Source organism: Schistocerca cancellata, chromosome 6 (assembly GCF_023864275.1).
Source record: "Schistocerca cancellata isolate TAMUIC-IGC-003103 chromosome 6, iqSchCanc2.1, whole genome shotgun sequence".
NCBI classification, from domain to species: domain Eukaryota; kingdom Metazoa; phylum Arthropoda; class Insecta; order Orthoptera; family Acrididae; genus Schistocerca; species Schistocerca cancellata.
In genome coordinates, this window is record NC_064631.1 from 62658460 (window position 1) to 62914515 (window position 256056).

Sequence of the window (256056 nt, forward strand, 5' to 3'; positions counted from 1 at the left end):
CGGGAATATGGACCAAGAGCTAGCAAAGGTAGCACAAGAACTCATCATGAAGCCAGTTCATGAGCAATCGTATCAAGCCTTCAATGAGATATCCTAAAACGCTTAGTATTGCCCAAGCAACAACGCATGCAGCGTGTTTTGTTTGAGAAAGCAATGGAGATCGTTCTCCGTTCTGCGTCATTTACGCAACATAGCAGGACATTGCAGTGGCGCAGCTACGTAAACAAGGGCCCTGGGGAAAAAATGAAATTGGGGCCCATATAAACTAAACTAAACACTTTACAGAAGCAAAACTACTTCAGAAACAGCTACTTACTTCCCACTGCATGGCATAATAAGACAAACTTATTTACTACTAAGTAAATTATAATGCATAACACACACAGCAGATACCATTTAATCGTACTTCCTAAGAGTATTATAAATGTGGTTGTTTCTTACGTTTTCACTCAAAAACGGCTGGCTAGATTTGGATGAAATTTTGCGCATGGATAGTATACTGCTTGGGTAGGACATAGGATACTTTCATACCCATAAAATGATCGCGTAGGATAATTTTCAATGTTGGGTCATACTACGGAACGAGGTCGCGGGTAGAAGCTAGTGAAAAGCCACGAAAACATCCGCGGAGCACATAGGGAACAGTCAAGTCTTTAGGGCTTGTACGTCGGCGGTGGCAAGGAGGTGTGAGGAGGCACGCTATTATCAGTGTCAGCAACTCACTCTCACTAAAGTACCGATCAACACGATTTTGTTTAGAATTACGATTTCCGATCGGCAAGTGTCCTCGATGGTGATTGTTCATCGGAGGTGAGGGTATCATCTGGAGTGCCCCAGGGAAGCGTGGTAGGTCCGCTGTTGTTTTCTATCTACATAAATGATCTTTTGGATAGGGTGGATAGCAATGTGCGGCTGTTTGCTGAAGATGCTGTGGTGTACGGGAAGGTGTCGTCGTAGAGTGACTGTAGGAGGATACATGATGACTTGGACAGGATTTGTGATTGGTGTAAAGAATGGCACCTACCTCTAAATATAGATAAATGTAAATTAATGCAGATGAATAGGAAAAAGAATCCTGTAATGTTTGAATACTCCATTAATAGTGTAGCGCTTGACACAGTCACGTCGATTAAATATTTGGGCGTAACATTGCAGAGCGACAAGTAGTGGGACAAGCATGTAATGGCAGTTGTGGGGAAGGCGGATAGTCGTCTTCGGTTCATTGGTAGAATTTTGGGAAAATGTGGTTCATCTGTAAAGGAGACCGCTTATAAAACACTAGTACGACCTATTCTTGAGTACTGCTCGAGCGTTTGGGATCCCTATCAGGTCGGAGTGAGGGAGGACATAGAAGCAATTCAGAGGCGGGCTGCTAGATTTGTTACTGGTAGGTTTTATCATCACGCGGGTGTTACGGAAATGCTTCAGGAACTCGGGTGGGAGTCTCTGGAGGAAAGGAGGCGTTCTTTTCGTGAATAGCTACTCAAGAAATTTTGAGAACCAGCATTTGGGCTGACTGCAGTACAATTTTACTGCCGCCAACTTATATTTCGTGTAAAGAACGCAAAGATAAGATAAGAGAGATTAGGACTCGTACAGAGGCGTATAGGCAGTCATTTTTCCCTCCTTCTGTTTGGGAGTGGAACAGGGAGAGAAGATGCTAGTTGTGGTACGAGGTACCCTCCGCCACGCAGGGTATGGTGGATTGCGGAGTATGTATGTAGATGTAGATGTAGACAGAAGGTAGGGCCATGTTTTCGTGGCTATAGTAGATTGTAATTAATAACATAGCTACGCAATAAAAGGAAGTAGACAGTTTATTTTAACAAGTTACTTTACATTCTTTTTCTGGCTTCAGTTTCTGCACATTCATCAGTAAGTACCGTTAAATCTAGATTTGATGCGGCCTTGTTTTCGGCTGCTATGAGTGCCACATGTCGAAGTCGAGCTTGACCCTTATTATTCCTCAAATAAGTTTTGATTATTATTAGTTTTCTGAATGATCTTTCAGCTGTTACAGAAGTGACAGGTATTGTATAAAATAATAAACCTGCGGTAAGCACTTCCGCCATGTCGCATCCTAGCACTGCATATTTAGTTATAAGTTTCTCACATATTTGGGAACAGTCCATGCCGGAGTCAATTTAGGTAGAACAAGGTGATAAGTATTAATAAATTGAAGTGAAATATTAGGGACTATTGCATCAAAATATTTACTTCGGAATTGATCACATTTTAGCAATAAAGTTGCTTCATCTACAGTGACCAAAAATGAAGATGTTAGAAAATTAAATATTTGATTCTAAATCATTTCTATAAAACATCAATCTTGTTTTAATATCTGCTAAAGCTCTGCTTGCCTCGTTCAAACAGATATCGCGTCTTTATAACATTTTGGTTGCATAATTGATGTCATTCAATATTTGGTGCATTAATTCACAAAGGAATGCGAACTCGAAATTTGGCATTTTTGTTTTAATGCTGCAATGCTTTCGAATTATGACTGGCGCAATGTACATAATCAGCATTTGGCTTAATATTCTTAATCTGTTTTTCTACACCATTATAAACACCACTCGTCACAGTCACTCCATCATAACCTTGATCCACATACTTTTTTAAATCAATATTTTTATCAGTAAAAAATAATCTGCTTGACTTAATCTGCTGCGCCTTGTCTGATAACTGCCTAAAAGCCTAGGAATATTTTTTTTAACTCTGTGTCGATTGGTTGTCCATTTTTCGACGTGGTTATTACTGCGTATCTCAGAATAATGCTTAGCTGATCTACCTTCGACGTATCCTGTGTAGAGTCCACTTTGATGGCGAAAAACGGCGATGCCTTGTAGATTCTAAAAGCAAAAAGGCGTGATTTTAAAAATGTTTTCGAATGTAAGCAACTGAAGAAATAAATGATAAAAAAACTGCTAAAAAAGTTCTCTGAAGTGAAAATGATTATATTTGGGCATATCTAAAACTTGCCGCACATTGTGGTCATACCTGTCGACAAGCTCTACAAGGGACAGAATATTATCATGGTATCCTCCTTCCTGATTTAATTCTCTTAATGTCCTCTGAAAGCCAATGAACTTTTTGCGAGAGTAAGTTTGACATCATACAACCTTGCAAGAAGCAAATGAAGGATCTACGAATTTCATTTTCGATAGTATCATTCTTTTCCCAAAGTCTGTACACAGCACGTGCTTCCGTATGGCCACTCTGTAAACTGTGTTCTTTAATTCTCTCTGATAACTGCTTCCACTCCCGATTACCCGTATACCATACATGAAATCCAAGTTTTCTTACCTCCCGCCTAACTGTCATAGTACTTGCAGTGGATCCTGATGCAGTTTGGAATTCCTGTATGATGGTCTGGATAGATGTCTGCCGATTACACACTGCGACCATAGGCGGTCTCTGTGAGTCAACAGATGAGGTCGGCCTGGACGCTTTTGTGCTGTACGTGTCCCTACATGTTTCTACTCCACTATCACATCGGAAACAGTGGACGTAGGGATGTTAGGAGTGTGGAAATCTCGCGCACAGACGTATGACACAAGTGACACCCAATCACCTGACCACGTCCGAAGTCCCGTTCCACGGAGCGTCCCATTCTGCTCTCTCATGATGACTATCGAGATCGTTGATATAGAGTACCTGGCAGTAGGTGGCAGCATAATGCACCTAATATGAAAAACGTATATTTTTTAGGGTGTCCGGATACTTTTCATCGCATGTTGTATACAGGTCAACAATGGAGGTGTTATTTGCTACGATGATGATGAGGCGATCACTAAAACAATACACAATCATCCAAAACCAAGACCCACATTTACTCTTCTTGTTTTATGAAATTCAGTGTGCAGTTGGTTACAACACTTTATTGGTATCTATGGTTAAGGATCATTAGCTTAGTGGAAATCCCAAACAGGTGAGTTACCACTCTTAATACCGTATCATTGCTTGTCCACTATAACGTAGCCGTTCGCTGCTCAGGAGAATTCTGGGATGGTGCGGAGCAAGCAAGGCCTTGGCAGACGAGATAAAATCGGTACTTTGCAGGGCTGCAATTTCGCGCGCAATACCTATTGTTTTTGACATCCGAAATAACGCCCGGCAGCAACAGTGTTGCGTAATAATACATTGTAGAGATTTCATATTCAAATGTGGTCACACACTGTATTGTCAAACACACTGCTAGTGATTCAGTGCCACTCACTGTTAGTTTGCAAATATTGGCAGCCACGGTAGCTCCGACTTCAACCGACAAGACCTGAACGGCGGCAGGGTCAAGGTCTTAGCGCACAAGCAGTACACCTTGTTATATCTTTGTTCTGGAGGTTGGAGAAATTTTTGTTGCTGTGTTGTCCGAACCAGTCACAGCCACGACAAAAGCACCACAGACGCAAAGATGCGAGCTGGTGCCAGAGCCGTAGAGACTTGACACTTCCGGGATTCTACCAGCGCCACGGGCGGCGTTGAGGATGAAGATATCGATTTCGCCTCGTCGAACTGCTGGCCGAGTGCAATCCGCCAATGACTGGACAACAACGGACAGAAGACCACTCGAAAGATAGAGGAGCAGCTCTCACCCACTTGTTTATAGATACTCGTTAATGGCTGACTTAGACAGGGAAGACGTTTAGTGATGTATTAAAAGTGAACACACAGTTGTTGTAAATTTCTTTTGCTTTGTACTCTGAAGTTTACCTACGATTATTTGCACTTAGCCGTTGAGGGCCTTTTTGTGTTACATTACATGCAGTGTTGCAGACTTCAACTAGCCACACAGATAAGTAAACCTTTTAACTCATTTGTGTGACTTGGTTGCTAATTTATTGGAGTGCTGCAGTGTCTTCGTTCTCCGACCCTGTTAGCTGGCCCTGAGGCATAGCTGTGTAGTAGTGGCAGGGAGAGTTTGTCTTAGCGGTGTACTGCACCAGGAGCCGTTTCACAAACTCTCAAACTCGGCCTACTGTAATAACAGTGGTACCTCGGCCTCCGCAGCAGTAGCGACGAAGCCTTTGAACTGGCGACGAGGGTTTACAAAATTTGTAATTTCATTTCGTGCCATTCGAAGTTTGCTGGCCAGGGTCCAAAAAATTAAAAGTCGAAAATTCTTGATACAAATTAGATATTATATAACTTTCTCGAACGTCGTTCGTGGAGGTCGGGGAGCCCCTTGAGCTTGGGGGGTGGGGGGGGGGGGGGCGAGCACTGCCACGCTTTGCCCTATGGTAGCTAGCTTAGTCTATTTTCGGACGAAACATCACGTACTATTTGGCTCAACCGTTCTCGAAAAATATCGGATTAGTACGGTCAGTAGTCGATAGCGTGTCACCATCAGAATTGGGGGACAAAGCGGACGTGATTTCCCATTTCTCACCAGGGACCACAATATCAAGGAAATGTGCCGCAGTTAAGGGGAATCGGAGGACAGACCTCAAGACAACAGCGTAGAAGAGATGTAGGTGGAAGCCGCGCGTGTAGAGACGAGCTGTGTGGTGCCTTAAGAGGCCTGCAGCGCCGCTTTACGATACTGGAAGATGAACTCATCGCTAGTCCAAAGATGTCCGAATGTGTGTGAAATCTTATGGGACTTAACTGCTAAGGTCATCAGTCCCTAAGCTTACACACTACTTAACCTAAATTATCCTAAGGACAAACACACACACCCATGCCCGAGGGAGGAATCGAACCTCCGCCGGGACCAGCCGCACAGTCCGTGACTGCAGCGCCCAGACCGCTCGGCTAATCCCGCGCGGCTCACCGTTGGTCGGCTTCCATAGTAGACATGGTTCACTCAACGTTACGACCACAGGCCACATTCGAGAAAGGAAAGTTTGTTAGTGTGTTGCTGGTATAACAGCAAGTTTGGTTCACAGGTACCCAAATGCCAAGGGCAGCTGATAAGGGCCGGCCGGAGTGGCCGTGCGGTTCTAGGCACTACAGTCTGGAGCCGGGCGACCGCTACGGTCGCAGGTTCGAATCCTGCCTCGGGCATGGATGTGTGTGATGTCCTTAGGTTAGTTAGGTTTAATTAGTTCTAAGTTATAGGCGACTGATGACCTCAGAAGTTAAGTCGTATAGTGCTCAGAGCCATTTTGAGCCAGCTAATAAGGGGCATTATCGACCGCCAGCAACGATTTTATCGCCCCACAAGCCTCATCAAGAGATAGGAGCAACACAACGTGACTGTGGCGCGAACTGCTAATCAACAAATCAGTAAAAACAAAGATAGGCTTATTTTTGTCGAAAGCGGATCAGATATTAGCAATCTGCCACAACAGTGCATTCCAATGATGCAACCCAAGCAAATGTTTACACTGAAAGCAGCAAATGAGTCAACGATACGGATGTTCGGAGCAACTCGAACGTCAGTCCAGAGACTCAGGGAACATGGAATTTCGTCGTGGCTGCAGTCTCCCATCCCATCTTGGGGACGGACATCCTAGAACATTTCAAGTTACTAACTCATATACATAATCAACAACTAATTACTAGCAATTTATCACACGATTCCTGCCATCAAACTGGTGGGATTTCAAACAACAACAATCGCAGCTATGGATGATCGCCCATTTCGACAGATAATGCACGATCTCCCTGACGACACGAAGGAAGCAGAGTCAGCATTCAACGACGCCCTATATCAGAACTGTACCTGGTTCGCTGGTCTACGCCCGGGCCTGCCATCCCAGCACCAGAGAAGTAGGCAGCGGCCAAACAACACTTCAATACATGGTTAGACACGGGAATTGTACGTCGTTTGGACAGCCTGTGGGCATCACCTCTACATCTGGTGAGTAGGAAAGTTGGTATCTGTAGACTTTGTGGTGATTTCAGGACGTTAAACGTCAGGATAGTACCAGGCTGTTAAGCAATCCCAAACATTCGGAACTTTACGGGTATTTTGTAGGGGGTAACAGTATTCAGTGCCATAGTCTGTTATAAGGTGTGCACCCAGATCCCAATGGCTCCCTGTTGTTGTTGTTGTGGTCTTCAGTCCTGAGACTGGTTTGATGCAGCTCTCCATGCTACTCTATCCTGTGCAAGCTTCTTCATCTCCCAGTACCTACTGCAACCTACATCCTTCTGAATCTGCTTAGTGTATTCATCTCTTGGTCTCCCCCTACGATTTTTACCCTCCACACTGCCCTCCAATACTAAATTGGTGATCCCTTGATGCCTCAGAACATGTCCTATCAACCGATCCCTTCTTCTGGTCAAGTTGTGCCACAAACTTCTCTTCTCCCCAATCCTATTCAATACTTCCTCATTAGTTATGTGATCTACCCATCTAATCTTCAGCATTCTTCTGTAGCACCACATTTCGAAAGCTTCTATTCTCTTCTTGTCCAAACTATTTACCGTCCAGATTTCACTTCCATACATGGCTACACTCCATACAAATACTTTCAGAAATGACTTCCTGACACTTAAATCTATACTCGATGTTAACAAATTTCTCTTCTTCAGAAACGCTTTCCTTGCCATTGCCAGTCTACATTTTATATCCTCTCTACTTCGACCATCATCAGTTATTTTGCTCCCCAAATAGCAAAACTCCTTTACTACTTCAAGTGTCTCATTTCCTAATCTAATACCCTCAACATCACCCGACTTAATTCGACTACATTCCATTATCCTCGTTTTGCTTATGTTGATGTTCATCTTATATCCTCCCTTCAAGACACCATCCATTCCGTTCAATTGCTCTTCCAAGTCCTTTGCTGTCTCTGACAGAATTACAATGTCATCAGCGAACCTCAAAGTTTTTATTTCTTCTCCATGGATTTTAGTACCTACTCCGAATTTTTCTTTTGTTTCCTTTACTGCTTGCTCAATATACAGATTGAATAACATCGGGGAGAGGCTACAACCCTGTCTTACTCCCTTCCCAACCACTGCTTCCCTTTCATGTCCCTCGACTCTTATAACTGCCATCTGGTTTCTGTACAAATTGTAAATAGCCTTTCGCTCCCTGTATTTTACCCCTGCCACCTTTAGAATTTGAAAGAGAGTATTCCAGTCAACATTGTCAAAAGCTTTCTCTAAGTCTACAAATGCTAGAAACGTAGGTTTGCCTTTCCTTAATCTTTCTTCTAAGATAAGTCGTAAGGTCAGTATTGCCTCACGTGTTCCAGTATTTCTACGGAATCCAAACTGATCTTCCCCGAGGTCGGCTTCTACTAGTTTTTCCATTCGTCTGCAAAGTATTCGTGTTAGTATTTTGCAGCTGTGGCTTATTAAACTGATTGTTCGGTAATTTTCACATCTGTCAACACCTGTGATATTCCAAAAACAGCAGTTATAACACCCTTCAGGCTATCTGAATTTCAACTTATGCCATTTGGGTTATGAAATGCTGCGCAAACATGGCAGCTATTCATAGATGAGGTCTTCCGTGGATTAAACTTTTGTTTCGCCTATATTGATGATATTTTGGTGTTTTCACGAGACGAGGAAACACACAAGAGACATTTACGACAATTGTTCGATCGTTTACAAAAATTTGACTTCCTTTTAAACCCTGACAAACGTACAGCAGAAAAAAGGAAGAGCAAATTTCAGTGGTACGAGGTAACAACAGAAGGTATAAGGCCCCCGTGGGACCATTACTCTTGCCGGTAGGATATAGGTATCTGTTTACAATGATTGACCACTCCACGTCCGCAGCTCGTGGTCGAGCGGTAGTGTTCTCGCTTCCCACACACGGGTTCGATTCCCGGCGGGGTCAGGGATTTTCTCTGCCTCGTGATGACTGGGTGTTGTGTGATGTCCTTAGGTTAGCTAGGTTTAAGTAGTTCTAAGTTCTAGGGGACTGATGACCATAGATGTTAAGTCCCATAGTGCTCAGAGCCATTTGAACCATTTGACCACTCTACACGTTGGATAGAAGCTGTACCGATTACGGACATCTAGGCAGAAACGGCGGCTAGGATTTGGAGTCTCAAGCATGATGACAACCGACCGGGGACGTTAGTTTGAGTATAAATTTTTTCAGAGCATACGAGATTATGTGGAATTTTCCATTTACGGGCTACAAGCTATCATCCTACCAGAATGGCATTGTGGTAAGGCTCCACAGAACTCTTAAAGCTGCACTCCTGCGTCACCAGGAGAAATGGACCGAAGCTTTGCTGGTAGTGTTGCTTGTTTTACGAACAGCCGTTAAAACAGATATCGGCCCAGTACCAAGTCAGTTGGTTCTTGGCCAGCAAATTCGTATTCCCGCCGATTTAATAGAGCAACGAAATACAGTGAGACCTTCAGCTAGCGTGTCACAAGACTTCTCGCAAAAATTACAACCTTCAATACAAAAACTTCGTCCATAGGTTCCTCTGCGTCAGGGCACAAAACCTGTATTTATTCATAAAGATGTTCATCGAAGTTCACATGTGCGATCTCGACTGCCTCGGGTATGGATGTGTGTGATGTCCTTAGGTTTAAGTAGTTCTAAGTTCTAGGGGACTGATGACCTGAGAAGTTAAATCCCATAGTGCTCAGAGCCATTTGAACCATTTTTTATGATTTCGAGTAGATGCACTCAAACCATCATTGTGCCCGCCATATGTGGGACCATACATTGAGTCTTGAAGCGTGAGACACATACTTTTGTCATAAAGCACAAAGGAAAGGCCACGACAGTATCTACTGAGAGATTAAAACCAGCGTATGTGGCACAGGTGCAGGACACAGTGCAGCCTACAGCACTCGAAACCACAAACAAGCGACACGGTGGAGAGACATTAACGCCAGACAATACAGTGGTCTTTATGAGCGAGGAGAAAAGTAGTTCACAGGCTTGTCAGAAGGAGAAGGACGAGCAGGCATTTGAACACGCAGTCCAGGTGGAATACAGAACGCGGGCAGGAAGAAAAGTCGCAATTCGGCGCCCCTACTCTCCACACGCTTCGGCACCCAGTCAACCGCAGCCACGGGAACACCAGAGAAGACACCTCGATCAGCAACAGAACAGCGCAGAGAAGTGTTCTATCCTACGTGTCCAGAGATTTCAGGCGCCAGGGCTCCAGAAGAAGATTTTTGCAGTCGGAAGAGAAGAAACAGCAGCCACATTCTCCAGAGAGTCGCCACACAGTTATACCTGCGTGCCCCACATTCGAAAAGAGTGAAGAGTGTGGTGGAGGCTACTGTGGCGACGTATAACAGTGACAATAGCCCAGAGACGATAGTTGGGATGGCTGAAAAGTTCAGCGCCATTGTTTGTAATTTGCTTATTGTCATAGTTTAGCGTTTATCACAGTAATAATAATGATTTGGTTTTTGGGTTCCACACGAATCTACTAATCCAGTTATTTCGGATAATAGCGAGCGGCTACAACGTCATATTTTAGTCGTTGATATTTTATCGTAGCTAATAAAAATCGGTTATGTTCTGTGGCGAAGCCTCATAATCGTATATAGAAATAAATGAATGTGTTATTTAGAGGCAGATATTGTGTACGGTTTTTGTCGCTGGTGGTAATTTTAAATCATCTGTGTAGATGTTTCGAATTATACATTTTTGGTCAACTACAGCTTATCTCTGTCCGCTGAAGAGATACAACGTAGTAGTCAAGAAATAACTTTTTATTTACTAAAGCTCGAACACCAATCAACTGTAAAACATAAGTCAATACAAAGCTACTAATAAAAATCAAAGAGTAAAGCAGATTTTCCGTGCGCTCGTCGCCACAGAATAATGTTGCGTTTCATTGTGCATTCACAGATGCTCCTCTGGCGACTCCCGCACAGCCAACCCCCCCCCCCCCCCCCACACACCGCACCTCCCCACCCCCCAGGTTTGATACGTTCCAACGATACCGCTTGGGTATTTCAATTTTGATCTATATGTATAATATGTTCTTGCCGGGAGAGAGCTCTGTAGGGCCCAGAATATGAGGGGTGCAGCGGTGAGTTGACAGCATCTGTCCGTATCATCACATGTGTAAATTCTTTGTGCTCGAACGTAGTTACCGCCCCATGTCTCGAGACAGTGGATGGGCGATGTCTGGCCACATGCTTGTGCACCGTTTGTAGTAGATAAAGCAATTAGGTCTGTCGTGCCCCAGTTTGATCGGTGAAGAATTCTGCGGGCAGTCTTAAGGGTTCGCTATAGACCAATTCTGCAGTGGATGCCCCTAAATCTGCGTATGCTGTATGAAGGCCCAACAAAGCCAGTGGCAATACTGACGACCAAGACTGCGCGTGGCACATTAAAGCGGCTGTTAACGTTCTGTGCCAGCGTTCTACCATTCTATTGCTTGTTGGGTGGTAAGCTGTGGTAAGACGACGGTAGGAAACTGCAAAGGTTGGCTAATTCTGATTCGAACTGACGCCCCTGATATGTGGTGGCATGTAAAGGGCAGCAGAAACGTGCGATCCATGACGAAAGAAATACCCGTGCCACCGTTTCCGCGAAAATGTCCGATGATGGAACCTCCTCTGCCTATCTGGTGAAGCAGTCCGCTGCAGTGAGGAGGTAACGGTATCCTTCCGACGCCAATAGGTCCCACGGTGTCCAGGCGCACATGTGTGAAATGTTGCGCCGTAAGTAGGAGGTCTATCGCTCTGTCCACGTGTCGTCCAACCTTGGACCTCTGACAATCTAAGCACGTTTTTGCCCAGCTACGGCAGTCACTCTTTATGTTGGGCCAACAAATCCGTCCGTCATCAGTTTGACGTTGCCGTTTATTCCCGGATGAGCCGACCCATGGATGCGGTCAAATAATTGCCGTCGCAATTTCTTAGGTACAAAAAGGTCTCGATTTTCCCCCTGTCACATCGCACCAAACTCGCAAACGTTCACAGCAGGTTGCATACTACTGGCCATTAAAATTGCTACACCAAGAAGTAAGGCAGATGATAAACGGGTATTCATTGGACAAATATATTATACTAGAACTGACATGTGATTACATTTACACGCACTTTGGGTGGATGGATCCTGAGAAATCACTACCCTCAACAACCACTTCTGGCCGTAATAACGGCCTCGATACGACTGGGCATTGAGTCAGACAGAGCTTGGATGGCGTGTACAGGTACAGCTGCCCATGCAGCCTCAACACGATACCACAGTTCATCAAGAGTAGTGACTGGCGTATTGTGACGAGCCAGCTGCTCGGCCACCAGTGTCCAGACGTTTTCAGTTGGTGAGAGATCTGGAAAATGTGCTGGCCAGGGCAGCAGTCGAACATTTTCTGTATCCAGAAAGGCCCGTACAGGACCTGCAACATTCGGTCGTGCATTATCCTGCTGAAATGTAGGGTTTCGCAGGGATCGAATGAAGGGTAGGGCCACGGGTCGTAACACATCTGAAATGTAACGCCCACTGTTGAAAGTGCCGTCAATGCGAACAAGAGGTGACCGAGACGTGTAACCAATGGCACCCCATACCATCACGCCGGGCGATACGCCAGTATGGCGATGACGAATACACTCTTCCAATGTGCGTTCAGCGCGATGTCGCCAAACACGGATGCGACCGTCATGATGCTGTAAACAGAACCTGCATTCATCCGAAAAAATGACGTTTTGCTATTCGTGCACCCAGGTTGGTCGTTGAGTACACCATCGCAGGCACTCTTGTCTGTGATGCAGCGTCAAGGGTAACCACAGCCATTGTCTCCGAGCTGATAGTCCATGCTGCTGCAAACGTCGTCGAACTGTTGGTGCAAATGGTTGTTGTCTTGCAAACGTCCCCATCTGTTGACTCAGTGACCGAGACGTGGGTGCACAATCCGTTACAGCCATGCGGATAAGATGCCTGTCATCTCGACTGCTAGTGATACGAGGCCGTTGGGATCCAGCACGGCGTTCCGTATTACCCTCCTGAACCCACCGATTATATATTCTACTAACAGTCATTGGATCTCGACCAACGCGAGCAGCAATGTCGCGATACGATAAACCGCAATCGACATAGGCTACAATCCGACCTTTATCAAAGTCGGAAACGTGATGGTACGCATTTCTCCTTCTTACACGAGGCATCACAACAACGTTTCACCAGGCAACGCCGGTCAACTGCTGATTGTGTATGAGAAATCGGTTGGAAACTTTCCTCATGTCAGCACGTTGTAGGTGTCGCCAAAGGCGCCAACCTTGTGTGAATGCTATGAAAAGCCAATCATTTGCATATGACAGCATCTTCTTCCTGTCGGTTAAATTTCGCGTCTGTAGCACGTCATCTTCGTGGTGTAGCAATTTTAATGGTCCGTAGTGTATTTGCCGTAGACGTAAGCCGGATGTACTGTCGCAACGGAATTCGGCGAGTTAGTGGTGTCTCTTGCGCAGCGGCTAGCTTCTTGTAGTCAATAGCCTGAGAGTTTGATTCCAACCGAGACAGGAAATCCGCTGCGACGTTCTCAGCTCCTTTTATATGCTGTAGGTCTGTCGTGAATTGGGCGATGAATTCGTGTCTAAATTGTCTTGGTGAGCAGCCATCCTTGTTCCCACTGAAGGCGAAGGTAATCGGCTTGTTGTCTGTGAAAACCGTGAATGGCGTGGCTTCCACTTGTGGCCGGAAATGTGAGAGCTGCGCCGATGGCTTGCTGGCTAGCATCCACAACAGTTGACAGTTGCGCCCGAGGAACCGGGTGTGCCAACGTGATTGCCTGATGTAGACATGCCTTATCGATTGCCATCAACATCTCTGGTGTCCACTGCAAAGGTCGTTTGCCCACTGCATCCTTGCCGGCTAGTGCTGACGTCAATGGTGCCTGGATGGCCGCCGCATTAGGCATAAGTTGTCTGTAGAAATTAACTGCTCCAAGGAACCGGCGTAGTTGATGATAATCAACGGGGCGAGCCATCTCTTCCATAATGGCAAGTTTATTTTGCAGTGAACTGATACCGGCTGCTGTCACTGAGTATCTCAAGAATGGCACCTGACGTCGCCGAAGTAAACACTTTGATTCCTTGACCGAAATGCCATATACATCAATGCGTTGGTCTTTAAATGCTCTTCGTGCAATTTGTCGGATGTCGAAAAGACCAGGATATCATCGAGGTAATGCGAAGCCGTACGGTAAACCTCTTAGTACTTCGTCGACAAATTGTTGCCAAATTTGTGCCGTATTTTTCAAACTAAACGGCATACCGAGGTATTTGAATAAGCCGAATGGTGTCGTGACAGCCGTCTTCGGTATATCAGCAGGAGCTACCGGTATCTGGTGATATGCTTTCTGGCAATCAATGACACTAAAAATGGTCGCGCCTGCCAGCGCTTGCGTAAAATCCTTAATATGTGGTATAGGATAGCGATCGGGAATAGTACGGGTAATGAAGGCTCGGTAGTCTCCATATGGTGTCCATGTACCGTCTTTCTTCTTTACTAGATGAAATGGTGATGACCACTGGCTGTCGGATCTATGGACGACTCCCGAGCGTAAGAGTTCTTCGAATTCTGCCTTCGCTGCAGCGAAACGATCAGGAGATAAGCGCCGCGGGCGCTGAGATACTGGTTGAGCGGGTGTAGTCCTGATGTGTTGGACCGTGTTGTGCTTAACTGCCTGCGCACACGGCACGGATTAACAGTTTGATACGTGTGGCGTCACTTCCTGTCTGTCATCGAAAGTAGGCAGAGAACCTCGTCCTAGAGTGCCTCTAATGCTGTGTTTACCCCGGCAGATGCTCGGCGGGCCAACATCTACTTTAACTGCGTAATGAAACAAGAAATCCACACCCAATATTGCGTCTGACACATCTGCGATCACAGAAGTCCAAGGTAAACGATCTTGGCAACCGAGATCTACATCTATCTGGCATTTTCCATAAGTCGGTATTGACGTCTGATTTGCTGCTCTGAGCTTTGATTGAGATGGAGGAAGCTTCAAATCGCGACTTCTAACAGGCAATGTACTGACGCCAGATCCTGAGTTGATTAGATAAGCGCGAACGGATTTAACGGCTATGACAAAAAGTCGGTGGGACAACGAAGGCAAAGAAGAAACTTTACTCACCAGTAGTTTCCTGTCAACGCCCCCACCTCTCAGTGGTAGGCGCTGGTGGTCTAAATCGCAACCGGCGTCGCCCATCGCCAGCCGCTGTCGCCATTTGGGTGAGTGGAAGGTGATGTGCATCGCGACACCTTGTTTCCGAAGCGACGGTGGTACGAGCAGATACGTTCCTTACATACGTCGCCATCTTCCTTGCTCTTCTTGTATGCGGCTGCTTTGCCTCCCAGCATCGTCGATATCTGTCGTCGCAAGTCGTCAATGTGATTTCGTAGCTCGTCCAATTGGTGAGTAACGTCCGTTTGTTGGCGTCTTTGTATTGCTGCAGCTTCCTGAACGTCTGTACTGCTGCGTTCGAAAGTCACAGACGACGTATGCCCTGCATCTAACGAGGCATAGACCCTGTCGGCTAGTGAGAGCAAGGAGGAAATATCGTGTGCGTCGGAAAGCCGTTCCAACTGTCTCTGGCAACTGTACGCTCCATACACGTTGCAGTGTCGTATCTGGCAACTCGGTGTCGTCGACTGACCTTTGCTGGTGGCGCCAAAATTCCGAAGGCGACATGTCTCCTCTCTTTTCAACCTGTAGTGCTTGTTGGATACGTTGTTCCACTGGACGACGTAGCCGCTCAAGGAGCAACTGTTTAAACTGCGTGGCGGGCGGAGTATTATATCTGCGCCTGTTGACTCCTACCGTGTTCTCAATACTGGCGCGCTAAAGAATTAGGTGCCTGCACTGGCGCGATCATAGCTGCACACGACGTCTGCGGGAGCGCCCAATAAACGCTCCCGCACTCTTTCATGACCCAAGCTGCTCTGTTTCCTCTCTCCTCGCAGCGCGACAGAGAAATTCCTTCACCAGGGAAGACGAATGGAATATTCCAGAATTTGAAACACGAACAGCTGCTAGCATGAGTTTCTTAGAAGTTAGGGGTTGCGAAGCAACTCAAATCGCTTGATACGGGCAAGTCTTCAGTTCCATACTGTATATCGATTAGGTTCCTTTCAGATTACGCTGATACAATAGCTCCCTACTTAGCAATCATATACAACCGCTCGCTCACCGATGGATCTGTACCTACAAATTGTAAAATTGCGCAGGTCGCACCAGTGTTTAAGAAGGGTAGTAGGAGTAATACATCGAACTACAGACTTGTATCATTGACGTCGGTTTGCAGTAGGGTTTTGGAGCATATACTGTATTCAAACACCATGAATCACCTCGAAGGGAACGATCTATTGATACGCAATCAGCATGGTTTCAGAAAACATCGTTCTTGTGCAACGCAGCTAGCTCTTTATTCGCACGAAGTAATGGTCGCTATCGACAGGGGATCTCAAGTTGATTCCGTATTTCTAGATTTCCGGAAAGCTTTCGACACTGTTCCTCACAAGCGACTTCTAATCAAGCTGCGGGCCTATGGGGTATCGTCTCAGTTGTGCGACTGGATTCGTGATTTCCTGTCAGGAAGGTCGCAGTTCGTAGTAATAGACGGCAAATCATCGAGTAAAACTGAAGTGATATCAGGTGTTCCCCAGGGAAGCTTCCTGGGACCTCTGCTGTTCCTGATCTCTATAAATGACCTGGGTGACAATCTGAGCAGTTCTCTTAGGTTGTTTGCAGATTATGCTGTAATTTACCGTCTAGTAAGGTCATCCCAAGACCAGTATCAGTTGCAAAGCGATTTAGAAAATATTGCTGTATGGTGTGGCAGGTGGCAGTTGACGCTAAATAACGAAAAGTGTGAGGTGATCCACATGAGTTCCAAAAGAAATCCGTTGGAATTCGATTACTCGATAAATAGTACAATTCTCAAGGCTGTCAATTCAACTAAGTACCGACGCTAAATAACGAAAAGTGTGAGGTGATCCACATGAGTTCCAAAAGAAATCCGTTGGAATTCGATTACTCGATAAATAGTACAATTCTCAAGGCTGTCAATTCAACTAAGTACCTGGGTGTTAAAATTACGAACAACTTCAGTTGGAAAGACCACACAGATAATATTGTGGGGAAGGCGAGCCAAAGGTTGCGTTTCATTGGCAGGACACTTAGAAGATGCAACAAGTCCACTAAAGAGACAGCTTACACTACACTCGTTCGTCCTCTGTTAGAATATTGCTGCGCGGTGTGGGATCCTTACTAGGTGGGATTGACGGAGGACATCGAAAGGGTGCAAAAAGTGCAGCTCTTTTTGTATTATCATGTAATAGGGGAGAGAGTGTGGCAGATATGATACGCGAGTTGGGATGGAAGTCATTAAAGCAAAGACGTTTTTCGTCGCTACGAGATCTATTTACGAAATTTCAGTCACCAACTTTCTCTTCCGAATGCGAAAATATTTTGTTGAGCCCAACCTACATAGGTAGGAATGATCATCAAAATAAAATAAGAGAAATCAGAGCTCGAACAGAAAGGTTTAGTTGTTCGTTTTTCCCGCGCGCTGTTCGGGAGTGGAATGGTAGAGAGAGAGTATGATTGTAGTTCGATGAAGCCTCTGCCAAGCACTTAAATGTGAATTGCAGAGTAATCATGTAAATGTAGATGTAGATGTAGCCTCTCCTATATGCAAAGATAAACAACGGCGCAGCTACTGCCATCTCGTCGTTGCTATCGATACATTTAAAGAAAGTCCAATTGGCTATTACCCAGCAATTTACAATATTTACATTATAATTACAATAAATTGTATACATTCACAAATAAATTCACTATTACATCCCTCACATATTAAATATAGTTTTTGTAACAAAGCCTACAGAATCAGAATTAGAAGTACTGTACAAGTTATTAACGGATGTTAAAGGGCGAAAAATTGTGAATGGTGCAGAAGGTTCTTTATCTGCATTTTCGGTGTTACACTCTCCGCGACGTCACTATGACATGTACGTGCCCAGTTTCGCGTTTGGTGATGTACTTCGAATTTCGTAATCGTATCGAGTCTGGGCAAGAAGGTGGGCCTCCCGTAGAACGAAGATTGCATCTGACATAGTCGTTGCAGTTATTTGGTTTTTACACCAGAATAATAAATAGAGTACGTATTACCATAACACTCTTCTGAAACCGTAAGAAGACTGTAAATACTGAGTATCGTTGGGACTGTGGTATTTATTCTTACACAAGAATTATTAAAGCGACAACTCTTTATGTCTTCTGTTGGTACATTAATCACAATTTTGGAAAATATCACTGCCCTTTCTTTCTCTGAAAGTGAGAACCTGCGAGCTTCATACTAATTATTTATGTATTTATTGCGAAAAGTACTTAACAGTAAGCTTCCTTAATGATAAAAGTATGCTGTTTGTGTGAAGTATGTTGTGTGAAATATGTGCAAAAAATTACAATTCACTGTCAGAAAAATGAACTTCCTATGCACTTGAAAGTAACTGAAGGAACGATAGAAAACAATGGGAACGTTCCTGCACCAGTACCGGAATGCATTTAGTTTGCTTCTACATCCACATCTGTACTCTGCAAAATCACTGTGAAGTCCATGGCAGAGCGTACGTTCCATTGTACCAGTTATTAGTGTTTCTTCCCGTCCATTACGTATGGAGAACGAGGAGAATGATTATTTAAATGTGTCTATGCTGCTGAAATTAATTTAGCTTCTCCTCACGATCCTTCTGTGAGCGGTTTTTAGGGGCTTGTAGTATATTTCTAGTGCCACCATTTAAATCCAGTTCTTGAAACTCTGTAAGTGGGCTTTCTCGTGATAGTTTATGATAGTAGATGTCTTCAAAAATCTGCAGTTTAGTTTCTTCTGTATCTCTATGACACTACCCCATGGATAAAACAAATCTGTGGCCTTTCGTGCTGCTCTTCTCTGTACATGCTCAAATCCCGTGTTAGTTCTATTTAGTACAGGTCCCACATACATAGCAATATTATAGAACGGATCACACGAGTTATGTGCAAGCAATCTCTTTTGTAGACTGACTGCATTTCCTCAGTATTCTACCAATAAACCAAAGTCTACCACTTGCTTCACCCATGACTGAGCCTATGCCATCATTCCACATCCCTACAATATGTTACACCCAGGTATTTTATGATTTGGCCGTTTCCAGATGTGGCTCATTGATTTATAGTCATAAGATACTGCGTTCTTTGTTTTTTTGAAATGCACAACTTTATATTTTTGAACATTTAAAGCAAGTTGCCAGTCTCTGCACCACTTTGAAATCTTATCAAGATCTGGCAATATTTGTGAAGCTTCTTCCAGACAGCAGATCATGGGCAAAAAGTCTGAGGTTACTATTAACCTTGTCTGCAAGGCCATTAATTTACAACATGAACAGCAAGATTCTGAACACAAATCCCTGGGGCACAAAGTGGCTCTGAACATTGTGCGACTTAACATCTGAGGTCATCAGTCCCCTAGAACTTGGAACTACTTAAACCTTGCTAACCTAAAGACATCACATACATCCACGCCCGAGGTAGGATTCGAAACTGCGACCGTAGCTGTCGCGCGGTTCCAGACTGAAGCGCCTAGAACCGTTCGGCCACTCCGGCCGGCCCCTGGGGCACAAGTGAAGTTACTTCTACTCTATCGACGACTCTATATCCAAGGTAACATGCTGCACCCATATTACCAAAAAATCCTCAATACTGTTGTAAATTTCGCTTGATACCCCATATTCTCATACTTTTGACAATAATCGTATATGTGGCATTGAGTCAAATGCTTTTCGAAAATCAGGAAATACTGCATATACCTGACTGCCATGATGCAAAGCTTTCACTATTCATGTATGGGAAGAGTAAATTGGGCTTCGGATAGTCAATGTCTTAGGAATCCATACTTACTGGCGCGAAGGAGGTCATTCTGTACAAGATAACTCATTATGTTCGAGCTCAGAATGCGTTTTAAGAGTTTACAATAAATCTATGTCAAGGTTATTGGATCACTACCTTCTTGTAAACGGGTGTGACGTATGCTTTGTTCTAAGCACTGGGCACGGTTTTTTGTTCAAGGTATTCACGATAGATTATAGCTAACTCAGCCGCAAATTCAGTATAGAATCTGGTATGGATTCCAACAGCCTGGAGCTTTCTTCAGTTTTAACGAATTACTAATGAGGAAACGGAAATTCGAGATCCTTGTGTTAGTTAGCATCAAATCACAAGGGAATCTGGCATGAGCCAGAGCAGTGTTGTTCGCTTAAATATAATCCTTAGTATATCAGTCTCCACCAAGAATTAACTGGTACAGATTGCATGCGTCGCATTGAATTCTGCCGATGGGCATAACTTCAGATTCAGAGGGATGACACATTTATTAATTTGATTTTATTTACTGACGAGGCTACATTCACGAACCATGGAAATGTTAATTTGCATAACATGCATTATTGGGCAACTGAAAATCCATATTGGCTGCAGCAAGCTGCACACCAAAAACTGTGGTCGGAGAATGATGGTATGGGATTCTGCAGGACAGAATTGTAGGCCCCTATTTCATCGAAGGAAGTCTTAATGGTAGGAAGTACACCACATCTATCCAAATTCATTAGGTCTGTTATTGGAAGAAATACCTCTGGGAACAAGGAAGAAAATGTTGTATCAACACGATGGGTGTCCGGCACATTTTTGGCTGATGGCTAGAAATAAGTTGCAGAGACAATTCCCAAATCGTTGGATTGGATGGTTCTGCTACTATTTGGCTCCTTCATGATGATGATGTTGGTAATTGCTTATTCACTGTCCCCCTGTAAGTTCGCCTGTCGATGCTGTTAGTCTACTGACTCCAGCAGGTCTAGTTTCACTCAGTCGACTGACCTGCTGGAGTCACCCTAACTTGTGGTGTCCGGTCGAGGCATAGTGAGGAGTGCTGGAGAGCTGGTGGGGGTAAAATCAAGGCAGCATGACGGTGGCTTTCACCAGGAGTGGATACGGATCATCACAGCTCCATAGGCCAGGAGAGTGTTTGTGAAATAAGAAGAGAAATAAGAAGAGAGATTAAGTATTTTATTTTGTAATGCAATTAAATAGTACTTTTATATTATCTGTAGCAACACACACTAAGATAAAAAACACGATGCACAACGGAGAAATTATCCGAATGGAATGGGAATCGGTGGATGTGATGTACATGTACAGCCAAACAAATGAACACAATTTCAGAAAAATTGCATGATTTATTCAAGAGAAAGAGCTTCAAAAATTGAGAAAGTTGGTAATGTGGTGGTCCATCACTGTCCCTTACTAATCAGCTATTCAGCGTTGCATAAATTGATAGATGATGATGATGATGTTTGGATTGTGGGGCGCTCAACTGCACGGTTTTCAGCGCCCTTACAAATTCCCAATCTTTTCTCAGTCCAATCTTGCCACGTGCATGAATGATGATGAAATGATGAAGACAACACAAACACCCAGTCATCACGAGGCAGGTGAAAATCCCTGACCCCGCCGGAAATCGAACCCGAGGCCCCGTGCTCGGGAGGCGAGAACGCGACCACTAGACCACGAGCTGCGGACAAATTGAGAGAGTTGTTGGATGTCCTCCTGGGGAATGTTATGCCACATTCTGACCAGTTGGTACATCAGACCATCAAAATTCTGAAATAGTTGGAGGGCACGTTTCAAATATTCTCAGTTCAGGAGAGCTATGGCTACCTTGCTGGCCAAAATAGGGTTTCGTAAGCATGAAGACAGGCAGTAGGAACTCTCACCATATGTGAGCAGGCATTACCTTGCTGAAATGCAAACCCAAGATGACTTGCTATGAAGGGCAACAAAACGGGCCCTAGAATGTTGGAGACGTACCACTCTGGTGTAAGGATGCTGCAGAAACCAAAGAGGTCCTGCTATGAAAAGAAATGGCACCCCACACCATCGCTCGTGGGTATAGGGCTGCACAACAGGAGACAGTCTAGTTGGTATTCCACCATTGTCTGAGGGGTCTTCAGGCAAGTCTTTCGCCTTTAATATATCTGAGTGGAGTAGAATTGTCTTCTGTGACCCATTCCAAAATGAGCTCTGATGACCAGCTAGGATGCGTCTGGAGACGTCCGAGATAGTGGTGGGATACCAACTTGACTGTCACCTGCCATGCAGACTGACAGCCAGGAATGATGGCCTGGGTTGCATTTTCTTTCCATAGCAGGACCTCTTTGTGTGTCTTACAGCACAGCGGTGCATCGACAATATTCTACACCCAGTTGTCTTACTCTTCATGGCAAGGTTTCCTGGACTTATGTTTCGGGAAGGTACTGTCCGAGCATATATGGCGAGTGTTTCTACTGTTTATCTTCGTGTCTGCCAAACCCTATCTTTGCCACCAAGATCACTGGATTTCTTCCCAGTTGAGAATATTTGCAGCATTATGGACATGGCCCTCCAACCATCTCGGGATTTTAACGATCTTACACGCCAATCCTTCAGCCTAAGGTAATGCAATGGAGGACACTCATATTTTTGTAGATCGGTAACAGAGGCGTTCTTGTAAATATGCTGTATCCATAAACATTTATCACTGTCTTTCACATAAACAACTGAGCCTTTATGTTCTGGTATCATTTTTTTTTTCTAGTAATTTAATTGAAAGCTTTGTTGCTTTGGTAAAAATAAAATTGGTTCTTTTTGTCGTGACAGAATAAATTACTATTAATCACACCAGATTTGTCGGAGAACAGCAGCAACATGTGTAATTGATCCAGCTTTAAGAAATTCTATTACCTTTTAGCGGAAAATTCGTGCAGTACTCTCCGACGTTAGAAAAGCCGTGGTGTTCCGTTCGGAGCAGGAGGCGGCTGTCTTTTCTCATTCGCAATATCGAAAATTACTAAAAAATGAACAGAAATTTTTGTTTTGGAGGAAGATCGCGCGGAGAAAACAGACGGAAGTTACATGAAAGAAACCTAAGGGACCAACTAATTGGATTTGTACGAACATATAAACGGAACTGAAAGAACTTGGAATAAATACTATAACGATGTCGTCACGACAGCCTCCTGTTCCGACAGAACACACGCTGGATCATAAGCTGCATAAATCTTTTAAACAGAAAAGATTATCACAAGTATAATTAATGAAAATAAGGTTGAGAGATTTTCTATGAAATTAAATAAACTTCAAGGCTTTAAGTATTATATTATGAAACGGAAACTTACATTAACATGGCCACCCATTGTGGCGGTGGAGCGAATTTTCGTGATACACATTCTCGCTTGTTTGTGGCTACATATATTTTTAATCACTTAAACTCTTAAATTTACAAAAAAAATGATTATATCAGTATGGAGCACAATACTTTTGCGTCCGACTCGCAACACACTCACAGAAGAACAGCAAGAGAGCGTCGCGGCTCCCTGCAGAAGTAAAAATTGTCAATTGTTATTTTTTGAAACATAGGTGCATCGTTTTTTTTTACTGATCGATAGCAGCGTATAACAGTTTATAGCTATCGTGATATTCTGCGCTTTTCAGGAGCGCGGCAAAGATATCTGGTTACAACATTCATTGATATATGTTAAAAGTTCGCACATACTGACGCGAATACAGAAAAAAAAACTTTTACAGTGATAAAGGCTGTAATGTCACAATGTTCAAATTTTCACAGTAATGTCGCTAGATATTCAGAAATCATTCCGTTTTCTTCCCTGCTCATGCTGTGACAATACCGACTCCACCATGACTCATTTCGACGCATTTTGAGGCAGTTGATGGCTCCGAAAGGTTTACTTGGAGCTTCGATTGTTAAAAATGTTGTGATAACTCCTCCATCGTTCATGAAGATGAGAAATGCGACAGCTTGAAATACGAAATGTTGTTCATCAGGAAAGCCTTGCCCATCAATTACTATGTTAGCAGTTAGAGATGTCATCATTAAATGGTTTAGTTGTTGTGATACATCTATTAACTTACACAGATCTTTGCACAATTCCAGAAAGTGGGCTGTAGTTGATGATCCAATCATGTAGTATTATTGCGAATGCTGCTGTGTTTTCTGGGAAGATTTCATAGGCTTCAGATGCAATACGAACGTCAATAACGGTGCCCTTTACATACTCATTCTTTTGGAGCAATCTATATCGACAATTGTAGCTGACTCCTCAAATTCCTTTGGACGGAGCAGACATCCCTCTCTCTGTTTGCTCTCACAAGATGCAGGAATAAACCTAGCACACGTATCAAAAAGCAGGCTGTACACATTACTGGACAAATACCAGTCTTGCTGTAAGTTTTTACGTGGTTTAAATTCAGTATTTAAGTATACTCGAGTGTTTGTTAAACTACAACTGTCAAATTCAATTTAATCGCGTTTGAGGTTCGCTTTCGCATTGGTTTTAAATGTGAGGTTGATAAATAGACGTGTCTCTAACTGAACTGATGTCTTAATGTTCCATAACTGATGAGTTTGGAAGTAGAGGATATTCAAACTGTTCCCATGTTCTTAAATTTAAAGGCAGCTGAATCCCAGATGAAAGGTTTTTAAAATTTTTTTTTAGTTTCAAGCATTTTTCATTCTTTACAGAAACAATAGACCTTCCAAATTAATTTCTCGTGCACAATTTTGTTATCTTTTCCATTGGCACTTTGGCTATATGTATTACCTCTGTTCCACTTCTTACTAACATAAGTTCCAACTTCACATTAACTAGAATTCTCCTCATATCGACGAAGTATCCCATACACATTTTGACACTACACTCGGAACTCCCGCCATGCTGACTCGTGTTTTTTGTGCACACCTACTCCTTTCTGCACAAAACTGGCTTCTCAGCTGCTGCTGCTGCTGCTGTTGGCTACTGTGAATTCTCATTACTGTGCTGCATTAAAAATCAAATATCTCGTGATCAACCTCACTGTAATAAAATTCAGATCAATCTACGTAAGTTTACACACAGTTCCTTATCTTTATCTTTATGTTAATCCGCTAACTCAGCAATGCGAAATTAGTGTGAGCAGTGAAGCGACATACGAAAGCCACGTCTCCCACACACAGAATCGATGGTTGTAACATTAAACGAGAAATGTCAAATAGAGTTGTTGTCACTCATGCCACGCACCAAACATTTTAAATTACAGTGTTAAATTACAATTTACGAAATTGATTGTATCATATACAGAACATAAATAAAACACAATATTGAAGTATATAAGCTCTGTGAATATAATGCTGAAGCTTATGAGGAAAAGCATATTACAACATACGAGAGTTCTCTTGTGTGTAGAGAGCTTCATTCATGTTTGTTTATTTTGGTTTCCTACACACTACTGCATAAAACGCGATGCACGCTCGAAACTCGATAGCAGTCAACAAATGAAAAGCTTTGAGGACGCCATAATGGATTTTTGTTTACATATTATAACTTGCATGTTATGACAGTACGCCGTTTCAAGGGAATGGCGCACTGAAGATTTATCACACACATGCCACTCTTGTTATGATGTATTGTATTTAAATGTCAGTTAATGACATATCAATGATGAAAGCCTTCAGGAGATTGTGAGATGAAAGAAAATATCAGAAGTTGTAGGAGTTCTAAGTTCTAGCGGACTGATGACAGGCAGGAGTCGAACCTCCGAGTGTACCGGTCGCGCGGTTCCAGACTGATGCGCCTACAACCGCTCGGCCACACCGGCCGGCAAGCGTGGTAGGACCGCTATTATTTTCTGTATTCATAAATGGTCTGGCGGGCGGAGTAGGCTGCAGTCTGCGGTTGTTTGCTGATGATGCTGTGATGTACGGGAAGGCGTCGAACTTGAGTGACTGCAGGAGGATACTACATGGCTTAGACAAAAGTCTGGTTGGTGTGATGTAGAAAAATGTTCGTTAATACAGGTGAGTAGGAAAAGCAATCTTGTAATGTACAAATACAGAATTAGTAGTATGCTGATTGACACAGTAACGTACATTAAGTTTTACGTATGATGTTGCTAAGCAGTATGAAATGAAACGAGCACGTAAGGTTCAAGTGGCTCTGAGCACTATGGGACTTGACATCTGAGGTCATCAGTCGCCTAGAACTTAGAACTACTTAAACCTAACTAACCTAAGGACAGCACACACATCCACGCCCGAGGCAGGATTCGAACCTGTGACCGTAGCGGATCACGTAAGGATGGTAGTATGGAAGGTGAATGGTCGATTTCGGTTTATTTACAGACTTGTAAGAAAGTGTGCGTCATCTATAAAGGAGATCGCGTTTAGAACAAAAATGCGATGTATTCTTCAGTACTCCTCGCTCGTGGGATCCCCATCAGGTCGGATTAAAGGAAGGCACGAAAGCAATTCACTGCCGAGCTACCTGACTCGTCACCGGTAGGCTCGAACAACGCGCAAGTATGTTCACAGACTGAAGCGACGAATTAAAAAGATTTGTACCGTGGCTGGGAGTCTAACCCAGGCCTCCTGATCATTAGGCGGATGCAATAACCACTATGCCATCCTGCCTTTGTACAACTGCACGGACTATGCTGGTTGTCTGTGCAAGTGTAGAAAGCCAGTGTGGCAAGGCGGCGTAGTGCTAAACTATTTTTTGCGAAGCGTACATTTCTCTAACACATGCAAACAAGATGTAGTTTTTCATCATAACTGCCCTCCTTTTCGATACACTTCTCATACCATTGCACCAGCTTTTCTATTCCATTCAAATAAAAGGTTTTAGTTTGTGCCCGAAGCCAAGAGTGCACCCCTTCTTAAATCTCATCATCACTTTCAAATCGTCGTCCTCTGAGAGCGTCCTTGAGGGGTCCAATCACGTGCTAATCCGCAGGAGCGAGATCAGGGCTGTATGGGGGGTGCAGTATGATCTGGAATCACAACCTCCGAATGACAACGAGTGTTGCAGCGACGGTGTGTGTGGGGGGGGGGGGGAGGGGGCGTTGTCGTATAGAAGGACGAGTCTAGACAGAAGTCTTCTTCTAGATTTAGCTCATTCTCCAACATGAAGCTGTACCGGGCACTGTTCACTGTGACATTCCTTTGCTGATAGTGCTCCAAAATCGATCCATTCATATCCCAAAAGAGGCCGGAAAGGGTCTTTACGGCGGAAGACTGAGACGTGAATTTCTTCTTGGCTGGAGAAGATCTGTGTCGCCATTCTGAAAGCTGTCTTTTTCTTTCTGGTTCATAGTGATGCACCGAGGGTTCGTCTTTTGTGACGGTACCTGTGAGAAATTCTTGTCCTTCAGCGTTATATCGAGCCAGAAATGACGTGGCAGCCTGAACACACATCATCTTGTGTTCAGTAATGAGCATCCTAGACACTCAACGTGTTCACAAGAAACAGTACTTGAGAATTTCACTAATAATTGTATCAGCGTCTCAGTTCCCTGGCTAAATTTTCTACAGAAATACTCTGGTTCTCACGAATCGTGGCGTTAGCACATTCCACATTCCCGTCGATAGTGGCCGTGCTGGAATGACCAGAGTAATGCCCATCTGTGACTCACGGACTTCCACTTTTAAAGGCCTTTACCCACTTGTCCGCACTTGCCTCACTAATGCCCCTATTCCATATCTTTCCAACATCTTTCTATGGATTTGTCGAGGTTTTACGCCCTGCGACTGCAAAAATCGTAATACTGCTCGCTGTTCTTCTACGGTGTACACAGCTGGGGATGTGGCCATTTTGTCCCAACTGATTTTCCTATTCAGTTTGTCATATCATCTGTTGGCATATGCCGACGACGAGGTGAATGAAGTCATTCGTAACTTTCTGAATAGCATGGCGGCGAGCTGGTATGACATGGGCATACAAAAACTGGCACAGCGTCTACAAAAATGCATCTACAGAAATGGTGATTATGTCGAAAAATAGTTAAATGTTCAAGCTGTAAACCGATGTAAGACATTGTAGAAATAAACAGGTCTATGTACTTACAAAAAATAGGAGACCTTACTTTTGGGATTACTCTTGTATACAGCGGAGGCGACGTTGTTTTCAAGAAATAATACTCTCGAAATTTAGAGAACTGGCGTTGGTACCTGGCTGCAGAACGATTCTGCTGCCACCAAAATGCATTTCGCCTAAGGTCCACGAAGATAAGATGCGAGAAATTGGGGATCATACGGAGGCATACAAACAGCCCTTTTTGCGTCGCTCTATTTGCGAGTAAACCAGGAAAGGAAATACACTACTGGCCGTTAAAATTGCTACACCACGAAGATGACGTGCTACAGACGCGAAATTTAACCGACAGGAAGAAGAAGCTGTGATATGCAAATGATTAGCTTTTCAGAGCATTCACAGAAGGTTGGCGCCGGTGGCGACACCTACAACGTGCTGACATGAGGAAAGTTTCCACCCGATTTCTCATACACAAACAGCAGTTGACCGGCGTTGCCTGGTGAAACGTTGCTGTGATGCCTCGTGTAAGGAGGAGAAATGCGTACCATCACGTGTCCGACTTTGATAAAAGTCGGATTGTAGCCTATCGCGATTGCGGTTCATCGTATCGCGACACTGCTGCTCGCGTTGGCTGAGATCCAATGACTGTTAGCAGAAAATGGAATCGGTGGGTTCAGAAGGGTAATACGGAACGCCGTGCTGGATCCCAACGGCCTCGTATCACTAGCAGTCGAGATGACAGGCATCTTATCCGCATGGATGTAACGGATCGTCCAGCCACGTCTCGATCCCTGAGTCAACAGATGGAGACGTTCGCAAGACAACAACCATCTGCACCAACAGTTCGACGACGTTTGCTATCAGCTCGGAGACCATGGCTGCGGTTACCCTTGACGCTGCATCACAGACAGAGGCGCCTGCGATGGTGTACTCAACGACCAACCTGGGTGCACAAATGGCAAAACGTCAGTCTTTCGGATGAATCGAGGTTCTGTTTACAGCATCATGATGGTCGCATTCGTGTTTGGTGACATCGCGTTGAACGCGCATTGGAAGCGTGTATTCGTCATCGCCATACTGGCGTATCGCCCGGCGTGATAGTATGGGGTGCCATTGGTTACACGTCTCGGTCACCTCTTGTTCGCATTGACGGCACTTTGAACAGTGGACGTTACATTTTAGGTGTGTTCCGACCCGTGGCTCTACCTTTCATTCGATCCCTGCGAAACCCTACATTTCAGCAGGATAATGCACGACCGCATGTTGCAGGTCCTGTACGGGCCTTTATGGATACAGAAAATGTTCGACTGCTGCTCTGGCCAGCACATTCTCCAGATCTGTCACCAATTGAACACGTCTGGTCAATGGAGGCCGAGCAACTGGCTCGTCACAATACGCCAGTCACTACTCTTGATGAACTGTGGTATCGTGTGAAGCTGCATGGGCAACTGTTCCTGTACACGCCGTCCAAGCTCTGTTTGAGTCAATGCCAAGGAGTATCACGGCCGTTATTACGGCCAGAGGTGGTTGTTCTGATTTCTCAGGATCTATGCACCCAAATTGCGTGAAAATGTAATCACATGTCAGTTCTAGTATAATATATTTGTCCAGTGAATACCCGTTTATCATCTGCATTTCTTCTCGATGTAGCAATTTTAATGGCCAGTAGTGTAACAAGTAGTGGTACAGGGCGCCCTCCGCCACGCACCGTACAGTGGCTTGAGGAGTATGTATGCAAATGTAGATGAAGAATTGTGTGATATGGGTGCGTGAACGTCTTGTGCCATATACTTCAAAGAAGGTATCGACAACTTGTCCAATCCCTGCCACGCAGAATCGCTGCCCCATCGCGTTCCAAAGATGGTCCAAAACGTTATTAAGCACTCGGCCGTCACGTTTCGGTTCATCTGCGTCCGAGAGTCCAGCGCGACAGGCCGCGCGGCAACTCGCGCAATCGCAGGAAGAGGACTAAGCATGGAGGTAAAAATAAGAGGAGTTGTCATGACGTCACAAACTTGAAGCCGACCGAAGTCAAGATCCGCCATGTTAGCTACCCCAGAACATTCGCTTCTGGTAGTTTGATTCCGTGTAGTCGTGAAGTGTTTTAATGAAAAATACCGGCTTGCGTCGCTTACTAGTGTACTAGTCGTTCTGATTGTTGTCTAAAGTTTAAACAAATCCCATTTCATTCGTAAGTGGACTTATTTAAGCGCTATTTTCTTATATGTACTTGAAATTCTGACGCACTGTAAAGTTCTACAGTATGGTTTTATTTCTGTGATTTGACTTTAGATTTCCTATCAGTCCAATGCCAAGAACTCTCTGGAGGTGAGCAATACACTTGGTTTTCATTGTTTGGTTATTCCCAAGTAACTGAAAAGTCCTGGCAAGAAATATCCTGGAAATGGGGACTAATGTTTTAAAATGCGATAATTTAATATAAAAGTAGTGTAACTTCATGTAGTTAATTAAATCTTCAGTAAAATCTGTGGAACACATGTTACAGTGGTTAAACTATGAGTACTTAAAGGGTTACATATTTGTTAAAGCAAAGTTCCCTATCTATGTCCAGGCTATTTAGATCATTACATTAATCACTGTGTTGTCGTGTTACCCTGTAAATTGCTGTTATTTGCCACACTGAATGTCACTTGGTAGGTACAATTTAAAAACAAAGTAGATGTGTAAACTACAATGGGCCTGACAATCTTAAATTCCGTTCTTCTCCTTCGTAATTTAACGAATCTTTCACTCTGTTGACATGACAGCTGGCTTGTTTATATCATCCCTGCATACATCTATGGGACACCAAAGGAAATAAGGCAAGTTTCTTGCAAACTTGAACATTTAAAATTTGCGTTTGACTTGAAAATGAAACGAATACAAATCGGTGCCTCTAAACTATTAATCATTGCTTTTGGAGTTCTGGCTTTATCAATTATCGACACAGACACAATGAAAGTGAATAGAAATGGATTACGAAAGCACGCTTTTCATAGCACATACTTCTCTTCTCGGTTATTCGAAGTGTATAAACAAAATGGAATTACGGTACTGGTGCGTCATATTTTCGTGTCGAATTACTGTATCGAATACGCATTTAAGACCAGAAAAACGGTTGAAGTTGCGTTCCGTATGCTGTGTTGTTCACTAAAACAGTGTAACATTTACTACATAAAATAAATATTGCGTGCACACGACAGAAATAACGAACAAGAAGGAATTGTAAACACTCGTCTGGTAATGTTTTGGGGGATCCAAGATGGCGGCAGGCCCCGCCCACTGGCTTCAAAACAACGTACAGCTAAGTCTCTAGCGGCATCTCCCCTTATTCTACCTCCAAGGGACTAAGTGTCTGTCAGCCGTTATCTGTGGGACGGTTTGCGTGGTACACAGTATGTCGCGGACGTAGTAACGCCTTTGGGCGTGCGGCGCGCATCACGTGCTCTGGCGGGAGGAAGAGGAGGAGGTGCTCTTTGACCCGCGAGGTCCGTGTCAGGGGCGGCGCGGCGCGGCGGCAGACCGGCCGGCGGTCAGTGTTGTAGTGGCGATGGACGGCGGCGCAGTGAGGACGTGGTGTCTGGCGGCGCTGCTGCTGCCGCTGCTGTTGGGGGCCCTAGCGGACCGCGGTGAGTGCGGCGCGCTGATGGCCCGCTTCCTGTCCCCCCCTCCCCTTCCCCTCCCGCCGACCCCATGCCCGTCACTGGGCGCCAGTTCCTACGGTGGCACCTGCTGCCCACCTGCTCTAGACTGCTCTGATGTTTTGGTAAACGTAGCAGCGTCTCGGTTCTGGGGGTCATAAACTATTCTTACTTTCTCTCCCTCTCCCCTCTTACCCGAATATAATTTCCACATCTACACCTATACTCCGCGAGGATACTTTGTGTACCGCTATCAGATTCTTTTTTGTCAATTTCAGTTCTGAATTGTTCGTGGGACGAACAATTGATACCACCATTATTAAAACTGGTCTCACCCCAAATTTAGGCGAACTGAGTTAATAGCGGTACGAGATTTTTGTGGTAGATTCTTTTATGTGTTTGTCTATTTTTTGTTTGCCTGTTGTCGATGTATTACGCTCGCAGTAAAAGGTCGTAACAACGTGATAAAATTGTCTCTGATAGCGCTGTTAAAAGAATTACTCTTTGTTGCGCGTATGAAGAGTCTTGGGAGAGACGGCTGGATATTTTTAGCAGCTATTCATACATTGCGCAGGTCGCACCAGTGTTTGAGAAGGGTAGTAGGAGTAATTCATCGAACTACAGACCTGTATCATTGACGTCGGTTTGCAGTAGGGTTTTGGAGCATATACTGTATTCAAACACCATGAATCACCTCGAAGGGAACGATCTATTGATACGCAATCAGCATGGTTTCAGAAAATATCCTTCTTGTGCACCTCTCTTTATTCGCACGAAGTAATGGCCGCTATCGACAGGGGATCTAGAGTTGATTCCGTATTTCGAGATTTCCGGAAAGCTTTTGACACCGTTCCTCACAAGCGACTTATAATCAAGCTGCGGGCCTACGGGGTATCGTCTCAGTTGTGCGACTGGATTCGTGATTTCCTGTCAGGAAGGTTGCAGTTCGTAGTAATAGATGGCAAATCGTCGAGTAAAACTGAAGTGATATCGGGTGTTCCCCAGGGAAGCGTCCTGGGATCTCTGCTGTTCCTGAACTATATATATGACCTGGGTGACAATCTGAGCAGTTCTCTTAGGTTGTTCGCAGATGATGCTGTAGTTTACCGTCTAGTAAGGTCATCCCAAGACCAGTATTATTTGCAAAGCGATTTAGAAAAGATTGCTGTATGGTGTGGCAGGTGGCAGTTGACGCTAAATAACGAAACGTGTGAGGTGATACACATGAGTTCCAAAAGAAATCCGTTGGAATTCGATTACTCGATAAATAGTACAATTCTCAAGGCTGTCAACTCAACTAAGTACCTGGGTGTTAAAATTACGAACAACTTCAGTTGGAAAGACCACACAGATAATATTGTGGGGAAGGCGAGCCAAAGGTTGCGTTTCATTGGCAGGACACTTAGAAGATGCAACAAGTCCACTAAGAGACAGCTTACACTACACTCGTTCGTCCTCTGTTAAAATATTGCTGGCGGTGTGGGATCCTTACCAGGTGGGATTGACGGAGGACATCGAAAGGGTGCGAAAAAGGGCAGCTCGTTTTGTATTATCACGTAATAGGGAAGAGAGTGTGGCAGATATGATACGCGAGTTGGGATGGAAGTCATTAAAGCAAAGACGTTTTTCGTCGCTGCGAGATCTATTTACGAAATTTCAGTCACCAACTTTCTCTCCCGAATGCGAAAATATTTTGTTGAGCACAACCTACATAGGTAGGAATGATCATCAAAATAAAATAAGAGAAATCAGAGCTCGAACAGAAAGGTTTAGGTGTTCGTTTTTCCCGCGCGCTGTTCGGGAGTGGAATGGTAGAGAGATAGTATGATTGTGGTTCGATGAACCCTCTGCCAAGCACTTAAATGTGAATTGCAGAGTAATCATGTAGATGTAGATGTAGATGTAGATGTAGACATGAGATTGCAGGTTCGAGTGCTGTTGTCCACCTCTCTTCCTGTACACGTCGCATTCAATCTGAAACAATTCTGCTATTATTTCCAAAAATACTAATAAAGGTCGTGACGCTTACCTCTGTTCTCATGAAATAATAGCGGTTTATTGTGTCTCTTGTACAATTCTGCACATAACATCAAAAGAAGCGAACAGAAAACTCCAGTTACCCTTAAGCCCGGTCCACACGCAACGATCTGTCTGCGCAGACTTCGGCGCAGATGTCTGTACGTGCAAAAGATCGCTGCAAATGTGGTGTGTTCACACGACACAAACCCCAATCTACTACTCGCCCGCCATCTGTCGGTGTAGAAATGAAATATCAGTGGAAAGCGACTACGCTCCCCGTAAACGTCAAACTTTAATTAAGTTATTTTGAAATATAGAAATGGAAGAAGTTCTGTTGTGGTCTGTGTTCGCAACTTGTGTTGCAAAAAACATTCAGACCAACCGCAGGAAACAGAGAAAGCGGTCAAAATGGTGTAGACAGTGACTGATAAAGCGAAAGCAGTTTTCTCACGTTAATTTACTGCTAGAGTTGCAGGGCGAACCAGTTTTGTTTTACATTAACTCGTGTTCCATTTCCTCGCACATTGACACTCCAATTTCATCTTCAATTGTACTCCTGCTTGGTCTTGGCGTTTCTTGATCACTAAGAAAGCCAAGCAGATCAAAATACCATGACGTTGGCCGGTCTACTTGATCTACTCCTACACCAGACCACCTAGATTTCTGAACTTTGGATAACTCTTTTCGGTAAACAATTCGCTGACAGACTTAATTTACTTGACTTGCCTTCATGAACTCCTCCTTCAGGAAAGCGTAAATAGCTTCACATCTGTTGGGTATTATTTCACTCAATGCTTGTTTCGATATTGCAGATGAAAATTCCAAATCCTTGTAGCTCCGTCCTGTTGCTAGGAATCTTAATGTTACCGCCAGCCGTTCATGAGGAGAAATTGCCCTTCTCATACAAGTATTTTTTCTCGTAATATGAGGGGTTACAAGCTTTAAGAGATAATTATAAGTTTCGACATCCATCCGCAAATAATTTCGCCAGTTCGCAACGAAATTATTTTTTTTATTACCATTTCTCTGCTTGCCGAGGCGTCAACTGTCCGCAATTTTTCAATTAAAGCATTGTATGCTGCTGTCTCTTTGTCACTATATTGTTTACTTTTAATCTTCCACAAACATGGCTGGTTTCTGTATATCAATGAATTCACTTACAAAGTCTCGGGAACACTTACGAGTATCAACCATTTTAATTCCCTGTGCGCACAAATACAAACACTAGACTGAGCTAACAGCTGTTTCGCGCCAGATTTGCGGTGATCTCCTGTCCACACGCTCCAACTTGTCTGCGCAGATGAGGTTTGAACCCACAGAATTGAGAGGTTTCGCTCAAACCTCCAACTCCAACTTCCAGGTTTGCACACACCTCAGGTTGGTGCAAATCTTCTGTCCACACGCAACGATCTGTCTGCGCACATGTGATGTGCGCAGACATTTGCGCAGACAAATCGTTGCGTGTGGACGGGCCTTTAGTTACGAGTAAACCACAGAGAGAGTAATATTCCGAGTCATCGATATAATTATCATAGAGTCTCTCAGATAACGTCTTTGCCGCTTAGCTTTCTCACAGTCGATTCACTACAGTACATATTTATTAGACTACACATTATTTATTAGACTACACATGCCTCCTAGTAGGAGTACTGAAGGTCAGTTATGGACTCATACCCACAGTCGTTCATTATTTAACATACATGTGTAATGTCAACAAACTGATAACACTATTAAATATTTGTTTCGTGAACGATGGTATTGTATGGTGTGTGTGAGTATATGATTGTGCCTCCACCACTGTTCCCAATACTGGAAAACAAAAAGACTATCCTGGATTTATACCTTGCCTCCTCACTCGAGCATGGATAACGGGAAAACCAAACAACCGCATCGAGGCCCTCAGTATTGAGAATTGCAATGGTTTTGCCTGGTGTACATGAACATCGACATACTGACGATTCCCCATATAGTAGTGGCATGCAGGATCGTGTATCAGATTATGCAACACTTCATACGGAGGAAAAACTTATTAAATATAGACAATTTCCAACTTTCAATCTAGAAAAGAAAACTATTCATCCCATCGTATTGATAAAATCGTTTAAAGGAGTTTTACCCAGGATTTGGGCAGAAATGCAGAAAACTCTAGTTACGCTTAGTTGCGAGTAAACCACTGAGAGAGTAATATTCCGAGTCAACGATATAATTATCATAGAGTCTCTCAGATACCGTCTTTGCCATTTAGCTTTCTCACAGTCGATTCAGTACATTACATATTTATTACACTACAATTTTATGTACAGATATGCATCTTTCTATATGAGAGGGGCTTTATTCCACACACTGTGGATGTGTTTTTGCGATTTCGTTACAGTGGAGTCATTTTTGAAAGGGCTTTACTCGCTGCAGTAGCACCCTTCCAATGAGGATCATTTTCGCATGCCATCTACTGAATACCTAATCCACTATGAGTTACGTTTAGGTTCCGGTGGTTCAATTGTTGATATTTCTGAACATTTTTGTGAGATGTAAAATGGCATCTAGAACTGAGTTGCAACGTAATTCAAGTACCAAGAATCTTTTATTTCCGGAAGTGTCGGTTGTTTTTAAGGTTGAAAAGCCTTACGCAGGACTCGTGGCTATTAACAGGTGTAAAATATAAGACATACAAGGTTTATTTGATTATATATTCGGCACGAAAATAGGTATTTCGAATAAATTGGCTGTACGTAAGAGTGCTGACGATGATGATGACCAGTGAAACCAGTTTGTATGTACTTTGATTAGAGTTACAATACTGTAAAAATGTTTGCGTAAAAAAAGAAAAAGAAACAATTTAAAACATTACCAGAAACGTAACTTCATCAAGCGAATGAATTACTTCGTCAAGAAAAGGACCATATTCCAAGACTTTAGACTTACTTTTTTCAAAGAAACTGCAAAACTTAGCAACCGCAGTAATGGCAAAATACCCATTTTACTCTGTTCTTTAAACACCGGAAAGCCCGTCCTGTTACATTCCAATTTCTCACCCGCAGAGTGTTTTCGGTGGTCCCCGAAAACTTAAGTTTTGGAGTAAGGTCCTTTCAAAAATGACTGCAGCAGTAGGCCTCCGTTTGAGCTCGAATTTCTCTGCCTGCCGGGGTGGTCGAGCGGTTCTAGGCGCTACAGTCTGAAATCGCGCGGCCACTACGGTCTCAGGTTCGAATCCTGCCTCGGGCATGGATGTGTGTGATGCCCTTAGGTTAGTTAGATTTAAGTAGTTCTAAGTTGTAGGGGACTGATGACCTTAGAAGTTCCATAGTGCTCAGAGCCGTTTGAACCATTTTTCGAATTTCTCTAAATTTACGTTCGTGGCCTCTCCTTGCAGTATGCGTAGGAGGAAACAGCATATTGGTTGCCACTTCCATTTTAAATCGCTCCGTACGGATACTCCGAGAAATGTCATGGATGTGACGGCTTCCAATGATTGTTCTGCTAATCGTGCAGACATACATTTCTGCCTGATTCTGCGCAGTACTTTCCGTTTGTTTACGCTGAAAGTCAAATACCAAACGCTGCACCAAACGTCGATCCTGCGGTCTGCCACCGTTTTCTAGCGTTCAGACTTACGAGGGCAGTTCAATAAGTAATGCAACCCTTTTTTTCTGAAACAGGGGTTGTTTTATTCAGCATCGAAATACACTAGGTTATTCCCCAATCTTTTAGCTACACAACACTATTTTTCAACGTAATCTCCATTCAATGCTACGGCCTTACGCCACCTTGAAATGAGGGCCTGTATGCCTGCACGGTACCATTCCACTGGTCTATGTCGGAGCCAACGTCGTACTGCATCAATAATTTCTTCATCATCCGCGTAGTGCCTCCCACGGATTGCGTCCTTCATTGGGTCAAACATATGGAAATCCGACGGTGCGAGATCGGGGCTGTAGGGTGCATGAGGAAGAACAATCCACTGAAGTTTTGTGAGCTCCTCTCGGGTGCGAAGACTTGTGTGAGGTCTTGCGTTGTCATGAAGAAGGAGAAGTTCGTTCAGATTTTTGTGCCTACGAACACGCTGAAGTCGTTTCTTCGATTTCCGAAGAGTAGCACAATACACTTCAGAGTTGATCGTTTGACCATGGGGAAGGACATCGAACAGAATAACCCCTTCAGCGTCCCAGAAGACTGTAACCATGACTTTACCGGCTGAGGGTATGGCTTTAAACTTTTTCTTGGTAGGGGAGTGGGTGTGGCGCCACTCCATTGATTGCCGTTTTGTTTCAGGTTCGCAGTGATGAACCCATGTTTCATCGCCTGTAACAATCTTTGACAAGAAATTGTCACCCTCAGCCACATGACGAGCAAACAATTCCGCACAGATGGTTCTCCTTTGCTCTTTATGGTTCAAATGGCTCTGAGGACTATGGGACTCAACTGCTGAGGTCATTAGTCCCCTAGAACTTAGAACTAGTTAAACCTAACTAACCTAAGGACATCACAAACATCCATGCCCGAGGCAGGATTCGAACCTGCGACCGTAGCGGTCTTGCGGTTCCAGACTGCAGCGCCTTTAACCACACGGCCACTTCGGCCGGCAGCTCTTTATGGTGTTCGGTTAGACAACGAGGGACCCAGCGGGAACAAACCTTTGAATATCCCAACTGGTGAACAATTGTGACAGCACTACCAACAGAGATGTCAAGTTGAGCACTGAGTTGTTTGATGGTGATCCGTCGATCATCTCGAACGAGTGTGTTCGCACGCTCCGCCATTGCAGGAGTCACAGCTGTGCACGGCCGGCCCGCACGCGGAAGATCAGACAGTCTTGCTTGACCTTGCGGCGATGATGACACAAGCTTTGCCTAACGACTCACCGTGCTTTTGTCCACTGCCAGATCACCGTAGACATTCTGCAAGCGCCTACAAATATCTGAGATGCCCTGGTTTTCCGCCAAAAGAAACACGATCACTGCCCGTTGTTTGCAACGCACATCCGTTACAGACGCCATTTTAACAGCTCCGTACAGCGCTGCCACCTGTCAGAAGTCAATGAAACTATACGAGACGAAGCGGGAATGTTTGAAAATATTCCACAAGAAATTTCCGGTTTTTTCAACCAAAATTGGCCGAGAAAAAAATGTGTTGCATTACTTATTGAACTGCCCTCGTATTTGTGTACAACGGCAACATTTGCGAAAACCGTAATAGAACTTACGACTTTATCCACTAACTCGTTCACACGAGCGCGTACTTAAAAGTAATGCTTCAGAATTTTTTATATGAAAACCCTTAAAGTTTTTTGCATATAACAAACGTTATTAACATTTTGCATCTTTATTCTTCACGTCTACATATTTATTTCGCAGTAGACTCACACCGACGACGTACACCTTTCTCCCGACGCCAGACTCGTTTGTTGATACCGTTGCTCTAGAATGTTTGTTGACGGAGCCACAATCTCATCTGTGCTTACAGCACTTCATCACTACCTAAGTTGGTACAAATAGCTCTGAGCACTATGGGACTTAACTTCTGAGGTCATCAGTCACCGAGAACTTAGGACTACTTAAGCCTAACCAACCTAAGGACATCACACACAGCCATGCCCGAGGCAGGATTCGAACCTGCGACCATAGCGGTCGCGCGGTTCCAGATTGTAGCGCCTACAACTGTTCGGCCACCCCGGCCGGCCACTATCTAAGTAAAGTCCTCGAAGGTGATCTTTAGGTTTTGGAAACATATCAGAATGGGATGGTGCCAACTCGGGACTGTATGGCTGATCATCGATGACAGAAACCCCAAGGAGTCGGACAGCTGCAGATGTCGTAGCGCTCGTGTGTGCTGCGGCATTGTACTGCTGAAGGAGAAGGTGCCTGATGTGTGGACGAACTCGAATTCGAAACTCGATTACAGCATCTCGTTTCTAACGCACCGACATAGTTACGTCACACACCGCCTTGTTACACCCTACAACTCGGAAGCTTCTAGCGGCAGAGGGTAACAAATGTGTAGATGTGGAGAATATTTGGAAATATTTAAGAGTTGAAACTTCCTGGCAGATTAAAACTGTGTGCCCGACCGAGACTCGAACTCGGGACCTTTGCCTTTCGCGGACAAGTGCTCTACCAACTGAGCTACCGAAGCATGACTCACGCCCGGTACTCACAGATTTACTTCTGCCAGTACCTCGTCTCCTACCTTCCAAACTTTACAGAAGCTCTCCTGCGAACCTTGCAGAACTAGCACTCCTGAAAGAAAGGATATTGCGAAGACATGGCTTAGCCACAGCCTGGGGGATGTTTCCAGAATGAGATTTTCACTCTGCAGCGGAGTGTGCGCTGATATGAAACTGCCTGGCAGATTAAAACTGTGTGCCCGACCGAGACTCGAACTCGGGACCTTTGCCTTTCGCGGGAAAGTGCTGGTAGAGCACTTGCCCGCGAAAGGCAAAGGTTCCGAGTTCGAGTCTCGGTCGGGCACACAGTTTTAATCTGCCAGGCAGTTTCATATCAGCGCACACTCCGCTGCAGAGTGAAAATCTCATTCTATTTAAGAGTTTTTAGATAACAATTCGGAGGCATTAATTTTCAGCACGCCCTTGTACATATTGTGAAAAGTAGCTGTCCTTTAAGAACCCTTTAGCGTAGGCCCGAATTTCCTTTTATGTCTGAAGATTGCCGGCTGCTGTGGCCGAGCGGTTTTAGGCGCTTCAGTCTGGAATCGCGCAACCGCTACGGTCACAGGTTGGAATCCTGCCTCGGGCATGGATGTGTGTGATGTCCTTAGGTTAGTTAGGTTGAAGTAGTTCTAAGTTCTAGGGGACTGATGACCTGAGATGTTAAGTCCCATAGTGCTCAGAGCCATTTTAACCGTCTGAAGATTTCTCCCAGTTGAGAATTAGAAGCTTTGTTTTGTTTTGCTAGAAAGTCTTCAGTCGACTCGTTACACAGCTGATCTGACATTCCGGTACGCTCGTAGTCTGTTCATTAGGCGGCAGTGTACAAGTGTATCGAAGGCTTTGATTTTATCCATGCTGGATGAGAGGTCGTGATTGTGAATGTCAATGTTAAAAAAATATATCGGCTCAACCACTTGTTTGTAGTGTAAAACACTAAGATTGACGCGTTTCGGAAGTCAAGCTTCCATCATCAGAATAATAAAAAGTAAAAAAACCTGTTAAAACTCGCTAAAATGGAACTTGCGCAAGGCACAATAAAATTGATAATAAAACTAAAACATCGTGGCTACTTCTTCTCTTGTTGCAGCCGTGTCTTCCAAGGTGCATCTCCACATACTCGTCAAAATATTTAAAAAAAATCTCTAAAATGTAGGGCAAACTGGTAGGTCCTTTAAAGTACGTTAAAAAGAACATAGCGATGCTTTCCGGCTTAATAATTTCGAAAAGTCAGCTGTAGCCACGCATATTTGGGAAACGGGACACCCCATGTTGGGAATAGATCAGGATCTCGTTATTTTACATAGACAGGACAAAGGCAAAAAACTGGATCTACTAGAACAGCTGGAAATTACGATACATAGCGTGGGTAATCAGAACACACTGAATGACCAGCTAACTGGTGATACAAATAACTTTTTCAAACATTTCACTGGTTTCTTCTAATATCCACATTTGTAGCAATTGGCAGGATACCATCATTTCATGAGGTCCTTGGAACATGTATACGTTATCTGTTTGTATAGACATCTCTGTGACTTCTTTGTTTACGTACGCGTGAGCTCACTCGCGTTTCAGTGTCGTGTTTGGCTACGTGGTGTGTGGTATCAACGAAGACGCACGGGCGGTTTACGACGATAGAGGAGAGAGCCATGTGGTTAGATGTTGAACACCATAGGCGACACCATTTTAGAGTTTTTTTGTATTTTGACGACTATGTGGAGATGCACCTTGGAAGACACGGCTGCAACATGAGAAGTAGCCACGATGTTTTAATTTTATTATCAGTTTTATTGTGCCTTGTGCATGTTCCATTTTAGCGAGTTTTAACAGGTTCTTTTACTTTTTATTATTCTGATGATGGAAGCTTGACTTCCGGAACGCGTCAATCTTAGTGTTTTACACTATAAACAAGTGGTTGAGCCGATATATTTTTTAACATTTTATCGAAGGCATCTCATTCTCCTGTGTGCCATAGTTGCCTAGCATATAATAATAATAATAATAATAATAATAATAATAACACCTCATGTTCTGTTATTACCAAGCAACAAACCTAGGAACCAACACAACTGGATACAGATCATAAGTATACACAACATTTATTACCAGATACCCGGAATTAAAATTTTTAACAGAACAACGACTAGCTGATCAGATCCATGTAATAATAAAAAATAACAGGATACCCCAGTCAGAATTAGAAAACATCAAACAACAAGTACAACAAATACTGGAACAAAATAATGTGCAATCAGAAGAAGAAGAAAATACAGTAATGGACTCAAACATCCCAGAGCAAACAAACAAAGACCAACAAGCATCAATTAAACAATCAGAGGAAAACGAAATCTTAAGACAGCCACTAGAACAAGCACGAATAGAACACGAAGAGACACACATGTTAGATATAGAAGAGAAATTTCAGCTGACATATATAGAATACAAAGACACAAATACAGACATTAGACCATTCTTGCATAGACCGCCAAATAACCCACAAGTCGAAACAACAATAACAACTATCAACACAATCATACACAACAAAATAAATGAAAATACAACTATGGAAGAGTTACAACTACTGGTATATATAGGAGTACTCACTACACTAAATATACACACTAGGCAGAGATCAGAACAAACCAACACACAGAAGAAACCCACAAAACCAGCATGGCAACACAGGCTACAGATCAGAATAGAAAAACTGAGAAAAGACATCAGACAGCTAACACAATTTATAAGAAATGAAATATCAGACAAAAAGCGAAAAAGGTTAGGTAAAATCTCACAACAAGAAGCAATAGAGCAATTAGATGAAAAAAAGCAGAAATTACAAGCATTGGCCAAACGACTTAGAAGATACAAAAAAAAGTGAAAATAGAAGGAAACAAAACCAAACATTCAACACAAACCAAAAGAGATTTTACCAAACAATAGATAACACACACATTAAAATAGACAATCCACCAAACATAACAGACATGGAACACTTCTGGAACAACATATGGTCAAACCCGGTACAACATAACAGACATGCTCGGTGGATACAAGCAGAAACAGACACATACAAGATGATACCACAAATGCCTGAAGTGATAATTTTGCAACAAGAAGTCACCCGAGCAATTAATTCTACACACAATTGGAAAGCCCCTGGAAATGATAAAATAGCAAATTACTGGCTAAAGAAGTTCACCTCAACACATTCACATCTAACTAAATTATTTAACAGTTACATTGCAGACCCATACACATTCCCTGATTCACTTGCACATGGAATAACCTACCTGAAACCTAAAGATCAAGCAGACACAGCAAACCCAGCTAAATATCGCCCCATAACATGCCTACCAACAATCTACAAAATATTAACTTCAGTCATTACACAGAAATTAATGACACATACAACACAGAACAAAATTATAAATGAAGAACAAAAAGGCTGCTGCAAAGGAGCACAAGGATGTAAAGAGCAACTGATAATAGATACAGAGGTGACATATCAAGCTAAAACTAAACAAAGGTGGCTACACTACGCATACATTGATTACCAAAAAGCCTTTGATAGTGTACCCCACTCATGGTTACTACAGATTTAGGAAATATACAAAGTAGATCCTAAATTGATACAGTTTCTAAACACAGTAATGAAAAATTGGAAAACCACACTTAATATCCAAACAAATTCAAATAATATCACATCACAGCCAATACAGATTAAGCATGGAATATACCAAGGAGACTCATTAAGTCCTTTCTGGTTCTGTCTTGCTCTGAACCCACTATCCAACATGCTAAATAATACAAATTATGGATACAATATTACTGGAACATACCCACACAAAATCACACATTTGCTATACATGGATGATCTAAAACTACTGGCAGCAACAAATCAACAACTCAACCAATTACTAAAGATAACAGAAGTATTCAGCAATGATATAAATATGGCTTTTGGAACAGACAAATGTAAGAAAAATAGCATAGTCTAGGGAAAACACACTAAACAAGAAGATTACATATTGGATAACCACAGCGACTGCATAGAAGCGATGGAAAAAACAGATGCTTATAAATATCTAGGATACAGACCAAAAATAGGAATAGATAATACAAATATTAAAGAAGAACTAAAAGAAAAATATAGAAAAAGACTAACAAAAATACTGAAAACAGAATTGACAGCAAGAAACAAGACAAAAGCTATAAATACTTATGCTATACCAGTATTGACCTACTCATTTGGAGTAGTGAAATGGAATGACACAGACCTAGAAGCACTCAGTACACTTACACGATCACAATGCCACAAATATAGAATACATCACATACATTCAGCAACAGAAAGATTCACATTAAGCAGAAAGGAAGGTGGAAGGGGATTTATAGATATAAAAAACCTACATTATTGACAGGTAGACAATTTAGGAAAATTCTTTCTAGAACGAGCAGAAACTAGCAAAATACACAAAGCAATCACTCATATAAATACATCGGCTACACCATTGCAATTTCATAACCACTTCTACAACCCTTTAGATCACATAACATCAACAGATACAAAGAAAGTAAATTGGAAAAAGAAAACTCTACATGGCAAGCACCCGTATCATCTAACAGAGCCACACATAGATCAAGACGCATCCAACACATGGCTAAGAAAAGGCAATATATACAGTGAGATGGAAGGATTCATGATTGCAATACAGGATGAAACAATAAACACCAGATATTACAGCAAGCATATTATTAAAGATCCCAATACCACAACAGATAAATGCAGACTTTGCAAACAACAAATAGAAACAGTAGATCACATCACAAGCGGATGTACAATACTAGCAAATACAGAATACCCCAGAAGACATGACAATGTAGCAAAAATAATACATCAACAACTTGCCATACAGAATAAACTAATAAAACAACACGTTCCCACATACAAGTACACACCACAAAATGTACTGGAGAATGATGAATACAAATTATACTGGAACAGAACTATTATAACAGATAAAACAACACTACATAACAAACCTGACATCATACTCACCAATAAAAAGAAGAAATTAACACAACTAATTGAAATATCCATACCCAATATAACAAATATACAGAAGAAAACAGGAGAAAAAAATTGAAAAATACATCCAACTGGCTGAGGAAGTCAAGGACATGTGGCATCAGGATAAAGTTGACATTATACCAATTATACTATCAACTACAGGAGTCATACCTCACAATATCCACCAGTACATCAATGCAATACAGCTACATCCAAACATATATATACAACTACAAAAATCTGTAATTATTGATACATGTTCAATGACCCGAAAGTTCCTAAATGCAATATAACATATACCGTACAGTTAAAAGGATGTCACGGTTGATCAAGGACCGCGTCACTGTCCATTTTTGACCAGACATAACGTCTGCGAATAGAAAGAAATAATAATAATAACATCTATGTACAGTACTAGGCTGGAGCATAAGTTCGTAGCGTTTTTCTTTTGTATTTTGGTATACCGTTTGCTGATTTATTTAGCATCTATCATTTTTCATTTGTACTTCACTGTTACCATCTGAGTTCACGTATTGTCATTTTGTCGTTTGGATATAGTGAGTGGAGCTGTGGACGCTAGGAAACGGAGTCTCAAGTGGAGAAACTGCAAAATTTCCGATTAACCTTCTGTTTGAGATCAGTAGAGGAGTGACAGCAGCGGAGACAGCCAGAAACATTGACGTCGTGTGTGGGGAACATGTCGAGAAAACGTTTCTCTCGTTTTAAGGAGGATCGGTTTCACATTAGTGACTCTTCACATTTGGGAAGACCTTCGGGGATTGATGAAGATCGTTTAAATGCATTAATCCATAATGATCACCGTCAGTGTAATCGAGAACTGGCATATACGATGAACTGTGATCTTTCCACCGTCGTGCGTCATTTACACGCAATGGAGAAGGTTCAGAAATCGCGAGTGTGGATACCATAAGCTCTAAGCCAAAACCACAAAAATCAGCGGGCCGTACGTGCATCTCTACTTGCTTCTTATCAACTGCCTCGCAAAGCAACACCGGCCATTCCTTATCCTGTACCGTTACTGGTGTTAAGAAATTGTGTCTTAATACTGACAAAGGGGAAGAAAAGGAATGGTTGAACCCAAACAAAGCAGCAACTGTCCATAAAAAGACCTGCGGGCATCCACAGAAGATAATGTTATGCATCTCGTGCAACATTGTCGGTGTGGTGTAGAACGAATTGGTTCCCTGAGATGAAACCATCACTGCTACCATTTAGTGTTAACAACTAGACGTCTTGCAGACTCAATCCTGGAACAACGACCAGGAAGACTGCGTGAAGTGATGTTGCTGCTCGATAACGCCCGCACGCTTTCTGGTAGACTGGCAAAAAACGCTATACAGGAGTTGGGTTGGGAAGTCATTCCGTACCCGCCTTGTCCATCCAATCTTGTGCCGTCAGATTTTCACCTTTTCCGCTCTCCAACGAAAAACCTTCAAGGAAATTCCTTTTCGGATGAAAATGCGCTCCGAACGTCGCTCGACGAATTCTTCGCCTCAAAACAGCGTAATTTCTTTAGTCACCGAATCGAAAAGTTACCCCAGCGTTGGCAGACTGCAGCAACTTAAGCAGCAACCTAATTTTATAATGTAACAGTAACAAACTCGCGTTAGCACAACTTACAGTAATAATAAAAACATGATATAAAATCGAGTTGTGTGCTCGCCGTTGTTAGCCTACTATTTCATTTACCACTACGAGTACTATACGCCCTCAGCGGACAAGAGAAATGTGGTTTCCCCAGTGGAAAGTCTTTTGCGTCCTCCCTTACTCAGCATTCTGTGGTCGGCAGGTTCTACCTGTGGACTATAGATCTGTGTCGCCTTTGCTGTTGGCAGCAGGTATGGCCGATCTGTGAGAGTGTGCACCTTCATCTGGCTGGTACACTCTCTGCTGCTGGCCAGTGCCCAAACCAGCGAACAACTGTGTTCGGCAGGAATTCCATATCACTGTAAACGGTTTTCACGCAACTTTATCTTCCGAAAATTGTCTAAGAAATCCGTAAATTGATAGTCGTAAAAATATAAACGCTCTCGGTATCAAAATGTTCTTTGGAGGAGAAGTTGAAGAGGGCGTGGTAACCCCCCTCCACCCTTCTCCTTGCATCCGCGCCTGAAGCAGCAGAGAGCGTAGGTCCCTCAGACTGGTTGGTGGGTCATGTCGTCCATAAACAGCCCTTTTCAGTCTATTCCGGGCATGTTCGATAGGGTTCATTTCTGGAGAACATGCTGGCCACTATAGTCGAGCGATGTCGTTATCCTGAAGCATTCTCGTCCATGAAAACGAATGCCTCGCCAATATGCTGCCGATATGGTTGCACTATTGGTCGGAGGATGGCATTCACGTATCATACAGCCGTTAAAGCGCCTTCCATGACCACCAGCGGCGTACGTTGGCCCCACATAATGCCATCCCAAAGCAGCAGGGAACCTCCACCTTGCTGCACTCGCTGGGCAGTGTGTCTAAGGTGTTTAGCGTGATAGGGTTGCCTCCAAACACGTGTCCCACGATTGTCTGGTTGAAGGCATATGCGGCACTCATCGGTGAAGAGAACGTGATGCCAATCCTGAGCGGTCCATTCGGCATGTTGTTGGGCCCATCTGCACCGCGCTGCATGGTGTCGTGGTTGCAAAGATGGACCTCGCCATGGACGTCGGGAGTCAAGTTGCGCATCATACAGCCTACTACTCACAGTTTGAGTCCTAACACGCCGTGCCATGGTTGCACGAAAAGCATTATTTAACACGGTGGCGTTGCTGTCAGGGTTCCTCCGAGCCATAATCCGCAGGTAGCGGTCATCCTCTGCAGTAGTAGCCCTTGGGCGCCGTGAGCGAGGCATGTCATCGATATTTCTTGTCTCTCTGTATCTCATCCATGTCCGAACGACATCGCTTTGGTTCACTCCGAGAAGCCTGGACACTTCAGTTGTTGACACCCCTTCCTGGCACAAAGTAACAGTGCGGACGCGATCGAACCGCGGTATTGACCGTCTAGGCATGGTTGAACTACAGACAACTCGAGCCGTGTACCTCCTCCCTGGTGGAATGACTGGAACCGTTTGGCTGTCGGACCTCCTCCGTCCAATAGGTAGTGCTCGTGCATGGTTGTATACATCTTTGGGCGGGTTTAGTGACATCTCTGAACCGTCAAAGGAACTGAGTCTGTGAAACAATATCCAAAGTCAACGTCTATCTTCAGGAGTTCTGAGAACTGGGGAGATATATATATTACCTTAGAACTATACTATAATACCTTAGAACTACACTATACCTTAGAACTATACTAATGTCTAATCGGAATTTCGTTGCTCTGCACGCGTGATCCAAAATCTCCATGGTAACGTTCTTGCGAATGTGTGCCTTGAAGTCCTATCGGTCTCTACTTTGGTTCGGTATACCAAATCCTTTACAAAACTCCACAGCAAGACGTCTAGTGATATGAGATCAGAGAATGGTGGGGGCCATCGAACAGGACCATCTCGTCCAATCTGCCTATCCATAAACTTTTCATCTAAAAACTAACCTGCTGGAATATGTCATCAGGCTACAACTCTTCATGTTGTGGCACAGCAAACTTGCTAACGTGTATAGGTAAACATCATCGTTGTAATCATGTTCTTGTGGTTGTGTTATTTTAGAACATGAAAAAGGATAAATCGGAAATCGTATATGCAACAACCAAAGACAATCGTAACAAAATTTAGTTAGTAAAATAATATCGTTGCTCATTTGTATAACCTTTGTAAACATATAATGTCGTAATAGTAGAACTGTCAAACGATAATTAACGTATTGTTTTCAATATATTTACGTCATTTAACATCTAATCAAAACATTGACACTTATAAGACAGTTCACTAACGACGTACTATGGACGTCACATCATTATACTAGATTAGATGTACCATTCATTCCAGTTGAACTATAGTGAGGAGATCCTCCAGGATAAAAATATTTATAAGGGAAAACAAATTTATTAATGTACCTTCCATAGATCCCAAGTGGACTGATCGTCATGGGTTTACAATGAGTCAAAAAAATTTTAAACCCCTTTTCATTTAGGATGTAATAAAAACTGAATAGAAGAATCATTCTACAACAGTTATTTGCAATAATCTCATTACAGCACTGAATTTTTACAGAAATGAGATTGTACTAATATTCGTTTTATTTAAGTGCAATTACTAGTAAAACACACAAATACACACACACACACACACACATACACACACACACACACACACACACACACACACACAAACACACAAACAACTTAGTTTTTTCAGTTGTTTCTACTAAGAAATTCCACAATGGAGTTCAAGGAGTGAGCCACTAATAAAACCTTTAGGCTTCCTTTAAACTGTACTTTATTGGTAGTTAAACTTTTTATGGCTGCTCGCAAGTTATTGAAAATGTGTATTCTTGAAGGACGAATATCTTTTTGGACCAAAGTGAGTGGCTTTAAATCTTTGTGAAGATTATTATGATTTCTAGTATTGATTTCATTAACTGATCTGTTGGTTTGAAAAGAGATTTGTTTTTAATGACAAATTTCATTAATGAATAAATATACTTGGAAGCAGTAGTTAATATCCCTAGTTTCCCAGACAGGTATCTGCAGGATGTTCTTGAGTTCGCACCTCAAATAATTATTACTACACGTTTTTATACCTGGAAAACTTTAGCTTGGGTTGATGAGTTACCCCAAAAAATAATCCCATACGAGATTATGGAATGAAAGTAAGCATATGTCATCTCCTACGTCTGACGACACTCGCATTGGAAATACAGATTTGTTTACATGCCTCAGGTAGTTCTGTGGTGTGCTGTTCACAGTTGAATTTCTTATCAAGCTGTAATCATAGGAATTCAACACAGCCCACTTCTTCTATCTCTTTGTCAACATGTTTTACGCATGTACTAGTGGGAAATCTCTTATAAGTTCTGAAGTGCGCGTAGTGTGTTTTTTTTTCAATGGTTAGTGACAAAGAATTGACTAGGAAGCATTTATTGATTCTATGAAGATCTCATTAATCGATCTTTCTAAGACTATATTTGATCTGATATTTATTGCAATGCTTGTATCGTCTGCAAACAAAACAAACTAGGCGTCTAGCAAGTTAGTAGTGAAAGATCATCAATATACCCAAGAAAAAGCAAGGGCCCAAAGACGGAAACCTGTGGGATGTGGCAGCTTAATTCATGTTTCTTTCTAGTAATACCTTTACATCCTAACTGCTAGATAGGAACTGAACTATTTTACAGAATTTCCTGTTTCATCATAATATTCTAATTTACTTAAAAGGATATTGTGATTTACACAGACAAATGCCTTTAATAGATCACAAAATATACCAGTAGCCTATAATTTATTGTCTAATGAATTAAAGAACATTTTTCACTGATTGGGGTATGTGTAGATACCCACCTCATTATCAGAATCCTTTAGAACTCCGAACTGAGACTTGGATAATATATTATTTGTTGTCAGATGGTTAAGAAGCCGACAGTATGTTACATTTTCTCAAATTTAGAATGACGGCAAAAGTGAAATTGGAAGGAAATTTGAAGATATTTCTATGTCTCCTTACTTAAACAAAGGTTTTACTTTAGCATATTTCCACCATCCAGGAAATGTTCCACTGATAAACGATTGGCTAGAAAGATAGATTAATACGTTGCTAATCTCAGAAGCACAATCTTTAATTAACTTTGTTGAATTTTACATAAGCACTGGAATTTTTTGATTTTAAAGGTTTCATGATGGACATTATTTCTGCATGTTAGTGATATTATGTGTATTGTCTGGTCTGAGGTATTCCATGGCAGCATCTACTGAACCTGACAATGATATCTTTTCAGAAATGGTTTTGAAATATTTGTTAAAAAGTGTTGCAACACTGCACACATCTGTTAACAACCTTTTCATGTTTGGTTCTACCAAACTCCTTCTTAACTATATCTCATTTTGTCCTTAGTTTGTTATCTGATGCGGCTGTCTTCTTCTTTTAATATATTTCCTTTGATGTCCACATTGGCCGGCCGAAGTGGCTGTGCGGTTCTAGGCGCTGCAGTCTGGAACCGCGAGACCGCTACGGTTGCAGGTTCGAATCCTGCCTCGGGCATGGATGTGTGTGATGTCCTTAGGTTAGTTAGGTTTAACTAGTTCTAAGTTTTAGGGGACTAATGACCTGAGAAGTTGAGTCCCATAGTGCTCAGAGCCATTTGAACCATTTGAACCATGTCCACATTACTAACTTTAATATTTTGCAGTATGTCTCGTAATGCACTATAGCAGTAACATCAGAGCTGTTTCTCACTGACAGATACTTTTGTACCATGAGCGATCCATGGTTTCTTTGTAGACTTTGGTCTAATATGGATTAGTTTTTGGGATAAACAGTGTTCAAGTAAGACAAGTACGTTATTAATAAAAGTATTGTATTTTTCATTCTTGACATTAGCGTGGCATGTATCGCTCCAGCCCATGTCTTTGAAGAGTGTCCTAAAATAATCAGTTTTTTGTTTACTGACAAGCCTCTCGAATTCAGATTTAACAGATCTTCTATCCTGTTCATTATTAATATTTTACAAAAGGAACTGCTTGTCATGTTCGGTGACACCATTGACTGTTGCCTTTGTAATATAATTTTGTTCATTAGATCTTTGTATTAAGGTAGTATCAATGGCTGTTTGTGAGCAATTAGCTACCCTAGCTGGGAAGTTTACAGTAACAATTAAATCGAATTATAGTGTCACTAACTTGTTATCAAGTTTAATAGATTCTTGCTGGGAGAGTTTTTAAGAAAATCTACGTTAAAATCACCAACTACCACTATTTCTTTGTTTTTTGTTGTTAAATAGACTAGTAGAACATCAAGGTGATTTATAAACAATTTAAAATTACCTGCAGGTGCTCGACATACACTTACTGTTATAAACAATCTATTATGAAATTCTACTTGTGTTGCACATGCTTTCATTTGCTGCTCTAGGCAAAATTTATGACTGTTTATGCTCTTAAATTTATAACTATTCCTAATGAATGCGGCAACTGTTCTTTCTCCATTTCTATTCTACAAAAGGGAGATGCTAACCTAAATGTTGTAACACCTAACACATCTGTACCAGTGGTCACATAATATTCAGAGAAGCAGACTATGTCAACTGGGCTTGATGACTAATTCATCAATGCAGATAATTAGTTCATTTTTTTTCTTTTTAGTCCTCGAATATTTTGATGCAATAAAGATAGCTGACATTCACAACTGAATGAGTTAAAATTACGTGGAAATACGATTTCTGCTGATTGCTGAGAATTTTTAACGAACAGCTGCCTGTGGTGATGCAATATGCTGGAATTATATTGTTTAGTTTTTTTCTGAAAAAGGTTTGTTTCAATGTTAACCTCTCTTAAGACTTGGTTTCGTTCTGTCCCCCCTACCCTAAACTAGGTGCTTTCCTGAACCCACTGGTAATTTATTGCTCATGACAGTACCTTCCCTCCCTTAAATGTTTTGCTATTAGCTCAGCCAGTTTCCCTCTCCCATTCCTGCTGTGGTGAAGGCCATGCCTAGTATAGTCCCATATACTGAGACAATCAACAGGAACCATGCCAATATGTGACCCTGCAACCGACGTCAGCAATCATTCCAACACCAAATTAACTGTCCTGACTGAAGAGCTCAAATGAAATCGTTCATGGCGCCTTATAACAGATACAAACTCAACTCAGCACTAGCATGTCTCTATGCTGATACAATCTTTGCCAGGTCACACTCTGTATTGTACCCAAGACCTCTGTCTATGCTATTACCTGGCCCACTCGCTATAACCACATTGTCTTCCTTGATGAAATCTTTGCAAAGTGATCCTAAATCCTCTGTCACCTGATCCAGACCAGCACTAGGTTTAAAAAACATTTGTGACCAGTTTTTGGGATCCTAGTTCGTTCTGAAAAAGTTGGGCAACACGTCTGATATGAGAACTAAACTACCTGACAACAAAACTTTCTTTCTCTTTACTAACTTCCCTAAATTCTTACTTTTCAATCTACTGTTGAAATTTTGTAGTTCACTGTCTACACCTACATCTGCTTGAGGTTCTAGAGTTTCTAACTGACGTAACATGTCAAACTTATTTTTCACATTCACTACAAAACTGTCTGTCAGATGTAGTTCTAAGCCCGTTCCTTCTGTTGCCGCTTCCCACCTTTCTTTACCCTTCTCCCTCCTTAACCGTGCCAGATCTTCCCCAGCCTTGTAAGTGAAGGGCGCTAATTTTCCACTATCTTTCTATATCTAATACATATCCTACAAAACCCCTGAAGAGCTTCATTTATTTTTCCAATTCCCACACCACAATTGTCAACCATATTGATAAAATTTATTGATAAAATTACGGCATCTATCACATCAAAGCCCAGAGCTTACATTTCTACGACAAATGAGGTACTTTTCATTCATGAGTAGTGTAATACTTTAGAAAGAATAAGTCAGTTAAATTACCAACAAACAAGAAAACATGTTTACAAAAATTAGGCTTGTAAGCAACAGCACGTAATCAAACTACTGGTAGCAGTCTGAAGTTTCTGTACCAGCACATTAAATGTAACTACTTTCCGGAATTGTGAGCTAGAATAATGAAGATGTACACTGTAATTAAACTGCTGGAAGGATTAAAGAATTAAACGAGATTCTTTAGGTTTACTGCGTCAGAAACGTAAGCAAAAATACGGCTACAGCCAGACTGCACGATCTTTTTGCAATATTACGTAAAGACAAGTGAAACCCTTACTTTGCGAGAACACTGATAAACCCAACTGAGCACTACATAGTGTCTTTAATACAAATGACATACACATTTGTACACGGTCTCACCGAAATCATATCCGCATGTACTTGACAATGACAACAAATGACGAAATAGTGTTTCGTTAATAAAGATTAATTATTATGTGCAGCTGTTCTGGCGCATCTTTCTAATAATAATGTGATTATCTGACACATATTACGCTGCTGGCGCTAAAGAAGAAAAACTGTTGACATACCTAACTTGTTGTTTTATTCTGACCAGAATTTCCTTAACTCCCTTTCTTCCTGCTGGACATTGGCTCCAAGTATTTATTACGTTTCCTGCTTAACGGTGCCTTACCTCAGATATATTTATGTTATGAAATCCTTTTGCATAGTCATAGAAATACGTATACAGCATACGAGGCATGTTCAGAAAGTTAAGTGTACTGTGACCGTAAGGGGCTATGGTTTTTTGTTTCTTTGAGGGCTGTTTTTTTTTTAGTGTTAGCAACAATGAGTGGTACATGGAGATAACCTGACCAGAGCGAGCATCACTGGAACACGCTAGTAGGTAAACTCATGTTGTAACGTCCGGTTGCGTGACAGATGCCGGTAAGAAGTCGTGCCAAGTGCTGTGATTCGATTCCTACTCGCGGAACGAATAACACCCTCCGAATTTTTTTCGCTGGACAAAACGGTTTACGGTGAAAGTGTCATGAACAGAACGAGTCTTTTTAAATAGTTTAGGGAGTTTAGTGGAGACAGAACAAATATTCATGATGAACAGAGGAGTGGGAGACCGTAAGTTTTGACTGATGAATCGGTGCAAAAAGTCGCGGAAACCGTTCGTAAAGTCCTCCGATTGACAGTGGATGTTTCAACAACTCTGCAAAGGCTCTGAGCACTATGGGACTTAACTGATAAGGACATCAGTCCCCTAGAACTTAGAACTAATTAAATCTAACTAACCTAAGGACACCACATACATCCATGCCCGAGGCAGGATGCGAACCTGCGACCGTAGCGGTCGCGCGGTTCCAGACTGTAGCGCCTAGAACCGCTCGGCCACTCCGGCCGTCCAACAACTCTGCAGAACTCTCTTATACGAAGCACTCAGAGAAACGCTGCCATACCGGAAAACTGTGCGCAAGATGGGTTCCAAAGCAGCTGACAGAGAAGCACAAGAAAAATCGGGGTCAATAGTGCCCGCGAGTATCTTGAGCGACTTGCGCTGGAATGTGAGGATTTCCTGAGCTGTGTTGTGAGTGGAGGTGAAGCGTGAGTGGCTCCTTACATGCCTGAGACAAAAAGACAGTCACCACAGTGGCGTCACACCATCATGTGCCAAAAAATTCAAACCACGATTTCGGGAAACAAAAGAAACAGTATCTTGGGACCGAAAAAGGCATCACTGTGGTCGAATTTCCGCCACATGGCGGGACCGATCAATGCACAACGATATTGTGAGACCATAAAGAAACTCAAAGGGAGCATTCAAGACAAATGGAGGGGAATGCTTACGAGAGGAGTGCGCTGGCTGCACGAGAACGCCCGTCTTCACACAAGCCTAGCCAGCAAGGCGCTGTTGGACTCGTTTGGTTGGGATGTACTGAACCATCCCCCTACTCTCCTGACTTGGCGCCTTCACATTATCATCTTTTCACCTCAGTGAAGGCACGCATGAGTGGAATTAAATTTTCACCCGAAGAGCAGTTCCTGAATGAGGTTCTGACGGGGGGAAGAAACTGGCGCGAGATTTCTTTGAGGAGGGCACAGATAAGCTTGTGCCACGGCTCACCATGTGCGTTGGACGGGATAGCGATGATGTGGAGAAACAGTCAACAAGTGTATCGACAGTGTCCTGTAATTTGTTTTTCAAATACCCTTTACTACAAAGATATAAAAATCTAGTACACTTACTTTCTGAACGTGCCCCGTATATTCACTATTCTTTTGAGTAACTTCCTTGTTCCCAACTGTATGTCCTTCTGACCAGTAGTTCAATATTGTTTTGATGTTTTCGACCTACGGTGAGATCTTTTAATATTTTAACAAAAATTCACTGGTTCCCATCACGATTACTTTACGACTTGTGTTTTAGTAACTGATCGCTTCAGATCGCGTGAGACACAGTAAGAACGTAATTGAAGCTTGTTTCGCTTTCTAATTTGATACTATTTCGTAAGTACGGACAACGATCGTTCTAAAGGCCACAGTTAGTGTTAGCAACCTTCAGCAGACCTCGTTTTGCAACGAGCGAAGCTGCCCTTATCTTGTTGTGATGTTCCTGACGCATGGCTGCCAATATCACAGTGCTTTACTTGCTTGTTTCTCTAAAAGCTGTACGCATCACCCTCTTGCGTCACACGAATTTCATCGAAGTCTTGTTACTGGGCCGTAATAGTAATGACGTAGGAAGTACTCTGTTCATAATGAATTAGTCACTTGTTTGTCCGTTTCATTCAGTTTCATTGGCAAAGGACAGCTTCTGAAGCAGTATCGTCTTGTAAGTATCGTGCTCTAAAGCACGTAGTAAGTAGTCCTTGTTCATTTCGCTGCTTGGTACGCCTACTTAAGTACCTAAAGGCAGCCCTTAGTTCTGTAGCTGGTCTCACTCGTTCTTTACACGTTGTGGTTTAGGAGATCGAGAGCACAAGAAGCCAAGGTTGTGTTTTAATTCTGAAGTTAAGCGAGACTCTCTGCACTTGAACTAGCACTTCGTTGACTAATGCAGTATAGTTTACATAACGTTCGTTGAAAAAGATAATATAAGGTTCACCTCTCACATTAATCTTTTCTGTTGGAAATCCTTTTGAATGAAATCTCCAGAAAAAGCGTATAACTTTCTATATTGTGATTCAGGAAGTGAAATCTAAGTGAAAATTCCTAATTTTTGTTAGTTTCCCTGCTGTTGCAGTCTGTCTTGAATGAGCCCATGTTATTAACTACTGATTCCATTAGAGAGTGCTGTAGTCCCTGGACAAATTTCGCGATCTGCTACCACAAACAGATGCTATAGTCCATATATGGGTTGAAAATATTTTTTTACTCCGTAATATGATGCCATGGGGCATTATAGACGGTAAGCAAGCAAAGCAAATAGACTTTCTCACTTGAGTGCCATTGATAAAACTTAGTATTTCACTGGCGAAGAAAGAAACATTCAGTACTCATATGAGATCCTGATTCTTTAGCTTTTAAGAAAACCTTCACCATATCACCTCTGAAGAATATAAAATGTTTTATTTCATCCAAAATTTCATTTTGAGTTAGTAAAAACTGTACATGATACCCGTTTCAGAAATGTTTTGTACTGCCGTAGGTTGTAATTACACAACAAACCTTTTTTTGTCAACAGCGTGCTATTGTCATCTTCTACTCTACTTGTGAAAACACTTTACATCTATCAGAAAAACATTTTTGTCATGTGCAGACATAAATCATCTTCCAATTTTAGTGGTATATCGTTAATACACTAGTAGACATATAATAGGACATTGTGGTTCGCCCCTTCTCCGTTCTCCTCTTTCCCTCCCCCTCTCCTATCGCACCCGCTTTAGTGCGCCGAAGTCAGATTCTAATATTGTTTCCTACCTAATGACACCGAAGAAAAACTTTTACATCCTGTTTTCAAGAAATGGAAGACGTCGCAGATGAACATTCTTCCTTTTGCATTACATTTCAACACGGACGAGACTACCGAGAGCAACGTATGAAAAGTATTCTGAGTCTATTAGTGAACAACGCTTATAGCTGCTCCAATCACTATATTTTAAGGTTTAAACTTAGTAGCACTTGTATTCCCCAGGATTCAAGTTTACTTATGTAAGCGACACCCGGGGAATCCTTAGCGCACACTACCAAGGGAAATGTTTCTTCAGAGCTGAGATTCAGGGTGGTGTAGTAAAAGGATGAGTTCATCTGCTAAATCTACATCTACATCTCAACCCAGTGCATAGTGGATGGCGGATGGTACTTTGTACTTTTGCTAGTCATTCCACCTCCTGTACCACTCGAAAATGAAAGAAGCGAAAAGAGATTGCCCTTATCCGCCAGCACGAGTCCTGTTCTCCCTGTTTGCCCTGAAAGTCTTTTCGCGGGACAAACACTGGAAGCTGTAGAATTGTTGTGCAGTCTGTCGCTAGTGCTGGATCTCTAAACCTCGTCAGTAGTACCTCGCGAAATGGTCTTCTTCCTGCAACTGTTCTCACCTAGATTCACTGTTATTTCCATAACAGTCTCGCACTGACAGAACCGCCCGGTCGCGAATACAACTGCGCGACTCTGAACTGCTCCGGCGAACCCCTCGAGTTCCACCTGTCGCCCATCCCCGAGAGGTCATCCTCCGAGAAATGTTTCTGTCGTTCTCCTGGGCATGAGGGAAGGGACTGGGACTGCGATGGAAGAAGGTCGCTCTGTCGCTGCACCTATAATACTTTTAGCTGCAAAGAAAATCGTAAACGACAGTGTTCGTGTTGTATAAGAGAGCGTACTAGGCGGAGGATAATTTTGGAACACGTAAGGAAGTCATTGTACAGTTTATGATGGAAGAGTCACAACAGTATCAAAATTTGACGAAAATGACAGCGATGGAGATAGAAGAAACACTGTTTGTAATTGGACCTAAAATTGCCAATATATATACCACTATGTTCAAATCCACTAGGGTTAAAGACACTGCTTGCGACACTAATATTTCTAGCTTCAGCTACGTTTACTGTCTTTAAAAGCGAGGAAGGTTTATCTGTTTAGCAAGAGTAATAGAAGGCAGATTTCAGACTACCTAACAGATCAAAACGAAAATTTCTGTTCCGACACTGTCAATGTTGAGTGTTTATGGAAAAATTTCAAGGCAATCGTAAAGTGCGTTTTAGACAGGTACGTGCCGAGTAAAGCTGTGAGGGACGGGAAAAACCCACCGTGGTACAACAACAAAGTTAGGAAACTACTGCGAAAGCAAAGAGAGCTTCACTCCAAGTTTAAACGCAGCCAAAACCTCTCAGACAAACAGAAGCTAAACGATGTCAAAGTTAGCGTAAGGAGGACTATGCGTGAAGCGTTCAGTGAATTCGAAAGTAAAATACTAGGTACCGACTTGACAGAAAATCCTAGGAAGTTCTGGTCTTACGTTAAATCAGTAAGTGGCTCGAAACAGCATGTCCAGACACTCCGGGATGATGATGGCATTGAAACAGAGGATGACACGCGTAAAGCTGAAATACTAAACACCTTTTTCCAAAGCTGTTTCACAGAGGAAGACCGCACTGCAGTTCCTTCTCTAAAACCTCGCACAAACGAAAAAATGGCTGACATCGAAATAAGTGTCCAAGGAATAGAAAAGCAACTGCAATCACTCAACAGAGGAAAGTCCACTGGACCTGACGGGATACCAATTCGATTCTACACAGAGTACTCGAAAGAACTTGGCCCCCTTCTAACAGCCCTGTACCGCAAGTCTCTAGAGGAACGGAAGGTTCCAAATGATTGGAAAAGAGCACAGGTAGTCCCAGTCTTCAAGAAGGGTCGTCGAGCAGATGCGCAAAACTATAGACCTATATCTCTGACGTCGATCTGTTGTAGAATTTTAGAACATGTTTTTTGCTCGAGTATCATGTCTTTTTTGGAAACTCAGAATCTACTATGCAGGAATCAACATAGATTCCGGAAACAGCGATCGTGTGAGACCCAACTCGCTTTATTTGTTCATGAGACCCAGAAAATATTAGATACAGGCTCCCAGGTAGATGCTATTTTTCTTGGCTTCCGGAAGGCGTTCGATACAGTTCCGCACTGTCGCCTGATAAAGAAAGTAAGAGCCTACGGAATATCAGACCAGCTGTGTGGCTGGATTGAAGAGTTTTTAGCAAACATAACACAGCATGTTGTTATCAACGGAGAGACGTCTACAGACGTTAAAGTAGCCTCTGGCGTGCCACAGGGGAGTGTTATGGGACCATTGCTTTTCACAATATATATAAATGACCTAGTAGATAGTGTCGGAAGTTCCATGCGGTTTTCCGCGGATGATGCTGTAGTATACAGAGAAGTTGCAGCATTAGAAAATTGTAGCGAAATGCAGGAAGATCTGCAGCGGATAGGCACTTGGTGCAGGGAGTGGCAACTGACCCTTAACATGTAATGTATTGCGAATACATAGAAACAAGGATCCTTTATTGTATGACTATATGATAGCGGAACAAACACTGGTAGCAGTTACTTCTGTAAAATATCTGGGAGTATGCGTGCGGAACGATTTGAAGTGGAATGATCATATAAAATTAACTGTTGGTAAGGCGGGTACCAGGTTGAGATTCATTGGGAGAGTCCTTAGAAAATGTAGTCCATCAACAAAGGAGGTGGCTTAGAAAACACTCGTCGCGACCTATACTTGAGTATTGCTCATCAGTGTGGGATCCGTACCAGATCGGATTGACGGAGGAGATAGAGAAGACCCAAAGAAGAGCGGCGTGTTTCGTCACAGTTTGGTAACCGTGATAGCGTTACGGAGATGTTTAACAAACTCAAGTGGCAGACTCTGCAAGAGAGGCGCTCTGCATCGCGGTTTAGCTTGCTCGCCAGGTTTCCCCCTACTTATATCTCCAGAGGAGATCACGAATGTAAAATTAGAGAGATTAGAGCGCGCACGGAGGCTTTCAGACAGTCGTTCTTCCCGCGAACCATACGCGACTGGAACAGGAAAGGGAGGTAATGAAAGTGGCACGTAAAGTGCCTTCCGCCACACACCGTTGGGTGGCTTGCGGAGTATAAATGTAGATGTAGAAATGTAGATGTAGATGTAATATTTGGTAAACTAACAATTACCATAACATAACATTACACCAATCTCATCTTGATACCCAAAGACTTTGAAACGCCCAATAGGGCGGATATCTGTTAAGTGAAGCAATTTCGCACATACACTTATTTGAACGTTTTTACTTGTATTGACTTACGGATGCATTAGCAAATTCTTGAAGACCGATTTTTCAACACCCAATGTAATAACATTATCCTTAGGTACCACGTCATATAGAATTGGAGACACAGCTTTATTATTCGAAGGTAAAAGGAAACTTTCCGAGTTCCAAGACGATTACTTGGAAACCATTACTTCACTTGTTTCTCCATGTTAATTAATCTACGTTATGAAACTATATTTTCTTGATTCCTTAAACTGTGGATATTCTGATAAATTTCTTTTGTGTTAAACATTGTAGCCATTTGAGTGTCATATCTTAGTTCCTACAGTCCAGTAACCTGTACATTCGAAAACCCTAGCATTTTCTCATACAAACTAATGAAATGCACAACTTGGTCAAGAGTCCTCTTTGTGGCAGCTTTCTGCATTACTTTTTATGCCGACACATCGCTGAGATGCACTCATAATGCGTATCCATCGCGAGGATAGTCTCAACTGTCCCGACAATGCCGGTACTCGTTTATAGATCAGTCCAGGGTGTTGCGCACTAGCCTTTCATTCATATTTCCGGTCGAATTTCTTCAGTGACAATTTTCTATTTTTGTTTCTTAATTCTCTATAATATATCAATGATGTTTTTATGTGTAATATGCTTTGCAGCACTATTTAAGTCTAGAACTCCCGTAATACAGTGGGCTAACTGCTCGTGATGTTCGTTTAGGACAGGCTGTTCCAGCTCGTCGGCTCCGTTGTGAGCCGCGGAGTGCTCCTTGCTTCAGGGAGCAGTGTCGCTCGCTGTGACCATTCAAGTGGGCCAGCACACCTGCAAGTGGCACGGCTGGCTGAGGCAGGTGGCAAGGCAATCGTTTTGATGTGCCAGCTGCGTCTTACAAGATCGACAACCTCATACTCTTAGCTGCTAAGACGTGGTGACATGCTACACCAGGAAATACGATGCTCAGGAAATAAATAAGAAATAACTGTTTTACAAGAAATTGTATACTAAATTTATTGGGCCTCTGTAGCTTGACTTTTCTTTTCATTACAAGATCGCAAATATCAGGCGTCAAAGTGTTTGCAGCGTTAATGCGGAGGATGGCCTTCATTGTTGCATCCTGAAGAAACGATCGTTCCTTACTTTTTACTCTTTCCATTGCTGGGAAAAGCTGCTCAAAACAATACGTAGATCCAAACATGCACATGATCTGAGCCGCAGTGTTGTGAAGCTTGGGAAATGTTTTTTGCTGTAATGAACGATACCATCGTGACAAATCCAACGTGTTGTAGTACCTCTCTTTCAAGAGTCAAAATGTCTTTCCCGAATTCGTCCCTGAGTTTATTTTTCAAACTAGAAGCAAACCCTTGGTGACGCCCGATCATTTATGGTGCACCGTCTGTCGGTACAGAATGGAGCTCATCCCACGGCAAATTCATATTGTCCACTGATTCACAAACAGTTTCAAGAATTTCACATCCTGTTGTGGTGTAATCGAGTGGTACCACATCCAAGAGTTCTTAAGTTACCTGCAGCTCCATGTCGACACAATGCACAAAGACTGCAAGCTGAGCACAGTCCGATATGTCGCTGCTTTCGTCAAGCTCTAGCGAAAATGTAACAAACCTTTTTCCTGAGCTGTGTCTCTAAATCCGATGCCATGTCCAGGATTCGACGATTGTTTGCTTCGACAGGCAAACCCCTTCAATTGCCTGCATCTCCCTTGGAAACAAACATTCTGCAACTGCTACCATGCACGATTTTACGAGTGGTCCCACCGAAAACGGCTTGCCACTCGTCGCATTAAAGTGAGCGACCCTGTAGCTTGCTCGAATTGCAGATTCATTAGTTTTCTCCGCTCTCCTTCACCTGAAAATTATAAACGCATTACAGAACACGAATTATGTTGCATGTTTTGATACCCTCCGTATTACGAAACCGTTTTTAAACTTGTGTCTCCTGGTATGTCGTTCTTAAGCCTGGCTACCAGTTCTCTGTGTGCAACGCCTTCTACCAAATCGTAGTGCGCTGCGTGAAGACGTGTATAATGTCGTTGTATATTGTACCTCTTCGCAGAATTAAATACTTTAAGACATACAAGACACTGCGGACCACCATCCCTCCAATGAATAGAAAGGTATCCTCCAATAGAGGTACAGGGCTCCCGCGGCTAGTCATAGCTGTCACTGAACACGGATTATTGCGTCAGTTGTGGCTGCATGCGGCCAGGGGGCAGTGAGTTCGCTTTGCTCCTCCACGTGGGCTCCGAGCTGCCGCAGTGAGCGCTCCGGAGCGCTCCGGCTCCGTGGAGCTCGGTTGGAACAGCCTGGTTTAGGAGCTAAAACTTGCGATTTATTCGATAAGAAACATACCGCGGCCACATGTTATGGCTCAAAACACTCAGTTTCGTTGCCACTTTTATTTAATGTGTGAATGGGTATGGCAAAATATATTACCAAGCTGTAGTAGTGTACAAACTGTGAAATCGGCCCAAATCTGGGACGCAATATGGCCGCTCGGAACTGTCCGTATACTCTCAGCTCTGTGAACAATGCCGGTACAGTTGTTCTAGTCTGAGAGCTACGGCGAGCAGCTCTGGGGAAACGAAGGTTACCGTCTAGACTCTAGACGGTAAGGTCTAAACTCGCAGAGCACGATTATGCGAGACGTCGCCCCAGCCTCGGACACTGCCGGCGAGCTGACTCTCGGTGGTGTTTACTGTTTAGACGGCCCGTGTTACTCGCAGAAGCTCTCCGAGAGTAAAAAACTCTCACGTGTACTCTCAGCTTAATGATACCGATGTCACAAGGCACAGGTCCATATTCGACGCTGGAAAACGGCGATTTGTCAGACCACTAACCGACAGTTTCGTTGCACCAAGTGAGTCGCTTTCGCACGTGACAGAGCTGGAGCATTAAGAGTCACCTCGATAGCTCAAATTGTCGTGTTGATCAATTTTATACTGGACCCCCACTGCTCCAGAGTTTCTGTGTGTTGCCTGACTAATATGATGACAGTCCTGTTTAGCCATGCGATGTTGAGGTATTTTGTGAAATGCCGATATTATATAGAATGCCTCGGCAATGTACAGAATGCCTGATGGCTTTAGGCAAACTAGGAACTATAACTTTGTTATGAGAATGGTACATGTTTTTCCTAAGCATTTTATGCAACTCCTAGGCATTATACAGAATGACCGGTACCATTTACGCAAAGTATTAAAAGGGCAAAAGAAGAAAAGCCTTTATTAATTAATTAATGCGCATTTGAAACTGAAAGAACAACACTACGAAATAATTCACACGCTGGTTTCTCTTAAGCTGACCCAACAGATAACAGAAAAATTAGGATTTTCGGTAACCACAGAAATGGAAGGCGTTTCGATAACCGTAGCTTCATCAGTGTTTTGGTTTCCTCCATCGTGGATAGCACTCTCATCTATGTCTTCTGCAGCGAGCTGTGCCTCTTGCATTGATTCATCTCGTCTTCCTTTCCCCCGTTGTGTTGTTTGTACGCTCTCTATTATTCTTTCCAGCTCTTCCTTTGTCTCCGCGTCTTGTAAAATGTCTTCGGACAGGGTCGATAGCGAGGGAACCACTCTAGTTTTGCAGCTGAGCAGAACTTCGTATGGTGATCTATTAATCCCAGGAGGAAAAGTTGTGTTTTTCGTAAGTTGGACGGACTCCAGCAGCTAGTTTTTTCATCTTGCATTCAAGCACACAGCATGTTTTCAATGTCCTGCTTTGCTCTTTGGACGCCCCCCCCCCCCCAATACTTCGTGAGTGGCTCGGCTTACCATGGACGATCTTCAAGGTGGGCCAATACTGCTTCAGGCTGCTTACCACATTGTTTACAATTTCCCTGCCCTTATCGGACTGTCGAATCGTTGGAGCACCAAGCAACGTAAATACGTCGATGAGATTGTAGGCTAGTTCATCAGTTCTCTTTGATTTCGAAGCCCTGAGAACTACAAACTTAGTGAGATGATGTTGGTAGACCATTATAAACCTGTACTCTCTACCAGGATGGGACCGTAAATCGTTGAGATCGACATGAAAACGGGAACTGAATTCCGAAAAAACTTCTTTATCACCTCTTTGCTTCTGATAAGGCTCACAGAGGTGAATGCACAACTCAATATCATTAGGTTAATGTTCTTACACGTGGGTGAAAAACATTCTTTCAACATCCTTTCCGCCCTCCATGACCGATAGCCAAATGGCCCCTATGGAACATGTCAGATAACTCAGGTTACTAATCACGGTTAGGAAGATACAGCTTTTAGCAGTACTGGCTCTTACTTGAGATAATTCAATGCAGAACTGTCGTTGCATGCGTTCGCACTGCACTCCCTTCCACCGTGGTGTTACAAAAAGAACGGGGAAGGATGGCGGGAGAGGGTTTGTGGAACTTCAGCCAGATGCTGTACACTGGAGGACTCTTAACGCGATATCCATGGCGTGACAGCTGAACGTCGTACAACAGTACACTGCCTTCGCAACTATTAGACATAGGTCCAAATTTCGGGATTAGGCGTACTGTATACTTTGTCAGCAGACAACCTGGCAAAGTATACAATGCCTAGGCAAAGTATTCTTTGACGTTCGCTTTTAGGCATTCTATACATTACCAATGCATTCTACAGAATTCCGGATTTCACACAATGCCGGTAACGCATTTGACAAACATCCTAAACTCATCGTCACACGGGCCATCCCCTGCGTTACAGTATGAAGTGCCACTGAGTCCAGAGCATCTAACCTAACCTAATCTAACAAAATAACGCAAGACCGCATGTCGCCTGTGGGTTCCTCGCCTACCTCCATACAGAAGGGCTCCACTGTTGATTTGTCCATCACGTTCTCAAGATCTCTTACTCACTGAACACATCTAGTCACCGGCTTCGGAGTCCATTCCGTTGTGGCATTGTGCTACAGTCACCAGTTTCGAATGATTTCAAAATAAAAATAGTCTTGGCTGCGAAGTTATTTAATGTCAATGATGCGTTTCTCCCTTTTGGATTATCACCAGATTGTCTATAAAAACAAGAAACCAATCAAATAATAACAAATACAGGAAAAGGTATAGTCCTAGCTTGTGCGACTACGCAGGTAAAATGAACTGCAAGTAATAGAAACTTACGTAAAAGTAGTTGGATATGAAACCAATCCGTCAACCACTCCTAGAAATGGAAAAAAGAACACATTGACACCGGTGTGTCAGACCCACCATACTTGCTCCGGACACTGCGAGAGGGCTGTACAAGCAATGATCACACGCACGGCACAGCGGACACACCAGGAACCGCGGTGTTGGCCGTCGAATGGCGCTAGCTGCGCAGCATTTGTGCACCGCCGCCGTCAGTGTCAGCCAGTTTTCCGTGGCATACGGAGCTCCATCGCAGTCTTTAACACTGGTAGCATGCCGCGACAGCGTGGACGTGAACCGTATGTGCAGTTGACGGACTTTGAGCGAGGGCGTATAGTGGGCATGCGTGAGGCCGGGTGGACGTACCGCCGAATTGCTCAACACGTGGGGCGTGAGGTCTCCACAGTACATCGATGTTGTCGCCAGTGGTCGGCGGAAGGTGCACGTGCCCGTCGACCTGGGACCGGACCGCAGCGACGCACGGATGCACGCCAAGACCGTAGGATCCTACGCAGTGCCGTAGGGGACCGCACCGCCACTTCCCAGCAAATTAGGGACACTGTTGCTCCTGGGGTATCGGCGAGGACCATTCGCAACCGTCTCCATGAAGCTGGGCTACGGTCCCGCACACCGTTAGGCCGTCTTCCGCTCACGCCCCAACATCGTGCAGCCCGCCTCCAGTGGTGTCGCGACAGGCGTGAATGGAGGGACGAATGGAGACGTGTCGTCTTCAGCGATGAGAGTCGCTTCTGCCTTGGTGCCAATGATGGTCGTATGCGTGTTTGGCGCCGTGCAGGTGAGCGCCACAATCAGGACTGCATACGACCGAGGCACACAGGGCCAACACCCGGCATCATGGTATGGGGAGCGATCTCCTACACTGGCCGTACACCACTGGTGATCGTCGAGGGGACACTGAATAGTGCACGGTACATCCAAACCGTCATCGAACCCATCGTTCTACCATTCCTAGACCGGCAAGGGAACTTGCTGTTCCAACAGGACAATGCACGTCCGCATGTATCCCGTGCCACCCAACGTGCTCTAGAAGGTGTAAGTCAACTACCCTGGCCAGCAAGATCTCCGGATCTGTCCCCCATTGAGCATGTTTGGGACTGGATGAAGCGTCGTCTCACGCGGTCTGCACGTCCAGCACGAACGCTGGTCCAACTGAGGCGCCAGGTGGAAATGGCATGGCAAGCCGTTCCACAGGACTACATCCAGCATCTCTACGATCGTCTCCATGGGAGAATAGCAGCCTGCATTGCTGCGAAAGGTGGATATACACTGTACTAGTGCCGACATTGTGCATGCTCTGTTGCCTGTGTCTATGTGCCTGTGGTTCTGTCAGTGTGATCATGTGATGTATCTGACCCCAGGAATGTGTCAATAAAGTTTCCCCTTTCTGGGACAATGAATTCACGGTGTTCTTATTTCAATTTCCAGGAGTGTATAACCGTAAAATGGATATATTGGTCGTAAAATTAACTCAATATGTAATCCATTCGTCATAAAAACATAAAAAATGCTAGATAGGCCTAGCTAAAAGAAAGAAAGTCAGTATATCATGAAGAAGGTACCGAAAGGTGGCGGAAAAATTTCACCGACTAAAGTGTATTACCTTGAACACACCAGCTGGCGCCACCATAGTGGTACCAAATAGGGCCACGCTCAGAAAATGAACGCGGTGTGAGCCTCACGCAGTACGCAGTACCCTTCGGTGTGCACACAAACATTACTGTGACAGACCAAGATGTAAAAACCGTGTTTAGTGTGGTAAGAGGTGCCTAGGTGGTGTGGATGAACGGATTAAGGCACATTTACGACGTATAAAACTGCGTAAACCTAATAAATTAAGACATACAGCGATTAAGACATAAGCGATGTCAGCTGTTGGGTTCAAGGTAACATGCGATAGTCGGTGAAAATTTCCGCCATCATCCTCCTTGATGATACGCTGGCGGTTTTCTTTCCTTTCAACTAGGTCCACCTTGCTTTTATGTGTTTTTATGACGGGTGGATTACATAACCAGTTACTGTTGTGACCAGTTTCCACTTTATATGGCAATAGAAATATTCAGCTACTTTGACGTAAGTTTCTGTTACTATATGTCATTTTACCCTACCATTTTACCCTTTGCTCTATTTTCTTATGGATGATATGTATTCCTCAACATAAATTAGGAAAAGGATTGCAATGGCAAAAGAAGGATTCAAGAGGAAAGAGAAATTACTTTGCAGACCACTAAACAAAGATCTGAGGAAAATACTTGCCAAATGTTACGTCTACATCTACATCTACATCCATACTCCGCAAGCCACCTGACGGTGTGTGGCGGAGGGTACCTTGAGTACCTCTATCGGTTCTCCCATCTATTCCAGTCTTGTATTGTTCGCGGAAAGAAGGATTGTCGGTATGCCTCTGTGTGGGCTCTAATCTCTCTGATTTTGTCCTCATGGTCTCTTCGCGAGATATACGTAGGAGAGAGCAATATACTGCTTGACTCCTCGGTGAAGGTATGTTCTCAAAACTTCAACAGGAGCCCGTACCGAGCTACTGAGCGTCTCTCCTGCATAGTCTTCCACTGCAGTTTATCTATCATCTCCGTAACTCTTTCGCGATTACTAAATGATCGTGTAACGAAGCGCGCTGCTCTCCGTTGGATCTTCTCTATCTCTTCTATCAACCCTATCTGGTACGGATCCCACACTGCTGAGCAGTATTCAAGCAGTGGGCGAACAAGCGCACTGTAACCTACTTCCTTTGTTTTCGGATTGCATTTCCTTAGGATTCTTCCAATGAATCTCAGTCTGGCACCTGCTTTACCAACGATCAACTTTATATGATCATTCCATTTTAAATCACTCCTAATGCGTACTCCCAAATAATTTATGGAATTAACTGCTTCCAGTTGCTGACCTGCTATATTGTAGCTAAATGGTAAGGGATCTTTCTTTCTATGTATTCGCAGCACATTACGCTTGTCTACATTGAGATTCAATTGCCATTCCCTGCACCATGCGTCAATTCGCTGCAGATCCTCCTGCATTTCAGTACAATTTTCCATTGTTACAACCTCTCGATATACCACAGCATCATCTGCAAAAAGCCTCAGTGAACTTCCGATGTCATCCACAAGGTCATTTATTTATATTGTGAATAGCAACGGTCCTACGACACTCCCCAGCGGCACACCTGAAATCACTTTTACTTCGGAAGACTTCTCTCCATTGAGAATTACATGCTGCGTTCTGTTATCTAGGAACTCTTCAATCCAATCACACGATTGGTGTGATAGTCCATATGCTCTTACTTTGTTCATTAAACGACTGTGGAGAACTGTATCGAACGCCTTGCGGAAATCACAAAATACGGCATCTACGTGGGAACCCGTGTCTATGGCCCTCTGAGTCTCGTGGATGAATAGCGCGAGCTGGGTTTTACACGATCGTCATTTTCGAAACCCATGCTGATTCCTAAAGAGTAGATTTCTAGTCTCCGGAAAAGTCATTATACTCGAACATAAGACGTGTTCCAAAATTCTACAACTGATCGACGTTAGAGATATAGGTCTATAGTTCTGCACATCTGTTCGACGTCCCTCCTTGAAAGCGGAGTTGACCTGTGCCCTTTTCCAATCTTTTGGAACGTTACGCTCTTCTATAGACCTACAGTACACCGCTGCAAGAAGGGGGGGGGGGGGAAAGTTCCTTCGCGTACTCTGTGTAAAATCGAACTGGTATCCCATCAGGTCCAGCGGCCTTTCCTCTTTTGAGCGATTTTAATTGTTTCTCTATCGCTCTGTGGTCTATTTCGATATCTACCATTTTGTCATCTGTGCGACAATCTAGAGATGTATGGTGCGGAGATCTGGACATTGGGGAAGGAAGATGAAAGAAGACTGGAGGCACTAGAGATGTGGATATGGAGAAGAATGGAAAAAGTGGCATGGGAAGAGCGAGTAACGAATGGAGAAGTATTAAGAAGAGTTGGAGAAGAAAGAAACATGTTGAAAGTCATGAGAAAGAGAAAACGGAACTGGATTGGACATTGTTTGAGGAGGGACTGATTATTGAAGGGAGCAATAGAAGGAATGGTGGAGGAGAAAAGGGGAAGAGGAAAAAGAAGATATCAAATGCTGGAGATTATCAAAGGAGACAAATACGCAGAAATGAAAAGACTGGCTATGGACAGACAGAAGTGAAACAGGCTTAAGGGCTCCGGAACGCCCTATACTTGCAATGTTAAAATAACGCTTATAAATTACATCTTTCATCACAAAGTATTTGAGGTAGGAAGTTGAACTTTTTACAGATTATTTATTGGAATATGGGCTACAACTTAACACAGGGATTTTACAAAATTTTAGTTCAGTTATTAATTTTCAATTGTAATGAAAATTCACAACATTTTTTTGCAATTTTTTATTTATATAATCAAAAATATACAGTTTTTTGGAGAAAGGCTGTGTTAAATTATGCAGAAGGTACTGTGTAACATTTACTGAAAGTTTGAAACAAATATGTTTGGAAGATCCTTAGAAAACATGTAATTAGTATGAGAAAATAAAAGTTTTGGGAATCGAGCGACAAAGATTGGATTAACTTTTTAGTGCATTCCAGGTCCATAGGATGGATTATCTTCATCCTCTGCAAACTCCTCCTCCAGCTTCCTCTTGTTCCTCCTCCTGTTTACTCTTGCTTGTATTTCTAGACTCTTTACAGCCCTGTCTGCAGCCCGAAGGCGTTCCTTGTCTAAATTAAGCATCGCTCGTACCATGTTAGAACCTATCTTCATTCCCATATTTCTAAATACCTTGCACCTTACAATGTTGCCATCATTGAAAGTCGCAACAGCAACTTTACTTTTACTCATTATTATACTTCAACAAAACAGAGACTCAAGAAACAGAATAAATTACGAATATTTTCGAGATAACGACAGAGTAAATAAACATGAAACAATCGACAATCACACCAGCGATATATATTGAACCATCACAGGTTAGCCACAACACATACTTTATCTCACATCACTAAAATGTACGTGATGAACACGGACGTTAATAATAACACCATTTGACAGCAGTTTAATAGCGCCACAGTGGGTCACGCCCATGTAGAACACATTTCAAAAAAAAATTTAAAAATAGTTGTAGTCTTCGGAATTGAATAAATTATAATCTATTAAAAGGTAATAGTCTGCAGATTCAGAAAACGCAAAAAAGTAAAAATTGAACTTTTCATGATTTTGAGCCTTTCCGGAGCCCCTTAACCCATGACAAGGCCTACTGTAAGGCAGATTGCCATACTACCACTGCTACTTGTTACTAATTGATCGATTTCTTGTTTTTACAGACAATGTGATGATGCTCCTAAAGGTGAAACGCGTCACTGACATTAAATAATTTCGTACCCAAAGCGTTTTTATTCTGAAATTAGTTACATAATCATCCTGCTATGCTGTACACACACAATAAGTAAAGCTACTGTCCTTGTTGCTGTTGCGATTTTTATAGGTGGCCTTGGTCACGAGTCTGGCTGATTAGTGGACTAAAATTCAATGAGTCAGTTACTTTGCAGCAACACACTGAAACGTCCAGGCTGGAGCCTGGGGAATTCATAAAATTTAGAAACGTGTACTACATACGTCTTAGAGAGCAGGTCATCCTATAAATTTACTATTACTCTCTCCCCATAATACTAAGCACGCTAAATTGAAATGTGGTGCACTCAAATGCATACCGCTCTAACTACACAAACTGGTGGGTCCTTTCGCCGGAGTAGAAAGCCATGGACAGTGATCTGACCGCTGGCGCGTATAAGATAGATGTCTAACCACTCGCCAGTTTTACTGATCTTCCACTGTCCTCCACAGTGTGCCGTCGTTAGTCTTTTCCTCGTCTTGGCTCACATATCTCGCCACATTTGATCTACAATAGCTCTCAACAGCGACGGCACTCCTAATGTCCGCTCCCTGCCATCATTTCATTATAAACTCGAATCCAAAACAACTGCCAACTTAGAAGTAGATAACGTCGGTGTAGTGAAGCAGCTTAAAGCACTTCAAGTCTTCCAGTCCATATATCGTACCAATAAAGTTCCTTTCGGACTATTCTAATACAATAGTCCCATACTTAGCAATCATATACAACCGGTCATTCGATAAAAGATCCGTACCAAAAGACTGGAAAGTTGTGCAAGTCACACCAATATTTAACAAAGGAAATAGGAGTAATCCGCTGACTTAAGACCCATATCACTAACGTCGATTTGCAGTAGGATTTTGGAACGTATACTGTGTTCGAACATTATGAATTACGTCGAAGGTAACTACCTATTGACATATGGTCAGCACGAATTCTGAAAATATCTTCAACTAGCTATCTGTTCGCACGATGTAATAAATGCTATCGACAGGAGATCTTAAACTGATTTCATATTTCTAGATTTCCAGAAGACTTTTCACGCCGTTCCTCACATGAGACTTCTGATCATATTGCGTGTCCATGGAGTATCGCTTTAGTTGTGTGACTGGATCCGTGATTCACTCTCAGAAAGGTCACCGTACGTAATGATGGACGGGAAATCATCGACCAAAACAGAAGCGAGATGTGGCGCTCCTCAAGCAAGGGTTACAAGTCCTCTCCTGTTTCTAATCTACATAAACTATTTAGGAGATAATCTTAGCAGGCCTCTTAGGTTGTTTGCAGATGATGTCCTCGTTTACCGACTAGTAAGGTCATCAGAAAGTGAAAACCAACTGCAAAAGGCTTAGACACGATGTCTGAATGGTGCGACAAGTGGTAATTATCTCTCAACGTGGAAAACTTGAAATCATCTCCATGAGTACAAAAAGAAATCCGTTAAATTTCGATTACATGATAAAGCACATATATTTAAATGCTGTCAATTCGACTAAGTATCTAGGAATTACAATTACGAAAAGCTTGAGTTGCAACGATCACATAGTTAATTTTGTGGGGAAGGCAAACCAAAGCATGCGTTCTATTGGCAGAACGCTTAGAACAGAGGTGTCCACATTGGAAGAAGTCAAGTATGTTTGGGTCACACATAATATTACTCAACACTAATCAAAAAAGAAAGAGAAATGGAGAGAGAGAGAGAGAGAGAGAGAGAGAGAGAGAGAGACACACAAGAAAGATTTAAGTGTTGGTTTTTCCCACGCGCAATGGGAGTGGAACGGTACAGAAGTAGTCTGAAGGCGGTTTGAAGAATTCTGTGTCAGGCACTTGACTGTGGACTGGAGAGTAGTCATGTAGATGTAGACGTAGGTAAAACAAAACCGTTTGTTTTGGAACTACTTCGTCGCTCTGTGGTCTGACTAACAGACCACACGCCATGCTGTGTGCTGTGTCACTGCACAAAGACTATCCTACGCTATCACATTACTGGTTAGTGGCATTCTTGTAATCTGATAATTTCTTTTCATTTATTTACTGGTTCGACAGTACACTGTACGTTTTCAAAAGCTCAAATTACCAGTTAGCTACCTACCTGTTCTAAAGATCTAATACGCAATAAACGCTATGATGCGGAACGTGTCATCTGAACAAAAATAGAACATATATTTAAAAAAAAATGAGAAATATCGGTATGGTTACGTGCTGAACATTTACAGGCATTTTTCTATATAAATGGCTAACTATGCCTACTCAAGAATTCCGTTATGGTACAGGAGAAGTTGTTAATGAGAAATGTCATTAATCTACAGTTCAGAGTTTAAAAGTTTGTCCATTTGAGTAAAATCCGTCAGTCACATTGAGTGTTTACAAAGGGTGACGGTGTATGTGATGTTAATACAACAAAGAAAGGAGTCCGTGACCACCGCAGACAGTGCCAAATGTTATTCCAAAGTCGCGAACCAACACGTACATGCCATATTAATCCACATAAATGATGGAGGTTTAAACCTAAACGAATTGTGAAAATAAATAAACAGTGACTGGTAACAGTAAAGTTGTTATTTAACTCGGCATCTTCTAAGAATTTTGCCAATACAACGAAATCTTTGCCACGCGATGGTTCCAGTTTATGTTCTTTAGTAACTGTAATCCCCAAGCATTAAGCTGAATACTTGAATTTGTGTGATTCATCGTGCAATCGAAATTTAGTTAAATCTTCCAAATGTAACTAAACTTTTTTTGTATTCATTATTTGGGTCAATAGCCACACATGTCGATACCTTTTCTATATCATTTTGCCAGTATTTATTATCTTAGGCGTTAAAGGGCAGCACCATCTCCAACCAATCTGAGGGGGCTACTCATATCGCCTCCCAAATGATTTCTATAGATTAAGAATAGTAAAGGGCCTGTAACACTTCCTTGGGGAACCATAAGTATCACGTCTCTTTCACTAGATTACAACTAACTGCAACTATCCTTCTACCACATTCTAGGTATGTTTTAAATTTTCATTTAAACTTAACGTAGAAATTTAAGTCTCAATAGTACAAGTCACTTTCCAAAAGAAGTGTCGTATTCAACGTTTTCAGGTTCAGAACCTTACTTACACATCACCGTCTCTTTAAAATATGTGTTGAGAGCAAACTCCGACTAAAAAGAATGAAATTTGCATTTTAAATTTTTTTGTGGTTGTCATACAGTTACTGCAAGTACCTTGGTATTGCTAAGATTGTTTTTTGGAGTGGGTATAAATTACACACATTCTGTATTGGTAATGCACGTTATGGAAAATGCCTAGATATTGCTAGAGTTAATAATCACAAAATTTAATTAGAATCCACTCGTAACGATGTCCGAGCCCGTAGTTACCATTTTCGATGCTTAGTTTCCATGCTGCATTATTCTCTGAAAATTAGTTGTGTGGTTTGGAAAAAGATAGGCCTATACAAAGTGTGTTCAAAAATTGACGGGAATTTTGAAGTTTCACGTGTTGTGTTAGATTTGCATGATTTTTTCGTTGTTGTGTTTATAAAAATCTCGAAGTACAGCCTTAGCCATATCGGAAGTTAACCTGTCGCCAGCTGTCAAAAATGTTATATCTACAGGGTGATTCAAAAAGAATACCACAACTTTAGGAATTTAAAACTCTGCAACGACAAAAGGCAGAGCTAAGCACTATCTGTCGGCGAATTAAGGGAGCTATAAAGTTTCATTCAGTTGTACATTTGTTCGCTTGAGGCGCTGTTGACTAGGCGTCAGCGTCCGTTGATGCTAAGATGGCGACCGCTCAACAGAAAGCTTTTTGTGTTATTGAGTACGGCAGAAGTGAATCGACGACAGTTGTTCAGCGTGCATTTCGAACGAAGTATGGTGTTAAACCTCCTGATAGGTGGTGTATTAAACGTTGGTATAAACAGTTTACAGACAATGGGTGTTTGTGCAAAGGGAAAAGTTCTGGACGGCCGAGAACGAGTGATGAAAATGTAGCACGCATCCAGCAAGCATTTGTTCGCAGCCCAGGAAAATCGACTCGCAGAGCTAGCAGAGAGCTGCAAATTCCACAATCAACTGTATGGAGAGTCCTACGAAAAAGGTTAGTTATGAAACCTTATCGTCTGAAATTGGTTCAAGCACTGTCTGCAGCTGATAAGATTAAAAGAATCGATTTCTGTGATTTCATCCTTGCTCAAATGGAAACAGATGAATCTTTCGTTTCAAAGATTGTGTTTAGTGATGAAGCAACTTTCCACACTAACGGGAAAGTCAACCGTCACAATGTCTGTATATGGGGCACTGAGAATCCGCGGGAAACAACTCAGTATGAACGTGACTCGCCTAAGGTGAACGTTTTCTGTGCCATTTCAGCCAATAAAGTTTTTGGTCCCTTTTTCTTCGAAGGTGCTACTGTAACTGAACTACAGTATCTGGAGATGTTAGAGAATTGGCTGTTCCCTCAGCTCGAACAAGAAGCACAACAATTCATATTTCAGCAGGATGGAGCCCGTGACAGAGCACTTCATCACTGGCCTCCAAGAAGCCCTGATCTTACCCCCTGCGATTTTTTCTTGTGGGGGTATGTTAAGGATATGGTGTTTTGGCCACCTCTCCCAGCCACCATTGATGATTTGAAACGAGAAATAGCAGCAGCTATCCAAACTGTTACGCCTGATATGCAACAGAGAGTGTGGAACGAGTTGGAGTATCGGGTTGATATTGCTCGAGTGTCTGGAGGGGGCCATATTGAACATCTCTGAACTTGTTTTTGAGTGAAAAAAAACCTTTTTAAATACTCTTTGTAATTATGTATAACAAAAGGTTATATTATGTTTCTTTCATTAAATACACATTTTTAAAGTTGTGGTATTCTTTTTGAATCATCCTGTATATTTACATCTATACATACACAGTAAGCCACGGTGCGGTGCGTGGCGGAAGGTGCCCTGCACCACTACTAGCCACATCCTTTCCTGTTCTTCTTGCAAACAGAGCGACGAAAACAAGATTGTCTGTATGCCGCTGCATCTTCTCTTCGTGTTCCTTATGCGAAGTGTATGTTGGCGGCAGTAGAATGGTTATGCAGTCAGCTTCAAATGCTGAAATAGAACGTCGCTTCCACTCCAGGAATTCCCATTTGAGTTCCCGAAGCACCTCCGCGATATTTGCGTGTTGATTGAACCTACCGGTATCAAATCTACCACCTCGACCCTGTACTGCTTCAGTGTCTTCCCTAAACCCATATGGTGCGGATTCCAAACAGTGGAGGAGCACTTCAGAATACGTCGCACTAGCGTCTCTGCCTCCTTCGCAAGTGAACAACATTTTCCTAAAATTCTCCCAATGAACCGAAAAGTCGACTGATTGCGGCGGCGCGGTTTCTTCCGTCCCTTTGTAACGAACCTGCACTTACCTGTGAACAATGTCTCAGCATATCATCAGTAGGGAAGCCGAGTGAAACCTACTGTACTTTGACGTGAACCACGCTGCAGTTAAAGTTACTAATCTACGTTTCGGGAGAAAGTTTTCACACGAAATGAAAGGTTGGAAATTTTGTCCTTAATTAATATATTCTGAAACTTAGGTGAACAAGTATCACTGCTAAGCCCGTGCTAGTCTTAACACAGTCACTCACAATCCCTTTCACTCACGTTAGCAAGCTTATAGTGTTGCATTTCTCGAAAACGTAATACCTACAAAAATACCGATTGTTTTTGACCGAGAATGGTTTCCAAATATTAAGTCTGTCGGTACCTAATGCAGTCACGGATTTTAGCCACCTACCTGCTCAATTCGCCACGCTGAATTTATGTCTTTTCTCGTCACAAAATTCACTTAAAAATTCCGAAATTTCTTCACGCCCATTGGAATAATTGTGCCGTCAATTTACAACACTTTTGATGTATGAAACACTGCTAGATCCGGCAACTTATCATTTCCATCGGAACTACCACTACATACGTCCTAACTGTTTAATGGCTAGGCTCAGACACCTTTCTAGAATAGTCTGTCTTCTCCACCAGCAGAGAATGGCGCGCGAAGAATACTGCTTTACCATTGGTCAGTATACTTAACAGCCAATAGCAAAACAACGTTCCCCCGCGTCAGTCCGAGCTTTTCATCAATAACTAATCGCAAAATAGTAAACCTAACGACTGCACTTTTTACCGACGTAATTATCTAATATGCTAAAATTTTGTTTATGCATAAAGTTATTTACTATTGTTATTTATACCTGAATTAACTTTCCTGTTACCATAAACTTACTTTACAAATCTATTCTACAAAAATCCCCTTTGTTCACATCCATACTTCTTCGAAATATTCCCACACTAAATCCCACCACATAACTCGTTAAACAGTTATCTTCATATTAACCTTAAACCACACTCACGCATCATTCATACTGCTAAAACACATATACATTTTACATACACAAAAAGACATAATAACACTTCATGAAAATACTAGAACAGTTTATGAAAAACAATCTATTACTTCAGTGCACTCTAGTGGGCACAATCGAAACTAAATCACAGTCCCCTATCCAGTCTGTCCTCTATCGGCTGATACATAAACTAGGTGCGCGTCCAGTTTCGCGTCACCATCTGTCACTATCCAGCTCCGAGACACATCTACCACTTACCCGCCTCCAAGACGGGATCGGCATACGGCGCTACGCCTCGTGATGGTATAGGCACATCAGATGACCCACTGCATGCCATTTTTTCCGATGTTTTGGGTGTGATACTTATGGCAGGAAAATTTATTCAAAAATTGTCGGACGAAAGCTGAGGCGTATGGAAATTGCTCAGAAGCCGCTAGACGATGTAGAACTACTGAAATGTGTCCCAGCAGGTGAACATGGGTATGCAGATATGACGTTCAAACCAAGGGTGGGTGTATACGCTGCCACCCCGGTGCTCGCTGCTCGCCGCAATGATGAATCAAACGCACTGCGTTTCAGGGCCCCACTTAACCTACACCGTTGCTCGCTAGGCTTCTCGCCAGGCAAAGATACCGAGCTAGTTTGTGTTTCCCGCTGCTACCATCGCCGCACGTCCTGAAGCTTCAGCTGTGATTGCTTCCAGGTGCCATGTCTGACTGCCTCTCGTCGAGCGGTAGAGCCATGCAAGCGCGTGGCCTGTGCACGTGATCTGCTTGTGCAGGTGCGCAGGAGACAGCGCGATAGCACTGCGCAAACGTCTGCCGGAGAAGCCTCTGGTCTGAGCGAATGAACGCTTGACAACAGCTACTCGGGTCTCATGCGCTCGCACTTTCTAGCACATACACTCCACTGTGAATCTTCCGCGTGCCCGTGCGCGATGTGCTTCCCTCACCACTAAAATTGGCAACACTTATTTCAATGGCGAATGCCAAAGACAGATAAAAATTACACTTCTGGCCATTAAAATTGCTACACCGCGAAGATGACGTGCTACAGAACCGAAATTTAACCGACGGGAAGAAGATGCTGTGATATGCAAATGCATTCACAGAAGGTTGGCGCCGGTGGCGACACCTACAACGTGCTGACATGAGGAAAGTTTCGAATCAATTTCTCATACACAAACAGCAGTTGACCGGCGTTGCCTGGTGAAACGTTGTTGCGATGCCTCGTGTAAGGAACAGAAATGAGTCCCATCACGTTTCCGACTTTGATAAAGGTCGGATTGTAGCCTGTGGCGATTGCGGTTTAACGTATCGCGACATTGCTGCTCGCGTTGGTCGAGATCCAATGACTGTTAGCAGAAAATGGAATCGGTGGCTCCAGGAGGGTAATACGGAACGCCGTGCTGGATCCCAACGGCGTCGTATCACTAGCAGTCGAGATGACAGGCATCTTATCCGCATGGCTGAAACGGATCGTGCAGCCACGTCTCGATCCCTGAGTCAATAGATGGGAACGTTTACAAGACAACAACCATCTGCACGAACAGTTCGACGACGTTTGCAGCAGCATGGACTACAACTCGGAGACCATGGCTGCGCTTACCCTTGACGCTGCATCACAGACAGGAGTGCCTGTGATGGTGTACTCAACGACGAACTTGGGTGCACGAATGGCAAAACGTCATTTTTTCGAATGAATCCAGGTTCTCTTCACAGCATCATGATGATCGCATCAGTGTTTGGTGACATCGCGGTGAACGCACATTGAAAGCGTGTATTCGTCATCGCCATACTGGCGTATCATCCGGCGTGATGGTATGGGGTGCCACTGGTTACACGTCTCGGTCACCTCTTGTTCGCACTGACGGCACTTTGAACAGTGGACGTTACATTTGAGATGTGTTACGACCCGTGGCTTTACCCTTCATTCGATCCCTGCGAAACCCTACATTTCAGCAGGATAATGCACGACCGCATGTTGCAGGTCCTGTACGAGCCTTTCTCGATACGGAAAATGTTCGACTGCTGCCCTGGCCAGCGCATTCTCCAGATCTCTCACCAATTGAAAACGTGTGGTCAATGGCGGCCGAGCAACTGGCTCATCACAATACGCCAGTCACTATTCTTGATGAACTGTGGTATCGTGTTGAAGCTGCATGGGCAGCTGTACCTGTACACGCCATCCAAGCTCTGTTTGACTCAATGCCCAGGCGTATCGATGCCGTTATTACGGCCAGAGGTGGTTGTTCTGGGTACTCATTTCTCAGGATCTATGCACCCAAATTGCGTGAAAATGTAATCACATATCAGTTGTAGTATAATGTATTTGTCCAATGGATACTCGTTTGTCACCTGCATTTCTTCTTGGTGTAGCAGTTTTAATGGCCAGTAGTGTATTATTCATTATTCGTAAATTACAAATAAAAATATTTGTTCGAAACATTATTGATTTGCACGAATAAAAACATTTATTCGACACCTGCAAAAAGTTGTGACAAACAAAAGATAAAGCAGAAATCCAATTTCAGTTATTGGTACAATTCTTTATCAGTTATTAAACAAATGCGCGTTTCAATGATTTGAGAAGAACTCTCTCTTTTTTCAAATTTCTCATCAGAAAGATTTGCGATTGTGACACGTTAAAAAGAAAAAGCTTTCTTCTTCTTCAAAGGGGATACCGGTGTGTTACATCTCCTGAAATCGTCTTTATTTCAGGATAATAAAATAAGACATTCAGATCACAGCTTTCTTCGGCAAAAGCAGAGAAATGATCAATTCCACTGTTGTTCTGGCAAAAAAATTCGTTGTGATTACACATTAGCTTCAACTACCAAATCATGTTCAAAATGAATTTTCTTTCTACGTTCCCTTCTACATTTCTTTGGCTATTACATGTCTACAGTTTTCAATATTTCGAGGGAGGTACCGATGTCAGCCACAATTCTACACTGAAATAATTCAATGGCGAAAGTTGAAAATTTGTGCCTGACTTGTGACAAACCTTTTGTATTTTCTTTATGTTTTCGTCTTCTTTAAAGGCAAAGAGAGAAGATGAAGCGGTAGCCCATCGTAGAGCCTATGCCTACCGTAATGTATTTTTGACTTTCAGTTGTTAAAAAACAGAGGATTTTTTCTGGTACCGGTAAGAGGAATAAGTGAGGAGTGTGTATTTCTTATGTGCACCGTTTAGAAAAATACAGTATTGTTTTGTTAACGGAAAGGTCGTGTGAGTTGTTATTTCAAATAGTACGATAATTACAAGAACTGAAGCCCACCTGTGTACTTTGGAATATTACGAAGATCCGATAAGCTTAATGGGGACACGGTCAAGATTTCAAAGGTGAACACGGCGACCAATCGTAGCATTATAAAAAATGGTAAGCACAAATCTACAGCGGAGAAAGAAACTACTTCGCCCTGCAAAATAATATGAACTAATACGAACTTGTTTCCAGGCATAGCTCAGATTATTGTGCTTGTCATTCATGCGAAAAAATTAATCTCATTAATTCAATACATTTTAAAAAGCCACGCATTTCAACATTTTATTATCATCTATTACATTATTTTATTATATTATAGACTTTGTCTCCAATCTGGGTATCCCACTTCACACGAACAGTCGCCTTAACAACTTTTTTTGTGACTAGCTTTTTTTGTGACCACTTTTTGGTGGACTTATCTCCTTAACTAAATAACATTAATAATAATAATAATAATAATAATAACACTAATAATAATAATAATAATAACACTAATAATAATAATAATAATAATAATAACACTAATAATAGGCCTCCGGTATGTTCTGCCAGTCGTAAAAGGTGATGAAAAGAACAAACAAGTAATAGGGCTAACCCCCCTTTTAGTGAGATTAGTTGGTTCAGGACAGAACTAATGAAGCCTCGGACAAGCGCTGTCATGGTCGGGGACGACGCTTGAACCCTATGCCCATCCACAATGGTAACGACACTGCTAGCCACACGGAAAAAGATTTAAATCCAAATAGAGGTGTTTTGCAGGATATGCTTCCTGCAACCACCCTAGAAGGAAAACAAAGACAGAGGATGAGATGGTCAGATGAAGTTAACCGACACCTCATGTTCTGTTATTACCAAGCAACAAACTTAGGAACCAACACAACTGGATACAGATCACAAGTATACACAACATTTATTACCAGATACCCAGAATTAAAATTTTTAACAGAACAACAACTAGCTGATCAGATCCATCTAATAATAAAAAATAACAGGATACCCCAGTCAGAATTAGAAAACATCAAACAACAAGTACAAAAAATACTGGAACAAAATAATGTGCAATCAGGAGAAGAAGAAAATACAGTAATGGACTCAAACATCCCAGAGCAAACAAACAAAGAACAACACAAATCAATTAAACAATCAGAGGAAAACGAAATCTTAAGACAGCCACCAGAACAAGCACAAATAGAACTTGAAGTGACACACATGTTAGATATAGAAGAAAAATTTCAGCTGACATATGTAGAATGCAAAGACACAAATACAGACATTAGACCATTTTTGCATAAACCCCCAAAATAACCCTCAAGTCGAAATAACAATAACAACTATCAACACAATCATACACAACAAGATAAATTAAAATACAACTATGGAAGAGTTACATCTGCTGGTTTATATAGGAGCACTCACTACACTAAATATACACACTAGGCAGAGGTCAGAACCAACCAACACACAGAAGAAACCCACAAAACCAGCATGGCAACACAGGCTACAGATCAGAATAGAAAAACTGAGAAAAGACGTTGGACAGCTAACACAATTTATAAGAAATGAAATATCAGACAAAAAACGAAAAAGGTTAGGTAAAATCTGACAACAAGAAGCGATAGAGCAACTAGATGAAAAGAAGCAGAAATTACAAGCATTGGCCAAACGACTTAGAAGATACAAAAAAAAGGGAAATAGAAGGAAACAAAACCAAATATTCAACACAAACCAAAAGAAATTTTACCAGACAATAGATAACACACACATTAAAATAAACAATCCACCAAGCATAACAGACATGGAACACTTCTGGAGCAACATATGGTCAAACCCGGTACAATATAACAGTCATGCTCGGTGGATACAAGCAGAAACAGACACATGCAAGATGATACCACAAATGACTGAAGTGATAATTTGGCAACATGAAGTCACCTGAGCAATTAATTCTACACACAATTGGAAAGCCCCTGGAAAAGATAAAACAGCAAATTTCTGGCTAAAGAAGTTCACCTCAACATATTCACATCTAACTAAATTATTTAACAGTTACATTGCAGACCCATACACAGTCACTGATACACTTACACAAGGAATAACTTATCTGAAACCTAAAGATCAAGTAGACACAGCAAACCCAGCAAAATATCGCCCCATAACATGTCTACCAACAATATACAAAATATTAACTTCAGTCATTACACAGAAATTAATGACACATACAACACAGAACAAAATTATAAATGAAGAACAAAAAGGCTTCTGCAACGGAGCACGAGGATGTAAAGAGCAACTGATAATAGATGCAGAGATGACATATCAAGCTAAAACTAAACAAAGGTCGCTACATTACGCATACATTGATTACCAAAAGCTTTTGATAGTGTACCCCACTCATGGTTACTACAGATATTGGAAATATACAAAGTAGATCCTAAATTGACACAGTTCCTAAATATAGTAATGAAAAACTGGAACACCACACTTAATATCCAAACAAATTCAAATAATATCACATCACAGCCAATACAGATTGAGCATGGAATGTACCAAGGAGACTCATTAAGTCCTTACTGGTTTTTCCTTGCTTTGAACCCACTATCCAACATGCTAAATAATACAAATTATGGATATAATATTATTGGAACATACCAACACAGAATCACACATTTGCTATACATGGATGATCTAAAACTACTGGCAGCAACAAATCAACAACTCAACCAATTACTAAAGATAACAGAAGTATTCAGCAATGATATAAATATGGCTTTTGGAACAGACAAATGTAAGAAAAATAGCATAGTCAAGGGAAAACACACTAAACAAGAAGATTACATAGTGGATAACCACAGTGACTGCATAGAAGCGATGGAAAAAACAGATGCCTATAAATATCTAGGATACAGACAAAAAATAGGAATAGATAATACAAATATTAAAGAAGAACTAAAAGAAAAATATAGACAAAGAGTAACAAAAATACTGAAAACAGAATTGACAGCAAGAAACAAGGCAAAAGCTATAAATACTTATGCTATACCAATATTGACCTATTCATTTGGAGTAGTAAGATGGAGTAACACGGAACTAGAAGCACTCAATACACTTACACAATCACAATGCCACAAATATAGAATACATCACATACATTCAGCAACAGAAAGATTCACATTAAGCAGAAAGGAAGGAGGAAGGGGATCTATTGACATAAAAAACCTACATTTTGGAAAGGTAGACAATTTAAGAAAATTATTTCTAGAACGAGCAGAAACTAGCAAAATACACAAAGCAATCACTCATATAAATACATCGGTTACACCATTGCAATTTCATAACCACTTCTACAACCCTTTAGATCACATAACATCAACAGATGCAAAAAAAGTAAATTGGAAAAAGAAAACACTACATGGCAAGCACCCATATCATCTAACGCAGCCACACATTGATCAAGACGCATGCAATACATGGCTAAGAAAAGGCAATATATACAGTGAGACGGAAGGATTCATGATTGCAATACAGGATCAAACAATAAACACCAGATATTACAGCAAGCATGTTATTAAAGATCCCAATACCACGACAGATAAATGCAGACTTTGCAAACAAAAAATAGAAACAGTAGATCACATCACAAGCGGATGTACAACACTAGCAAATACAGAATACACCAGAAGACATGACAATGTAGCAAAAATAATACATCAACAACTTGCCATACAACATAAACTAATAAAACAACACGTTCCCACGTACAAGTATGCACCACAAAATGTACTGGAGAATGATGAATACAAATTATACTGGAACAGATCCATTATAACAGATAAAACAACACCACATAACAAACCTGACATCATGCTCACCAATAAAAAGAAGAAATTAACACAACTAATGGAAATATCCATACCCAATACAACAAATATACAGAAGAAAACAGGAGGAAAAATTGAAAAATACATCCAGCTGGCTGAGGAAGTCAAGGACATGTGGCATCAGGATAAAGTTGACATTATACCAGTTATACTATCAACTACAGGAGTCATACCACACAATATCAACCAGTACATCAACGCAATAAAGCTACGTCCAAACCTATACATCCAACTACAGATATCTGTAATTATTGATACATGTTCAATTACCCGAAAGATCCTAAATGCAATGTAACATAAACCGTACAGTTAAAAGGAAGTCACGCTTGATCAAGGTCCGCATCACTTTCCATTTTTAACCAGACATAACGTCTGAGAAAGGAAAGAAATAATAATAATAATAATACGTATACAGTGAGACGGAAAGATTCATGATTGTAATACAGGATCAAACAATAACCACCAGATATTACAGCAAGCATAGTATTAAAGATCCCAATACCACAGCAGATAAATGCTGACTTTGCAAACAACAAATAGAAACAGTAGATCATATCACAAGCGGATGTACAATACTAGCAAATACAGAATACACCAGAAGATATGACAATGTAGCAAAAATAATACATTAACTTCTTGCCATACAGAATAAACTAATAAAACAACACGTTCCCACGTACAAGTATGCACCTCAAAATGTACTGGAGAATGATGAATACTAATTATACTGGAACAGAACCATTATAACAGATAAAACAACACCACATAACAAACCTGACATCATGCTCACCAATAAAAAGAAGAAATTAACACAACTAATCGAAATATCCATACCCAATACAACAAATATACAGAAGAAAACAGGAGGAAAAATTGAAAAATACATCCAGCTGGCTGAGGAAGTCTAGGGCATGTGGCGTCAGGATAAAGTTGACATTATACCAACTATACTATCAACTACAGGAGTCATACCACACAATATCCACCAGTACATCAACGCAATACAGCTACATCCAAATGTGTATATACAACTACAGATATCTGTAATTATTGATACATGTTCAATTACCCGAAAGTTCCTAAATGCAATTTAACATATACCGTACAGTTAAAAGGAAGTCACGCTTGATCAAGGTCCGCGTCACTTTCCATTTTTAACCAGACATAACGTCCGAGAAAGGAAAGAAAAAATAACAAACTTTGTTTATCCGAGCACGCTTTCCGACTAGATCAAATTCTCAACTTATCCCACGCTAGTACGAGTAAGTAGCGCCCCTGTCCGTTTGCCTCATTTGCTCGCAGCCATTCCTGGTATTCCCACAAGACGTTTGGTCCCTGTTGTGCATCTGCGCTGAGAACATCATAACACTCGAACTTACAGATATACTATTTTCGCTGGCGACGGTAAGTCCCTCGAAATACTGGTATTTACGTCCACTCTATCAAAGACAGTGGTGTCTCTTCAGTTGGAAATTTCCGATAGAAGAGACACCACATATGTGTAATATATCTATAGTTTATTGTAATCCTTCCTTGTTCACGGACGGCAATGCAGGTGAACTGTTTGTCTCTGAATTGTGGATAACACTTTTCTGCAATAACTGCAGTTGGATCAGAAAAACGAACAGTCTTCCAATTGTATCTTGACATTTCCATGCTGAAAAGGTTGCCAGTGTGCTACAGTTTATGATTTTTCTTTTTTCAAACCCATTGTCACTTGCGAAACTTTTCAGTCTCAAAACTGCCATTTCATCTCGTAGCAGGACCTGTTTGGTTGTCATCCGCAGCACTCTTACAACACAGCTGTACGCCGACGATATTCTACACCCCGTGTTGTTGCCTTTCGTCAAGAGCCACCTTGAATTTACATTTCAGCAAGATAATGCCCGCCTCCACAAGGGCGGAGGTTTCTATTGTTTGTCTGCGTGCTGTCTTGGCCAGTAAGGTCCCCAAATCTCCCCCAAATTGAGAACCTTTGGAGCATTATGAGCGGTACCCTCCAACCCGCTGGGATGTTTGACAATTGACGTCCCAGTTGGAAACAATTTGACACGATTTCCCTCAAAGGACCTCCAACATCTCTATCAATCACTGCCAAGCCGAATAACTTCTTGCATAATGGTCAGAGATGGACCAACGCGTTATCGACTTGCTCAATTTGTGAAGCTCTTTCTCTTGAATAAGTTATGCAATTTTTCTGAAATTGTGATCATTCGTTTGTCTGTTCATGTACCTCAGGTCTACTGATTTCTGTCCCACTCGGAGAATACTTACGCGGGGCGTCGATTTTTTCTTTTTTTTTTTACGGTGTAGTTTGTATTCACTTCATCCATCTGCCAACTCAAGCTTTTCTGCATTTCCGTGACGATGTTTTGAGCATCAAACAACTATGCGACTTTTGTTGGTGCTCTCCTTTTTATACATGTAATATCCGCTGGTAGTATTACTTTGTATGGACGCCACACACATGAGCGTTATTGTAAGATGGTGTTTTGTAGGCAAAGTCGTTAGCAGGTCGACTGCGTTTTACGATATCCTGTAAATGGAACCACCATACACAGTCGGAAATGTTTGTTGTGAGATTACGAGATAATTTCGAGAACGAGATCTGCAAACGAAGATTTTAAACTGGTGCTTATTTCAACCTGTTTTAGATGAAAGGCTATCTGGGACTCTTGGCATACAGATCATCGCAACCTGTTCATGGTGGACAACATTATGTGCAATAACCTTTGTAAAGTAGTTCCTCTGTTTCACCTAATTTATCGTTTTCTTTTTTCCGATCGACTATTCAAAGCAGGTGTAGCACATGAAGTAGATAAAAACTGACGAATCTTCATGTCTTCTTTCTGGACAAATAATATTTAAAATAAACTGGAAAATTTGTTGCGACATTCGTACCTGTCTGATTAGTGCTCTGGGTAATTTTTGGCCGCGCGCCATTAGCCCAGCGGTCTGAGGCGCTGTAGTCATGGACTGTGCGGCTGGTCCCGTCGGAGGTTCGAGTCCTCCTTCGGGCATGGGTGTGTGTGTTTGTCCTTTGGATAATTTAGGTTAAGTAGTGTGTAAGCTTAGGGACTGATGACCTTTGCAGTTAAGTCCCATAAGATTTCACAGACATTTGAACATTTTTTTAAATAATTTTTGAGATGTTAACAGAACAGACGAAAGTGGCTGCAATGTGGAGAGTCTACATTCAAAGGGTGGATTCACATCTCTTCTTCTTTCTCCTTTTTAATAACCCCATTTTTGGCATGACGAGCCACCATTGCTATCGCCAGATGATGCTGAGAATATGTTTTACTTCACACTGCAAGTAATTCACTCGACAGGCGATCCGGACAGACGCACGGCTAAACTTCCCAGCAAGAAGCGAGATGTCTGCTTGACCAGCGAGCAGCAATGTGCCAGCAGCGTGAATACCCTACTACGTAACTCCTGGTGAACAGCGAGATGCAGTGCGCCAGCAGCGCGGCTGAACCATTAACATGTTCTTGGGCTCAATCGTCCCAGTGGAAGCTTTCTGGATAGTCTAGATTTTGATGGTACAGTAAACCACGACTTCAAGCCACTTGGTGGAAAGGTCAATAAAGGGTACTACACTACTGGCCATTAAAATTGCTACACCAAGAAGAAATGCAGATGATAAACCAGTATTCATTGGACAGATATATTATACTAGAACTGACATGTGATTACATTTTCACGCAATTTGGGTGCATAGATCCTGAGAAATCAGTACCCAGAACAACCACCTCTGGCCGTAATAACGGCCTCGAGACGCCTGGGCATTGAGTCAAACAGAGCTTGGATGGCGTGTACAGGTACAGCTGCCCATGCAGCTTCAACACGATACCACAGTTCATCAAGAGTAGTGACTGGCGTATTGTGACAAGCCAGTTGCTCGGCCGCCATTGACCAGACGTTTTCAATTGTTGAGAGATCTGGAGAATGCGCTGGCCAGGGCAGCAGTCGAACATTTTCCGTATCGAGAAAGGCTCGTACAGGACCTGCAACATACGGTCGTGCATTATCCTGCTGAAATGTAGGATTTCGCAGGGATCGAATGAAGGGTAAAGCCACGGGTCGTAACACATCTCAAATGTAACGTCCACTGTTCATAGTGCCGCCAGTGCGAACAAGAGGTGACCGAGACGTGTAACCAATGGCACCCCATACCATCACGCCAAGTGATATCCCAGTATGGCGATGACGAATACACGCTTCCAATGGGCGTTCACCTCGATGTCGCCAAACACGGATGCGACCATCATGATGCTGGAAACAGAACCTGGATTCATCCGAAAAAATGACATTTTGCCATTCGTGCACACAGGTCCGTCGTTGAGTACACGATTGCAGGCACTCATGTCTGTGATGCAGCGTCAAGTGTAACCGCAGCCATGGTCTCCGAGCTGATAGTCCATGCTGCTGCAAACGTCGTCGAACTGTTCGTGCAGATGGTTGTTGTCTTACATATGTCCCCAACTGTTGACTCAGGGATCGAGACGTGGCTGCACGATCCGTTTCAGCCATGCGGATAAGATGCCTGTCGTCTCGACTGCTAGTGATACGACGCCGTTGGGATCCAGCACGACGTTCCGTATTACCCTCCTGGAGTCACCGATTCCATATTCTGCTAACAGTCATTGGATCTCGACCAACGCGAGCAGCAATGTCGCGATACGTTAAACCGCAATCGCCACAGGCTACAATCCGACCTTTATCAAAGTCGGAAACGTAATGGGACTCATTTCTAATCCTTACACGAGGCATCACAACAACGTTTCACCAGGCAACGCCAGTCAACTGCTGTTTGTGTATGAGAAACCGATTCGAAACTTTCCTCATGTCAGCACGTTGTAGATGTCGCCACCGGCGCCAACCTTCTGTGAATGCTCTGAAAAACTAATCATTTGCATATCACAGCATCTTCTTCCCGTCGGTTAAATTTCGGTTCTGTAGCACGTCACCTTCGTGGTGTAGCAATTTTAATGGCTAGTAGTGTACTTACAACAGTGTTTGCGGGACGCAACCAACAAGTAAATCGCGTTGATTTGTAGCGAAATTATGAATTTTGCACTACGATAATGCACCTTTTCACACTTAGTTTCTTCTTTGTGAATTTTTGGCAGAAGACGCCTAAAAAAAATGAACCCCTTCGGGGTTCGGCCGCCATATTGCAAGTCTTCTTAGTTGACACCACTTCGGCGACTTGCAAGTCAATGATGATGAAAGACACACAACACCCAGTCCCCTGCCGGTAATCGAACCCGCTGCGCTATGGAGGCGGACGCCGAAGACGCATGACCCCGTGTGACTTCTTTCTGTTCAAAAACTCAGAGAAAACTTTACAGGTCTGTCTTTTTAGGATCACAAAGTCGTCGCTGAGAGAGCTAAAAGGTGCGCCAAAGATTGGGTTCGAGAAGCATCTTGCGGGCAGAAAAAAGTGCTGTCGTAAGTGAATAACACGTTATGGAGATTTCTCTGAAGGGGAAAACATTTATGTAGACAAGAAAACAAAATTCTTTCCAAGAAACAGAAATTGCCACTAACTGTATGTAAAAATGTAAACACGTCTGCGAAAAAAAATCGAAGTTGGGTCATGCACTCCGTCGTCTGGCCACGATTGGCCTACCGGGACCATCCGACCGCCGTGTCATCCTCAGAGGAAGATGTGGATAGGAGGGGCGTGGGGTCAGCACACCGCTCTCCCGGTCGTTATGATGGTATTCTTGACCAAAGCCGCTACTATTCGGTCGAGTAGCTCCTCAATTGGCATCACGAGCCTGAGTGCATCCCGAAAAATGGTAACAGCGCATGGCGGCTGGATGGTCACCCATCCAAGTGCCGGCCTCTCCCAACAGCGCTTAACTTCGGCGATCTCATTGGAACCGGTGTATCTACAGCGGGACGGCTGTTGCCTGAGTTGGGTCATGGCCCCCAATAAAATCCCCCCATCACTGAATCCGCACCTGGTATGATTTATGGAAACTTCTAGTCCTTACGTACCACAGAAGCAGTAATTGCTGAAGATGTGACACCATGCGATGAACAGTCATGACCAGCAGATTCACAGAAGTAAAAAAGATACTTCGTGATCAACCAAGTTACTGACTGCAACACCGAAGAGACAGGTAATCCGAAAAAGGGTTCCTGGACCCATACGTGAAATCCTGCAAACAAACTTTCCTGTTTTTCTCGGCAATTGTTGCGTATTAGTCATCGTGAACTTGTTCGGTAAAAGGTACACCCCAGAGCACAGCGTGGAATCATTAGCTAACTAGAGGTAGTGTTGGGTAAAAGTGATGGACTTGGCTAAGGATAATTCATGATTATAAATTTAGTTTTTGATTTAGTTTTTGTTTTTTCATGCTAATCTCAGAGTGAAATTTTGTGTCACTCTTGTGCTATTGACTTTGAGCTGTATTCCTGTTTTGTTGTTTTGGTGAGTATCGGCGAGCGTTGCAAACTGCCTGCTGGAAACGGTATGCGAAATGTACAAGCTGGGCGTGTAATGTGCACTGTTGTGGGTTGCAGTGTGGACTGAGTTGATGTCGTTTAGAGCCCAGGGCGGGCTATTAATAAAAAGACATTAAGGCATCAGTCTTTAATTGTCCATAAAATAGGATGGTCGAACGACGCCGATGGCGTCCACCCAGCATGTGCCGACTGAAGCGTATCTCGCAGCCGCGCTGGTGACGTCAGCTTCAGTGGCGTCAACAGCCCGTCGGCTCTATGCAGGCAGTACGCAGTGTCACAGACCTGTACCAAGCGGCTGTCTGTTTTGAAAGTGTGTGGACGATCATGCTGAAAAACTTCCTGGCAGATCAAAACTGTGTGCCAGACCGAGACTCGAACTCGGGACCTTTGCCTTTCGCGGGCTAGTGCTCAGCCATCTGAGCTACCCATGCACGACTCACGCCCCGTCCTCACAGCTTTACTTCTGCCAGTATCTCGTTTCCTACCTTCCAAACTTAACAGAAGCTCTCCTGCGAACCTTGCAGAAATAGCACTCCTGAAAGAAAGAATATTGCGGAGACATGGCTTAGCCACAGCCTGGGGGATGTTCCTAGATGAGATTTTCACTCTGCAGCGGAGTGTGCGCTGATATGAAACTTCCCGGCAGATTAAAACTGTGTGCCAGACCGAGACTCGAACTTGGGACCTTTGCCTTTCGCGGGCAAGTGCTCTACCATCTGAGCTACCCAGCTCTGCAAGGTTCGCAGGAGAGCTTCTGTTAAGTTTGGAAGGTAGGAGACGAGATAGTGGATGAAGTAAAGCTGTGAGGACGGGGCGTGAGTCGTTCTTGGGTATCTCAGATGGTAGAGCACTTGCCCGCGAAAGACAAAGGTCCCGAGTTCGAGTCTCGGTCCGGCACACAGTTTTAAGCTGCCAGGTAATCAGCGCATACTCCGCTGCAGAGTGAAAATCTCATTCTGGATCATGCTGTAGCCTGTGTACGGGAAAGGCAGCCACCAGCCGCAGGATCCGCCCTCAGGAGTGGGAGGTGGGCAGCTGACACGGTTCGCCTGTCGTGATGACAGAAAAGCCGTTGAGCGTCCCCATACAGGAACCAGAGACCTTCCAGGCCAAAGGCGGCGGCAGCTGTAGTGGAACCTTCCAGTGACACACTGGTCAAGGGCTCTGAGTCAGGGCCAGCCGTGGTGGACCAACTTCACGCGTCCAGCGTGTGCGGGCCAAGGCCCGGCCGGTCACTCGGCTTTGCTCGGTCCTTCTCGGAAGTATTCGGAACAGCGGGGCGTTCCATTCAGCGTTGCGGTGCGGCAGCTTTCGGTCGGTGCAACTCTCTGAGTTCGGCAGAATCGTGCTGTCAGTGCTCTTTAATTTCGCTTATTGTTTGTGGTACGGATGACGTTCACAAGTCCAGTGACTGTTTGCGCAAAAGGAGGTAGTCTAGCGATCTATCGTCGCAGTCCTTTAAAATGGATGGGAATGACAGAAGAGAGGGATGAGTACTCCCAATTCACATAAGCGTCAGTACTGGATATTTGCTATGAAATGACATTACGATGCCATGCAGAAAGAATTTAAAGACGTAGTCAACATCGGAAGAGCTAAAAACTACAATGATCGACAGACGAGATTCATTGTTCCATACGTCAAAAAGTGCTTTGTGCTAAATTTGCAAGCCTGGAACACGTGAAGAAATTGAAGGTATTCAGTAGTCATCAGACATAGTGAGAGAGCAGAATAGGGTGCTCCGCGGAACTCACGGACTTGGAACGTGGTCAGGTGATTGGGTGTCACTTGTGTCATACGTCTGTATGCGAGATTTCCACACTCATAAACATACCGCCGCGTGGGATTAGCCGAGCGGTCTAAGGCGCTGCAGTCATGGACTTTGCGGCTGGTCCCGGCGGAGGTTCGAGTCCTCCCTCGGGCATGGGTGTGAGTGTGTTTGTCCTTAGGATAATTTAGGTTAAGTAGTGTGTAAGCTTAGGGACTGATGACCTTAGCAGTTAAAAAAATGGTTCAAATGGCTCTGAGCACTATGGGACTCAACTGCTGTGGTCATAAGTCCCCTAGAACTTAGAACTACTTAAACCTAACTAACGTAAGGACAGCACACAACACCCAGCCATCACGAGGCAGAGAAAATCCTTGACCCCGCCGGGAATCGAACCCGGGAACCCGGGCGTGGGAAGCGAGAACGCTACCGCACGACCACGAGATGCGGGCCTTAGCAGTTAAGTCCCATAAGGTTTCACACACACATAAACATACCTAGATCCCATGTTTCCGATGGGATAGTGAAGTGGAAACATGAAAGGACACGTACAGCACAAAAGTGTACAGACCGACCTCGTCTGTTGTCTGACAGGGACTGCCGACAGTTGCAGAGAGCTGTAAGGTTTAATAGGCAGACATCTATCCAGAGCATCACACAGGAATTCCAAACTGCAGCAGGATCCAGTGCATGTACTATGATAGGCGGGAGGTGAGAAAACTTGGATTTCATGGTCGAGCAGCTGCTCATAAGCCACACATCACGCCCGTAAATGCCAAACGACGCCTTGCTTGGTGTAAGGAGAGTAAACATTGGACGACTGACGTATTGTAGAGTGACGAACCACGGTACACAATGAAGCGATCCGATGGCAGGGTGTGGGTATTGCGAATGCCCGGTGAACGTCATTTGCCAGCTTGTGTAGTGCCAACAGAAAAATTCGAAGGCCCTGGTATTATGGTGTGGTCGTGTTTTTCATCGAGGGGGCTTGTACTCCTTGTTGTTTTGAGTGGCACTATCACAGCAATGACCTACATTGATGTTTTAAGCATCTTCTTGCTTTCCACTGTTGAAGAGCAATTCGGGGATGGCGGTTGGATGTTTCAACACGATCGGGCACCTGTTCAATTCACGGCCAGTGGCGGAGTGGTTGCACGACAATAACACCCCTGCAACGGACTGGCCTGTACAGAGTCCTGACCTGAATCCTATAGGACACCTTTGGGTTGTTTTGGAACGCCGATCTCGTGCCAGGCCTCATCGAGGGGTTTGCGGAATCGAATGCTGGTCGGACGAAGGAAATGTGAATCTTCTGTAGTCTTGATCTTTCAGTGATGTAAGGCATGACCAAGTACGTCACATGGTTCAGATTTTACGTTGATCTGTAGGTTCCCTTTCTACAGTTAGGGAGACGCATGTCGCAGAAATGGCGACCAACTGAAACACTTGTACCGAGCGAGAGCGCGACAGCGGAAGAGACCCCTGAAAGATAACATGTTTGTGACGCGTTCGATGGTCGCCTTTTAATTTTTTTCGAGAACAATGAAATGAAATCTTTTTTGGTACAAACAGCTCTAATGTTTGATAAAATACTCTCCTTTAAAATTTATATACTTAAATGCTTTCTGAAAACTTTTTTGTGGTACTTCAAAACTTGATTTCGGATGGATTCAACAGCTTTTTGAGGTGCTAAAAACAGCTGACTACGCAGCCTTTGTTTCATCTAACGAAACGAACAGAAGCCGTTAGTCGATAAATTAGGTGATCACGGGCAGTGAGACGTCTATTCGATGTTTCTTTTTTTTCCGTGAAACAGACAACTGTTTGACTTGCTGCGTGACAGCTGCGTGTCTTTATGAAGCACAATGCTACGTCTTCGGTTGTTCTTCTCGATTACGTCGACGACTCGTGGCAAAGAAATTGTGACATCCTGTATCTTTCAGCATTAATTGTTTTTAGATCCTCAATAGCAATGGTCTCGATATCTCCAGTGTAACCAAAGAATTTAGCGATGATTTTCTTGGAAGAATACCGCGAACGCCCATTTCAGTACTTACTTTCTTCTTAAAAGCTTTCGAGAGAAAAACGTATTTAAACGTGGTTGAACACATCTGTAAATATAACGAAGTGAGGAACTCGCAGTTTGGATTTTAGAAGGGAGTCTCCACTGAAGATGCCGTCCACTATTAAAACATATGAATGGTAAGACTTCACCTACCAGAATTTTTCGTGATGTGTCTAAGACATTTGACGGTGCAAATGACACCCTTTTGGAGGTGTGTAGTGTTTTAGATGTAATCAGAATGCAGTTCTCTTCGCTCCGTATTTAGATGATGGGAAGCAAAAGGACCTGTTAGACAGATCATGCAGCTTTCAAGACGAATCTTCTGACTAAAAACTGTTTACTACCGGTATCGGGATCGCACCTTTTCTTGCTATTCATAAATATCCTTCCGTCTTCAACCGATAACGCAGGAAAAGTGCTCCTTGTTGATGATGTAAGCCTTATAAAAAGAATCCGATCAGAACTGTAAAGGCACAAGGAGTAGGCAATGATTCAAATACCTTATTTACTGCTTCTTGGTCATTGGTCTATCACTCAGCTTAGAAAACAAAGCCACAGTCCATTCAATTCTATACTGGGTAAGCTATAGCATCATCAGTAATAGTACACCATGGAGAAACGGAAATAGTTGAACTGATAATCCAAAATTCTCGCTTGTGCTTGTTGAATAGAACTTGAATATTGGGAAACATATTATGGATCCTCTCAAACTCTTGAGTTAAGCAACATTTGTCGTACGTTAATCGCTATTTCAGTGATGTAGGTACTAGAAAATTATCTTACTTTGTGTAACTCTGCGAGGTGCCGGGGCTAGCAGTGTATTTAACACTAAATTCTTCTTGAATCTACATATGTAAATGATGCTCTAAGCCCCCCCCCCCCTATTCTAACTCCGACTTTTGCTGTTGCACATGGATTAAAAAGAAACGCGAAATGACTGTAATCGACCCTGAAAGTGGAGTAGAGAAGAGTTTGGCACCTGCAATAATTTCATTTGATAAATAAGTTAATTAAAGAAAAGTTTCATTAACGTAGTGAGAAATGATTGGGTTGCTCTACCGATTAACAGAATGAAAGTTCTGTCCAAAGTAACAATATGATTTATTATAACTCAAAATAATAAACAGAAACACATGAAACATTTACAATACATCAAATTGGCTCAAATTGGCTACTCAAATAAATGCTGTGAAGGTGAAGTTGTCCCTAAACTAGATTGTGGCATTTGTGATGAAGTGGTATGTGGAGCCAATTCCTTGCAACTCAAGTCTTAAGAGAGACACACAGTCAACCCAGCATTAATTGCTGCTACATTAGTGAGAACTCAGACAATGAACACCCAAGCCAGATCAAAGTTAGAAAAAACAAACAGGCGCGCTCTGCTGACCTCGGATTATCACCTAGCAAAATTGCCTGCTTTGCTGGTGCTGCGAACGTACATTACCAAGCTGTCTTCTTAACTGCACGGACACGATCTGGCATACCGGAGGCGATGGCTGGTTGCTTCGATGTCCCGTCGTGGTGATGATAATGTCGCGAGTATAGCCCGAAACAAATTATCCTGGCCTGGTTGTTCCAGACTAAAGACTTCCTAGCAATACAAATGCGCCTCTGAGGGAGACGAAGAAGGCTCGCCACACAATCACTGATGGTACAGTGATTGATTTTAACAAGTGAAGTCACCCAGTAACTCCGATACAGTCAACTTTAGCCAAAACTGCTCAAGACAGACAAAATAGACCTCTTGTACGCAGAACGCTCAATTGCCAACTGTACTCGGAAAGTTACGTTGAAGTCGGAACTTCAGCAACTTCGTCAAACAGTTACAATTAAATAAAAGTATATTAGACAGCCAACGGAAGACAGGCTGTCCAGAGCAGCGAGAGCTCAGTCTTGTAACCTACTCCGACCGAAAGGCGAGAGCCAACTATCCTCAAGAGCACTCTTACAAGCTGAACACAGAACATTCCCGTGGCCGTGGTTAACCGATCCAATCAGCAACTCGAAAACCGGCGGAAAATTCCACTCTATTGCCGGAGCACTACCATTCCACCAATGGAGATCCTTGGCGCCAATTTCTGCGCTGATTTTGCTACGTCACGGAGCTATGCCCTGAGCAAGCCAATCACAGTTACGATTTTGCAGAAAGCGCGGGAATTTGCCCGCCACAACTTCCAGGGCCCACAAGTCATTCCCACGCCTCGCTGGTAGCCAGAAAACGTTTTCGCTATGTTTCTGCGAAGTAACGGAACCTCTATCCCAGCCGCTACTTCAGGCCTTTGCGAGCGTGTCTCCGCCGCTATTCTACAATGTCGGCGTCTGGAAAGCATTCACTCGACTCCCTCACACCTGTGGGCTTACCCTTTCAAGATCAGCAGAGCCCGCCTGTCACCGGACCACCCGGGTGACGAGAGACGCTGCGTGGGAAGTCCGCGTGTGAAGGAATAGCAACTTTTCACCACATGCAATTAGAGAGGAAAATCGTAAGATAGAAATATGAGAGGGGGCTCATGCCACCTCTCCACTCATTGAAGCCATATGAAATAACTGTCGAGCAACGCCACACATAACACAAAACGTCCACTGCACAGAAAAGCTCTGCAGGGATAGTATATGGTGCCCATTGTCGAAATTCATGAAGGCAGTTGTTTAAAAAGTTAGGCATAGTAACAACACAGCCTTACAACACGTTTACGGCCTTGTGAAGTTTGTTGTGAAAAATCAGACACAATTTGTAAATAATGCTGTGAGTCAAGAACTGCCCACAGCTTACACTTTTTCAGAAGAGAGCAAAGTATGCAGCTATAAAAATATTTTACCACCAACTTCATGAATTAAAGGGGCAGGTAGATAACGAAATTCTTGACACACTAATATCATTTCTGCTTGGCCACTCCTACTCCATAAACGAAGTTCTCAGCGGATGGTATCTCTATTAGGTTGGGGTTACATTTGCCAAATTTTGCTGTAGATTGAAATTTAAAAAAATCTAGTTTTGCAAATGGCCAGCATGTAGCCATGTTTTTACACAGGAAACGTATCTCGTTAACAGTAAACCGATTGACTCGTTCCACATCATAGCGTGTTGTCGCAAATATGATCCACGTGACACGCAAAAAGCCTAAAGTAACTATTTTTCTTGGTTTCGTTTCACCGTGGAATACCCAGACAGTCGACTTCTGCTCAGTTTCGGCTCGTACGGGCAGATGTAAGTTTCATCCCTAGTTACTATGTTGTATATCCTCGGTCTAATTGTTTGACCGCTTCCTTGCACCATTTGATATGTCTGTTTTGACCTTCTGTATAATTGTGCGGAATCCGGACGGAATAGGTCATTTTTACAGCTAAATGTGCCTAAATACGCCTCTGTCTCAGTGTGCATCGTATGGCGATGTTCTACAGTCTACAACTACCACTACATATATACTCCGTAAGCCACATTGCTATGTGTGGCGGAGGGTACTTTGTGTACCACTGTGTGTCACTTCCCCCCTTTTCCTGTTCGAGCCGCGTATTAGTTCAAAATGATTCAAATGGTTCTGAGCACTATGGGACTCAACATCTGAGGTCATCAGTCCCCTAGAACTTAGAACTACTTAAACCTAACTAACATAAGGACATCACACACATTAATGCCAGAGGCAGGATTCGAAACTGCGAGCGTAGGAGTCGCGCGGTTCCGGACTGAAGCGCTTAGAACCGCTCGGCCACCACGTCCGGCCGTATTAGTTCGCGGGAAGAACAATTGCCAATAAGCCCCCGTGTAGGCTCGAATGTCTCAGATATTATCTTGATGACCTTTCCACGAGACACGCGAAGGAAGAAGGAATATATCTGTTGACTGTTCTGGGAACGCTCACTCTCGGAATTTTAACAGCAGACCACAGCTTGACGCAGAACGCCTCTCCTGTAGCGTCTGCCACTGGAGTTTCTGAGTATCTCCGGAATGCTTCCGTACTTACTAAATGAACTTGTAACGAAACGTGCAGTTCTTCTTTGGACCTTCTCTATTTCCTCTATCAGTCCTATTTGGTACGGATACCATACTGACGAACTGTATTCAAGTATTGGTCAAACGAGCGTTTTGTAAGCTACTGCCTTTATTGATGGACTATATATCCTAATGATTATTTCAATTAATCTCAGTCAGGCATCTGCCTTACTCGCGATTAATTTTATGTGGCTATTCCACTGCAGATCGCTGCATGCATATAGTCCCAGATATTTCATGGAACTAACTGCTTCCGATCATTGCTCTGCAATCGTGTTATGATTCAGTAAAGGATATTTCTGTCTGTATTCGCAGGCTGTTACCTTTCTTTATGTCGGGGGTCAGTTGCCGCTCTTTGCACCGATCTTCGGTCCTCTACGGGTCTTCCTGCATTTCTCTACAGTTTTCTAACGTTGCGGCTTCTCTGTGTATAACAGTATTACCGGCGACGAGCTTCGGAGAACTTATGACGTTATCTACTAGGTTATACATGTGCACGAGGCGGTACCCAAAAGAGAACCGGAATTATTTTTTAAAAGCTATACAGGGTTATTACAAATGATTGAAGCGATTTCACAGATCTACAATAACTTTATTATTTGAGATATTTTCACAGTGCTTTGCACACACATACAAAAACTCAAAAAGTTTTTTTAGGCATTCACAATTGTTCGATATGTGTCCCTTTAGTGATTCGGCAGACATCAAGCCGATAGTCAAGTTCCTCCCACACTCGGCGCAGCATGTTCCCATCAATGAGTTCGAAAGCATCGTTGATGCGAGCTCGCAGTTCTGGCACGTTTCTTGGTAGAGGAGGTTTAAACACTGAATCTTTCACATAACCCCACAGAAAGAAATCGCATGGGGTTAAGTCGGGAGAGCGTGGAGGCTATGACATGAATTGCTGATCATGATCTCCACCACGACCGATCCATCGGTTTTCCAATCTCCTGTTTAAGAAATGCCGAACATCGTGATGGAAGTGCGGTGGAGCACCATCCTGTTGAAATATGAAGTCGGCGCTGTCGGTCTCCAGTTGTGGCATGAGCCAATTTTCCAGCATGTCCAGATACACGTGTCCTGTAACGTTTTTTTCGCAGAAGAAAAAGGGGCCGTAAACTTTAAACCGTGAGATTGCACAAAACACGATAACTTTTGGTGAATTGCGAATTTGCTGCACGAATGCGTGAGGATTCTCTACCGCCCAGATTCGCACATTGTGTCTGCTCACTTCACCATTAAGAAAAAATATTGCTTCATGACTGAAAACAAGTTTCGCACTGAACGCATCCTCTTCCATGAGCTATTGCAACCGCGCCGAAAATTCAAAGCGTTTGACTTTGTCATCGGGTGTCAGGGCTTGTAGCAATTGTAAACGGTAAGGCTTCTGCTTTAGCCTTTTCCGTAAGATTTTCCAAACCGTCGGCTGTGGTACGTTTAGCTCCCTGCTTGCTTTATTCGTCGACTTCCGCGGGCTACGCGTGAAACTTGCCTGCACGCGTTCAACCGTTTCTTCGCTCACTGCAGGCCGACCCGTTGATTTCCCCTTACAGAGGCATCCAGAAGCTTTAAACTGCGCATTCCATCGCCGAATGGAGTTAGCAGTTGGTGGATCTTTGTTGAACTTCGTCCTGAAGTGTCGTTGCACTGTTTTGACGGACTGATGTGAGTGCATTTCAAGCACGACATACGCTTTCTCGGCTCCTGTCGACATTTTGTCTCACTGCGCTCTCGAGCGCTTTGGCGGCAGAAACCTGAAGTGCGGCTCCAGCCGAACAAAACTTTATGAGTTTTTCTACGTATCTGTAGTGTGTCGTGACCATATGTCAATGAATGGAGCTACAGTGAATTTATGAAATCGCTTGAATCATTTGTAATAGCCCTGTATATTTTCAAATTTTTTACAAAACAACCTTATCCCCTTCAAAATACTCTCCATTACAAATAATAAATTTGCCCCACAGGTGTTCCCACTGTTCGAAACACGTTTTGTATTCGTCTTTAGAAATGGCTGACAGCTGCTCCGTAGTTTTTTTCTTGACTTCTTCGATGTTGTCAAATCGGTGTCATGTCATACCCCTTTTGATGCGTGTAAATAAGAAAAAGTGGCGAGTAAGGTGCGCGGGGCAGCGGAACCCTTACGTTTTTAGCCAAAAATTGTCCGACAGAGATAGCTGTGTGTGTAGGTGCGTTGTCGTGGTGGAAGAACCAGTCTCGTGTCTGCCACAAATCGGGTCATTTTTGACGAACACTGCAAAACTAGGTTGGGTTCTTTCTATAAATCTACAGCAAAATTTGATAAATGGAATGGAATGATGGGTCAAGTAGAAATGATTTCAACGCAATCTTCTTAAAACATCCAAATAATTGTCTGTTGACGGTCTTCGGGCAGAATCTCTCTGATTTTTTTTCAATAATTTCATCGGTTCGGGCAGTTAATGGACGTCCAGTGCCAGGTTTCTCATCAATCGGCATGTCCCCATTTTTAAATCGAGCAAACCACTCCTACACTTGAGTTTTTCCCATAGCGCCACCTTGGTAAGCTGTTTTCAACATTAAAACAGTTTCAGTGGCAATTTTACCCAGCAGAAAACAAAATTTCATAGCTGCACGTAATATTCTTGTACAGACCGACGTCAGAGACATAGCCGTTTAGCGATGTGCATCTTTTCGACGACCGTTCCTGAAAACGGGAAAGAGCTGCGCTTTTTCCCAATCATTAGGAACGCCTCACACTTCTAGAGATCGACAGTACGACGCTGCTAGGGATAGGGCCAAATTATTCTGCATACTCTGTGTAGAATGTAACTGGTTTCCCGTCAGGTCCAGTGGCCTTTTCTGTTCCTTCGTCCGTTATTTAAAGATCTGTCATTTTGTCGTCCGTGCGATGATATAAAGGAAGAACTGCAGTGTGATCTTTCTGTGTGAAATTTTTTGAGAAAAAGACGTTTATAGCCACAGAGTGCCAGCACAGATGCCTTCGACCCGTTTACTGACATAATATGAGACCAGAACTTCTTAGGATTTTCTGACGAGTCGGTAGATAGAATTTTACTTTCGTATTCGTTGCAAGCTTCACGCATAGCCCTCCTTACGCTAATTTTGACTTCCTTCAGTTTTTGATTCTCTGCAGGCCTTTGGCACGATTAATTCTGCAGTGAAGCTCTCTTTGCAGTCGCAGCAGCTTTCCAACAGGGCTGCCGAACCACGGTGTGTCTTTTGCATCCCTCATAATTTCGCTCGACGCATACGTATCTACAACGTATCGTACGATGTTCTTGAACTTACTCCACTGATGCTCAACATTGCCAGTACTGGAGATGTTGAGCACTCAGATAATCTGAAATCTTCCTGCTGTTGCTCCTGCTAAACAGGAAATCTACCTACCATTCTCTGTATTCCTATGACGCAGCGTTCATCTTCGATTTGTCTTGCAACAATAACTGAGTCTGGTTGACGCTTACGAATGTCGTCGCTAATCAAGATGAAATTCTCCAAGGCAGCTAAGTGTTTCCGGAAGCTGAACAATCATCAAAAGTTGAACAAATCCGTTCCAGGCACTGTTATTGAGTTACGTCGTTACGAAAATCTTTAATTAGTCATCCAGCGAACCTTCGACCAAAATTTCCAAGTTTTTAGTACACTGTATATTTAAAAGCTAACTGTAAACAAACTGTTTGGCCGGTTTGTGAGTTGCCAATGTTTTAACAGTAAGAAATGACGTCACATCTCAATTGTGCCACCTTGTGGTAGTTCGTGGAACTGAAAAGGCAATACTCGTCCTCACCAATTGAGCAATACGGTATGTAGCGCCAAAGCGCGAAAACAGTATGTGCACGGTGTAGAATATTGTCATCGCCGATGAAGTGTGATGTGCAGAAACACGAGGAAAAGGCAGACGCGGACAGATGCGCCGCACGGCTCTTCCAGTCTCGTTGTTCAGTACGTGTTCCTGCGGCAGCGCAAATGGCGAGCAACATCCGGGAGCGATTAGCGCTCTCTCTGCTTCGGTCTGAAGTCCAGCCCTGCGGGCGATAACACCCCGGGAAGACTCCGCCGGCGTCTGCTGGCGAACTGAGTCACTGCCGACATGAATGCAGAACAGCCGGGACAAACATCGTACTGCCCCTATCGAAAAGCAAACAGCGAAAATGTTGCACACGTGGATATGACTCTCTAATGGTGTTTTTAAAATTCTGTGATTGTGGCCTGCGAGCTATGTCTGACAGTCAGCTGTTACGCATTGAGGGTTTGTCATCCCAGAACTTTTTATGTTTATGTTAGTGGCTATAGAAAAACGTACCATTTACAGATCGTGAGTCAAATTTTACAACGGAGCAATTCATTGAGTTTGAGATATCTTTTGACTCATTGTCGATCACGTCTGTTTTCACAACAGTCGAGAAACGAGACACCAATTTAACCTACGATATTACACTCCTGGAAATTGAAATAAGAACACCGTGAATTCATTGTCCCAGGAAGAGGAAGCTTTATTGACACATTCCTGGAGTCAGATACATCACATGATCACACTGACAGAACCACAGGCACATAGACACAGGCAACAGAGCATGCACAATGTCGGCACTAGTACAGTGTATATCCACCTTTCGCAGCAATGCAGGCTGCTATTCTCCCATGGAGACGATCGTAGAGATGCTGGATGTAGTCCTGTGGAACGGCTTGCCATGCCATTTCCACCTGGCGCCTCAGTTGGACCAGCGTTCGTGCTGGACGTGCAGACCGCGTGAGACGACGCTTCATCCAGTCCCAAACATGCTCAATGGGGGACAGATCCGGAGATCTTGCTGGACAGGGTAGTTGACTTACACCTTCTAGAGCACGTTGGGTGGCACGGGATACATGCGGACGTGCATTGTCCTGTTGGAACAGCAAGTTCCCTTGCCGGTCTAGGAATGGTAGAACGATGGGTTCGATGACGGTTTGGATGTACCGTGCACTATTCAGTGTCCCCTCGACGATCACCAGTGGTGTACGGCCAGTGTAGGAGATCGCTCCCCACACCATGAGGCCGGGTGTTGGCCCTGTGTGCCTCGGTCGTATGCAGTCCTGATTGTGGCGCTCACCTGCACGGCGCCAAACACGCATACGACCATCATTGGCACCAAGGCAGAAGCGACTCTCATCGCTGAAGACGACACGTCTCCATTCGTCCCTCCATTCACGCCTGTCGCGACACCACTGGAGGCGGGCTGCACGATGTTGGGGCGTGAGCGGAAGACGGCCTAACGGTGTGTGGGACCGTAGCCCAGCTTCATGGAGACGGTTGCGAATGGTCCTCGCCGATACCCCAGGAGCAACAGTGTCCCTAATTTGCTGGGAAGTGGCGGTGCGGTCCCCTACGGCACTGCGTAGGATCCTACGGTCTTGGCGTGCATCCGTGCGTCGCTGCGGTCCGGTCCCAGGTCGACGGGCACGTGCACCTTCCGCCGACCACTGGCGACAACATCGATGTACTGTGGAGACCTCACGCCCCACGTGTTGAGCAATTCGGCGGTACGTCCATCCGGCCTCCCGCATGCCCACTATACGCCCTCGCTCAAAGTCCGTCAACTGCACATACGGTTCAAGTCCACGCTGTCGCGGCATGCTACCAGTGTTAGAGACTGCGATGGAGCTCCGTATGCCACGGCAAACTGGCTGACACTGACGGTGGCGGTGCACAAATGCTGCGCAGCTAGCGCCATTCGACGGCCAACACCGCGGTTCCTGGTGTGTCCGCTGTGCCGTGCGTGTGATCATTGCTTGTACAGCCCTCTCGCAGTGTCCGGAGCAAGTATGGTGGGTCTGACACACCGGTGTCAATGTGTTCTTTTTTCCATTTCCAGGAGTGTATATTGAAGAATACACACACACCAATGCTACGGCTTCCACTGGTTTTCTTAAGGACAGACGGAAATTTAGAACAGAAAAACTAGACAGTCAAGGAGATTTCACGTCGCCTAAACCATTTTCGATTGTCCTAGAAGATCTTTTCAGAACGTTATCCAGGGGAAACGAAGAAGGAACGCTTGGTAATAGAGGGTACCACAGCCACCTTTGTTTTGTTCTGTTTGCGTGTGGTACAGATAAACCCGCCAGGTTAGCCGAGAGCGCTAATGCGCTGTTTTCTGGACTCAGGTAGGCGCACCGGCCCCGGATCGAATCCGCCCGGCGGATTACCGTCGTCGGTCGGTGTGCCGGCCAGCCTGGATGTGGTTTTTAGGTGGTTCTCCACATCCCACTTGGTGAATACCGGGCTGGTCCCCACGTTCCGCCTCAGTTACACGACTCGCAGACATCTCAACATGCTCGCACTATTCCATTGATTACACTCGATGCAGACAGCAGGGGTACACTAATTCCGTCCCGGGGGGTACGGGGTGGCGGCAGGAAGGGCATCCGTTTTCTTGTTTCAAGGGTGATATTATTGCTGTTACATTCTCTCTCAAATTAAATTCAGTTTTGACTTGTTGTATTCTGCTCATAATTTCTTTCCTGCTTCTACCCTTCCTTGTGATCCTCCCTGCCATATAGGTAAGTTTCTCCACGTATTCTAGGTCTCCCTTCCAATTCTTAAAGGCTCATACTCTTCTTCAGTACTACATTCCGTCACTTTAGTCTTTCACTTGTTTATTTTCGTACCATACTGATCATAGAAAATCTTTTCCATTGTGCTAAGTACCTTCTCTAGAGTTTGTTTCGTCTCCGTGACCGCAGAAATATCATTTTCATAACGCAATACATCCATTCTCTGCCCATTAATTCTGATCCACTCCTCGGTACTTCAGTGGAGTTGGTCTCCAACTTCGTGGATGTAAGCATTGAAAAGAATATAATACGATATAACGGTATATAATAGCATGTTGTTGTTGTTGTGGTCTTCAGTCCTGAGACTGGTTTGATGCAGCTCTCCATGCTACTCTATCCTGTGCAAGCTTCTTCATCTCCCAGTATCTACTGCAACCTACATCCTTCTGAATCTGCTTAGTGTATTCATCTCTTGGTCTCCCTCTACGATTTTTACCCTCCACACTGCCCTCCAATGCTAAATTTGTGATCCCTTGATGCCTCAAAACATGTCCTACCAACCGATCCCTTCTTCTAGTCAAGTTGTGCCACAAACTTCTCTTCTCCCCAATCCTATTCAATACCTCCTCATTAGTTACGTGATCTACCCACCTTATCTTCAGCATTCTTCTGTAGCACCACATTTCGAAAGCTTCTATTCTCTTCTTGTCCAAACTAGTTATCGTCCATGTTTCACTTCCATACATGGCTACACTCCATACAAATACTTTCAGAAATGACTTCCTGACACTTAAATCTATACTCGATGTTAACAAATTCCTCTTCTTGAGAAACGCTTTCCTTGCCATTGCCAGTCTACATCTTATATCCTCTCTACTTCGACCATCATCGGTTATTTTACTCCCTAAATAGCAAAACTCCTTTACTACTTTAAGTGTCTCATTTCCTAATCTAATTCCCTCAGCATCACCCGATTTGATTTGACTACATTCCATTATCCTCGTTTTGCTTTTGTTGATGTTCATCTTATATCCTCCTTTCAAGACACTGCCCATTCCGTTCAACTGCTCTTCCAAGTCCTTTGCTGTCTCTGACAGAATTACAATGTCATCGGCGAACCTCAAAGTTTTTACTTCTTCTCCATGAATTTTAATACCTACTCCGAATTTTTCTTTTGTTTCCTTTACTGCTTGCTCAATATACAGATTGAATAACATCGGGGAGAGGCTACAACCCTGTCTTACTCCTTTCCCAACCACTGCTTCCCTTTCATGCCCCTCGACTCTTATAACTGCCATCTGGTTTCTGTACAAACTGTAAATAGCCTTTCGCTCCCTGTATTTTACCCCTGCCACCTTCAGAATTTGAAAGAGAGCATTCCAGTTAACATTGTCAAAAGCTTTCTCTAAGTCTACAAATGCTAGAAAAGTAGGTTTGCCTTTTCTTAATCTTTCTTCCAAGATAAGTCGTAAGGTCAGTATTGCCTCACGTGTTCCAACATTTCTACGGAATCGAAACTGATCTTCCCCGAGGTCGGCTTCTACCAGTTTTTCCATTCGTCTGTAAAGAATTCGCGTTAGTATTTTGCAGCTGTGACTTATTAAACTGATAGTTCGGTAACTTTCACATCTGTCAACACCTGCTTTCTTTGGGATTGGAATTATTATATTCTTCTTGAAGTCTGAGGGTATTTCGCCTGTCTCATACATCGTGCTCACCAGATGGTAGAGTTTTGTCATGACTGGCTCTCCCGAGGCCATCAGTAGTTCAAATGGAATGTTGTCTACTCCCGGGGCCTTGTTTCGACTCAGGTCTTTCAGTGCTCTGTCAAACTCTTCACGCAGTATCTTATCTCCCATTTCGTCTTCATCTACATCCTCTTCCATTTCCATAATATTGTCCTCAAGTACATCGCCCTTGTATAAACCCTCTATATACTCCTTCCACCTTTCTGCCTTCCCTTCTTTGCTTAGAACTGGGTTGCCATCTGAGCTCTTGATATTCATACAAGTGGTTCTCTTCTCTCCAAAGGTCTCTTTAATTTTCCTGTAGGCAGTATCTATCTTACCCCTAGTGAGACAAGCGTCTACATCCTTACATTTGTCCTCTAGCCATCCCTGCTTAGCCATTTTGCACTTCCTGTCGATCTCATTTTTGAGACGTCTGTATTCCTTTTTGCCTGCTTCATTTACTGCATTTTTGTATTTTCTCCTTTCATCAATTAAATTCAATATTTCTTCTGTTACCCAAGGATATAGCAATTACTAAATAAAAAGAAAATTACACTGCACTTTAATTAATTGAAAGTAAACTATTTCACAATAACTCATATCCTCTCAATTTATAAAGGAGAAACGATGATTTCCTAAACACAGATATATACTATGAGATCAAAGGTATCCGGACACCCACAAAAACATACGTTTCTTATTTCAGGTGCATTGTGCTGCCACCTACTGCCAGCTACTCCATATCAGCGGCCTCAGTAGTCATTAGACGTCGTGAGAGAGCAGAACGGGGCGCTCCGCGGAACTCACGGTCTGCGATCGCGGTCAGGTGCCACTTGTGTCATACGTCTGTACGCGAGATTTCCACACTCCTAAACATCCCTAGGTCCGCTGTTTCCCATGTGATAGTGAATCCACACATCACGACGGTAAATGCCAAACGACGCCTCGCTTGGTGTAAGGAGCGTAAACATTGGACGATTGAACAGTGGAAAAACGTTGTGTGGAGTGACGAATCACGGTACACATTGCGGCGATCCGATGTCAGGGTGTGGGTATGGAGAATGCCCGGTGAACGTCGTCTGCCAGCGCGTGTAGTGCCAATAGTAAAATTCGGAGGCGGCGGTGTTACGGTGTGGTCGTGTTTTTCATGGAGGGGACTTTCAACCCTTGTTGTTTTGCGTGGCACTATCACAGCACAGGCCTACATTGATATTTTTAGCAACGTCTTGCTTCCCACTGTTGAAGATCAATTTGGCGATGGCGATTGCATCTTTCAACGCGATCGAGCACCTGTTGATAATGCACGGCCTGTGGCGGAGTGGTTAACGACAATAAGATCCGTGTAATGGAGTGGCCTGCACAGAGTCCTCACATCAATCCTACAGGACACCTTTGAGAAGTTTTGGAACGCCGACTTCGTGCCAGGCCTCACCGACCGACATCGATACCTCTCCTCAGTGCAGCACTCCGTGAAGAATGGGCTACCATTCCCCAAGAAACCTTCCTGCACTTGATTGAACCTATGCCTGTGAGAGTGGAAGCTGTCATCCAGGCTAAGGGTAGGCCAACACCATGTTGAATTCCAGCATTACCGATGGAGGGCGCAATGAACTTGTAAGTCATTTTCAGCCAGGTATCCGGGTACATTTGATCACATAGTGTAGCAATATACCACAACGACAAATGCTCCTGTCATACCACGAAAATCGTGCTTCTGCCACATAAAATCAGAATGAAGCTAAATTTTTGAAAGCAAGTTTTCATAATTTTTTATTTATTTGTTTGAGTCACTTTAAACCGTTTCCGCGCATTCAGTTCACGTAGTAATTAATTTTTCGCGCCACTTTTAGCTCGACTTTAGAGCATCGTATCTCGACATCGGATAAAGGTTATTGGATTGCAAAAATCGTTTTGAGTTTATCCATTTATCTACCTTGGTACAAAATTTGAAAAATTTAAAATAAAGAAGTGGTGTGCTACAAAATCCTCCCAGAAAAAAGTATCTTTTGTACGTATAATCTGGTGTCATAATTTGAGCTTGAATTTCAGCCAAATTAAAATCCTTTGCAAAAGAAATCAATCGATTCGTGCAATTTCCCGGGGTGCCAGATCCGGTTCGTCGCTCAGACCTCCCTTAATGTATTATAACATAGCCGGCGGTGTGGCCGAGCGGTTCTAGGCGCTTCAGTTCGGAACCACGCTGCTGCTATGGTCGCAGATTCGAATCCTCCCTCTGGCAGGTTTAAGTAGTTCTAAGTCTAGGGGACTGATGACCTCAGCAGTTAAGTGCCACAGTGCGTAGAGCCATTTGAACCATATTTTGTTATAACATAGCTACAGTGAGACAGATGTTCGAATTGGACGCTAGCCGGGATAAACCAAAAACTTTTTACGCTACATGCCGGCCGGAATGGCCGACCGGTTCTAAGCTCTACAGTCTGGAACCGCGCGGCTTGCTACGGTCGCAGGTTCGAATCCTGCCTCGGGCATGGATGTGTGTGATGTCCTTAGGTTAGTTAGGTTTAAGTAGTTCTAAGTTCTAGGGGACTGATGACCTCAGCAGTTAAGTCCCATAGTGCTCAGAGCCATTTGAACCATTTATTTTTACGCCACATTCCTAGGTCCAATACGAACCGTGCACAAGAGCCTGCTCACCCCCCCCCCCCCCCAACCGCATTTCTGTGCGCACCCTTGTGAAATATATTTGTTACAGAGCTTGCTCTGTAACGATAACCAACATATCGAAAATTACGTTCTACAATTTAACAATAAAGTCGTAGAACCAGTGGATGAGTTTTATAAATAGGGTATCTGAAATTAGTGAATGGATGAACAGGAAAAGAAGTGAACAGAAGCGTAGAAATGGCTGGAGTTCTTTTGCTAAACTAGATAGAGCTTTCAAACTAGGTTTCCCGTGAGCGTACAAAGGGAAGTCATTCTCATTGTGTGTTACCAGTTTTGACTTGCAGCATTCAGGCGCGGACTTTTAATGCGAAAATTGGTTATGGACAGAAGGTTGTTCAGCGAGGGATGGGGAGATATGCATGTCGAAATTACTGGGAAGAACACTAAAACTAACGTGTGGCTCGTGAACAGACAGGGTCGAGTGGGATGTGTAAGTGCGGCTGTAGTGGAAATGAAACAGAGGTCGACAGCGCGTGTAGCTGGTCGAATGGCTCGCGGATGGACCCAGGGAGGTTTGGCCTGTATTCCAATATTTAAGTAAAGACCGAGGCGACGGCCTAACGAAAGACGTGGGCGGTTAGCATTAGAAATCATGAATGTGGCGTGGGTGCGTTTGGCTCAAGCCCATAATGTACGGAAACGCAAGAAGAGTTTTGAGGAATGTCATTACCGCATTGAGCTACTGGTACAATACTTCCTTTACACCACCAGTATCAGTCGTCTGTTCCTCATCAGGTTCATAAAAGTACTCACAACATCTTACTAGGTAAAATACTAAATCGTTATCGCCAGGTGATAAAGCCATGAATAATACATAATGTTAACAGCGTAATAGGCGGTAACGCTTGGAACAGACTCATACCACACAGAGGTAATTGAACAGCACTGTTTACTGGTTGAACCAAAGATGTGCCTCGGGCATGGATGTGTGTGATGTCCTTAGGTTAGTTAGGTTTAAGTAGTTCTAAGTTCTAGGGGACTGATGACCACAGATGTTAAGTCCCATAATGCTCAGAGCCATTTTAACCATTTTTGAACCAAAGATGTTCGTAGTGATCAACCTCTGTGACCATCTACCATCAGTAGACAGTGATCAGCTGCTCAGTCCCTTTTGTGTGGTATGAATCTGTTCACAGCGTTAACCCCGATTGCAGTTTTAACATTATGTATTATTCACGGTTTTATCAACTGACGATAACGATTTGGTGTTTCGCTTAACATGATGCTGTGAATATTTTTATGAACTAATAGTACCTCCTGAAAATAAATCAAGAAGAGGTCTCTACCAAGAACTAGATTTCAAATTCGACAACGACGACAATGATGATGATAATTATTATAGTGATTATGGCGACGATGACCATAAGTGAATCAGCAAGACTTGTCCAAATACCAGTAGCGTTAAACATGAAGAGTACGTGTTAAAATCTCTTATGTACAACACAATGTGTGGGCTTTTTCGCCTGTTTTTATCCTAGAAATCCAGTGTTTCAAAAAGCGTACACATCAGCTTTGCCATACGGGTTACATTTCCAACTTCAAGCAGATATTCTGTCGGTTGACATGCTTTCAGTATGCTCTTCCTGTTTTCTTAATATTCACTAACTTCCGGGTTTCAGTACCCAGTCCATCCTAGGATTTTTTTATATCACGGATCGAAATCCGTCATAAATTGTGATGTTTCCTATAGTTGGCTCGGAAAGTCATTTCAAATGTCGGAAAGGGACTGCAGACTACTAAAGAAGGACAGAACATACGAAATAGGCTGTCAGATATCTGAATGTCTCGAAGACTCGAAGTATAACAACTCAGTACGTTGTTCTGGACGGTGAGTGTTCGTTGGAGACAAAGGTACTGTCAGGAGTGCCGGACCGAGACTCGAACTCGGGACCTTTGCCATTCGCGGGCAAGTGCTCTACCATCTGAGCCACCCAAGCACGACTCACGACCCGCTCTCACAGCTTTAATTCCGCCAGTACCTCGTCTCCTACCTTCCAAACTTCACAGAAGCTCTCCTGCATACCTTGCACAGCTGGCACTCCTGGAAGGTATGCAGGTGAGCTTCTGTGAAGTTTGGAAGGTAGGAGACGAGGTACTGGCGGAATTAAAACTGTGAGAGCGGGTCGTGAGTCGTACTTAGGTAGCTCAGATGGTAGAGCGCTTGCCCGCGAAAGGCAAAGGTCCCGAGTTCGAGTCTCGGTCCGACACACAGGTTTAATGTGCCAGGAATTTTCATATCAGCGCACACTCCGCTGCAGAGTGAAAATCTCATTCTAGGACCACTCTTGTTCTCTGTATACATTAACGATCTGGTGGACAGCAAGAGCAGCACTCTGCCCCTATATTCTGACGATGCTATAGTGTGTGAGGAAGTGCCGCCTCTAAGTGACTGTAGAAGGACATAATGCCTTGGATATAATTTCTATTAGGTGTGATGAATGGCAGCTTGTTCTAAATACGAGAAAGTGTAATTTAATGCAGATGAGTAGGAAAATAATTCCTGTATGAGTCCGAAATGCAGGATCAGTGGTGCGCTACTTGCTACAGTCATGTCGGTTCGATATCTAGGCGTAAATTTGGTAATTGAGATGAAATGGAACGAGCACGCAAGGTCGGTTGTAGGGAAGGTTTATTGAGAGAATGCTACGAAAGTGCCACTCATACATAAAGGGGGCTGCGTGTAGAATACTTGTCTGAATATTTCTGGAGAACTGCTCAAGTTTTTGGGAAAAACCACCTGGCCAAATTAAAGGAAGAGATCAAAGCAATTCATTGTCGTGCTGCTAGGTTTGTTACTGGTAGGTCTGATCAAAATTCAAGTTCTATGGAAATATTATGTGAACTCAAAAGGAAATCCCTGCGGAAATATAGAGAACCGACATTTACGACAGACTGTGCAACTATCCTACTGCTGCCAATATTCATATGAGAAGTTCGAAGGGAAGTAAGAGAAATCAGAGTGTGTAAAGAAGAATATAGGTAATCGTTTTGTCCTCGCTTTATTTGTGAGTGGAACAGGAATAAAAATGATTAGCACTGGTACAATTTACCATCTGCCGCCTGCCTTCTCCCACGGTGGCTTGCAGAGCATGTAAGTGGATGTAAGTGTAGAAGACAAAAGAATGCCATCCCTATAAGGATCAGGGGTTCAGGGGTCTGTAGTTGGTGGGCGAGGGCAGATACAGTCACGTTCAGTACGAAATTAGTCGATTTATTTATTTGATCGTAGTCCACATAAAAGTCTTATGTTCACTCCCTGCAGTGGCGGCAAGGGAGGGGCGGGGGGTGGCGGGAAACGAAAAACCCACAGTCCTCACTTGTGGTGAGTTGTTGTGTAGTTATTTAGTTAGCTAAGGCCGCCACATTCGGTTTGGCACCAAGATCAGAGTGACCCAGGCTGACAGCAGGCTGCGTAAGGCACCACTATGCAGGTAGCGAAGCAGTCTGCAGGCCTGCCTCAGCTGTGGAGAATGTCGGAAGCGATGACATCTGAGGGGCGAAACACGCTGCAGAGTGAAAACTTCTTTATGGAAACATCCCCCAGGGTGTGCCTAAGTCACGTCTCCGCAGTATCCTTTCTTCCAGAAGTGTTAGTCTTGCAAGGTTCGCAGGAAAGCTTCTGTGAAGTTTGGAAGGTAGGATACGAGATGCTAGTGACAGTAAAGCTGTGAGGAGGGGTCGTGAGTCGTGCCTGGGCAGCTCAGTCGATCAGTCTGTCTTTGGTAGTTCCGCAGTGCGAACTGTGCTCAACCATTTGCGCAGCTGTGTGCGTGTCGTGTTTGTTTATTTCCGCGTTGCCGCGCTTCTAAGTCGAACAAAGTATCATAACCGACTCTTACAGGAGAGCACCTTTTCGAATGAATAGGGGCGACCCAAAGCAATGGTAGTTGAGCACTCCTTACGTGGTGATGTGAAGATACCCCATGATTATTTCATTGGCATTGATTTATCGCTCGTCAGGGACGTCGTTCTTGTTAAGATGAGTTCTGACGCTACCTCTAGCGAGATTATCCAACAAACGCGACGCAGACTCAAATTTTTTGACACTCCGATAGCAAAAAAAAAAAAAAAAAATGTTCAAATGTGTGTGAAATCTTATGGGACTTAACTGCTAAGGTCATCAGTCCCTAAGCGTACACACTACTTAACCTAAATTATCCTACGGACAAACACGCACACCCATGCCCGAGGGAGGACTCGAACCTCCACCGATAGCAACATTGGCCCATGGACGTGGACCACGCTGAGCTTGGCCTTCGCACAATGCCTTTAGACGTCTAGGAAGATAAGGTCATTGTGTATCTAAGCCCATACGGAAAAGTCCACAGTCATGTAACCAAAACATGGGCACAATTTGCGACGTATCCTGTGCTTAATTGTGTGAGACAGGTCTAAATAGACCTCAAACACCACATCACATCCTACATTTTTGTAGGCGGTTGCCGAGCAGTGGTGAGCTACTATAGGCAATCTCGAACATCTTCCGGTTGTGGGAAAGAAGGCCTCGCCCGTAATGAATGCCTGCAACGCAGCATCACGCTCCAACCAGCACGATGACACGAAGACCGATCGAACCACAACTGCCCTTCCACTCACGTATGCAGTGCCACTTTACGCGAAGCCCCCGAAATTCATAACCATTTGCCGGTACTGACATAACTAGAGGCGTAACAGCACCTTGCCACTGGCAGTTCCGCCCACGAACTTGATTTCCAACCGGACACACCCATACTCGAAGTTCACAAGGATACCAGGGAGAATCTCACGCAGACCGATGACCACATTATACCAGCCGCTTTGTGCTGGAATGACAACGAGTCTCTTCCTTCCTCATGCACCGACACCCATTGCCCTGTTCCCTAGATCCACATTCCCAAGCCTTATGCCCTACTGTTGGCGACACTGTACTTTTAATTGGCCCTGCCGACCACAGAGGTAACATTCTCTACCAGATGTGACTATTTTCCGTTCCGTGCGCGTCCTAGTTGCACTGTCCAGTTCCTGTAAATGCGTAGCATCGTTAAGTGCTGCGGTTAGATCCTCAGGATTTTCCGTTTGTACCCGCCATGAAACATCTGGGTCGATACCTCTGAGAAGCATGAGCAACTCTCTATTTTTTGTGCTTGTTTTAGCAACACTCTGTCCACATTTGGTTTTTGCATCAGTTCATAAGGCTGTGCATTAATTATTTTGCGTATTCTGTCGGAAAATGATGCCACTGTTTCATTAGCCTTTCGTGTTAAACTGTTAAGTTTCTCCCTAAGAAATTGTGTACTTTTCTATATGTCTGACGCAAAAGCCTCTGTTAACTTAGTGAATGTGGGTACTTCGTTAAGTATCATACTTCGTTATGATACAAGATACGGAATTTTGCCTCTTTCGTGATGTGTAACCCGGCCATCGGCAAGCACATTTCATCTGACCCGCGAATTAAGGTGGCCGTCCCTCATAAACACAGTAACGTGCTGTTGTGGACTGACAAGACAGCCAGTCTACAGTGACGGGTAACCGAAATGCACGCGTTACTCACGCCGGCTGGCGTGAGGTCTGAAACAGGATACGTGATGAATGCTATAAAGAAAAGTACGTAGCTGATGTTATACTTAACTTTAAGCCATCATTGTGGTACATCGCTCCTGACGATACAAATGAGACTCTTTAAATACAAGCACTGTAAGACTAATGGCGCCTTGCTAGGTCGTAGCCATGGACTTAGCTGAAGGCTATTCTAACTGTCTCTCGGCAAATGAGAGAAAGGCTTCGTCAGTGTAGTCGCTAGCAAAGTCGTCGTACAACTGGGGCGAGTGCTAGTACGTCTCTCTAGACCTGCCGTGTGGTGGCGCTCGGTCTGCAATTACTGACAGTGGCGACACGCGGGTCCGACATGTACTAATGGACCGCGGCCGATTTAAAGCTACCACCTAGCAAGTGTGGAGTCTGGCGGTGACACCACACATGCCCTGTTGCTTTCCCGGAGAAGCGAATATTAGATCTGCGGCTGAAAGATCAACACTTACTACAGTGTCAGTTTGGCACAAACCTGTTTGATACTGTTGTTCTAGCAGTAACGATTGCACTTGTTGCGTTAGCTCTTCGTTAAGTGATTTTTGCTGTTCATTATCATCCAACAGTTTAGAAAATTGGTTCAGAAGAGCATCTATCATCTCACTAGTACTAGCTGCCCACGTTTTTGCCACATTTGTGTAATTTACCGTTCGCTCTTTTAAACGAATCAAACTAATATTACCTCCGATGAAATCTCAATAGCTACAGTTGCAAAAATAAAATAATTGTATTTAATTCCTACACCGACTCATTAACCAACGACACTCTGAACAATCGTCTGCCATGTGACTGTATTTCTACAAGTAATACATCTTGCTGGTACAAATCTATCAGACAATAACGGTGTCCTGTTAAATTGCGGATTTTGCAAAGTACCGGAATGAGATACTCTTGCAGACCTTTGAACCGCGATGAATCCGCACTTAAAAGTCTTTAAGGTGTAACTTGGACAGTGTTCTTTTGAGAACAAATAACATAGTCTTCCTTCAGTCACACCCTCTTTGATTGTCACTTATGTTGGTGTGCCGGATCATTGGAGGCCATCCAGTTCTTACTGGCGCTGGCATGCAGCACTTCCCTAGAGGGATTTGTAGGGGCCACCATCTGCCGGCCTAGGTGTTGTGTCTAGACAAGACAGCCTAGACACAATGCGAGGAAGCCGAAAGGCGCGCGCTTAAACTCACGCAGGCTGGCGTGAGGTCTGAAACAGGATACGTAATGAATGCTATAAAGAAAAGTACGTAGCTTCTGGAATGCTTAACTTTAATCCACATTTGTAGAACATCGCTCTTGATGATACATTAATAGAATCTCAGTATCTATACTGGTAATGGCGCCTTGCTAGGTCGTAGCAAAGGTAGCTGAAGGCTATGCTAACTATCGTCTCGGCAAATGAGAACGTAATTCTCAGTGAACCATGGCTAGCAACGTCGGCTGTACAACTGGGACGAGTGCTAGTACGTCTCTCTAGACCTGCTGTGTGGTGGCGCTCGGTCTGCAATTACTGAGAGTGGCGACACGCGGGTCCGACGTATACTAATGGACCGCGGCCGATTTAAAAGCTACCACCTAGCAAGTGTGGTGTCTGGCGGTGACACCACACTAGGAATGGCTGCTAATTCGTCAGATGCAGACTGAGGACCTGTGCGGCGTCGTTAGACGCTACAACACAATATTCAAAATTACGCTGCTTATTAGTAAAAATATTGCTTCTTCTGCACCTACTGGCAGCTACATAATCCGGAGATGAATCCGCTGAATCTAGTAGCCGACTCACCGCCACCGAAGGTGTTGCATCAGCTTGGCCTGGAAGTCGAGAACTCTGTGATACGGCAGTTTTTCCACCTGCTGGCGGTGCAGGATTTGCTCTCAGAGAAGGCAGTGACAACGACGTGTGTGTTTCGATTCGCACGCCGTGTCTGGGAATTCTCTATCCATCCCGCATCAGTGCCCGCGTTGTCGCCTCAGATGGACCACGATGTCGGATGGCGTGTAGTCGCGCTGAATGCTGAATCTGGCCCGCCGGAACGGTAGGCCTTCAGACGCGTGCGACCGTAGTGGTTTTGGCGGACTCTCGGTTTACCCGTCAGCGCTGGCTGCTGTTCTGCCGTCAGTACTGGATGCTGGACTCCTTCAGACGTGGCTTCAGATCGCTGATCGTCTCACAGGGCAGCAAGTGCAAGACCAACAAGACTATTATAGTCTCACACGCAGGATGTTACCAAACCATAACCAGAGAATCGAATGCGAGCGAGCGACGTGAACGGCATGGATCCTACTTGTTGTGTGCTGGAAGCAAGGGGGTGGGGGGGGGAGGGGGTGTATATATGTCACTTGAGGAGAGGCTCTGCTCTATGACGTCATTCGGAATGATCAAATTGCTTCTGCTCGTCCCGAGTCATCAGCGGTCTTCACTTCCGCTGCTAACTTGTACAACGGATTCGTTACAGGGTCTTTACTGCTTGGTGAAACTGCCACTAGTCGTTGTTGCATTCTAGTTAGTATCTCTAGTGTAACGTTACGGTAGTAAAGTAGGCGGTTCTGTCTGTATTGTTCAAACCATTTTGCGGGCGGTTTGTTCGCAATCTCTGCTAAGAGTGGCGAGACGGCTGATTTCGTCTGATCCAGTAACGTTGCTGAAATGCTTAGGATTTCCGAATGGCGGCTGGCGACACTTCCGCACGGTTGAGTAACGCCGGACGTTAGAACACAGCAAAATTTTTACGCTCACACTGCCTTACTAGTTTTTTCGCGTAACACAATGTACGATATGTGGAGGGAGAAACAACTTCATTGTTAGTTCCACATGTGTATTTGAAGCATCCCACGTAAGTGACTTAAACGTTGCCAGATGGTAGAGCACTTGCCCAGGAAAGGCAAAGGTCCCGAGTTCGAGTCTCGGTCCGGCACACAGTTTTAATCTGCCAGGAGGTTTCATATCAGCGCACACTCCGCTGCAGAATGGAAATCTCATTCTGGAAACAATAGTTTGCATGTTAATGTTACTTATAAGTCGTTTCTCATGCGATGGTGAGAATACCAGGCGGATATAGTTGATACATTGCATTGTGTCATTGTGGAAGTCGCAGCAAACTTATGACAGCTTGAGTTCTGAGATAAACATCATCAACAGGTGTGACAGATAATATGTCCATGGTCTTCCTGAGAGACCGTCTGCTCTCCAGGCACTCTTACGGTTCCCGTCCAGGGAGTCGAGCAGATACTTTATTGTTAGTTCCACAGGTGTATTTGAAGCATCCCACGTAACTGTGTTAAACATTACCAGACTGCGTTCACGTCACTGATCCTCTCCATTTCTGATGACAACAACCATAGATGAGCTACTACTCCCACCTCATGACACCGGCATCAGTCTTGAAATTCAAGGAAATGAATGAAGGTCTAGTAATAGTTTTCTGCACCGTATCTGAAAAGCATAATTGTGTAATTGTGTTCACTGCAACATACACTACTGGCCATTAAAATTGCTACACCACGGAGGTGACGTGCTACAGACGCGAAATTTAATTGACAGGAAGAAGATGCTTTGATATGCAAATGATTAGCTTTTCAGAGCATTCACACAAGGTTGGCGCCGGTGGCGACACCTACAACGTGCTGACATGAGGAAAGTTCCCAACCAATTTATCATACACAAACAGCAGTTGACCGGCGTTGCCTGGTCAAACGTTGTTGTGATGCCTCGTGTAAGGAGGAGAAATGCGTACCATCACGTTTCCGACTTTGATAAAGGTCGGATTGTAGCCTATCGCGATTGCGGTTTATCGTATCGCGACATTGCTGCTCGCGTTGGTCGAGATCCAATGACTGTTAGCAGAATATGGAATCGGTGGGTTCAGAAGGGTAATACGGAATGCTGTTGTGCATCCCAACGGCCTCGTATTACTAGCAGTCGAGATGACAGACATATTATCGGCATGGCTGTAAAGGATCGTGCAGTCACGTCTCGATCCCTGACTCAACAAATGGGAACGTTTGAAAGACAACAACCATCTGTACGAACAGTTCGACGACGTTTGCAGCAGCATGGACTATCAGTTCGGAGACCATGGCTGCGGTTACCCTTGACGCTGCATCACAGACAGGAGTGCCTACGATGGTGTACTCAACGACGAACCTAGGTGCACGAATGGCAAAACGTCATTTTTTCGGATGAATCCAGGTTCTGTTTACAGCATCATGATGGTCGCATCCGTGTTTGGCGACATCGCGGTGAACGCACATTGGAAGCGTGTATTCGTCATAGCCATACTGGCGTATCACCCGACGTGGTGGTATGGGGTGCCATTGGTTGCACGTCTCGGTCACCTCTTGTTCGCACTGACGGCACTGTGGCTCTACCTTTCATTCGATCCCTGCGAAACCCTACATTTCAGCAGGATAATGCACGACCGCATGTTGCAGGTACGGGCCTTTCTGGATACAGAAAATGTTCGACTGCTGCCCTGGCCAGCACATTCTCCAGATCTCTCACCAATTGAAAACGTCTGGTCAATGGTGGCCCAGCAACTGGCTCATCACAATACGCCAGTCACTACTCTTGATGAACTGTGGTATCGTGTAGATGCTGCATGGGCAGCTGTACCTGTACACGGCGTCCAAGCTCTGTTTGACTCAATTCCCAGGCGTATCAAGGCCGTTATTACGGTCAAAGGTGGTTGTTCTGGGTACTGATTTCTCATAATCTATGCACCCAAATTTCGTGAACATGTAATCACATGTCAGTTCTAGTATAATATATTTGCCCAATGAATACCCGTTTATCATCTGCATTTCTTCTTGGTGGAGCAATATTAATGGCCAGTAGTGTATTTTCGATTCATGTTCCCTCGATACTTTGGAGCATTAGTAACTTAGTTGTAAATTGTCCAGCGGCGAGCGATGACGAGGACGGAGCTGATGATGCGGAAGACGAGTCGTCGACGTCGCTGGTGCAGAAGCAGGGCGAGCGGGTGATGAGCGAGCAGGTGCTGGCGCTGCTGGACCACTTCCGGCAGGAGGACCCCAAGGGTCTGCCGGGCGCGCCCGTGCCCGACCCCATGGACATCCCGGACAACACCAAGTCCTTCACCGGCGCCCGCATCACGCTCAAGGAGTCCAAGGTCTACGGCCTGTCGCAGTTCCGCATCGAGCACGTCCGAACCAACCTCAAGGACACGCAGGTCAGTCAGCCGCAAGTGACCGTCTCCACACCGGTGGTGGGTTTCAGGCGTGACCAGACCCAACTCAGCTCTGGACTGATCTAGTAGCTGAGTGGTCAGCGCGACAGAATGTCAATCCTAAGGGCCCGGTTTAGATTCCCGGCTGGGTTGGGTTGTTTAGGGGAAGAGACCAAACAGCGAGGTCATCGGTCTCATCGGATTAGGGAAGGATGGGGAAGGAAGTCTGCGTGCCGTTTGTAAGGAACCATCCTGGAATTTTCTGGAGCGATTTAGGGAAATCAGGGAAAACCTCAATCAGATTGGCTGGACGCGGGATTGAACCGTTGTCCTGCCGAATGCGAGTCCAGTGTGCTAACCACTGCGCCACGTCGCTCGGTATTCCGGGCTGGGTCGGAGATTTTCTCCGCTCAGGGACTGGGTGTTGTGTTGTCCTAATCATCATCATTTCATTCCAATCGACGAGCAAGTCGCTGAAGTGTCGTCAAATCGGAAGACTTGCACCCGGCGAACGGTTTACCCGACGGGAGACCCTAGTCACACGACATTTACATTTTTTACACGATCCAGACACTATGCTATCTAGTCTGTATGTCAGAGATAGCAACAGTGTACTACAATGGGGATGTGGAACGCTGGTTGATGATGATGATGATTAGTGTTTTAGGGCGCACAACAACGAGGTTATCAGCGCCCGTTCCCAGAATAAATGTTGACGAGTGCAGCCAAGATGTGTTAAACAAGGATCAATTCAGAGCCGATCTTTGCGAGAATTGTAAATGTTCAAATTTCAAACTTCCTGGCAGATTAAAACTGTGACTCTCACAGTGCCTTACTAGTTTTTTCGAGTAGCAGAATGTACGATATGTGGAGGGAGAAACAACTTCATTGTTAGTTCCACAGGTGTATTTGAAGCATCCCACGTAAGTGACTTAAACGTTGCCAGATGGTAGAGCACTTGCCCAGGAAAGGCAAAGGTCCCGAGTTCGAGTCTCGGTCCGGCACACAGTTTTAATGTGCCAGGAGGTTTCATATCAGCGCACACTCCGCTGCAGAGTGGAAATCTCATTCTGGAAACAATAGTTTGCATGTTAATGTTACTTATAAGTCGTTTCTCATGCGATGGTGAGAATACCAGGCGGATATAGTTGATACATTGCATTGTGTCATTGTGGAAGTCGCAGCAAACTTATGACAGCTTGAGTTCTGAGATAAACATCATCAACAGGTGTGACAGATAATATGTCCATGGTCTTCCTGAGAGACCGTCTGCTCTCCAGGAACTCTTAAGGGTTCCTGTCCAGGAAGTTTCATATCAGCGCACACTCCGCTGCAGAGTGAAAATCTCATTCTGGGCTCAAATTTCAAGATTGGACACAGCACATGAAAACAAGTAGATAAAACTAGAACAGGTAAAAATAATTAACGGTGGCTGAGTGACCACTTCAATTAATGGGTGACCAAATCACTTTACAGCACATTAAGATCTCAATCCCAATATTTTGGGAAGAAGTCCAGACATCACACAAAAACGTAGAACTCCAGCGACACTCGTCTCATTATTAGTTAAAATAGAGGGCAGGTCTGGTGGGAAACTGAAATCTTCCCTCAAACCCGCATATAAAACACTCACAGTTAAAATACGTCGTATCGACAGCTGTGTCCCACATGTCTGACACGGTGGTGGTTCCTCACGACGTAACAGAAAACCACGTGTCAACGGACAATGTCCTATTCTAAGCCGTGTAAGGGCTATGCCTCAGCTCGTCATTGTCGGAATGGGACGCTGGATTAGCCGTACAGTGCACTACCAATGCACCAACAATTTCAATCTGCCGAAATATTTCCTTTCACACTCTGCAGAGGTGCAGCCACAAACAGAATGTTCATAGCGAAGTGTTTGGCTTTTCAAAAAAACGAGGGCTAATTTTTTCGTTGTCTCATCGGTCGCCAAATTAAAACCACAGGGAAAACCGATGAAGCTTTGTGCATGTGAATTACGATATGTCTCTAGTTTGCCCATCGATCGTATCACTTCGCACTTTTCAGTGTGAGTGCACAGTGAGCACGTATAGATGCCTAGAGCAAGTGATAAGGACGTGCTGTCATTAGGTGTCTTCATGCTTATGGCTTCCGCCTGTGTTCGTCCAGCCAGTATAACATAATTGTCACGTGTGACAACAAAATCCTCCTTCATGAGAATGTTTGGCTGCACGCAGCAGCTGCAACAGAGACACTCCTGCAGCGTTTCCGAAGGGAAGTATTTCAGCACCAACCACACGCTGATCAGCCATCTACATCTACATCCATACTTCGCAAGCCACCTGGCGGTGTGTGGCGGAGGGTACTTTGAGTACTTCTATCGGTTCTCCCTTCTATTCCAGTCTCATATTGTTTGTGGAAAGAAAGATTGTTGGTATGCCGCTGTGTGGGCTCTAATCTCTCTGATGACTTTATCCTCACGGTCTCTTCGCGAGATGTACGAAGGAGGGAGCAATATACTGCTTGACTCCTCGGTGAAGGTATGTTCTCGAAACTTCGACAAAAGCCCGTACCGAGCTACTGAGCGTCTCTCCTGCAGAGTCTTCCACTGGAGTTTATCTATCATCTCCGTAACGCTTTCCCGATTACCAAATGATCCTGTAACGAAGCGTGCTGCTCTCCGTTGGGTCTTCTCTATCTCCTCTATCAACCCTATCTGGGTACGGATCCCACACTGGTGAGCAGTATTCAAGCAGTGGTCGAACAGGCGTACTGTAACCTACTTCCTTTGTTTTCGGATTGCATTTCCTTAGGACTCTTCCAATGAATCTCAGTCTGGCATCTGCTTTCCCGACGATCAACTTTATATGATCGTTCCATTTTAAAGCAATCCTAATGCCTACTCCCAGAACATTATGACCACCGACCTACTATTGCTATTAACCAGGCAGGCGATAGCAGGGTCACCTGGTGAGGAATGACTGCTGCTCAGATACATGCGTAGTGCATGTAGTATCAGTGAGCGTGCTGTCCATATGGGGAAGGCGCGCGATCTATCTGAGTTGGGTCGAGGGCAGATCGTGATGGCCCAGAGCCTCGGCACATGCATTTCGTTAACTGCTCGATTTGTCGGGTGTTCCATGAGTGCTGTGGTGAGTGTCTTCAACACCTGGCGAAACCTAAGTGAAACCACTTCATACTTCGTGGCATTGGCGAGCCACCCTTCATTACTTGTGTCAGACATCGTAGGCTGGGCAGACAGGCGACGAACTGTGGGGAAGCCGGCCAGTGTGGCCGAGCGGTTCTAGGCGCTTCAGTCTGGAACCGCGCGACGGCTACGGTCGCAGGATCGGATCCTGCCTCGGGCATGGATGTGTGTGATGTACTTAGGTTAGTTAGGTTTAAGTAGTTCTAAGGTCTAGGGGACTGATGACCTCAGATGTTAAGTCTCATAGTGCTCAGAGCCACTTGAACCACGTGAACTGTGGGGAACTGACGTTAGACTTTAACGGCGGGCAGAATACAAGTGTGTCTGAACAAATAGTGCACCGACACACTTAACGATGGGCCTCCGCAGCAGACGATCCATTCGTGTGCCAATGCTAACACCATAACATCGGTAGCTACAACTGAAATGGACACGTGACCATTGGCACTGGACGTTGGCGCATTAGCAGAGCGTTACATGGTCTGATGAATCCTGATACCTTCTCCGTCATGTCGATGGGACGGCACGATTCCAGGGGAACAACTCCTTGACACCTCTGTATTGTGTGTGTGTATTGTGTATTGAATCGGGGATCTACAAACGACGGAGAAGCTTCCTCCCGCTGTAGCCCTCAGTGGTTCACAACCCCACAAATGGCCACCTCACGCTGTCCAACACCGAACCCAGGGTTATTGTGCAGTTTGGCCCCCAGTGGATCCCCCCTGGAACGTGTCATACCAGACGGATGTAGCCGCAAATGTTTGTGTGATACAGTAACTATGGTGTACGCGTACGTGTAGACAGTCAATGCGTAGCAATCGCCGACATAGTGTAACTGAGGCGGAATAAGGGGAACCAGCCGACATTCGCTGAGACAGATGGAAAACAGACGTGAAAACCATCCACAGGCTGTCCGGCACACCGGACCTCTACATTAATCCGCCGCGCCGATTCCTGCCGGGGACCGGCACGCCTTCCCGCTCGGGAAGCAGCGCGTTAGACTGCGCGGTTAGCCGGGCGGGCTTTTGGCACCTGTACTGCAGCACGGAAACAAGTTGGCGGCGGCTCTATTAAGCTCTGGGGAACATTCACGTGGACATCCACAGGTCCAGTGGAGCTCGTGCAAGATGCCGTGATGATCAAGGTATACAGAACAATGGTTGCAGATGTACTCCCATTGTTTCCTGACTTCTTTCAATAAGATAATGCGCCGCCATGTCACAAGACCAGGAGCGTGATGGAGTAATTTGAGGAATACAGTGGCGAGTTCAAATAAAAATGGTTCAAATGGCTCTGAGTACTATGGGACTTAACATCTATGGTCATCAGTCCCCTAGAACTTAGAACTACGAGGGCAGTTCAATAAGTAATGCAACACATTTTTTTTCTCGGCCAATTTTGGTTGAAAAAACCGGAAATTTCTTGTGGAATATTTTCAAACATTCCCGCTTCGTCTCGTATAGTTTCATTGACTTCCGACAGGTGGCAGCGCTGTACGGAGCTGTTAAAATGGCGCCTGTAACGGATGTGCGTTGCAAACAACGGGCAGTGATCGAGTTTCTTTTGGCGGAAAACCAGGGCATCTCAGATATTCATAGGCGCTTGCAGAATGTCTACGGTGATCTGGCAGTGGACAAAAGCACGGTGAGTCGTTGGGCAAAGCGTGTGTTATCATCGCCGCAAGGTCAAGCAAGACTGTCTGATCTCCCGCGTGCGGGCCGGCCGTGCACAGCTGTGACTCCTGCAACGGCGGAGCGTGCGAACACACTCGTTCGAGATGATCGACGGATCACCATCAAACAACTCAGCGCTCAACTTGACATCTCTGTTGGTAGTGCTGTCACAATTGTTCACCAGTTGGGATATTCAAAGGTTTGTTCCCGCTGGGTGCCTCGTTGTCTAACCGAACACCATAAAGAGCAAAGGAGAACCATCTGTGCGGAATTGCTTGCTCGTCATGTGGCTGAGGGTGACAATTTCTTGTCAAAGATTGTTACAGGCGATGAAAGATGGGTTCATCATTTCGAACCTGAAACAAAACGGCAATCAATGGAGTGGCGCCACACCCACTCCCCTACCAAGAAAAAGTTTAAAGCCATACCCTCAGCCGGTAAAGTCATGGTTACAGTCTTCTGGGACGCTGAAGGGGTTATTCTGTTCGATGTCCTTCCCCATGGTCAAACGATCAACTCTGAAGTGTATTGTGATACTCTTCAGAAATTGAAGAAACGACTTCAGCGTGTTCGTAGGCACAAAAATCTGAACAAACTTCTCCTTCTTCATGACAACGCAAGACCTCACACAAGTCTCCGCACCCGAGAGGAGCTCACAAAACTTCAGTGGACTGTTCTTCCTCATGCACCCTACAGCCCCGATCTCGCACCGTCGGATTTCCACATGTTTGGCCTAATGAAGGACGCAATCCGTGGGAGGCACTACGCGGATGATGAAGAAGTTATTGACGCAGTACGACGTTGGCTCCGACATCGACCAGTGGAATGGTACCGTGCAGGCATACAGGCCCTCATTTCAAGGTGGCGTAAGGCCGTAGCATTGAATGGAGATTACGTTGAAAAATAGTGTTGTGTAGCTAAAAGATTGGGGAATAACCTGGTGTATTTCAATGCTGAATAAAACAACCCCTGTTTCAGAAAAAAATATGTTGCATTACTTATTGAACTGCCCTCGTACTTAAACCTAACTAACCTAAGGACATCACACAACAGCCAGTCATCACGAGGCAGAGAAAATGCCTGACCCCGCCGGGAATCGAACCCGGGATTCCCGGGCGCGGGAAGCGAGAACGCTACCGCACGACCACGTGCTGCAGGCGAGTTCCAGATGATGTGCTGGTCCCCCAACTCGCCGTATCTGAATGTGACATATCTGGGATGTCACTGAACGTGGCGTCAGAGTTCATTGCTCCCCTCACCGGGGTTCACGGAAATTAGGCGACGCATGTGAGGAGATGTGGCGCCCACTCCCTCCATCGACCTATAAAGGCCTCATTGCTTCCATGCCACGACGCCTCATCGCTGTTATCCTTGGAAAAGGGTGGACATTCCGGCTGTCCGGTCGGTGGTCATATGGTTCTGGCTGATCAGTGTACAGCCCGGACTTGGCTCCCTCTGATTTTCAACTCATTGCTCGCGTGAGTCACTGGCAGTGAGAACATCATTTTGGTACAGATAATGAGCAGCAGACGAGCAAAGAGTGTTGTGTCTAGACAAGACAGTCTAGACACAGGGTGAGGTTACCGAGGGGCACGCGTCAACTCACACCGACTGGCGTGAAGTCTGGAACAGGATACTTTGTGAAGGCTATAGAGGAAAGTATGCAGCTAAGTTAATACTCATCTTTAATCCATCATTGTGGTACATCGTTCTTGACGATACAAATGAGACCTTAATTACAATCACTGTAAGGCTAATGGCGCCTTGCTAGGTCGTAGTCATTGACTGAGCTGAAGGCTATTCTAACTGTCTCTCGGCAAATGAGAGAAAGGCTTCGTCAGTGTAGTCGCTAGCAAAGTCGTCGTACAACTGGGGCGAGTGCTAGTCCGTCTTTCTAGACCTGCCATGTGGTCGCGCTAGGTCTGCAATTACCGACAGTGGCGACACGCGGGTCCGACATGTACTAATGGACCGCGGCCGATTTAAAGCTACCACCTAGCAAGTGTGGTGTCTGGCGGTGACACCACAAAGAGAATCGGCGGAAAGCACAAGCAGGTGCCTTCTATAACGAGTGTTTGCAATTTGGTACAATTCTATGACAATTGTCTAACTCGGAACGGCTACTTTGTTAAAACGTAGCTGGAAGGTATGGCTAAATATTCCAAACTAAACATTTTTGATATTCACTATGATTTCAGTTTCACGACCAATCGGATCTTTTAAAAAAAGTTTCGCTCGTACTGTCTCAACAACAAGTCTAAAGCTATAGGTATGCCACATTTTCTGCTTCGAAAGGTGCTGGACCGACGGTATCGTGACAGAGCCTGTTTTAAGGGGGAAGGAAAAGGCAACATCCTGTGACAAATATGTTTTAGGAGAGTACGTAGGTGAAGAGTAGCCAAAAGACTCAATCCCAATTAAAAGGATTCCTTATCAACAATTACCCTTATGAGCCTGTTCTGTGACCATTGTCGTCACAGCCCTTCAGAATCTCGTCCGCCTCGTTTTCAAAGTGGGGTCAGCTTGACGACACAAATGTGAAAGCATCACTCCAGTGTTTCCTACACTCACTTACGTTATTTATTGCGCTGTATACTTTTAGTTCCTCGTGTAGGTCTTCATTTATGACCAAGTATTCCCTGCAGCAGCCCCTTAAGTTGCGAATTGGACTGCAAAATAGGTCCTTTCCTTATCGTTAATGTCCAAGTTTCGCTTTCGTATAGCAGTGTGGGAATCAACATTATTCTGTAAAATTTTATACTTGTTTCCTTTCCTTGTCTTGTTGCTCAGACGTTCTTGTATTGTAATATAAATCTTATTGCACTTGGTGGCTTCTGTTACAGTGTTCGTATCAGTGTGAAGGATTTGTGTACATTCTAAATATTTGAAACGTGGCATTTTTAGACTACCTTGGATTGCGCAAGGTCTTTACCCGATAAGGCGTTAGATGTTGTCTTGCCTTTTTGATATCGACAGTCCACCACAGTCTTGAAAGAGCAGGTGGAAATCACTTTCTGTGAGTCATTTTCACTTCCTTGTACGATAGCATTTAAAACATAAAACTGTGTAAGAATTGAAATAGAATCCAGTCGTTACTTCATTCTTCCACCCCACATTTGGCTCAAATGGCTCTGAGCACTATGGGATTTAACATCTATGGTCAGCAGTTCCCTAGAACTTAGAACTAATTAAACCTAACTAACTTAAGGACATCACACAACACCCAGTCATCACGAGGCAGAGAAAATCCCGGACCCCGCCGGGAATCGAACCCGGGAACCCGGGCGCGGGAAGCGAGAACGCTACCGCACGACCACGAGCTGCGGACCCCCACATTTGTACGCATGTTGCAGAGTGTGAGAATTGGGCAGCAATCTTGTTTCATCCTTTTGCTAGTCATAATTTATCTCATTGCAAGATATCCTATAAGTAGCGTTGTAGCAGGAGCATTGAAATGCTGCAAATCAGAGCCGGCTGGAGTGGCAGTGCGCTTCTAGGCGCTACAGTCTGGAACCGCGAGGCCGCTACGGTCGCAGGTTCGAATCCTGCCTCGGGCATAGGTGTGTGTGTTGCCCTTAGGTTAGTTAGGTTTAAGTAGTTCTAAGTACTAGGGGACTGATGGCCTTAGAAGTTGAGTCCCACAGTGCTCAGAGCCATTTTTGCTGCAATCAGATGTGAAGGATATCCTCTTTTCTCCATTATCACCAATGATTCAGCCTTTGGTATATTATCTAAAACTTACTCGATGCTCGTAAATGTCATATCATTGTCACAGTTGAAATATTTACGCAGTGTGTGTCAGTTCAGTTAGGATTGTGGTTATGAAAAATAAAAGCCATGGATTATCTTCAGCAAATCACTGTATTTATTCAAAATAGTTTCCCCCTGAACCAAAACAAGGTTAAAATCGTTTAAAAAGTGTTTTGAAACAGACACTATAGTCCGTTCTTGGAACTGCATTTAGTACTGCAGTACAATTATCTTGGATTATAGTCCCTTTTTGGAATTGAATATAGTGCGGCAGCACAGTTTCCTTGGATGTCCTCAATTATTGTGTAATTTTTCTTCGTATCTACGTAATTCTGTAGCTCTCAATTCGTTCGAGCAATCAATCATTCATGATAGGAAACACAGTCATAGCTCAGTCACTCAAAATGATTCTGAAATTTTACTTGTTAGAATGAAATCAGGCGATGATTCTTCTTCTCTGCAGGCTCGTGCTTGGCGGCAGTCTGCTAATCTGTACAAATAAAATGCCTCGTAATATTGGGAGCGTTGTATAATCAGTCGGGAAACCTCAGATCAAGCGGATATTTGGCTTTGATGAAGTTTAACCTTCCGAAGAAGTAATGGAGCTCTTGGATTATTAAATGCAGGTTCGTATCCAGTCTTTCGGAAGTCCCTTCCGATTAACAACTACGCAATATATCGATAAATATCATTAATTCTCAAATTTCAAATACACACCTTTTATTTGAAGGAGCCATCTATATATATTTCCTTTTTAATCGTACAGTTCGTATCAGTTATATTCTGTGATAAATCTCAATAATCAGATTACAGTTCTTCGAAACCAAGCTCAGGCTAATCGGCACGAAGACAATCTCGGAAGCTCCCCTTCCTTTTTTCCTAACAACCACCAGAGAGAGTACTACCAAGAATACTTATGCGCTCATGGCATAGCTATTGTATGAACTACTTTTCGCATGGATTCTGCGAGTATGAAGATAGAAAATTAGTAAACGTTATTCAAGGGTAGAATTGTATCAGAATAATTCATCGAATATAAAGAGATATTACAATTGTATCGTAACTGTGCCAACAACTTCAGTTTGGGGACAAGAAGTGTTGTGGGTCTAAATCAGGCGAATACGGTAGTGGTGGTGGTGGTGGTGGTGATGTTCGTATGGCTCCAAAATGCTGAGGTCATCGGTCCCTAGGCTTCCATACTATTTAATCTAAATTACACTAACTTACGCTAAGGACAACACACACGCTCATGTCCGAAGGAAGACCCAAACCTCCGACGGGGGGGGGGGGGGGGGGGGGGGGAGCCTCGCGAACCGTGGCAAGGCTCCCTGAGACCGCCCGGCGGGAATACGGTGGGTGATCCACGACTGCGATCTATCTGCTGGCCAAAAACGCGCATACAGTCTTCACTTTGTTGGCCGGGTTATTCTCGTGGAGGAGCGATCAGGAACCTGCCTCTCCGTACCCGGGTCGAATTCGAGAAATTCTCGGGCGCAAACGATGTACGATTTAAAATAAATTGATGTTGCCTCGCTGGTGCATCACCATTTTCCGACATGTGTCAGACACATTAAATTTGCGGTCAGAACGCTTGCTGCAGTGAAGCACTACGATATTATACACGGCTGTTGTTGAAACTTCAAGGGTCATAACGCCACAATTTGCCACGAGAGGGTATTGCAGTCCTGAATTTCACTTAAGCAGTCCAAACGGAACTGGGACACACTGCGTACGTTTTTGAATAGCAGAAAGCTTAGCTCGTAGTAGTAGAAACTAAATCGCACATTGACGAAAAGCATACTGAACAATAGTTATATGCATTCACAAATGTAAGAAATGAGGATTGCTACGCCTTCAACTATCCACTTTCAAATACTTTTCAAAGTCACTTGAACATATAGTGACCCATACAGGAGTATTAACTTTATATTTCTGTACAAAATGTTTGTCATTGTCTGTTGATAACAGACTGTGTAACAGTTCATACACATACATCACAACAGTGAAACAAATTGCGCCATACATAGCGATGCTACAGCAAGTTTGTAACAACTTTTCCCACACATCACCATTGTTACACCAAACTGTAACAAATTTTCCCATACAGCATCATTGTTACATGAAATTGTAACAATCTGCCCTATGCATCGCGAGATTACAGTGAAATTATAACTACTTGCCCCATACATCACCATTTTACATGAACTTACAACAAATTGCCCCAAACATCAATATTGTTATATGAACTTGTAACAAATTGCCCCATATATCACAGATGCATGATGGATACTTTTGGATCAATAAAAGTCAGGTCTTAGTTTGGCTAAAATTGACACAACTGCAGCCAGATCCCTGTCATCAGGATGTAGAATATATCGCAATCAAAGCCTCTCTCTCTGATATTGGAATATATACAACACCAGACAACTCTTTTGACTATTGTGCCTACGATTATCCTAGATACTATTGTGGGGTACTGACAGTGACTGCTATACCCAAATACTGTTGGTCCAGTGATGGTCAGTTGACAGGGTGACTACCATTGCTGGAGATAAGATGATGTTGTGGGGCAAAGGTGGTCAGCTGATATGATTACTATCATTACTTGGGTACTATTGTGGGGCAATGATGATAAGTTGGCAGGCTGACTACTATTACTGCAGATATTATTGGGTGAGGCAATGATGGTGAGTGCCACTACCCTTCAATTGAGGTGATTTCTATTATTCAAAATACATTGGTTTGTTAAATAGTTAAGAAAAATAATATGCTGACAGTCAGTGTCAGCTGCTACACTTCACATAGTATTAAAACACCAGAAGCCAACTGTGTAACACAACATGGCAGAGGGTGTCAGCTACTGGATCTCAAATAGCATCCCAAGCATCAAACAAAATTGTAAGATATTACCCCAGACATCACTGTTTTTGCATGAAATTGTAACAAATAACTCCATACATCTCAATTGCTACATAAAATTCTTGGAAATTGTCCCATACGTCACCATTTTCACACAACATTGTAACAAACTGCCCATACATCACCCATTGAGTAAGATGACACTTATTCCAACAGGCCGTGGCTTGTTCCAACAAACAAAAGTTATTATACAGCAAGTTAATACATGTCATTGCCAGCGTAGTCAATACCTGTTCCAACAACCAAAACGCTTAGTTATCGAGTTTAGACCCTACATATCTGAGCACAGCCTCCCCGACATCATATACCTGCAGCCCCTTACACCCCTCCCCATCCCTCCTCACTGTGTAAGAGATATAAGAGGTTATAAAATGTAGACTGGCACCAAAAGGAAAATAATTTTTTGAAAAGAGAAATTTGTTAACATTGAATGTAAGTTTAAATGCTAGGAAGTCTCTTCTGAAGGTGTTTCTATGGTGTGTTGGCTACTATGGAAGTGAAACGTAAATAGTTCAGCCATAAAGGGAATATAAGCTTTTGGAATGTGGTGCTAGAGAAGAATGCTCTATATTAGATGGATAGACTGAATAACTAATCAGGAGGCACTGAATAAAACTGGGGAAAAGTAAATGTATGAGAAACTTGAGTAACGGAGACTGATAACGAGACATCAAGAAAATGTCAGTATGGTAATCGAAAGAAGTGTAGGGGTAACTAATTGTAGAGTGCAGAGGAAGCCCAACACTTGAGTTAAGTAAGCTGGTTCAAATGGCTGAATGGAGGAATAGCTACAAAGGGTTGACACTTTTTCACAGCACTGTCTAGTGTAGAGAGATTCATCAATTTAGTCTTTGGAACCAAAGACCACAGCAACTACATCTCCAATGCCTGGTGCCAGGTAATCTCTAGGTCAGCCACGGAACGACCGACACAACGACTTGCTTCCATCAATCAGTACATGAGTTACAAACGTGATAATCCACAATGGAGTATGTATTAGTTGTCAAAATTACACACCATGATGGACAGCGACAACAGGTGAGGAATGGACGCTGCCTGAAATTACGTTAGTGGCCAGGGCAGGTAACCGGAACACTAGCGACCAATAGGCAGAAAATTGCGCTGGTACACTTGAATTTGAAACACGGTAATATAGTTAACTTCACCCAAAACAACACTGCCTGAATTTACGTCAGTGCCCACGGCAGGTAACCAGAACACTAAGGGCCACAAGGCAGAAAATTCCACTGATGCACTCGAATTGTCGTCAACCAAAATAGTTAATTGCACCGCATAGCGGCTAATTTACAGAAATGCAAACACTCGGTGTTGCTCACAGGAAACCCTCCCCAACAGCGAACCACCGGAACGAACCACACAACATGAATGGACGTGGTTTGGGTACTTGAAACCACCACTCAACTTTGACGTCCTGGGCCGGTGAACCAATAAGCTCGTAGCGATCGGACAGCTCCACACACGCTCCGACACTGCGCAGGGACCGGCAGCTGACCCAGCCGACTGCACCCCGCGTAGATATCTTTCCTGGTCCGCACCAACCGACCGACTGCCTACTGGTCGGTTCGCGACTGCTGCTCCGTCGCGACTGCACTGCTGGTTCGTCTGCCACTCACTTCCAGACACACGATGAAGGAAATACTCGCTCGGACCGAGCCATTCAGAGGAAACACTCCCATCGGCTAAGCGACATCCCTGCACCAAGAAAGGACCGGCCCAAGTTCCCCAAGATGGTAATTGAAGAGGCCCAGAAGCACTCAGAGAACCAGTTACACGTCGCCCAATGAGACTACCGACCTCTCAGAGCCAATACGCCGGCAACATTTAAAATAACTTGTCAATCAAATCACACAACTACACACAGAGCCTGACAAACACTTGCACGAAGACCTGCATGATACCCAACAGTAACTAAGCACGCACAAAGACAAATCGGGAGTCGATGAGCGCGCACACAAACACACACACACACACGCACACACGCAGCCGACTCATGAACGATCGGTGAGCCAAAACGCGTCCTCCGGTAGGACGACCGACCGACGATCCACCAAGACCGTGGCCTGGCTGAAATGATGTGTGGCGGCAATGGTCGGGCGAGCCATGTCTACGCAGACCTCACTGCTGCTCCAACCCGACTGCACTAATGCCGCATTGCAACTCTCAAACTGGCAGGTCCGGACTGAGCTCCAGACGCTTTCCAACTGGCTGGCAGCCCAAACTCACGACGCGAACTCGCTATCCGAACTGGCTTACGACAGACACGACCGGGAAGTAATAGCAGTCGAGCAAAAATACTACGAAAGGGGATATATCGATACGCGCTGCTAGCGCCGGTCACGGTCAGGCAAAGCAGCAACTCAGCGACAATAGTAATTTAAATTAACGTAGTGAGGTGGAAGTACGTTAAAAACAGGGTGTAAAATACATGATGGCGGGAACACGAGCCACACACGGCTCACCATTTATTGGTCTCCGAGAGTAGAAGTTAAATGAGTCCCTGTCCCCTTGTGTGGCAGATGTCGGTGGGTGTGAGCATCGAGAAGCTGGAGGTGGTGGGCAGATACACACTGCGTGCCTGGCTGTCGGGCTCGCACGGCCCCTACACAGTCACCATGACTGGAGTCCAGGTGGAGGGCCTCGCCATGCTGGAGGTGCAGCGTGACGGCAGCCTGGCTGCCGAGGAGATCCAGATGGACATCTCCTTCAGTGACATCGACATGAACTTCGAGAACCTCGGCTTCATGGGCACTGTCTTCCAGGTAAGTGAGGCCTTCACTGTTCTGTACTAGTACTCATGGAACAGCTGTTTGAAGTGATAATCAGGTGATGTTACTTAAAATCCGTCTTGATTGCAAATTTTTTTTTTTTTTTTTATTAGTCATACGACCGGTTTCGGTTCATTCAGAACCATCTTCAGATCTGATATTTCAGTTACAGGAGTAACCCGTCCAAATCCAGCAACTTTCACATGCTAGCACACGTAGCATGTGAAAGTTGCTGGATTTGGACGGGTTACTCCTGTAACTGAAATATCAGATCTGAAGATGGTTCTGAATGAACCGAAACCGGTCATATGACTAGTAAAAAAAAAAAAATTGCAATCAAGACGGATTTTAAGTAACATTATAAAATCACTGATTGCCGTTATCCCATAAGACATTATGTCTGTTTTTGCAAATAATCAGGTGACATGGTTATCTTTTGTGCAAGAAATTTAATGTAAAGCAGCAATACCTACTCACAGATCATCTGGAGCACGCGCCCACCCGGGCACACACACACACACACACACACACACACACACCACACACACACACACACACACATACCGGGTGTCCTTCCTATGAGTTTGTGACTCGCGTTTTCTGTGATGTTTTGGCAGATATTTGCAATTTTTTTTTTTTTTTGCAGTCACGCCAAACAAATACATTGCATCTTTCATGCGAAGCCCAGTGGGTCAGAAGGTGTTGATTCCTTTCCTTTCACAAATGAAATGTTCTTTAAATTGGAATATTGAATGCTTGTTCGAAAGAGTGGTCACACTTTTTTAGGTATGGTGTGAACCACAACATCCTTTTAAATAAATTAGAATTCTATGGTGTCACGGGCAGTGCTGCAAAATGGTTCAAGTCATACCTCGCTAACAGGAAACAAAGGGTATCAATGAAAGGGACTAGTGAATTAAGTCATCAGTCATCATCAGAATGGGAAGAAATTACATGTGGTGTCCCACAAGGATCCATTGTAGGCCCATTGCTTTTTCTTGTGTACATTAATGATCTCTCATCAGTTACACTGCCAGAAGCAGATGACACAAGTATTGCAATAAATAGTATGTCGAATGTAGTTCTAGAAAGATATGCTAATGATATTTTCGTGGATATTAATAAATGGTTTAAAGCCAACTCACTGACATTAAACTTCGAAAAGACTCACTATATGCAATTCAGAACCTGTAAGAGGTTTCCACCCAGCATATGCATAAAGTATGAATAAGAGCAGACAGAAGAGGTTGACAGTCTTAAATTCCTGGGATTAAAACTTGATAATTTTCAGTTGGGAGGAGCACACCACAGAACTGCAGAAACGCCTTAACAAATCTGTATTTGCAATTCGAGTGTTGGCAGACATAGGCAACATAAAAATGAAAAAGCTTGCATATTTTGCCTACTTTCATTCCATAATGTCATATGGTATAATATTTTGGGGTATCTCTTCAAGTCAAACAAAAGTTTTCAGAGTCCAAAAGCGTGTAATATTTGTGGAATAAACTCACGGACGTCCTGTAGAAACCTCTTCAAAGAATTGGGTATACTAACTACTGCCTCTCAGTATATTTGCTCCTTAATGAAATTTGTCATAAATAATATACACTCCTGGAAATGGAAAAAAGAACACATTGACACCGGTGTGTCAGACCCACCATACTTGCTCCGGACACTGCGAGAGGGCTGTACAAGCAATGATCACACGCACGGCACAGCGGACACACCAGGAACCGCGGTGTTGGCCGTCGAATGGCGCTAGCTGCGCAGCATTTGTGCACCACCGCCGTCAGTGTCAGCCAGTTTGACGTGGCATACGGAGCTCCATCGCAGTCTTTAACACTGGTAGCATGCCGCGACAGCGTGGACGTGAACCGTATGTGCAGTTGACGGACTTTGAGCGAGGGCGTATAGTGGGCATGCGGGAGGCCGGGTGGACGTACCGCCGAATTGCTCAACACGTGGGGCGTGAGGTCTCCACAGTACATCGATGTTGTCGCCAGTGGTCGGCGGAAGGTGCACGTGCCCGTCGACCTGGGACCGGACCGCAGCGACGCACGGATGCACGTCAAGACCGTAGGATCCTACGCAGTGCCGTAGGGGACCGCACCGCCACTTCCCAGCAAATTAGGGACACTGTTGCTCCTGGGGTATCGGCGAGGACCGTTCGCAACCGTCTCCATGAAGCTGGGCTACGGTCCCGCACACCGTTAGGCCGTCTTCCGCTTACGCCCCAACATCGTGCAGCCCGCCTCCAGTGGTGTCGCGACAGGCGTGAATGGAGGGACGAATGGAGACGTGTCGTCTTCAGCGATGAGAGTCGCTTCTGCCTTGGTGCCAATGATGGTCGTATGCGTGTTTGGCGCCGTGCAGGTGAGCGCCACAATCAGGACTGCATACGACCGAGGCACACAGGGCCAACACCCGGCATCATGGTGTGGGGAGCGAGCTCCTACACTGGCCGTACACCACTGGTGATCGTCGAGGGGACACTGAATAGTGCACGGTACATCCAAACCGTCATCGAACCCATCGTTCTACCATTCCTAGACCGGCAAGGGAACTTGCTGTTCCAACAGGACAATGCACGTGCGCATGTATCCCGTGCCACCCAACGTGCTCTAGAAGGTGTAAGTCAACTACCCTGGCCAGCAAGATCACCGGATCTGTCCCCCATTGAGCATGTTTGGGACTGGATGAAGCGTCGTCTCGCGCGGTCTGCACGTCCAGCACGAACGCTGGTCCAACTGAGGCGCCAGGTGGAAATGGCATGGCAAGCCGTTCCACAGGACTACATCCAGCATCTCTACGATCGTCTCCATGGGAGAATAGCAGCCTGCATTGCTGCGAAAGGTGGATATACACTGTACTAGTGCCGACATTGTGCATGCTCTGTTGCCTGTGTCCATGTGCCTGTGGTTCTGTCAGTATGATCATGTGATGTATTTGACCCCAGGAATGTGCCAATAAAGTTTCCCCTTCCTGGGACAATGAATTCACGGTGTTCTTATTTCAATTTCCAGGAGTGTATCTCTTTTTCCAACAAACAGTTCAGTTCATACATACAATACCAGGAACAAAAATGATCTGGACAAGGACTTAAAAGCACTTACTTTAGTTCAAAAAGGGGTCCACAACTCAGGAACACTCATCTTCAATAATTTGCCAGCAAACATAAAAAATTTAGTTACAAATAAAGATCAGCTTAAAAGGAGCCTGAAAGACTTACTAGTGGCCAACTCCTCCTACTCCATTGACGAATTTTTTAATAGAAACAAATGATGTATTGTATATATTCATACTATTAGTATTGTTATTTAAGGTTAAAAAAAATCGACATGTTCCACATCCACGAAGATCTCCTCACCACGGATCTATGGAACGAAAAACTAATCTAATCTAATCTAATCTAAATCCTGTTCAAGTTGAGGTTCGTGGGTAATTGGTAGAATTTGTTTCTGTATCTACTACATCTCAGTCTGTGATACTGTTTGACAGACATAGGCCTTATATCTGTCCCTGACATCAGCCATTCCGAACATATAATTTTGATTCTGTGCTGTTAGCAGAATACGATTTCAACGTCATTGAATGTGGATGTACACATAACGATATCGTTAATGCCACATTCCATCTAAAAACGGTCCAACACGTTGTCCCTAAATTGCAGACACGAATAATTCACAAGGACAAGGTTTCTCTGTAAAGATTGATCACTTTACACATTGCGTATGGAAGAATATTTGTCGCGAGAGGTAGGTGATCAGTGTGACGTGTCAATCCCATGATCACTCCTTCTCGAGCAGTAAATGAAGCTATGTTACAATGAGTGGTAATCACATTGGACACCTACAACGTCAGAGAGTTAGTTATGATGGGGCAAAATGGCTTATTTCAACAAGTGTATGTTTCTGCATGTATGTTTGTGGGACTTTTTTCTGGTAGTGACCTTAATATCTGCTGTAAGAGTATGAGACACTTTTTTGAAACTCTCTATATGTATCGTGTAAAAAAGTATCGAATATATTGAGAGATGGTAGACATGGAAACAATAAAAACAAGGCCAATAAACATGAATGTGGAAATGTATACTTATGAGGTCTAACCAGCTGGCCACAAGAGTGTGACGTCCTTTCGTGGAAGTTGTTCACTTAAGGAGCTTGGCGTGACTTACAGCTGTAGCAATGCACCCTTCTGACCTTCACAGTAAGGAATCACACATTCAACACTCATTGAAGGTGACTCGGTTGTAGTTTTATGCACAGGCATGCACGGTGGACTCGATCTTTGGTATATGCATAAAGCTGACTGGAAAAGCGCTGGCAAATTGACCTGAATGTCGAGAAATGGGGAACGGTGGAGGTCAAGGTGTGGGGCTGCGTCAAACAATCCAGTGACCCTGAAACGTCAGTGTCAAAAGTTGATGCATATGTTGTGAGTATGTGCTGGTGCACCATTATGCTTGAATAATATCTGCAGTCTTTGCTGACATAGCAGATCCTCTGGCAAGGTAGGTATTACTTTAATGAAAAATCCTGAAAATTGACCCAAATCGACATCTGCGGTAGTACACAATGCAATGTTAAGATATCGCCAAGAACGCTTGCCTATATTTTGATTGAGATTGCACGGCTGTTTCCATCATAGAATACACGATGATTATGAAAATTCGCAAACAATCTCTTGTAAATGGCACTGCATTTGTAAATAGAAAGTGAGACGAAAACAATGGATCTGCACCACCTTTTTACGAGTGCCATTGACAAACCGCAATCTGCCACGGTGACCTTGTGGCCAGAAGGACATGATATAGTAGGTTACGGCAATTTCACCATCTGCTGCCAATAATCACGCATTGGTTCCAGAATTTAGAACTTTCATCAGTTGAATATAGCCCATGGTCTTCAATCACAGGCGTGAGGACTGAGTGAGGTCTTCCACTGTGTGCCTTATGGGCTGCTAGAGAAGCTGCTGTATTCGGGCAGACTGCTTGTGCTGGTATTCTGCGGCGTTTGTATATAACCTGCTTTCTCAGCGCAGTCCAGTAGAAAGCACAGTGGTTCCAGTAGTGAACGGGGCAATTCGGCTTGCGTACACTGTTCAATTTATCAGTGCCTGTGGAGGGGTTATTTCAAGGTCATATTGTACGTTGAAGTGAAAGCCGCAATGAAAACGGTTTAAGAAATTGCAGAACTTTCGTGAAAAAGTTTTTGATATATAGTACAGGAAAGAGCTGCAAGATGTATACATAGCAGCATATTTTCATTTCGCAGATGTGCACGTTAGAACATATTGCATTTACTTTGCTGATTGATTTGTTTTTTATTTTAGACTAAAGAAATTTTATTTTCAGATTATTTCATTCCGTGCTTCAGGATTAGAAGTCATAAGTATTTGTCAAAATCGCCATCAGATACCAACCATATTAACGTCTTTCAGAGCAGCGTAAATACCGGGCACAAGAAATTATTAATTTCGGAAGCCGAAGCGGAAATAACGGGCGAGTTTTGTAATAATTCAAAGCAGTAATTAAAGATAAATTACTCTCCTCAGACTCACATGACTACGAAACAACTGCTAGCAGAATTATATAAATTTTATGGTGAAATTTTTGTATTCGCTTGATTACGTATTGTAAAATATTGAATAACCTACTAAGTATTGATAAGGTCATTCAGTGGTCATACAACATTTTCACTGAGATGTACCGGGTGATCAAAAAAGTATAAATATGAAAACTGAATTTATCACAGAATAGTATAGATAGAGAGGTAGAAATTGACACACATGCTTGGAATGGCATGGGGTTTTATTAGAACCAAAAATATACAAAAGTTCAAAAAATGTCCGACAGATGGCGCTTCATCTGATCAGAATAGCACTAATTAGCATAACAAAGTAAGACAAAGCAAAGATGATGTTCTTTACAGGAAATGCTCAATATGTCCACCATCATTCCTCAACAATAGCTGTAGTCGAGGAATAATGTTGTGAGCAGCACTGTAAAGCACGTCCGGAGTTATGGTGAGACATTGGCATCGGATGTTGTCTTTCAGCATCCCTAGAGATGTCGGTCGATCACGATACACTTGCGACTTCAGGTAACCCCAAAGCCAATAATCGCACGGACTGAGGTCTGGGGACCTGGGAGGCCAAGCATGACGAAAGCGGCGGCTGAGCAAACGATCATCACCAAACGACGAGCGCAAGAGATCTTTCACGCGACTAGCAATATGGGGTGGAGCGCCATCCTGCATAAACATCGTTCGTTCCAGTAGGTGTTTATCAGCCAGGCTGAGGATGATGCGATTCTGTAACATATCGGCGTACCTCTCACCCGTCACGGTAGCAGTTACAAAACCAGAATCACGCATTTCTTCGAAGAAAAAAGGCCCGATAACGGCAGATGTGGTAAATCCAACCCATATCGTGACTTTCTCATCGTGCAATGGAGTTTCCACGACAGTTCTAGGATTTTCGGTAGCCCAAATTCTGCAGTTGTGGGCGTTGACAGACCCTCGGAGCGTGAAATGAGCTTCGTCGGTCCACAACACGTTACTCAACCAATCGTCATCTTCCGCCATCTTTTGCAACGCCCACACCGCAAATGCCCTCCGCTTCACTAAATCGCCAGGTAACAGTTCATGATGCCGATGGATTTTGTACGGATAGGCTCGGAGGGTACGCCTAAGTGGCAACCAAACAGTAGTGTATGGAATGCCGGTGCGACGTGCGACTGCACGAGCGCTGACTTCCCCGTGCATAGACGAACCCGCTACAGTCTCCATTTCTTCCTGAACTGTCTCAGCAGCATTACGCCTTGTGCTCGGTCGGCCACTACGGGGTCTATCGTCTAAACAACCCGTGGCTTCGAACTTCGAAATCATTCTTGCCACAGTTGCATTTGTCAACGGACCTTTACCCGTTCGAATCCCCTTCCTATGGAAATAGGATCGTAACGCTCAACTAGCACATTCCCCATTCTGATAATACGCCTTCACCAAAAGCGTCTTTTCAGGTAACTTCAACATGCGGCGACTGCTGGTGCATCTGATTCTCTCTCTCATTACAGCTCCTTTTATACACGATTGTCATGCGCAGTCACACGTTTTGCTGTCCAGCGCCATCTATCGGACTTTTGTGAACTTATTTTTTTGTTCTAATAAAATCCCATGTCATTCCAAGCATGTGTGTCAATTTTTACCTCTCTATCTACATTATTCCGTGGTTTATTAAGCTTTCAAATTTATACTGTCTTTTTTATCACCCGATATAAACGAGATGCTTATGGCAGAAATAGAAGCTTATCGTCTGATACGTTGTTCGAGATCAGGCGACGCAGGAAGGTGTATTACCCATGTTTGTAATGTCGCCATTAGATACTAGAAATCGTTTCACCTGGGATTCTGTCTTATGAATTTGTCCGCAGGGAATCCTGAACTCAGTGGGTACGTTCATCTTCGACAGCATCAAGCCCTTCATCTTGAAAGAGGTCAACAAGAACGTGCGTGGCGACATCAACAAGAACGTCGCCAAAATTCCGCAGCGCTTCCCCAACTCCATCTCTCCATTTGACACGGCCATGTTCGACGTCCGGAAGAAGATTCGGGAGATGGGCTACGATCCCATGGGAGTGCCCAACTTCACCTGGGAGGGCGGACACGGAACAGTTGTGGTAAGTACTAGAGTTGTGAGCGATTCGTGAATGAGTCGTTCATTTGAACGACTCTAAACAAAGAATCGTAAGAATCGAATCGTGATACGGACGAGTCGTCGTTCAAAGGAATCGTAAGAACGATTACGTGTTTCCGACTCGTGACGATTCCAAGTTCCAACGATTCATCGATACTTAGCACGCTATGCTTCGAAAGCAAGTTCCGAGTCGTGCCGAATGATTACGACCGCCAGATGGCAGGATGATATGAGCCAAACCACGTCTGCCTCACTGCTAGATTTTGTTACTATAAACAGACGTCTGTAGTTAGATACGTTCAAGCCACACAACCAAACTGGTATACCACGTAATTTTGCACCACCTTCCGCACAAATCGACTCCTCTTTCCTGGCATACTGAAATAAAACAATAGATGCAATCAAATCAAACGTGACCTTTCATCAATTAATGCATTACACGTGTAAATCGAGAATCACACTTGTAACATCATATGCATGTTTACTCATAAATAAACTATTTCTGGCATATCTTATCATGACACAGTGCGATTCTAACCCCACTGACAATTTCATACATCTCCTGCCATCTGTGAGTAAGATGTAGAACTTTTTGCATTCCGTAAGAATCGTGCCAGGAGAGCCAGTCATGACAAAACTCTACCATCTGGTGAGCACGATGTATGAGACAGGCGAAATACCCTCAGACTTTAAGAAGAATATAATAATTCCAATCCCAAAGAAAGCAGGTGTTGACAGATGTGAAAGTTACCGAACTATCAGTTTAATAAGTCACAGCTGCAAAATACTAACGCGAATTCTTTACAGACGAATGGAAAAACTGGTAGAAGCTGTCCTCGGGGAAGATCAGTTTGGATTCCGTAGAAATACTGGAACACGTGAGGCAATACTGACCATACGACTTATCTTAGAAGCAAGATTAAGGAAAGGCAAACCTACGTTTCTAGCATTTGTAGACTTAGAGAAAGCTTTTGACAATGTTGACTGGAATACTCTCTTTCAAATTCTGAAGGTGGCAGGGGTAAAATACAGGGAGCGAAAGGCTATTTACAATTTGTACAGAAACCAGATGGCAGTTATAAGAGTCGAGGGGCATGAAAGGGAAGCAGTGGTTGGGAAAGGAGTGAGACAGGGTTGTAGCCTCTCCCCGATGTTATTCAATCTGTATATTGAGCAAGCAGTAAAGGAAACAAAAGAAAAATTCGGAGTAGGTATTAAAATTCATGGAGAAGAAGTAAAAACTTTGAGGTTCGCCGATGACATTGTAATTCTGTCAGAGACAGCAAAGGACTTGGAAGAGCAGTTGAACGGAATGGACAGTGGCTTGAAAAGAGGATATAAGATGAACATCAACAAAAGCAAAACGAGGATAATGGAATGTAGTCAAATTAAGTCGGGTGATGCTGAGGGAATTAGATTAGGAAATGAGACACTTAAAGTAGTAAAGGAGTTTTGCTATTTAGGGAGTAAAATAACCGATGATGGTCGAAGTAGAGAGGATATAAAATGTAGACTGGCAATGGCAAGGAAAGCGTTTCTCAAGAAGAGAAATTTGTTAACATCGAATATAGATTTAGGTGTCAGGAAGTCGTTTCTGAAAGTATTTGTATGGAGTGTAGCCATGTATGGAAGTGAGACATGGACGATAACTAGTTTGGACAAGAAGAGAATAGAAGCTTTCGAAATGTGGTGCTACAGAAGAATGCTGAAGATAAGGTGGGTAGATCACATAACTAATGAGGAGGTATTGAATAGGATTGGGGAGAAGAGAAGTTTGTGGCACAACTTGACTAGAAGAAGGGATCGGTTGGTAGGACATGTTCTGAGGCATCGAGGGATCACAAATTTAGCATTGGAGGGCAGCGTGGAGGGTAAAAATCGTAGAGGGAGACCAAGAGATGAATACACTAAGCAGATTCAGAAGGATGTAGGTTGCAGTAGGTACTGGGAGATGAAGAAGCTTGCACAGGATAGAGTAGCATGGAGAGCTGCATCAAACCAGTCTCAGGACTGAAGACCACAACAACAACAACAACAAGAATCGTGCCATCGCAGACTAGAACGCATTGTGAAAGAATCGTGAACGAACCGTAGGAATCGATTCGCAACGTGAGATTGAATCGTAGGAATCGAATCGGGAAAAAGAATCGTGTTGCCCAACTCTGGTAAGTACCTACTAAACTAGAGAGGGGTTGCGGATCGAGAGAGCACTGGGCTGGTGGTTGCTTGTTTATTGTTGTCATTAGTGTTACCGCGACTATTCTTGCAGGGTCAGTATAGTAAATTACCTCTTTTTTCTTTGTTGTGATCTATTTTTACAGTATTTGTTCCTCTTGTTAAGAAATTGTGATTTTATTTCTGTACTATATTCTTTTCCTAATTACGTACATTCTTTGTGTCACTAATGATGAACATTTAATGTTAGTGTTTTTATTTTCTATTGCACTTAGTTTTACGATATAGACACTGTTTGGGATCATCGTGTTACATTTACCAACATTAAAATTACACAGGAATGCACATTCTTAGAAGATAGCACGACAGATGAATGTGAGGAAACAGGTTACGAATTACCTAGAAGAAACAAGTGTACTGTGAACGAATGTCGCGATATGGATGACTTGGAGAAGAGAGAAATGCAAATCGCTGAGATAAAGAGAAGCCGAGAACGCTATCATAGAAGTGGACAGAAATGAAGGCGTATTTCACTGCCTCAGGACTTTCGCATGAAATTTCGATCGGCAGCTTTCTCTTCAAAGTGTGGAAATATTATGTTGTCGCTCACCTACATGGTGAGAAAGGATCAGCTCGGACATGGATAAAGCTTTGACACAGTTGACTGGAATACTCTCAAAGATATTCTAAGGGCAGCAGGGGCGAAACACAGGCAGCGAATGACTATTTACAACTTGTACAGAAACCAGACGGCAATTATTGGAGTGGAGGGATATGAAAGGGAACCAGTGGGTAAGAAGGGATGAGACAGGGTTGTAGCCTATCCTCGACTTTATTCAATCTGTACATTGAGCAAGCAGTAAAGGAAACCATAGAAAAAACTGGCGTAGGAATTAAAGTCCAGGGAGAAGAAATATAAACTTTGAGGTTTTCCGATGACATTGTAATTCTGTGGCGACCGGGGTGGCCGAGCGGTTCTAGGCGCTACATTCTGGAACCGCGCGACCGCTACGGTCGCAGGTTCGAATCCTGCCTCGGGCATGGATGTGTGTGGTGTCCTTAGGTTAGTTAGGTTTAAGTAGTTCTAAGTTCTAGGGAACTGATGACCTCAGAAGTTAAGTCCCATAGTGCTCAGAGCCATTTGACCCATTTTTGTAATTCTGTCAAGAAACAGTTAAGGACTAGGAAGAGCAGTTTATCGGAATGGGCAGTGTCTTGAAAGGAGGGTATAAGGTTAACATCGACAAAAGCAAGCCGGCCGGTGTGGCCGAGCGGTTCTAGGCGCTTCAGTCTGGAATCGCGTGACCGCTGCGGTCGCAAGTTCGGATCCTGCCTCGGGCATAGTTAGGTTTAAGTAGTTCTAAGTTCTAGGGGACTGATGACCTCAGATGTTAAGGCCCATAGTGCTCAGAGCCATTTTTGGAACAAAAGCAAAACAAGGATAATGTAATGTAGTCGAATTAAATCATGTGACGCTGAGAAAATTATATTAGGAAATGAGGCACTTAAAGTAGTAGATGAGTTGTGGTATTTGGGCAGAAAAATAGCTGATGATAGCTGAAGCAGACAGGATATAAAATATGGATTCGTAATGACAAGAAAAGCATTTTTGAAGAAGAGAAATTTGTTGACATCGAATATAGATTTAAGTGTTACGAAGTCTTTTCTGACGTTATTTGTATGGAGTGTAGCCGCGTGTGGAAGTGAAATATGGACGATGAAGAGTTTAGATAAGAAGAGAATAGAGGCTTTTGAAATGTGGTGCTACAGAAGAATGCGGAAGATTATCAAGGTAGATCATGTATCTGATAAGTAGAATTGAGAGACAAGAAATTTGCGACATAAGGTGACTAGTGGAAGAGATACGTTGATAGAACACATTCTGAGACGTCAAGGGAACACCAATTTAGTATTGGAGGGAGATGCGGAGCGTGAAAATCGAGGAGGGAGACCAAGAGATGAATACACTAAGCAGATTCAGAAGGATACTGGATGCAGTAGTTATTTGGAGGAGTGTTGCACAGGATAGAATAACATGGAGACCTGCATCAAAACAGTTTTTGGACTAAAGACAACAACAACAACAGAAGAATTCTCATTCTTTTTTGGAAGAGATTCTGGAAAAACTCTTTTAATCGGTTATTGCATTACGTTTCCATAATTTTTGTGTCACGAGATGCCTCTAAACTGAATAACTCATATTCACATTCGCCATGCTGAAATTTATGCGGGCGCCCATGCACGTGGCAGCATGTAGTCTGTAGAGAATTTGACACCGACCGGTCTTTTTCTTTACCAAGTGTTTGCAATGACTACATTAACACGCGTACAGATTGGTAACTACAGACAAATTCAGGCTGTTCCATGTAGTCACGAGAGCAGTGACTTACTAGGGCCTTCAATTTACGTAACTACTTGGAATGGGCAAAAGTAATTATTCTATCAAATGGTTTTTAACACTCTCAACGAGCTGCGAGGCACAGTGTAAGACAACGACGACAACCCTTGCTAGCTAATACTCAATACCATTCTACAATGTTGAAACGAAGAACCAACATACCGATACAGTACTGTAAATGTTGATAAAAATCTCTCTGTTTTCCATCTTAGTGCAAGTGTTGAAATACCACGATACTTAAGGTACATTAAACACTGATACGCGATCGGGAACCCGAGACGTTTTCTTCAATAATATACTCAGGGAAACTACACTTTGACAGGTATTCGTTCCTTGCATTCACTCTGAAATTTATTCCTTTATAGAACCTTTCGACTGGGATTAGTGTGCTTCTTATCACACTCAGAGCAGTTTGAGATAACAGATGATTACCAATGACCACATAACATTCGGAACATTGGGTCTGCTCTTTTGTCAGCCATTGAGTATTAGGATGTTAAATTAATTAAAAGCATTTAAGTATTGTGTCACTAGCAAGAGCATCACAATTGTCACATCTGATTCCAAGAACCAACATGCAAGGGGAAACTTAACTAGGTTTCCCTGCAATATTATACAGGATGATTCAGAAACAATGACCTTATTTCAAAACTCCATATTTATTGACAAAAACGTACAACAAACGTGGGATGGACTGCAAAATAATCACAATATTCTAAAGTTTTAGCTACGCTATTACAAGTGATCTGTGTGTCCAACAGCACGCGCAGCATCTAGGCAGTAGCTAAATGTAATGAATTTAACACGATGTATTTGCTTTTACAGAAGTTATGGCGGCTGTTATTCTGTTCTTCAGTTCTGTTATGTCACAAGGTAAATGGGAGGAGATGCACGCACTTTGGTAGACGTATCCCCATAAGAAAAAAATCGCATAACTGCGTTTTTTAAAATAGGAACCCCCACTTTTTGTTACATATTCGTGTAGTACGTAAAGAAATATGAATGTTTTAGTTGGACCACTTTTTTCGCTTTGTGATAGTCGCAAACATATGGCTCACAATTTTAGACGAACAGTTGCTAACAGGTAGGTTTTTTAAATTAAAATACAGAACGTAGGTACGTTTGAACATTTTATTTCGGTTGTTCCAATGTGATACATGTACCTTTGTGAACTTATCATTTCTGAGAACGCATGCTGTTACAGCGTGATTACCTGTAAATACCACATTAATGCAATAAATGCTCAAAATGATGTCCGTCAACCTCAATGCATTTCGCAATACGTGTAACGACATTCCTCTCAACAGCGGGTAGTTCGCCTTCTGTAATGTTCGCGCATGCACTGACAATGCGCTGACGCATGTAGTCAGGCATTGTCGGTGGATCACGATAGCAAATATCTTTCAACTTTCCCCACAGAAAGAAATCCCGTTACGTCAGATCCGGTGAACGTGCGGGCCATGGTATGGTGCTTGGACGACCAATCCACCTATCATGAAATATGTTATTCAGTACTGCTTCAACCGCACTCGAGCTATGTGCCGGACATTCATCATGTTGGAAGTACATCGCCATTGTGTCATACAGTGAAACATCTTGTAGTAACATCGGTAGAACATTACGTAGGAAATCAGTATACATTGCACCATTTAGATTGCCATCGATAAAATGGGGGCCAATTATCCTTCCTCCCATAATGCTGCACCGTACATTAATCCGCCTAGGTTGCTGATGTTCCACTTGTCGTAGCGATCGTGGATTTTCCGTTTCCCAATAGTGCATATTATGCCGGTTTACGTTATCGCTGTTGGCGAAAGACTCTTCGTCGTTAAATAGAACGCGTGCAAAAAATCTGTCATCGTCCCGTAATTTCTCTTGTGCCCAGTGGCAGAACTGTACCCGAAGTTCAAAGTCGTCGCCATGCAATTCCTGGTGCATAGAAATATGGTACGGGTGCAATCGATGTTGATGTAGCATTCTCAACACCGACGTTTTTGAGATTCCCGATTCTCGCGCAATTTGTCTGCTACTGATGTGCGGATTAGCCGCGACAGCAGCGAAAACAGCTACTTGGGCATCATCATGTGTTGCAGGTCGTGGTTGGCTTTTCACATGTGTCTGAACACTTCCTGTTTCCTTAAGTAACGTAACTACCCGGCGAACGACCCGGACACTTGGATGATGTCGTCCAGTATACCGAGCAGCATACACAGCACACGTCCGTTGGGCATTTTGATCACAATAGCCATACATCAACACGATATCGAACTTTTCCGCAATTGGTAAACGGTCCATTTTAACACGGGTAATGTATCACGAAGCAAATACTGTCCGCACTGGCGGAATATTACATGATACCACGTACCTATACGTTTGTGACTATTACAGCGCCATCTATCATAAAGCGAAAAAAGTGGTCCAACTAAAACATTCATATTTCTTTACGTACTACACGAATATGTAATATTCCTATTAAAAAAAAAAAAACGCAGTTGATATTCGTTTGACCTACGGCAGCCCCATCTAGCGGGCCAACCGTAGCGCCATCTGGTTTACCCCTTCAAGCTAGATGAGTTTCGTTCTTTGTAGTTTTTTCGTTTGATGCTTATTTCGTGAGATATTTGGCCCAGTCACTACCAATGGACCAGCCTTTATATTCATTACGGTCATTTCTTGTTAACAATATCAGCTCATTCCCGAGAATAAGCAGCTTTCACTCAGTTAATACTCGGCTGAAATCAAACCTGCATTTGGACTCGGACTTCTTGTTCAGAAAGGTGTGCAGTATACTGCTGCATACATTTTCAATAACCTACCATAAGAATTCAGAAATGTTAGCAGTAATCCACGCGCTTTCAAATCGAGACTGAAGAGTTTCCTCATGGGTCACTCCTCGTGCTCTGTCGAGGAGTTCATTGAAGAATTAAGCTGATTCCTGTGTTATATTGTTGATTTCGTTTAGTTAACCTTATGGCTTGTCGTTTTTTGGTTCATAAACATTATATATCTGTTGTTACTTTTATGTTGTAATTTCATCTACTGACACGTTCCATGACCTTGGAGATTTGCTCCTCAATTTGGTCCTACGGAACTAGACGTGTAAATAAAAAAAATATTTATTTATTTAGCTTATGGCATGTAACACATCATATAAAAAAAGACATAAAAATCATAAGACACAGAAATAAAGATTAGTCACAGTGTATAACATATAGTTGTGGATATAAAAGTATTTAAAATAGTGTATATAACAAACAAAAGTTCACAAACAAACATCCAGATTTGTGACATAGTCTATTGCACTTTCAGTCGCGGTCAGAAACTCATTGGGGTCTCCTGCAAAACGTCTCAGAGAGCAATCTTCCACGATGTGACGAATCGTCTGCCGGTCCGCACCGCAGTCACATCTCGGGGAGGTGATTTTACCCCACCTGTGGAGGCTGTCTGCACATCTGCCGTTATTTGTCCGAATTCGATTCAAGGTCGTCCAAGTTTTCCTTGGCAAATTGAATCCTGGTGGTTGGACATTGATACATGGCATATTCTGCAGGTTTTGGGGCACAGATTCTCTCCACCGCGTTTTCCAGAGGTTGCCATAATCCGGGTTGAGAGGATGCGTATTTTTTGCCTTTTTTAAAGAGGGGTGTCTGGAGCGGAATCTGTTCATCTCCAGGGCGGGAGATAAAATAAAAAGGAACAAGTCGGCCGGCCGGGGTGGCCTAGCGGTTCTAGGTGCTACAGTCCCAGGTTCGAATCCTGCCTCGGGCATGGATGTGTATGATGCCCTTAGGTTAGTTAGGTTTAAGTAGTTATAAGTTCTAGGGGACTGATGACCTCAGAAGTTAAGTGCCATAGTGCTCAGAGCCATTTGAGCCATTTTTGGAACAGGTCGTAGAGCCGGTACCGTGGCGGATAAGGCGCAACTGTTCTTTGGTAACAGGTGGATCTGTCCGGGATGATGATGACTGGTCTGGCCACCTTCCACCGAGTGGGTGAGGTGACCATCGACATGGAGCGCAAAGTGGTGAGCGCGCAGAAGCTGATGAAGGTGCGCCGGCGCGTGGTGGCCGCCTCCAACGGCACGTCGGACGATACGGCCGTCTACGACGCCGCCGACAACAGCACGGCGAACGCGGCGCAGTTCGAGGAGGAGGTGGAGGAGCTGGTGGTGTTCGAGCGCCGCGTCGACCCCGAGGACGAGAAGTGGGCTCGCGAGCAGGGCGTGACCTTCATCGAGGAGAGCAACGTGCTGACTGCGCACGCGCAGGTCGGCACCAAGCGGCTGCGCGGCTCCTGCCACTGGGACGCCAGCCTGGCCGGCCTCGTCACCAGCTCGGGGCTCGCCAGCTTCACCGTCGACTACATACAGGTGAGCCGCGCCCCAGCACCGCGTGCGGGGCCGCTTCTGCCGTGGCAGTCCGGCAAAAGCGAGACCAGAGATGATGATGATGTTTGGTATGTGGGGCGCTCAACTGCGTGGCTAGCAGCGCCCGTACAATTACCCAGTCTTTGCTCAGTCCAATTTCGCCACTTTCCTGGATGATGATGAAATGATGAGGACAACACAAACACCCAGTCATCTCGAGGCAGGTGAAAATCCCTGACCCCGCCGGGAATCGAACCCGGGACCCCGTGCTCGGGAAGCGAGAACGCTACCGGGAGACCACGAGCGGCGGACGGAGAAGCGAGACCAGACCTACTGGCCAACGTTCCTTTCGTCCGTGCCTCGTGGATTCTGTGATTCATGATTTTTTAATCTTCTTAGATCGGTTCTCTATTGCTGTTAAAATCTAATCGATGATGATAATAAAGCCGTTATGCTATTAAACCCAGTTCTAAGCAAAGAAGGGAAAGCAGAAAGGTGGAAGGAGTATATAGAGGGTCTATACAAGGGCGATGTACTTGAGGACAATATTATGGAAAATGATGTAGATGAAGATGAAATGGGAGATACGATACTGCGTGAAGAGTTTGACAGAGCACTGAAAGACCTGAGTCGAAACAAGGCCCCGGGAGTAGACAACATACCATTAGAACTACTGACGGCCTTGGGAGAGCCAGTCCTGACAAAACTCTACCATCTGGTGAGCAAGATATACGAGACAGGCGAAATACCCACAGACTTCAAGAAGAAAATAATAATTCCAATCCCAAAGAAAGCAGGTGTTGACAGATGTGAAAATTAACGAACTATCAGTTTAATAAGTCATGGTGTGGGTTCCTGTAGTCATGTCCTAGCTCATGAACCACAGGCAACGTATGAGTGGCCAAGTAAGTGGTCCCGACAGTCGGGATACCAGTTACTTTGGAATAAGGCTGGGCATCTCGGACATATTCTGAGTCGTGGTCACCTTTGTGCTCATACGGCAAAGACTACCAAATCCACCAGTTAGTCCCTCAGCCGTTAGGGGTGAAAACCCAATGGGACTCGGGGCAAGTAAGGCTACCAACCTGCTTCCCTGATACTTCAAATATGATGCTGGCAACAATCAGAGCAAAATGCCTCGGACCTTTGGAGGTGACGGAGTCCCACCTCTAACTGACAAACCAGGGACTCCTAAGATACGGCTTGGCAAACAAATGGTAATGAGATGGGGAGCTATTAATATCAATGGGGGCTACTCTGCGAAGATGGTAGAGCTGGCAGAGTCTGCAAGTAAGATGGAGCTGGACGTTTTAGCTGTTAGTGACATTCGGGTAAGGGGTGAGAAAGAAGAGGAAGTGGGAGAATACAAGGTCTACCTGTCAGGAGTCAAAGCAGGAATGGGGTGTAGGGCTTTACATCAGGAAAGAAATGGAACCCAGCGTAGTTGCAATAAGGTATGTAAACGAACGACTGATGTGGATAGATTTGACAGTGTCTAGCAAGAAAATTAGGATTGTGTCAGTATATTCGCATTGTGAAGGGACAGATCAAGATAGGATGGATAGTTTTTATGAGGCACTCAGTGATGTAGTTGTTAGAGTAAGGACAAGGACAGTGTTCTGCTGATGGGTGATTTTAACGCCAGGATTGGAAATCGAACAGAAGGGTATGAAAAGGTTATGGGTAAATTTGGAGAGGATATGGAGGCGAACTGGAACAGGAAACAACTCTTGGATTTCTGTGCCAGTATAGGCTTAGTAATCACAAACTCCTTTTTTAAGCATAAGAACATTCACCGGTATACTTGAGAAGGCAGGGGAACCAGATCTGTCATTGACTATATAATAACAGATCAGGAATTCAGGAAGGCTGTGAGGGACACACGTGTATGCAGAGGATTCTTTGATGACACTGATCATTATTTAATCTGCAGTGAAATTGGGATTGTGAGGCCGAAAGTGCAGGAGGTCAGGTCCATATGTAGGAGGATAAGAGTGGAGAAACTTCAGGATAAGGAAATCAGGCACAATTACATAACAGAGATCTCAGAAAGGTACCAGTTAGTTGAATGTAGTCAATTACAGTCATTGGAAAAGGAATGGACAAGGTACAGGGACACAGTACTAGAAGTGGCTAAAGAATGTCTTGGAACAGTAGTGTGTAAAAGTAGGATGAAGCAAACAGCTTGGTGGAATGATACAGTCAAGGCAGCCTGTAAAAGGAAAAAGAAGGCGTATCAAAAATGGCTACATACCAGAACCCAGGTAGACAGAGAAAGTTATGTTGAAGAAAGAAACAAAGCCAAACAGATAATTGCAGCATCCAAGAAGAAATCGTGGGAAGACTTTGGAAACAGGTTGGAGACTATGGGTCAAGCTGCTGGAAAACCATTCTGGAGTGTAATTAGCAGTCTTCGAAACGGGAGGTAAGAAGGAAATGACAAGTATTTTGGACAGGTCAGGAAAACTGCTGGTGAATCCTGTGGATGCCTTGGGCAGATGGAGGGAATATTTTGAAGAGTTGCTCAATGTAGGTGAAAATGCGATCAGTAATGTTTCAGATTTCGAGGTAGAATGGGATAGGAATGATGATGGAAATAGGATCACATTTGAGGAAGTGGAAAAAATGGTCAATAGATTGCAGTGCAATAAAGCACCTGGGGTGGATGAAACTAAGTCGGAACTCATCAAATACAGTGGAATGGCAGGTCTTAAATGGCTACACAGGATAATGGAAATGGCCTGGGAGTCGGGACAGGTTCCATCAGACTGGACAAAAGCAGTAATCACACCAATCTTTAAACATGGAAACAGAAAAGATTGTAACAACTACAGAGGTATCTCTTTAATCAGCGTTGTGGGTAAAATCTTCTCAGGTATTGTTGAAAGGAAAGTGCGAGTATTAGTTGAGGACCAATTGGATGAAAATCAGTGTGGGTTTAGGCCTCTTAGAGGTTGTCAGGACGAGATCTTTAGCTTACGGCAAATAATGGAGAAGTGTTATGAGTGGAACAGGGAATTGTATCTATGCTTTATAGATCTAGAAAAGGCATATGACCGGGTTCCTAGGAGGAAGAATTGTCTGTTCTACAAGATTATGGAATAGGAGGCAAACTTTTGCAAGCAATTAAAGGTCTTTACATGGATAGTCAGGCAGCAGTTAGAGTTGACGGTAAATTGAGTTCATGGTTCAGAGTAGTTTCAGGGGTAAAACAAGGCTGCAACCTGTCTCCACTGTTGTTCATATTATTTATGGATCATATGTTGAAAACAATAGACTGGCTGGGTGAGATTAAGATACGTGAACACAAAATAAGCAGTCTTGTACATGCGGATGACTTAGTTGTGATGGCAGATTCGATTGAAAGTTTGCAAAGTAATATTTCAGAGCTAGATCAGAAATGTAAGGACTATGGTATGAAGATTAGCATCTCCAAAACGAAAGTAATGTCAGTGGGAAAGAAATATAAACGGATTGAGTGCCGAATAGGAGGAACAAAGAACAGGTGGACTGTTTCAAGTACTTAGGATGCATATTCTCACAGGATGGCAACATAGTGAAAGAACTGGAAGCAAGGTGTAGCAAAGCTAATGCAGTGAGCGCTCAGCTACGATCTACTCTCTTCTGCAAGAAGGAAGTCAGTACCAAGACTAAGTTATCTGTGCACCGTTCAATCTTTCGACCAACTTTGTTGTATGGGAGCGAAAGCTGGGTGGATTCAGGTTACCTTATCAACAAGGTTGAGGTTACGGATATGAAAGTAGCTAGGATGATTGCAGGTACTAGTAGATGGTAACAATGGCAGGAGGGTGTGCACAATGAGGAAATCAATGAAAAACTGGGAATGAACTCTATAGATGTAGCAGTCAGGGCGAACAGGCTTAGATGATGGGGTCATGTTACACGCATGGGAGAAGCAAGGTTACCCAAGAGACTCATGGATTCAGCAGTAGAGGGTAGGAGGAGTCGGGGCAGACCGAGGAGAAGGTACCTGGATTCGGTTAAGAATGATTTTGAAGTAATAGGTTTAACATCAGAAGAGGCACCAATGTTAGCACTGAATAGGGGATCATGGAGGAACTGTATAAAGCGGGCTATGCTCCAGACTTAACGCTGAAAGGCATAATCAGTCTAAATGATGATGATGATGATGATGATGATGATGATAGCTGCAAAATACTAACGCGAATTCTTTATAGACGAATGGAAAAACTGGTAGAAGCCGACTTCGGGGAAGGTCAGTTTGGATTCCTTAGAAATGTTGGAACACGTGAGGCAATACTGGCTCTACGACTTATCTTAGAAGAAAGATGAAGGAATTCAAACCTACGTTTCTAGCATTTTTAGACTTAGAGAAAGCTTTTGAGAATATTGACTGGAATACTCTCTTTCAAATTCTAAAGGTGGCAGGGGTAAAATACAGGGAGCGAAAGGCTATTTACAGTTTGTACAGAAACCAGACTGCAGTTATAAGAGTTGAGGGGCATGAAAGGGAAGCAGTGGTTCGGAAGGGAGTGAGACAGGGTTGTACCCTCTCCCTGATGTTATTCAATCTGTATATTGAGCAAGCAGTAAAGGAAACAAAAGAAAAACTCGGAGTAGGTAATAAAATCCATGGAGAAGAAATAAAAACGTTGAGGTTCGCCGATGACATTGTAATTCTGTCAGAGACAGCAAAGGACTTGGAAGAGCAGTTGAACGGAATGGATAGTGTCTCGAAAGTACGGTATAACATGAACATCAACAAAAGCAAAACGAGGATATTGGAATGTAGTCGAATTAAGTCGGGTGATGCTGAGGGAATTATATTAGGAAATGAGACACTTAAAGTAGTAAACGAGTTTTGCTATTTGGGGAGCAAAATAATTGATGATGGTCGAAGTAGAGAGGACATAAAATGTAGACTGGCAATGGCAAGGAACGCGTTTCTGAAGAAGAGAAATTTGTTAACATCGAGTATAGATTTAAGTGTCAGAAAGTCGTTTCTGAAAGTATTTGTATGTAGTGTAGCCATACACGGAAGTGTAACATGGACGATAAATAGTTTGGACAAGAAGAAAATAGAAGCTTTGGAAATGTGGTGCTACAGAAGAATGCTGAAGATTAGATGGGTAGATCACATAACTAATGAGGAGGTATTGAATAGAATTGGGGAGAAGAGGAGTTTGTGGCACAACTTGGCAAGAAGAAGGGACCGGTTGGTAGGACATGTTCTGAGGCATTAAGGGATCACGAATTTAGCACTGGAGGGCAGCGTGGAGGGTAAAAGTTGTAGAGGGAGACCAAGAGATGAATACACTAAGCAGATTCAGCAGGATGTAGGTTGCAGTAAGTACTGGGAGATGAAGAAGCTTGCACAGGATACAGTAGCATGGAGAGCTGTATCAAACCAGTCTCAGGACTGAAGACCACAACAACAAACAACAACATGGTATGATGTGTATCTTCTCCTTTGACTTTAATTCCCACTCCAAATTATTCTTTTGTTTAATTTACTCATTGTTCAGTGTACAGACCGAATAAAATCGGGGACAGTCTGCAACACTGGCTCACTTCTCCGCTGAGTGCCTGATGGCGTTTAATGAGTCTGACTGCCACACGAAAGATCTAGGTACATCTCGGTTTCACCGAAGATGTACCTTTCCCGCAGGCAAACCTGCCCAAGTCTGCACGAATGTTCGTACTTGCCTTTTCCGGCCTGCTGGACCCGATCCCGCCCGTTGATCCCCTGGTGCCGCGAGTGGGTGCGCACTCAGTGACGACGCTGCCCGCCCGCAGGTGACGGTGAGCGTCAGCCAGCCGCTGGACACCCGCAAGCGGCCCACGCTCGACAGCCTGCTGGTGCGCATCGGCAACATCCAGGCGCGCATCGACGGGCTGGGCACGGCCGACTACGTGGCCGAGCTGATCGTGAACGTGCTGCCCAACCTGCTGCGCCAGCAGATCATGTCCGCGTTCGCCGAGCCGCTGCGCCTGCGCGTCCAGAAGGAGCTGCTCTCCATGGACGTGGACCGCGAGCTGCGCCGCCGCCTGCCCGAGATGGACCAGGTGTTCTCCCAGCTGCAGCAGGAGCGAAACCAGTAGCCGGCAGTCTGCTCCAGACTGGCCCCCCGCAACAGTGACTCTGGGAGCGAGGCTGTCCCCGACAGTGGGCTCACGTATTACCCGACGAGGCCAACTGGGGTCCCAGCCAGAGGGTGTTCATGACCGAGGAGCGCACTGTCCGATATTTTGGGAACGTCATCGTGCGCTAAACGTCTAGCATCCTTTAAATCATTGGACGACCCACGCTATCGACAATACTTCTTGTGTACTGTGTCTTGATCAGCATTTATTCTCTGGTAATAAGTGTGAATCTACGTTTGGTTTAAACAAATCATTAGCCAGTTGAATTCTGTTCTTCTTTTTCATCGTCATCTTCTTCTGTACTTCAAGTAGTGGGGACCTCGCCTATTCCAATCTAATGCCAGCCATCTCTTCTGTAGTCTTCCAGTATCTCCTTTTGCTTGTGGTTTGTCGTTCAATATTTGTTTTCTTAATCTGCCTCCTGTCATCCAGTCAATATACTCTAGTCATTCTTAGCCCCCTTCTTCTTATTCCTTTGTTAACTAAATAAATCCCCCCTACTCCCCAGCTCTGATGTCTCAATTTTTCATGTAATCCCTCACACTGGGACCCTTTTGGCTGCCTCATAAATTTCATTTCACTGGTCTGCATACGCGTTTCGTCATGCTTTCGTGTTGTCGAGAAAGCTGTAGCCGTTACTTGATTAATTTTTGTTTTGTCGGTTTATTGCCCAGTGGTGTGTGTGCTGTGCCACGCACTATCTGATATGTCTTAAGGCAACAATATTTTTGTGAATACTATTAAATGTGCCCTCCACGCATGTGTGGTTCAGAAAATATAGTGTCATTTGGAGATCTTGCGCACTGTCTTACAAAATTATTTGGTCTCCATCAAATGCCGTTGTGTCTATCCAGTTATCCGTTCCTATGATAATGTCCCAGTTAATCTTCATTGTCTGTTATCAAGAAAGTCTTCAATTTAAAAAAAAAAAACCACCAAAAACCGTGGGCTATAAGCTAACCCATGTCTCTCATCCCTGTTATGTGTTATGGTTCCAGTCTTCACTTTTACTCATGTTTATTATAAGTCTTGTTTCTAGAATTAGGCTTGGGTCACGCTTGTCAATTTAAAATACACCATAAAATAAAATTCTGTTGCTTCATTTTTTCCTGAATACATAACAGACACGTACGGTGGACCAATGATTGCTGCCTACGAAAGTATGTCGATTAATATTGCATGTCTTTCGCTATTCTCACCGACACACACTCAGGTATGGCCATGCCACAGGTTCGTCTATACATCTGCGTTCCATCACGGTCGACAGGGAGACTGTAGCGTCTCTGCTTCTAAGTATCCCTAAGTGGCCAACGGTCCCTCGAACGGAGTACCAGACATCTGAGCACGGAACGTGCAACTGTGCAGGTGGCTGTAAGGTGAATTCATCCACATATGTGATGCAGGTATGCCCTGCTCTGGGGGAAAAAAGGTCACTCTTACCATATCTTCAGTATCACACTTACTGCAAGAATAATGTTGATCATACTTATTTGCCGGTGGTGATGAAATCTCATCAATCCTCTCCCCCCCCCCCCACCATTCCCTCCCCCCTGCTTCTCCACTCACCTCTATCTAATGTCGAATCTCTCTATTACTGTTATTTAATTCAACTCAAACGCTTTTCCAATACGTTCCATTGCCTTCTCCTGTAGTGGTAACAACTGAACTTGTGTGTGACTATTGGTAGCCAAGTACCAAGTTGACTCCTGCTAGTGTGGGACCACAGTTGGCTTTATCGAGTAATAGATCACCAAAAATTAAAATTTATTTTGCGGAATCACTGGACTCGAGTAACAAATATAAGCTACAATGAGTTAGTGTATTAGGGAAATCGTGCTGCAGTCTGTTGTGAATGAACTTTAACAACATCAGCAGCAGCATAACATTATTCAGCCAAAGATGAAAGTACACTTTCAGATAAGAAAAATGAGTGCTATGAGATACTGATAGTTTAATGGACCATTTAACTGTATATTATGGTGTGAAATGTTTTATTCTGTGTATGTTATTTAAAAGATATGTACCAGCTTGAAAGAAGTATTTTAGACCAACGAATGACGAATTTACTGTGCTGTATATCACGCTTTTCTCCTCCTGTCGCAATAGAAAACTTATTGTTTCCGGCGTCTTGAGGACAGGGGGATGGGGAACTAGTATGATGCGAATCAGCAAGTATATCGTTGCTACTGATGAGACAGGGAGGGGAAGGCAGAGATTTTAATGGACGAATTACCTACTCTGCAGCAGCAGCTGAACGTCTAACTGTTTTCTCCTTAACAATTTACATTCCACCTGCTTATTGTTTGTTTTGTTTCTTCACAAATTGAACTTCCTACGGTTCAGCCTTCAGACAAGACACAGTGGACATAGAAAATGTTCATGAATTGAAAATGAACATGCATTAAAAATAAAACTCAAAACATAGTACTGATGCTCCCTGACATTGACAAGTAGCTACTGGTGCAGTCTGGAGAGACTCCACCAACCATCTGCCCCCTCACTGCTGTCTGTAGAATGGTAGCTGTGCCACTCTGCCTTCTCAATTCCTTGACCAGAAGATGTAGTCTTCTAATAATGCTCCACACCTCAACATATATATTCAAATGTCTTATAATTCTTAGTTTTTAATATATGTTCCTCAGTAACAGGTTATTTTTCATCCCAGGTAAGTATATGCATCACAAAGTTTCTTTTTGCCACGTTTTATTAGGCCACTTTCTTGCCTGTCTGTCTGGTCGATACAACTTTTGCAGGTGATTTTAAAATAACTTCCTGATAAGCTAGAGAGCTGAAGCAATAAACATAGCTCAGAAGTGGAAAAAATGCAATATTAAGTCACTTTCTTGTCGGTCTATTCGGTAGGGGTGGGCGTGGGGGTGGATAAAATTCGTAATGCCTGACAGCTAGGCCGCCCTGTATGACCAGCATGTTGTGCAGGTGGTATCAGAATGCTCTCCAGACAGTAAGTGAGCAGACGAGCACAACTCAGGAGAAGGTGGGGGGGGGGGGGGATGAGATGAATATCGCAAATTTTGCAATTGATTTGAACCTAATTTCTCAGTGAACTAGAGGCTTGAAATTTTAAACATAGGACAAAATGGATTAGAGTGCAATATTAACTCACTTTTTGTGTGCTGTGTTCTCCCATTTCCCTGTTCCAGTTAGGAATGGTTCGCAGGAAGAACGATTGATGGAAAGCATCTGTGTGAGTTCGAATATCTCTCATTTTTACCTCCTCATCTGTATGTAGGAAGCAATATAGCGACTGAGTCAGATGAAGAGAAACTAACATAAACATGAAATTTCTCACATGGCTGTGTTGTAATCTCATAAAATGTATGAAATCGCTTGAAAAATTTCACACACAAAGACTAAAAAGTAGAAAATAATTATTTAAGTAAAATTCAATTTTTAATACACCAACTTCTTAGACCAGACTTAAAAGTATAAATTATTTCTCCAAATCCCATACAGGTTAGTAAACCCCCTTTAATGGCTGTGAAAATAATTGTAAGGTTTTAAAACGAAACACGTAGGGTACATGTCATACATAATTGATACATGAATAGTCCACTTTCTTACTCGTGTCTATTACATGTGCCCTGCATTATTGCCATAGCTATTGAAAATCACGATCACAAATTTTGAGGACTATCTCTATGAGGTTGCAGTCTATATAGGATCAACAGAAATTATTTTATATAAGAAGCAATCAAATAGAAATGAAACAGATGGGAAAATGAGTAAACTGTTTATTCTTTCAAAAGTAATAACCATAATCCATTTATCCCACTGTGAGACAAGACGGTGAATATCTTCGTGGCAAAATTTTTGCGGTTGCTTAAGGAACCATGATTGTACCCAGGCTTGCACCTCTTCATCCGAAACAAATCGGCAGTCTCGAATGTGTTTCTTCAAAATTTCGAAAATATGGAAGTCACACGAGGAGAGATGGGTAGTGTATAGAGTATGTGTAATGGGTTCCCAGCGAAACGTCTGGGTCATAGTCGAAACAGGCTTGGTAATATGTGGGCGGGTGTTATACTGAAACAGCATGACGCCGTCTGTCAGCCCACTACTCGCTGGCCGTCCGGGGTGGCCGAGTGGTTCCAGGCGCTACAGTCTGGAACCGCGCTACTGCTATGGTCGCAGGTTCGAATTTTGCCTCGGGCATGGAGGTGTTTGATGTCCTTAGGTTAGTTAGGTTTATGTAGTTCTTAGTTCTAGGGGACTGATGATCTCAGAAGTTAAATCCCGTAGTGCTCAGAGCCATTTCAACTCGCTGCTCGCTGACCTTCTGGAACGCGGCGTCGCAGTTAACGCACTGTGGTACGTGGACAGTTTTGCAAAAATTGGAGCGCCGCATCGAATCCAAACGACCAGGAATGTTGGCGGTCGACACCATTGTGTTGCAGGATAATGCCCGCCGACATGTTGCAAATGTTGTTTCGAGTACCCTGCAGAAGTTCCTCTGGGAATCGCTCACACATCCTGCATACAGTCCCGATCTCTCCCCATGTGATTTCCGTATTTTTGGAGCCCTGAAGAAATACGTTCGTGGCCGTCGGTTTGCTTCGGGCGAAGACGTGCACGTCTGGGTACAGTCATGGTTCCTTAAGCAACCGTAAACATTTTTCCATGAAGACACTGACCATATTGTCTCACCGTGGGATAAGCGTATTAACGGTTATGGCGATTACTTCCTGTGTCGTTTTCATTTGCGTGTCCCTTTTACTTTTTAACACAATTTAGAAACGTGGTATATTTTTATGTAAATAATCATTTTTTTAGTCGTCTGTCTGGTTTGATGCGGGTAACCAAGTTTTCCTCTAGTGTGTCAACCTCTTTATCTCTGTGTAGCACTTACTCCCAACACTCACAATATAATGTTGGACATGTTCCAAACTCCTGTCTTCCCGTATGGTTCCATTTGGTGGCATGGACATTACTCCTTGTCTTAACACACGTCTTTTAACCCTGTTTTTTTCTCGTAATAAGTCCACTCCTATATTCCTCTCCTCACTGATTCCATTCTTATCAGTCCACGTAATTCTCGGCGTCCGTCTGTAGCACCACATCTCAAACACTACGATTCTATTGTTTTTTGATTTACAATAGTCTATTATTAGCTCCTACAGCACAGTGCTCCAAACGCATATTCTTAGAAATTCGTTCTTCGCATAAGACCAATTTTTGATAGTACTAGACTTCTTGCAGCGAGAGATGTACTCTTTGCCTGCGTTTATGCGCTCTTTATATCCTCTGTACTTCGATCTGTCACATATTATTGTCTTTCGAAGGTAGCAGATATCCTGCACTTCGTCCTCTACGCGGGCCATAGTTTTCATTTTCAGTTTAATCAGATTTCCGCTACTCAACATTATTTTCACTTCCTTTGATTTACTCTCAATCATTATTCTGTGCTCAAAAGACTTACCATTTCGTTCAATAGTCCTGTAAACTTCCTCACTTTTTCTGACGGTAACAGTGTCACCAGCGAAACCTACACTGACATTCTTTCACTCTCAATTTTAGCCCCACTTCTGGATATTTCTTTTATTTCTGACATTGCTTCGGTACGCTCATTATTATGTTTTTCTGTGTAGTGGGCACTCCTTTTATGTTCTATTTTTACTGGGTGTGCCAGATAGATGGACGGATGTGACTGCTGATGAGAAAAATACAGCGAACATTAACGTGTGTCGTGAAACCCATAGGGAGGTATAATTTAGTTTAAGTTTTTTTCTGATTAGAGGCTGCATTTTTCCACCTAAAGTACTTGGTACATGCAGTAGAAACATAGCATCTCATGGGACTGTGTACTTACAATTATTTTAAGTGCTGGGATTTCGCTGTAATCGGATAGTTAGATGTGGATGTCTGGAGATGGTAACGAACTCGTCGTGCCATACCATCATAAAAAATAAAATGTGAACGAAGAAGAAAAAATAAACAGTTGAAAATGGAGACACAGATTCTAAAACATGACATGCCTAGTGCAGTAGAAAAGTAGTTAAATATTAAATGACAACAGGTACAGCTATTTACTACGACGCATATTTCGCAGAATCTCAGGCTTTCTGACGTAAAGGGTAAAGTAGAGCTTATACTGTTACAAACAGACGGCAAAAGTTTCATTATTACAGTCCAATCACTGCTCTTCTGAAAACACCATAAAAAGAAAGAAAGTTATAGATATGATTTTTGATTGAGATGGTTTGTTTCCATTGCTGTAAGTATTCGGAGCGGCGTACATTCTGCCCACCTAGAGCTGTTGAGACTAGGGTCCTACATATATACGTTTTTTGTGAAGTGACGGTCTGGCTGTAGGCCATGTGCTTGTAGCCAAGTTGTGCATCTGTATTTGGATGCTTTAGCACTTGCAAGTATCAGCTGACGATCTCTGATAAATGGAACGTTTATACTCTTACACAGAAAACATCACTGTTCAGAGTTTAATGCTAATATCGCTTAATTACTTCACAGTCAGATTCTAGAACTCTGCTCAGCTGTAAATAACTGGTTACTGAAAATCCAGTGTTGTCGTACTAGCCGGTTACTACACCGATGTCCAGAATTAAAGTAATAAACGGAAATTTTGCAAGGTTGCGTTTATTTTGTCACAAAACAGTATAAACAGGTAACAGTAACGTGGGAACAATGTGGAGAACGTAAAAACCTGCAACATACATAAAGGTAGACAAAAATGTTCTTCGTTTCTTCCAACTTAACGGATTTGCACATACACTCCCACAACCGATTAATGTGCTCAGTATGAAGTGTGATCACCTCTGACAACGACGAGGCATGCCTGAATGATGTCGTCAGTCTCATGTTGAGGCAATAACGAGCATTCTTCCTGCAGAACTGTTGACAAGTCTGAGAGTGGTTGGTGGATGCTGACGTAATGCAGCCCATCTCCCCAGTGCATCCCAGACGTGCTGCGTGAGATTCAAATCGGGAGAGCGAGCAGGCCACGCCATGCGTGCAATATCTTCCGTTTCCAAGAAAACATCAACCGCCCGTGCTCTATGAGATCGACCATTATCGTCGATCAGTACGAAGTCTGGGCTCACAGCACCTCGCAACAACCGCAGACGAGGTCCCAAGATCTCGTCACGACACCTGACAGCAGTTAAACCTTGCCGATTCACCCACACAATTTCATGAAGAGGGTTTCGAGTGGTTAACATAACGCCCGCCCACGCCGTTAGGAATCCTCCTCGATACTGGTCTCTTTCCACAATGTTTGGATTCCGAAATCGAGTTCCATGTTCCCTCTAGATGCGAATCTGTCTAGAATTTCTCTCCAGACCAGATCGGGCCTCATTCGTGAACCATGAACCATGGACCTTGCCGTTGGTGGGGAGGCTTGCGTGCCTCAGCGATACAGATGGCCGTACCGTAGGTACAACCACAACGGAGGGGTATCTGTTCAGAGGCCAGACAAACGTGTGGTTCCTGAAGAGGGGCAGCAGCCTTTTCAGTAGTTGCAAGGGCAACAGTCTGGATGATTGACTGATCTGGCCTTGTAACAATAACCAAAACGGCATTGCTGTGCTGGTACTGCGAACGGCTGAAAGCAAGGAGAAACTACGGCCGTAATTTTTCCCGAGGGCATGCGGCTTTACTGTATGATTAAATGATGATGGCGTCCTCTTGGGTAAAATATTCCGGAGGTAAAATAGTCCCCCATTCGGATCTCCGGGCGGGGACTACTCAAGAGGATGTCGTTATCAGGAGAAAGAAAACTGGCGTCCTACGGATCGGAGCGTGGAATGCCAGATCCCTTAATCGGGCAGGTAGGTTAGAAAATTTAAAAAGGGAAATGGATAGGTTAAAGTTAGATATAGTGGGAATTAGTGAAGTTCGGTGGCAGGAGGAACAAGACTTCTGGTCAGGTGACTACAGGGTTATAAACACAAAGTCAAATAGGGGTAATGCAGGAGTAGGTTTAATAATGAATAGGAAAATAGGAATGCGGGTAAGCTACTACAAACAGCATAGTGAACGCATTATTGTGGCCAAGATGACACGAAGCCCACGCCTACTACAGTAGTACAAGTTTATATGCCAACTAGCTCTGCAGATGACGAAGAAATTGAAGAAATGTATGATGATATAAAATAAATTATTCAGATAGTGAAGGGAGACAAAAATTTAATAGTCATTGGTGACTGGAATTCGAGTGTAGGAAAAGGGAGAGAAGGAAACGAAGTAGGTGAATATGAATTGGGGCTAAGAAATGAAAGAGGAAGCCGCCTGGTAGAATTTTGCACAGAGCACAACTTAATTATAGCTAACACTTGGTTTAAGAATCATGATAGAAGGTTGTATACATGGAAGAACCCTGGAGATACTAAAAGGTATCACATATATTATATAATGGTAAGACAGAGATTTAGGAACCAGGTTTTAAATTGTAAGACATTTCCAGGGGCAGATGTGGACTCTGACCACAATCTATTGGTTATGACATGTAGATTAAAACTGAAGAAACTGCAAAAAGGTGGGAATTTAAGGAGATGGGACCTGGATAAACTGAAAGAACCAGAGGTTGTACAGAGTTTTAGGGAGAGCATAAGGGAACAATGACAGGAGTGGGGGAAAGAAATACAGTAGAAGAAGAATGGGTAGCTTTGAGGGATGAAGTAGTGAAGGCAGCAGAGGATCAAGTAGGCAAAAAGACCAGGGCTCTTAGAAATCCTTGGGTAACAGAAGAAATATTGAATTTACTTGATGAAAGGAGGAAATATAAAAATGCCGTTAATGAAGCAGGCAAAAAGGAATACAAACGTCTCAAAAATGAGATCGACAGGAAGTGCAAAATGGCTAAGCAGGGATGGCTAGAGGACAAATGTAAGGATGTAGAGACTTATCTCACTAGGGGTAAGATAGGTATTGCCTACAGGAAAATTAAAGAGACCTTTGGAGATAAGAGAACCACTTGTATGAACATCAAGAGCTCAGATGGAAACCCAGTTCTGAGCAAAGAAGGGAAAGCAGAAAGGTGGAAGGAGTATATAGAGGGTCTGTACAAGGGCGATGTGCTTGAGGACAATATTATGGAAATGGAAGAGGATGTAGAAGAAGATGAAATGGGAGATACGATACTGCGTGAAGAGTTTGACAGAGCACTGAAAGACCTGAGTCGAAACAAGGCCCCCGGAGTAGACAACATTCCATTGGAACTACTGACGGCCTTGGGAGAGCCAGTCCTGACAAAACTCTACCATCTGGTGAGCAACATTTATGAAACAGGCGAAATACCCTCAGACTTCAAGAAGAAAATAATAATTCCAATCCCAAAGAAAGCAGGTGTTGACAGATGTGAAAATTACCGAACAATCAGTTTAATAAGCCACAGCTGCAAAATACTAATACGAATTCTTTACAGACGAATGGAAAAACTAGTAGAAGCCGACCTCGGGGAAGATCAGTTTGGATTCCGTAGAAATACTGGAACACGTGAGGCAATACTGACCTTACGACTTATCTTAGAAGAAAGATTAAGGAAAGGCAAACCTACGTTTCTAGCATTTGTAGACTTAGAGAAAGCTTTTGACAATGTTGATTGGAATACTCTCTTTCAAATTCTAAAGGTGGCAGGGGTAAAATACAGGGAGCGAAAGGCTATTTACAATTTGTACAGAAACCAGATGGCAGTTATAAGAGTCGAGGGACATGAAAGGGAAGCAGTGGTTGGGAAGGGAGTAAGACAGGGTTGTAGCCTCTCCCCGATGTTATTCAATCTGTATATTGAGCAAGCAGTAAAGGAAACAAAAGAAAAATTCGGAGTAGGTATTAAAATCCATGGAGAAGAAATAAAAACCTTGAGGTTTGCCGATGACATTGTAATTCTGTCAGAGACAGCAAAGGACTTGAAAGAGCAGTTGAATGGAATGGATAGCGTCTTGAAAGGAGGATATAAGATGAACATCAACAAAAGCAGAACGAGGATAATGGAATGTAGTCGAATTAAGTCGGATGATGCTGAGGGAATTAGATTAGGAAATGAGATACTTAAAGTAGTAAAGGAGTTTTGCTATTTGGGGAGCAAAATAACTGATGATGGTCGAAGTAGAGAGGATATAAAATGTAGACTGGCACTGGCAAGGAAAGCGTTTCTGAAGAAGAGAAATTTGTTAACATCGAGTATAGATTTAAGTGTCAGGAAGTCATTTCTGAAAGTATTTGTATGGAGTGTAGCCATGTATGGAAGTGAAACATGGACGGTAAATAGTTTGGACAAGAAGAGAATAGAAGCTTTCGAAATGTGGTGCTACAGAAGAATGCTGAAGATTAGATGGGTAGATCACATAACTAATGAGGAAGTATTGAATAGGATTGGGGAGAAGAGAAGTTTGTGGCACAACTTGACCAGAAGAAGGGATCGGTCGGTAAGACATATTCAGAGGCATCAAGGGATCACCAATTTAGTATTGGAGGGCAGCGTGGAGGGTAAAAATCGTAAGAGGAGACCAAGAGATGAATACACTAAGCAGATTCAGAAGGATGTAGGTTGCAGTAGGTACTGGGAGATGAAGAAGCTTGCACAGGATAGAGTAGCATGGAGAGCTGCATCAAACCAGTCTCAGGACTGAAGACCACAACAACAACAACAACGTGAAAAGAACATATTCGACCGTCCCAGACTTTCCCTTCTGTAAAAGATGCGTCAGAGGTACACATACAGCAGGTCCATACAGTAAAGGCCACTCTGCCGAAGCCGTCGTACGCCGTTTTCCTCCATACAACACGTCCAATGGATGCTGCTGGGTCAGATGCCAGTTGCAGTGCAGTACTGAGGCGGTACCGTTGTGTCTTTACAGCTGTATAACGGCCCTCTGTTTCTGATGTCAAACATGGTCGGCCCTGCCCTTGTCTTCGGGATGCAGTTTCGGTCTCTACAAACATCCGAGAAACAACGAAACGATTCGAATTAAGCCACAGGGCCACTCCAGTTTGCGATTATCCTGCTTCCATTCTTCCTCCACCGCTGAGAGTCTGGTAGGCGTCTTCTCTGTGCCACACTACACCGTCTGTGGCTGTGTACACAGCGACTGTGGATGTGGAACTACCCGGCAAACACTATACTATTTTATAGGCGCCTTGACGTCATCCTTGGCGTGGTTGTCCGTTGACCAGAAGGCAATTTTCTGCGCAGAACACTATCGTACCGACACCTGTTGACAGTCTGTATGAATACATCGTGAATAAGACACAGGACGGGGAAACAACGGTTGTTGCTTTAATTTTGGACACCAGTGTAATTATGTGTCTTCACTTCTCTGTTTGTGTGTGTGTATTCTGTGTAGGCTCAGTTCGATTAAAGGAAAGAAGAGATTCAAAGGAGAGATCCACGACTGCCAATGGGTTTCTTAAGCCAGCGTGTGACTATCACAGGCCGCAGTGGGAGATGCTGCAAGAAAAACATACCTCGTCGTCGCGTTATTCACAAACATCCAAGAGCCCACCAAGAAAATTAACCAAGAAGATAATAAAGTGTCCAAAATATATCTCACGTAATGACCAGGGCATTAAGTATTAGAAGTATGCGGACTCATACCCAAGGGTCCTGACAATCTCTCTGCCAACACCCTGCCCGCGAACTGAGCAGTTAAGGTTCACAATGCACCCACACAATGTACAGTGTCTCACGGAGTACAAATTTGGATGCGGATGTAAAATAATGACGTCAAGATATCTGCAGAAATCGTAATACATAACGATAGTCATACGTCTTCAGCTACAGCGCCTCCATTATTGTACCGCAAATGTATTTTCTGCTAAGAGAATTTGTTTTAATATATTACGTCATAGCCGCCTGAAACACCGAACAATTATTTTAGAATGTTTCTGTGTGAGAGTAATGAGTATTACTGATAATGCCTCTCATAAAAAGTATTGTGTTGGCAGAAGAGCCAACACTGTGTTGCTAGAGGAGGCCGAAATGCACGCTTTTAAGCTCACGCAGGCTGGCGTGAGGTCTGGAACAGTTATAGGAGTTGAGTCTAGTAAAAAAAGGAGGTAACTGGTAGAATACTTAACTTTAATCCATAATTGGAGAACATCGCTCTTGTTGATACATTATATAATCTCAATATAAACTGGTAATGGCGCCTTGCTAGGTCGTAGCAAATGACGTAGCTGAAGGCTATGCAAACTATCGTCTCGGCAAATGAGAGCGTATTTGTCAGTGTAGCATCGCTAGCAAAGTCGTCTGTACAACTGGGGCGAGTGCTAGGAAGTGTCTCTAGACCTGCCGTGTGGCGGCGCTCGGTCTGCAATCACTGACAGTGGCGACACGCGGGTCCGTCTTATATTAGCGGACCGCGGCCGATTTAAAGGCTACCACCTAGCAAGTGTGGTGTCTGGCGGTGACACCACAAAAAGTACTTTCATATACGTCCTACAACATGAAATATATAGGTCATAATAAAACATTTGCTCTAGAATAGAGCTTCTGAAAATACGTTCTCCAGATTCCCAGACTTCTGCGGAGATCACTCAAAGGTTCTACGAAATTTATGTTTCCATCATAACATTCAACAAAGTGACTTAAAAAGCAATAAAAATTACCGCCTTCCCGAAAGTAGAATAACAAGAAATCACCGCTTCCACTTACTAATTCCGATAGCGCATGTTACACATTATGATACATCACACAAATACGCCAGTAAAATTTTTAATACCGACATAAATCTCTGATCTGGGCTCGAAATTCTTGTAAATGGCTCGTCATCAAAGAGTTGATTTTTAAAAGAGAGCAAACGCTCTGTGGTTTAAGAAATTCGTCATACATTTTCGCACATAGCTCATCTTGCATAAAATCAAAATTTACTTTGAAAATAACGCTTTTCGAACAACAATTCGCAATATTTTCCCGCGACTTGTTAGGAATAGATTAATTTCAGCAGTTGCCAGAGAGCAAGAGGCGTCACCGCGCTTGCGCAGCTACGATCACGTAGGAAGCCCGTATGTTCGTACGTGTAAAACATTAGAAGATCTTACATTACATCATAAAAGAAACAAGACATCAGAGGATACTGCAAGAGCATCGGAATTTTGTGAACCATACTAAAATGCATACTTCGCCTTACAGTGTACATTCGTATGTCCAGATTCCCTATGACATAGGCCTCGACCTCATATGAAGCTTTTCATTGTGGTTTTCGGGATGTAGATTTTCTTGGAGTGCCAGAACCACACCAGTCTTGGGTACTATTTGTATTAACAGCTTCTCATGTTTGGTTCTTTATTTTGGCATAATGCCATACGTGCTAGAAGATGAAAAAGTGCACTTGAAATGCAGCGAACAGTTGAAACTAGCCAATAGTGTGGTATTAAAACTTCGTTTCAAATAAACTGACTGCCTCAGCAGGAAAGTTTAATAACAGCCAAATTCCGTCCTGCCTTTCTCGCCCTTCCTCAGTCCGAGTGTACCCTCTGAATGATCTCGTCATTGATGTGTGGTTAAACCATAACCATCGTACTTCTACTTTTTCATTCATTACGCTAACTACTACAATACAGCGAGCGTTAATGCTGCCAGATAAATAAAAGATTCTAGCCAGTAAAGCCACTAACTACGAATAGGCATGTGGATAGCAAAAGAAAAGATTTTGTTGCAAACCAAATAATATATTTTTTACCTTAATAATGTGACATCCAGTTCAAACACGAATATAAATCGTCGTTGACATCCAGTACAAAGATATATAGTCATGAATAATTTTAAATCTGCAAGTCGGATACTTCCAGATCGTTAGCCTATGCTTACACTTCAGACCCCTAGCTTCCATCAATGCTAACTTCTCACTTTTAACATCCACCACTGCTGGCTGTTCACCTCCAACTGCCCAACAGTACTTCCGTCACTGCTGGCGATTAATTTCCAACTGCCCAACAGTACTGGCGATTAACTTCCAACAACGAGTCCAACCAGCCATATAGTCTCTTACAAAGAAAGCGCAGTCAGAGATCCAATGTAAGGCGCTACACAGTGCTGCCAACAGAGAAGCAGCCCACTTACAAATTAAAGACGTTAGCGTAATTTTGCACCAAATTAAAAGAAGGCTGTCCTCCACTGTCGCAAAAGTTCGCATTCGTACTTCTATCATTTGCAGCTGTAAGGGACGATCAAAAAATGTCCGTTTGAGGGCGCTGCAGCAGCATATATGACACGTAGCGCGACTGCAATCCGAGTACATAAGCACCGACATGTCGCGAAGGGCCTAGTGTGGCATTTCTGTCTTTCTGACGTGCGTGTGGTGAATGAGGAAAAGTGAACAAATGCGTCCAAACAGGACTAACGTGCTGTTATTCTTTCCTTGGCGGCCGAAGGACAAACCCAGGCAGTCATCCGTCGGTGAATGAAGAATATGTATGCAAACAAGGGAAAACGACAGGGGAAACTGAGAGAAATGGTCTTGCTGCTTCGTGATAACATAAATCCCCGTATCGCAAATACTGTAACGGCGAAGCTACGCTAACTCAAGGGGAAGCACTTCAACACCCGCCCTATAATCCTCACCTCTTCTCATGCGATTATGACGCCTTTGGTATCTTATAGAAGCCCTTGAAGGTTTTACGATTCCTGTGGGACAAGGGTGTGCAGCAGGCAATTACGGACTTTGCAGGCAGCAAAACGGTGGTGTAACGAACTGTTGCCTTGAACATTCTGCATACCTGGGATGATTGCCTCAATACGCTTTTGCTTGACTGGAATATACACTCCTGGAAATGGAAAAAAGAACACATTGACACCGGTGTGTCAGACCCACCATACTTGCTCCGGACACTGCGAGAGGGCTGTACAAGCAATGATCACACGCACGGCACAGCGGACACACCAGGAACCGCGGTGTTGGCCGTCGAATGGCGCTAGCTGCGCAGCATTTGTGCACCGCCGCCGTCAGTGTCAGCCAGTTTGCCGTGGCATACGGAGCTCCATCGCAGTCTTTAACACTGGTAGCATGCCGCGACAGCGTGGACGTGAACCGTATGTGCAGTTGACGGACTTTGAGCGAGGGCGTATAGTGGGCATGCGGGAGGCCGGGTGGACGTACCGCCGAATTGCTCAACACGTGGGGCGTGAGGTCTCCACAGTACATCGATGTTGTCGCCAGTGGTCGGCGGAAGGTGCACGTGCCCGTCGACCTGGGACCGGACCGCAGCGACGCACGGATGCACGCCAAGACCGTAGGATCCTGGACACAGTGGCTCCTGGGGTATCGGCGAGGACCATTCGCAACCGTCTCCATGAAGCTGGGCTACGGTCCCGCACACCGTTAGGCCGTCTTCCACTCACGCCCCAACATCGTGCAGCCCGCCTCAAGTGGTGTCGCGACAGGCGTGAATGGAGGGACGAATGGAGACGTGTCGTCTTCAGCGATGAGAGTCGCTTCTGCCTTGGTGCCAATGATGGTCGTATGCGTGTTTGGCGCCGTGCAGGTGAGCGCCACGATCAGGACTGCATACGACCGAGGCACACAGGGCCAACACCCGGCATCATGGTGTGGGGAGCGATCTCCTACACTGGCCGTACACCACTGGTGATCGTCGAGGGGACACTGAATAGTGCACGGTACATCCAAACCGTCATCGAACCCATCGTTCTACCATTCCTAGACCGGCAAGGGAACTTGCTGTTTCAACAGGACAATGCACGTCCGCATGTATCCCGTGCCACCCAACGTGCTCTAGAAGGCGTAAGTCAACTACCCTGGCCAGCAAGATCTCCGGATCTGTCCCCCATTGAGCATGTTTGGGACTGGATGAAGCGTCGTCTCACGCGGTCTGCACGTCCAGCACGAACGCTGGTCCAACTGAGGCGCCAGGTGGAAATGGCATGGCAAGCCGTTCCACAGGACTACATCCAGCATCTCTACGATCGTCTCCATGGGAGAATAGCAGCCTGCATTGCTGCGAAAGGTGGATATACACTGTACTAGTGCCGACATTGTGCATGCTCTGTTGCCTGTGTCTATGTGCCTGTGGTTCTGTCAGTGTGATCATGTGATGTATCTGACCCCAGGAATGTGTCAATAAAGTTTCCCCTTCCTGGGACAATGAATTCACGGTGTTCTTATTTCAATTTCCAGGAGTGTAGATTCTGGGCTGTACGGGCTTTGAATGGAAAAACTTTTCTAAGAATTGCCAGGAGCATTTTCTCTGGTGTTTAGGCAGGTATTTGCTTTTTTTGCACTGTGTAGAAGCTTAGACAAAAAAAAATTACTCCTTATCACACGCTCCATGCTACGCTCAGTGCCAAAGGAAAGCGTCGGTTAGTTTTCCATTATAAACAAAATGATTTTTGAAGCGAAATTTTACGTGCCCATTCGACAGAGCGGTCCTAAATTAGTCCAGTGCAATATTCGTTTGATCGATATGTGTTAGCAGGGACGGTAAACACGGAGAATAACCAGTACGCCAGCAGCGAATGAGCAGCAATGCTGCATGGCGGTTGCACTGGACCAATTTAGGACCGCTCTGTCGAATGGGCACATAAAATTTCGCTATAAAAATCATTTTGTTTATATTGGAAAACTAACCGGATCTTTTCTTAGGCACTGGCCGTCGCATAAACGACGTGAGTAGCACTTATTTGCGCTGACTCCCACTGCACTCTGCAAAATTTTGCAAACATCTGCATAAACACCAGATAAAATGCGCCTGACGACACTTACAAGGGAACCTCCCCATCGCACCACCCTCAGATTTAGTTATAGGTTGTCACAGTGGATAGGCCTCGAAAAACTGAACACGGATCAATTGAGAAAACAGGAAGAAGTTGTGTGGAAGTATGAAAAAAAAGCAAAATATACAAACTGAGTAGACCATGCGCAAGATAGACAACATCACAGGTAAGTGTGAGTGCAGGAGCGCCGTGGTCTCGTGGTTAGCGTGAGCAGCTGCGGAGCGAGAGGTCCTTGGTTCAAGTCTTCCCTCGCGTGAAAAATTTAAATTTTTATTTTCAGACGATTATCAAAGTTCAGGCACCCACACATAATCAACTTCGCTCTCCAAAATTCCAGGACATGTTCAGATTTGCTTGGACATATGCAGGATTTGACGCTCTACGCGCGGAAAAATTTGAAAACGTTAAAAACATATGTTTTGACAGAACACAAGGAAAACTGTGCGACTGTGAAACTGTTGCATTCATTTGTTGCAGTTTATGTGACAAACTCTTATGTTTTCATCACTTTTTTGGGAGTGATCATCACATCCACAAGAAAACCTAAATCGGACAAGGTAGAACAATCTTTTTACCCATTCGCCAAGTGTACAAGTTAGGTGGGTTGACAACATATTTCTGTCATGTTACGCACATGCCGTCACCAGTGTCGTATAGAATATATCTGACGTGTTTTCCTGTGGAGGAATCGGTTGACCTATGAACCTGCGATCAAATGTTTTCGGTTCCCATTGGAGAAGCGCGTCCTTTCGTCTACTAATCGCACGGTCTTGCGGTGCCGTCGCAAAACACAGACACTAAACTTACTCCAGTGAACAGAGACGTCAATGAATGAACGGACAGATCATAACTTTGCGAAAATAAGAAAGAAAAAATTTTTAGTTGAGGGAAAACTTGAACCAAGGACCTTTTATCCCGCAGCTGCTCACGCTAACCATGAGACCACGGCGCTCCTAGACTGGCAATTACCTGTGATGTTGCCTATCTTACGCACGGACTAATCAATTTGTATATTTTGCTTATTTTTTTCATAGTTCCACACAACTTCTTCCTGTTTTGTCGATTGATCTGTGTTCAGTTTTTCAAGGCCTATCCACTGTGCCAACTTATAACTAAATCTGAGGGGGGCGCGATGGGGAGGTTCCCTTGTTAGGAGTGACACCTAGTACGTGTGAGACAGGGTTTCGTAAAAATAGTGTCTTCAGTGGGGCTCAGATCGAAGAGGGACTCATCATTGAAGACATACTACAGTCAATAAAATTCCAGGCCGAAGGCGTTTCTGTAGACGCCCCAGAAGGCGAAGGGATCGCAACCCGACTGTCGCCCGTCATACGGTCCAACAGCCAGGACTGATGGTCTGGGATGCCATTTCTTATCATAGCGGGACTCCTTTGGCTGTCATCCGCGTCATCCTGACAGCACAGCGGTGCGTCGACGATATCCCACGCCCCGTTATGTTGCCCTTCGTGGAAAGCCATTCCGGGCTTGCATTTCAGCAATGTAACGCCCGCCCGCACACAGCGGGAACTTCTAGTGCCTGTCTTTGTGCTTGCCAGACGCTGCCTTGGTGAGCAACGTCGACGGATCTCTCCCCAAGTGAGAACATTTGGAGCGTCATGGGCAGGACCCTGTAACCAGCTCGGGATTTTGACGATCTAACGTGCCAGTTGTACAGTATTTGGCACAATATCCCTCAGGAGGACATCCAGCAATTCTGACAATCAAGGGCAATCCGAGGGCATAAGGGCCGGAGGTGGACCAACGTGTTAGTGATCTGTTCAATTTGTGAAGCTCTTTCTCTTGAATAAATCATCCAGTTTTTTTCTGAAATTGTAATTATTTGTAAAAAAAAATGGCTCTGAGCACTATGCGACTTAACTTCTAAGGTCATCAGTCGCCTAGAACTTAGAACTAATTAAACCTAACTAACCTAAGGACATCACACACATCCATGCCCGAGGCAGGATTCGAAACTGCGACCGTAGCGGTCACGCGGTTCCAGACTGAAGCGCCTTTAACCGCACGGCCACACCGGCCGGCAATTATTTGTCAGTGCATGTACATCACATCTACCGATTTCCGTCCCTTTCAGAGACTTTCTTCGTGGTGGGACTTTCTTTTTTTTCTTTTGAGTGTATTTTGTACGTGTATTATCACATATAATACAGGGCTCTTACAAATGATTGAAGCGATTTCATAAATTCACTGTAGCTCCATTCATTGACATATGGTCACGACACACTAAAGATACATAGAAAAACTCATCAAGTTTTGTTCGGCTGAAGCCGCACTTCAGGTTTCTGCCGCCAGGCCAGGAAGTGGGAGAATACAAGGTCTACCTGTCAGGAGTCAAAGCAGGAATAGCACAATGGGGTGTAGGGCTTTACGTGGCCTCCACGCTCTCCCGACTTAACCCCATGCGATTTCTTTCTGTGGGGTTATGTGAAAGATTCAGTGTTTAAACCTCCTCTACCAAGAAACGTGCTACAACTGCGAGCTCGCATCAACGATGCTTTCGAACTCATTGATGGGGACATGCTGCACCGAGTGTGGGAGGAACTTGGTTATCGGCTTGATGTCTGCCGAATCACTAAAGGGGCACATATCGAACATTTGTGAATGCCTAAAAAAACTTTTTGAGTTTTTGTATGTGTGTGCAAAGCATTGTGAAAATATGTCAAATAATAAAGTTACTGTAGAGCTGTGAAATCGCTTCAATCATTTGTAATAAGCCTGTACTTAGTGCCTGAGTATTAATGGCACTAGAAACAAAAACTTTCTTACTTGCACTTAGAACCAATCAGTTTCTTGGTGTGGCAGTTACAAAGTTCTTAATAAATTATTTATTTCCTAATTTCTCTCATTATTTTTAAATATGTTGAGGTAGGCAGTATAATTCTGTGTTAGCTGCATACCTTCTGAATTCTTCTGATAGGGATAAGTTATGTACAAAAAGAGACAGACACATTGACTTTTGATTCTCCCGAGAAATGCGGAGTTTGGTACTTAGAACGTTTTCCATTTCGGCTTACAGAATGTTGTATTAATAAAATACTATAAGAACATACCAACGGTTCCACGATCAAAACTGACGTTAAAAGTTGTTCCAATTATCGAAGGATTGAAAACCGTTGAGGTAAAGCAATGTTTCCTGTCTATTCCAGTGCCTGTTTCACCTAGAATACGGTGGACGAACTACAGACAGTGGCGTGTTTACTCCAGCCTGACGGTATTTCTAAATTAAAGGAATGAAGGAATGTTGGACTCTAACGGCAAAGAAGGAGGATGGTTACGGTTTAACCATGCATTAATGACGAGATCATCGAGAGGGTACACTCGGACTGAGGAAGAGCGCAAAGGCAGGACGGGGATTTGAACCGATGTCCTCCCGAATTCGAGTTCACTGCCTCAGCCACTTTGTTCTGTGCGGCATCTCGCAGACTGAAGTTCTCGCAATAGCAATGTACAAATGAAGCAAGATATAAAATTACTAACTTCTTTATTCACAATTACACACAGAAAATCAGTAGAAGCCAAAAACCCTAAAAATGAGTCCGTCAACCTATTGTGACACTTCATTTTACAGGTCCGTCTTGATCACTCAACGCCGGCCTGAGTGGCCGAGCGGATCTAGCCGCTACAGTCTGGAACCGCGCGACCGCTACGGTCGCGGGTTCGAATCCTGCCTCGGGCATGGATGTGTGTGGGGTCCTTAGGTTTTTTTTTTTTTTTTGGTCATCAGTCTACTGACTGGTTTGATGCGGCCCGTCACGAATTCCTTTCCTGTGCTAACCTCTTCATCTCAGAGTAGCACTTGCAACCTACGTCCTCAATTATTTGCTTGACGTATTCCAATCTCTGTCTTCCTCTACAGTTTTTGCCCTCTACAGCTCCCTCTAGTACCATGGAAGTCATTCCCTCATGTCTTAGCAGATGTCCTATCATCCTGTCCCTTCTCCTTATCAGTGTTTTCCACATATTCCTTTCCTCTCCGATTCTGCGTAGAACCTCCTCATTCCTTACCTTATCAGTCCACCTAATTTTCAACATTCGTCTGTAGCACCACATCTCAAATGCTTCGATTCTCTTCTGTTCCGGTTTTCCCACAGTCCATGTTTCACTACCATACAATGCTGTACTGCAGACGTACATCCTCAGAAATTTCTTCCTCAAATTAAGGCCGGTATTTGATATTAGTAGACTTCTCTTGGCCAGAAATCCCTTTTTTGTCATAGCGAGTCTGCTTTTGATGTCCTCCTTGCTCCGTCCGTCATTGGTTATTTTACTGCCTAGGTAGCAGAATTCCTTAACTTCATTGACTTCGTGACCATCAATCCTGATGTTAAGTTTCTCGCTGTTCTCATTTCTACTACTTCTCATTACCTTCGTCTTTCTCCGATTTACTCTCAAACCATACTGTGTACTCATTAGACTGTTCATTCCGTTCAGCAGATCATTTAATTCTTCTTCACTTTCACTCAGGATAGTAATGTCATCAGCGAATCGTATCATTGATATCCTTTCACCTTGTATTTTAATTCCACTCCTATACCTTTCTTTTATTTCCATCATTGCTTCCTCGATGTACATATTGAAGAGTAGGGACGAAAGGCTACAGCCTTGTCTGACACCCTTCTTAATGTATTCTTTCCACCTGTCTGCTCTCTCCTCTGCATTTAACAGTGGAATTCCCGTTTCACTCTTAATGTTACCACCGTTGCTTTCAATGTCACCAAAGGTTGTTTTGACTTTCCTGTATGCTGAGTCTGTCCTTCCGACAATCATATATTTTTCGATGTCTTCACATTTTTCCTGCAGCCATTTCGTCTTAGCTTCCCTGCACTTCCTATTTATTTCGTTTCTCAGCGACTTGTATGTCTGTATTCCTGATTTTCCCGAGACATGTTTGTACTTCCTCCTTTCATCAATCAACTGAAGTATTTCTTCTGTTACCCATGGTTTCTTCGCAGATACCTTCTTTGTACCTATGTTTTCCTTCCCAACTTCTGTGATGGCCCTTTTTAGAGATGTTCATTCCTCTTCAACTTTACTGCCTACTGCGCTATTCCTTATTGCTGTATCTATAGCGTTAGAGAACTTCAAACGTATCTCGTCATTCCTTAGTACTTCCGTATCCCACTTCCGTATCCCACTTCTTTGCGTATTGATCCTTCCTGACTAATGTCTTAAACTTCAGCTTACTCTTCATCACAGTTATAATGTGATCTGAGTCTATATCTGCTCCTGGGTACGACTTACAATCCAGCATCTGATTTCGGAATCTCTGTCTGACCATGATGTAATCTAATTGAAATCTTCCCGTATCTCCCGGCATTTTCCAAGTATACCTCCTCCTCTTGTGATTATTGAACAGGGTATTCGCTATTACTAGCTGAAACTTGTTACAGAACTCAATTAGTCTTTCTCCTCTTTCATTCCTTGTCCCAAACCCATATTCGCCTGTAATCTTTTCTTCTACTCCTTCCCCTACAACTGCATTCCAGTCAGCCAAGACTATTAGATTTTCGTCCCCCTTTACATACTGCATTACCCTTTCAATATCCTCATTCACTTTCTCTATCTGTTCATCTTCAGATTGCGACGTCGGCATGTATACCTGAACTATCGTTTTCGGTGTTGGTCTGCTGTCGATTCTGATTAAAACAACCCGGTCACTGAACTGTTCACCGTAACACACTCTCTGCCCTACCTTCCTATTCATAACGAATCCTACACCTGTTATACCATTTTCTGCTGCTGTTGATATTACCCGATACTCATCTGACCAGAAATCCTTGTCTTCCTTCCACTTCACTTCACTGACCCCTACTATATCTAGATTGAGCCTTTGCATTTCCCTTTTCAGATTTTCTAGTTTCCCTACCACGTTCAAGCTTCTGACATTCCACGCCCCGACTCGTAGAACGTTATCCTTTCGTTGATTATTCAATCTTTTTCTCATGGTAACCTCGCCCTTGGCGGTCTCCTCCCGGAGATCCGAATGGGGGACTATTCCAGAATCTTTTGCCAATGGAGAGATCATCATGACACTTCTTCAATTACAGGCCACATGTCCTGTGGATACACGTTACGTGTCTTTTAATGCAGTGGTTTCCATTGCCTTCTGCATCCTCATGTCGTTGATCATTGCTGATTCTTCCGCCTTTAGGGGCAATTTCTCACCCCTAGGACAAGAGAGTGCCCTGAACCTCTATCCGCTCCTCCGCCCTCTTTGACAAGGCGGAATGAGGCTGACTTCTTATGCCGGAAGTCTTCGGCCGCCAATGCTGATTATTTATCAAAATTTAGGCAGTGGCGGGGATCGAACCCGGGGCCGAAGACGTTTTTGATTATGAATCAAAGATGCTACCCCTTTTCTTTTCTTTTTTTTTACTCATTTTGTTTGATATAGTTCGTTGCGTTTGGTCGGGGCGGACGTCATAAGACATCCTTTCAAATTGATCGTTGGTTCCTTGACTCAGTTTTTTTATTACAGAGAGCACACAGCCCTCTGACCGAACACGCTGAGCTACCGTGCCGGCTGTAATAAATTACAAGTGGATTGTTGTTAAATGAGTTTTACAATAAAATTAACTGTACAGTTTCAAAGTCTACAACATACACAAGAGCACCTCAGTTACCAAAACTACTGTTTTTTGAACAAATTAGGATAAATACATATGGAAAAGCCGCACTGTCAGCAGTAATTTAGAACATGCTGCTGGAGTTATCACAGTACTTTAAATGATAATTCTAGTTGCTCATTACAAGCCATTAATGGGCACGCGGCAGCCGAACTTCCCCCGATGGGGCCTCCCAGCCAACAATTCCATACGCTCATTTCATTTCAGTGGGCAGATTACAATTTTCCTTTAGAATAGTTCAGTATACATTTCCTTCTTACACAAGTACTACAATCCTAGACCACGGGTACTTGGGTTCGTTAGGTTTAAGTAGTTCTAAGTTCTAGGGGACTGATGACCTCCGAAGTTAAGTCCCATAGTGCTCAGAGCCATTTGAACCATTTTTTTGATCACTCAAACTTTTACACTCCACTATTACCGGCTTCGGCTACTGCCATCTTCAGGTCATAAAATATTCTGATGTATGTGTCAACGTGAAATTATACACGTAGGTACATAGTAAGTGTTTACTATGTACCTACATGTATAACATAGTAAGTGTTTACTACGTACCTACGTGTATAACTTGACTTTGATACCTACATCGGAATATTTTATGATCTGAAGATGGCAGGAGCCGAAACCGGTAATAGTGAAGTGTAAAAGTTTGAGTGATCAAGACGGAATTGTGTTAGCTGCATACCTTCGCGTCTGTAGCACGTCATCTTCGTGGTGTAGCAATTTTAATGGCCAGTAGTGTACATATTTCTCTTCATCTTCTTTGGTAGATTATTAAGATACTTGCTTTTTCTAGTGCTTTATGTTTCGGTTTTTCAGAGCAAAAGAGTTGATGACAAGTGGCAACCCCATTAATATGAACAGAAAAGTTGGTCTGATGGGTATAATAATGGTATGTACTAGATAATTCGACGTCTGTTGTCTCCGTTAACTCTTTAACTGTGACAAAGTGACACGCAGAAAACGTACGGTATTCGGATCCGCAGTAATATTCCGCCCTGAAATCTAGTAAATGAATATTTTCATCGTATGGGAGAGCAGTAAGACCGCAGCTTTCACTGCCTGCGACAACATTTCCTGGGACGCCACTCTGTTCACTTGATGGAACTGTGCGCCGAGACCAGAGCGCCGAGCGTGAATGCTGTGGCCGTCATTGGCGGAGCTGGGCGTTATCAGTTCGTCAGGGCAACGGGCCAAGGAGGGCGGCAGATAAGTGAGTTTCCCAACCATCAGGAGCGACGTCTTCAAATCGAACTGTGCATGGATCTCCTCCAAATTAAACCCGGGCAGAAACAGGTTTTCCTTCGCTGTAGCGTTACAGTTTCTGCGTTAAAGCATACAGTTGAAGGAGTTTATTTCCCTGTCTTACTATCTACAGGGGCTGCGGAAAGGAATGTAATCACACGCTTATCACGGTGTGGCGTCGCCTTTGGTTTTCGAAACAGGCTAGATTCTCCTGCGGATCCATACCACATAAACCTTGAATGTTGGCTTGGCTCTGAGCACTATGCGACTTAACTTCTGAGGTCGTCAGTCGCCTAGAACTTAGAACTAATTAAACGTAACTAACCTAAGGACATCACACACACCGATGCCCGAGGCAGGATTCGAACCTGCGACCGTAGCGGTCACGCGGTTCCAGACTGAAGCATCTAGAACCGCACGGCCACACAGGCCGGCCGTGAATGTTGATCTGCGGGAATTAAAACCATTCCCCCAAAGGAAACTTTCATTTTCGTGGGAGATGTTGAAAAAAACATCACGAATTCTGTGTCGTTCTGCAATAGAAACCAAAAGGGGGTCGATAATACACAGTTACAGAGTTTAGGGGACAACAGATGTCCCATTATCTAGTACATACCATTATTATACTCATCAGACCAACTTTTTTGTTCATATTAATGGGGTTGCCACTTGTCATCAACTCTTTTAAGTATTTGCTCTGAAAAACCGAAACATAAAGCACTATAAAAAGCAAGTATCTTAATAATCTACCAAAGAAGATAAAGATAAATATGTATACTACTGGCTATTAAAATTGCTACACCACGAAGATGACGTGCTACAGACGCGAAATTTACCCGACAGGAAGAAAATGCTGTGATATTCAAATAATTAGCTTTTCAGACCATTCACACAAGGCTGGCGCCGGTGGCGACACCTACAACGTGCTGACATGAGGGAAGTTTCCAACCAATTTCTCATACACAAACAGCAGTTGACCGGCGTTGTCTGGTGAAACGTTGTTGTGATGCCTCGTGTAAGGAGGAGAAATGCGTACCATTACGTTTCCGACTTTGATAAAGGTCGGATTGTAGCCTATCGCCATTGCGGTTTGTTGTATCGCGACATTGCTGCTTGCGTTGGTCGCGATTCAATGACTGTTAGCAGAATATGGAATCGTTGGGTTCAGGAGGGTAATACGGAACGCCGTGCTGGATCCCAAAGGCCTCGTATCACTAGCAGTCGAGATGACAGGCACCTTATCCGCATTACTGCGGTTTATCGTATCGTGACATTTCTGCTCGCGTTGGTCGCGATTAAATGACTGTTAGCAGAATATGGAATCGTTGGGTTCAGGAGGGTAATACGGAACGCCGTGCCGGATCCCAACGGCCTCGTATCACTAGCAGTCGAGATGACAGGCACCTTATCCGAATGGCTGTAACGGATCGTGCAGCCACGTCTCGATCCCTGAGTCAACAGATGGGGACGTTTGCAAGACAACAACCATCTGCACGAACAGTTCGACGACGTTTGCAGCAGCATGGACTATCAGCTCGGAGACCATGGCTGCGGTTACCCTTGACGCTGCAATCACAGGCAGGAGCGCCTGTGATGGTGTACTCAACCACGAACCTGGGTGCACGAATGGCAAAACGTCATTTTTTCGGATGAATCCAGGGTCTGTTTACAGCATCATGATGGTCGCATCCGTGTTTGGCGACATCGCGGTGAACGCACATTGGTAGCGTGTATTCGTCTTCGCCATAATGGCGTATCACCCGGCGTGATGGTAAGGGTTGCCATTGGTTACACGTCTCTGTCACCTCTTATTCGCATTGACGGCACTTTGAACAGTGGACGTCACATTTCAGATGTGTTACGACCCGTGGCTCTACCCTTCATTCGATCCTTACGAACCCCTAAGTTTCAGCAGGATAATGCACGACCGCATGTTGCAGGTCCTGTACGGGCCTTTCTGGATACAGAAAATGTTCGACTGCTGCCCCGGCCAGCATATTCTCCAGATCTGTCACCAACTGAAAACGTCTGGTCAATGGTGGCCGAGCAACTGGTTCGTCACAACACGCCAGTCACTACTCTTGATGAACTGTGGTATCGTGTTGAAGCCGCATGGGCAGCTGTACCTATACACGCCATCCAAGCTGTGTTTGACTCAATGCCCAGGCGTATTAAGGCCGTTATTACGGCTAGAGGTGGCTGTTTTGGGTACTGATTTTTCAGGATCTATGCACCCAAATTGCGTGAAAATGTAATCACATATCAGTTCTAGTATAATATATTTGTCCAATGAATACCCGTTTATCATCTGCATTTATTCTTGGAGTAGCAATTTTAATGGCCAGTTGTGTATCTAAGAAGTGCAAAAAGATAATGGAATGATAACAAGTGTAACACAAACCAAAGTAACGAGATCAGCAAATTTGAAGTCTCTGTCGAAATATCATTGGAAAGAAATACCTCGAACAAGTAAAACCTATTAAGTACATTGTAGGTCTGCTGAAAAAAAAAAGAGCAGCAATGTGGAGGATATAAGAAACAGAAAATCTGTCAGTGAAAGAGCTTTTCCAACGGTGAGGTTTCCTGTCGGCTGCCCTGTCGGAGGTCCGAGTTCTCTCTCTGGCGTGTGTGTGTGTGTGTGTGTGTTGTCCTTAGCGTAAGTTAGTTTAAGTTAGGTTAAGTAATGTGTAGGCTTAGGGACCGATGACCTCAGCAGTTTGGTCCCTTAAGAATTCACAGACACATTTTTCAAAGGTGAGGTTTGTTGACCAGGGCGGAACTTAGGATCTTCACACAACTGATCTGAACAAGTGTTACGGACAGTACCGAAGGAAATTTTGTGGTAAGTAACTCACCAAGAAAGCAATAGAGCACTTTTCGAATTATTATTTATTTTCGTGTGCCCATCACACCTGATTAACAGATACATAACACACAGATGAACAGAACTGTACAAACACGGTAAAATACGGATAAAACCAGAAATTTAAAATTAAAAAAATAAATAAAATGTATCACAAACACAGGCTGCCGATGCAGCGCTACAGGCCGTAGATATGTTGCATCGACCCTTTAAGGCGAGTATTTCGGTAATCGAAGCGTATATGGAAGATTGTATGCTCTTTGGTTTCGCAGTTTCGAGATGAAGGATTTGTCACGGCGTAAATTCAAGCGGCGGCACGCCAGTCACGAACGAGAGAGCAGAGAGGTCTGTGAAGAAGACGTCAGCCAATTGTACGATGACCGACCCCTCTCCATGATGACAACGCGACAGCAGCGGCCTCTATGCGAAGAGAACATAAGCGACTAGTCGCGGTCCAATTCTACACCAGCTTCAAGACTAGCAAATAGACAGAAGCGTCAAAGCTCATTACTTTGCTCGTACATTCTATGTAGCTCAAATGTGGAATTGTTATAGTGTAGAGACTGTTGATTTCGAATGTCGCACTTTGCTTGCGACACATCTATGGTAATTCTCTAAGTTAAGTATTATCATTTACTTTTCGTAATAAAACTCATTAATACGATTTGTTTGGATTGTTTGTGATGGCAGATTCGATTGAAAGTTTGCAAAGTAATATTTCAGAGCTAGATCAGAAATGTAAGGACTATGCTATGAAGATTAGCATCTCCAAAACGAAAGTAATGTCAGTGGGAAAGAGAGATAAACGGATTGAGTGCCGAATAGGAGGAACAAAGAAAAGGTGGACGGTTTCAAGTACTTAGGATGCATATTCTCACAGGATGGCGACATAGTGAAAGAACTGGAAGCGAGGTGTAACAAAGCTATTGCAGTGAGCGCTCAGCTATGATCTACTCTCTTCTGCAAGAAGTAAGTCAGTACCAAGACTAAGTTATCTGTGCACCGTTCAATCTTTCGACCAACTTTGCTGCATGGGAGCGAAAACTGGGTTGATTCAGGTTACCTTATCAATAAGGTTGAGGTTATGTATATGAAAGTAGCTACGATGATTGCAGATACTAGTAGATGGGAACAATGGCAGGAGGGTGTCCATAATGAGGAAATCAAAGAAAACTGGGAATGAACTCTATAGATGTAGCAGTCAGGGCGAGCAGGCTTAGATGGTGGGGCCATGTTACACGCATGAGAGAAGCAAGGTTACCCAAGAGCCTCATGGGTTCAGCAGTAGAGGGTAGGAGGAGTCGGCGTAGACCATGTAGAAGGTACCTGGATTCGGTTAAGAATGATTTTGAAGTAACAGGCTTAACATCATAAGAGGCACCAATGTTAGCACCGAATAGGGGATCATGGAGGAGTTTTATGAGGGGGACTACGCTCCAGACTGAACGCTGAAAGGCATAATCAGTCTTAAATGAAGATGATGATGATGGTGATGGTTTGTCTAGTGAGCCGAGAAAACAGGTTTGCTAGACACCGCATATTAGACGACTAGGCGGGATTCAACAGGATTTTCGGCCATCCATTGAAGCAGTGATCTTTGCGTATTCCCTGTCCGGTGTGGATTTTGTTAATGTTGCACCGTACTAAGGAAGAAACTCTGGACGAAACCGGTGACTTTGACTCTCGGGACTTATTTGAGGTTACATACGGTTTCTGACTTCTTGTCTACATTGTGATCGCCAATGCTCCTCAGTGCGTAAAAGTCCGAAGCTGTGTTGCTGTTCCCACTGGGGGATTTATTGATTTCAGTCTTACTTCCATATGTCCGATCTGAAGCTGGACAGAATCGGCGAGAATATACAATGCTGACTTATTAACATATTTTTGAAGCTGAGATTTTAGAACGGCAAAACGTCTGGTCTGGGGCGGGGCTATGTCGCCCAGAGCAGGTATCCCCCGAGTGGCAGCTGTCCAGAGCGTTCCCCTAACTAATCTCACTGCGTCGACAAGAGGGTCACAGCACTTATCAGCAACGTAACCAAAAAAGATGTTGCTGGTTTCCAAGGTGTTGGCATCAGATCTCCAAGATATATTTCCTGGTTTTCGGATTATATTTTTACTTTAGCTGAGGCATTTTCCCGATGTTGTTTGTAGCAGAACGTTCGGTCGAACATTACTCCTAGGTATTTAGGATGCAGATTGTGTTTTAAGATGGTTCCTTCGGAACATATTATCAGATGAGCGTTGGCTTCTCTGTCATTTAGATGGAAGGATGAAACTTCTGTCTTATTCGACTTCCCCATTTTCGAAAATATCCATGTATCATTTGGTGGTCTTCAGTGAGTGTGTTCTCTGTTTGAGCTAACTTCGCCCTTCATGCGGTTACAGCTACATTATCTGCATACATGAACTTTCGAGACGTTATGGTAAGGACATCCGACAAAAGTGGGGCCAGAACGGACGCCTGAGGAAGGTCGTTCTGCAGGCTTCGAAATCTGCTTTTTCTTCCGTTTAACGTTACTTGAAAGGTTTTGTCGCCGAGTTTTTCGCTCATAAACTGTAGAAAAGCTTCGCAGGGGACTAGGCTGCAGGGTTTTACAAATAGACTCTCCTTCCAGACTGTGTCGTAGTAACATATTAGATCAATAGATGCGCCGTATTGAGCTCGCTCCGAAAGCCATTTTCGGTGTGAGGAGTCTGGGAAAGAACTTGATCGCAGCAATTTCTTCCTGGCATAAAGCCGGTTTGTTCGATGGGTTTACACTCTTCAACGATTCTTTTCTAATTAAAATCCCATAACGCAGCATTTGAGGTTCATTTTTTACTTCTCTAAATTTTTATGTACAGTTCATGAATTGCAGAACTGACGAGATCAAACAGAACCGAAAGGAACTGAAATCATTAGTGTTCAACATGATTAATTAAAATCATACTTTTAAAAAAGGAACTAAAAGTAGAGATACACGTCCATGTCCACGTATCTCACATTTAGAAACATTTTTTTAATAAACATAAGCAAGTATGTTTCTTCGGAAAATGCCAGATACCAAAAGCAATCTAATTTTAACTATATTCAATTCAAATACAATACTTTCCCAAATAATCAGCCTTAACACCGCAGTTTTAAATAATTCTGTTGGTTGTTTGTTTTGTACCATTGCACGACTAAAATAGTCACATTGTACCAGTTGCAAGTTGCCTGTCCAATAGCTTCCAGGGGCAAAAAATCTGATTTTCCGCATCTCATTTGGTTATTGACCGAATATAAGAAATTTAAGTCTTGCAGTACCCTCCTCATTAAGGGGTGGAATGTTACGTTTCGGGTCCATCACAGTGAGTGTCAGAGTTAGAAACTGTGCACAGTATGAGTATGAGAGCACTTAACGACTTCCAGCAAAATTTTAACATAATTTCAAACATTTTCGAAACTTTATCTCGCTGACCCCGCCCAGAAAAAAGGAAGGAAACAAGTTTATCTCGTACTGCATTTTCGCTTTTCTTACACTAAAACTTGAACATAATACATGACATTTTAGTTTAATACCTCTTTACTACTGACTGTGTTCGTAACACATTCACGGACGGTATCTGCATATACCACAGACTGTACCTCATGGTCTGTATCGTCGTACCACACGTACTTCAGTAGACATGACGTCACAAAACTGTGATGCATGGAAAACTAGTTTTTCTGTTTTGTACGTGAGAGTCCGAATCTTTAACGAATCGAGTGCGGATGGGTTACTAGTTTCGTACTGATGAGGCTACTTATAATATCTTCATGACTTACTTGTTTTTAAATATAACTTTAAATACTGAGTGAAGCCTGAATTTTGAATCTGTCTTATAACGTGGAGGTTCTAATTCTGAAAATGACCTTTCCTCCCTGCTGTCTATCATCACAAGTGACGAGTACATTCTTGGAGCGACCTCGATGTTAGGAAAACGTCTTTGCTTGTCTTGGGTGCTGGTGTCAATGAAATGAGGCGTGGAGGATATCAGCTCTTCACAAAATTTAATTCACTTCAAATTGGCAAAATTCCGTTAAACATTCCTTAAAGTCTTACCGCCTTTACCAGTAGGCGGATGTGGGCTGAGTGAAAGGAATGATGGGGGAAGCCGTCTGATAGCGTTTTTCACAGAGGAAAACTAAAGCATTTTTTATCTTAGAGTTGACAACCAAGAAAGATGGTTGCATAAAACGTGGAATAGCTTTAGGGAGACAAGAAAATTTAAGAAAGATTGTATAATTGTAAGATAATAATTTACAAACCATATTTTAAACTGCAAAACATGTTCAGAAGCTGATGTGGATACTGGCCATAATTTATTGGTTGTGAAGTGCAATGGTTACACAGTAGAATAAGAACTAACAGCACAAACAAAATTTTGTTAAGAACAGACGAAGACTTTGCTAAGTGGGGCGCGTCTTCCAGATACGCAACGGTGTCATAACTAAATGTCAACACGGGGGGGCTCAAGTACAAACGAGCTCTGAGCACCATTCATCAGGCTATGTGAGAGGGCAGCCAAGAACATCACACTGAGCGCTTCGACAACAGCGCGGAATAGAGAAAGTGCTGCTGTAAAGAGGCTACATATAGTACATCTACATCTACATCTACGTATACATGGGTACTCTGCAAATCACATTTAAGTGCCTGGCAGAGGGTTCATCGAACCACCTTCACAATTCTCTATTATTCCAATCTCGTATAGCGCGTGGAAAGAATGAACACCTAATTCTTTCCGTTCCAGCTCTCATTTCTCTTATTTTATTATCATGATCATTTCTCCCTAAGTAAGTGGGTATCAACAAAGTATTTTCGCATTCGGAGGAGAAAGTTGGTGATTGAAATTTCGTGAGAAGATTCCGTCGCAACGAGAAGCGCATTTCTTTTAATGATTTCCAGCCCAAACCCTGTATCATTTCTGTGACACTCTCTCCCATATTTCGCCATAATACGAAACGTGCTGCCTTTCTTTGAACTTCTTCGATGTACTCCGTCTGTCCTACCAGGTAAGGATCCCACACCGCGCAGCAGTATTCTAAAAGAGGGCGGACAAGCGTAGTGTAGGCAGTCTCCTTAGTAGGTCTGTTACATTTTCTAAGTGTCCTGCTGTAATGGATCTGGGAGATGTGTTATTTTCTACCGGATTTGTCGATACCAAATTGTAAATGTTTTCTTATATTTTTGTCAGAATTTTTTTTATTGTAATTTGCCTTATTTTATGTTAATTTACTTATATTTTTGAGAGTGAAAGCATATTGATTACTATTAGTAAATGTGACGAAGAATATCAAAGAGACTGATTACAAGTGGAAGCTTGTGTGTAGTGTAAAATGCCTTTGACGCTAGAGTCTTCTTTGACTGTACTCAGTCGGCAGTGAACTCTTGGTGCCCATGGTGCTGACGGTAGAACAATGTGCAGGACGCTGTCAAAAATAATTTGTTAGTGAACAGAAAGAATGAATTATGTTACCACTTTTTTATATAAACTTTAAGAAGAAACCACAAACGAAGAAATGGTATTTGAAGTACCAAAAATGAGGCAAACGCATTGAACCAGGTCATTTCTGCAGCTGACGAAACTGCATTGTGGAATCATACTTCCACTAGACAACAGAAGCCAAGACAAATATCGCCTTGTAAACATTTCACGGAAAGGGTACTGTCACGAAATATGTCAAATTTAAGTAAATAAAAAATAGTGAGCATATTTCAACTGGGGACTGTAGCTGGGATATTGTGTTCATGAGATCTGCAACAGAGCTATGAGGAAGAAAATTTTTGTGTGTTAATACCAGTTTTTTCAGAATGTGTGTTACAGTATTTGTGTTCATCGGGAAGTAAACGTTTTGGAGAAGAAATGTTTCGGCAAAAAATATAATTTTTCGACATAAGAAAAAACTTCAAGAATTTTGGTCAACAGTCAAATGGATGGAAAACGTGGATTTGCAACAGTAGTAGAGTGTTCCAGATAAGTCACGAAACCCTCGTATTTTGTTAAAACAATCTTTTTATCTTGTTTTGTATTGTTGTGTATAATTTTTTTTTCACAATGGCTTATGATATTTTAGAGAGTATTGTGCCTAAAGTAGAAAGTAGTAATTTAATAGACTTCGAAAATCAGGACAGGTCAAATGAAACAGAAAGAACCGATCAACAACAAGAAACTGACAATCGTTTGGTTACTCTAGATAATGAGTGCAATGATTTAGAAAACAAAAAAATATGTCAAAGAACTTAGCGAAAAAATTGAAAGTTTTGACATTGAATTTCAAAGCAAAAATCACAATGTCAACATATGCAATCTTGTATCTAATATTCCAGTGAAACATTTTTCGGTAGATGGACCCTTACATCCCGTTGATTTTATATAGTATTGTAAGGATTGTTTTTTACCTCACTCACCAGATGACATGAAAATTAAATTTGTGAAAAAATTCTTCGAAAGGGAAGCTTTGACTTGGGCAAACCAGATTGTAACTGTGGGGATGACCTTTTCAGAATTTGAATCAAAATTTCTGGAAAATTTTTGGGATGATCTTAAACAAACTAGAATCAAAAGTGAACTTTTGAATGGGAGAAACTATAGAGAATCAGATGGGAGCATGAAACAATTTTGCAAAAGTGAACTTCAAAAACTTATTCATTTAACAAAACCTTTGGATGTCTTGATCAAAATTGATACCTTAAAGAGAATAGAGAACACTTTAGGGATCAAAATCACAGAAATTGCCATCAGCAATGCATTTGAGTTTAGTTCATTTGAAACGTCCCCTTAGAAAAATTATACACGACTGTGCTTAAACTGACACACAATATTTTTAGCGCAACGCAATCTGACTTTCAAAAATCCCTACAAAAGAATAGCCCTGACTAACATTAAACTATACCTTTCACAAATCACTTACCTCACCAAAAATCTTCATTACTCGAACTACTGCAATACAGCGAGCGCCACTACTGCCAGCTAAATAAAAGATTCAAACTACGGAAGGCACTAACTACTGATAGGCATAGTTAGCAAATGAAAGATTTTAATAGAGAACAAACAATGTATTTACCTTAATATCATCAAAAGTCCTAATATATGTAATTTCAAAACTCCGCCATTTCCTTCCACACATCCACCACTGCTGGCGGCTCACCTCCAACTGCGCAACGCTGCCCAACACTACAATGGCAGACAACAATGCAAACTAGCCACAGACTGCACACAGCACTGCCAGTGATTTTCATACAGAGCGCTACATAACGTTGCCAATAAGAAAACATATACAGCCTACTTACATAGCCCCCATGCTCCCCACAAAAAATTTTACAAATTGTTTTGGGCACTGGGCAATACATATTTGTTAAAATTTTTCATAATCGTAATTACAATAACAAAGAAATCAAGTGCACACACTTATTGATACAATGTTGGTCAAAAGCTAAAATTTTCTCACAGTCCATAAAGATAGTCCTGATCATTCATCATAATAGTAATTACAGTTTTTTTCACAAAGTCTCATTAGTAAAAGAAATTGCACACAGAAGTAGTGGATTTCCATGCAGTCTTGAAGAAGTAGTGTTGTCCTTCCAACAGAAAGACAGTGCTGACTCTTGACATTCAGACAGGTAATGGGCCACAACAGAGCAAACCCACAGCAGAGTCAGTCGAAGTTTTGAAGAATATTGGTAGGTCATCACAAAGCAGTCCCACTGCAGTCCTGGTAGAGATTATGGTATTGGTGGGCCACCAGAGGCGCAGACCCACTGCAGTCCTTGTAGAAATAATGGTATTGGTGAGTCATCAAAAGTGTAGACCCACTGTAGTCCTTGTAGAGACAGCCAGCAGCCATCTGTTGCGACTGTGCAGGTGCACAATCACCATCGAAGAGTCTTGCAGAGATTATAGCAAGTCCATAAACCACCACTTGTGCACGCACAAATTTTTGGAATTGTCCTTAGAAGTCTTGCAGACAATATAGCAAGTCCATAAACCACCACTTGTACACTCACGAAGTTTTTGGAATTGTCCTTAGAACCAGCAATGCTGTTATCCAGTCCCTTGCTGAATTATTAACACATGTGCAAACACTAACAGTCCCTACTTCTCACATATTGTCCATATACTATGACCAACAGAAACGTGTGTAGTGAAATGTAACTTACAAGTTAATAATATGATGAACTGGTGTCAATTACGATTTTATAACATAAGAATACAATTACAAAGGTACAAAATACATCATTAAAGAACATAACAATACAGATAACATTTGTAGTACAAGCTTTACAAAAGAATAGAAATAAACATATACATCAGTGTTACAGGAATTATGACATAAGTAAATACATAAAAGATCAGAATAATTATTGAAACATCAACTTTACACATGAGCATTAAAACAGAATAGAATAAATAATGTCTAAACATCTTTACAAAGAAAATAACATATTATCAGAAAAATACTACAACATAACTCATATCAGTTAAACACATAAAGACAGGAAAAACACAAATATACAAGAGTACACAGACACATAGCAGAATAACACAAGAGGAAAGGGCAGGGTTTGTTTTCAGTGTAACATTTGGTACTGCAGTTCAACCCAAAACTTAATTCCATAGATTTTTTGTCTTATTTCAACATTTGTTTTAACCAAAAAATCCTATGCAAGCATGCTTTCTGTATTTCTATATTCACATTTTTCTTACGTCGTTATTTATTTTTCATTATCTTACCTCATCATTTATTTCCAAGAAAATCCTACCTATACCTGCTTTCTGTACTTTTTTTTGTATAACTTCTCAATGAATTTCTTCCAATTAATCGCAACTCATTCTCTTATAGTCTACCCCCTCTTAAGCTAACTTAAATCTACTCAGCTCAGATGCTAAACTAAGGGACGAGGCAATGCAGCAGCACAAAACAATTAACGCAAACAGCAATGACAAAAAAATGCAAATTGGCAGCAGCAGTAAATCTAAATTAACAGAGAAAATGCAACATTACAACTAATATGAGCCAATGTGCAGCAACAAGAAAAACAAATCAGTAGTAAAACTAGCTTAACAGAGTAATACAAAGTGAAATTTAGTAGCACTATGCCTGGCAAACAGCAGCAGCAACTTATATCTAAACATGACATAGCTCAAGCAAAAAAAACATTACACTAAAGACAATAATGTAGATAAGGGAAATGTATATTCACATCTTAATGTCTATGTAATTGAAGTGGTGCACCACGAAAACTAATTCTACAAAAAATTACCAAGTACTTGAAAAAAAAATTGTATATGCAGATACTCTTATTAGTCCCTTCTTATTGTTCTTTCCATTCCAAGAGCTCCTTTTTCGAAGAATGTGGATCAGAAAATAATTATTTAATAGATCTGTTGACAGAAAGTGTTCACATTAGCAAATGGATTTTATTTTATTTTATAAAACCAATGCTGCAACACAGCTGGAAACTAGATATCAAATGAAATAAGCAACTATGAAAAGCAAAGCATAAAAATATCATTCAATAGTCATGTGACATTTCATAAGTTAGTAGCTCTCAACTCTCATAGAAAGACACTTGTCATAATCAGGTTTGCAGATGTAAGAATATTTCCCATCTATAAGCATTTCAGTAAATAGCACAAAGTACGATATGTTTCCAAGTAATGAGCGTGTCGTATTTGCGATGCTTTCTACAATGGAATGTCAATAGCGAGGTTAATGGCCTCCCTTTTTTCTTCTACCTGTGCCTCTGAAATACACAGCCTAATGGCTTTTTCTCAAGGCGGCTGGCACACCTGGCTGCTCACAACACATTACATCATGGTCACTTACCTCTCTTACCGAAATATTTACGACAGCAGTTTCCGCTACAGTGACAGTCTCATATAAAAATATTTCACAGGTCGAGAATTTGCGTTGCAAATGTGTAGAATCAAAATCTTATGAATATAAGTGTCCAAAAAATTTTCGTCGGCATTGTGATACATTCACGCATTTACATACATTTCATAACTCTTAAAGTACGATTCTTGGTTTCCAACAACCTTTTTTCACAAACTAGAGTCCCTAACCACTACTCATTATTCCTTACCTTATTCGTCGACACTTCTTCAATGTTTCATCATAATAAATACGTATCATAATCAAATTCCTCATATAGCATCAGCTTATTGATCATAAACATACCGCAACAGCGTAATACACATTGCCATCATAATAATAACATCATAAAAACTCAGCCAAATCTCAAAAACGTCGTAGCTTCCTTCAATAATTTCAAAACCTAAAAAAATTCTCTGCTCATTTAAATAGTGTCATCTACCTCAAACGTACTTTAAAAATCATGATTCAATAGCAAATACATCATTCAAAGCTCTCATAGTATCACAGTGGTTCTGAAAAAATATGAACAACTCACACAGTACAGACAAAATACAATTTCGTAAGTGTGAAGTTATCCAACGGTGTAATTACGTAAACATCTGTCACTGATGTAGTAAAATAAATGTTTGTCTCTCTCAGTTAAATGATCCGATAGCCATGTAATTTATGTGTTAGAGGAATATGGTACCGATGTGTAAAGTTGTATAAGCAAATACCATATTAGCTAGGCTCCTTGTGCTTGCCAAACACATGGAACACAAAGTAAGTGTGTACCCCCCTGAGGATTAATGTAATTATACCCTCAGGTGTTACAGATTACAACAATGGAATGAAATGTATCACGGAAAACCTTTGTATCATTGTACTTCAAATATCTTTAAAAATAAATGTTTTAAGTACAAAATTAATCACTCAAATACGTGTACCATAGCGCTAAATGTGCATCTTGTTGTAAGATAATCTCTGTGGAAGTGTCGTAGTTATTGTCCTCCGAAAGCTAAGTTCTGCAGAAGTCAATGCACTTACCTCATGATAAACAAACTTGAAATGCATTGCATATAGATACTTACTTATTACGCTTATTGCCGTGATGAACAAAGTACTGTGCTGTAACGTATTGTTGTGAGCCAGCCGGCGCACGTGTCTGCCTGCGGTGTGAGTCAGGAGGTCTAACTTCTACGAATTCACCGTGACGCGAGGGCCCTGCCCTATTGAATCCCGCCAGTTCTGATAAAATTCAGGTCTGTCGTTATGATTATATCGTCTGTCGTCATGTCGGTAGATCCCACAGTTTCTTTCTTGTCGCTCACGTCGTGAAGAATTTCTCCCTGAATCGTAACTGCCCGCTGAACTGTTGCGTCTGAAATTATTCTGTCTCCCTTGATAATAATTATTTTGGTTCCCATATTGTCTGTTTCTCTGATTGTCTCTGTGATAGTCATTACCGCGGAGAGGTGATCTTTCCCTGTAATTATTACTACTCTGCCAACGGTTGTCATACGGGTGTTGTCTGTTTTGGTCACGGTTTGTGTTGTGAGAATAGCCTTGTCGCGTCCAGTTATTATTTCTTTCATCGCGGAATTGCGACGGATGTGACCTGTAATTGTTGTATTCCTGTTTTCGCGTTCCGCGATTGTCAGTGTCAATTTCTAATTCTTGTAAGAGTCCCTGAAAAGCTTCAATGTCGTCTTTGCAACGTCCTGCCAAAATAATATGTCATAAATGTTCAGGCAATTTGATTAAGCAAATGGGGATGAGCTCTGAGGGGCTGTATGGGTTTGACAGGTACTGATTCTTGTGCAACATGTCTTCAAAATATTTCACAAGACTGGAAAATTCAGATTGTTCGAAATGTTTCATCATTATGGTGCTATGTTTTACTCGGTCTTGTGTAGCTTGAGACCAATATGCTGAGAGGAACGCATGATAAAATTCTCCTTCACTGTGACAATCGTGAATGACCGATCGCATTCTTACAGCTGGTTCATTCTCTAAATAGCCACACATAAATTCTAATCTGTGCTCTAATGACCAGTTGGGAGGAAAACAATGAGAGAATTGATGGAGCCACGCTTGTGGATGAATGTCGTTGCGAGAATTCTTAAATGTTTTGAATTTACGTGTAGTAATGAACAGCTTATAGTCAAAATCATCATGTCGGCGAATCACATGTCGGTCATTGTTACGTCGTGTCGGCGGTTCCATCTCAAAATTCGGTGCACATTGCCAATTTCTTTCATAACTTCCGAAATGCCCTGTGTTATTAATTTGTGGCTGTTCCGTATTTCTATGTCCCTCTTCCCATATTGGGGCGCGAGTGTCCTCTGAAATACGTAATTCTTGTATATTCTGTGTCAGCTGATCTTGTACTTCCCGGATTTCTCTTTTGTACTGTGTATTGATTTGATTTTGATTTTGTTTGAATTTTCTAATTTGCTCATACTCTTCTGTGTCAGTGAAGGCAACGAGTCTTGTGTCATTCAGATCATCATCTCCCTTTGTAGATAAGTTAGTGACCTGATCCGAAAGTTCAGCTACTTTCTCCGATAGTGAACACATTTCCTCAGTGTGTTTTTCTGAACCAAGTTTCAGAGTGTCCATTTGTGTTGAAATCGAATCTACTGTGTCCTTTAAGTTTTCCTGAGTTTTTGCAAGTTGCGTAACCGAATCGGTAGATGCAACTGAGTCAATTTTAGCCCACAAGGTCTCATGATTTTCATGAACAATGGTTTGCAGTTCTTTTATGGCTGCTTCGTGATTCTGTAATGCATTTTCATGCCGCGAAATAATAGGTTGAAAATGCTCACAAATTTGTGTTTTTACGTCATTACAGACTTTTTGACATTTCGATTCAATGTTATGTAATTCAGTAGTTAAATCTTCACGTGTTTGTTCAAGTGTGGGGTCTAACTTCCGAAGATTTTGTTCCATTGTGTCTAACTGTTGCTGTGTTTGTGTCTGATTTTGTTCCATTGTGTCTAACTTTTGAAGCTTTTGTCCCATTTGTTGCATTAATTGTAATAACAATCACTAATGTCTGAAACATGTTCCTCAGTGCTTTTCGGCAGTGAATTTGCACCGGCAACATTCACATTTTGACAAGCGGAAAATGTGTCTTGACTCATTTGAGAAAACAGTGAGAACCCAAAACCTGAGTCTACAGTATTTGCAAAATTGTGTCCTATCATTTCGGATTCCTGAGGCGAGCTGTTGCCGAGCGATCGATCGATAATGCTTCCCTGTTCACTAATTGTTTCACTGCCTACGCCATTGTTTGCCGCCCGCTCCATTTCCCTATGCACAATTACCAAATTACTATGTTGAACATTAGTTAATTCGTTACACGGTGGCGCTAACACACTGCTTTCGTCTTCACTGTCATTTCTCAGTTTACTTTGGATCCTAGTATTACGTTTTTCACACGCCATTATTACACAATATTTCACACGACAACACAGAAAAACACAATTTGAAGAGGAAAAATAGGGGAACACATTAGCATAGCACTGAAAATAATATCTAGTTAATTGCAAGCGAAATACTTGGTGCAAATCTAAATGCATACCACAACTCTGTACAACAATGAAAAACTATAACTACAAAGGAAATTCTCTCTATAATTACGCGCTAGCAATAAACAAAAGCTACACTAATTACACACACTACAAGAAAAAATCAGAAGATTCCAGTGAGGTATCCTGGCAGGGTCGACATATTAAACGTTCCCTTAGAAAAATTATACACGACTGTGCTTAAACTGACACACAATATTTTTAGCGCAACGCAATCTGACTTTCAAAAATCCCTACAAAAGAATAGCCCTGACTAACATTAAACTATACCTTTCACAAATCACTTACCTCACCAAAAATCTTCGTTACTCGAACTACTGCAATACAGTGAGCGCCACTACTGCCAGCTAAATAAAAGATTCAAACTACGGAAGGCACTAACTACTGATAGGCATAGTTAGCAAATGAAAGATTTTAATAAAGAACAAACAATGTATTTACCTTAATATCATCAAAGGTCATAATATATGTAATTTCAAAACTCCGCCATTTCCTTCCACACATCCACCACTGCTGGCGGCTCACCTCCAACTGCGCAACGCTACCCGCTGTTCACGTCCAGCTGCCCAACACTACAATGGCAGACAACAATGCAAACTAGCCACAGACTGCACACAGCACTGCCAGTGATTTTCGTACAGAGTGCTACGTAACGCTGCCAATAAGAAAACGTATACAGCCTACTTACACATTGTCCTGATAATAATGTAGAGCAGTTTCTCAATTATATTGAAAAGTTGGATAGGGTAACAACAAGAACACACAGTGGGTTTACTCAGAAAGGTAATAGTCAAAATTGGGGAAATGATAACTTTCAAAAAAGGTAACAAAATAATTATCATGGTGTCAGTCAAAATTCATGGGGATATAATAATTTTCAAAAGAAGGACCATAATTTTCATCCAAAACAAGAACAACATTTTTGCGGAAATAACAAAATAGAGAACACTTTAGGGATCAAAATCACAGAAATTTTGATAGAGATCAGTACAATAGAAACTACCAACAATCAGGTAATGTTTGGCATAGGAATGGGAACAGAAATGTTGATCAGAGACATTGGCAGAACCACAATCAGCAGTTCAAGTAGGAACAAGTTGTAATTCAGTAAATAAAAAACGAGTGGATGCCCCCTTGAAGGTCCGTAAGGTTGAGGCAGAAGGTGAGAATGATGAAAGGACCAATGGATGTGACTATCATAAACCCAAACATGACAGTTCCAAACCTAAGCTATCACATGAGGTCATGAGTTGTTACTTATTGAAGAAATTTCAAGAGGAAAATAATGATGATATTGATCAAGATAAAATTTTCAGTACACAAGAACATACAGTACATAAAAGCAATTGTGATTCATTTAATTTGACGGAGTTTTACACTTGGGCAGAAAAGAACAACACTTTGTCAGATGATGTAATTTGTAGTAGTTCAGAGACGTGCATGAATGAAAGAGAGAATGCGTGCTGTGAGAATGAAAATATTGGTGAAAGGGATCTGGTAACTTTAGAAAGGGGAAATAATATTTTAGGAGATAATTTGAATGTGAATGTCCTGAATATGTATAATGATAATGATGTTGATGATAAAGTTGGTAATGATGGTAATGGTATTGATGATGATGTTGAGGAAAGGTGTTTCATTAGTTTAAATAGGGAGTTGGGTATACACATGGTTGAAAATGGATTAAATAGTGAGAATATTATAGAAATTCCCAGGGATGTTACCAGGACGAATAAGGCTTGCAAGCAGGGTGTACGTGAAAGTGTGAATTTTGATGTTGTTGGTAAAGAATCTGACTACACAAATAATGATTATACATGTATATCTTCTAGCCTAAGTGAAACTTTTACAGATACTAATGACACACACACATTTCTTATGAATCTATGGCTGAACAGTGAAACTATTTCTTTTGACAAGAACTTTAGAAAGATGCTTATTAATGTATGTGAAACTGTATGTCCTGAGTGGTGGAAAAAGATGAGATATTTTATTTTTGAAAAGCTGAAGGATAAGTACTTCAATAGTATACAATGTGATTTGGATGAAAATTCTTGGCTATTTGAGATAATAGAGAGTACTAATGACAATTTTGTATCCTGTGCAAATTTTATAACTGTGACAAATAATACATGTAATGATATACCATATGATTCTGATAAGTATAGGTTTGGGGAAATTGAAAGTGATTTATTACATGAGGATACAGGTTCTGAGAAAAGTGATCAATTTTGCAGTCCTTATATAAAAGTTCAAATTGGGTCATGGATTGGTAAATGTTTAATTGATACAGGAAGTGAGATCTCAGGAATATCTGAAAGGTTAAGCAAGAAATTGAAAGTGGGGAAAGATTATGTTGAAATGCCAGTTGTTGGGGTAAACATAAAAGGTGCTACTGGGAAGAGCAGTAAATTGGTAAAAAGCCAGGCTTTAGTGACATTTTTAATTGAAGGCAAGTTGTTCACACATGGATATTTTATAATTCAGGAATTTAATGAGGATTTTCTTTTTGGTATGAATTGGATAGTAAAAGAATATACAGCATTTGATTGGGTTGGAAGAGAACTTTTGATAGAAACTAGTGAAAGGGAATACATTCAGACAAATTTTGTGAACACACTTGGTGATCAGAGTAATGGAAATTTTGACAGTATCAATTTACTAAAAGAAAATAGACTGGAGAATATTGAAACTCATAGATTTGATACTGATGAAGTTGAATTTGGGAATTTAGTAAACTTGAAAATTTCAGAAACACAAAATTTATCTGTGGAGCAAAAACAACAGTTAGAAAATCTGCTGTGGGAATAAAGTGATGTTTTGAGTGACATACCTGGTAGGGTAAAGGGTTATCAGTGTGAGCTTCAGGTAAAACCTCATGAACCATTTTTCATAAAACCATATAGTATTGCAATATGAAAAAACTTGCTGTAGAGAAAGAGCTGAAAAAGATGGAAGGATGTAATATAGTAGAAAGGAGTATCAGTGCATATAATAATCCTCTAGTAGTAGTTTCGAAAAAAGATGGTGGAGTAAGATTGGTTTTGGACTCTGGACACTTAAACAAAATTTTGTTCAGACAGACAGACCATCCCGAAAATATTGATGAGTTACTCTATAAATTTACAGATATAAAATATATGTCAAGTTTGGATCTAACTTTGGGTTTTCATCAGGTACCACTTTCGGTTAATTCTAGGAAATATACTGCTTTCTTGTACAAGGGTAAGAGTTACCAATATTGTGTTGTGCCATTTGGGTTAAATTCTTCTGTTTCCGAATTTATAAGAGCTTTGGATCATGTACTGGGGCAAGAACTTGCATATAAACTGATAATTTATGTAGATGACATTTTGGTTACAGGGCAAAATTGGGAGGAACATTTTTTGATTTTGAAGTCAGTTTGTGAAAAACTTAGAAAAGGGGGATGACATTGAAATTAGAGAAATGTAAAATTGCAGTTCCTGAATTAAAATATTTGGGTCATGTTGTCACAGACAAGGGAATTTTGGCAGATCCAGAATAAATTAAAGCAATTTCAGAAATTCCTATTCCTAAGACTAAAAAACAATTAAAGTCGTTCTTTGGGAAAAAAGGGAAAAGAGGAATAAAAGAAATAACAATAGGGTAAAATTAACTACTTTCAAAACTGGGGATCTTGTTCTGGTCAAATCTAATGAAAAATCAAAAATTTTAACTTCAGAAATTAAAAAATTCTTTGATATCTATATTGGGCCTTTTGAAGTCATAGAAAATCCACACCCTAATGCTTATCGTTTGGTGTACCCTAAGTCAAAGAAATTATTTGGTCTCAGGAATGTTGTCTCTTTGAATCTGTATAAACAGAAATCATAATTTCAAAAATTTAAATAACCTATTATCATCTAAAACAAAAGTCCTCCACTGGAATATGCTTGTTAGAACAAAACTACCTGCACAACCAAGTACGTATATTTGCATGTATAAATTAATAATTTGAAGTTACATGTTAACTGAAACTGATGAAAAAACACTGTTGTAACAAAGAATGAGAGAAAGATTTATTTTTACTTTTTTACAAAAAAAAGGCTCTTAGTGAGCATTTATGAATTTTTTCTAATTTTTGGAAGCTGAGTCTTCCCTGTGGGTGAAGGCATGCATGTGAGGACATGCATGCAAAGGTATAAGTTTCAAAACCAATTTTAGATAAAGCATCATGATATATGAGCAATTTATTGTTGTTTATACTGATGTTGTGGGGAGCAAAAGTACTCTTCACAAGAATGTGACTTTTAGTAATATTGTAGTAGAGAGGCAAGTGTACATCAATAATTGCAAAAAATTTAGATAATACTGATGTACCTTTAGCTGTACTAAAAAAGGAAAATCATAAGCAAAAAAATACAAAACAAAAAAAACCATGACTAAAAAAAAATAAAAAATTTAAAGAGAAAATCATAAGCAAAGAAATATACAAAACAAAAAAAACATGAGTAAAAAAATTCAAAAAGAAAATAAGAAGTAAAAATATATAAAAGGCAAATATATAGAAAACAACACTACACTATATATATGTCCAGTATCATTTTTTATTGTACAATATGTAAGCATAATGAAATTAACATTAATATGGAAAAAAAATTTAGTGTTATTCTAGCAAATGAGTTTTACCTTACTGTTATTTTCAGTCTGTATGCTGCACTTTAGAATATTTCTCATGTATGTTTTATACCATGTATATTTGCCATGTTAAATAATTTCTTTACTTGAATTTTTTGTGTATGGGATTGATGGGGAAGTATCATTGCAACAACAGCCAGTAACAAGTCCACAGATTCAAAGAGTACAAATTTGGAAGTGGTTATCAGACTGCATCATTAATGTACTAATTGTGTAATACAGATCCATTACTGAGTGTGGTCAGGATTTTGTTGTATATGTTCATAACAACAAAAGCCCTGGGGAGCAGTTGTAATGGATCTGGGAGATGTGTTATTTTCTACCGGATTTGTCGATACCAAATTGTAAATGTTTTCTTATATTTTTGTCAGAATTTTTTTTATTGTAATTTGCCTTATTTTATGTTAATTTACTTATATTTTTGAGAGTGAAAGCATATTGATTACTATTAGTAAATGTGACGAAGAATATCAAAGAGACTGATTACAAGTGGAAGCTTGTGTGTTGTGTAAAATGTCTTTGACGCTAGAGTCGTCTTTGACTGTACTCAGTCGGCAGTGAACTCTTGGTGTCCATGGTGTTGACGGTAGAACAATGTGCAGGTCGCCGTCAAAAATAATTTGTTAGTGAACAGAAAGAATGAATTATGTTACCACTTTTTTTATATAAACTTTAAGAAGAAACCACAAACGAAGAAATGGTATTTGAAGTACCAAAAATGAGGCAAACACATTGAACCAGGTCATTTCTGCAGCCGACGAAACTGCATTGTGGAATCATACTTCCACTAGATAACTGAAGGCAAGACAAATATCGCCTTGTTAACATTTCACGGAAAAGGTACTGTCACGAAATATGTCAAATTTAAGTAAATAAAAAAATAGCATATTTCACTGCCAATAAAATGCAGCCTTTGGTTAGCCTTCCCCACAACATTTTCTATGTGTACTTTCCAATTTAAGTTGTTCGTAACTGTAATACCTAGGTATTTAGTTGAATTTACGGCTTTTAGATTAGACTGATTTATTGTGTAACCGAAGTTTAACGAGTTCCTTTTAGCACTCATGTGGATGACCTCAAACTTTTCGTTATTTAGGGTCAACTGCCACTTTTCGCACCATTCATATATCTTTTCTAAATCGTTTTGCAGTAGTTTTGATCTTCTGATGACTTTATTAGACGATAAACGACAGCGTCATCTGCAAACAACCGAAGACGGCTGCTCAGATTGTCTCCCAAATCGTTTATATAGATAAGGAACAGCAAATGGCCTATAACACTACCTTGGGGAACGCCTGAAATCACTTCTGTGTGACTGGATGACTTTCTGTCAATTACTACAAACTGTGACCTCTCTGACACGAAATCGCAAATCCAGTCACATAACTGATTCGATATTCCATAAGCACGCAATTTTACTACGACTCGCTTGTGTGGTACAGTGTCAAAAGCCTTCCGAAAATCTAGGAAAACGGAATCGATCCGAAAGCCCTTGTCAATAGCACTCAGCACTTCATGTGAATAAAGAGCTAGTTATGTTTCACAGGAACGATGTTTACTAAACCCATGTTGACTGTGTGTCAATAGACAGTTTCCTTCGAGATAATTCATAATGTTCGAACACAATATATGTTCTAAAATCCTCCTGCATATCGACGTTAACGATATGGACCTGTAATTTAGTGGATTACTCCTACTACCTTTCTTGAATATTGGTGTGACCTGTGCAACTTTCCAGTCTTTGGGTACGGATCTTTCGTTGTGCGAACGGTTGTATAATATTGTTAAGTATGGAGCTAAAGAATCAGCATGCTCCGAAAGGAATCTAACTGGTATACATTCTGGACCAGAAGACTTGCTTTTATTAAGTGATTTGAGTTGCTTCACTACTCCGAGGATATTTACTTCTACGTTACTCATGTTGGCAGCTGTTCTCGATTCGAATTCTGGAATATTTACTTCGTCTTATTTTGTGAAGGCATTTCGGAAGGCTGTGTTTAGTAAATCTGCTTTGGCAGCACTGTCTTCGATAGTATCTCCATTGTTATTGCGCAGAGAAGGCATTGATTGTTTCTTGACGCTAACATACTTCACATACGACCAGAATCTCTTTGGATTTTCTGACCATAAGTCATAAGAACGCCATTCAGGACGAAAACTTCTCATAAAGGAACGCTCTGAACGCGTAAAGTTAAGCACTAGGGCTTTGCAGTCATCATATTCGGCTACAAGACGCTCTTTTTAGAGCAGCTGAGAAGCCAGCTGCGGCAAGATGACTTAAGGGGCTCCGGAAAGGCTCAAAATCATGAAAAGTTCAATTTTTACTTTTTTGCGTTTTCTGAATCTGCAGACTATTACCTTTTAATAGATATATAATTTATTCAATTCCGAAGACTACAACTATTTATAATTTTTTTTTGAAATGTGTTCTACATGGGCGTGACCCACTGTGGCGCTGTTAAACTGCTGTCAAATGGTGTTATTATTAACGTCCGTGTTCATCAGGTGCATTTTAGTGATGTGAGATAAAGTATGTGTTGTGGCTAACCTATTTTCAGAGACTTAGCAGCACCTGAACTGTTGAAAAAGTGTATTCACGGAAAAACTCAAAACCCCAATGAAAGTGTAAATAGTATTATATGGTCGAGAATCCCCAATACTGTATTTGTTGGAATAGAAACACTTCACTTTGGTGTGTATGATGCTGTTGCGACTTTCAATGATGGCAATATTGTAAGGTGCAAGGTATTAAGAAATATGGGAATGAAGATAGGTTCTAACATGGTACGAGCGATGCTTGCTTTAGACAAGGAACGCCTTCGGGTTGCAGACAGGGCTGTAAAGAGTCTAGAAATACAAGCAAGAGTAAACAGGAGGAGGAACAAGAGGAAGCTGGAGGAGGCGTTTGCAGAGGATGAAGATAATCCATCCTATGGACCTGGAATGCACTAAAAAGTTAATCCAATCTTTGTCGCTCGATTCCCAAAACTTTTATTTTCTCATACTAATTACATGTTTTCCAAGGATCTTCCAAACATATTTGTTTCAAACTTTCAGTAAATGTTACACAGTACCTTCTGCATAATTTAACACAGCCTTTTTCTAAAAAACTGTATATTTTTGAATATATAAATAAAAAATTGCAAAAAATGTTGTGAATTTTCATTACAATTGCAAAAAAAAAATCATCTTTAATAACTGAACTAAAATTTTGTAAATTCCCTGTGTTAAGTTGTAGCCCATATTCCAATAAATAATCTGTAAAAAGTTCAACTTCCTACCTCAAATACTTTGTGAGGAAAGATGTAATTTATAAGCGTTATTTTAACATTGCAAGTATAGAGCGTTCCGGAGCCCCTTAATGTGGTGTGAGGTACCGATCACAGAGGGTTTGTTCGGTACGGGTATCATGAGAAAGATCGCCTAAATTGTGATCCTTCTCCGCGATTGGCTGCTGCGTTCGGAAGTTCCTCGCAAAAATGGTGTTATCTCACAAGTATTAATAACCAGCAGAACAACACACAACTACAAAACAAAAAGGCAGACGAAGCACTTCGGTGATCTTCGGATCGCTCCTAACTTGGATGGCTGGCGAAGTGGTTCGGCTATAAGATGAGAGCTCGTTCGGCAGTGTCGGAGGACGGACGAGTTGCACGCCGCGGCATCACTTAAAGACTCGGCAGTGTCTAGGTGTCAGTCATAGCTGGTTCGGCAGTGTCGGAAGACAGACATGTAGTCTGCCGCGGTCACAGTTAGTTAACACTTTATTAGCAATGTATGGTTATTTACGCAGATAGTGTGATACTAACTACGGAAATATGCAGTTCATTAATTTGCTGAAGAATAAAACTCATTTGTGACTCTAAAAAGTAATGTAACTGTGCAGTTTCTCGTGTTGTGCTAGTAAAATGCGAGTGGCATCCCGTATAAACCAACTGATTGGAAATTTAATCATTTCTAAAACAGCAGTTCCTCGCTAAGAGTTTCTTACAGCCTCAAGATTACGGATTCACGACCTACGTGCTGTTCTCTGCACAAGGGACAACTACAGAAGACCGCAGGTTGGTGAACATTTATTAGCACTTATGCACAGAGCGGTGGACGTAAATAGGCAATTCGCGTGTACCGCAATCTTAGTACAAATGAGGTCGGTGACACGTCAACTGTGGTAATGCAGAGGAGGTATGAAGAAGAGAAATGTTTCTGAGGGAAGGCGTTTATCATACTTGCGTATATATCACCCTCTCTTCTCTCTTACCGTGTCGTTTTCAACTTGTCGTTGGTTGGTTGTTTTGGGGAAGGAGACCAGACAGCGTGGTCATCGGTCTCATCGAATTAGGGAAGGATGGGGAAGGAAGTCGGCCGTGCCCTTTCAGAGGAACCATCCCGGCATTTGCCTGGAGTGATTTAGGGAAATCACGGAAAACCTAAATCAGGATGGCCGGACGCGGGATTGAACCGTCGTCCTCCCGAATGCGAGTCCAGTGTCTAACCACTGCGCCACCTCGCTCGGTCAACTTGTCGTAACAGGCTCAGAAAGAGAGAGCAGATTCGATGATTTTGATGATGATGTTTGGTTTGTGGAGCGCTCAACTGCGCGGTTATCAGTCCAATCTCGCCACTTTCATGCATGGTAATGAAATGATGAGGACAACACAAACACCCGGTCATATTGAGGCAGGTGAAAATCCTTGACCCCGCCGGGAATCGAACACGGTACCCCGTGCTCGGGAAGCGATAACGCGACCGCGAGACCTCGAACTGCGGATAGAGCACATTCGGTCAGCAGTGTGTGTGTGTGTGTGTGTGTGTGTGTGTGTGTGTGTGTGTGTGGGAGGGGGGGAGGGGTTGGGGGCGGGGAGAGGATCACTACGTCATCGCCTGCTATAAAACCTTCGCCCTCCTCAAGCCCATTCTCAGGATTAGACCATTCGACCTACACTTGTCTACGAGCTGCCGCCAACTTAGGAGTCCACTGCTGCAAAACGCACAACCGTCCGGCCGTGGAGGGGACTTCTGGGCTGCAAGCCGCATTCCTGCCGGTCAGAAGGTGACTGAGAATGGGGTCCAGACCGATTTTCTGTTGTTGAAGAACCGATCTGCCGGTCTGCAAGCTGCTCGTCTTAGACGCAGGGCGCCTGTGTCGCCGCTACTGCGGCAGTACGAGCACCGCCTTTCCGGCTGAACGCTGCGACCGCCGCTCGGGCTGTCCTTCGTGTTGGTGTTGTGTTTTCCACCTATGCGCCTCTCGACAACCGGCAACACGGGCACTCGGGTGTCTGGGGCCGAGCGTAGCCGCAGCTTCACTCGTGGAGAGCGCTGACGCTCCGACGGGCGTCCAGAGCGACGCCAGGCCCCTGGGAGGCAAGGCTGCCGCACCATCTTGCGAAGCACGGACCCTGTGCTCAGCAAGTTCCTCGCCATGCACTGAAGTGCCACCTCGGGCTTTCAAGCAGCACCGACTCAGCGTAGTCAGGGGTAGCCATGTGACAGTTCACAGCAGGAGGGTGCTAGAACTGGGCTGTGGAATATATTTAAGGGGCTCCGGAAAGGATCAAAACCATGAAAAGTTCAATTTTTACTTTTTTGCGTTTTCTGAATCTGCAGACTATTACCTTTTAATAGATATATACTTTATTCAATTCCGAAGACTACAACTATTTTTAAATTTTTTTTGAAATGTGTTCTACATGGGCGTGACCCACTGTGGCGCTGTTAAACTGCTGTCAAATGGTGTTATTATTAACGTCCGTGTTCATCAGGTACATTTTAGTGATGTGAGATAAAGTATGCGTTGTGGCTAACCTATTTTCAGAGACTTAGCAGCACCTGAACTGTTGAAAAAGTGTATTCACGGAAAAACTCAAAACCCCAATGAAAGTGTAAATAGTGTTATATGCTCGAGAATCCCCAAGACTGTATTTGTTGGAATAGAAACACTTCACTTTGGTGTGTATGATGCTGTTGCGACTTTCAATGATGGCAACATTGTAAGGTGCAAGGTATTTAGAAATATGGGAATGAAGATAGGTTCTAACATGGTACGAGCGATGCTTGCTTTAGACAAGGAACGCCTTCGGGCTGCAGACAGGGCTGTAAAGAGTCTAGAAATACAAGCAAGAGTAAACAGGAGAAGGAACAAGAGCAAGCTGGAGGAGGAGTTAGCAGAGGATGAAGATAATCCATCCTATGGACCTGGAATGCACTAAAAAGCTAATCCAATCTTTCTCGCTCGATTCCCAAAACTTTTATTTTCTCATACTAATTACATGTTTTCTAAGGATCTTCCAAACATATTTGTTTCAGACTATCAGTAAATGTTACACAGTACCTTCTGCATAATTTAACACAGCCTTTTTCCAAAAAACTGTATATTTTTGAATATATAAATAAAAAATTGCAAAAAAATGTTGTGAATTTTCATTACAATTGAAAAAAAAATCATCTTTAATAACTGAACTAAAATTTTGTAAAATCCCTGTGTTAAGTTGTAGCCCATATTCCAATAAATAATCTGTAAAAAGTTCAACTTCCTACCTCAAATACTTTGTGAGGAAAGATGTAATTTATAAGCGTTATTTTAACATTGCAAGTATAGGGCGTTCTGGAGCCCCTTAAAATTTTGGAAAATGTTTGGCGACACTATATTTTTTCCTTTCCCTATGAGCTTGGGATAGCGTTGGGAGAGCCAGCCCTGACGAAACGCCACCATAAGTAACGGCTGCAAGATACTAACACGAATTCTTTACAGACGAATGGATAAACTAGAAGAAGCCAACCTCGGGGAAGATCACTTTGGGTTCTGTAGAAATGTTGGAACACGTGAAGCAATACAGACTTTTCGACTTACCTTAGAAGATAGATTAAGAAAATGCAAACCTACGTTTACAGCATCTGTAGATTTAGAGAAAGCTTTTGACAATGTTGACTGGAATATTCTCTTTCAAATTTTGAAGGTGGCAGAGGTAAAATACACGGACCGAAAGGCTATTTACAATGTGTTCAGAATCCAGACGGCAGTTATAAACAGTCGATGGGCACGAAAGGGAAGCAGTGGTTGAGAAGAGAGTGAGACAGGGTTGTAGCTCATCTCCTATGTTATTCGATCTGTATATTGAGCAAGCAGTAAACGAAACGAAAAGAAAATTCGGAGTAGGAATTAAAATACATGAAGAAGAAAAATAAACCTTGAGATTCGCCTATGACGTTCTAATTTTGTCTTGCAAGAGCAGCTGAAAGGAATGGACAGCGTCTTGAAAGGAGGAAATAAAACGTACATCAACAAAAGCAAAACGAGATAATGGAATGTAGTCGAATTAAATCAGGGGATATGAGGAAGTTTGATTAGGAAATGAGACCCTTAAAGTAGTAGATGAGTTTCGCTATTTGGGGAGGAAAATAAGTGATGATGGCCGAAGTAGAGAGGATATAAAATGTAGACTGGCAATGGCAAGGAAAGCGTTTCTAAAGAAGAGACATTTGTTAACATCGAATATAGATTTAAGTGCTAGGAAGTCATCTCTGAAAGTATTTGTATAGCTTGTAGCCGTGTATGGAAGTAAAACATAGACGATAAATAGTTTAGACAGGAAGAGAATAGAAGCTTTCGAAATGTGGTGCTACAGAAGAATGCTGAAGATTAGATGGGTAGATCACGTAACTAATGAGGAGGCACTGAATATAATTGGGGAGAAAAGGTATTTGTAGCACAACGTGACTAGAAGAAGGGATCCGAGACCTCAAGGGATCATCAATTTAATATTGGAGGGAAGCGTGGAGGGTAAAAATCGTAGAGGGAGACGAAGAGATCAATACACTAAGAAGATTCAGAACGATGTAGGCTGCAGTAGGTACTGGGAGATGAAGAAGCTTGCACAGGATAGAGTAGCATGGAGAGCTGCACCAAACCACTCTCTGGACCGAAGACCACAACAACAACAACAACAACAACAAGAGATTGGGGTGGGCAGAGGGGTGGGGGTGGGAGGGTTGGGAGGGGCGCGCTGGCCCCTGGGTATGGACGCCTTTTAGTACGGTCGTTGCTAGGCTGCCCCAGGAAGGAAACATAGTGATTGTAAAATTCTCGCCAATAAATGATTGTTAGTTAAGCTCTACAGGATCGCTCTCTTGGCTCGACCTCCTGATAACTACGTGACTCTGGACTGACGCGCGGGATTAGCCGAGCGGTCTTAGGCGCTGCCGTCATAGACTGTGTGGCTGGTCCCGGCGGAGGTTCGAGTCCTCCCTCGGGCATGGGTGTGTGTGTTCGTTTAGGTTAAGTCGTGTATAAGCTTAGGGACTGATGACCTTAGCAGTTAAGTCCCATAAGATTTTACACACATCTGAACATCTGACTCTGGACTTGGTCGTAACACCAAATTAAAACTGAAGATTTTGCAGAAAGGTACGAATTTAATGATTTACGATCACGATAAATTCAAAGAACCAAAATTTGTTGTAAGGTTTTGAGGAAGAACTATTGAATAATTGACTGAAAGAAATAGAACACGAATAAAAATGGTTCAAATGGCTCTGAGCACTATGGGACTTAACATCTGTGGTCATCAGTCCCCTAGAACTTAGAAATACTTAAACCTAACTAACCTAAGGACACCACACACATCCATGCCCGAGGCAGGATTCGAACCTGCGACCGTAGCAGTCGCGCGGTTCCGAACTGAGCGCCTAGAACCGCTAGACCACCGCGGCCGGCTCGCAGGTTCGAATCCTGCCTCGGGCACGGATGTGTGAGATGTCCTCAGGTTAGTTAGGTTTAAGTAATTCTAAGTTCTAGGGGACTGATGACCACAAATGTTAAATTCCATAGTGCTCAGAGCCATTTGAACCATTCATCAGTCCCCTAGAATTTAGAGCCACTTAAACCTAACTAAGGACATCACACACATCCATGGCCGAGGCAGGATTACAACCTGCGACTGTGTCGGTCGCGCGGTTCCAGACTGAAGCGCCTAGAACCGCTCGGCCACAGCGGCCGGCTACAAGTTGGTGGTGGCTCCATAATGACGTGGCTTGTGTTTACATGGATCATTGAATGGAAATGGATATGTTCGGCTGCTTGGAGAACATTTGCAGCCATTCACCAACTTCATGTTCCCAAAGAATGATGGAATTTTTATGGATGACAATCCGCCATGTCACTAGGCCACAATTGTTCGCGAATGGTTTGAGTGACATTCTGACACAATTTGAGCAAATGATTTGCGTATCCATATCGCCCGACTTCAATCCAATCGAACGTTTGTGGGAGGTAATCGAGAGATTAGTTTGTGCACAAAATCCTGCACCGGTAGCGAGGTGCCGCAGTGGCTAGCAGACTGGACTCGCATTCGGGAGGACGACGGTTCAATCCCGCGTCCGGCCATCCTGATTTAGGTTTTCCGTGGTTCCTTCAAAAGGGCACGGCCGACTTCTTTCCCCGTCCTTCCCTAATCCGACGAGACCGATGACCTGGCTGTTTGGTTTCTTTCCCCAAACAACCCGTTCTGCACCGGTAACACTTTAGCAAATATGGACAGCTGTAGAGGCAACATGGGTCAATGTTTACGCAGGGGATTTCCAACGTCTTGCAGAGCCGGTGCCGTGTCGAGTTGCAGCCCTATGCCTGTCAAAAGTAGGCCCGGCACGAAATTGGGAGGTATCTCACGACTTTCATCCAAAAATGGTTCAAATGGCTCTGAGCACTATGGGACTTGACTGCTGAGGTCATCACTCCCCTAGAACTTAGAACTACTTAAACCTAACTAACCTAAGGACATCACACACATCCATGCCCGAGGCAGGATTCGAACCTGCGACGCAGCGGTCGCGCGGTTCCAGACTGTAGCGCCTAGAACCGCTCGGCCACTTGGGCCGGCTGACTTTTATCACCTCAGTGTATATAGAGCTTCTATACTATGGAAACGAATTTGAAGGCAGTATTATAGAATGGGAAAAGAAGTAAATAAAGAAGAGATGGGCAATGTGATACTGCGAGAAGAATATGAAATAGCACTGAAAGGCCTGAGTTGTAACACGCCCGTGGAGTAGACGATATTCCCTCATAACTATTGAGTTTCTTTATAGAGCTAGCAATGACAAAACTACTCTACTCGGTGTGCAAGGTATATGTGACGGGCAAAATGCTCGCAGACTGCAATGCCAAGGAAGACAAGAGTTGACGGCTGCAAATACTACAGAACCATTAGTTTAATAAATGATGGTTCGCAAATAGTGACACAGTGACACGAGGTTTTTTTTTTCAGAATAATGAAAGCCGGTAGAAGCCGTCCGCGGGATGGGTCTGTTTTGGATAATGGAGAAATGTAGGAACATGTGAGACAATAAGACCCTATGACTTATCTTAGAAACGAAGTTACAGAAAAGAAACATACGTTTACAGCACATGTAGATTTATAGAAGGATTTCGGCAATGTTCACAGGAATACACTTTTTGAAATTCTGAAGTTAGTAGGGACAAAATACAGAGAGCGAAAGGCTGTCTTTTGGTCCTGCAGAAATGTGACATTGCAGCAAGATCTGATGCGTTGATTCGCCATGTGCAGGAGGACTTTTGAGAGCATAAGGTACCAATCGCTAACTGATCCTTTTATGTGAAGAGGAATTAGAACAGACGTACTTTAGTCTTTAGGCCACTCAGCAGTTTTCCGCACCGTATACATGTTAAATGTAAACTCAGGCATGCCTTCCTCCGCCATCACAGTCAACATTTCTCTGTAAATACAGTCTATACCTGGGGCTTTGTTGTTTTTCATATAGTTGCTGGCATTCTCGATTTTCCTGTAGAGAATATGTGTTTCGGTGTCTGACTGCTTGCAGATGTTCTTTTCCTCGACGTTATTTCGTTTGCAGTACAGGATTTCACAGTGTTAAGTTTCCAAGTACCTATTGCTCCTTTCTTGTCACAGGTAAGATTACCATTTTCATCTTCTGTCACCCACATGCGCGTGCTGAACACTCAGTAAGGCTGTTTAACTTCTTGAAACGATCATCCGTTTTACTTTTTTTTTTGTGTATTTTCGATGAAAAGCGAATTGATACAGCTGCTCTTCAGCTCAACATTTTCGACTTCCACGCCATCTGGAACATCACTCGCAGATCTTTTGCTCGCGGTCTACATCTACATACATACACCGCTAGCCACCAAGCGGTGTGTGGCGGAGAGCACAATTCGCGGCAAAGTTATATTTCTATTCCCCCCCCCCCCCCCTCTGTTCCACTCGTGGATTGCGGGAGGGAAAAAGGACTGTCTGAACCCCTCAGTACGAGCTCTTATTTCCCTATCTTTGAATGATGATCATTACGCGATTTGAAAGTTGGTGGTAATAATATATGCTATACATCCTCGGCGAAGATTGGATTTCGGAATTTAGTGAGCAGCCCCATCTGTTTAGCGCGTATTTTATCTGCAAGTGTGTTCGCCGCGCGGGATTAGCCGAGCGGTCTGAGACGCTGCAGTCACGGACTGTGCGGCTGGTCCCGGCGGAGGTTCGAGTCCTCCCTCGGGCAGGGGTGTGTGTATTTGTCCTTAGAATAATTTAGGTTAAGTAGTGTGTAAGCTTGGGGACTGATCACCTTAGCAGTTAAGTGCCGTACGATTTCACACACATTTCTGCAAGTGTGTCCCACTTCAAACTTTCTATGAGATTTGTAACGCTCTCGCGACGGCTAAATGTACCAGTTACGAATCTTGCCGCTCTCTTGAATCAGACCCAACTGGTAAGACGAACAATACTCTAAGACTCTTGTAAGCTATTACCTTTGTTGAAGGACTGCATCGCTTCAGGATTCTACCAATAAACCGGAATCTAGGGTTCGCCTTACCCGTTACTTGTGTAATCTGATCATTCCATTTGAGATAATTTCGAATAATCACACCCAGGTACTTGACTAATGTTACCGCTTCCAAAGACTGATCATTTATTTTGCACTCATACATTAATGGGAATTTTCACCTTGCTATACGCAGTAGGTTACATTTACTAATATTGAGAGAAAACTGGCACGCATTTATTTTCTGCAAATCTTCATTGATTTGTTCACAACTTTCGTGTGATACTACTTTCCTGTAGACTACAGCATCATCGGCAAACAGTCTAGTGCCGCTGTCAGTACCATCAACCAGATCGTTTATGTAAATCGTAAAAAGCAGCGGACCTATTACGCTGCCCTGGGGCACACCTAAAGTTACTCTTGTTTCTGTTGAAGTCACCCCGTTCAGGACGACATACTGCTCGCTGTCTGTTAGAAAACTTTCTGTCCAACCGCCTATGTCATTGGATAGACCGTAAGCGCGCACTTTTTGTAGCAAGCGACAGTGCGGAACTGAGTCGAACGCCTTTCGAAAGTCGAGAAATACGGTATCAACCTGGGAGCCGGTATCCAGAGCCTGTTGTATATCACGCACAAAGAGGGCCAGCTGTGTCTCGCATGACCGCTGTTTCCTAAAACCGTGCTGGTTTCTGCAGATGAGCTTCTCAGAGTCTAGAGAGGTCATTATGACTGAACACAAAATACGTTCCATGATTCTACAGCAAATCGATGTCAGTGAAATTGGCCGGTAATTATGTGCATCCGATTTTCTACCCTTTTTATACATTGCTGTGACCTGGGCCAGTCTGTTTATTTTTTCTTTCTGTTCTGTTTAAGTGCTATGAAAGAGATATTGGGTACTGCTTGAAGTACACTGAGATGGCAAAAGTCATGGGACAGCGGGATGCACACATACAGAAGGCGGCAGTATGGCGTACACAGGGGGTAAAAGGGTAGTGCATTGGCGGAACCGTCATTTGTACACGGGTGATTTGCGTGAAAAGATGCGCGACGTGATTAAGGTGGCACAACAGGAATTACAAGACTTTGAAAGCGGAACGGCAATTGGAGCTAGACGTAGCAGAAATTCCGTTTCGGAAATCGTCAAGGAATTCCCGAGGATACCAAATTTTAGGCATTCATTATGTCTCACCACGAACTACACCGAGGCGGACGGCCTCGATTTAACGACCGAGAACAGCGGCGTAGGCGTAGAGTTGTCAGTGATAAAAGACATGTAACACTGGGCGAACTAACAGCAGATATCAATGTCGGACGTACGACGAAAATATCCGTTAAGGCAGCGAGGCGAATTTTGCGTTAATGGGCTATGTCAGCAGACGACCGACGCGAGTGCCATTGCTAATAGTACAACGTCGCATCTTGGGACCGTGACCATACCGGTTGGACTGGAGGTCGGTGGCTTTGTCAGATGCGTCAAGATTTCTGTTAGTTGCAGTTAATGGTGGACCCCACGGAGCCATGGACCCAAGTTGTCAACAAGACACTGTCCAACCTCCATAAAGATGTGGGCTGTTTCTACATGGATCAATGACTGGAAATTGGTTTATCGGCTGCTTGGAGAACATTCGTAGCCATTCATAGACTTCCCAAACAATGATGGAATTTTTATGGAAGACAATGCCCCATGTTAATGGGCCACAGTTGTTCGCGACTCGTTTGAGGGGACATTCTGGACAACTCGAGGGAATGATTTGGTCACCCAGATCGCCCGATTTGAATCCCAATGAACATTTATGGTACATATCATGAGGTCACTTTCTGCACGATATCCTGCACCAGCAACATTTTCACAAATACGAACGGCTACAGTGGCAGCAGCATGGGTCGATATTTCTGCAGAGGATTTCCAACGACTTGCTCAGTCATTGCCGCGTCGAGTTGCTGCAATTATGCCTTGCAAAAGCAGTTGCGACACCAAATTAGGAGGTGTCCCGTAACTTTTCTGACCTAAGTGTCTTAGTGTATACGGTCTGTTATTGCTATGGTACTCTACGTGTTAAGCAAATACAGGGTGGTCCATTGACGTGACAGGGCCAAATGTCTCACGAAATAAGCGTCAAACGAAAAAACTACAAAGAACGAAACTCGTCTAGCTTGAAGGGGGAAACCAGATGGCGCTATGGTTGGCCCGCTAGATGGCGCTGCCATAGGTCAAACGGATACAAACTGCGTTTTTTAAAACAGGAAACCCCTTTTTTATTACATATTCGTGTAGTACGTAAAGAAATATGAATGTTTTAGTTGGACCACTTTTTTCGCTTTGTAATAGATGGCGCTGTAATAGTCACAAACATACGGCTTACAATTTTAGACGAACAGTTGGTAACAGGTAGGTTTTTAAAATTAAAATACAGAACGTAGGTACGTTTGAACATTTTATTTCGGTTGTTCCAATGTGATACATGTACCTTTGTGAAGTTATCATTTCTGAGAACTCATGCTGTTACAGCGTGATTACCTGTAAATACCACATTAATGCAATAAATGTTCAAAATTATGTCCGTCAACCTCAATGCATTTCGCAATACGTGTAACGACATTCCTCTCAACAGCGAGTAGTTCGCTTTCCGTAATGTTCGCTCATGCATTGACAATGCGCTGACGCATGTTGTCAGGCGTTGTCGGTGGATCACGATAGCAAATATCCTTCAACTTTCCCCACGGAAAAAAATCCGGGGACGTCAGATCCGGTGAACGTGCGGGCCAATCCACCTGTCATGAAACATGCTATTCAATAGCGCTCAACAGCACGCGAGCTATGTGCCAGACATCCATCATGTTGGAAGAACATCGCCATTCTGTCACTTAGTGAAACATCTTGTAGTAATATCGGTTGAACATTACGTAAATATCAGCATACATTGCACCATTTAGATTGCCATCGGTAAAATGGGGGCCAATTATACTTCCTCCCATAATGCCGCACCATACATTAACCCGCCAAGGTCTCTGATGTTCCACTTGTCGCAGCCATCGTGGATTTCCCGTTGCTCAATATTGCATATTATGCCGGTTTACGTTACCGCTGTTGGTGAATGACGCTTCGTCGCTAAATAGAACGCGTGCAAAAAAACTGTCATTGTCCCGTAATTTCTCTTGTGCCCAGTGGCAGAACTGTACACAACGTTCAAAGTCGTCGCCATGCAATTCCTGATGCATAGAAATATGGTACGGGTGCAATCGATGTTGATGTAACATTCTCAACACCGACGTTTTTGAGATTCCCGATTCTGTTTGTCTGCTACTGATGTGCGGATTAGCCGCGACAGCAGCTGAAACACCTACTTGGGCATCATTATTTGTTGCAGATCGTTGTTGACGTTTCACATGTGTCTGAACACTTCCTGTTTCCTTAAAAAACGTAACTATCCGGCGAACGGTCCGGACACTTGGATGATGTCGTCCACGATACCGAGCAGCATACGTAGCACAAGTCCGTTGGGCATTTTGATCACAATAGCCATACATAAACACGATATCGACCTTTTCCGCAACTCGTAAACGGTCCATTTTAACACGGGTAATGCATCACGAAGCAAATATCGTCCGCAGTGGCGGAATGTTTCGTGATACCACGCACTTATCCGTTTGTGACTATTACAGCGCCATCTATCACAAAGCGAAAAAAGTGGTCCAACTAAAACATTCATATTTCTTTACGTACTACACGAATATGTAATAAAAATGGGGGTTCCTATTTAAAAAAAAAAACGTAGTTGATATCCGTTTGACATATGGCAACGCCATCTAGCCGGCCAACCATAGCGCCATCTGGTTTCCCCCTTCAAGCTAGACGAGTTTCATTCTTTGTAGTTTTTTCGTTTGACGCTTATTTCGTGAGATATTTGGTCCGGTCACTATCTCAATGGACCACCCTGTATGTTTAGGAAGACTGACGTAATTATACTAGACTTCAATATTTTGACCTGGGATATGTTATCCTAGACATGAACTAAAAATAATTTTCACCGATGGTTCTTATCAAAGCTTTACAGGCATTTCTCTTGCTGTGAAACAAATGCTGGAACTGAAAACCGCCTGTCGTATATTCCCATTTTGGACTTCCTCTGTCTCGCTATCAGCTCGCCTACTGTTCTCCTGAGAAGATCCTGCCCCTTCAATAAAACAGAGAACGAATATCGCACGTAGCACTTGCCGCTACTTCTTGCCACCACAGCAAATATCCGCAGGGTCCACGAAATCATGGTTGGAGGGGCACATTTACTGTCAGGACAACACGAACTTTTTCTCAGCGAGAAGAGCGCCTCTATTGTAACACACACGTTTTGCAAGCGCGCATTGTGACAGGCCAGTCATCCGGTTCACAAACGGGGAGTGTCGGTTCGGCAGCGGGCGCCGCTCCCCTCGCGTTGTTACGCGGGGGAAGGGCTGTGAGTGATGGCAGCGCCGCCACGCGTCATCTAGCGCAACTCAGCCGGCTAACGGGACGCGTGTCAGAGACAGGCGGCGCGCGGCGCGCGGCTCGCTGATTCGCTATTAATGGCCCGCTAATTAACGAGTGGCGGTCTGCAGGCGGCACTGACGTCGCTCCGGGGAAGCCCCGTCCGTCCCGCAACTGCGTTCGCTGCCGCTGGACCACCGGCTGGGCTGGCGCCAGGCGGAATCACAACAGGCGTGAAGTTCCACAAAGCCGCCACACCGCGTACTTGCCAACTCCAGGGACATGTAGCTACGCGTAGGGACTTTTGGCTCTTTCTTCTAAAACGTAGGAACAGATTTCCGATCCATCTGTAGAACGTAGGGATTTTTTTATCCAAGAAAGGAAAATTGTTGTTGTTGTGGTCTTCAGTCCTGAGACTGGTTTGATGCAGCTCTCCATACTACTCTATCCTGTGCAAGCTTCTTCATCTTCCGGCAGTTACTGCAACTTACATACTTCTGAATCTGCTTAGTGTATTCATCTCTTGGTCTCCCTCTACGATTTTTACCCTCCACACTGCCCTCCAATGCTAAATTTGTGATCCCTTGATGCCTCAGAACATGTCCTACCATCCTACCAACTGGTCCCTTCTTCTTGTCACGTTGTGCCACAAACTCTTCTTCTCCCCAATTCTGTTCAATACCTCCTCATTAGTTATGTGATCTACCCATCTAATCTTCAGCATTCTTCTCTAGCACCACATCTCGAAAGCTTCTGTTCTCTTCTTGTCCAAACTATTTATCGTCCATATTTCACTTCCATCCACGGCTACACTCCATACAAATACTTTCAGAAATGACTTCCTGACACTTAAATCTATAATCGATGTTAACAAATTCCTCTTCTTCAGAAACGCTTTCCTTGCTATTGCCAGTCTACATTTTATATCCTCTCTATTTCGACTATCATCAGTTATTTTGCTTCCAAAATACCAAAACTCATTTACTACTTTATGCGTCTCACTTCCTAATCTAATTCCCTCAGCATCACCCATTTTAATTAGACTACATTCAATTACCGTCGTTTTGCTTTTGTTGATGATTTACTTCCAATTTAAAACCTGGTTCCTAAATTTCTGTCTTACCATTATATAATCTATCTGATAAGTTCTAGTATCTCCAGGATTCTTCCATGTATACAACCTTCTTTTATGATTCTTAAACCAAGTGTTAGATATGATTAAGTTATGCTCTGTACAAAATTCTACCAAACGGCTTCCTCTTTCATTTCTCACCCATAATCCATATTCACCTACTATGAGTCCTTGTCTCCCTTTTCCTACTATCGAATTCCGGTCACCCATGACTATTAAATTATTAAATTTTCGTCTCCCTTCACTACCCGAATAATTTCGTTTATCTCATCATATATTTCATCAATTTCTTCATCATCTGCAGAGGTAGTTGGCATATGAACTTGGACTACTGTAGTAGGCGTGGGCTTCGTGTTGGTCACAATAATGCGTTCACTATGCTGTTTGTAGTAGCTTACCCGCACTCCTATTTTGTTATTCATTATTAAACCGACCCCTGCATTACCCCAATTTGATTTTGTGTTTATAACTCTGTATGCATGTGACCAAAAGTCTTGTTCCTCCTGCCACCGAACTTCACTAATTCCCAATATATCTAATTTCAACCTATCCATTTCCCTTTTTAAATTTTCTAACCCACCTGCCCGATTAAGGGATCTGACATTCCACGCTCCGATCCGTAGAACGCCAGTTTTCTTTCTCCTGATAACGTAATGATAAGAAGAAAAACGTCCGCGATTGAGAAAACCCTGGCGCTAGCAACAATCATGAATCGAAGACAATCATCACGAAGTGCTCCGAACGTGACGACCGAAACAAAATATGGTTCAAATGGCTCTGAGCACTATGGGACTTAACACCTGATGTCATCAGTCCCCTAGAACTCAGAACTACTTAAACCTAACTAACCTAAGGACATCACAGACATCCATGCCCGAGACATGATTCGAACTTGTGACCGTAGCAGCAGCGCGGTTCCGGACTGAAGCGCCTAGAACCGCTCGTCCACAGCGGCCGGCACGACCTAAACCAGGGGCCCATCAGGCAACTTTTAGTGCGTATACTGTAATCTCTGCACCACTCTTACTTCCACAGTTGCATTTTTAACTTTCGCGGCGACGGTTGTGTTTCTGTCTTTACTGTGCGTCTACATGTTTCAACATAAATAAAATAATAAAGGATAGAGAGCTCTCGTAGATGTTCAGTTACTGTAGACTAATGTTCCGTTTTCTGGAGTGTGTAACTCTAATACTAGTATTTTTTTATTATGGCTTCAGCACCGAAAAATAGAGAGTTACAAAACAGTGACAGCCAAAGTCGAAAACAGAAATTTAGGGAAGCATGGCAAGAGGAAGAACAGTTTAAAGGGTTGTTATACCAAAGACAATTATAGTGCCCGTTGCTGGGCGTATGACATTAGTTTGTACGCTGGAAGACGCGAACTGCTGAGAAACACCAATCGCTATTCGCACATAAGTCTAATGTCACAATTTATAAAACCATTAGTGCTTTTATCGTGGGTGCATCAATCTACTGCAAGCATCGCAAGTCTTAAGCTCGAAGAGAACGCCAAATCTGCTGAAATAAGATTGGTGACAGCATTTGCTGAGCACTGAGAATCCTTGTCAACAATGGATAGTATAGATAAGCTCATAAAAGACTTTTTCGTCGATTCAAAAATTCCCCAGAACACTAGCAGGAGCTAGCTCCTCAATTACCATTGTTAACATTTTATTGGAAAACAGTGACCGCTCAGTGTAGAAAATTGTTAATAAAAGGATGATGTTACTACTCAACACGTGATTAGCTCTTTTTTTGTCATCTGCCTAGAGTTTTCTTGCGTCCGTAGGGACTTTGAACGTGAACCCAGGGCTCCTCATACGTCGTGTAGCAACATGATTGAAAATGAGTGGGCAACACTGCCACACGGGTATCTCTGGTAGGTAGATTTCCGGACCACACTGAACTCGGATCCGGTGGGGTTGAAATCACCACCAGAGCATGTTGACGCAGGTTTTCTGTGGTCCCTATATCGAATGTGATGAAACTAGAGTTGTTCCTTTTAAAAGGGCATGACTGAGTTTTCTCTTCATCACCTAAGCTTATTTTTCAGTCCTAATGAAGCCAACGTCAGAAGGAATTTAACCCAAATCTTCGCTTCTTCCTCTCTTTGGACAATATTGGGTTCCGTTTCCATCTCACTCGAGCGGGCAGGATATTATTACCCTTTATAATAATGCACAAGCTTCATATTCCAAGTATCTGGTCGATTTCCTCTTCAATCCCTTTACTTACTGCCTCTTTCACTCGAACGGTCAAATGTACACCTCAATAATCGTCTGAACGAAAGTTTTAGTCAGTTAAATCTGTTGCATGCTTCTATTATCATCATGCGGTTTCACAATATAACATTTTACACTTTCCGGTGCCCCAAGATTACACATCAAATTTGATTTTCATCCTCCAAAAAATGGTTCAAAAGGCTCTGAGCACTATGGGACTCAACTGCTGTGGTCATAAGTCCCCTAGAACTTAGAACTACTTAAACCTAACTAACCTAAGGACAGCACACAACACCCAGCCATCACGAGGCAGAGAAAATCCCTGACCCCGCCGGGAATCGAACCCGGGAACACGGACGTGGGAAGCGAGAACGCTACCGCACGACCACGAGAGGCGGGCTTTCATCCTCCATTTTTGTCTATCTTTCCATATTTTTTTTTCAATATTTCTCTTCTGATAGAGGTCTGAATTCCTTGAATCCATGTGTTCGGTAGTCTCCTCCTTTTCTTTCTTCCTAGTGGCTCTCATTTCATAATTCTCTGTGGTAATCTCTCCTTTGACATCCTTTTTGTATGTCCATACCATAACAGTTGCTTTACTTCTATAATATCTGCAATTGGATATATAACGTCCATTTTCTTCCTGATGACTACATTTCTGATTCTTTCCTGTCTAGATATCCCTGCGGACAGCTTTTAAAAGTCCATATCCACCGCCATCAACCTTTTTTCTATTTGCTATTTAACTGTCCATACTTCTGATCCATAATGTTTCTGATAACTATGTTGATGATTTTACTCTTTTTTTTCCTTCTAATCTGTTGGTCCCATAAAATACCATTAACTGTTCCACTAGTAAACTTTCCAGCATTTATTCTTGAATTAATTTCCTTGTCTTGTTGTCCATCTTGTGTGATATTGACTCCTAGACACTTGTACTTCTCGGTGTGTGTGTGTAATAGTTCCCATCCCTTCTTCAGGTGTCAAATCTTGATGTGTGTCTACTATTACCATATATTTTGTTTTATACCTGTTGATCTGAAATCCCCATTTTTTGTACTCCTCTATTAATTTCCTTGGAATGTCTCTGTGTCTTCTTTATCTTGTGCCAAAATTATTTGGTCATCAGCAAATTGCAATGAATATCCCGTAATATCATTTACCAGGATCCCCATGTTCTTATATTTTCTTTTCCAGTATTTCCAGGGCTTTTTCTTTTGTTTTATACCTGTTGATCTGAAATTCCCATTTTTTGTACTCCTCTATTAATTTCCTTGGAATGTCTCTGTGTCTTCTTTATCTTGTGCCAAAATTATTTGGTCATCAGCAAATTGCAATGAATATCCCGTAATATCATTTACCAGGATCCCCATGTTCTTATATTTTCTTTTCCAGTATTTCCAGGGCTTTTTCTGTATATATTTTGTAGAGTGTTGGTGACGGACTGCATCCTTGGCGTAATCATTTTGCAACTTTAAATCCAGGTGAGAGATAATTTTGTACTTTTATTCTTGATATAGAGTTTACGCAAAGGTTCGAATTGCTTTAAGTATGATGGAACTACTATTAAACGCATTTAAAGCTTTCCACATCTTACATGTCGGTATATTATCACACGCTTGTTATATTATCACACGCTTTTTCTATGTCTACAAATGCTAAATGAAGGGCTTAATTTCTAACTTTTTTCTTTTCAATTATTTGTTGCACGCAAAATATATGATGTACAGTTGATCTCCCTGTTCTGAAGCAATAATTATTTGACTTTTTTGTACTGTTCTCGGGTCTCCATCCGGGTGCAGTCGTTTTCAATCCACGACATTTCGACAGCGTTCCTTGCTGTCATCTTCAGGTGATACCTGCAAGATGCTGAAGGAAATCCACCGTGCCTGTTACAAAGCAGCCCAGCCTTAAAAGATTTAGGAAATTCAGGAAAAAACTAGAATGGATGGCTCGATGGGGATTTGAGCTGTCGTCCTCCGAAATGCAAGTCGAGTGGGCTTACCAATGCGCCATCTCACTTGGCGGTCTTTTCCGATCAGCGTTGTATCGGTGCGTGGGAATGGTTGTATTAAAATAGTCCGGGTGTCGAGGTCCGGTGAGCCGGCCAGTCTGTGAATGGCTTTTAGGCGGTTTTCCATCTGCCTCGGCGAATGCGGGCTGGTTCCCCTTATTCCGCCTCAGCTACACTATGTCGGTGATTGCTGAGCAAACAAGTTCTCCACCTACACGTACACCACCATTACTCTACAACGCAAACACAGGGGTTATACTCGTCTGGTGTGAGATGTTCCCTGGGCGGGCGGGAGATCAACCGGGAGCCGAACCGCACAATAAACCTGAAAGGGTGGTTCGGTGTTGGGCGCCGGAGGGGTGAAGTGGACTGCGGTAATCGTCGTGGGGTTGTGGACCACTGCGGCTGCGGCGGGGACGGGGCTTCTCCGTCGTTTTTAGGCCCTCGGTTAACATACAATACAAATAGTTGGGGTAGTGTAGCAACCGCGCTAACCATACACTCTGAATTTGTTCGGGAGCCGATCTTTGCACTTAGAATAGTTACGAGCGAAGCTTTACCGTTTCATCGGACTCAGGATATTTGACGCTGGTTTCGGTGACAGATTTTGTGCACCTGTAGGAACTTTATTTGTAGCATTTGAGGCGGGTGAGAACTTTTGTTTCGCTGCAGTTAACATTGGTACAGCAGGATGATGCGTTTTTTGCTAGTTTTTGCAATGTGAAGTGCAGCCAGTCTAAAGGAGATTGTTTACAAATGACTTGTGCGACCGGTCCTACACTCATGCTCATAAATTAAGGATAATGCTGATACATGGTGAAACAACGCTCTGGTGGGCGGTTTGCGTGCTTAAATCACCTCGGGGTATGACCATGCGGTGCATTTGTCCTGCGGTCGTCGCACGGTGGCGCTGGCAGCAGTCCACATACGCAGAGGTGTGTTGGTGCATGTCAGAGTACGGTGCAGCGAGTAAGTATACAGGCGTTTTCAGACGTGCTAATGGTGACTGTGTGCTGAAAATGGCTCAAAGAACACATATTGAGGACGTTGTGAAGGGTATAATACAGGGTGATTCAAAAAGAATACCACAACTTTAGGAATTTAAAACTCTGTAACGACAAAAGGCAGAGCTAAGCACTATCTGTCGGCGAATTAAGGGAGCTATAAAGTTTCATTTAGTTGTACATTTGTTCGCTTGAGGCGCTGTTGACTAGGCGTCAGCGCCAGTTGATGCTAAGATGGCGACCGCTCAAGAGAAAGCTTTTTGTGTTATTGAGTACGGCGGAAGTGAATCGACGACAGTTGTTCAGCGTGCATTTCGAACGAAGTACGGTGTTAAACTTCCTGATGGTGGTGTATTAAACGTTGATATAAACAGTTTACAGAGAATGGGTGTTTGTGCAAAGGGAAAAGTTCTGGACGGCCGAGAACGAGTGATGAAAATGTAGCACGCATCCAGCAAGCATTTATTCGCAGCCCAGTAAAATCGACTCGCAGAGCTAGCAGAGAGCTGCAAATTCCACAATCAACTGTATGGAGAGTCCTACGAAAAAGGTTAGTTATGAAACCTGAACGTCAACTACCCAAGGCTATGGATCGGCCGCCAGGCAGCCCGTGACAGAGCACTTCATCACTGGCCTCCAAGAAGCCCTGATCTTACCCCCTGCGATTTTTTCTTATGGGGGTATGTTACGGATATGGTGTTTCGGCCACCTCTCCCAGCCACCATTGATGATTTGAAACGAGAAATAACAGCAGCTATCCAAACTGTTACGCCTGATATGCTACAGAGAGTGTGGAACGAGTTGGAGTATCGGGTTGATATTGCTCGAGTGTCTGGAGGGGGCCATATTGAACATCTCTGAACTTGTTTTTGAGTGAAAAAAAACCTTTTTAAATACTCTTTGTAATGATGTATAACAGAAGGTTATATTATGTTTCTTTCATTAAATACACATTTTTAAAGTTGTGGTATTCTTTTTGAATCACCCTGTACTAGGGCGACTGGAGGCTGGTCAAACACAGCAGGTCGTAGCACGGGCCCTCCGTGTGCCACAAAGTGTGATCTCATGATTATGGCAACGATTCCAGCAGACAAGTAATGTGCCCAGGCGCTGCAGTACGGGACGTCCACAGTGTACAACACACCACAAGAAGACCGATATCTCACCATCAGTGCCTGCAGACGGCCACGGAGTACTGCAGGTAGCCTTGCTCGGGACCTTACCGCAGCCACTGGAGCAGTTGTCTCCAGACACACAGCTACAGACGACTGAGCAGATGTGGTTTATTCGCCCGGCCCGGAGACCTACAAGGTGCATTCCACTGACCCCTGGTCACAGGCGAACCCGTAAAGCCTGGTGTCAAGAACACAGTACATGGTTAAGGAACAGTGGTCCCAGTTTATGTTCACGGACGAGTCCGGGTTTAGTCTGAACAGTGATTCTCGCCGGGTTTTCATCTGGTGTGAACCGGGAACCGGATACCAATCCCTTAATGCCCTTGAAAGGGACCTGTATGGTTTGATGGTGTGGGGTGGGATTATAATTTGTGCACGTACACCCCTGCAGAGAAACTGTAACAGGTCAGGTGTATCGGGACGTCATTTTGCATCAGTATGTCCGCCTTTTCAGGGGTTCAGTGGGTCCCACCTTCCTCCTGATGGATGATAACGCACGGCTCCACCGAGCTGCCATCGTGGCGGAGTACCTTGAAACAGAAGATATCAGGTGAATGGAGTGGCCTGACTGTTCTCCAGTCCTGAACCCCATCGAGCACGTCTGGGATGCCCCTAGTCGACGTATCGATGCACGTCTTCAAACCCCTACAACTCTTCAGGAGCTCCGACAGTCACTGGTGCAAGAATGGAAGAATACCCCAGCAGCTGCTCGACCACCTGATCTAGAGTATGCCAACCCGTTGTGGGACCTGTGTACGTGTGCATGGTGATCATATCCCATATTTATGTCGGGGTACATGCGCAGGAAGCAGTGGCGTTTTGTAGCACATGTGTTTCGGAACGGTTTCGGATGTGTGTCGTGTGTGTTCCCTGTGTGCCTATGCTATAAGCTCCAGTTCTGTGTAGTGCCATGTTGTGCGGCACCACATTCTGCAATTATCCTTAATTTATGATCATGAGTGTAGAATATCGCTCAAGTGTGTGGGACCCGTAGCAAGTAGGACTGACAGAGGACATTGAAGTATACAGAGAAGGGCAGCACGAATGTCACAGGTTTGTTTGTTCTGTGGGAGAGTGTCACAGCGATACTGAAGGATCTCAACTGGATGCAGTAGGTACTGGGAGATGAAGAAGCTTGCACAGGATAGAGTAGCATGGAGAGCTGCATCAAACCAGTCTCAGGACTGAAGACCACAACAACAACATAGCAAAGTTTCAAGAACCGGCTTTAAACGATGACTCTACGAATATACTACAACCCCTTACATATCTTGAGGATAAGATTAGAATAAACACTGCACGCACAGAGGCATTTAAACAATCATTCTTCCCGGGCTCCAGAAGCGAATGGAACAGGAAGAACCCCAATAACTGGTGCAGTGGGACGTACGCTTTGCCATGCACCTCACGGTGATGTGCGGAGTATAGATATAGATGTAGATGTAGGTTTAGGAACTGAAGAAGGAAGAAAATGGATGAATAATTTGAAAATTTCAGTGCAGCGCCTATTTTATACAAAGTGTATACGCAAACAACAACAAAAAATAAAATTCCCGGGATTTTCCCGGATTTCCCGGCTAAGAATATACTTTTTCTCGGCTGAAAATACACTTTTTCCCAGGTGAAAGTTCACTTTTTCCCAAGTAAACATTATTTCCATGTGGCAATATATTTTCCCTCGAAGTTGTGAAACTTATCAGTCCTTTGAACAGTGAAGGTTTTATACACTGACACAGAACTTCCCAGCACTTCAGGACACGAAACACAGCAAAAACAACACGTTTTGTAAAGATCTTTCATGCGCGGTTATATTTATATTAATATTTTCATATTATTAAAGTATAAACACAAATTCCAGCAAATATAGCACGGTACCTTCGGAAGCACTGAAATGTAGACTGCGACGCGCTTTCGTCAGCCAATTATAGTTCATGTTACGCTATCTCGCCAGACAATGACAGCAGATGTTCAGGGCATACGACATGTAATGTAGTCAGCCAATAGCGACGTCACTGTTAAGTAGCACGAACACACAAAAATAAGAAAACTTAATGGTTTAAATTAATAGGTATACATACATACATACAACTACAACGAAAGCTAAGCTTCCACATATAATATTGATCATCAAATCGGTTTTGCTGTCTTTTTTCCGATGGTGTGATTAGAGATGTTCCTAAGAGTACAGTTTAAACTGCAGTGGCTGAATATTCCCGACAAGCACGATTATAAACTTCACTGTAGTGCTCCGAACATTTCTTAGGTTATGGCAGAATACGTGTTCCGTCAAGCACTTAATTTTCCACACAAGAGCCAACTATGTGTGAAATTGCTCAAGAACTTCTTTTACACTTTTCTTAAGAATAATTATAATTTTTGGCATCGTTATTCCATAATTTGTAATCTACGAAAGAGATAAAATAAGAACACAAACTAAATGTGAAACGTGGTCTTTTTGTAGTGCGTGCTAACCTTTAATATATATCAAACATAAATGTGCCAGTAAAATTTTAAGGAATGCCATTAGTGGCTGGTCTTTTGGGCCCGACATATTTTCTAGGAGATTGGTCCTCAAGTTTAGAATAAGAGTCCAACGCTCCACGATTTAAGAAATTTATCGCACATTCTCACACGTAATTTCGTGTTGAGTAAAAGTAAATTAATTTTGAAAGTAACGCTTCTCAAACCTCGGTTCTCAATATTTTTCCACGACTTGTTAGAAATGTAAACAGTTGGGACGTCGCACTCATCGTAACGAGGTCTACGAGAAAGCCGCATCGAAAGCAATTTGTCGTTACGAAGTATTGCATAGTCGGGGGAGGATATTAGTGTTTAACGTCCCGTCGACAACGAGGTCATTAGAGACGGAGCGCAAGCTCGGGTGAGGGAAGGATGGGGAAGGAAATCGGCCGTGCCCTTTCAAAGGAACCATCCCGGCATTTGCCTGAAGCGATTTAGGGAAATCACGGAAAACCTAAATCAGGATGGCCGGAGACGGGAGTGAACCGTCGTCCTCCCGAATGCGAGTCCAGTGTGCCAACCACTGCGCCACCTCGCTCGGTATATTGCATAGTCTTCGACAGATTTTGCTGTCGGCAGACGCCTATGTGTGCAGTATGTTTTCTTGTTGTAAGTGGCATTTTCTTTGCAACTGAAGTTTTCTTTCGGTGTTATTCTCGTTGATGTTTTATTGCAGCAGTATTATGAAACTGGTTCAAATGGTTCAAATGGCTCTGAGCACTATGGAACTTAACAGCTGTGGTCATCAGTCCCCTAGAACTTAGAACTACTTAAACCTAACCAACCTAAGGACATCACACACATCCATGCCCGAGGCAGGATTCGAACCTGCGACCGTAGCAGTCGCGCGGTTCCGGACTGCGCGCCTAGAACCGCGAGACCACCGCGGCCGGCCGACTTCGATACATTTTGTGTATTGCCTGATGATATTTTGCTGAACCCTTGGAAAGATTCCCGGCACATCACAGATGACTCCAGCTGCTGTTTGTATTCGTGCCACAGCTTCTTGTGATAACTGTACGGATGTCTCATACACCAGGATTTTCATGTACTCCCAAAAATGAAAATCCAATGTAGTCAGGTCTCGTGAGCGAGGGGACAAGTGTTTGACAAAATATCATTAGACAGTACATAAAATATATCGAAGCTGGTGGCAGTCGTATTGAGCATCTGATAGTGAATTAAACTGCTGTTTGCTCACAGTAATGTTCATTGTCTTCTGTCCTCCTGCCTACATCCTCCTCCACATTTCAGAAACACTTGCACGCAAACTAAACGTTTTCCGACGAGTTAAACTGCATAACACGCCTACATTGTACCCATATACCAACCATCAAATCTTGTACCATGTCTTTTGATACAACCTGTGTGCATCGCGGTATTGAAGTAGCTATACATTTTACAACATGTATTTCTTTTCATTTCATACGTCTAATATCATAGGACCAAAATGAGGAGCAAATCTACAAGGACATGGGACGTGTTAGTACATGTAATTAGACCATAAAAGTAGTAACAGATAAAATAAAATGTTTATGAACCCAAAAAGAAGACAAGCCATAAATTCAAGTAAAAACAATCAATAATATAAAATAGGAATCAGCTTAATTTCTCAAGAAACTTCGCGATAGAATACGAGGAGTGACCCATGAGGAAACACTTCAGTTTCTATTTCAAAGCGCTCGGATTACTACTAAGATTTTTGAATTCGTGTAGTAGCTTATTGAAAATGATGCAGCAGTATACGGCACACCTTTCTGCACAAGAATCAAGGAAATGCGATCCAAATGCAGATTGGATTTCTGCCTAGTTTTAACTGCGTGGCAGCTGCTAATTCTTGGGAATGAGCTGATATTGTTAACAAGAAACGACAGTAAAGAATGTATATTTTGAGAGGCCAATGTCAGAATACCCAGATAGGGTCGACAAGAGGTTCGCGAACCTACACCACTTATTGCCCTAACTACCCGTTTGTGAGCCAAAAATATCGTTTAAGAATGGGAAGAATTACCACCCATGAACCACGGAGCTTGCCGTTGACGGAGAAGCTTGCGTGCCTCAGCGATACAGATAGCCGTACCCTAGGTGCAACAACAACGAAGGGGGATCTGTTAAGGGGCCAGAAAAACGTGTGGTTCGGAAGGGGGGCAGCAGCCTTTTCTGTAATCGCAGGGGCAACAGCCTCGATGACTGACTTGTAACATTAGCCAAAACGGCCTTGCTGTGCTGATACTGCGAACGGCTGAAAGTAAGGGGAAAGTACAGCCATAATTTTTCCCGAGGGCATGCAGTTTTACTGTATGGTTAAATGATGATGGCGTCCTCTTGGGTAAAATATTCCGGAGGTAAAATAGTCCCCCATTCACATCTCCTGGCGGGACTACTCAGGAGGATGCCGTTATTAGGTAAAAGAAAACTGGCGTTCTACGGATCAGATCGTGGAATGTCAGATCCCTTAATCGGGCAGGTAAGGTAGAAAATTTAAAAAGGGAAATGGGTAGGTTAAAGCTAGATATAGTGGGAATTAGCAAAGTTCGGTGGCAGGAGGAACAAGACTTCTGGTCAGGTGAATACAGGGCTATAAATACAAAATCAAATAAGGATAATGCCAGAGTAGCTTTAATAATGAACAAAAATATTGGAGCGCGGGCAAGCTACTGCAAACAGCATAGTGAACGCATTATTGTACATTACTGGCCATTAAAATTGGTACGCCACGAAGATGACGTGCTACAAACGCGAAATTTAACTTACAGGAAGACGATGCTGTGATATGCAAATAATTTGCTTTTCAGAGCATTCACACAAGTTTGGCGATGGTGGCGACACCTACAACGTGCTGACACGAGGAAAGTTTCCAACCGATTTCCCATACACAAACGGCAGCTTACACGCGTTACCTGGTGAAACGTTGTTGTGGTGCCTCGTGTAAGGAGGAGAAATGCGTACCATCACGTTTCCGACATTGATAAAGGTCGGACTGTAGCCTATCCCGATTGCGGTTAATCGTATCGCGACATTGCTGCTCGCGTTGGTCGAGATCCAATGACTGTTAGCAGAATATGGAATCGGTGGGTTCAGGAGGGTAATACGGAACGCCGTGCTCGATCCCAACGGCCTCGTATGACTAGCAGTCGAGATGACAGGCATCTTATCCGCATGGCTGTAACGGATCGTGCAGCCACGTCTCGATCCCTGAGTCAACAGATAGGGACGTTTGCAAGAAAACAACCATCTGCACGAACAGTTCGACGACGTTTGCAGGAGCATGAACTATCAGCTCGGAGACCATGGCTGTGGTTACCCTTGACATTGCGTCACAGACAGGAGCGCCTGCGATGGTGTACTCAACGACGAACCTGGGTGCACGAATGGCAAAACGTCATTTTTTCGGATGAATCCAGGTTCTGTTTACAGCGTCATGATGGTCGCATCCGTGTTTGGTGAACGCACATTGGAAGCGTGTATTCGTCATCGCCATACTGGCGTATCATACGGCGTGATGGTATGGGGTGCCATTGGTTACACGTCTCGGTCACCTCTTGTCCGCATTGACGGCACTTTGAACAGTGGACGTTACATTTCACATGTGTTACGACCCGTGGCTCTACCCTTCATTCGATCCCTGCGAAACCCTACAATTCAGCAGGATAATGCACGAGCGCATGTTGCAGGTCCTGTATGGGGCCTTTCTGGATACAGAAAATATTCGACTACTGCCCTGGCCAGCACACTCTCCTGATCTCTCACCAACTGAAAACGTCTGGACAATGGTGGCCAAGCAACTGGCTCGTCACAATACGCCAGTCACTACTCTTGATGAACTGTGGTATCGTGTCTGAGAGTCAGTAGCGAGCCAGTGAGTGTGTTGGACCTTCCATTGAGCTACGGACCCCCTTGAAGATGTCTCCCGCAGTCGGAGACGAAACGTTGGGAATCGACACAGAATTCATCAACCGACCACGGCATTACAGCCCGGATAATTATAATGGTCATGATATTTCCGGCCATGAAAGTCTACATTTTAGTATCAGTTCTAGTATAATATATCTGTCCACTGAATCCCCGTTTACCATCGGCATTTCTTCTTGGTGTAGCAATTTTAATGGCCAGTAGTGTAGCACAGATACACACGAAACCCACACCCACCACAGAAGTACAAGTTTATATGCCAACTAGTTCCGCAGATGACGAACAGATTGATGAAATGTATGATGAGATAAAAGAAATTAGTCAAATAGTGAAGGGAGAGCAAAATTTAATAGTCATGGGGGACTGCAATTCGATAGTAGCAAAAGGAAGAGAAGGAAAAGTAGTAGGTGAATTTTGAATGGGGCAGGGATGAGAGAGGAAGCCGTCTGGTAGAATTTTGCACAGAGCATAACTTAGTCATAGCTAATACTTGGGTAAAGAATCATGAAAGAAGGTTGTATACATGGAAGAGGCTTTGAGACACTGGAAGGTTTCAGATAGATTACATAATGGTAAGACTGAGATTTAGGAACCAGGTTTTAAATTGTAACACTTTTCCAGGGGCAGATGTGACCTCTGACCAGAATTTGTTGGTTATGAACTGTAGATTAAAACTGAAGAAACTACAAAAAGGTGGGATTTTAAGGAGATGGGACCTGGATAAACTGAAAGAATCAGAGGTTGTTGAGAGTTTCAGAGAGAGCATTAGGGAACGACTGACAAGAACAGGTGAAAGAAATACAGTAGAAGAAGAATGGGTAGCTTTGAGTATGAAATAGTGAAGGCAGCAGAGGATCAAGTAGGTAAAAAGACGAGGGCTGGTAGAAATCTTTGAGTAACAGAAGAAATATTGAATGTAACTGATGAAGGGAGAAGATATAAAAGTGCAGTAAATGAAGCAGGGAGAAAGGAATACAAGCGTCTCAAAAATGAGATCGACAGGAAGTGCAAAATGGCTAAGCAGGGATGGCTAGAGGCAAATGTAAGGCTGTAGAGGCTTATCTCACTAGGGGTAAGATAGACCACCTCAGATGGAAACCAAGTTCTAAGCAGAGAAGGGAAAGCAGAAAGGTGGAAGGAGTATACAGGGCGGACGTTTGATTGTTACCGGGCCAAATATCTCACGAAATAAACATCAAACGAAAAAACTACAAAGAACGTGACTCGTCTAGCTTGAAGGGAGAAACCAGATGGCGCTATGGTTGGCGCGCTAGATGGCTCTACCATAGGTGAAACGGATATCAACCCCATTTTTATTACATATTCGTGTAGTACGTAAAGAAATATGGATGTTTTAGTTGGACCACTTTTTTCGCTTTGTGATAGATGGCGCTGTAATAGTCACAAACCTATAAGTACGTGGTATCACGTAACATTCCGCCAGTGCGGACGATATTTGCTTCGTGATGCATTACCCGTGTTAAAATGGACCGTTTACGAGTTGCGGAAAAGGTCGATATCGTGTTGATGTATGGCTATTGTGATAAAAATACCCAACAGGCGTGTGCTATGTATGCTGCTCGGTATAATGGACGAAATCATCCAAGTGTCCGGACCGTTCGCCGGATAGTTACATTATTTAAGGAAACAGCAAGTGTTCAGACACATGTGAACCGTCAGCCACGACGTACAACAAATGATGATGCCCAAGTAGGTGTTTCAGTTGCTGTCGCGGCTAATCCGCACATCAGTAGCAGACAAACTGCGCTAGAATCGGGAATCTCAAAAACGTCGGTGTTGAGAATGCTACATCAACATCGATTGCACCCGTACCATATTTCTATGCACCAGGAATTGCATGGCGACGACTTTGAACGTCGTGTGCAGTTCTGCTACTGGGCACAAGAGAAATTATGGGACGATGATAGATTTTTTGCACGCGTTCTATTTAGCGACGAAGCGTCATTCACCAACAGCGGTAACGTAAACCGGCATAATATGCACTATTGGGCAACGGAAAATGCACGATGGCTTCGACAAGTGGAACATCAGCGATCCTGGTTGGTAAAGCTATGGAGCGGCATCATGGGAGGATGGATAATTGGCCCCCATTTTATCGATGGCAATCTAAATGGTGCAATGTGTGTTGATTTCCTACGTAACGCATTACCGATGTTACTACAAGATGTTTCACTGCATGACACAATGGCGATGTACTTCCAACATGATGGATCTCTGGCACATAGATCGCGTGCGGTTGAAGCAGTATTGAACAGCATATTTCATGACAGGTGGATTGGTCGTCGAAGCACCATAAAAACCTACCTGTTACCAACTGTTCGTGTAAAATGTTTGTGACTCTTACAGCACCATCTATCACAATGCGAAAAAAGTGGTCCAACTAAAACAATCATATTTCTTTACGTACTACACGAACATGTAAAAAAATGGGGGTTTCTATTTCAAAAAAACGCAGTTGATATCCGTTTGACCTATGGCAGCGCCATCTAGCGGGCCAACGATAGCGCCATCTGGTTTCCCCCTTCAAGCTAGACGAGTTTCGTTCTATGTAGTTTTTTCGTTTGGCGGTTATTTCGTGAGATATTTGGCCCAATCGCGATCAATGGAGCACCTTCTATAGAGGGTCGATACAAGGGCGATGTACTTGAGGACAATATTATGGAAATGGAAGAGGACGTAGATGAAGATCAAATGGGATATAAGATATACTGCGTTAAGTGTTTGACAGAGCACTGAAAGACCTAAGTCGAAACAAGGCCCCGGGAGTAGAAAACATTCCACTAGAACTATTGATAGCCTTGGGAGAGCCAGCCCTGTCAAAACTCTACTATCTGGTGAGCAAGATGCATGAGACAGGCGAAATACCCTTAGACTACAAGAAGAATATAGTAATTACAGTTCCAAAGAAAGCAGGTGTTCACTGATGAGAAAATTACGGAACTATCAGTTTAATAAGTCACGGCTGCAAAATACTAACGCGAATTCTTTACAGACGAATGGAGAAACTGGTAGAAGCCGACCTCGGAGAAGATCAGTTTGGATTCCGTATAAATGTTGGAACACGTGATGCAATACCGACCCTACGACGTATCTTAGAAGATAGATTAAGGAAAGGCAAACCTACGTTTCTAGCATTTGTAGACTTAGAGAAAGCTTTTGACAATGTTGACTGGATTGTTCTCTTTCAAATTCTGAAGGTATCAGGGGTCAAATACAGGAAGCGAAAGGCTATTTACAATTTGTTCCGAAACCAGATGGCAGTTACAAGAGTCGAAGGGTATTAAAGGGACGCAGTGGTTGAGAAGAGAGTGAGACAGGGTTGTAGCCTACCCCCCGATGTTATTCAATCTGTATATTGAGCAAGCAGTACAGGAAACGAAAGAAAAATTCGGAGTACGAATTAAAATCCATGGAGAAGAAATAAAAACTTTGAGGTTTGTCGATGACATGGTAATTCTGTCACGGACAGCAAAGGACCTGGAAGAGCAGCTGAACTGAATGGACAGTGTCTTGAAAGGAGGATATAAGATGAACATCAACAAAAGCAAAACGAGGATAATGGAATGTAGTCGAATTAAGTCGAATTGAAAAGGGTGATGCTGAGGGAATTAGATTAGGAAATGCGACACTTAAAGTAGAAGGTGAGGTTTGCTATTTGGGGAGCAAAATAACTGAGGATGGTCGAAGTAGAGACGATATAAAATGTAGACTGGCAATGACAAGGAAAGCGTTTCTAAAGAAGAGAAATTTGTTAACATCGAGTATAGATTTAAGTGTCAGGAAGTTGTTTCTGAAAGTATTTGCATGCAATAGAGCCATGGATGGAAGTGAAACATGGACGATAAATAGTTTAGACAAGAAGAGAATAGAAGCTTTCGAAATGTGGTGCCACAGAAGAATGCTGAAGATTAGGTGGGTAGATCACATAACTAATGAAGAAGTACATCTACATCTACATCCATACTCCGCAAGCCACCTGACGGCGTGTACTGAATAGAATTGTGAAGAAGAGAAATTTGTGGCACAACTTGACTAGAAGAAGGGGTCGGTTCGTAGGACATGTCATGAGGCATCAAGGGATCACCAATTTAGTATTGGAGGGCAGCATGGAGGGTAAAAATCGTAGAGAGATACCAAGAGTTGAATACACTAAGCAGATTCAGGAGGATGTAGGTTGCAGTAGGTACTGGGAGATGTAGAAGCTTGCAGAGGATAGAGTAGCATGGAGAGCTGCATCAAACCAGTCTGTGGACTGAAGACCACAACAACAACTACCGTAAAATGTAATACCATACGACATAAGCGAATGAAAATTAGCAAAGCAGAAAATTTTCATGTCGAACGATCACTTACTTGAGATCGTTCGAATAGTAAAAATTGCAGCATATAGTGTTTAAACAAGATTTTGCATGTGGGCTTTCCACGACAGTTTACTATCTATATGAGCACCTAGAAATTTGAACCGGTCACTTTCACTAATTATCTGCCAATTTTGTGAAATTAGAACGTCGAGTTTTGTTGAATTGTGTGTCGATTTTTTTGCTTTGTGAAGCAATGGATGAAAATGATGGATGTTCGGATATTGCAGTTGCACTTGATGGAAGTTGGCAGAAAAGAGGATATACTTCTCTGAATGGAGTAGAGACTGCCACGAGTGTAGACACCGGTAAAGTGTTAGATGTGGAGATAATGTCTAAATATTGCAAATGTTGTAAAGTCAATGAACATAAAGAACACAACTGTGTGGCTAATTTAGAGGAACAAGTGGTGGTACGGAAGTTCATAGAATACAACAAATATTTCATCGCTCCGTAGAAACAAGAGGCGTACGGTATACCAAATATTTGGGCGATGATGACAGTAAGGCATACAACAAAGTGGTGAACTCTAAGCCATATGGAGATGCCATTATTAGCAAAATAGAATGTGTAGCCCACGTTCAAAAACGTTTGGGAACAAGGCTGAGAAAACTAACTGTTGATATGAGAGGAAAAAAAATTAGAAGATGGAAAATTGTTGACTGGACAGGGTCGATTAACTAAAACTGAAATAGAAAACTTGCAGGTATACTATGGGCAGGTAATTAGGAAAAATAAAGAAAATCTGGAGTCAATGAAGAGAGATGTTTGGGCCATATTCTTCCATAAGTCCTCTACTGATGATAAGCCATGTCATGGGTTGTTTCCATCAGTGGAAAATTCGTGGTGCAAATACAATAGGACTCAGGCAACTGGAAAATCTTTTTCTCACCAGCATTCTCTTCCTGCTGCTGTTATTACAGCAATTAAACCTATTTTCAGGGGCTTGGCTCATCCTGACCTTCTAAGGGCATGGGCAGACAAAGAGCCCAAATGAATGTTTCAACAGCATAATCTGGAACTGCCTTCTTAAAACTGTATTTGTAGGCATGCATTCAATGAAACTAGGAGTTCATGATGCTGATATTACATTCAATTGTGGTAATATTGGAGAGTGTTGGGTACTGAAAAAGCTGGAAATTAATCCTGGTGTAAATATTATCACTGGGCTGCAACATTGCGATAAAATGAGGATAGTCAATGCAGACAAGTCTGCGTCTAATATGGCCAGGAAGGTGAAAAAGAAGCTGAAAGACCTGCCATAGGCCCAAGAAGGGTCATCATATACAGCAGGACAGTTGTAATTAACTGTAAGTAACAAATTTCAAAAGTTTTTTCTTTAAAGTCCATTTCCCGCAAACTAAAATTTTCAGTACATATGCCCCATAATATCAGAAACTATCATAGATAAATGAATGAAATTTTCAGAAAGTCTGAATAACATAAAAAACCGCCTTTGGTACTACATTCATTAATATTATTCCATTAGGAAGTTCACAAGAAATACTTTCTGCAGAAAAAACTTATAATTTTCTTCTGTTAATAAATAAAAAAAAGTATTTCTTAAAAACTACAAAATAGATAAAGTAGATTTTAGTACAGTTGACTATTAGCATCATGTAAGATACAGTGAAAATATTAAGGTCCTGCATCAGACAGTTTTTTCAGAAATGGTTCAAATACTTGCCTAAATTAACATGGGTCAGATAGGCAGGATCTGGTCCCCTTAACAAAATACAAGGTGTTTAGAGCAGCGGTGTAAGACCAAACCTTACGACATACAAACAAACCAAAATAATAGTATACGTGGCGCAATGCCGGTGCCTATCGCTGGTATGGGCAGAGCATTCGAAACTCCACCGCATCACTCACCGCTGACCGAGATACTGTCATGCAGAGTATCGTCGCTTATACGCGATCGGCTTGGTGAGTGACTGCCGTACCCACTCAGTACATAAAACGAAACGGCTTATAGTCAACAAAAACGAATAAAGCATCGGGTGTGCTTCAAGGGAGCGTAGTAGGACCACCTAAACTGAGGTGACAGAAGTCCTAGCATGCAGCTTAGTATTGGGTCGGACCTCCTTCTGCCTGACGTAGTTCAGCATCTCGACGTGGTATGGACCCACCCAGTCATTGGACTTCCCACTCAGAAGTACTGAACCAATAATTCGAATGTGTTGGCGATGCGGGAGTCTGCGCACGAACTGACCTCTTATGTCTCGTAAATGTTCTATGGGATTCGTGTCGGGCGACACGGGTGGCTAAATCATTTGCTCAAACTGTCCCGAGCAGTTGAGGCATGGGGACACGGCGCATCGTCATCCATAAAAATTGCACCGTTGTTTGGGAACATGTATGGCTGCATATGGTCTCCAGGTAGCCGAATCCAACAATTTCCAGTCAATGATCGATTCAGTTGGACCAGAGAACCCGGTCCATTCCATGTACGGATAGCCCACACCATTATGGAGACAACACCAGCTTGCACAGTGCCCTGTAGACAACTGGCATCGATGGCTTCGTGGGGTCTGCGCTACGCTCGAAGCCTGTGATCAGTTGTTATCAACTGAAATCGCGAATAATCCGACCAGGCCACGGTATGCCAGTGGTCTAGGGTCCAGCCGATATAGGACCAGGACAGGCGCTGCAAGAGGACCCTGCTGCCATAGCCCATTAACGCCAAATTTGGCCGCACTGTCCTAACGTATACTGATTCTGCGGTTGTTCCACGCAGCGTTGCTTGTCTGTTAGCACTGAAAACTCTAAACAAACGCCGCTGCTCTCGGTCGTTAATTGAAATTCGTCGGCCAATGCGTTATCTGTGGTGGGAGATGATGCCTGAAATATACTATGGTCCGCACGCTCTTGACATGATGGATCTCTTAATACTGAATTCTCTAATACACTCCTGGAAATTGAAATAAGAACACCGTGAATTCATTGTCCCAGGAAGGGGAAACTTTATTGACACATTCCTGGGGTCAGATACATCACATGATCACACTGACAGAACCACAGGCACATAGACACAGGCAACAGAGCATGCACAATGTCGGCACTAGTACAGTGTATATCCACCTTTCGCAGCAATGCAGGCTGCTATTCTCCCATGGAGACGATCGCAGAGATGCTGGATGTAGTCCTGTGGAACGGTTTGCCATGCCATTTCCACCTGGCGCCTCAGTTGGACCAGCGTTCGTGCTGGACGTGCAGACCGCGTGAGACGACGCTTCATCCAGTCGCAAACATGCTCAATGGGGGACAGATCCGGAGATCTTGCTGGCCAGGGTAGTTGACTTACACCTTCTAGAGCACGTTGGGTGGCACGGGATACATGCGGACGTGCATTGTCCTGTTGGAACAGCAAGTTCCCTTGCCGGTCTAGGAATGGTAGAACGATGAGTTCGATGACGGTTTGGATGTACCATGCACTATCCAGTGTCCCCTCGACGATCACCAGTGGTGTACGGCCAGTGTAGGAGATCGCTCCCCACACCATGATGCCGGGTGTTGGCCCTGTGTGCCTCGGTCGTATGCAGTCCTGATTGTGGCGCTCACCTGCACGGCGCCAAACACGCATACGACCATCATTGGCACCAAGGCAGAAGCGACTCTCATCGCTGAAGACGACACGTCTCCATTCGTCCCTCCATTCATGCCTGTCGCGACACCACTGGAGGCGGGCTGCACGATGTTGGGGCGTGAGCGGAAGACGGCCTAACGGTGTGCGGGACCGTAGCCCAGCTTCATGGAGACGGTTGCGAATGGTCCTCGCCGATACCCCAGGAGCAACAGTGTCCCTAATTTGCTGGGAAGTGGCGGTGCGGTCCCCTACGGCACTGCGTAGGATCCTACGGTCTTGGCGTGCATCCGTGCGTCGCTGCGGTCCGGTCCCAGGTCGACGGGCACGTGCACCTTCCGCCGACCACTGGCAACAACATCGATGTACTGTGGAGACCTCACGCCCCACGTGTTGAGCAATTCGGCGGTACGTCCACCCGGCCTCCCGCATGCCCACTATACGCCCTCGCTCAAAGTGCGTCAACTGCACATACGGTTCACGTCCACGCTGTCGCGGCATGCTACCAGTGTTAAAGACTGCGATGGAGCTCCGTATGCCACGGCAAACTGGCTGACACTGACGGCGGCGGTGCACAAATGCTGCGCAGCTAGCGCCATTCGACGGCCAAAAGCGCGGTTCCTGGTGTGTCCGCTGTGCCGTGCGTGTGATCATTGCTTGTACAGCCCTCTCGCAGTGTCCGGAGCAAGTATGGTGGGTCTGACACACCGGTGTCAATGTGTTCTATTTTCCATTTCCAGGAGTGTAACTTCCGAAATGGCGTGTCGCATGCCTGTAGATCCAGCTACCATTCCGCTTTCAAAGTCTGTTAATTCCCGGCATAGTCAAGTCGGACACATTTTCACATGAATCACTTGAGTACAAATGACAGCTCCGCTGTTGCACAGCCATTTTATACCTCGCATACGGAACAGTACCGTGACGGTACTGTGTATGAGTACATCGCAGTCCCATGTCTTATGTCACCTCAGTTTTCGTTTTTTCGTTCTCAATACAAGCACACGATCTATCACGTATGGTCAGCGGCACTTTCAGATCGTTCGTTTTGATGATGCCCTTGTGGTGCAAAAAGTGTCATTGGATGATCTTAAGAAAATGTTGAAAGATTTGGACTAAATTTTCACATGGTGCAAGGAATGGTAACTCTCTTTAAGTGGACGTATGAAAGATAATGTTTGTAATGTTTGCACTTCTAATGTGTGTTGTGTGTGATGGTGTGTGGTGCGTTTGAGTCGACCGGGATTCGACAGTAATCAGTGCAGACTGCTTGCCACACTTGCGAACTCAACATACGATTAATGTCTGATAAGTCTACGACGTAATAAATGTAAGTAGGCTGTTTACGTTTTTATGTTGGTAACGCCACGTAGCGCTCTGTATGAAAATCACAGACTGTGCTGTGTGCAATCTGTGGCTGGTTGGCATTGTTGGAATATTGGCTGTTGTAGTGTTGGGCAGTTGGAGGTGAGCCGCCAGCAGTGGTGCATGTGAGGAGGGAGGAAGATGGCAGAGTTTTGAGAGTGGACGATCTGAACGTGTGTCCGTCACGAAAAGGAAATTTGTAAGACTTGATGTCATGAAGTATATATATAATGACTTTTGACAATATTAAGGTAAGGTAAATACATTGTTTGTTCTCCAGCACAATCTTTCATTTGCTAACAATGCCTATCAGTAGTTAGTGCCTTCAGTAGTTAGAATCTTTTATTTAGCTGGCAGTATTGGAGGTCGCTGTATTGCTTCGAGTAACGAAGATTTTTGGGAGGTAAGTGATTCATGAAAGGTATACGTTATTGTTAGTCGGGCCATTCTTTTGTAGGGATTATTGAAAGTCAGATTGCGTTGCGGTAAAAATATTGTGTCAGTTTAGTGTTGATCAAAATAAGTAAAGAGAGAAATGTCTGAGTACGTTCAGTTTTGCTCAGCTGTTTGAAAATCAAATAACGTAACAGGTTTTCCAGCACCGTCATTTATAAATTTTTCTAAGGGGATGTTTCACAGAATGGCATCGGCAGTGATATTCTCTCACGCTGCTTGGTGCACATGAAGGTAAAGTCTGATTACAAAGAGTGGGAAAAAATCGCAAAAATTCATAAAAAATGGGGAAATGAAACAATTAAGTTTCGTGAATAGTCAGGAAGTTGTTTGTAATGGTAGATGCTTTACTTCGAAAAGATCGTCACAGTCTAACCAAAATTCAGTCATACAGAACCAACAGACTATACAGGGTGATTCAAAAAGAATACCACAACTTTAGGAATTTAAAACTCTGCAACGACAAAACGCAGAGCTAAGCACTATCTGTCGGCGAATTAAGGGAGCTATAAAGTATCATTTAGTTGTACATTTGTTCGCTTGAGGCGCTGTTGACTAGGCGTCAGCGCCAGTTGATGCTAAGATGGCGACCGCTCAAGAGAAAGCTTTTTGTGTTATTGAGTACGGCGGAAGTGAATCGACGACAGTTGTTCAGCGTGCATTTCGAACGAAGTACGGTGTTAAACTTCCTGATGGTGGTGTATTAAACGTTGATATAAACAGTTTACAGAGAATGGGTGTTTGTGCAAAGGGAAAAGTTCTGGACGGCCGAGAACGAGTGATGAAAATGTAGCACGCATCCAGCAAGCATTTATTCGCAGCCCAGTAAAATCGACTCGCAGAGCTAGCAGAGAGCTGCAAATTCCACAATCAACTGTATGGAGAGTCCTACGAAAAAGGTTAGTTATGAAACCTGAACGTCAACTACCCAAGGCTATGGATCGGCCGCCAGGCAGCCCGTGACAGAGCACTTCATCACTGGCCTCCAAGAAGCCCTGATCTTACCCCCTGCGATTTTTTCTTATGGGGGTATGTTAAGGATATGGTGTTTTGGCCACCTCTCCCAGCCACCATTGATGATTTGAAACGAGAAACAACAGCAGCTATCCAAACTGTTACGCCTGATATGCTACAGAGAGTGTGGAACGAGTTGGAGTATCGGGTTGATATTGCTCGAGTGTCTGGAGGGGGCCCTATTGAACATCTCTGAACTTGTTTTCGAGTGAAAAAAAAACCTTTTTAAATACTCTTTGTAATGATGTATAACAGAAGGTTATATTATGTTTCTTTCATTAAATACACATTTTTAAAGTTGTTGTATTCTTTTTGAATCACCCTGTATTTAGCAATTGGTGGGTCATCTCAACACACAGTTGCGGGACAAAATGATCAAATTTTAAATTTTGAATTAGAATATTAATTTATTTATCCACAAAAATACTTATCAGAGCAAGGTGCTCCAACTTTACAATTCCGTTGTAAAGGATTAAGTAGATTCAGCATGGAATAAAACGATTTACAATAATCTACAGTGCGAATTTTTCAAAACATTCATGAAACAGTGAATAAATACACAATGTATCTTAATGCCATATAGGAATCTGCCACCCAAGAAGATAATGAATTTTCAACGGCTGAGCATCTCACAAATGCAGCAATATTGGAGAAGAACGACTCACGATCCAGTACTAAAACTTCCGTACAAAGAGCAAACTCACGTCACAGAATGAAATGTGAGCTCCGCAGACCAAAAGCAGCAGGAATGCTAAAAGCGACACTCAACAGGAGAGTAGTGGAAAGGAGCGCAAGCCTGAGGCCGGACACATCTCGATGTCCGTACGACAAAAAGTCGCCCCAAATCCCGAACAACAAACTCGCAGCCGGCCGCAGTACGGCACTTCAGTACGGAACCGCGCGACTGATATGGTCGCAGGTTCGAATCCTGCCTCGGGCGTGGATGTGTGTGATGTCCTTAGGTTAGTTAGGTTTAAGTAGTTCTAAGTTCTAGGGGACTGATGACCTCAGATGTTAAGTCCCATAGTGCTCAGAGCCATTTGAACCAAACTCGCAGCAGCTGCTCCTTTCCTGTCCATGTTCCGCACTGCTCCGCTACTCTACCGGAGGAGGAGTCTCAAGTTTAACAACAGTGCAACCGAGAATTTCTCAGCACCTTCCAAAGTGCAAGGGGACCCGCAGAATTTTCTTCACAATCTCTTTCCGTAAACCGATTAAAAGCTTGCGCTGTCTGGACCCCACTCTGTGTAATGCGAAAGAGGACAGTCCCTGGACCTATGAGGCTGTCTCACCCCCCCCCCCCCACCCCCGCCAGGGACCACTCGTAGCTTGCACAGCTCTAAAAAGCTGCTTTTGTGGTAGCCCAGCCTCGCATAACCGTAACCTGTAGCAGCCTTCTCATGCATCTGCACCATCCTTGACGGAATTCATGGAGTCCTCCCGAATAGCCACCACTTGACCAACCAACGAATAATGCCTGCAGCTTATACTCTAGAGTTCGTAAGCTCTCTTCCCCCATCCAGAAATTTTAGGAGAATAAAGCGGAAATGAATTTATTTATCATCACTTAGCGACATGTGAACAATTAGTTGCCTCACACGTTCATAACAAAGGAAGAGAAACCAACAGTATTCGAGTACATTGTTAGTGGCAGCATTCATCATCTTATACCGTACTAGTATTTAGGCGATATGAAGTAAAACAAAAATCGTTATCAGGAAATGCAAATCGAGGAATTAGATTAACTGAGGTGTTCGATACTCCTCACCAACTCTTAACCGAAGTGTCTCATTTTATTTATTTATTTACACGTCAAGCTCCACAGGACCAAATTGAGGAGCAAATCTCCAAGATCATAGCATATGTCAGTACATGAAATCACAACATAAAAGTAATAACAGGTAAAAATAAAATGTTTATAAATCCGAAAATTGTCAATCCATAAGTTTAAGTAAACCCAATCAACAATACAACAAGAATCAGATTTATTTTTCAAGGAACTCCTCAACAGAATAAATGGAGAGACCCATGAGGAAACTCTTCAGTTTCGATTTGAAAGCGCGTGGATTACTGCTAAGATTTTTGAATTCGAGCGGTAGCTTATTGAAAATGGATGCAGCAGTATACTGCACACCTTTCTGCACAAGAGTTAAGGAAGTTCGATCCAAATGCAGGTCTGAGTTCTGCCAAGTATTAACTGAGTGAAAGCTGCTTGTTCTTTGGGATAAGCTAATATTGTTAATAAGAAATACAGTAACGAATAAACACACACATCAAACAAAGTTGTGCATCACCCCGGTCCCAGAACTCCTAAAGATAGACGTTGACTCTGGATATTGTATAACAGACACAGTCCCTTTGACTGTTCAGAGATGTCACTATAAACCCGCCCAAAGATGTAAACAACCATGCATGAGCAACGCCTATCAGACGGAGTGGGTCCGACAGCCGATCAGTTCCAGTCATTCCATCAGGAAGGAGGTACACGGTTCCTCTTGTTTGTAGTTCAACCATGCCTAGACAGTCAATACCGTGGTTCGATCGCGTCCGCACTGTTACTTTGTGCCAGGAAGGCCTCTCAACAAGGGAAGTGTCCAGACGTTTCGCAGTGAACCAAAACGATGTTGTTCGGACATGGAGGAGATATAGAGAGACAGAAACTGTCGATGACATGCCTCGCTCAGGCCACCCGAGGACTACTACTGTAGTGGATGACCGCTACCTACGGATTATAGCTCGGAGGAACCATGACAGCAACGCCACTATGTTGAATAATGCTTTTTGTGCAACCACAGGACGTCGTATTACGACTCAAACTGTGCGCAATAGACTGCACGATGTGCAACTTCATTCCAGATGTCCATGGGAGGTCCATCTTTGCAACCACGACACCATGCAGCGCGGTACAGATGCGCCCAACACGATGCAAAATGGACCGCTCAGGATTGGCATCACGTTCTCTCCACCGATGAGTGTCGCATATACCTTCAACCAGACAATCGTCGGATACATGTTTGGAGGTAACCCAGTCAGGCTGAATGCCTTAGACACACTGTCCAGTGAGTGCAGCAAGACGGAGGTTCCCTGCTGTTTTGGGGCGGCATTATGGAGGAGGGGTGGGGGGAGGGGCAGGCGACGTATGCCGCTGGTGGTCATGGAAGGTGCCGTAACGGCTGTACGATACGTGAATGCCATCCTCTGACCGATAATGCAACCATATCGGCAGCATATCGGCGAGGCATTCGTCTTCATGGACGACATTTCGCGCCCCCATCGTGCACATCTTGTGAATGACTTCCTTTAGGATCGCGACATCTCTCGACTAGAGAGGCCAGCATGTTCTCCAGACATGAACCCTATCGAACATACCTGGATAGATTGAAAAGGGCTGTTAATGAACAACGTGACCCACCAACCACTCTGTGGGATCTACCCAGAATCGTCGTTGAGGAGTGGGACAATCTGCACCAACAGTACCTTGATGAACTGTGGATAGCATGCCACGGCGAATACAGGCATGCATCAATCCAAGAGGACGTGCTACTGGATCTTAGAGGTACCGGTGTGTAAAGCAGTCTGGACCACCACCTCTGAAGGTCTCACTGCAATATGTGGTTTTCATGAGCACTATAATGGGCGGAAATGATGTTTATGTTGATCTCTATTCCAATTTTCTGTACAGGATCCGGAACTTTCGCAACTGAGGCGATGCAAAACTTTTTTTGATGTGTGTATATTGAGAGGCGAATGTCAAAATAACCAGATTCGTGAACAGGGGTCGACAAGAGGTTCGTGAACTTACACCACTTATTGCCCGAACCGTCCGTTTCTGAGCCAAAATATTCTTTTAGAATGGGAAGAGTTACCCCAAAATATAATACCATACGACATTGTTGTTGTTGTGGTCTTCAGTCCTGAGACTGGTTTGATGTAGCTCTCCATGCTACTCTATCCTGTGCAACCTTCTTCATCTCCCAGTACCTACTGCAACCCACATCCTTCTGAATCTCTTGGTCTCCCTCTATGATTTTTACCCTCCACGCTGCCCTCCAGTACTAAATTGTTGATCCCTTGATGCCTCAGAACATGTCCTACCAACCGATCCCTTCTTCTGGTCAAGTTCTGCCACAAACTCCTCTTCTCCCCAATTCTATGCAATATTTCATAATTAGTTATGTGATCTACCCACCTAATCTTCAGCATTCTTCTGTAGCACCACATTTCGAAAGCTTCTATTCTCTTCTTGTCCAAACTATTTGTCGCCCATGTTTCACCTCCATACATGGCTACACTCCATACAAATACTTTTAGAAACGACTTCCTGACACTTAAATCTATACTCGATGTTAACAAATTTCTCTTCTTCAGAAACGCTTTCCTTGCCATTGCCAGTCTACAATTTACATCCTCTCTACTTCGACCATCATCAGTTATTTTGCTCCCCAAATAGCAAAACTCCTTTACTACTTTAAGTGTCTCATTTCCTAATCTAATTCCCTCAGCATCACCCGACTTAATTCGACTACATTCCATTATACTCGTTTTGCTTTTGTTGATGTTCATCTTATACCCTCCTTTCAAGACACTGTCCATTCCGTTCAACTGCTCTTCCAAGTCCTTTTATGTCTCTGACAGAATTACAATGTCATCGACGAACCTCAAAGTTTTTATTTCTTCTCCATGGATTTTAATACCTACTCCGAACTCTTCTTTTGTTTCCTTTACTGCTTGCTCAATATACAGATTGAATAGCATCAAGGAGAGGCTACAACCCTGTCTCACTCCCTTCCCAAACACTGCTTCCCTTTCACGTCCCTCGACTCTTATAAGTGCCATCTGCTTTCTGTACAATTTGTAAATAACGTTTCACTCCCTGTAATTTACCCCTGCCACCTTTAGAATTTGAAAGAGAGTATTCCAGTCAGCATTGTCAAAACCTTTCTCTAAGTCTACAAATGCTAGAAACGTAGGTTTGCCTTTTCTTAATCTTTCTTCTAAGATAAGTCGTAGGGTCAGTATTGCCTCACGTGTCCCAACATTTCTACGGAATCCAAACCGATCTTCCCCGAGGTCGGCTTCTACCAGTTTTTCCATTCGTCTGTAAAGAATTCGCGTTAGTATTTTGCAGCTGTGACTTATTAAACTGATAGTTCGGTAATTTTCACATCTGTCAACACCTGCTTTCTTTGGGATTGGAATTATTATATTCTTCTTGAAGTCTGAGGGTATTTCGCCTGTCTCATACATCTTGCTCACCAGATGGTAGAGTCAGGACTGGCTCTCCCAAGGCTATCAGTAGTTCTAATGGAATGTTGTCCACTCCCGGGGCCTTGTTTCGTCTTAGGTCTTTCAGTGCTCTGTCAAAATCTTCACGCAGTATCGTATCTCCCATTTCATCTTCATCCTCTTCCATTTCCATAATATTGACCTCAAGAACATCGCCCTTGTATAGACCCTCTTATATACTCCTCCTACCTTTCTGCTTTCCCTTCTTTGCTTAGAAATGAGTTTCCATCTGAGCTCTTGATATTCATGCAAGTGGTTCTCTTTTCTCCAAACGTCTCTTTAATTTTCCTGTAGGCAGTATCTGTCTTACCCCTCGTGAGATAAGCCTCTACATCCTTACATTTGTCCTCTAGCCATCCCTGCTCAGCCATTTTGCAATTCCTGTCGATCTCATTTTTGAGACGTTTGTATTTCTTATTGCCTGCTTCATGTACTGCATTTTTGTATTTTCTCCTTTCATCAATTAAATTCAGTATCTCTTCTGTTACCCGTGGATTTCTACTAGCCCTCGTCTTTTTACCTACTTGATCCTCTGCTGCCTTCACTACCTCATCCCTCAAAGCTACCCATTGTTCTCCTACTGTATTTCTTTCCCCCAATCCTGTCAAATTGTTCCCTTATGCTCTTCCTGAAACTCTGTACAACCTCTGGTTTTTTCAGTTTATCCAGGTCCCATCTCCTTAAATTCCCACCCTTTTGCAGTTTCTTCAGTTTTAATCTAGAGTTGATAACCAATAGATTGTGGTCAGAGTTCACATCTGCCCCTGGAAATGTCTTACAATTTAAAACCTGGTTCCTAAATCTCTGTCTTACCATTATATAATCTATCTGAAACCTTCTAGTATCTCCAGGGTTCTTCCATGTATAGAACCATACGACATAAGCGAATGAAAATAAGCAAAGTAGAATAATTTTCGTGTCGAACGATCACTTACTTCTCCGTTGGAATAGTGAAAAGGCAGCATTAACTCTTTCAACAAGATCCTGAACGTGGGCTTTCCAAGACATTTTATTATCTATTTGAACAGCTAGAAATTTGAGCTGTTCAATTTCACTAATCATATGCCGATTCTGTGTAATTTAAAAGTCAGGTATTGATGAATTGTGTGTTAGAAAATGTAAAAACTGCATCTTACTGTGATTTAGAGTTAGTTTTTTTTTTCTACAAGCCATGAACTTAGGTCATGAACTGCCGGGCCAATGTTACACACAACATCCTTTACTAGCAACATAGTGTTATTAGCAAACAGAAATATCTGAACCTCAACTAGACTTGCAGGTACATTACAGCTCAGTCTATCACCACATCTAACATTCTGCATTCACATTCTCGGCTTCGCCAAATGACTACGTAACCTAGACTTCAGGCTGTGGCAGAGATCACTATGTCACCACAAACTACATTTCAATAACTAATATAGACACAAATGACATATTGTGAGTGTTGTGTTCTTTTTCCATTCGTGCATTTGTGACGTCACATATCACATATCACATTATGGTACAGGACGACACCGACATCCGATACAGATAAATTAGTAAATCTGATTTGTTGGAAGGGTTATGGAGAAGGGTACTGCATCTATAAATGGAATCGCGTACTAGACCTTTGATCTATCAGTTCTGGGGTAATTTTACAGTATTTGGATTCCTCATCAAGTGAGTATGATAACAGGCGTCAAATGTATTCAGAAGCGCACTGATAGGGTAGCAACCAATCGGTATCTTACACGTAGGAGTGCAATAGTGATGTTCGGAGAACTCATCTGAAATCAGAACCATTGAAAGGTAGTGACGTAACAGGACCAGTACCCTGTTGAGTAAATCGAGGGATACTGCATACGACAGAGCCTGCGGGACCACTTGGCTACCACTACCCTTGCAAGGATAGCGAGAATGTGGTGACTGAGAGTAGGGCTCGCCCAGATACATAGACACAGCCATTCTTCTCTCATTCGCGAGTATAAATGACTAAAATTAGTACAAGATGTTCTCCGCCGTACATAGAGCGGTGCAGACAACTTTGTAGGTAGGCAGCCACAGAGTAGTCATCTTCGGTATTAATAATCGCTTCAGCTGTATTTAGTCCTTTATTATTGGATCGCTGCCGGTTTCGTGTCACTAGAAGCCACATCTTCAGGTGAAGACAATGTTTTAGTCATAGATTCACCTGAAGATGTGGCTTTTAGTGCCACGAAACCGGTAGTGATCCAATAATAAAAGACTAAACACAGCTGAAGCGGTTACTAATACTCAAGATAGAGCAGTGGTTCGCGGAATATACTTGTATCCACTACACAATATAATTAAAGCGTCACTTTTTCGGAACCCGTTATTTTCTCGTATCGCTACGCAGAAGTTCTAAATGTCGCTGGAAGATGTCTAGAATCATCCGGGCTGGAAGGTGCCTACAGCCTTTCCTATGATGGTGCAAAACCGTGGCGATCTGCGACGTCACCAGCACATGGCGACGTTTCAAACAGCAAGTTGTCACACATGCGAAAATAAGGCAACACCTCAGAAGTTCACGTGAAGTGTGAGATGGGGTAACGATGTCACACTGGTACCAAATCTGAGATGGAGGTCAGAACCGCGGTACCCTGCGTTAAAATCCCGCGGTTCTCTTACAGATGGCCGAGGACAACGTTTCAGACACATTGCACTCGACACAAAAAAGGCTCAGGAAGCGGCATGGAGAGCAGGACAAGGTTCTTGACATCGCTCAGGTGTACAGGGGGGAACCATTGGGACCGCTGAAAACCATTCGACGCGGTTTGAGCGTGATCCGAAGCAGTAAAGGTTGTTTTTGCTTTTTCGGTCCTCCTGTTCGTGCCATTCTGTGGCACAAACTCGGAAAAGTGCGACATTGACAAACAAGTGAATAAAATCGCAAAGGGGCTCTCTGACACACACCAGTTCCGGTGACAACCGCGCTCCTGTAACGAGTGCTCTGGAAGTGGCCCCATGCGCAGACGGGCGTGCATTCATCGATGCGCGTGCGCCGGTGCCTGAAAGGCAATCCTTTTGACACTCCTCAGACTAGGCATCGAGCCTGCAGGCACAGAATGTAGAATGACACTGACTGACTTTGTGTGAATAGTGCTTGGTGCCGCCCGCATCTCGTGGTCGTGCGGTAGCGTTCTCGCTTCCCACGCCCGGGTTCCCGGGTTCGATTCTCGGCGGGGTCAGGGATTTTCTCTACCTCGTGATGGCTGGGTGTTGTGTGCTGTCCTTAGGTTAGTTAGGTTTAAAGTAGTTCTACGTTCTAGGGGACTGATGACCATAGATGTTAAGTCCCATAGCGCGCAGAGCCATTTGAACAAGTGCTTGGTGCAAATGGCTCTGAGCACTATGGGACTTAACATCTGAGGTCGTCAGTGCCCTAGAACTTAGAATTACTTAAACCTAACTAACCTAAGGACACCACACACATCCTTGCTCGAGGCAGGATTCGAACCTGCGATCGCAGCGGTCGCGCGGCTCCAGAGTGTAGCGCCTAGAACCGCCTGGCCACCCCGACCGGCCTGCTCTTTACGGTATAAATAATGGCTCTAAGCACTATGGGACTTAACATCTGAGGTAATCAGTGCTCTCTTTACAGTATATATAAATAATCTAGTAGAAAGCGACGGATGCTCTTTAAGGCTATTCGCAAATGATGCAGTTGTATACACCAAAGTAGCAACGCCAGAAGATAGTACGAATTTGCAGAACGACTTGCAGATAATGGTGCAGGCTCTGGTAGTTGACCCTGAACGTAAGTAAATGTAACATATTGCGCACACATAGGAAAAGAAATCCACTACTGCAGCGCTACACTATTGATGACAAGTAGCTGGAGACAGCGTCTGCCGTAAAATATCTAAATCTAAAATATGCCCAGCGACGTTAAGTGGAATGACCACATAAAACAGATACTGGGAAAAGCAGATACCGGACTCAGATTCATCGGAAGAATCTTAAGGAAATATAACTCATCCACGAATTAAGTGGCTTATAAGGCGATTGTTCGCCCGATTCTTGAGTATTGTTCATCTATCAGGTACGTCCGATAGAGCAGACAGAGAAGATCGAACGAAGAGAAGCGCGTTTCGTCACGGGATCGCTTAGCTGGCAAGAGAGCGTTACGGAGATGCTAAGCAAACTCCAATGGCAGACATTGCCAGAGAGGCGTTGTGCATCCCCGAGAGACTTACTATTGAAATTCCGGGGACGACACTTTTCAGGAGCAGTCGGACAACATATTATTTCCCCCCACATACATCTCGCGTATAGACCACGAGGGGAAAATTCGAGAAATTGGAGCCAATACAAAGGGTTACCGACAATCATTCTTCCCAAGCACTATTCGCGAGTGTAACAGGGTAGTGGTACTGAAAGTACCCTCCACCACACACCATTGCCGGCCGCGGTGGTCTAGTGGTTCTAGGCGCGCAGTCCGGAACCGCGCGACTGCTGCGGTCGCAGGTTCGAATCCTGCCTCGGGCATGGATGTGTGTGATGTCCTTAGGTTAGTTAGGTTTAAGTAGTTCTAAGTTCTAGGGGACTGATGACCACAGTAGTTAAGTCCCATAGTGCTCAGAGCCATTTGAACCATTTGAACCACACACCATTAGGTGACTTGCGGAGTACGATGTAGATATGAAGATGGTGTATCACCTATCGAGGCGAATGACTTATATGATTGCTTGGTGCCTGTTCTTTCTTCTTGCGTCACGGTTCTGACCTCCATTGCAGAGGTGCAAGAGGATAGGGAAGATGAGGTTGAGACCTTCCCATCTTGTGAGACGTCCACCGTGGCGTTGGGCGGAGGTGTGGTGAAAGTTAGTGCCAATGTGACATCATAAACCCACCTCACATGAACTTCTGAGCACTGGTCTTTCTTCTGCACGTGTCGACACCTTGCTGTCAGAATCATCTCCGAGTCGGAGGATGTCGTCGCAGGGCGCAACGCTTCTGAACTTTACAGAGGAAGGTTGTAAGCTCCTTCGAGCCAAATTTCAAAGCTCTGCTTCACAATGGGAAAAATGATAGTGTTCCAAATAAGAAACCCTTTAACATTGTATTCCATAGTGTTTATAGACTTTCTATTTGGATTACATTCATTTCTCGTTTCATATACCCAAAATGAGATGACTCTTGGGTGTGAAGAACGTCAGAAAGTATAACACAAAAAATATAGAACATTTGAATATAATACTCACTTCACTGTTCATTTGTAAGGGGGCTGTCAATATTTGTGAATAGATTACAGTAAAGTGGAACTGTTAATACTTACAGAATTACAAGGGTAATCCCAAAAGTAAGTTCTCCTATTTATAAGTAAATAGACCTCTTTATTTCTACTATGGTTTACATCAGTTTACAGCTTGACCATTTAGTTATTTTTCGACATAATCATCATTTCTGTCGATGCATTTTTGTTGACGCTGTGGCAGTTTTTGTATGCCCATGTCATACCAGCTCGCCGCTATGTTGTTCAGAAAGTTATGAACCTCTTCTTTCACCTCGTCGTCGGAGGTGAATCGCTGGGACCACATTTACCGCTGACAGGTACTGTGGGACTCTGGAAAAACTCAAACGGGCAATTCAGAACCGTAGTAGAGGAATGTTGAGCAAGGGGGTACACATTCTCCATGACAACGCTGGCCCACACATCACTCGGCAAACCGTTGCTCTCCTGCAACAATTTCAGTGGAACATAATAACCCACCCACCCTATATTCCTCACTTGGTGCCCAGTGACTATCAGCCTTTCCCTAGGTTAAAAGAGCATTTGGCTGGAAAGTGATTCAGCTCCGACGACGAGGTGAAAGAAGAGGTTGATAACTTTCTGAACAGCATGGCGGCGAGCTGGTATGACATGGGCATACAAAAACTGCCACAGCGTCTACAAAAATGCATCGACAGAAATGATGATTATGTCGAAAAATAGCTAAATGTTCAAGCTGTAAACCGATGTAAACCATTGTAGAAATAAACGGGTCTATGTACTTATAAAAAATAGGAAACCTTACTATTGGGATTACCCTCGTAATACACACTCGGAGCGAAACATAGTTTTTGTTGTTGTTATGGTCTTCAGTCCTGAGACTGGTTTGATGCAGCTCTCCATGCTACTCTATCCAGTGCAAGCTTCTTCATCTCCCAGTACCTACTGCAACCTACATCCTTCTGAATCTGCTTAGTGTATTCATCTCTTGGTCTCCCCCTACGATTTTTACCCTCCACGCTGCCCTCCAATACTAAATTGGTGATCCCTTGATGCCTCAGAACATGTCCTACCAACCGATCCCTTCTTCTGGTCAAGTTGTGCCACAAACTTCTCTTCTCCCCAATCCTATTCAATACTTCCTCATTAGTTATGTGATCTACCCACCTAATCTTCAGCATTCTTCTGTAGCACCACATTTCAAAAGCTTCTATTCTCTTCTTGTCCAAACTATTTACCGTCCATGTTTCACTTCCATACATGGCTACACTCCATACAAATACTTTCAGAAATGACTTCCTGACACTTAAATCTATACTCGATGTTAACAAATTTCTCTTCTTCAAAAACGCTTTCCTTGCCATTGCCAGTCTACATTTTATATCCTCTCTACTT

General features: G+C 43.3%; 1 protein-coding gene across 1 annotated transcript; it reads left to right on the forward strand.

Annotated features, from left to right (window-relative positions):
• The first annotated feature begins 31278 nt into the window (after positions 1 to 31278).
• LOC126190760 (uncharacterized) lies at positions 31279 to 159625 on the forward strand. Its single transcript, XM_049931275.1, has 6 exons — positions 31279 to 31398; positions 120209 to 120498; positions 134565 to 134807; positions 142243 to 142488; positions 151019 to 151447; positions 157223 to 159625. Exons 1-6 carry the CDS (start codon positions 31320 to 31322, stop codon positions 157526 to 157528), a joined length of 1593 nt encoding a protein of 530 aa, XP_049787232.1. The 5' UTR covers positions 31279 to 31319; the 3' UTR covers positions 157529 to 159625.
• Positions 159626 to 256056: the final 96431 nt, after the last annotated feature.

What these genes read in the sequence shown, in the direction of transcription:
- LOC126190760 (XM_049931275.1), top strand. Translation starts at nt 31,320, where the DNA reads ATGGACGGCGGCGCAGTGAGGACGTGGTGTCTGGCGGCGCTGCTGCTG. An exon ending in TCATGGGCACTGTCTTCCAG is followed by an intron (nt 134,808 to 142,242) that starts GTAAGTGAGGCC and finishes ATTTGTCCGCAG; the next exon opens with GGAATCCTGAACTCAGTGGG. An exon ending in GCGGACACGGAACAGTTGTG is followed by an intron (nt 142,489 to 151,018) that starts GTAAGTACTAGA and finishes CTTTGGTAACAG; the next exon opens with GTGGATCTGTCCGGGATGAT.